The sequence below is a fragment of the Mixophyes fleayi genome, chromosome 5 (assembly GCF_038048845.1).
Source record: "Mixophyes fleayi isolate aMixFle1 chromosome 5, aMixFle1.hap1, whole genome shotgun sequence".
Taxonomy (NCBI): Eukaryota; Metazoa; Chordata; class Amphibia; order Anura; family Limnodynastidae; genus Mixophyes; species Mixophyes fleayi.
Genome location: NC_134406.1, coordinates 172,694,190 through 172,982,547, shown reverse-complemented (window position 1 = coordinate 172,982,547; position 288,358 = coordinate 172,694,190). Strand labels below are relative to the sequence as shown.

Below are 288,358 nucleotides of genomic sequence, written 5' to 3'. Positions count from 1 at the left end.
AATGCAAGTCATGACAGTACCCCCTCCTTAAAGGGCGGATTACAGGCGCTCAAAAACTAGAAATGGTCGGAAAGCTCAGAGTCATAATCCAGAATTGGGCATGTAGTTGAGAAGGCTTCATGCACAGATGGAAAGGGTATAGAAACCACACCACAGGGAGGTTGAGATCCAGGAGAATCCTCCTTCTTCTTCTTCACTCTTTTTATGGGTTTTTGAGGGTTGCTGGAAATGGAGCGAAGAAAACGATAAACTCAAGGTTGGAGTGGCCAGAGATAGAACATGTGGCATAGATGAAGCACTGGGAGTGAGAGTGGCAAGTGCTGGTGTAAATTCTTCGATCACGGCCTCAGTAAAAAGCTGTAAATCAGACAGGATGGGATCTTTGGTTTCAATTAAGGGTTCTGCCCATTCCAGAGCTTCCCCTGAAAAGTTGGCCAACATGTAAAACACTTGCTTTCGTTGAGTATCAAGGAGGTCAGATACAGAGGGAAAATAGGATATACAAAATTTAATGAGAGCATGAAATTGCTGAATATCCCCATTGAAGGTAGGTGGTAGCTCAGACTTGGCAGCAGGCCCAGACTGGGCGGCAGGCTTGGCAGGGACAGCGCTGTGAGAAGCCTCAGGGCAGACAGCGCTGTGAGAAGCCTCAGGGCAGACAGCGCTGTGAGAAGCCTCAGGGCAGACAGCGCTGTGAGAAGCCTCAGGGCAGACAGCGCTGTGAGAAGCCTCAGGGCAGACAGCGCTGTGAGAAGCCTCAGGGCAGACAGCGCTGTGAGAAGCCTCAGGGCAGACAGCGCTGTGAGAAGCCTCAGGGCAGACAGCACCAAGTGGTAACTCGGGCTGAACCGCATGGACAGGCAACTCGGGCTGAACCGCATGGACAGGCAACTCGGGCTGAACCGCATGGACAGGCAACTCGGGCTGAACCGCATGGACAGGCAACTCGGGCTGAACCGCATGGACAGGCAAATCTGAAGCGGGCTGGAGGGACAGCGCCCCCCTCTGGAGCGGACTGTAAGGGCAGCGCCCCCTCTGAAGCGGACTGTAAGGGCAGCGCCCCCTCTGGAGCGGACTGTAAGGGCAGCGCCCCCTCTGGAGCGGACTGTAAGGGCAGCGCCCTCTCTGGAGTGGACTGTAAGGGCAGCGCCCCATCTTGAGAGGACTGTAAGGGCAGCGCCCCCTCTGGAGAAGTCTTTAAGGGCAGCGCCCCCTCTGGAGAAGTCTTTAAGGGCAGCGCCCCCTCTGGAGCAAACTGTAAGGGCAGCGCCCCCTCTGGAGCAAACTGTAAGGGCAGCGCCCCCTCTGGAGCAAACTGTAAGGGCAGCGCCCCCTCTGGAGAAGTCTTTAAGGGCAGCGCCCCCTCTGGAGCAAACTGTAAGGGCAGCGCCCCCTCTGGAGCAAACTGTAAGGGCAGCGCCCCCTCTGGAGCAGTCTTTAAGGGCAGCGCCCCCTCTGGAGCAGTCTTTAAGGGTAGAGCCCTCTCTGGGTTGAACTGGGGAACCTGGGTTTTCCTGGAAGCAGATAACGTGTCTGGAATGGAGACAGAAGCTTGTAACTTAGAGCTGGAGATAGAGGTTGAAGATGGTCGGAGTCTACGGAGCGGGCAATCCTGTAAAAAATGTAAATCACTGGCACAGTAAAGACACAGTTTGTAGGTCCTCCTGCGCCATCGCTCCTTTTCGGTCAGGTGGGGGCGTGGAGCACCTGAAAACCTGGAATTTGTTACAGGATTATTGGAAGGTACTCCTTGCAGAGAGTCAAAGGCAGACAAATTTGATAATGAAATGTTAGCAGCCCAGTTAGACTCCTTACAGCAGTATGCATAAGGGGTGGAAACTGGAAGTTGCTTGAGCACTTTATTCAACAAAGAAGATACTTGCACTATTTGAGTGCGAAGTTGAAGAATGTCCACTTGGAGCAACTTGAACAGGGAATTCTCAGAGGAAATAGTAGCCATGGTCTTAATGTTGAATACAGAGTAGGTCACTACCCTGGAAATCCTTTTCAAAAAGGGATGAAAGCCGTGCAGCAGCAGGCTCGGTATTATGGCCAGATCATACTGTCAGGATTTCCCAGGTATGACCACGGAGAGGGGATAAGTGGTTATAATGACTTTATTAACAAACACAGATGACAAGGTAATCCACGAGACAGTTCAATGTGCAGATGAGAAACAACAGGTAACTACAATAGTAGATTTCAACAGGCAGCGTAGAACTACAAGTACCAGGTATAATGGTTAAAGATGCAGGAGTCCAGGACACAGGTAACAGCAATAGTAGATTTCAACAGGCAGCGTAGAACTACAAGTACCAGGAATAATGGTTAAAGATGCAGGAGTCCAGGACACAGGTAACAGCAATAGTAGATTTCAACAGGCAGCGTAGAACTACAAGTACCAGGTATAATGGTTAAAGATGCAGGAGTCCAGGACACAGGTAACAGCAATAGTAGATTTCAACAGGCAGCGTAGAACTACAAGTACCAGGAATAATGGTTAAAGATGCAGGAGTCCAGGACACAGGTAACAGCAATAGTAGATTTCAACAGGCAGTGTAGAACTACAAGTACCAGGTATGATGGTTGAAGATGCAGGAGTCCAGGACACAGGTAACAGCAATAGAAAATACAATGAAGTAATTTGCAGGAGTCCAGATAGCAGATAACAGCAGTAGTGAATTTAATGAAGAAATATGCAGGAGTCCAGATAGCAGATAACAGCAGTAGTGAGTTCAATGAAGAAATATGCAGGAGTCCAGCTAGCAGGCAGAAGCTGAGCACAGGGAATGCTTATAGGAATGACCTGATGATCTGGCCCAGACCGTATGCAGCAGGCAGGTTTATATAGGCCTCATGCAGGTGACACAACTCTCAGTAATCAAGGAAAATGATCAAAGTAGCACAGTGGCCCCTTTGGTGGGCAGTGGTACTACAAGTAGAATGCAAGTCGTCACAGTCTAGATCTTGCTGTGCTCTTATGGCATGGTTTAATTTTTATTGCATTTTGCTACATGCATTTGAATGTTATATTTGGTATCTTAGAGAGGTTTTTTTTATTACATTTTTAGTCCTCCAACCTTATTTATGATGATTTAATATATTTTATAGCCTTGGCCACATAATTATCTTGCTCTATTTAAAAGGAGCAATACTACATTGATTAGAAGTATATTGCAGTGATGTAACAGCCATTAGCGATGGCAGAAATTCACGCATGCGCAGTAAATGAAGCGCATTGCGCATGTGCTAAAGGGAAATCGCCACCGTTATTTAAGGCTTGAATTTGTGTATTATATGTCATTAGGACACTTTATTACTTATATAATTTGAACGTATATACCGTTATGAGTAATTTATATTAATAATAACATGTTAGCCCCCTTTGAAATTGACTGTTAATGCTTGATTAAATATTGCCCATAATAAAAATAGTTGCCGTTATATGAATTAATTTTCCACATTACTTTTTTACCTCGTCTTATCTAAATAGAGCTACAATACATTTACAGAAGTAATCCATTGTAGTATTATATCTTTGATCAGTGGTGGGATTCAAATAAATTAACAACCGGTTCTCTGCCCTAATGACCATTTTAAGTATACAAAAATGTGTTTTGCCCTCAAAACACTATGCCATGCCACCTTTGCCCCTCAAAACACTGTGCCATGCCGCCTTTGCCCTCAAAACACTGTGCCATGCCGCCTTTGCTGCCCCTCAAAACACTGTGCCATACTAACTTTGCTGCCCCTCAAACCACTGTGCCATGCCACCTTTGCTGTCCCTCAAAACACTATGCCATGCTGTCCTTCAAAACACTCTGCCATGCAGCCTTTGCTCCCCCTTTACACTCTGCCATGCTGCCTTTGCTTCCGTTCTTTCACTTACCTTTTCTATCGGATTCTTTCTTCTCTTCTTCTCTTCTTGTATTCTGTCTTCTTGCTTGCCGCTGATTCCTCTCTGCGCCGCTCCTCACTTAATGTCGGGCGTGACGTCACGACATTCAGTGCGGATGGAGCAGGGAGGAGGAGTGCCGACGCCGTGGACAGGCTGAATCCCACCACTGTCTGTGACGGCCGCGATTCGCTCATGCCAAGTAAATGAAGCGCATTGCGCATGCGCGAAATGGCATTCGCCAGCGTTATGTAAGGATGCAATATCTGAGTATGTGACAAGCTATTTTACCATCCTGATGAAGTCTATAAGGGACGAAATGCATTGAGGACATCTGCTATGACATTTCAACTGTGATCTCCATACTAGCGTTCATTTTACCTGTGCTTGCCAGCTTCCTAAAGGCAATTGTTCACAGACTACCACTGGAGTCTGGTATTGAGTTATACAGATAAGTTATTTGCTCTTGTTTTTAAATGTGAGTGTGCATTGTGTATGTCCAATAAACTTAGTGTTTTAAATTACTACACTATATGGGATTGCTCCCTTTTTCTTTGTTTTGGAATATACGTTGGAGAGATCTGGAGCTAAAAGCGCTGAACCTGTAAAAGACTGACTACAGATAAGCCGATTTATGATCACTTTTTGGTATGCTGATACACAGTGGTGTTTTATAGAGGATTTATTGATGCTGTGACTATATTACACTATTCTTTGTTTCTGGTCTGTTCTCTATGTCTACGACTGGAGATAATACAAGATATGTGACAGTGGCACGTCCAGCGATATGTGATTGATGAGCTTTACTTCTTTACACATCTGGTGCGCGTACGTGTCTATTGGGGTCTACTTCCAATACGATATTACACTATCAGGCGTAAATACTATTATTTTAATGTTGGTTTTTTGGGGGGGGCAAATGGATCTTTTTATTAAATGAATGACATTAATTTACTGCCCGGGTTGGTTGCTGGGAGGTCTAATTATTAATAGAGATGCTCACTGATGACTGTGAACTGGTTTTGGTTTTGGATCTGGTTTAGCTTCGTGTTTTGGTTTTGGATCTGTATTTTTTAGAAAAATTGCTAAAATATGCTATAATCACTCTTTGCTCTTTCTTTGTTCCTACATTATTATTAACCCCAGTAACACTAATTTCAGGTCATTTGCAGTCAATTTTGATCACCTCACAGGTCACAATATTATTTTCATACACTTTCGGACAAATACTGCAGTGACTTGGCTTGATGATAAGCGACAGAGCAATGACTGAAACACACGGCAGTTCCTAGCACATCTAGGACACATTGGCACACAGCAGTGGCAGAAAAGAAAAGTGTTGCAAGATGGAATTGTCCTTGGGCCCTCCCACCCACCCTTATGTTGGATCGTAAAAAGGACATGGACAAACCAAGCACTTCAGCCACAAATGTGCCACTCCTTGTGGCTGAAGTGCTTGGTTTGTTTGGGCCCCCACAAAACAAGGTAACAATGGTCTTAAGGCACCTAAGGTAACAGTGCTGTTAATGAAGTCTACTGTGGCAAGATGTTGTTGTCGTCATCCTCACCCTCATCAGTGTGTACATCATCCTCACTCATTATTAATTCATCACCGCTGGAATCCACCATTACAGAAGTCTCAGTATTTTGATGTAATTGGCGGTTAAGGCCTTCCTCGTGGAACTTGAAGTTCATTTTTATGAACATCATCTTTTCCAAATTTTGAGGAAGTAGCCTCCTTCGTCTCCTTCGCTGACAAGGTTCCCAGCTGTGCTGAAAACTCTTTCTGAGTACACACTGGAGGGTGGGCAGCTTAGGCCATGCAAAGCGAGTTGGTACATGGGTCTCCAAATTCCCTTTTTTTCCTCCAAGTATATAAAATGATTTTCTGATGTGTTTATTTCTATGCTGTCGTGAAAATAATCCTCCACCATCCTTTGGCTGCTGATAGTAGGATCAGGTGGAGTTACAGCAGAGGTGTCACGTTTTTTGGTCAGTTCTTTTAGACCAGACCAGATTTCAAAATTTGGTGCTGAGTCATCTGCATCATCCCTGGGTCTCTTGGGAAAGCTAAGTTTTTCCTAGCAGAAGTTGAGTGAGAAACTGAAGGAGGAGACACCATCCTGTCACGTAACACTTGAGCTGTCATCTTGCTCACCAGGAGCTCCGTGCATCTCTTCAGATCTGGGTCAGTTGGAAACAGAGAAGACATAGCTCTTAAACCGAGGATCAAGCACAGTCGCCAAAATGTAGTGATCCGATTTCAAGATTTTGATAACTCTTGGATCCTGGCGAAGCGAAAAAAGTACTCTACCTACAAGTCCGACATACTTGGCGTAATTGCTTTGTTTCATCTCCTTCAGTTTCTCAAGCTGTTTTTCCAAAAGTCTAATTAAGGGAATCAATTGACTCAAGCTAGCAGTGTCTGAACTCACTTCACAGGTGACTACTTTGAATGGTTTCAGCACCTTGCACAACACGGAAAGTATTCTCCACTGCGCCCCCCCCCTCCTTTCTCAATGTCATGACTTGTGGAGTAAGCGTGGATGGCTTTTCGCTGTTCCTCCATCCGCAGAAGCATATACAGGGTGGAATTCCACCTTGTCACCACTTATTGCTTCAGTTGGTGGCAGGGCAAATTAAATTGCTCTTGCAGCTGCTGCAATCTCCTACACGCTGTTGCCGAATGCCGGAAATATCCAGATATTTTACAGGCCACAGACAGCATCTCCTGCACACGTCCCTGTTATTTTTTAAATACCTCTGCACCACCAAGTTTATTGTGTGAGCAAAACAGGGAATGTGATGGAATTCACCCAGCTGTAATGCTCTCACAATATTGGTGGCATTGTCAGAAATGACATATCCTGAGGAGAGTCCAAGCGGGATAAGCCATGTTGAATAACATCCCTTAGTTTTTGTAACAGATTGTCAGCTGTATGACTCTTAGTGAAGCTGGTGATACACAGAGTAGCCTGCCTCTGACAAATGTGACGTACTTGGGTACATGCTGCAGCTGTTCCTGCTGGTGAAAGGGAATCACCAACCCAATGGGCTGTCACAGTCATATAATCTTTAGTTTGCCAAGTATGACTTGTCCACATTTCTGTGGTTAGGTATACAGTGGGTAGAATGGCATTTTGTAGCCCAATAATTAAGTTTTTTGTAACCGCCTGGTATAGGTGAGGAATTGCTTGTCTAGTAAAATGGTATTGAGATGGAATTTGGTAACGGGGACAGAAGACCTCAAGTAACTGTCTAAAACCAGCTGCACTGATAGTGGATATTGGACGCAGATCTCATACTAGCATAGTCGCCATGGCGTCTGTGATCCGCTTTGCGACTGGGTGACAGCTTTCATAATTGCTTCCTCTTTCAAAAGATTTTTTAACAGTTAATTGTTGTAAACTACTAGTAGTCTTCTTCTTGGTCTGCTTCTGGGATGAAGATTCACCCCCAGCAGCAGCAGCAGTGGGACTAACGCTCAAGAATTCTTCTGAGGAATCCAGGATAGTGGAGGAGTCCTTTAGCCTTAGCAACTTGGATGCAGGACTAAGTCTGATCGCTACTGAGGATATTGATGTCGTGGGTGTAGATTGCAGGTGTAGGGATGTAGGTGAGAGAAGGGTCCTAGCTGATGATGGACTGCTTGTTGTTATTTTTTAGCATAAGTTTCTGATTTTCCCAACAGCTTGCCATGAACTCACTTCAAATGGCATAACATGGATGAGCTTCCTATATGAATAAGGTCCCTACCTTGACTGACTGTGGCTTTACATACGCTACAAATGGCTAGACAACTGATGTCATGATATGGGTAAAAATAATTCCACACATAAGAAGTGGATTTTTTGGTCTTATGTCCAGGCATGACAATGGTCTTCTTCTTATCACATGCCAGAACTGCTTCCACCGGTGCAGGACTTACACAAATAACATCATCCTCATCAACATCCTCATTATCACCCTCATCGGCTACACAAATATCCCCCTCATCCTGTTGCAATTACAAAGTGGCATCCTCAATGGGTGTATCACCAGCTACAATCTATTAAAGTAATTCTATCGTTTTCAAATAAGCATTGCCCAAGCGATTGTATTGTGTTTCTAACGCACAAAGTGATTTATTTTAGCAAATGTAAATAGTCAACAATTCAATACATTATTATATTATGATACAGTACAGTACAGCCAATACCAAAAGATAAATACATACCAATGCAATCGCTTGCACTTGCTTCGCACCCACGGGACCCGGTGGACAGTATATCTGTTAGAATACTGTGTCAGAGTTGACTGAGGGCCAGGATGTGTGCAGCAATGATTATATACAGTACAGTGTTACACTTGAACAATAGAGATGACGTAGATTGTTTCTATAGGTCCAGACGTTGGGTGGGTCCAGGGTAAACAGATCATAGGTTGATTCAATCTAAGGAATCCAAAGGTGGGGGTCGTCTCTCCAGGGGGTCTGCTCCTTTCATAGCCAGCATCATACAAAGGATTATTCCCTAATATCAATAACTAAAGTATGCAATGTGCGATCTCTTCGCCGACTGCATCGGACAGCTGCTGATGATTAGGGGATCAATATGATATCAGGCATGACACCTTTCCTACAACCTTAACCTTTAATAGCACTTCAATGTACATATAATCACTATATATATATATATATATATATATATAGACTAATAATAAACCAAATACTATCTGCTCATAAATTACAGTGTAACGGAACCAATATGAATATGAATTGTATAAATAACTAAATGTTGTAATGCGAGTGTGTGCGTGCGTATTTTACCGTGCGATCGCATCACGCCACGTGTTACGTGGCGTACGCTTCGCAAAACGCATGGCAAACCAATATTAAGCCAATATACTTTCGTTCATCCAATTATACGACTTTGACAGTCCACCCTTTGATAGTACAATAAACTATCACCTTAAAGATGTTATATGCAAGATCTCAGTACCACGTTTCATTGTTATGTAATACAAATCCCCCTTGGTGTATGACCACGCTGTTTGTGGATCTAAACAAGTTATCATAAGAGAGAGAGTCTTAATCCTCTAAACGATTTCTTCTTTTACTATAGACCGTACATTTCTGGAGCTTGGAGATAACCTTTTGTATGCCCTTCAAGGGTGCAATAAAACATGTAATACATTATTTGGAAAGGTACAGAGTACAACAGAACATGTATTAGTTATACATAATACTCTACTACAGTTTTTCAAGTTTAACAGGTTCATCTGTCCAACGCATGTCTTTAAGCTCAGAATACATTTAAACACTTCATGTTCATCAATAGCATCATCCTATGTCTATCAATAATGTCATATACAATCTCCTTCAGCTTGCGTTAATATACACACTTCTAATAATGTCATCAGTTCTTTTCATCAACACTTGTGGGCGGGCTATTGTCTGTTCGTTCTTCCCAGTCTCCCAATACTCAGATTTAACAGTGATCGGTTTGCAAAGCATTGGGAGACTTCAGACTAAGGGACCTAAGTGTCCTACTTTTTTCCCTAGTGACCTCCCACCCATAGTTCGGGTACCTCAAGAATATTTAGTGGGAAGAGAACTAATCCTACTTGATATAATCACTGAGGCACGTGTGAGCACGCCCAGCACTTTGTTTGGTCTAAAACCTTACCCTCCCAAGAATGATAATCATTCTCAAGGATGCCTGCTCAAGTCCGAATATTACTGTACTGGCATCGCTGGGTGTATCTCTTTTCTAACCATAGGGTCGCCATACTTACGGACGTAATGCTACTCAGACAATAGCCCCTCTGTCACTCACCGGACTGTGAGTGCTACTTCTCATGTGTTTAGGAACCGTGGCCGTCCGCCATCCTGAGGGTCTGCGCATGTGCAGCCCTTTCAAGCCTTCAGTATCTGTTGCTTTTCATTAATTGGCTGATCAGGCAACACTCCCTATTTAAAGCACCTGTGGTCAATACCTCGTGGCCTGATATTGGAGTCTCATTCCTATGAGCCTCTGAAGGTGTTCCTGTGTTTCCTCGTGTATTCAGCTCCTGCTGATTCCTGTTATTTCTATTGTGGTTTCCAGACCACTTCAACACTCCTGTGTTCATCGTGTCTGCACCAGCTGATTCCTATCCGCTGCCTCCGTTGTTTCTACAGAGTTCCTACTCACTTCAACTCTCCTGTGTTCATCGTGTCTGCACCAGCTGATTCCTATCCGCTGCCTCCGTTGTTTCTACAGAGTTCCTACTCACTTCAACTCTCCTGTGTTCATCGTGTCTGCACCAGCTGATTCCTATCCGCTGCCTCCGTTGCTTCTACAGAGTTTCTGCTCACTTCAACTCTCCTGTGTTCATCGTGTCTGCACCAGCTGATTCCTATCCGCTGCCTCAGTTGCTTCTACAGAGTTCCTGCTCACCTCAACTCCCCGGTGTTCATCGGGTCAGTGCTCCGCTGCTTCCATCTCTGCTACTGGAGTTCAGACCGCCTCAACTCTCCCGTGTTCTTCATGTTCCAGTCCCATTTACTACTGCTTCCAGAGTATTGCCTCGATCATGCTGGTTTACTTGCCGTGCGCTGCACCAACTTGATTACCGCTTCCACCTTCCAGTGATCTCTCCTCCTGCCGGCCTTCAGCCGTTCAGGTATCCCTGCACGTCTCTCTGACAGCCTGCTCTCCTGAACCACGGTATGCATACTTCTCATTGACTTTGCTTGTGTATTGCATATCTAGCTGGACTGAGTTGTGTTCTCCTCCGGAGTCCTCTATCCACTGAGACTATCGCTACCATTGACTTTGTCTCCTATTTGCCTGGATTGTTATTGTGACTTTGTATACTTTAGCAGTGCTGCTCTGTTATCATTGTATTGTGATATCATCGTGGGATCAAGTTCTGTGTACCCGTGTATACTCTGCATAACATTCATCTCCTCGTGCCCTCCTCACTTATATATTGCAGTGGTACAACTTGCTATAAGCAGACCACTGATTCCAGTTCCCTGTGACACCAGTTTCAAGTATCCTCTCACATAGCAGTGGTACAACTTGCTATACGCAGACCACTGACTACCCTCACGTTTCCTTGTCCATCCAGTTCCTCGTGTACAGTTATATACTCTTTACCAGTGCTGCTAGTCATAGACTTTCCTCGAGCATTCTCTCACCATCTGCTGTTACTCCTGTTCCATTGTCACCCTGCTACCAGAGTACCTATTACCATCTATATTACTCTGGTAAGCCAACATCTGGTGATTTCCTGGGCAAAGACTCCTAGTGCCCGTGACAGTAAGATCAGGCCATGACAAACCCAGGATCGGAACCAACAGCTATTGAGATGCTGCGGTATCTGGTTACCCGTATGGAACAACAAGATGTTCGTCAACAACAGTTGCTGCAATGTTATCAGACTTTAGTCGCCCAAGTAACTTCTGTGCAAAATGTAGCAACCACCGTTGATCCTCCCGTGTCGTCTTCTTCTTCCCCTTTGCCATCCCAGGTGTCTACTGCTTCCACACTACACCTGCCTACTCCTTCAAAATATGATGGAGACCCCAAAACCTGTAGGGGCTTTCTTACCCAATGCTTCGTCCATTTTGAGCTCCAACCTCAAAATTTCTCTACTCATCGTTCCAGAGTGGCCTATCTCATTTCCTTGTTTTCCGGACAAGCTCTCGCATGGGCTTCCCCTCTGTGGGAAAGAAACGATCCATTATTACAGGATAGTGCCAAATTTATTTCCACGTTTCGAAGTGTATTTGATGAACCAGGTCGTGTTATTTCCGCTGCATCCAGCATCCTCCGTCTACGCCAAGGATCTCGCACCGTAGCTCAGTACGTCATTCAATTTCGGATACTAGCCTCTGAACTTCAGTGGAACGCTGAGGCACTGATCGCCGCCTTCTGGCAGGGGCTTTCCGATAAAATTAAAAACGCACTGACCTCACAAGAAGTACCCTCCTCTTTGGATGATTTGATTTCCCTTTGCCTTCGTGTAGACATGAGGTTTCGTGAGAAGGATTCCGAAAGAGTAACTTCTTTCAAAGCGCCTCTTCGCTCGGTACCTCAAGTTCGTCAAGCTCCATCTCCAGTAGTACCTATGGAGATAGGTCGCTCCAAATTAACTGCAGAGGAGAGAGAACGAAGAGTGATAAATAGACTCTGTATCTATTGCGCTGACTCTACTCACATGCTGAACTCATGTCCCAGGAAATGCCGGGCTCTAACCAATACTGGAGAGATAAGGTTAGGGTTCCTGGAGTCCTCTTCTTGTTCCTCGAAATTAAAAGTTTGTGCTTTTGATGTTACAGTTTCCTTTGCTACCAAATCCTTTAAGTCCCAAGCACTTATTGACTCTGGAGCTGCGGGAAACTTTATTTCTAAATCCCTCGTGAATCAATGGTCCCTACCAATGATTACTTTGAAGACACCTATTACTGTGACTGCTATCGATGGATCACGCATTATTAATGGTCTCATCACTCAGAGTACGTCTCCAGTAACCCTTCAAATTGGTGTATTACACCAAGAAGAAATTTCATTTTTAATTATTCCTGTTACTACCAGTCCTATCATACTAGGCCTTCCATGGCTTCAACTTCATTCCCCTCAGATCAACTGGAACACTCCTCAAGTCACATCCTGGGGGTCTGAATGTCATCATCGTTGTCTCTCTCAAGTTATTCCACTCAAAATACAACAGTCATCTATTCCACCAGGTCTTCCTCCACAGGATCCTTCATCTACGGATCTGTGCGATAAGGTTCTGTCAGAACGCCTTCCTCCTCATCGGGCGTTCGTGACGTCCTCGGACGTTGAAGATGGTTATCATGAGTCATCTTCTAAAACTCCATTCGTTGTGGTTTACGTTCACCATCCGTCTTTTCCGGAATTTCCTGCCCTCCCTCCCACCCAAGTTCCTGCTGTAGAGACTGTTTGTCAAACCTTCAAAAATAATTGGTCGCAGGTCAAAACCTGTTTAAAGAAGACATCTACCAGATATAAGTCTTTTGCAGATAAAAAGAGACGGGCTATTCCACCACTGAAAATCGGAGATCGTGTTTGGTTATCAACCAAAAATATTCGTTTGAAGGTCACATCTATGAAGTTCGCTCCTCGTTTTATTGGTCCGTATAGGATCATTCAAGTGATAAATCCAGTTAGTTTCAAACTTCTACTTCCTAAGAACCTTCGTATTTCCAATGCCTTCCATGTGTCTTTGCTCAAACCTTGTCACTCACCGGACTGTGAGTGCTTCTTCCCGGACATTTAGGAACCGTGGCCGTCCGCCATCCTGAGGGTCTGCGCATGCGCAGCCCTTTCTAACCCTTCAGTGTATGTTCCTTTAACTTAATTGGCAGATCAGGCAACACTCCCTATATTAAGCACCTGTGGTCAATACCACGTTGCCTGATCTTGGAGTCTCATTCCCCATGAGCCTCTGAAGGTGTTCCTGTGTTTCCTCGTGTATTCAGCGCTGCTGATTCCTGTGGTTTCCAAACCACTTCTACCTCTGTGGTTTCCAAACCACTTCTACTACTGTGGTTCCCATACCACTTCTACCTTCCTGTGTATCATCATGACTGTTAGCTGATTCCTATCCGCTGCCTCCGTGCACTACAGTCGTCAAGCCACTTCAACTCTATCTATATCATCGTGACTGTTAGCTGATTCCTATCCGCTGCCTCCGTGCACTACAGTCTTCAATCTACATCTACTCACCAGTGCATCATCGTGACTGTTAGCTGATTCCTATCCGCTGCCTCCGTGCACTACAGTCTTCAACCTGCAACTCGTCTGTGTTCCATCATGACTGTTAGCTGATTCCTATCCGCTGCCTCCGTGCACTACAGTCTGCAACCTGCAACTCGTCTGTGTTTCATCGTGACTGTTGGCTGATTCCTATCCGCTGCCTCTGTGCGCTTCAGTCTTCAGCTCATCTCAACTCTCCCGTGTTTCCTCGAGACTGCCACTACTATTGCTATCCGCTACTCTCCGTGATCATCAGTACCAGCTCAACTCTGCTCTCCCGTGTGCCATCGTTACTGCACCTGCTGGTTGCTATTGGCTACCTCCGTGTGTCCGCAGAGCTCTGCTGCCGCTTCTCCTCATCTCTACTCGTCCTTCAACTGCTGATCCACTCTCCATGCTTTCCTGTGTTCCCGCTGGTCTCTACCCGCCTGTCAGCATTGGATTCGTGTCTCACTACTTACCTCCCCGCTAGACCATCGCTATCCTTCAGGGTCCTCCAGGAGTCCAGTTCCACACTCTACTGATTCCTGTGTATTCGTTTCCCTGCTGGTCTACCTACCTGTGCGCTGCACCTACTTGACTACCGCTTCACCCATCCAGGGACTTCGCTTCCTGCCGGCCTCCTGCCGTTCAGGTATCTCTGCACTCCTGTCTGACAGCCTGCTTCTGAACCACGGTATGCATACTTCTCATTGACTGTGCTGGTGTATTGCATATCTTGCTGGACTGTGTTGGTTCTTCTCTGGAGTTGTTATCCGCTGAGTCTACTGCCATCATTGACTGTGTTATCTTGTGCCGGATTACCTCAAGAGACTTTCTATTATTACAGTGCTGTTGAGTCATTTATATATTGTGCATATTATTGTGGATCAAGTTTAAGGTGCCCGTGTATCTCCTGTGTTGCAGTCTCTCCCCGTGCTCCTCCTCACATATATATTCAGTGGTACAACTTGCTAGAGGCAGACCACTGATCCCTGTTCCCTGTGTCACTTGTTCCAGTATCCTTTCACATAGCAGTGGTACAACTTGCTAACGCAGACCACTGACTCCCCGGATACCTTCACTTGGATTCCATTCCTTCACTCAAGACAGCGGTACAACTTGCTATCCGCAGACCGCTGACTCTCATCACCTCCTCGTTTCTGTTGGACATTCCTCCTCACTATAGCAGTGGTACAACTTGCTACCGCAGACCACTGACTACCTTCACGTGTCCTTTGTCCATACAGTTCCTCGTGTATTATTACCTCCATATTACCAGTGCTGCTAGTCATAGACTTTCCTGAGCATCTCATCATCTGCTATTTCCTGTTCCATGATCACCCTGCTACCAGAGTACCATAATACCACCTATATTGCTCTGGTAAGCCTATCACCTGGTGATCCCTGGGTAAAGACTCCTAGTGCCCGTGACAGTAAGATCAGGCCATGACAGACCCAGATACGGAACCTACAGCCAAGGAGATGCTGCAGTATCTGGTCAACCGTGTGGAGCAACAGGATGCTCACCAACAGCTGTTACTTCAATGTTACCAATCGTTAACCTCCCAAGGAACATCTGGACAGACTGTTACAGCTAATATTGAAGCTCCTGTGCTTTCCTCCGTTTCCCCAGTGCCATCCCAGGTGTCTACAGCTTCCACGCTTCACCTGCCTACTCCGTCAAAGTACGATGGAGACCCCAAAACTTGTAGGGGTTTCCTTAACCAATGCTCAGTTCATTTTGAGCTCCAACCTCAAAAATTTTCTACCCATCGTTCCAGAGTGGCCTATATTATCTCATTGTTTTCTGGACAAGCTCTGGCTTGGGCCTCCCCTCTGTGGGAGAGAAATGATCCAATACTACAAGATAGTGCCAAATTCATTTCTACGTTCCGAAGTGTGTTCGATGAACCAGGTCGTGTGACCTCCGCTGCTTCCAGCATTCTTCGTTTACGACAAGGTCCTCATACAGTAGGCCAGTACGTCATTCAATTTAGGATCTTAGCCTCTGAACTTCAGTGGAACACTGAAGCATTAATTGCCGCCTTCTGGCAGGGGCTCTCCGATAAAATTAAAGATGCACTGACTACCCAAGAGCTTCCTTCGTCACTAGAAGATTTGATCTCTCTTTGCCATCGTGTAGACATGAGATTTCGTGAAAGAGAATCTGAGAAAACAACTTCTGTTAAAGCACCTCTTCGTTCAACCCCTCAATTTCGTCCAGCTTCACCTTCTGTGATTCCCATTGAGATAGGACGTTCCAAATTATCTGTAGAAGAGAGGAAACGAAGAGTCAAGAATAGACTCTGTATCTATTGTGCTGATTCCACACATATGCTCAGCTCTTGCCCTAAGAAATCGGGAAATGCCACGCCCTAACTAGTTCTGGAGAGGTGAAGTTAGGGTCCCTGGAGTCCTCTCCATCTTCTAGGAAATTAAAAGTCTGCGCTTTTGATGTTACGATTTCCTTTGCTACCAAATCCTTTGAATCACAGGCATTGATTGATTCTGGAGCAGCAGGAAATTTAATTTCTAAATCCCTAGTGAATCAATGGTCTCTACCAGTGATTATTTTAAAAACACCGATTACTGTGACTGCTATAGATGGATCACGTCTCATCAATGGTCTCATCACCCAGAGTACGTCTCCAGTAACACTTCAGATTGGTGTGCTGCACCATGAAGAAATTTCTTTTTTAATTCTTCCAGTTACGACAAGTCCGATTGTCTTAGGCCTTCCATGGCTTCAGTGTCACTCTCCCCAGATTGACTGGCGCACTCCTCAAGTTACGTCTTGGGGAGCTGAATGTCATCATCGTTGCCTTTCTCAAGTTATTCCTCTTAGAGTACAGCAATCTTCCATCTCATCTTCCTCACCGGGACTCCCTCCTCAGTATGCTTCATTTGCCGATGTGTTTGATAAAGCTCAGTCTGAACGTCTTCCTCCTCATCGTTCTTGGGATTGTCCGATCGACCTTCTACCTGGCAAAACTCCTCCCAGGGGTCGGGTCTATCCACTTTCTTTACCTGAAACTCAAGCCACATCTGAGTACATACAGGAGAATCTCCAGCGAGGGTTTATTCGACCTTCCACCTCTCCCGCTGGAGCCGGGTTCTTCTTCGTTAAAAAGAAGGATGGATCACTACGCCCCTGCATAGATTTTCGTGGACTCAACCCCATTACTATTAAGAATCGGTATCCCATTCCGCTGATCACTGAGCTATTCGATCGCATCAGGGGAGCTCGGATCTTTACTAAGTTGGATCTTCGTGGTGCCTACAATTTAATTAGAATCCGTTCCGGTGACGAATGGAAGACAGCGTTCAACACCAGAGATGGGCATTACGAGTATCTAGTAATGCCTTTCGGGTTGTGCAATGCCCCCGCTGTTTTCCAAGGCTTCATCAATGAGATCTTTCGGGACTTATTATATGTATGTGTCGTTGTCTACCTGGACGACATATTGATCTTTTCACAGGACCTGCCGTCTCATCACCAACATGTGGCAGAGGTCCTCTCCAGACTACGGAAAAACTCATTGTTCTGTAAATTAGAAAAATGTTCATTCGAGTTGCCCCAGATTCCATTCTTGGGGTATATAGTTTCCGGAGTTGGCCTGAAGATGGATCCAGATAAGGTGAATGCTGTACTACATTGGCCCCAGCCAACTACTCTTCGTGCTATCCAGCGTTTTTTAGGTTTTGCCAATTACTATAGACGCTTCATTCAAGACTTTTCATCCATTGCCTCTCCTATTGTGGCCCTGACTCGTAAAGGGGCTAATACTAAGCAATGGTCATCTGAGGCTCTCCAAGCCTTTCAAATTCTCAAAGAGTCCTTCTCCTCTGCTCCCATTCTTCGACAGCCTGATGTGACACTTCCCTTCTTCCTAGAAGTAGATGCCTCTAATGTGGGCTTAGGAGCCATTCTCTCCCAACGCTCGGAGCAACAAAAATTCCATCCTTGTGCCTTTTACTCTCGGGGTCTCCTGCCTGCAGAGAAAAATTATACTATCGGGGACAAGGAGTTGCTGGCTATCAAAGCTGCATTAGAGGAGTGGAGATACTTATTGGAAGGAGCTCGCCATCCGGTGACGATTTTCACGGATCATAAGAACCTGTCATATCTACAGTCTGCTCAATGCTTGAACCCTCGTCAAGCAAGATGGTCTCTTTTCTTTTCCCGTTTTGAATTAATTATAACCTTCAAACCAGCTGCTAAGAACAAAAAAGCTGACGCTCTATCTCGAGCTTTTGTGACGTCCTCTGACGTTGAAGAGGTTCCCAACCATGCTATTCTAGACCCCAAATGTATCTCGCTGGCTGCTTCGTCCACCAAAATGCTACCATTTGGGAAGACCCTCGTGCCTCCTACTCTGAGGAGGAAAATCCTTTCGTGGTTCCATGCCTCTCGTTTTTCTGGACACGCCGGTGAACACAAGACCCTTGAGATTCTTTCTCGAAGTTACTGGTGGCCTTCAATGAGGAGAGACGTCAAAGAGTTTATTGCTTCCTGCGATTTATGTTCTCAGTTCAAATCCTCCCGCAGAACCCCAGCAGGGTTGCTGCGACCACTACCCATTCCGTCCAAGCCTTGGACCCATATTAGTATGGATTTCGTTACTGATTTGCCACCTAGTAAGATTTATAATACTATTTGGGTAGTGGTAGACAGATTTTCGAAGATGGCTCATTTTGTCCCTTTGTCTGGTTTGCCTTCCTCGTCTACTCTGGCTGAACATTTCATTAAAGAAATCTTTCGTATCCATGGATGTCCGTCTGAGATTGTGTCAGATAGAGGAGTACAATTCGTTTCCAGATTCTGGCGGGCCCTTTGTAAAACCTTGGGCATACGATTAGCACTCTCATCTTCTTACCATCCGCAATCTAACGGACAAACGGAACGAGTCAATCAAGATCTCGAGACCTTTATAAGGATGTTCTCTTCAGCCAATCAAGACAACTGGGTAGAATTGCTTCCTTGGGCTGAATTCGCCCATAACAACATGTACCATGAGTCATCATCCAAAACTCCATTCTTTGTGGTCTACGGTCACCATCCGTCTTTTCCGGAATTTCCTGCCCTCCCTCCCACCCAAGTTCCTGCTGTGGAGACTGCTTGTCAGACCTTCAAAAATATCTGGTCTCAGGTCAAAACCTGTTTAAAGAAGACATCTAACAAATATAAGTCTTTCGCAGATAAGAAGAGGCGGGCTATTCCACCACTAAAAATTGGAGATCGTGTCTGGTTATCTACCAAAAATATTCGTTTGAAGGTTCCATCTATGAAATTCGCTCCTCGTTTTATTGGTCCATATAGGATCATTCAAGTAATCAATCCAGTGTGTGTTAAACTTCTTCTTCCTAAGAATCTTCGGATTTCCAATGCCTTCCATGTGTCCTTGCTCAAACCTCTCATCATCAACCGTTTCTCGACTCCTCCTTCAGCACCTCAGCCAGTTCAAGTTCATCAGGAGGAAGATTTCGAGATTACTGAGGTATTGGATGCAAAAATTTCGCGAGGAGTTCTCCGTTTCCTCGTTCATTGGAGGGGCTTTGGTCCTGAAGAGCGTTCATGGATCAAAGCTGAAGATCTTAATGCTCCAGCTCTTCTGAAGAAGTTTTATTCCAAAAATCCGGACAAGCCCGGTTCCAGGCGTTCTGTGCCCACCTTTAAAAGGGGGGGTACTGTCACTCACCGGACTGTGAGTGCTTCTTCCCGGACATTTAGGAACCGTGGCCGTCCGCCATCCTGAGGGTCTGCGCATGCGCAGCCCTTTCTAACCCTTCAGTGTATGTTCCTTTAACTTAATTGGCAGATCAGGCAACACTCCCTATATTAAGCACCTGTGGTCAATACCACGTTGCCTGATCTTGGAGTCTCATTCCCCATGAGCCTCTGAAGGTGTTCCTGTGTTTCCTCGTGTATTCAGCGCTGCTGATTCCTGTGGTTTCCAAACCACTTCTACCTCTGTGGTTTCCAAACCACTTCTACTACTGTGGTTCCCATACCACTTCTACCTTCCTGTGTATCATCATGACTGTTAGCTGATTCCTATCCGCTGCCTCCGTGCACTACAGTCGTCAAGCCACTTCAACTCTATCTATATCATCGTGACTGTTAGCTGATTCCTATCCGCTGCCTCCGTGCACTACAGTCTTCAATCTACATCTACTCACCTGTGCATCATCGTGACTGTTAGCTGATTCCTATCCGCTGCCTCCGTGCACTACAGTCTTCAACCTGCAACTCGTCTGTGTTCCATCATGACTGTTAGCTGATTCCTATCCGCTGCCTCCGTGCACTACAGTCTGCAACCTGCAACTCGTCTATGTTTCATCGTGACTGTTGGCTGATTCCTATCCGCTGCCTCTGTGCGCTTCAGTCTTCAGCTCATCTCAACTCTCCCGTGTTTCCTCGAGACTGCCACTACTATTGCTATCCGCTACTCTCCGTGATCATCAGTACCAGCTCAACTCTGCTCTCCCGTGTGCCATCGTTACTGCACCTGCTGGTTGCTATTGGCTACCTCCGTGTGTCCGCAGAGCTCTGCTGCCGCTTCTCCTCATCTCTACTCGTCCTTCAACTGCTGATCCACTCTCCATGCTTTCCTGTGTTCCCGCTGGTCTCTACCCGCCTGTCAGCATTGGATTCGTGTCTCACTACTTACCTCCCCGCTAGACCATCGCTATCCTTCAGGGTCCTCCAGGAGTCCAGTTCCACACTCTACTGATTCCTGTGTATTCGTTTCCCTGCTGGTCTACCTACCTGTGCGCTGCACCTACTTGACTACCGCTTCACCCATCCAGGGACTTCGCTTCCTGCCGACCTCCTGCCGTTCAGGTATCTCTGCACTCCTGTCTGACAGCCTGCTTCTGAACCACGGTATGCATACTTCTCATTGACTGTGCTGGTGTATTGCATATCTTGCTGGACTGTGTTGGTTCTTCTCTGGAGTTGTTATCCGCTGAGTCTACTGCCATCATTGACTGTGTTATCTTGTGCCGGATTACCTCAAGAGACTTTCTATTATTACAGTGCTGTTAAATCATTTATATATTGTGCATATTATTGTGGATCAAGTTTAAGGTGCCCGTGTATCTCCTGTGTTGCAGTCTCTCCCCGTGCTCCTCCTCACATATATATTCAGTGGTACAACTTGCTAGAGGCAGACCACTGATCCCTGTTCCCTGTGTCACTTGTTCCAGTATCCTTTCACATAGCAGTGGTACAACTTGCTAACGCAGACCACTGACTCCCCGGATACCTTCACTTGGATTCCATTCCTTCACTCAAGACAGCGGTACAACTTGCTATCCGCAGACCGCTGACTCTCATCACCTCCTCGTTTCTGTTGGACATTCCTCCTCACTATAGCAGTGGTACAACTTGCTACCGCAGACCACTGACTACCTTCACGTGTCCTTTGTCCATACAGTTCCTCGTGTATTATTACCTCCATATTACCAGTGCTGCTAGTCATAGACTTTCCTGAGCATCTCATCATCTGCTATTTCCTGTTCCATGATCACCCTGCTACCAGAGTACCATAATACCACCTATATTGCTCTGGTAAGCCTATCACCTGGTGATCCCTGGGTAAAGACTCCTAGTGCCCGTGACAAACCTCTTATCATCAACCGTTTCTCGGTCCCTCCTTCAGCACCTCGGCCAGTTCAAATTCATCAAGAGGAGGACTTTGAGATTACTCATATATTGGATGCAAAAATTTTGCGAGGAGTTCTTCATTTCCTCGTTCATTGGAAGGGCTTTGGTCCTGAGGAGCGTTCATGGATCAAAGCAGAAGATCTCAACGCTCCAACTCTTCTTAAGAAGTTCTATTCCAAGTTTCCGGACAAACCCGGTTCCAGGTGTTCTGTGCCCACCTTTAAAAGGGGGGGTACTGTCACTCACCGGACTGTGAGTGCTACTTCTCGTGTGTTTAGGAACCGTGGCCGTCCGCCATCCTGAGGGTCTGCGCATGTGCAGCCCTTTCAAGCCTTCAGTATCTGTTGCTTTTCATTAATTGGCTGATCAGGCAACACTCCCTATTTAAAGCACCTGTGGTCAATACCTCGTGGCCTGATCTTGGAGTCTCATTCCTATGAGCCTCTGAAGGTGTTCCTGTGTTTCCTCGTGTATTCAGCTCCTGCTGATTCCTGTTATTTCTATTGTGGTTTCCAGACCAATTCAACACTCCTGTGTTCATCGTGTCTGCACCAGCTGATTCCTATCCGCTGCCTCCGTTGTTTCTACAGAGTTCCTACTCACTTCAACTCTCCTGTGTTCATCGTGTCTGCACCAGCTGATTCCTATCCGCTGCCTCCGTTGCTTCTACAGAGTTCCTGCTCACTTCAACTCTCCTGTGTTCATCGTGTCTGCACCAGCTGATTCCTATCCGCTGCCTCCGTTACTTCTACAGAGTTCCTGCTCACCTCAACTACCCGGTGTTCATCGTGTCTGCAGCCAGCTGATTCCTATCCGCTGCCTCCGTTGCTTCTACAGAGTTCCAGCTCATCTCAACTCTCCTGTGTTCATCGGGTCAGCGCTCCGCTGCTTCCATCTCTGCTACTGGAGTTCAGACTGCCTCAACTCTCCCGTGTTCTTCATGTTCCAGTCCCATTTACTACTGCTTCCAGAGTATTGCCTCGTTCATGCTGGTTTACTTGCCGTGCGCTGCACCAACTTGATTACCACTTCCACCTTCCAGTGATCTCTCCTCCTGCCGGCCTTCAGCCGTTCAGGTATCCCTGCACGTCTCTCTGACAGCCTGCTCTCCTGAACCACGGTATGCATACTTCTCATTGACTTTGCTTGTGTATTGCATATCTAGCTGGACTGAGTTGTGTTCTCCTCCGGAGTCCTCTATCCACTGAGACTATCGCTACCATTGACTTTGTCTCCTATTTGCCTGGATTGTTATTGTGACTTTGTATACTTTAGCAGTGCAGCTCTGTTATCATTGTATTGTGATATCATCGTGGGATCAAGTTCTGTGTACCCGTGTATACTCTGCATAGCATTCATCTCCTCGTGCCCTCCTCACTTATATATTGCAGTGGTACAACTTGCTATATGCATACCACTGATTCCAGTTCCCTGTGACACCAGTTTCAAGTATCCTCTCACATAGCAGTGGTACAACTTGCTATACGCAGACCACTGACTTCCCTGTTATCTACCTTCACCTGGATTCCATTCCTCCTCACTATAGCAGTGGTACAACTTGCTATACGCAGACCACTGACTACCCTCACGTTTCCTTGTCCATCCAGTTCCTCGTGTACAGTTATATACTCTTTACCAGTGCTGCTAGTCATAGACTTTCCTCGAGCATTCTCTCACCATCTGCTGTTACTCCTGTTCCGTTGTCACCCTGCTACCAGAGTACCTATTACCATCTATATTACTCTGGTAAGCCAACATCTGGTGATTTCCTGGGCAAAGACTCCTAGTGCCCGTGACACCCTCGCACTTTCTCCAAGCTCCAAGGTTTCTAAATTTTCCTTTACCCCTGAATTGAATAGAGTAATTGGCTGGACTGATTATGCTACTAACTTCTTCCTCCCCAATACCTCCTTATCATTACCTGAACCAGTCTCTGTCACCTGCTAATAATCAAAAGAATTAACCGCCCTGAGAAGAGAATGAAATGTGAGAGAACACAAAACAGGAAAAACTACAACTTCATGCTGGACAACAGTCTTAGCTTTTGGCTCAGGTGCTATTAACTGCATTCGAGGCCTTCCAGAACCGACTCATGAGTGCCCTTGGACCCTTCTCTGAGTGTTGGCCCCTCTGCAGTGGGTGGAATGGGCACCAGTGTGTCTCTGCTACCATTGAAGTCGTGATGCTGGTAGCCTACACCTGGTATCTGTCTGTCAAATAACCTGAGCCTAAAAAATTACTGCTCCACAACTTACTCTCCCGATCCAACATCCTGACAGTTAGTGTGACCTTTCAGGAAACAGTGTTTTGGACGTTCTTGGTTGCTGTCTCACTATTTACCTTCTCTCAAGATCTAACCTAGCCTCCCAGTTACAATCTCATCTCACGAGGGGTCAAGAACATTTCAAAAACTGACAGGTTAAGAGGCTGCCCAGCAGTGACCTTTTGGTAGCGGGGAAGGACTAGTGGCCTGAAGCTGTCAGTCACTTCAATCAAGTTCCAACTCTTATTCTATTCAATTCGTTCTACCTAGTACCACTACTTTATGTTCACACTGGTTTATGGCTAATTGAAAGTATGTGATTTGTTACCACTACTCATACATTATACATCTGTTATCAATAACATGAATACCCCTATCATCTATTATAACTCTAGGACTATCACATTGAATAACAAAAGCTTTGAGTATGACACAGTAATACATTAGACACATTTCAATATACCTTTACCCAGACATATTTCATTGGTACACCAGTGTATACTTGAGGATCCTGCATGGTGGTAATTGGATGAAGTGTATTTGTTTTACCTGGAGAAAAACCCATCAGAAGGAGGGATATGGGATGGCTCTATTGGTATAATTTTCCTGACATTCTCTTAATCAAGATAGGATGTTGCTGTCCTACTAGCTTGAGACGAAATATCTGGTGCACCCCAATATACTCTTACCAGCTTGCACATACCTTCTGTACCCAGCTGAGCCAGACCATTTGCTGCCTCCTCTGGGACTGGGATATACATCTCTTCACCTTCCAGACAGCTTATTCCTCAGGTAACACAAATATTCATATATTAACCAATATTTGTATGTGTGCATGTTTGTGTGTGTGTGTGTGTGTTCACATTTTAAAACTAAAACAATACAACGAAAAACAAAACAAAACATAGATTTGTTAGCTGTCACATAAAACCCTGCTGTCTATTTGACAGCTATGTTCGCCCTGGTGTGACAGCCATGTATGGTCGTGTGTGTAAGTGTGGACTTTACTAGCAGTTACTTCAGTTGGTAACTGTGTCACTGTATAAAGTCCTCTATGTAGTGTCCTAATCATGTGCTGGTATTGTTATACAAAGATTTTTCAGTCAACTCAACATAGCCCCTGAGACTAGAAAAATGCTGAAAGCCAATGTATATCAATCGATTTTCCCTCTGCCAACTCACATGCCCTTCTCAGTACCTCACATTCAGCTACTTGACTAAGTGAGAAAGACAAAGGGGTCTATTTCTATAACACTTTCTTCAAATATAACAGTACCCAGTACATGTCTGTATAACAGTAAAAAAAATATAAAACATGAAAATTCTACATTTTCTAGGGTTTCACATTATGTTGTATCTTGTGGTAAAAATCCTACTCCAATGTTCTATACAGAGATGCATATCTGTATGCTTAACCTCTAGCATTCTTCTGTCCTCCTGTCCTCCCCACCCTTTGTGCATCTATATAAAGGCACATTTTTGTACAGGAGGCACGAACCAAAACAAAAACAAAAAACGAAACAGATATGCAATCTATAAAACATGAATCGTATTTCCACAACAGAACCTTTCTGCTTAAAATCAGCAGTTTTTATACACATGAAAACAAAACCCCTGACTGTTTCTGTAACTCATGTCAATCTAGTGTGTGTATCTCTGAATTTGTCTTATGTAAAAAAATATTAAAAAAAATATGTCTTCGTCCCATTGATGAGACTGTGTCTGTTTTTATCTCTACCAGAGCAGAGAGAGAGAGAAAGAGAAAAAAAGAGAGAGAAAGAGAGAAAAAGAAAGATAGAGGGGTACTAGCATTTCTGTAAAGAATGAGAAATAAAAAAGCAATGAATAATGGGAATACAAAGATTTGAATACAAACATACATGTAGAAAAGGAGATTTTACAACACAAATGACAGCTGGATTGGACTCTATGGGAAAATGGCTGTATTCATTCCACTGATCCCCTTAGCTATTTGCTAAACTATGACCCCTCCCCATACTTGACTAGGGGGTCTTAACAGTGCCATCCAGTGTCGTCCGTCATTTGTTCATTATGAACTCGGTATCACATTGACTCCATACCTTTTCAACTGACTTTCTAACTTATGGCAGAGAAATATAGAAGTTAACTCTTGATGACTCATCTGAGATACATAAAACAATATTTTTGGAGAAAAGTATGTACATACTTCATTTTTGGATAATGATTCTCAGCCAAATTATCATGAGTCACTGCAGCTTCAAACAAAGAGTGTTCTAATGCTCCATTGTTAATTAGTCTTTCAAGAGTAATCTTTCTATTTGTCTACCTCACCCCTTTAAACACTACATCTATATTTCTTTTGTGTAACCCTTGTTATGTACGTTTTATCGCTAACCAATAACGATTGTCGAACCTCGATTTGTGTTTCCAAAGCACAAAGATTTATTTGCAATAAGTAGAATAATATGCTCAAGCGAAGTAATAGTAAATACAGCCGTTACTTATCGCAGGCGCTCTGGATCCAGTGCAGTCATTCAATCCTGAAGTCTGGGGACAAGATGTCTGCACTCTGGATCACAAGCTGCTGCTTATATACACAATCAAATACAGTAATACAATGAAGATGGTATAGTTTGCATCTATTGGTCCGGGTCTCAGGAATGTCCAAGGGGTCGTCAATCATTGGCTGGTTCATCCTAAGGAATCCAAAGGAGGGGGTCATCTCTGCAGGGGGTATGCTCTGCTCTTCCCGCCAGGATTCCTTAGTCTTAAGTAGTTCATAATTCCCTATCATTCATAACTTGCGTATGCACTCTGCGATTCCCTCGCAGAGTGAACCAAACAGTAGGATATGTAACAAGGTTCATTATGATACCACTCATGATGTTATTCCTTCAACCCGTTCCGTGTATTTCACTAATATGCATGTAACTCTGATATAACATATAAATACTACTATATTTCGACATAACTGACTATGTGTTGCAACTACCATTAACGTGTACTATTTTATAAGTATGCGTGTTTGTGCGAATGTATGGTAAAAGACCAATTACTGTTGCTGCCACGTGTAGTGGCTGTGTACGCCCTTTCACGCCGTAGCGTGCCCTTCTACGTAGATGCGTACCATACGCATCTTTTCAGACAGCGACAACCAAGTTTGCTAGACTTTAATTGAAATGACTTTATCCAATTTGCTGACTTCGACAGCTCCACCCTTTGATAGTGTAATAAACTATCACCCAATCACCGTTTCAAGTTCAGGATTATACAATACTTCTTCACAGACCATGATCTCGGTATCTGGTACCACCCTTTCAGTCTCTTTCTCAGTGTTACTCCCATGAGACCGTTTTCCACACTTCAACACAGTAGGAACACATTTGACAACTAAACCAATTGCTAAGATGACACCCAGTATAAGGAGAAGGAGCTTACCTACACTAGCAACCATTTCTTGTACCCACTCCCCCAGACCGGAGAACCATTTCACAGGGTTCAACCACGAGAACCAACCCGCCACCTTTTCCCCGACCTCATATAACGAAGAATTATGGCTCTTTCGAAATTCCCATTTCAGCTGTAAAATTTCATCCATCTTCCGGTCTATAACCTCTTTAGGGTCATCAGTATTATTAGTAATGTACGTGCAACATTTGACAACGAACTGGGTGGCCAGTGTCACACAGTACCCAGCAGTAATAGAGGTGAGATAATTTAGTACCAGTCTATGTTGCACCAACTCCTTCTTGTACGCTTGTAGCTCCCTTCCAGTATACCTGAAAGTGTCATCATACATCTCGGTGATATTATCTATTAATTTGGCTAGGTCTTGGATATATTTAAAGTTTAATGTTCACCGAGCGGTCCTGGTGAGATCTAGAGCAACCATAACTTGGAAACCAGCAGTTTCACTAATCAATTTTGTAGCTGGGGGTTCCTCACCAGGAATCATATTTCTCTTGCCACGGTGTTCATACTGTGTGTGTATGTATGGTGGTGATGTAGTCTTGTGAATACCAACCATTTCTTCATGAGTAATAGTCATGATTTCAGGAACCAGTTTAGCTAAGAAACACAAGCCCTTGGAACTCGGAGTCACCCAGAAATAAGCTTTTCTTCCACAAACAAAATACACATCCTCAGGGAGAACATAAGGGACAGTATGCCCATGAATTATATCACACAGAGTTTTGATAAAATTACCCATGCCTAGTGTCTCCATCTGCTCTAGACACCTGTCGGCATTAATGACATTTTTACATTTATCTGTAGAGACTTTTCCAATGGATACCTTCTTATGTTTGGATATACGCCCTAATTTGTGACTTCCATCAATATTCCTGCCTAGTAGTGACCTTGTGAGTCTCCCTCTAAAATGAGTGTGGCGAGCCATTGTCTGATCTGATAGGTCAGCCTCCCAATTCTCCAGGCGCTTTGCATGAGATATGTTTAGGCACAGCAAAGATCTGCCTATGGAGTATTGTCGAAGCGTCAGACTAGGGGACCTAGTATTATTGTACCTCCCTTCTATGGGCCTCCCACCCCTCAATTCGAGTACTTCAGATATGTTTAGAGGGAAGGGCACTAGTCCTATATTATGCTGCCCTTGAGGCACGTGAGAGCACACCCAACACTCGGTTTGGTTTAGCACCTTACCCACCAGGGAGTGATAATCCTTCAAAGGATGCCCGCCTATATTCAGAGTACTGGGGGACTGGCATCGTTGGATGCATCTCTCTTCAACTAGGGAGTCGCAGAACTTGCAGATACAATACTCATCAGACAATAGCCCCTCACACTGCCTCCGAGTTCCTGAGCTAGCAGACCTTTTCATAACCCCTCGACCAAGTTTGATAATGGGCTGCTCAGAGTATCCTATTAACTTTTCTTCGGCCTCCATTTCATCCGTATCACTCCCAGAACTCTCCTCCGTCCTCCATCCTCCTTCACAAAAATAGAATGTCCTAGAAAAAGTAAAAACAAGGAAAATCCTGGAACAAAAGGAAAACAAAAACCGCCACTCCATCGCTGGAAAGATAGTTCTGAGGCAACGTCTCTGGTTCAGGTGTCTCAACTGCAGGCTTTAGGTCTCCCAGAACAGGCTCACAAGTGACAGCTCTATGTCGTCGGTCTGAGTTTTGTCTTGCACTTTCTCCGGATTGTGGACTCTCCTGCAGTGGGTGGAATGGACCCAAGTGTCTCTCTCTGCAACCTTCAGTGATGTAGTACTGGTCAGCAGCACTTGGTACGGGCCTTCCCAACGGTCTGTTAAACAACCTGAACGTAAGAAATTGCGAATCATAACATAGTCTCCAGGTTCAACATCATGACAGTTCGTCTTTGGCATACCAGGTGACAGCATTTTTAGTTTTTGTTGTTGTTGTTTCAGCTGTCTACTCATTCTTATAAGATATTGTACAGTCACTTCATTATTACACTTTAAGTCGTCTTGTGGACTCACGATCAAATGGTTGTCGTCCGAACAGTATCTCAAAGGGGGACAGATTAAGAGGAGGTCTAGGAGTGGTTTGAATGCTATGGAGGACCAACGGCAAAGCCTCAGGCCATGCCAACCCAGTTTCAGCCATTATCTTACCCAGTTTGTTCTTTTTTAGTACCGTTTACTCTCTCCACCTTACCACTGGCTTGTGGTCGGTAAGGGGTGTGAAGTCTGCTACTGATTCCCATGAGTTTACACATATTTTGGAAGACATCACCAGTAAAATGGGTACCCCTATCACTTTCAATGATTCTAGGGATACCGAACCTACACACAAAGTCTTGTACAATTTCTTTGCAGTGAACACAGCAGTATTAGTGGCTGCCGGATATGCTTCTACCCAACCGGAAAACACATCAATACACACTAACACATACTTTAGATTCCTGCTCGGTGGTAATTGGATATAGTCAATTTGTATTACCTGGAAAGGTCCGTCTGTAGGAGGGATGTGGGATGGCTCAGTTGGAATAGTTTTCCCAACATTTTTCCTCAAACAAGTAAGACATGACATTGCTTTCTTACCAGCCTGAGAGGAAAACCCGGGAGCACACCAGTATGCTCTCACCAGTTTGCACATACCTTCTTTACCCAGGTGAGTCAGACCGTGTGCTGCTTCAGCCAGGCTTGGATAGTATGTTCGGGGAGCTACAGGCTTACCTTGTCCATCCCTCCAGAGTCCTGAGGACTCTTGACCACATCCCTTCGCCTTCCAGACCGCCTTTTCCTGCAGGGAACACAAATCTTGCATTTCAATTAATTTCTGCGTGTCTAATGTCTGAAAAACCATCATAGTCTTGGTCGATACAGTCATAGGTTGCCCTGCTGCCCATTTAGCAGCTTCGTCTGCCCTGTTGTTGCCCAATGACACTGGGTCTTCTTCAAAGGTATGGGCTTTGCACTTTATGACGGCTACTGTTCTGGGTAACTGTATCGCTGTCAGAAGTCCTTTTATGTGTTGTGAGTGTGCTACTGGTGTACCTGCTGCTGTCGTAAAGTTTCTAAGACGCCAAAGGGCCCCAAAATCGTGCACTACCCCGAAGGCGTACCTAGAGTCAGTATATATATTGGCTGATTTACCCTCTGCCAATTCACACGCTCTCCTTAGTGCTATTAGTTCCGCCACCTGGGCTGAGTGAGGTGGGCCAAGGGGTTCAGCTTCTACCACATCCTGATCGCCTCAGCGTAACCAGTACATAGCTCTCCTGTCTCTGTCTATGGCAACTTCCGCCTGTATAAAATGTAAAATCTACATTTTCTAAGGGGGTGTCACGTATGTCGGGCCTTGCAGTAAAGGTCTGATTCAGGTGTTCCATACAGTCATGCGTGTAAGTATTCTTGCCTAATTCATCATCAACCAGGGTCTCCTCACCTCCCACCCTTTGTGTCTCTAGAGACACATACGGAAGGGATGTAGCTGGATTTAAGGTGCTACATCGTTTCATGGTGATGTTTGAGGGTGCCATCAGGGCTAGTTCCCACTTTGTGAATCTAGCTGAAGAAACATGTCTGGTTTGGGCTGAATTTAACAGAGCTGATACAGCATGGGGTGTATAGATAGTTGAATTATGTCCTAATACTACGTCCTCGCTCTTACTCACCAGAAGAGCCATTGCTGCTACACTTCTGAGACATGTTGGGAGTGATCTTGCCACATTGTCTAATTGTGCACTGTAGTATGCTACCGGTCTGCTAGCGTCACCATGTTTCTGTGCGAGGACACCTGCTGCACAGCCATCAGCTTCTGTACAAAATAGCTCAAAAGGCTTTTCATAATCAGGTATTCCTAATGCAGGTGCTCTAGTCAGACTATCTTTAAGATTAAAGAACGCTTGCTCTGACTCTTCTGTGTGTACAACACGTTCTGGTTTTGAGGAAGAGACTAGCTCCTGCAATGGTAATGCCAGAATAGAAAAACCTGGGATCCAGGATCTACAGTATCCACACATCCCCAAGAAAGTACGAATCTGCTTCTGGCTCTGCGGCAGAGTCATGTGTTGTATGGCCTCAATTCTGTCGGTTGTCAGGTGTCTTAGCCCCTTAGTGAGGCAGTGTCCTAAGTATTTGACCTTAGTCTGACATGGCTGTAATTTATCCTTTGCCACCTTGTGCCCTGTTTGTGAAAGATGAAGCAACAACAATTTAGTATCATGCAAACATGACATAAAAGAATCAGAGCACAACAACAAATCGTCCACATATTGAATTAGAACAGACCCATTGTGGGGTTGAAAGGATTGCAAACAGTCATGTAAGGCTTGGGAGAAAATACTGGGGCTGTCAATGAACCCCTGGGGTAGTCTGGTCCATGTGTATTGCACTCCCCTGTAGGAGAATGCAAAAAGGTATTGGCAGTCAGGGTGAAGAGGGACTGAGAAGAAAGCAGAACATAGATCAATGACAGTAAAATGACTGGCAGATGGTGGAATCTGCATGAGGATGACAGCTGGATTCGGCACTACGGGGAATTGGCTCTCAACAACTTTGTTAATTCCCCTTAAGTCCTGGACTAATCTATAGCCCCTCCCCCCATTCTTCTTCACAGGGAAAATGGGACTATTTGCTGTACTAGCTGTACGAATTAAAATCCCTTGTTGTAACAGCCTCTCAATAACAGGATATACCCCTAGTTCCACCTCCGGTTTTAATGGATACTGTGGGATTTTTGGAGCTATCCTACCACTTTTTAGATTGACCATGACAGGGGCTACGTTTGCCATCAGTCCAGTGTCCTGTCCATCTCTGGTCCATAGGGAACCTGGTATTTCCAGCAACATCCCCTTTACTTGAGATGGACTTTGTTCTATAACAGGAGAGTGTAACATTAACCTTTGAGGGGTGTCCAATATATCCTGTACCTCATGTGCGACCTTCTCCGGTATATCTAAGAACACACCATCAGAAGTACAGTATATGACACATCCCATTTTACATAACAAGTCTCTCCCTAGCAAGTTAGTAGGAGCCGCTGCAGCTAAGAGAAACAAATGCTTAGTATGCAGAGGCCCGATAGTAACTTCGGCGGGTTTAGTTAGAGGATAATGTAACACTTTTCCCGTTACCCCCATAGCTGGAATGGTTTTACTGGTCACCTGTAGATTGAAAGGAGAGGTTATCACAGATCGGGCCGCCCCTGTATCTACAAGAAAGGTTTGTTTCCTACCAGCTATGTCAACTATCATTGTTGGTTCTTCACTCTGACTCTCAGTTAACCTCACTGGCTGTAGACTAGAGGTATAACCTGACCCCTAGCGCTGACTATTGATTTCCCGCGCAGCATTTGCTGCCGTAATATGCGCGGGTAGATGTGAGTCTTCTAGTCTATGTGAATCCCTCCTTGGAGGATATCTATGTGACCCAACTTTTTGTGTATTGAGTCTTTCCTTTTTACACTCTCTAGCGTAATGTCCTTCCTCGTTACAGTTGAAACACCTGATCACTTTAGGTTTCCTGTTATATGGGTTGTATGCTGGTGGTCGTGTATGCACCCTTTCTAGAGCCTGTATACTTACCGTCATTAACCTATCACTCTTCTCCTCCCTTTTTCTAAAAAGGTTTTTGTCGTGTTCCACAGCAACTTCTCTAAGAGAATCTACCGTGCTGCCTCTCCAACCAGGGGTTGAGGTTTGTACTCTCGTTTTTAGATTTTCTCTAAGGCCATCCAACAGTACCCCTACAGCTACCTCTCTGTGATGTGGGTCCTCACTTATGTTGGATATCCCAGTAAACCGTGTTATCACTGCTATAGCTCTAGTGAAGTAATCTGCTGCTGTTTCACTATCCTTTTGTTTAACGGTGAAAATCTTACTTCAATTTACTACTACTGGAAAATAGATGGCTAAGTGTTTGACAATTTGTTCTATATTCTTTTGGTTAATCTCATCAGTCAAGGTGTCATCTTCCTTCAACAAACAATCTTCAATGAATTTTTGTATGTTAGTATTGGGAGGAAGACACGCCCTCAACACTACACGCCAATCCTTATTGGTTGGTTCGTGGGCATTTCCTAAGTCTTTAACAAATTTCTGACACTTAGCCAACTCTTTTCTAGGATCTGGGAATTCAGTCATAATGGAACGTAATTCTGATCTAGTCCAGGGACAATGCATTGTAACATTTCTTAAAGGAGCTACACCATCCTTATCCGGTTTCCCATTGGGAACTGATATTGTGCGGACCGGGAACGCACCCTCTGGTGCACTGACTTCAGGGGACACTACAGGATTTGCTGGTTCTAGATTCAGAACGCTTTCACTTCTAGTGATCACGCTACTCTCACCTATCTCAGCCATTTTCTCGTACTTGCGCTGAGCCTCTAGTACACTAACAGCATGGGCAATGGCCGAAATCACAGTGGGTTCATCTTCACTTTCAGATACACTTGATTTAAACTGGCTTAAAACAGGATACAATTTAGGAATTTTTCTATTTTCAGTTTTAACAACGGCTGTACTTACCCCTCCCGCCACATAAGGTGGCGGGGGCGCGCTTGCGCTGAGTTCGCCACGCTTCCCAAGAGTTACATCCGCCTTGCGCGCGCTTTTCGTCACGCCTACTTCCGGTTTGCATTCGCTGCTCTGACACGTGTTACCTTCCATTTGCCACAATTTTAAACAATCATTATGTTTATTCCTCACTTTTGTTGAGGTAATCAACCATACTTTATCTTTTACAGTATTTAGTACCTCTGCATTAAAACTTCCTATTGTTGGGAAAGGCCTATCACAAGCTTTGGTCATCTCGACCCAGTGTCGGACTGGGACATGAAGGGCCCACCGGGGGAAATGCAGCGGTAGGGGCCCACTACAATGGGGTGTGGCCAACTGTAAGAGGGGTTGTGGTCAGTCATTAAAGGGGATGGGGTCAGGCCATGGAGGACAACGTATAGCACCTTAGTATGGTCCATAAAGAAAAAGAGGACATTTGCAGTGAGGAGCCGCGAAGGAAAAGACAGAAGAGAAGAAAGAAGTCAATAGGAAAGTAAGTGAAGGGGAGCAAATGCAGCATGGAGGGCACTGTGTGCAACAGGGGAGACAGGGAAAGGGGAGGGATGAATTGAATACAATCAATCATCATCAGCTATTTGTGTGCTGTCCATTCTTTGTGGTTAGTGTTCTCTCCCCTCATAGTGTACACAGAAAACAAATGCTATACTACAGTACTAGAGATCAACCGTTCATCATATGAAAACCACAATATAAGGGTATAGACTAAAAATTAATATATCCATGAAGCACTATGGAGACCACAAAATTATTAGCATAAAAATATATGCACATTTAAAATATTACATAAATCTAATTACACTCTAGACACTGGCAAATAAAAACAGGACTCTAAAAAATGATCTACCCACAAAATGTACACTCAATAATAATCCAATGCCACTACAAAGGACAAAAGCAAAACATTAATATTAAAGCATATAGCAGATGCAATCCTATAAGGACCTAACTGTCTGAATGTGTTTTATTCTGATTAAGATATGCTTCTATAGGGAATAGAGTCCCACAATTGATTGAAAACAAATAAACATGGAACATGATATAAACAGTGAATTTGGTTACTAGTTTATTAGGAATCCATTCATTGGTCAGCTGCAATAGGATCCTTTTATAGAGGCACTGAAGACGTATATTGCAATGAAGCCATTCTAATTTATCTCCCTCCCTCCGAGGTCACACAGTGGAGAGCTCTAGAGAAGTTTGCACGATTTATTACTTACTGATTACACGGACTCACACTGCAGTTAGGATGGCAACTTTATGACTACAGGACGCCTGCAACTACAGCAGAAGGAGTAATCTGAGATCTGTGTCACTGTGAAGCATTTCTGCCTCTCTCTGTCTCAGGAGCAGGAAGTGTTCTCACGTGCTGGCTGTAGGCAGGGATTAGTTTGACAGTCTCCGTTTCATATGTAGACTGACCGCAACTCGGTAATTCTCTGCTCTGCCTCACCAACAAAGAGGGCGGGGTTATCAGGCAACAGGGCCTCCCGGGGGATACCCCGGCTCCCCGGCAGGCCAGTCCGACACTGTCTCGACCCACGTGTCACAATACACAGTTGCGTATGCACCACATTTCTTACACATGAGAAACCTCGCTGAACCAATAGGGCCTTCCATAGGCAGTACACTGACCATCTCTAGCGTATGCTTAGCACCCATGTTGAACAATATACCAACTCTTTTGCTACAATCACACCTAGAGATCTCTAATGCTCGGTGAACGTATTTCCTTTAGCCGCGTTCACTCGCTTTTCTCGCCCCTGGCGAGGATCCCTAATACAGAAATATCACTGTGGGCCCCAAGGGCTATCAGCTCCTCGATACCCTGGCTCAACCACAAAATCTGCTGAGTTTATTATAACTGGGAGAACAAAGTCAATACAATCAACCAGCCTTTCCAATATAATTCCTCCTAGCTGCTTCACCAATTCGCACTCAAGATGAGGTTAGATCGCACTGCCTACCAATACTAATTATTAGCAAACCTTGCGATCTATTGGTAGCGCTTTGCGAAACCCGGTTTTCGCATTCGGTATACCTGCCCTGTATACCGTCCTTCAGTTGGGCAATCCGCCTTGTCAGACAGCAACTGAGAACCAATGAATAATAAACAGTGTATCTACGTTACAACATCACACACTATACACCTTTTCTGCGCAGAAAATCAAAAGTTCCCAACAACAGTAATAATATCTCAGAGGCTTTCACAAGTAATTATATTATGCACATATAATAACTATCAAGACGATTGTTTAACCACGTGGCAAATCTACCGGAAGTTCGCGTACGCACAGCAGGAAATACACATACGCTAAGCAATGTAATGCAGTTAAAACGCACAATGACAGAAAAAAGAAACAGTTTTCTCTTTTGTCCCTAGGTTCTAGTTAGCGTGCCCTAGATAATGCAAAACGGACATTCGGTTTCACAACACAGAGTAAAATTCAGGTTTTGAACACCATGCGTTCTTACCCGTTTATGACGCGTCTCCACCCTTTGTTGAGGAACCAAAATCCGTTGGTCTTGCGTATCATCGGCAACGAAACCTCCAAAGCTCACGAGCCCCCAAATTGTTATGTACGTTTTATCGCTAACCAATAACGATTGTCGAACCTCGATTTGTGTTTCCAAAGCACAAAGATTTATTTGCAATAAGTAGAATAATATGCTCAAGCGAAGTAATAGTAAATACAGCCGTTACTTATCGCAGGCGCTCTGGATCCAGTGCAGTCATTCAATCCTGAAGTCTGGGGACAAGATGTCTGCACTCTGGATCACAAGCTGCTGCTTATAAACACAATCAAATACAGTAATACAATGAAGATGGTATAGCTTGCATCTATTGGTCCGGGTCTCAGGAATGTCCAAGGGGTCGTCAATCATTGGCTGGTTCATCTTTAGGAATCCAAAGGAGGGGGTCATCTCTGCAGGGGGTATGCTCTGCTCTTCCCACCAGGACTCCTTAGTCTTAAGTAGTTCATAATTCCCTATCATTCATAACTTGCGTATGCACTCTGCGATTCCCTCGCAGAGTGAACCAAACAGTAGGATATGTAACAAGGTTCATTATGATACCACTCATGATGTTATTCCTTCAACCCGTTCCGTGTATTTCACTAATATGCATGTAACTCTGATATAACATATAAATACTACTATATTTCGACATAACTGACTATGTGTTGCAACTACCATTAACGTGTACTATTTTATAAGTATGCGTGTTTGTGCGAATGTATGGTAAAAGACCAATTACTGTTGCTGCCACGTGTAGTGGCTGTGTACGCCCTTTCACGCCGTAGCGTGCCATTCTACGTAGATGCGTACCATACGCATCTTTTCAGACAGCGACAACCAAGTTTGCTAGACTTTAATTGAAATGACTTTATCCAATTTGCTGACTTCGACACCCTTTATCTGTAAGAAGAAAAACAAGATAGTTATCTTAAAACAGCAAACAAAACAAACATTTGCATTCTTTTCCCTCGGCCAGCGATTAGGAAAACAAGCATGTGACAACATATAAAAAAAAAAAAGCAAAATCAACAACGATTACCTTTTAAATCAATTTCTTCCTAAATCTGCACACTGATACTTACCACAGATTAACATTTACCCCACCTGGTTGTGGGACTACAGGTCTGACCTAACCTCTAGGGTTGGCTATGGTTCTCCCCCAAGGCATTGGCTGCTAAGAGGTGCACAGGAAACTGTCGGGAAGTCTCTGAGACTTGTGTGCGCCGTCTCTGTGGGTGTCTGTGTGATTCCCCCTTAGATGGGCCAAGTCTCTTTGCTTTCGCTCTTGTCATTGTACAGTCCTTTGCTTGGTGTCCCATTTTAGCGCATCTAAAACACTTCCTCAACTCATGTTGTTTCTCTTCCTTTTTACAATCTCTCCTAATGTGTCCTTCTTCTCTGCAATTGTAACATCTCAATATTCTAGGTTTCCTGTTGTGTGGGTCGTATGCTGGTGGTCGTGTGTGCAGTCCCTCTAGTGTTGGGATACTTACCATCATTCCCCTATCACTTAGTGTCTCTTATTCTTTACATATATTTTTATCATGTCCTATAACTGACTCCCTGAGAACACTTACAGTAATTCCTTTCCAGTGTGGTAATGAAGTTTGCACCCTTCTTTTCAAGTTTTCCCTGAGGCTATCCATTAGAACTTTAACAGCAACCTCGCTGTAGTGTACATTATCCTTTATGTCTGAAACCCCAGTATATTTGGCCATCGCTATCAGAGCCCTGCAAAAATAGTCTGTTGCATTTTCACTGTCCTTTTGTTTGATAGTAAAAATTTTACTCCAGTCTACCATCACTGGAAAATATATAGCCAAATGTGTGATTATACGTCTAATATTGTCCTGATTATCATCCTCGGTTAAGGATTCATCCTCCTCCAACATACAATCCTTAATGAACTTTTGTATATCAGTTTTGAGAGGAAGACAGGCCTTCAACATTACTCGCCAATCATTATTAGTTGGCTCGTACACATTACCATAATATCTAATGAACTTCTGACATTTGGTCAAATCTTTCCTAGGATCAGGGAAATCAGACAAAATTGAAAATATTTCAGACCTAGTCCATGGATCATGCTTTGCTTCATGTTTTAAGAGAACGTCACCATCTCTGTCCGCTTTCCCATTGGGAACTGCTGTTGTGCAGACAGGATGTAAGTCTACCAAATCACTATGTTCTGAACTAGTTGCTGAAATTGCTGCTGCAGTACAATGGATGTCTCCCCCTGTGTTAACCTTTACATTATTCTCACCACTTTCAGCTGCTGCCCCTGCTGGTGGGGTCATTCCTTTTCTTTGTCCTGAAACATTACTTTTAACATTACTTAAAACAACATACAAGTTACTAGTTACAGTTGTTACATTTTTGGTATTGGCTGTACTTTCCGCCCTGACCGAATTTGTCGGGGGCGTGTTTGCGCTCAGTTCGCCACGCTTTGCAACGCACACTTCCGGAACGCTCATTTCCGCTGTGCACGTGTTTTTCACCACACTTACTTCCGCTGTGCATTCGCTGCTCTGCCACGTGTTACCTTCCATTTGCCATGACTTTAAACAATCATTATGTCTATTTCTCACTTTGGTTGACTTAATCAACCACACTTTATCTTTTACATTATTTAGTGCCTCTGCATTAAAACTCCCTATTGTTGGGAAAGGCCTACGCACTCTTTGGTCATCTCAACCCCTGTGTCGCAATAAGCTGCCGCGTATGCACCATATTTCTTACACATACGAAACCTTGCTGAATCACTAAGGCCTTCCTTAGGCAGTACATTGGCCATCTCTAGCGTATGCTTAGCACCCATGTTGAACAGTACCTTCTATGCGGAACACAGATATACCACAATACTCTGTTCCTTCCAGCAATTTCAACCTTGTTGCTATAAACACTCTAGAGATCTCTAATGCCCGGTGGACGTATTTCCATTAGCCGCATCCACTCGCTTCTTTCTCGCACCAGGCGAGGACCCCTAATACAGAAATATCACTGTGGGCCCCAAGGGCTATCAGCTCCTCGATACCCTGGCTCACCACAAAATCTGCCGAGTTTATCGCTGGGAGTGCAAGTTGATAAAATCAACCTGCCTTTCCAGTATAATTCCTCCTAGCTGCTTCACCAATTCGCACTGACGGTTGTCGTGCGGTTAGATCGCACAGCCTACTAATACTAGTTATTAGCAAACCTTGCGATCTATTGGTAGCGCTTTGCGAAAACCCAGTTTTCGCATTCGGTATACCTGCCCTGTATACCGTCCTTCAGTTGGGCAACCCGCCTCGTCAGACAGCAACTGAGCACAATGAATAATAAACAGTATATCTACGTTACAAAATCACACACTATACACCTTTTCTGCGCAGAAAATTAAAAGTTCCCAACAATAGTAATAATGTCTCAGAGGCTTTCACAAGTAATTATACTATGTATATATAATAACTATCAAAACGATTGTTCAACCACGTGGCAATATTAGCGGAAGTTCACATTCGCAAGGCAGGAAGTACACATACCCTATGCAATGCAATACACTTTAAAACGTAAAACGACAATAAAAATAAACATTTTTCTTTCTTGTCCCTAGATTCTAGTTAGCGTTCCTTCAGTTTACGCAACTGCGGACATTCGGCTTCTCAACACAAAATGAACAACAGGTTTTGAACACATTGCGTTCTTTCCCGTATGAGACGCGTCCGTCAATATCCATCCTTTGTTGAGCAACCAAAATCCGCAAGCATTGCGTACTTTCAGATAACGTAACCTCCTAAACTCACGAGCCCCCAAATTATTAAAGTAATTTTATTGTTTTCAAATAAGCATTGCCCAATCGATTGTATTGTGTTTCTAACGCACAAAGTGATTTATTTTAGCAGATGTAAATAGTCAACAATTCAATACATTATTATATTATGATACAGTACAGTACAGCCAATACCAAAAGATACATACATACCGCGCTCTTATCGCATGCGCTCGCTGCACTAATCACGGGACCCAGTGGACAGTATATCTGTTGGAATACTGTGATCAGTGGAGACTGAGGGCCGTGGGGGTGCAGCTATGATTATATACAGTACAGTGTTACACAGTGAACAATAGAGATGACGTCGATTAATTTTATAGGTCCAGACAAAGGGTGGCTCCAGGGTAAACAGGTCATAGGCTGATTCAATCTAAGGAATCCAAAGGTAGGGGTCGTCTCTCCAGGGGGTCTGCTCCTTTCATAGCCAGCATCATACAAAGGTTTATTCCCTAATATCAATAACTAAAGTATGCAATGTGTGATCTCTTCGCCGACTGCAACGGACAGCTGCTGATGAATAGGGGATCAATATGATATCAGACATGACACCTTTCCTATAACCTAAACCTTTAATAACACTAAAATGTACATATAATCATATTATATAAACTAATAATAAACCAAATACTATCTGCTCATAAATTACAGTGTAACGGAACCAATATGAATATGAATTATATAGATAACTAAATGTTGTAATGCGAGTGTGTGCTTGCGTATTTTACCATGCGATCGCACCACGCGCTGTGTTAGGTGGCGTACGGATCTGTGTTACGTGGCATACGCATCGCAATCGCACAGCAAAACAGTATTAACCAATATACTTTCGTTCATCCAATTATACGACTTCGACAACTCATTAGTTATTACTGCCTAAATGCTCCCGTTTTGGTCAATTGACATATGCCTTTACTGATCACTTTTTTTTTTCTCCAGAATTTATGAAATATTTTCTTAATATTGCATGCTTGCCTTTTCATTTAATCATTTTTTTATTATTATTATTAAACAGTTTTATTAAATATTTCTAAAATATTAACCGAATCTAGGGACTAAATTTATCAAGTTGTGGGTTTGAAAAAGTGGAGATGTTGTCTATAGCAACCAATCAGATTCTAGCTGTCATTTATATAGTACATTCTATAAAATGACAGCGAGAATCTGATTGGTTGCTATAGGCAACATCTCCACTTTTTCAAACCCGCAGCTTGATAAATTTACCCCTAGGTGTTCATATATAAATTATGCCTTATATTATTATTGCTACTATGTACTGTGTGGGTAGTTCTTTTTTATGGTAATTTTTGGTGTGTTGTTTTTCCCCCGATTTCAATTGAATAAAGTGGTGTACGAAAAATATTTTGAAGTATCTTGTTCAGTTAAAGTTTATTTTAAAATGTTTTACTCTCTTAGTATAATGAGCAGGTGTCTTAGAGACCCCAGTCCATTATACTGGGACCTCTGTGGGTTCCGATCCTGTTGATTAACCTGGTCCCCACCAGCCAGGTGGATTAGTTAGAGCCACAGTGCTTTTCAGAATGGGGCTCATACAGGCCCCACTCCTGTGCTAACCCAACCTGGGGCTGGTTTTCACTATGGCAGGGAGACCCCTGTTATAGTGGAAACCAACCCAGGCTGTCTAGTGCTAGGGCTACTTGAGGATTTGTGAAGGGTACATGCTACATGCTGTCCATTTATCTTTAGTTTATTAACAGGACAATGTACATGAGGACAGTTTTATTAAAATAAAGGAATAGAATGAGACCCATGGGTAAATGTATCAAGCTGCGAGTTTCTGATTTTGAAAAGTGGAGATGTTGCATATAGCAACTAATCAGATTCTGGTTATCATTATTCAGTACAATCTACAAAATGATAGCTAGAATCTGATTGGTTGCTATAGGCAATCTCTGCTTTCTCTGAGCTGGTATAGAATTCAAGTATTTTTGTGGCATGAAAATAACCGTTCACAACAAGGAATGCCCCAGAACGTGCATCTTCTTCACCTCTTTATCGCATTACAACAATCGCACATTATGGCACCACCCCATCTCCCCTTTCACACATTATGCCACAACCTCCCTTCCATGGTCACATATGACCACTACCCTCTCTCCCATTGTCACATATCATATGTGACTATAAATAGGGCTCTCCCCTTATTCAATGCAGCCATGCTGCCTTGGCAGTAACCCCCACACCTTCTTTATTGGGGTCTCCCCTTTTTTACTCTTAGGGGGCTCTTATTATGGGGACTCCTTTGACTTCTTGCTGCTCTCTGATCATAGTGACTCCTTCCCATCTTTATATGCGGCCATGCTCTGAGGTAATATCTCCCTCACATATGTCCCATTTTACTTATATTCTCTCAGTTATATTCTTTAACCCCTCATGGCAGCAGGTCACTGACCAGCTACCAAATTGGCCGGGGGTTCCAGGGACCTCCTCCCCTCTGTCCGGGGTCCCTGGCTATCACTGTCACACCACACACTTCTCCTCAGCTCATACCAGTCTTATGTTGCTAAGCAACTGTTCCTGGTGTGTCTCCTAGTGCTTGGGCCACACATTCAGTCACTGGGAGGTGTGAATAATAACGGCAGTGGGACAGTGGCGGAACTACCATTGGTGCAGCAGATGCGGTTCAGCTGGACGGGGAACTAGCAAGCTGTGGGCCCCGGTTCCCTCCTCCCTGCTTCTCTGCACTGGGGCCCATAGCTCGCTAGTTCCACCGCTGCAGAGGGGGCATTACATAAGTGATACATTTATTACTGATTTATAATTCAATAAAAATGTGTGCAGTACCATAACTTTCAACTTACTAGCAAAAATAGCTAGATGAGCACAAAATGGAGCAGTTGCTTGACTTTGTACCCAGAACTAGAACCGGGATGTCAGTGACACTGTATCGAGTTTCAGACATATGCATGGGAACAGCTGAATTTGGTTCAACACAGTGTTCAAAAGAAGACAGAAGACTTTGCTGAAAATTAAAGTTTCTGATGCCCTTTGCGAAAAGGGTGTAGAGCTTAACTGAAAAGTGAAAGGAGCTTATTAGCAAGATCTACACTGCAACATAAATTATCTGTAGCACTGTCCTAGCTCCTAACATAAAAGTGTGTCCTTCTTTCTGCTACCATAGTGTACAAAGAATTGAACATGTGTTGTAGATGGTACTAATACCCTGTGCCATTATTGAATAATGATGATGTTTGTTTCTATTTCAGTCGAAAGTCATAAGTGGGACGGGTATCCTGGAGTGTATTAGCCTATCCACTAGGGCTGTGCAGTGCAATGAATAATTGTGGTCTTCAATGATATACTTGAGACTGCATTAAATGCTCAATAACTGGGGTGCAGAATAAGATGATGATGTGTGGTTGTTTCATATGACATTCAATATGCTGGTGTGAAATGCTGGACAAACTGTATTATATGTGCAGTACAATGGGCTGCATTATGTTATACACCAGTGGGGTACTGTATTACATGCTATAGAGTAGCACTGTATCATACCCCTCAACTGTCCCAATTTTCGTTCTCTGTCCCACCTGTGGACATGTTTGTCCTACGTGTGGGAACATTGGAAGGTATCCTCCGTTCACAGCACTGGTGGACGGGTACTTGTTACTGGTGCTTGCTGCAGTGTTTGAAGGGGAAAGGAAGTTTCTAATGGGCAGCCTAGTGCTTGACAGTGCTATGCAGTCCACTGGGGGAGTTGCCATGCCTCCATCATGACTGTCCTGGGTACTCAAATGTTGGGAGGGATGCTGTACTACATTCAGAACAATTCTATTTATTTTTTAAATCATGTCTTTTAATTTAACTTTTATGTATTTTATAAACATAAAGATTTATGTACTTAGTATCTAAAACTCAAACAGATGTGTCTGGATCCATACATCAAAAGAATGATACATAGAAAACAGTTACCCCAGGTATACATAAGATAAAACAGCAACAGAGTTTAAGCAATTACTGGGCACCCAGATAGCCTGCATATAGGACCATTATCCTATGATTGAAAAGCAATCTTTACTTGTTCATCTCATTTAGATTTTATTGTATTTATTAATTGAATTTCTTCTGGTGTATGCAAATCATTTGTGGCCCACAGTATTTTTGCCCATGGGCGCCGTTTTATGGAAACAGGGGTTTTCTTCTGCCATTCACATCCTTGTTGTAATAACCTTGACCAACACCATCAAATTGAATACATATTGGGATACATGTTTCCTCAGAGTATTTTCTAATGGAATTCCGTCCATCCATGGTGCTTTATTATTGTGAAATTATGTAATCGCAGCATCTATTTCCTCTTCTGAAATGGAGATATCTAAATAGTCCATAGAATCCAATGGCAATATCAGGGTTATTTTTCTCTAATTAGATAGTACATGTATATGTTTTGTATAAATTACATGGGATGTGTATAGGGGTTTATAAAAATTATGAAAGCCCTCAGCAATTTTGTCACATGTAAATTTGTGTATTGATCATTCAGTATGACCGGGGCTGCCCTTGCTAAACAGACCATAAAACTACCACTGCTATCTGCCTGAGTATATTGAACATACCTAGTGAAAAGCAGTCTATGCCTAGATTTGTCGAAGAGGTGATAAGACCACTCTTTCTGTGGTATCAGCTAGAATGACTTAGCCTCTTTTGTATGTGATGCAGTTTATTTTAACCTTGAGAATGTTTTAAGGCCTGCTACCCTGGTAATAAGAGTGCCCCTAAGTAATGGTTTTACAGCATCTCAGAGTAAATTGGTTTGGTATGGTTTAACAGTTTCCCTATCTATTCTGACTCCTCACCCATTAAAGTGTACGAGTATAAGGTATGCGTCCCCACACCCAATCCACTCATAGGAGCCACAGTTCCACGGAAAACAGGTTATATAACATAACTTGATGCAGGAGAGTAGGCACGAAGTGACCTTCTCCATGTTCTTACAGGCCACGGGTCTCAAATCACTGATGAATATACCTGTGCTGCAGCAAGGTGATATGGAAGGTATGCACTGTTGAGGACTACATTTGAAGAACCTTGGCCTATGGAACCATACATCACTATCTAATTGTCAGTCTAAGTTGTATTAGCCATTTTCAAACAGCACTGAAATCAAATATGGTTCCCCATGGCAACATCTGTTATTCACATTCAAATGCATGCTAGTTTTCAACAATCTGAAAAAATGACCAATGCTTTTCTTTAAGTTGAACAAAGGTTAGTGTAAATGAGCAGAATTTTCCATGTGAATCAATGATGATCTAAACTCTGGAATCTGCGTCTTTGACTGTCATTTCAGTGCTAGTATGAGAGAGTGCACCGCCGAGTTGCCTGTGCCTGTGAAGAGGGCGAGGATAGAAGAGAAGCCAAGAAGAGAAGATTACACTTACCAATCCGAGGATCCAGCGCAGGTAAGTCCATTCTCTCCGTCCTGAAAGGTCCCAGCAGCAGTGGGCAGGTGAGCCAATCAGGACTCATTTTCCCCTGTTGGCCAATCAGCGCTCGCAAAGCTGAGCCAATCCAAGCTCACCTTCGGCTGGTTGAATTTTTGGCACCTCGGTGAGCCAAACAAGACTCACTACGTTGCGGTGCAGCGCCAATGCGACAGCAGCTATTTAAGCCACGGTGCTATTTCAGAGGTCCAGCGGCAGAGAAAGCAGACGGACGTTGTGGGGAATCCGGAGCCCAGCAAGAGGCAAGTTGAGGACCTTGCCAGAGAAAAGCGGCCAGTTCAAGAGAAGAAGACGGTGGCAGTGGCAGGGAGCCCTTGTAAGGGCTAAGAGCAACACTGCCAAAACAAGCGGAAGAGCCAGGAAGCGGCGGCCAGAGAAGACTTGCCGCATCAACAGAAGAAGACATCCATGGCGGGGAGTCATTGTAAGGGCTAGGAATGACCCCAGAAGACAGCTGAAGCCACAGCTGTAAAGCGAAGAAGAGGCACCACCGGCTGGAGGGTCTGGAAGAACCGAAGATGTCGGGGACAAGATGATTATCCTGCGTGGAGCGGGAAAGTATAATTCCTGCTGGTTAAGTCGGGCATAAGGCCTGTAGCGCAAGTCGGGCACTAGGCCCATGGGCAAGTAGCGTGCATAAGGCGCTGCCTCATTAGGGAGTAAGTAGTGTCATGTGGGTGCAAGGCCCTTGAGTTAGTAGTACACGAGGACACAAAGGGAAGGCAAAAGGCCTCTGAAACAGTTGGGGCACGAGGCCTCTGGATAGTTAGAGCGTACGACCCTGTGAGAGTGCGGAGGCACCAGAGACCAAGTGTTAGTGACACCTGTGTGAGTGCAAAGGCACGTGGTCCTTGAGTAGGTCCGGAAGGGTACAAAGTCCTGAGTTCCTAAAGTGACAGGCTTAGAGGCCGGGTTTCCAGGCAGCAAATGGAGGTATGCGGCACATCTAGGTGCTGGCGGACACTGGTGACCCAGGGCAGATAAGATGTAGCAGAACTGTAATAAGAGTTTAGAGACCGGGACCGATCTGTTCTCCAGAGTGGTAAAAGGTAGGTCTGTGACCATTAGTAAGGTGGTCACTGACAGGTAATATACCAAATTGTAAGTTGTTGTTTTGAAGGTAACCTGTCTATCTCCTTCAGTATATTCCCCTGTAGGATCCAGATATCAGGCCCCACTAAAAACTATGCTGAGGTGGAGAGCAGTTGGGATGGGTCTGTGTGGACGGTAGGTGGTCCATCGTGAACAAGGTAGGACATCTGTGTGTGTCTGTTCCGTTCCTTGCAGGCGTTACACTAGCTGTGCCATGGAAGTGCTTAGGAAGAGAGTTTTCTTTTCAGGCAACATTCATCCATTCATTCAGCTTTTATTTGTTGCCCTATTTAAGTAAATGGTACTATAAAATATTTAAAAAATTTTCTTCTGATCATGGACAGCAGAATTAGTGGCGCTATATAAATAAATGATGATGATGACTTTTATTTTTTGAGGGAACTGTGTATGTTGCAACTGTGCCTTGAGAGCCAGTTTGTCTAGAAACTGCCCTTGCTCTGGTATAAATGTTTAGCAAGATATTTACAGTAGTTTATTGCTAATCTATTCCTAAAACATAAAATGTTTATGAAAATGGACATAACTACCAGGATAGCAGCTGCTGCAGGGCTTAGGACCTGTGTAACTACCACCTATGCTGCTGTGGGCCATGTTTCCTCTCCCATCTCAGAGGAGAAAAAAAGCTCCAAATGAAGCCTTATAATGCTGTGCATGTCACACTGCATTCCAATGCTCCAACATTAAATTCTGCAGCCACCTTCAAAATTGTGCTATGGGGCCTACAAATATCTAGCTATGTCCATTTATGAATAAAGCTTTATATAAACATTGTACACACGATGAGTGGTCATTAAAATACAAATTTAAAGATCAGCGGTGTAAATGCATGAAAAAGGTCTGTGACAGGATGGACCGCCTATGCCACCCTATCTGTTGTTGCTGGGAACCGGCTGGGCTTACTTTGCCACCGTTCCCTTTCGTTATCCCAAATGCGCCCTTTTGCTGCAGTAGGAGGGGCTTACAATGCTGCCACCACTGAACTCCTTTATGGCGCTCAGAAACATGTTCCTTCTGGGTAACTGCCACTGCTAGTGTACTCCTGTGCTGGTACACTTGGGCTGGTAACTCCGGACCTCTTAATATGGATCCGGGTTGCTGTAGTTGGATCCTCCCTGGCCTATCACACTGACCAGAGCTGCATGTAGCAGGCAGAGCGGTGGTACTGGAAACGCTTGGGTCCAAACCTCAGACAGCCAGAGAACGGATTAGATTTTAGGGTCTAATCGGCAGGTCACAGGATTACAGCAATATTGAAGAAGTTGTCAAGCAGGTCTTTAAAGCAGAGTGATGTTTATTGCTCAAGTGTTCTGACAAGGACAGTTCCACTGATTAAAGGTATCAGTGGTCAGGTCAGATGGCCTTATCTGTGTAGAGTTTGTATGTTCTCCCCGTGTTTGCGTGGGTTTCCTCCAGGTGCTCCGGTTTCTTCCCACACTCCAAAAACATTCAAGTAGGTTAATTGGCTGCTAACAAAAAAATTGACCCTTGTCTGTCTCTCTCTCTATGTGTGTGTGTGTGTGTGTATGTTAGGTAATTTAGACTGTAAGCTCCAATGGGGCAGGGACTGATGTGAGTGAGTTCTCTGTACAGCGCTGCGGAATCAGTGGCGCTATATAAATAAATGGTGCTGATGATGAAGGTTGCAGTACATCTGTGGTGCTCAACAGTGTGTTTCGCAAAGTCACAAGGGGGTACATTTAATTATACTGCAGGTTTGAAAAAGATTCTAGTTAATTTATTTAGTACATTCTACAAAATGACAGCTAGAATCTGATTGGTTGCTATAGGCAACATCTCCACTTTTTCAAACCTGCAGTTTAGTAAATATACCCCCAAGGAGGGAATTCAATTGAGCGTGAGGTCCCATAGGAGCCTTGCACAATGTGTCTCTGTGGGATGTTCGGTACCTAAAACACTGCTGATTTTAATACCCAGAAGTGTAAACAGCGGGACCTCTTTATTGAATCCCCAAGACTCAATGTACCATTATTCTGCAACCCTCAAAAAATATTTTAGAATAGACTATATGGCATATCTGAAAATCAGAGGACCCAAAAACAGACTGTGCACCTCTGTGGTAGATTGTGCTGATTCATTACATAAACCTGACAAGTCAGAATTAACTCTATATTTGGAATTGAAAAAGATAATTGACCAAACTAACTGAATTGCTAAAGACTGAGATAAGATCAGCAAGTTCCTCACAACTAATTACTGCTATTTCCTCTTACACAAAATGTGTTCCAGTGTTTCACAATAAAGACAAAGGAAGAACCCCCTGTAACAGTCTGTGGTAATACACCTGGATATTATAGTGAGTGTTCCTCCTCCTCCAGCCTCTGTAGCAGCCCCCGTGCTACGATAAACCCTCCTCCTCTCCCGTCTCTCTGCTCGGCCGGGAAGCCTCTGTATAGTGTCTCCTCCTCCTTGTGTACCGGACCAGGCCGATCCTTGCTGTGTCTCTGCCCGAAAAGATGATACGAGGCCGGTGCGCGCTGCTCCTATGGGTCCTGGTTATCAGTGTGTCCGGGGAGCTGGGGGTCCAGGAGGAGGAGGAGGATGACCCGCACAACAAGCACCTCTACTCGGCGGAGATGTTCAACCATGCCGTTAAACAGTCTCCACACTTCATTATGTTCTTCGCTCCCTGGTAAAAGCAGCCAGGGAACTGGCGGGTGGGGCAATATGAATGTATACGTGTATAGATAATACCTATGGATATGTGCTTATAATTGTATTCCGCTCTGAAACCCTAATGCTAGTACTCGTGTAATGCACTGGTTACTTACAGACAAGTTATTCCTCAGATAACCACTGTGTAAATATAGACCCATTCTTGTAAGCAGTACATGTGTTATGGGGGCTGAAGGGCTGATTGACATCAGCTGCAAAACTGGAAACTCCAGCAAGGCCTAAAGCAAATCGCTGTGTGTTTGGTTATTCGGAAATCCAATAATGACTATTCTCACATTTATCTATAGCATATCATGGCAGTGTAACTTTTAATGGCTCTGTACCAATTAGCGATTCACACATAGTCCTAACATTCTCTGCAATGCTTAATGCTAGAATTGTGTTATCTTGCTTATCAGTGGCCTGTAAACAGGAGGGTTTGATTGTTGACCTCTTTGATAACATTTTGCCAGTCACTGCCTCCTTCTGATATTTAACCCTATTTTGCCTGGCTGTGCTTTGTTTTAAATAGTGTCTTACCAACTAGATTTTAAGTGGTTTTTATGTATCTCTTCTGTAGGGTTATTTAATAGACAAAAGTAGAGATTAATCCCAGTGCTTCTTTTCACATTTTAACATTTAAATTGTGAGCAGCCATATGGTGTTGCAGCTCTTTTTTATTTATAAAGTGAAATGTCACTTTAGACCCTGTCTATTGTAAAAATGAATATTACACACTTTCTAAGTATTGCCTTCAGGTCACTATAGTGTTTGGACATTCCATTTCTCTCTTGGCCTTAGTTGATCAGTAAAGTGGGTGTGAGGTGCTGCTGACGTGGCTTAGGATTCTTGGCATTAGTTTTCCTGTGGTTAGGGGGTTGTCCTTGCAAGACTGGGATGATGCTTCACTCTGAGGCAATAAAAGGCTAGTCAGATTGTCATACGTTGCATTTACACACTACTTTACTATTATTTCTATAGCACCAACAATTTATGCAGCTATTTACAGAGAATGTTTCCTCATTCTCCTCAGTAGTTCGCTACTTCATTAATAACTTGTCTGATTAGTTTAGCAAAAAATCAATGTGTGTGGTGACCATAAAACACCTATAGACTGACTACAACGAAAAAGTTAATCGCAGTTTGCTCTTTGAATGTCAACCACTGTTTAATTATGTACATTAATATTTTCTCAAACTTTTAGCTTGATACTTTTGTTTTTGCTAGCAGCTAATAAGGTTGACAGGGCAACAACTATAAGATCTTTTTTACAGGTTAAGGGGATGGAGGAATTGAAAGAGCATTATTTTGGCTTTATTATGGTCTATTGACTCAATGGGGGTATTCAATTGTCAGCGAGTTTGGTTAACTTTACCTGCAATTCAATTCCATTTTTAACGCTACAGTTTTTTTTTTCATGAAACGTGGCGGGTAAAACAGGAAAACATGCTGTTTTACATAATATTCAAAAAACAATCCTTTTGGGTCAAATACATTTATTCAGATTTTTTTAAAAGAACTCCATGAAAGTAGACTGTCTTTAATTCCTACAGCCACAGTTGGCACCCTGTTCTTTTTTTTTTTTTTACCATTTAGTGATATAATAGTTAACATCCAACAGACATTAGTCATTGGGAACACAAATGTTTGTTATTATGACTGGGCCCATCACACATACTCTCTGAAAATAAGTGTTTCGGTATTGCAGGAATTCTGGATGGAATACAGTTTTTAGGCATCTGGCCGACACACCTTATGAAAATACTTTGGTATATCCATATTATTACATTCTCATCTCCATTATAGAAATGATTTGCTTAGAGATAGTCTACATCTTCCAACACTGTTATGCAGATGATACCTCCACTGTCTTATGGTATAAACCTCCTACTCGGGTGGAGTTTGTATGGACCTGTTTTGGTTAGGGATATGTGTGCAGTTTTGACCCACAATCGTTTACAAGCAGCGACAGGTTGAAATTTTGTGTGGTTAGACAATTTAACACCGCAGGCCACTATGGGCTCACCTACTCGTGTTGCACAGTCCTGAAACAGATGGGAGGTAGTTAGATAGCAGTATTCCAGTTCCTTCCTTTAGTTACAGGATGACATGGTCTAACTCCTGGGATTTATCTACCCTTGTGAGTCTATATGTACATACAGTGGATCACTACTATTTCAGACTAAAGGTGCAAGATGCAGCATCCTTGCGGTGCTGTCCCTCCCAGTTCATTAGTAGTGTGGCGTGGTTATAGACTGGTGCCTAATGAATGTCGCCCAATTGTGCTGTCGGTCTGAAAGTTTTGTTTGCATTTAGAGTGTTCTGAAAACTCATGAATTGAAATATACAATAAATGTATTTAGGCATGAAAAACTTTGTTTTCATTGTTAGGTGTGGTCACTGCCAACGTCTGCAGCCAACCTGGAATGAACTGGGTGATAAGTTTAACAATATGGATAAGACTCCTGTTTATGTTGCCAAGGTGGATTGTACAGTGGAGAACACAATATGTTCAGATAATGGAGTCCGAGGGTACCCCACGTAAGTTTCTAAAATGATCAGCATGGTAAACGTACGCAATTTGATTCTTCCTGTATCATGTTTACTTTTGCCCCTACCTTTCTGCACACTTGGCATTATATTGTCAGAAACTGTTCCTGAAAGTAAAGCCCATGAATTCACTAGAATCTAGTGACCTCACTGAAGGTACTTTGAATATTGGCCTAACCCACACAATGGATGCCCTCACTGTGTCCTTGACTGGTACACTTTAAACAGTGTAGTGTGAATAAAATCAATTGAAGTAGACTGTAATGTGGAGCAGAAGTAGCATGAATGGCTTACTTTCACTTTTATGCGGATCTGTTAATGTAATGTAATCCCCTTCTTTTTTGTGTGCATTTGGGCAATTACCATTCCAGATTATATTCAATAAAAAATGAATAGCTTTAAACCCATTCACAAATACTACGTCTTCTTGTATTTGGTAAGTTTTGTTGGCTAACAATTATATTTTACATTGATAAGATGGGAATTAAAATCTTTAATGGTAAACCTATTTCATGTATGACTTTGCTAAAAAATTAGTTTATTTTTTTTTATTTGGAAAGGCATTTTATTCAAAGATTTGTGTCATTTTCCTGCCATTTCATGTTTGTTGCCCGTTTATATAGATCATCGCATGTGTGGTGATTATTAATGTTTCCTCTCATTGTTATCTTTCAGTCTAAAGCTGTTTAAACCGGGCCAAGAAGCTGTGAAGTACCAGGGCACAAGGGACTTCCAGGCTCTGAAAAACTGGATGCTCCAGACTGTAAATGAGGAACCAGAAGTGAGTGTCCAGGAAATGTCCTTCCTGATGGGTTTTTGTTGTGTTTCTGTAGATGTTGCTTTGCCATTTCTCTATTTAATTTGGTGCTTCAGTTAATTCAAGTAGGGGGATTGTTCTGTTTTTTTTATTTTTTGTTTTGGATGAATATTAACACTAGTTGTGAGTTATTTAAATGATGTCACCTGGTCTAAAGCAGAGAGTGTCCAGTTGTATCTGGCAGTTCTACTGCTTACCATCAGATCTCTCGTCTGCTTCCACAGCCCTGCTAGCTGCATGAAACTTGTTAAACGTTTGGTAGGAAATGAAATAATGATGCAAAAATATCACTGCCCAGGTGTTTGTGTATGAAGTTTCACTATGATTTTTCGATTGTAGAAGACCAAATATATATTTTAAATGGAAGGTTTGTTCAGAAAGTGTCTGTTTTACAGTGTGAAGTGATGTGTAAAATATGCAAATTGTATGACTGATACAAAATATCTTCTATAGAAACCAGCAGTTGAACAAGAAGTCCCCAAAATTTTGGAAGCCAAACAGGGCCTGTACGAGCTTACCTCAGGAAACTTCAAGGACCATATAGCTGAAGGTATGCTGTTCGTTTGATCAGTTAAAATGTATCAATGTATACTTGTTGATCCATTGTTGGCATTGATAAAGTCAGCATGTATAACTTTATTATGTTACTTTTTGCATTTTTGTTTTTGATTGTTTGTTTTTAACATGTGAAGGGTTTGTCTACTTTAGGAAAACCCTTTCTCCATAAAACAGTCCTGTCTCTACTGGTTTCAGGTATAAACAAGGGCTAATTCTATTTGCTGGATAGTGCAAGTTAAATATGCAAAATAGACCCTTCTATAGCCCCGAATTGTGAAAATCACATGGTGCGCCTGTGAATGCCACTATATTCTCATCTAAACCGCGCCCAGCTACACCTATAAATAATCATGCTACAATGTGAATATTTGAGGGTTTCATACCACACTCCGTATTGAACATCTAAAAGCTGAGTATATAAAACATGGGCACAAAAATGTCAGTTTTGACAAATTTTAGATTACGAACAAATTCCAAACCAAAATCTTTAGTTCTTTAGATAAGTAGCATGTTCTTTATCTTCAAAAGTCTTCTATTTCTTGACGGGGGCCTTTTTCTCAAATTCTTGAACAGAAAAGAAAAAAATATGTAATGTAGTAACTTTATAAACACCTCTCCAAAAAAAGTAACTAAAAAAACCCTCCTATATTGAAATTATGTTGGAAATTCTTCACCACGAATATTTAGTGGCACTGAGATCAAGTATCATTCATTCATTGTGTAATCTAAGATGCTACATCACTAAGAGCCGCTTTTGTGGTTGCCCTCACTTTATAAATCAATATAAAACCACACTCTGTATAAACAAACAATTATCCTCCTTTAAGTTCACATCAGATCCTACATTAAAACATTTCGAATCTCCCTTAATAACAACCTTTTGATTACTATAGATAAAATAACACCAATCTCCATGCATTCATATAAAAAAAAGAATGCACTTATGATATTACATATTGGCTGAAAACATTCCGTTAGGTACTAATTGCCTGGACCTTGGGGGGGGGCAGGGAACAAAAGTTTCTTGGAAGATCCTGGGTGAGATACATGCATATTTTGGAGTTCTTTCTTAGATGTATTTAACAAGATCTGGATACAGATTGGATGTGGGGAATAAAGGACAGTTTGGAGTCAAGGATGACACCTCGGCAGCAGGCTTTAGGGGTACGGTTTATGATCTACAGATATATTGATAGGTAGAGTCTGTTGGCTGACGATAATATAGAGAAAAGCGGAGGGCATAGGACTGAACTTGTGGTACTCTTAACAGAGGAGAGTTAGGTGGTGGGTTGAGAAGTAGGATGATAACCAGTATTGGACAGTGTCTTGTCTTATTGAATGTAGCGCTTGTATGAGAAGCGAGTAGCCAACATTGTGAAATGCAGTAGAGGGCAAATGGTAGAAGTGAGTAGTGACCTTTATACTTGCCAGTGATTGACCACCTTAGTCAGTAGACAACAGACTGATTTGTGAAGGGATAAGGGGAGTAGAAGAATAGATATTTCATATTTGTGGGATCAAATGAAGAGAAGGTGTGGGAAAGGAATTGAGCAGATTGTTGCTCAGGGTAATGTTAGATCTTGTCCTTTAAGTAAGAACTACTTGGCAGAGATGGTGTAAGTGTTGACGTGGGGAAGTTGAAAAAGAAATTTAAATGTATTTAAGAGACATTTGACAGAGATGAGATGACTGAATATATATTTGTTTGGCAATGTCCAGAACATTTTGGTGGAGTGATAGATAGCGGTATACCAGAGGGAGTTAATTACTTTTGCAAATGTCATTCTACTTTACAGGAGAGTTTTTGAAGGCATCACATTTCTTTAGTACGCCAGGACTGAGATTGTGTACGATGCAGAGAGGAAAGATTAGCTATTTGATCAAGGGCTCTTGCTAGAGAGAGGTTAAGATATGGTCTCCCAGATTGGGATATAAGAAGGTAGAAATTAGGTAGAGAATGTGTTGCAGTGATGGGGAGCGTGCTAACTGTGTTAAGTGGTGTAGGATAGCTTGCAGGTGATTTGGTGTAGGTCTGAGACAGGGAAGTGTTGTTAAAGAAATCCGAAACTGAACGTTTGGAGAAATCAAAATGACTATGGAGGCCGTCACAATTAGTGAAGAAGCCTGTCCACTGGCAAAGACTGAGAGTGTAGAGATGGTTTGGAGGGGAATGTTGATCAATTTTGATGTTGAAATTGCCCATGAAGATGGTGGGGGTGCTAGAGTATAATAAATAAAGTAGCCAGGCAGAAAAATGTTCAAGGAATTGTTGGGGTGGTCCAACGGGACAATATATCATAGCAACATGCAGAGAAAATGGGTTGAACATCTTGATGCTAAGCTAGGGGCATTGTCCATTCACAAAATTACATGCCCTATGTTTTCTTACTGTTGCTTCACTAGAGAACTTCATGGTGGAAAGTGCATTCAAGCTCTCATCACAGGATGGTCAATTTTGCTACAATATGTCCCCTTGAACTTTATTGCTCCCTAAAGGTAAACCTTTTCGTTGTTTTGCAGGAAACCATTTCATCAAATTCTTTGCCCCTTGGTGTGGTCATTGCAAATCCTTAGCCCCTGCATGGGAACAACTGGCATCCTCATTTCATGACTCTGAAACCATCAAGATTGCCAAGGTATATAAAGAGCCACAAGATCCATTGTAAGCATCAGTAGTGGGACTTACTGTACACTCTAGGCCTCTGTGTGCAGGGCTATTTGGACAATGGTGTATTTTCTATTCACAGCACTGCGAGACTCCTCGCTCCACTTTATGCTGTTGTGCATTTCTGCTTCACAGATCACATTCTGGCACTTTGTCCTTTTTAAATACCTTGTTTTCCATATGCGTTGTCAGCTAATCTAAATGATCCTTTTGTAGGAGCTTGTGAACTTTATAATATTCCTGGGAATTGATAGTGAGTCACTCGGTGCATGCATACCCTCTATTGTCAGAGCTTTACACAACTAAATTATGCTTGTCTACCTTGTTGTCTTCATGTATACTCAATGAGAGCCTATCAGTGAAAATTACAAGCTTAGTAGTGGTGGGCAATAAAAGTATTTTTTATTCTAAAAATAAATGGGCTACTCACTATGGCTGGTGTTGTGTGATTTAAGTTCTATATCATTAAGAAGTATCTACCCAGCGACGAATGCTGCCTTTTAATGGATACTATCTGATATATGTATGTGTGTGGTAAATTATCAGCTGTAGGCAAATATTAGCCTGTCATGTGATGGGTTTCCCCCTCCCCCCCCCCCCAACAACTATGTACATATAAAACTGTATTTTGGTCATACATGGTCCTGGTTTAACTTGCACACTGTTTCCTTTCATAGGTTGATTGCACTCAACATAATGAACTCTGCTCTGACAACCAAGTACGTGGCTATCCAACCTTGCTTTGGTTTAGAAATGGTGAAAAGGTAAGTGATCAGCGAAAGTGCATCTACATTCTCTTCCTCCTGTAGAACATCTGCACTCAGTTTCTATATATTTGGAACCAGTTTGTCCATACCGTGCCTTTGTGTGGCAATTTTAATAAAATAACTTGTATAACTACTGCTTCTTGCTATTCCAGGTGGACCAATACAAGGGGAAGCGGGATTTGGATTCCATGAAAGAGTATGCGGAAAGCCAGCTGAACACTGCAGATGAAAAGGAAGCAGATGTCCAAGTACAAACTGAAGAGCCCGTAGCAATAGAAGTGGGTAGCACTTTGCACTTGCATAGTAATTGTTGTGGGCTTACTTGATAAGGCATGGTAATACTGTAGTTGATAAATCTGCAACTCCAGGCCAATCTTCTACTATATTCTTGACACAACGGACACACACAATTTGTGGAACCTACTTCAGTTTGTCCAACAGGCATGGGCTATAGTAAAGCCAGATGGATCTGCTTTCTACTTTTTTACATTCTGGGTAATTAATATACTGTTTTTTTTGGGAAAGCAGCTTAATGTTTAGCACTGGTTAGGGGTTCTGGCTAAATAAAATAACAACAATAGAAATACCTCTAGTTCAAATCTTTGTTTACTCCTTGTTAGCTTTTTTTTTTCCCCTCTGTGTTTGTTACCAAATGCTAGATTATAAGCTTCATTAGTGAGTGAAACAACCGAAAAAATATATACTTTTCCCGACATGTAGAACAGGACTTGGCAATTTGTGTCTGTACTTGGCTTATAGAGCTTGAGGCACACAGCTGTGTGATGGGTGTTTTGATACAACACACTTCTATATTTTTTTTTTAGTGTTTTTATTTTTCATGTATGTATAAGACATAGCTGTGAACCATAGCTGCAAACAGATCCCAACAGTTGCACTGTCCAGTACTTGTGGTCAATAATACAAATTTGACAAATTGATTTTATTGCTGTTTTTAGAGGCGTAAACACATAGTACCTTTGTAAATTGCATAATTCTGATGTCTCCACTGAAGAAGAAGTAAAAGGCATGCCATTTTTCAATTTTAGTTATTTGTGTATTTACTAGGTGATTAATTTTGTCACACTTCATGCAGCACTGAGTTAAACAGAGCACATTTATTTTCTATGGGCAATTGAGTAAAGAGCTGCGCTCTACCCGACACCCTTCATTAAGACGTGAAGCGGCTGAGTGTAGGCCACTAACTAAATGCTGTTTTATCTCTTCCAGTCCAAGGTCCTGTCTCTTACTGAAGCTAACTTTGACCAGACTATTGCCACAGGTGTCAGCTTTATAAAGTTCTATGCACCATGGTGAGTATTTTAGCTGTAGAAATGTGGATTCCCCAGACTGTTATGTTTGCTGTGGTTTGAGGTATTTGATTTAGTAGTGCAGCAAAGGAAATTTTATGAACTGTACTGTTAGATTACAATTTGTGCGCTGGTGTTGGGAAATCTTCCATGGATTCTACAAATTGGTTCATGCTGTAATGTTGTGCTTTCTTAAGGTGTGGACACTGTAAACATCTTGCTCCTACATGGGAGGATCTCTCAAAAAAGGAGTTTGTTGGTTTGAGTGATGTTAAAATTGCCAAGGTTGACTGCACTGCTGAGCGATCCCTATGTAACAGATTCTCGGTAAGTCTCCGCGCCTACCTAGTTCACCTAATTCCTTATTGCTTAGTTGGAAAGTGTTTGTTTGCTGTTTTTCTTAAAGGAATAGTTATGTGGCCTTACCACAACTTGGGTTGTTAAAAAAAAAAAAAAAAAGTCTTTGTGTGAGAGGGGTAATTTTTCCTCCTATACATTCTAGTTTAATTTTATAGCCTGCATGTTTTCTTCAGTCTATCATACTAGCCTCTACTATTTTCACTTGTCTCTGATACAAAAGCATCTGGCCAGTTTTGGGTGGAAGAATTAGACATTCTGGCTTGCCAACCCATAGTTTAAACATGTATATTGTTTAACTGCATGAAGACTGCAGGGGTTTGCCCCTATACCACCACTGCACATGAGTACAATGTACTCATATGAACAACAGATTTGTGGGGCTAGGATTAGAATATTGGGGTTGGCTGGGGTAACTCATCTCGCTGCATATTTGCAAACTTTACTGCAAGTGTTTAAGGGATTGAGTGTGTTAGGTCCAGTAAAAGGGAAGTTCTTTTCTTCTCTATATAGATTTGTTTTCCATGTGTGTGGGCAGTGTAAATATTTAGCATTAATGGATTGTATGGACTACTTATGGTATATACATAGTTGGGCTTGCTTCTGTTCCTGCCAGTGAGTGAAGTGAGTTACCTCATTTTCATTCATTCCTAGGCCATGTGTGGTGATTTAAGGAAGGTTGGGTTAGGGTTACAAAAAATTAACCTGAGCAGATATCTTGTTTGGCAGGCAAAGTTTTAAGGAACCTCCGTAAGGGCTTAAAGAAGGATTTTCACCTGTGTGTCAAGGATTGTTTACTTGCCAATTGATGTTTGAGTACATGTTGCCAGAAAATGTAAAATGTAATCCCCTGTAGCCCCCTTCCCCCAAGTGAGACCATGGTTAAGAGTTATCAGGTTTTGGACTGGCACAGGAGTTCAATCCAATACGCTGGATTTAAGATCTCGCTAGTTGGTAATGCACACCTGCCTCCCCTCATGTAAAAGAAACAAATAAAACCATTCCACTGCAGCAGTTTGTCCCTATATGGTATAAGTAAATGGAGGAGGATTTGGGACATGGAGAGGTGTGTGTGTGTTTTTTTGGCCAATTAATAGAAAGCATGGGGTATATTAATGACTTCAAGCATTGCTGAGGCTCAGGATGTGCCAGAGTTTATTGAGAGATCAAGATAGCGTTGTGCGGTGGGAGTAGAATGTTTGTCAGATGTATAAATCAGTGATAACACGTTTTAAATTTGATGGCCAGTGTAAGCTACCCGTATGCGGACTAACACGGGGGAGAGGATTCTGTGGAAGCAGAAACTGCTAATGGAGTAAATGTAGAGGCAAGAGACACCGATCACAGACTTGGTAATTATGTGGTAAATTTAGGGAATGGGTGGAAGAAGGGCAGGTCTAGATTATCTGTCTTACAACTATCTCTTCCTGTGTGTCTCAGATTGTGGCTGTAGGTAAAACACAATTATTCTTTAACTTTTACGTTGTGCCAGGATATTCTGTATGCTTGCCAAACGGAACATACCATGAAACAACAATACCAATGAAACTGAAAAAAGTAAACGTGCCCTGCTCACAGGATGTTAGTTTTGTGGGGTAGAAATAGAAAGACTGCTTCAGATATAAATAAATAAAGGTAATACTATAACCTAGGGGTTTTTATGTGTGACCATCTGCATAAACTGAGTGATCTGAAAGAGTTAAACTCTAATCTGATTGCGCTCGTCTGTAAAAGTTTATGTATCATGTTCAAATCAGTCCTGTACAGTGCAAAATATAGCCCAGTATGAGACGGTCAACTAAGCTACTGTTTCACCAGTGCCCACACCTTTTTTTTATGTAACTTAAAATATTTTCTTAGTAGTCTATTGATTGGTAAGTTACATTCTACCATTACTTCTACCACTTTAGATGATATCCACGGGCTTCTTGCTACATGAATGACATCACAAATCACTTTGACCTTTTTGCTGTTTCTGAATTTGAACGGACCTGTATTTCTTACAGTAGAGTGCTTTTGGCTACTTTTTGGGCTTTGTCTGCTTTGTTAATCATGTTAAAAACCTTCCCTTTTTCAGGTGCGTGGGTATCCGTCATTGCTACTCTTTCGTGCTGGGGAAAAAGTTAGTGAGCATGAAGGAGCCAGAGATCTGGAAACGTTGCAGAACTATGTCTTGCGTCACTCCAGAGATGAACTATAAAACTGTCCTGAACCCTATGGGTTTGTGCCGTCTGTGTGGGCCAAACAGTTACTGAATTTTGTATATGCAGTACTACAGAGCGTCTTAAATTGATGATTTGTCTTCTAGGTATTCTGTTAGACACGTTTAATGCTTGAAAAGAAGTGAGGTGCAACAGTTTGTCTTTCAGAAGTGCCACAGAAACCTATATAGAGACATCTCAGGATGTAGGTTTATTATGCCACTATATGGACAATACCTCTTAAAGAGAATAGATTTAACAGTCTTTTAAACACATTTCTTGTTCACCTCTTTTTACCATTATGAAAATGTTCCTTATTGTCAGATTAGATGTGAAGTGCCTTACTTGCTGGGTGGGTAAGGGATGAAGGGTTATACTAAACAAATTATTTTTTTTCATTGTTCTGTGTGTAGTAAATGGATTCTGATTATAGTCTTCAGCGTATGTCAATGGTTTATTAGAAAATGTTACACTTTTTTTTTTTTTTTTACCTAATGGGAATGTAATTTTTGATCCTCTGTGTCAATGTGTACTGTAAGCCTAACCTTTTGTTTAGGTTCTAGGCAAGGCTGCCCCAATAAATGCAGCCTTCATGGACAACCCTTAATGTGTTGGATTTTTTGTTTATTGCCTCCAAATCTCTTGCTATACTTACAACAGTATAGTTTATACTCCATACTATCAATGTTTGGTTAGTACATTACTATATGGAGGCCCTATAATTTTTAATTAGAGGAGAAGTCTGATTGTATGATATGAGTGAAACACAATGTGTTTTGTAAATGTATATATCCCTCTGTTATGGAGGCTTATTCTCATGAACATGAAAATATTTCTGGCTTGGGGGGAAAAATTTACTTTTGCTGGCCCTTTGTTATTTCAGTGTTGGCCTCACCTGACTGAGTGCTATAATGACTAGCTCTCAGAAAGCTGGTGGTGCTATTCCTTACAACTATACAATAAAGGAAATGCGATATGTAAACAGGTAAAATAATTTACAAAATCTGCTGCAACATAGTCAGTGGCCACTTTATTAGTTACACCTTTTTATAGTACTGGGTAGGACTCCCTTTTGCACCCAGAACAGCCTGAATTATTCATAACATGGACTCATCAAGGTTCTGGAAACATTCCTTAGAGATTCTGATGTATGTTTACATAGATCAGAAACCTATGGCATTGTGCAGTTACTGCAGGTTTGTCAGCTGCATGTTCATGCTGGAATGTTCCACTCCACCACATCCCAAAAAGTCCTCTATTGGATTAAGATATAATGATTATAACGCTGAACTCATTGTCGTGTTCATGGAACCAGCTTGAGATGTGTTTTGTGACATATGTTAACCTGCTGGAAATAGGCAATAGAAGATGGGTAGACTGAGGCCATAAATGGATGCACATTAATCACAACACTACTCTACTACTCTGGTAGGCTGTGGCATTAAAGTAATTCTATTAATAAACCAGCAGATTAATAGGTGCTAAGACCTATCTCATAAGGGTACTTGTAAATGGTCAAATATTCATACAAAATTGATTCACAGAATGTTCAGAGAAAAGTCCACCTTTTTCAGGGGTTGATACTCCACAAGAATCTTAAATATTCTATGAGAGTATCTTTGTCTTAAATGTCCTTCATACAAGAACTCCACATAAATGGAAATATGAATTGATATGGTGAATTAAGTCACATACAAAATTGCAAATCACAACACCATGTGCTCCACTCCAACTAATTTCCTTTTTCCAAAAATTGCATTCACCAATAACGTGATGCGGTGTAAATATCAAATTGATCTTCCTTGGCCCCCTTTATGTGTTTGCCTGTGTTTTTTTTTTTACTTTTAATTTGTAACAGCAGGTAATAACAATACAGTTCATTGAGTTCAGTTAAATATTAAAGACATAAGCTACAAAAGAATAAATGCAACCTTCACAATGTGGTATATTCCATACAGTAGCTACGAGTTAAAGGCCTAGCGGGTGTAGGTAATAGTGAGGATCATTCCATCACCAAAGAGAGACCATGTGAGGTTGGGGGTATATAAAGATTGGGAAAGACTACTGGTGTTTTGATTTTTGCATTCGGGGAATGAAAGAGAAGTGGTTGGGGGGGGCACTGTCCAGTTTGGGTGTGTCCCTGCACAGAGACCTTTCTTATCCAGATGAAATGAGGAAGAGAGAGGCAGGCAAAAGGGGGTAAAGGGAGAGTAGGGGAAGTGGTAAGTCTCGGAGGCGGATAGAAGAGAGGCTCGAGAAATAAGGTAAAAGATACAATCAAAGGGGGGGAAAGAACATAGGCCTTTATTAAGACCGGCATATTGCTATTATTAAAAGTATTCCAAGGGCCGCACACTTAATGAAAAGCGGGACTGTATTGTGGAGGAGACTTGTCACATATTCCATGGAGGCAGTGTGCCAGGTTCTATTTAGAACAGCCTTTCCAGAGGATTACAAAGCTTTCTTCCAATCACTAGGTATCTGAAATTAAGCTGCGTTATATATGTGTCGAAAGAGTTTATCTGATTACTTAGAGATCCCTTTGATAGGCTGATACAGGAGCACAGATAACGGGTCCTTAGGCACATTAATTGAAGAACCTGCTTAACCAGAAGCAATACATCATCCCAAAATTTAGATACTAGAGGACAATCCCATCATATATGGAGGAAAGTTCCCATAGATTGGAGGCGTGGGGGTAGATAGAGTGCAATCTCGCAGGGACCATGTACCATCTCTAGTATAAATCTTGTAGGTATTTTCTTGAATGGCTGTACTAATGGAAGACCCTGAAATCCTTTGTCGAATGAGCGACCACTCCTCCTCGTCCACAGTTACTCCAAGATCCTGCTCCCATGCCCGTTCAAACGGTTCCGTGGGAGGGGATGAGGAGGACACGAGCAACCTGTACAGGATTGATATATAGCCACAACGTCCTGGGCTATAAAAGCAGTGATGTTCAAAGACCGCAGGGGGGGGGCCAAGCTTAGACGATTGTGTCTGGGTTTGTATAAAACTTTTTGCTTGCATATAGTGAAAATATAGGTTGCTTGGAAGATCATATTTCTCACTTAAGTCTGTGAAGGAACGTGGTGCATGCTCACCCATCAAGTGAAAGAAACTATCTAAACCCACCTTACTCCAGGGGTAAGCTAAAGCCTTAATGCAACCCGGAAGGAATCAAGGGTGTCTCCACAGCGGAGTGAGTGGCGAAGGGTAGGGGGCCAATGTGCATTGCTTGTTCAGTTTGTCCCATATCTCCAACGTAAAACGAATTGTGGGGGTGGCAGAGGCTGAGGCTGGTCTAATACGCTTGGGGATCCAGGGTAAAAAGTATACTCTATCTGGGGATAACAATTCTTCAATGTCCACCCATTTTTTAAGTACTACAGGTGATAGCCAAGAGAGGAGATGTGCCACTTGTGTGGTCCCCAGGCCCCCATTAAATTTAGATTGGGCTAGACAGAGCCTACTACATCTGGGTCTTTTACACTGCCACACAAAATTACAACAGAGAGACCGAATAGATCTCAGGAAGGAATCTGGTACTTTGACAGGGAGGGTTTGAAATAGGTATAACAGTCTGGGCAGGACATTCCTTTGGTATTGATTCTCCCGTACCACAAGATACAAAGAGAATTTCAGGTGAGTAGATCTTGTTTAATAGTAGATAGCAAAGGGGGATACTTGGCCTGAAACAGAGTTTCATAGGAAGTTGTGATGAAGACACTCTGGTATCAAATTGCACGAGGACGCCACTGAAAATCAAAGTTAAGTTCCAATAGTTTCTTGGTGTGAGGTGGAAGGTGTAGTGCGATCGCCTCCAATTTGGAATTACTCACTTTATATCCAGAGAGAGAACCAAAATTCTGCAACTCCATAAATACTTTAGGGAGGTTTGGGGTGAGGAGGACATCGTCCATGAAGAGAGAAATCTTATATTGTCTACTAATAACCTGGATTCCTTTCACATCTAGGTTCAGTCGAATCCGAGCCCCAAATGTTTCAATACATAGCGCATAAATGAGAGGAGAAAGAGGGCAACCCTGTCTCGTCCCATTATTATTTCCAGACACAGATGAACTCAAGCCATTCGTCGAGACTGAGGAGGACGGGTTATGGAATAGAGCTTGAATACCTTGAAGAAAAATTATCAAAGAATCAAGGGTTTTAAGGGTGTGAAACATAAATGGCCAAGAGAGCCTATCGAAGGCTTTCTCTGCGTCTAGTGCTAAAATTACAGAGGAAAGTTTGGATTGATTTATATAGGAAATCAAGTCTATAGTCATCCTGGTATTATCAAGGGCTTGCCTGTTAGGAACAAACCCAACTTAATCTGAGTCTATAAGTTGTGTCAGATTGTTGTTCAACCTGTTTGCTAGGATCTTAGTAAATAGCTTGATGTTCGTGTTTAGCAGAGAAATGGGCCGATAGTTGGCGCAAATTGTGATCTTTGTTGGGCTTGGGTATAACTATAATAGTGGAGTTGTGGTGTCTTTGTGAAATTTCCCACCTTGGAGGACCGAGTTAATAGTAGAAAGTAGATGCAGGGTCAGAATGTGTGCAAAAGTTTTATAGTACGAGATGGTAAATCCATCAGGAGCAGACGCCTTAGATGCTTTTTGGGACTTAAGGGCTACTTTATTCTCATCCCCAGTGATATCCTCGTTTAATTTGGAAGCTAAGTTCCTGTCTAGTTTTGGTAGGTTACAAGCCTTTAGAAATTGCTGAATAATGGTCGGTGAGGAGGATGAAGGGGGCCCATTGATATTTAGATCGTAGAGGGATTTGTAAAATCTGTGAAAAGAGTCATTGATAACTGTTGGGTCGTAATTAAGTGTACCCTTTTTATCTCTTGGCGGGCAGAGAAGCATATTCCATGGTGGGGAATCTACAAAAGGACAAGGAGGGGTGGTCGCCCTGTTTAAAGTGCGTTTCCTGTAAAATACAAAATCTGCTTTCAAGTTCTCAACAGTTCTATGTAGAAGTGAACTCTTTTGGGGGGGTGTTAAGTGTTAAGCCCTTTAACATTGATGAATACAAAAGTGAGAGACGTGGCTCCCTGCGGAAGCACTAGGAGCCGTACGAGAGTGAAAGAGGGGAGCAGGGGGAAGCAAGGTTTGAGTATCAGGGAAAGAAGAAGGGGGAGAGGAAGGGTACAGGAAGTGGGTAGTGATAAAGGGGTAGGGGTAGATAGTGGTCAACTACTCCCCCCAAAAAAGAATGAAGAGAGAAGTGGTCACTGAGATTGAGCCCACGGAAAGGTGGTAATTCAATCCTTCCTGGTTGGAACGGGTCGAATGGGCTTAGAGATTTGGTTTGCAAATGTTTGGAAGTGAGGTAATGGTATCAAGGAAAGGATGAGGACTATACTGTCCACACACTCCTAAAACCAAGAATGTATGGGGGGGCAAGGCCGGGCAGGCAAACCCAGCCCGACCCACCCAGAAACACACAATACAACTAAATATAAACCCTATAAAGTGTAAAAATAAAACAGCAAAATGAATGCAAGTACATATTGAACATTAGTAAAGACATAAAATATGAACCTGGAAAATCTTAGATTTCCACATAACCCGATGTGTTGAGATGCAGTCAAGCCCTGTAACCAGCCTCCAGGAGCCCCAGGCAGTGGGTGGAACCAAAATCTCTGCACAAACCGACCCGCGGTAGATAGACAGGCCAAAGCATCAGGAGGGGCAAAAGGACGTGACCACGGCTCAAACTGCAAATGGCTACATTAAAGAACGAGTAGGAAACCAAAACGTAACACAAGCATAGAAACAAATATAACTATTGAATATATAAGCACAAATTATGCGTATCAAAATTAAAAACCGAACTAACTGAGCTATAGTGAACAAATTAGTCTGCAAATTAACTACGAACAATTCCTCATAGCAGAATTGTTAGGTGCAGAAGTACATGCTCCGGTTGCCACAACACTGGGAGTTAAACCAAAATGGGTGCCAGGAAATCACAGGAACTTGAGTCCCAGCCTGGAGGGCTGACATGTAGAAAGGTTTCCTAGAAGAAAATAAGCCAAGAGCTAGCGTCACGGTTGGGAGACCGGATCCGGTGTCGTACGGCCCAAGTCGAGTTTTCGCAGCAGGTCTTTGCCTTCATTAGGATCCCGTGTGGTGATTTGTAGCCCTCCTGCTTCTACAATTAGGTGGAAAGGGAAGCATTACTTATATTTATATCCATGTTCACGTAGGGTTCTCGTGACTTCCCTTAGTTCTCTGCGCTTCAAGATTGTAGAGGGAGCCAGATCCTGAAAGACTTGAACCTTAGATTCTTCAAATAGAATATAGGGGGAGTTCCTGCTTCCTGTAGCTATGCTATCCTTGGTTTTAAAAGACAGAAATGTAAGGACAACATCTCTGGTAGATTCAGTGTCTTTAGGTCTGGGGCTCAAGGCCATGTGGGCTCGTTCAATATAGATATCTTGACCAGAGAGCTCAGGAACAAGGGCTTGAAATAGACGAACCAGGTACAGTTCTAGCTGCGGGTGATCCAACGACCTCGGAATGTTATGGATACAAAGATTGTTCTGAAGTTCTCTATTTTCAAGGTCCTCTGCTTGATCTTTAAAGAACATCAGTTCCCTGTGAAGGTAATATCTTGCGTCGCTTCCTGGTGCGTTTTGGAGTTTGAGTCCACTTTATGTTTAGTCAGTTGCGCAATTTTGTCTCTGAGATCAGTCGACAGTTTTTGAATTTCGACTGTAAAGGAGTTCTGAAGAGAGAGCATCATAGCTTGAACAGTAGCCAGAACGTCTGCGGACTCAGTCGGGCTTGCATATGAGGCTTGAGGAGATGAACGGGGGGAAGGTGGTGGTATGTGCGGGAGAATACTGTCTTCTCATATGTTGAAGGATCCCCGTTTGAGTCCCCCTCCTGCCCCTGGAGTTGCTTTTATGCCTAATGGGTATTGGAACACCAGAAAAGATTTATTGACAAAGAAAGTGTTTCCAGGTAGGCCGGGCCAGATATAATTAATTATGCTGACATAAGAAGAAAGGTGTACATTCCAAACTAGTGAATGATGTTTAAGACTTGTGATTGTACTAGGTATTGCTTATATTAAGCTCACAGCAACTGGAGGAATGTTACTGCTTACCCACTAGATGGCGATGTAGATACACTGGCACAGTACCTGTGTTATGCAGCAGCTCTGTACTCGATCCACTGACAGAGGAGATAGTAGAGATGAAGAGACCCACTCACAGACGCAAGAGAAGCCTGACAATGGCGGTAGTGACTAGAGATGCTCAGGCTCGGTTTCCCGAGAACCGAACACACCCAAACTTAGCATATCCGAGTACAGAGCTGAATTGGCTCGGTACTTTCGTGTTTTTTCAGAATGGAAAAGAGGTTAAACGTCATTGTTATGTTGCCAGAACTCGGCTCTCGCGAGTTTTGAAATCTATAAATACCACCCCCTCCCCCGCGGCGATCTAGCGCCATTTGAAAGAGGGACACAGAAGGGATAGCACAGTCTGTAGAGCAGTTGGGCAGCAACATAGATAGAACTGAAAGAGGAGGGTATAGCAGTGTTCAACAAAGTCTACAGTGACATTCAGGAGAGCTCCATTGCTAATTCTCATTGCTAAAAAATACAAATACTAGGCCTGGCAGGCTTTTCGTCTGACTTTGCAGTCAAATTGTACGTTGTTATATAGGTTACACACAAAGAGAAGAGCTCCATTGTTCATTGTCATTGCTGAAATACAAATACTAGGCCTGGCAGGCTTTTCTTCTGACCTTGCAGTCAAATTGTGTGTTGTTATATAGGTTACACACAAAGAGAAGAGCTCCATTGCTCATTGTCACTGCTGAAATACAAATACTAGGCCTGGCAGGCTTTTCTTCTGACTTTGCAGTCAAATTGTACGTTGTTATATAGGTTACACACAAAGAGAAGAGCTCCATTGCTCATTATCATTGCTGAAATACAAATACTAGGCCTGGCAGGCTTTTCTTCTGACTTTGCAGTCAAATTGTACGTTGTTATATAGGTTACACACAAAGAGAAGAGCTCCATTGCTCATTATCATTGCTGAAATACAAATAATAGGCCTGGCAGGCTTTTACTTCTGACTTTGCAGTCAAATTGTATGGTGTTATCAAAATGGATTCACAGCAGTACACAGAAAAGCAGGAGCACCGAGCAGCTGCTGGCACCAGTCATGATGATAGTAATCCCTCTACGTCATCTGGTAAAGCCTATCTAAAACTGCATAGTGTTTTTAAGTCAGGGAAACAAAAATGTAAAAAAACACCTTTTACCTTGGTCTAGAAAAAAGACCTGTAATCCAGGCACAGTTATCTGCAGAAAACAATAAAGTTGCCAACATGCCATTCTACACACGCAGTGGCAAAGAAAGAATGAGGCCTTCGCCTTTCTCTATGAGTGCGAGTTCTGCAACTGTCATTGAGGCATCTTCTTGTAAGGTCAGTCGTGACCAAGCAAGACCTTGTCATTCGGAAGCCAAAAGTGGTGCCCAAATACTTTTAAGTGTAAAAGCTGAGCTGGAAGAAAACAGTAAGGCATTAGAGGAAAATGTATTTTCAGATTCAGAAATGACACAAATCCCTGAGGAGAGTCCATCCACGAGTGCTATGTGTAATTGTGACAATTCTGATAGTGTACCCATAAAGAAGGCACCTTTCAGCAGTTCTGCTGATGTGTGCCTGAACAACCTGAGTGTAGCCGGTGATACACCAATTGAGGATGCCACTTTGGAATTGGAACAGGATGAGGGGGGTATTTGTGTATCCGATGAGGGCGTTAATGAGGATGTTGATGAGGATGAGGTTGTTTGTGTTAGTCCTGCACCAGTGGCAGCAGTTCTGGCACGCCACAAGAAGAAGCCCATTGTCATGCCTGGGCATAATACCAAAAAAGCCACTTCTTATGTGTGGAATTATTTCTACCCAAATCCTGACAACAGTTGTATAGCCATTTGTAGTGTATGTCAAGCCACAGTCAGTTGAGGGAGGGACCTTAACCATCTTGTAACCTCATCCATCTTACGCCTTTTGACGAGAGTTCATGGCAAGGTATTGGGAAAAGCTGAAAGTTATGGCAAAAAAATAACAAGCACTCCATCATCAACTAGGACCCTACTCTCACCTACATCCTGATGCCTGCAATCTACACCCACAACACCACCCTCCTCAATATCCTCAGTAGCGATCGGAGTTAGCCCTGCGTCCCACTTGGTAAGGCTCGATGACTCCTGCACTATAATTGATTCTTCTGAAGATATATACATGAGACGACAATCTTCCATGTGGGCAGACTTTCGACCATCGTGTCACTACACACACTGACTCGACTTTCGAACGAGCGGTCGTAGGTCGGCTGGTTGAGCTGATTATTGGATAAAAACCCTGTAGTGTGTACCCAGCTTTAGGGAAGAGAGAGGAAAGGAGTGAGTAGGTGTGGAGGATATGGATATAGTAGTTGAGATGGGGAGAAAAGTGGTAGGTAAGGTGGGGGCCCAAATGGAGGGATCAATAACAAAGATCTAGACAAAAGGTTAAGTGGGGGAGCGGAAGATTATGTATTATGGTTAAGAGGAGAGGCTCTTTAGATGAGAAATCACAGAGACAGACAAAAAAGAGATGAACTGGTCCCACTTCTATTACCCTAAATCAGTGCTCTGCAACCGGTGTGCCATGAGATGTTGCTAACTGTGCCACGGCACAATACCTCCAACAGGAGAAAAAGCTGTTGCTGCCATAGTTGCCAATTCGACTTATAACAAGTGGAATTGGGCTTATTTTTTTTTTAAGTTACATTTTTTTTTTTTGCAGATTGCTGATTGCGGGTTATTGGGCGGGTTACACATGTGTCAAGCTCAGGTCTCTCTCACCTTTGCTTTAGGTACTGCCTGACACACTCTTAAATTTCTGCCCATCCTCTCTCCCATGTATGTTCCTTTACTAACTTCCCCTCCCACTGTACCCAGAAGTCCTGCCCTCCTCGCTTTTTATCCTTTCCCTGTGTATGAATCTAGCGTTGCCCCTTTCCTGTTACTTGCTATGGTTATCCCATTTTGGTGAGTTAATGTTAATATAAGTTTCTTTCTTTTAACCACTCTGCTGTCTCTTCCCTCCAGCAGTCTCTTCCTTTTGCTCCCACATTAACTGTAAAACCACAATGTTGGCAAGCAGCGTCTCTGTCTGTCCTCAGGCTTAAAGTGTTAGCTCTTTGGAACAGGGATATCTGCATATACTTCCTATAGATCGTTTCATATTGTGCAATGATGTGCCATGGAATTCTGGGAGGGGCTTAGGTGTTTAGAGGGTGAGAAAAGGTTGTGGTGCACTGCCCTAAATGATGGATCCACAACCCATTAAATTCACCACCATTAATATGGCATCTGTTCTTTCTGAATGAGCTAGCTACATGGCCTTCGGGTTTTTTCAGCACGATTAAGACTTTTTTTTTATTTTTTGTAAGAGACTAGGGTAGGGCGCTTTGCTGACCAAAGCAAAATGGGAGTGGACAAGAGGTACCTTCTATTTGTCTCTTGCGGGCGAGTCATACGGGTAGTTGGCAGTGCGTTTTACTGGAATGGTTATTGTTCAACGGTTTATAGACTTGCAGGTGGGTAGATGTATGATTTTGGATGTCAAAAGGGGCAAGATCTAAGGCTTATTAATATTTATAAGCCACAATCAAAGAGAGATAGAAAATGTATTTTCAGTGAGATAAAGCCTTTCCTTTTTACGGCCTATCAGGTGGTCTTTCCAGATTATTTCAACACCATCACTAGACCCACTAGACAGGAGGCTCAAAGACTACATTGGGCTATGATTCCCTTTTTTTAAAATAGGATGATTAGAGATGCATGTCTGATAGATGTACATAATAAGCACTCTCCAGATCTCACAGGTTTCATTTATTATAGAGGCAGCTGTAGGTCTAGGATAGATAGGTTTACTGTTAAAGAGGACTTTGTGACCTGCAATCTCTAGGTTTTCAAGACATATATCCTATCCTGATTCTCATCCTACCTTTCTAATTGCCCTTTCAGTGTTCATTTCTCTGATCATCTCTGACTAGCTTCCTTTATCAGTTGGACCGCCACAAGGCTCCACACTAGGTCATCTGCTGTTCTCTATCTATGCCACTTCTCTTGGAAAACTAATAAGATCCTTTGGATTTGTGTCCTCTCTATGCGGATGACCCAAATTTATCTATCTGCTCCTTAACTCTCGCGATCTGTGTTCCCTCGTTACTAACTGTCTTTCTGCCATTTCATCTTGCACGTCTTCTCGCCAACTCAAACTCAATCTTTCAAAAACTGCATTATTAATATTTCCACCCACCAACAGAAGTTACCAACCTGACATTCCTATTTCTTTTGAAACAGGATCTTAAATCCAACCCCGCAACCTTGCTGCCTAGGTGTGATCCTTGACTCAGAACTATCCTTTGTTCCCCACATCCACTCTATACATCTAAAAAACATTTCCAGAATATGCACATCTTACACAAGACAGTGCAAAACCTGTAATTCATGCATCTCACATATTGACTATTTCAACTCCCTCTTTATTGGTCTTCCCCAAAACAGACTGTTTCCCCTACAATCTATTTTGCATGCAGTTGCTAGACTGATTTTCCTTGCAAATCGTTCTTCCCCTGCTAATCCACTCTGCCAGTCTCTACATTGGTTGCCTGTTTCTTACCGAATCCAATATAAAATACTTCTACTAACATATAAGACTATCAACAAAACTGCACCTACATACATCTCATTTGTCTCAAAATATCTCTCAACTCGACAACCCAGTCTGCACAAGATCTGCGTCTGTCATCCACTCTCATTACATCCTCCCATTCCCATTTACAGGACTTTTTTCGAGCTGCACCAAATCTATGGAATTCCCACCCTCGCACAAGAAGATTTTTCTCTGCTCTACAAACTTTCAAGCATTCTCTGAAAACCCACCTCTTCAGGCAAGCTTATAATATTCTTCAACCACGGTCCTAACCTCATTAGGGTACCCTATTACCATCCTTTACATAATTTACACAAAACAACAACCTTTTGACCCCCTGACCAACATTACTGCGTGACTGGATCATATAGCATACTAATTACTTTTTTACCTTTTAAGCTTTGCAATCTGGCTGGACCAAAATGCAATATGTAGACTTAACCTCATATATCCAACTCCCATTGCCCCATAGATTGTAAATTTGCGAGCAGGGCCTTTTCACCTCTTTGTATTACCCAATTTTGTTTATGACTGTGCTTGTCCACAATAGTAAAGCACTAGGGAATTTGCTAGTGCTATATAAATAAATGTTGATGACGATGACCTTGATTGCTTTGGATTCTCTTCAGGGAGGGAGGGGCCTGTAGCACCTGAGCTTTGAACTCCTAAAGGAGGATGAAGCTAGACTGTCCTTTGTTGACATCCTTCAAACACAGGAGACACTGTTGGATGCTGACTGAAGTAGGTCAGAGTGGTGGGAGATGCTGTAAAAGTGAGCTTGGAATTTTTTTCAGTCTTGTAGCTAAAAGGCAATTGTTAAAATCTCATGCCTACTCTGCACTCTGAGGGTAGAGACGATGGGGAAGGTTTGTAAGACAGGCAGGGCATCTTCCACAGCAAACAGGAGGGAATCTTAGGTGTTGTCAAGTCCTTATACTGTGATCTCATAGGCCAGAAGGCACTTAACAAAGAAAAGATGACCCCAGGCCTGAGAGACACTCATGCTGGCTTGGATGACCTGGAGGCAGATATAGCGGTAAACAAAGTTAAAGAGGCCATAGACAGCTTGTCTATGAAGAAATCCCCAAGCCCAGATGGTCCAACATCTGAGCTTTACAAGGCCTTTAGAGATATCTTGACCCCCTCACCTCATGGAGGTTTTAATAAGAGTCTGGGTGACAGATTACTCCCTCACATTCTGCCCTAATTATCCAAGGGACTGGACCCATGCTGAATTGAGAATCAGCACCCCATTGCTCTTCTCAATGGGGATTGTAAGATTTTGGCAAAAGTACTTTTCAACAGACAAATGAAATATTCTAGTCTACTACTTCCCCACACTGCACTATGTGGTCCTTGCCATCCGGGGGCACTGGTACGGTGTAGGGCTGAGAAATGTAGAAAGTACCTGTTAGGATTATAAGGCTTTTGATAAATATAAGGCTTTTGAATAAATCATGAGTACCTCTGGGCTCTGCTTGGGTGGTATGGTCTTCCAGCAAGGATGGTTAATTGGCTTTGGATTCTTTATAGTCTAGCTGCAAGCTTTCCTCTTGTTAACAGCTGGGAGAAGCTTCTGCCAAAGTGTAGTTTTGGAAGAGATGGAAAATTTCTCCTGAGAGAGAGAGTTGATCTGCTCAAAACTTACCTTATCCCTATCCTTTTGTATGTGTTACGAGCCGCGGCGGTGTTCACGGCCGCCGCCACTCGCCCTCTGTGCTCCTCAGCGTCCCGGCCGTCACCTTGACAACCGGGACGTCACTCCTGGGCATACCCCGACCGTTGCTAAGGCAACGATCGGACGCTAGTTCATTCAGCGCCGCGTCCCGGCAATGTAATGAAAGCATCCACACCAGTAAGTAATTTAATTAACAAGTTGTATTCAAGGACTGTGGATGCTTACAGAGCTAGGCTCTGATTGGCTGCAATCAGTATTTAAGGCAGGGAGGGCTGAGCACTCCAACTTTGATGAGCCGCTGTCATTAAGGGACTGCTCGGGCAGTGTCTGTAGGGCAGTTATAGGTCTGGTGAGCTCCTAGCAGATACCCCTGTGATACAGAGGCATTGCTGGCTCTCCTTTCATGGGAAGCTTTATGTAAAGTGAAATTTAAATTTAAAGCACAGAAGGGCTGAAGATCATGGCTGCCTATGGGAGGAGTATCTAGAGGAGGTAGAGAGAATGGATAATTGTTTGCTTAAATTTCCCTTCAACATAAGGGTTTATGAGAGAATTTCACATGCTCTGGGTTTCCTTTGCCTCTTGGGTCTCAGTTACCCTGAGTGGGTATATGGGGCATTCAAGAGGTATGGGAACTTTTGGAGGACCTTTTATTTAGTTAGTGTACTGGTTAGGTACTTCACATGGATGGCACAGTATCAGGTCTCAATTAGGCAGAAGAACCTCCCCTGTGAAGTGGTGGTGGGTTATATCTCGCATGTAGTGAAAAAAGTTCTGCGTTTAGAGAGGGCACGGATGGATGAATCAATTTGGCAGTGGTGGTGGAGAACCTTCAGAAACCCCCCTTCCTTGAGTTTGGGTATGTTAAAACCCAGACCTTCTTCTTCTATTGCTTTCTATCCTTTTCACTCCCCATAGATTTTCTTCAATGCTTTTCGTTTGTGAAAAAGGATTGCATACAGCTAAGTGTCGGTTCATCTGTTTTATGTCTATTATTGTATAAATAACAACATTGTCAAGTTGTATTTATGCTTTTAAATTGCTGAGTTGCATCCTATGTTATTTATATTGGTGAAATTTAACCATATTTTTAAGTTCATTTATATGGACATTAATGGATTTTTTAAAAAATAAATAAATAAAATTGTTGTTTTCTTTTAACGAGATATGGACTCCTTTTAAGACTCAAGTATTCAAAAATTGTCAAGTCATTGCATAAAGTGTATGTTGCAAGTTCCTTTATAACAATAAAAATCTCCAAAGCGCCTCTTCTCACTACATCATGTGCTATGTGACTGGTTGCCATGTTAGTCCAGAATCATAAATCATTAATAGCAGCCTGAAGAAAAAAACAAGAGAAAATGGTAAATACCAACATTATTCTTACAGCCTGACACCCTGATTTATGATTAAAAAAGAATGTATTTTTTCATGGGATTTCTGTTTTAATCCACATTATTAATGGCTAACTTGATAATTTATAATGCAGATTCTGTAACATTAATTTTGTGGACATTGCTCAGTTTGAACATTTTATTTTCAGTGTTAGTAACATGCTGAAATCCATTTTTCCCATGATGTAGGACAACAAAAACAACTTACACATAAAGTATAGAATTACTAAAGAATTTAATGACCATTGATGAACAGATCATAATTAAAATGAGTCTGTAGGCCACAGAACCACATTGCTGGCAGAACATGGTAGGACTTGTGGTTCCACAATAGTCTGCGGATCACTGGTTGGCTATCACTGGTTCAGTGTCTACAAAATCCTACATAACTACAATAGATTGAAGTTTTGAGTGCTGTTTAGGCAGTGCGCCAACTTAATCACTGACTTATGAGATGTTTAAGATTGATAAATACTGATAATGAAAATCCCTGGGAAGGATGTTTATATTTGAGTTAAGTACAAAATCCATGTGGAGATTTAACTCATCCAGTGCCAGGAAATGTTGACGCATACATTAAGTATGCGCTTCACAAAATCTATGGCAGTAAACAGAGTTAATACCAGGATAACATTGCACTGTGTTCAGTATTTTCCCACTGACTTGGTCTAAGCAGTAATATGAGCAGATGTTTGGAATACAGCTATTTACAGATGCATCAATGACAAGTACTGCTGGTGTTACGTTCTTTTGAAAATGACTCCAAGAATTCAACTACTTTAGTAATATTCTAAACCTTTCTGATGCTTAAGTCCAAGACCACCAGAGCAGCACATATGTTAACCCATATCATATATATATATATATATATATATATATATATATATATGCGCACATATACATATACATATACATATATATATATATATATATGCATATATACATATATACATATATATATATATATATATATATATATATATAAATATATTATTTTAATTGAAACACAGCTTGATCCAAGCTAACTATAATGAATTAGCAACATCTCATTTTGGAAGGTTCCATTTCATTCCTTCTTTTCATCTTGAAGTTAAATGACCATCCTGTGTGGACAGTGAGTACATGTAATACACATAGCTGCCCTCTTTATTAATAAGCACTGTCCATGCTCCTGCTGAATTTGTCAGTCATTGTTAGCAGTGTGCAATCAAGTCAGCATGCTTATGTTGGATGGTCTTCATTCATCTTTCTTCTGCACCATTGGGGATTGACACTCAATGACAGCCACATGCTCTCACTACCATGTTCCTATATTTCTTCAGTATCACATTGGAGTTATCATCAAAATAAAGCACTGAGATGGCGTTTAGCTTGGTTGGGGCACAGCATGGCTTTGGCACATATTCAGGATTCATAAGATGTACCTGTTCCATAGAAGAAAATAAAAACAATGCACAGCATTAGGAGCAAAAACAACATTTTTGAAATGACCTATCATTTAGCGATTTGTTTCTTTCACAGATAAGTCTTTCATTGATTCATTGAATTTAGTTTTTGGTGTAGTTTAAGTAGATAGTTCTTTAATTAGTTAGTTCTTGTAATTTAATTGCTCTCCAGTACATTACACGCTGAAAAATAATGTCTGAGGCAACTTGCATCTACTTCAATCGCCCCATAGACTTTTTGAAACAAGGTGAGAGGTGTGTGGTCTTTAAGCCATCTCTGGTCCAAAGAATAACACATATACAGCAAATACAGTTTCTGTGTTTTTTAATTTAAAATCACAGAGTTTTGAGTGTAGTTGTTTAAGGAGAAACTAAAACTATAAAATGACTTGTGGAGAAACTGTTTTGTTTTGGCTTTACTCAGTCATCAGATAGTCTGAGTAATTTGTAAATTAATAAAGGTTTTGTTACTATTGATCTTTCCTACATTCTAAATTATTAATTTATGAAAACTGGTGCACTGGAAACACGTTGTAGCAGTATTTAGAAAATGAAAGCAAGCATCCTACTGTTTGTTATACTTAATAGCACCCTTTTTACCTTTTGTATCATCTTTCATAAATATCCACAAATGTGTTATATAGCAAATCCACCCCACCCCACTACATGGCAGATCCCCATCAGTACATCAGGTCATTATAGGTTTCTTGTTATAAAGGTTGTTGTTGGTTCCATTTCTGGACTACTTCCATACCATGCTTACAAATTCATACCGTATTTATTACAGTATACAGTAACCGATGTCATATTTTTCTTTAAAAGTCTGTTTTGGTAAGATGTTACTTATAGAATTTGGAAATATATTCCTTTTATCTATATTCATGGAGGATGCCCGCAGACCATTATGTCCTAGCTAGAGCAAAGATAGGATTTTACTTAACTTGTCATTTACATAGCTACTTCCTTTCACATTTCCCGAGTTAAGTGCAAATACATTTGGTTTTAAAGATAAAAAAATGAAATATTTAAGAAACGTATTTGTTACTCACCAGAGTCTGCACAATAGCATGGTTTGTGGCATTCATGTGAGCATTGAGTGGGAATGAGCATTCTCCACCACAGTAATTTGCAGCATAGCCTTTTGGTGCTATGATCCAGTCCTTTAACACATAATCAGAGAGTCAGATGTTAGGCCATCAATGGCAGATATTGTTAAACAATAAATTCTGTGAGATACCATGCATTAAATAGAAACAATATAGTGGCATATCAAGTATAGTCATGTAGGGATGTAGAATCCATGTTTTAGGATTCAACCAAATATCTAATTCTTTTCCGAAATACTCTCCTAAAAAACGACCTGAATTTGTTCTCTAATTTGCATGTTGAAATGCTAAAATCTTACATATAAATTCTGGATTAGATAAACTCTGTGTCAAGTCCATATAGTTGAAGTCAACTGTTGCTAAAAGAGATTTGGGTATCTGCACAAAAAGCGCACTTGTTAGGGAGACCATCAATAACTATGGCAAATCTGTTTTATTCTTTCATGGCAGAGATGGGAGAAACTGTCCATGGGACAACAATGGCACTTGACAAGCTTGCACTTTGTGGGAGAACGACAAAAGAAAATACCACTGTAGAATCAAATTGACATTACGCTGCTTCATCCCAAGCACACTATCTCTACCATACTGTAGCATAATGCTAGGGGGATTTTTTTTGCATCAGGGACTTGAAAGTTATCAACATAGAGGGCAAAATACAGACAAAAAGACACTGCGGAAAACCTAAAGTTGGGGCCCTTTACAATGCTGTTCCCAATGCATACAGAAGAGTGCATCTGAAAAGTACAGCATCAGATGGAAGGAGGTAAGTGTGGGGAGAAGGGTGAATGTTTTGTGAGTGGAGTGTGGGCTATTCATTTAATGGTGAAGGAGTGAGGTAATTACATAAGTGTGCATGGGAGGCATTCATTTGTTTGTGGTGTCCATTTAATTTTATAGTGGGGTCGTGTTGTGCCTAAAAATTTAAGATGAGGTGATGGGAATATTTCATGCAGGGGTTGAGGCTATTAATTGAATAGGTGTATTTATTATGTGAATACTAGTAATTTAATGTCAGGGCATGTAAAGGGAAATAGGCCTATTTCTTAATTCTAAATGCTAGTAATTTAATATCTGGGCTGGGCGGAGGGCTATATGTCTATTTATAAAATGTGAATGCTAATAATTTAATGTCAATCTGCTTTTGGAGAGGGAGGCCTAGTGTTCACTCATTGCTAGGCTCTTCATATTTCATGTACCTATCATTTTTTTTCAAACAAGGCCCCAACATTCCAGAATCCAGACAAGCAGCAACAGAACTTAAACAGTTAGTGAAATCTGCAAGAACAGGTAGGAGAGAGCAGGACAGTTGGCCAACTGTCTTGATTCTGGTGGAACAGTACCAATTTTGGGTGACTTTGTATTACCTGCAGGGACAGTTGGGAGTTATGTCCAGCTTCACACTGCTTTGTTCTTAAAAGAGGGATAGTAGTGCCAATGTATTTGAAGGTGATGGAAGAGCTGGAGAGCAGTCACAAATGATATTCACACCCCTTGCATGCTGATCATGCCCATTCTGCAGCTTGGCACGGAAACCCCCCTTTAGAAATAGTGCGTTTGCCCCTTCCATGTAGGTGCTACAGGGCTAGCAACATGGATAAATTTAAAAGTAACTCAAATGTAGAGGAACGGTTTTACTGGAGCCAATCAGCTGCATTGTCTACCTGTCACTGCACACAGTTTTTACTGAAACTGGTCGTTAGCCTTGAAAAAGCATGGGTTACAGACACAGTCTGTAATATAAATCTCTGGAATTGGGTCTATTAGTTGAGGACAGGGAGTTCATTAAAAAAACATTAACATTTGACTAGGGTACTCCTTTAATTCCACAAGAAATATCACAATAAATATTGCAAACATATTTGCTACTAAAAGATAATGTAATACATAAAATGTCCTCACCTGCCATCCCAAGTCTTGAAAACTAACATACAGCTCATGTTTCCGACATGCTGTTTTAAGATCACTGCTGTTGTAATCTAAGAGGAAAAAATACCACAATTATTATTATGAAAATACAGAATGTGTATAATATTCTCTGCTTATAACATACTATATTTTAAACTATGCAGTTCCCACATATTTGTAAACTAACAGTGAATGAACTCCTGCGGGTTTGAAAAAGTGGAGATGTTGCCTATAGCAACCAATCAGATTCTAGCTGTCATTTTGTAGAATGTACTAAATAGATGATAACTAGAATCTGATTGGTTGCTATAGGCAACCTCTCCACTTTTTTTCAAACCGTCACTTAGTAAATATACCCCTGGACTCAATTTCCCTCTAGGCTATAGTGAGGTTTTTAAGCAATCAGTGGTTGTCTAATGATTTCAGTGGAAATTTACTCAGTTGCCATTTACTACATTTCCTGTGTTCTATGGGGTTTACATTGCAGAAATCAATGATATTTGTGATTTTAAGATGTCTGGATATTTTGTTTTTGGAGGTTTTAAAAAATAGTGATTTACATAGCGATTTGTCTTTACTAGCTTTGGTGATTACAAATCACAATGTAAATCACTAAACATAATGATTTAGATGGTGATTTCTGCGATTCGTCCTTTACTACTCCCCTCCACCTTAATTAACACTCATTTTTTTCCCTATCTGTAAACCTTCACTGTAATTCCCTCAATCTGTTGCCAGAAAACAGAAGCTCATACTTCTTACAATCAATTTTTTTTTTGTTTGTTTGTAATCTCTCACCCCTTTTGCTTAACTGGTGACTTACCACCAAACCCTGCCCTCCCCCATACATTTCATTCTGATTCTGGACACAATAAAAATCCACACATCTCAAACACATCACCTGTCTCCCATCACTTTCAAAATCCTTTAAATGTGCCCTATTAAAAGCATGCTCTGTTTGTAATACAATAACCTCCACCCATGACCTCTCCTGTAGCTCTTTCACACGGTGGTTTCCATTTTACATACACTGCCAGGCCTGGAAACGGACATGGAGGTGGCTTTGGACTATGCTTTTCCCCACTTGCACATGCACAATTCTACAAAATGTCCCTCCACTTACATTGCCAACTTTATAAGTACATGCTATGAGGATTTTCAACCCATTCTCTCCGCGTGTTGCTGTGATCTTTCGTTCCCCTGTACAACCCCATCAATGTCTTTTATATTTCTCTGACTGCCTCTCTTATTTCTTACTTTTTGAGATCCCCACCATAATCTTGGGTGATTTCAACACCCCCTTGATTAGCCTCATTCTCTTTATGCCTCCAAACTAACCTCTTGGCCTCTCCTAGTGAACTCTTCTACTCCTTCGGATGGCCATTGCCTCGATCTTGTTTCTCTAGACTATGTTCAGTTTCTGATTTCTTTAACATTAATTCCCTCCTATTAGATCATCACCTTATCATCTGCAAGCTACCCACCATTATCTTAACCTCTCAGTTGTCAAACTCTTCCAAGTCTCCACATACATGCAGAATTCTCAGTTCTATTAATTAACAAAAACACATCACCTCTCTGCAAAAACTGATCTCCTCGATTTCTACATTTCCCTCTCTTGATCAACATCTTAACCAAACCCTAGCAACAGTCCTTCATCAAGCAGCTCCGCACACTTGTTATACTCCATTTTGAACATAGTGTCAGTCGTAGCACATGAAAGTAACATAATGCCTTCAAAAAGTTTCCCACAAAGTAGAACAACATTGATGAAAGTCTCGCACCAAGGGCTTCCTCCAGGGGCTGGCTGGCAGACTTTAGCCCAGGAGGCAAGTACACAGCAGTGGCCCATAAGTAGTGATCCTTAAAGGGTGGTTTTCGGTACAATATATATATATATATATATATATATATATATATATATATATATCAATATAAAAATAAGCTATGTTGGTGTTGCTTAATTCACAGATACTTTATTTTTATAAACGATAAATCTTAAGTAATAAAAATAATGCGACAAATAAGCAAACCTCACTTTATATTGCATTTTATTTTATATGAACTTTCTCCCTACAGCTCTTCTTTTTTATTTTTTAACATACCTGGCTAATTATAATGCAAAAAACCCATTTGCTTTAAAAAAAACTGATATTTTTGCTAGCAAAAGGACTTGTTTTTGCATTGCCTAATATACTAACAGGGTTATTAATTGTTTTAGGGTTAACCTAAACCAAATAATATTAGGGATGGTACTGGAAGGACTAGATCACTAGGTGTCAATCTGACACCCTGGCCCAGAGCTGGGATAAGACTCTGGGGGGCCTGGGCACTTTAGACAGGGTAACCCCTATGATGTAATATGGTTATCATTTTAGATATATACATTGGCAATACTGTGTGCACTACTGTTAGGTGCACCACAATTCTACCTTCACAAGCAGTACACTGTGAAGCAGGACATACCTCCCAAATGTCCTAAGCAAAACAACCACCCAAATTTGGGACTGTCACACCAGATTCAGGACAGTTGAAAGATTGTCCTGCTCTCTTCTACCTGTTCTTGTCACCACGTGTGGCTGCTGGTTTCTTTAGCTCATTTGCTGGTTGTCTAGATCCTGGAATATTGGATGCCCTTTTTGGAAAAGTAAATGGGTGCAAAAAATTTAGAAAACTCCAATCAGCCCCGGTGTTAAAAGCACCCACGTTTTATAATTAGGCCTCCCTCCAGCCCCAACATTAAAATAATAATATTCTCATTTGCTAAATAGACCTATTTCCCTTCAACCAACCCCAAAATTAAAAAGCAAACAAATTTAATAAATAGACCTAATTCCCTCCAACCAGCCCCAACATTAAATTAATAGTATTCCAATTTAATATATAAACCTATTTCCACCCCTCCAAACAGCCCTAGCAATAAATTAAATTGCATTTACGTTTAACAAACATAACCATTTCCCACAACCATGCACGACATTAAATAATTAATATTCACATTTACTAAATAGTCCTCCTCCCTAAAATCAGCCCCATATTAAATTAATATCACCAAATCACCCTAGCATTAAATTAAAGGTCCGGTCACCTAGCCTTAAATTAATAGGCCCCACTATTAAATTAAATAGCCCCACCATCACCCCACAAATAATTAGCAACCCACCTGCACATAAATAGCCTACCTCCCACACTATATTAAGACCCTCATTCCCTCACATATTATATTAACACACTGGCACCCACTTGCACACACTATATTAACAAACTGCTCCCCCCGACACACACACAATATATTAACACACTAGCCACAACTCACACTATATTAACACACTGGCCCCCACTCACACTATATTAACACACTGCCCCCCCCCCCACACACACACACTATATTAACACACTGGTCCCCAGGGCCCGATTAAGGGTTGCCCTAGGCTATTTCAGCCATTGCGCCCCCCCCCCCTCATCCTTCCCCCAACATAGGCGTGTAGGACTACTCTTGAATATGAATATTCAGGAGTATTCTCCAGCATTCACATTTAGACAGATTGTGCAATCTCTCTTACTAGTTTTTGTCCTTCTCTCTTGCTTGTTCTTGCAACTTTGTTGTCTTCTAGCTGGATTCTGGAAATTTGAGGTCCTGTTTTGAAAACATGCAGCAATAGTATTATAATGCAAAATGTTAAACCCTGAATGATTAGGCCCTTTAAACCAAACACAACAGTCCATTATGGCCAGATAAAAGTAACCCATAGCACAGGCATATGCAGGCAATAAAATATATGAAAATTGTTTATCCGTTTTACCCAGTTTGTTTATTAGTTTACTATGTTTGTCCCCAATTGTAAAGTGCCACGGAATATGTTGGCGCTATATAAATAAATGATGATGATGATGATGATGTCAAAGAGCTATAAAAAATATAAACCTTTACCAGCCCCACTTGACTATTATTCAGTATTCTAGTGACCCTAGTGACCACAGAGATCATCAAAGCTACTCTATTTTTTTAATGCCCCACTTAGCAATTTCTTCACCTCCTTTATCTGCCCCCTTTAGCCAGCACACCTGCCCAATTCAGACTCCTCACTTGCCCCCTTCAGCCACCTTACCTGCCCCCTTCAGCCTCCTCACCTGCCCCCTTCAGCCTCCTCACCTGCCCCCTTCAGTCTCCTCACTTGCCCCCCGAGACATTAGAACGGACTTACCTGCTGTGGAGTCCTCTCTTCAGCGCTGTGTATTACAGGCAGTCTGGCAGCGATCGCTGCTAGCTGCCTGTCAGTGTGGCCCAGGCTCTTCTTACTCTGGTCACGTGAGATGTGGAAGTCCTGATCTCACATGACCAGAGTAAGAAGCGCCAGCAGCTACACTGACAGGCAGTGACAGTCAGGACCGCTCCTTTAGACCAGGTGCGATCCCGATGATTCCGGCCCCAGGTACATTTAAAAAAAATAAAAAATACATATCGGCGATGCTGTTCCCCCGCAGGCTCCAGCGCCCCAGGCTGCAGCCTGCTCAGCCTATTGGCTGATCAGGCCTGCTGGTCCCCACTCACACTATATTAGTACACTGACCTCCACTCACACACACACTATATTAGCACACTGGCCCCCACACACATTATATTAACACACTGGCCCCCACTCACATTATATTAACATACCGTACACACAATATTAACATACTACACACACACACTGTATATTAACATATGTACCACTCCTATAGTAGAGTAGAAAAATGGAGGATACTGGACACTGCCTAACAAACATACTTCCAACCTTTCATATCCACTCTTATTTCTAACCTCAAATGCCTTTTTAATGCATTCAGATCTCTTCTCAACCCTCCCAAACTAACCCTTGTAACTACCATAAATGCACAAGATATTGGTTCCTGCTTCGAAGACAAGATTGATAAGTTTAGTCATGAAATGGCATCCTCTTCCTCACCCAACAACCTGCTCAATTACTTCCCTGCATCATCTGACACCTTATTTTCATTTGATCCCACATATGTAGATGAAGTATCTTCTCTCTTCTTATCATACTACACTACTACCTGGTAACTTCACAATATACCCTCAGAATCAGTCAATCCTTATCTCCTGTGCCCATCCTAGACTTTACTGAAATCTGTAATCTCTCTCTCTCTCTCTCTCTCTCTCTACTACTATCTTTCCATAAATAGATAGATAGATAGATAGATAGATAGATAGATAGATAGATAGATAAATTGATAGGAAGCACAGTGGCTTAGTGGGTAGCAATTCTGCCTCACAGCACTGGAGTCATGAGTTCGATTTCCAGCCATGGCCTTATCTGTGTGGAGTTCGTATGTTCTCCCCGTGTTTGCGTGGGTTTTCTCCGCTTGCTCCGGTTTTCTCCCACACTCCAAAAACATACTACTAGGTTAATTGGCTGCTATTAAAATTGACCTTAGTCTCGGTGTGTGTATGTTAGGGAATTTAGACTGTAAGCTCCAATAGGGCAGGGACTGATGTGAGTGAGTTCTCTGTACAGCACTATTTACAGCTAATTAGTGGCACTATATAAATAGCTGATGATAATGATATATGTGAGAGGTGCCTGACAGAACTGTTTGTGATCTGTCCGCAGTATCAAGGAAACTATATCTAGAACACTAGACGTTGCATGAGTAGACACAATACAGCTGTATAAAAATATCAATATTGTCTAGAGAATTATCAGAAAAGCAGAAATGCACAGTAACTGATAATGTACACAACTGTATTTATAAAACAATTGGACTGACTTCAAATTAAAATACATGTTATTATATTAGTCAATTGTTATGAACTTCACATTATAATTCATGTTATTATATTAGTCAATCGGTATGAACAGTAAAATTAAACATTCCTAAACAACTTTAAATATATTAACCTGTCTGCCCTCAGTTCATAGATACAATATAAGTACCAATTCAATCAACTCCAACATAACCCTATCATTAATAGTTATGCTAGGACAAGATCTAACAATTTGAAATATAATCAAATTATTGAACATACTTTTTGTGAAATAACATTGAGGACCTACTATTAAGGATAATTCTTCTTTTTTCCCCTTTTTTATATCTTTATTCACACACACACACATACATATATATATATATATATATATATATATATATATATAATTTTTATTTCTATGTCGCTAGAAGAATAAACCATTGATATATTGCTATAATTTATCTTAATCAATATATCAATAAAAATTGATTTTATAAATCTATTACATTCATTTTGGCTCATAGTTTAAATAGAAGTCTTTTACCCGTGTAGATAATAGTTGTGCCTCCAATATTTTTTCTTCCCTTTTTTACATGGATATTTTATACTGTTCTGGGAGTGCACCCTCATAATATAATATAATTAACATAATATAGATTGAGGTACATATACCAGTATCTGTGAGATAATGACAAGAAGACATAACTGGTACTATCTTTATTATTAGACTAACCCTAATGTGCAAGAATCTTTCTTTACCTCCCCAACTGCACACCAGGCATTTAGCAGCAAGGCTATCACAACCAGACAGTCTTGTCATTCTTTGTTAATGTTAGTAGAATGGACCGGACATTAAAATGTGAGATTGCTGTGACAGGGAGGGGTGGGCAGTGATGTAGTACTTCTAATCGGTTTATGGACTCTCTGGGTCACAGAAACACTTACTGATCAGAGCTCAAAGACTACATCTGGCTCTTGCCCCCCAGAAGCGCAGTCATCCCAATCTCACATTTTTTTCTTTCAAGGGATTGGTGGGGAAGGTTTTGAAGATATGGCATGTAATCATGGGCCTACCTTGCCTACAGGGGATGACTGGGCTGAGGGGCAGGGGGGGGGGATCTGCCTCCCGGGCCAGTCCCATAGTATGCAACTTTGGGCTGGCTCACTGCGTTAGCTACATTTTTTCCTTTAATATGTTTCTAATATGCTGCTGGACCAAGTTTTGCCCCCCAGGCTAAAATTTGTCTGCCAGCTTCTGCCTGCCTATTGAAAATCTGGCCCTACCATTAGTCACTGTACAACTTCATGTCTGAAGCTTCATTTATATTTTATTTCTCTAGAGGGGGCGATCACTCCCTCTGGATCCACCACTGGTCCCTAGAACCCTGCAGATAGCAATGACTGGGACATGTTTACTTGGTCAGTCCTTCCTATGTCCTTACAGATTCTTGTGATAGGGACACATTAATTAATCAGTCCTTTGTAGGGCCTCACAGACATGAACATGTGTACATTCTCCTAGGACCCTACACATACACATGACAGAAACATATTAATGGGTAAATCTTGTGTTTATTACCAGCTGTAACAGTCTGGAGTTCTCCCCTTGCAATAATATTGTCCATTTAGGGCTTCTTGGGCCTGATTCATTAAGGATCTTAACTTAAGAAACTTCTTATTTCAGTCTCATGGACAAAACCATGTTACAATGCAAGGGGTGCAAATTAGTTTTCTGTTTTGCACATAAGTTAAATACTGACTGTTTTTTCATGTAGCACACAAATATCAACTTTAAATTTCAGTGTACAAATAAGCTATCAAGTATTTGTGTGCTACATGAAAAAGCATTCAATATTTAACTTATCTGCAAAACAGAATACTAATTTGCACCCCTTGCATTGTAACATGACTGTTGGACATGACATCATCATCACGTCCTTATGCTGTCATTGAGGACTTACGCTGAGAGGAGCAGCAGACAGAAAAGAAGCAGTTAGAAGAAAAGAAGACCATAGAAAGGTAAGCAAAAAGTGGAATGATGAAGGAAGGCAGTGTGATTAGAGGGCACAGTGCGATAAGAGGGCACAGTGTGATAAAAAGGGTCCAGTGTGATGAAAGGTGCAGTGTGATGAAAGGTGCAGTATGAAAAGGTGCACAGTGTGAAAAGGTGCACAGTGTGAAAAGTGATACAGTGTCATGAAAAGGGAAAAGTGTGTTGACGGGGGGCAGAGTGTGATGAAAGGGGCGCAGTGTGATCAAAGGGAACAGAGTGATGAGGAGAGCAGCAGTGTATTGAAAGAGGAGCAGTGTGATGAAATGAGCATACTCTGATGAAGATGGCGCAGTGTGATGAAGGGGAAGCAATATAGTGAAGGGGGCAGCAGTGTAATGATGGGGTAGATATAACTGTCATTTGTTGCTGTGATTTTATAGCTATATAGCGTTTTATTTAAAATAAAGCAAAGAACATACCTGATCGACTTGTATCCTAAAATACATTAATTTGTGAGACACATAGTAGTAGGAAACAGGGTCTACAGGAGTCTGGATTGGAGAGGGGAGGAGCTGTGACTGGAGAGGGGATGAGCCATGACTGGAGAGGGGGAGCGGCCAGGATTAATCTATAACCCCCCCCAATGAAAAGTCTAGATCCGTATTATTGTACATTTTCATTTTTTCTGTCATGGACCGCCAATGTACACTGCTGCGTAATATGTCAGTGCTTTATAAAAATAAAAGTTACTAAAAGTAATAATCCAAATAAACAACACAACTGAAAGGAAATCACAATTTGTAACAGGCCATAAATAGTGCCCTGTGTCAGCACCACCTCCTGCCCTTTGCAACTGTGGACAACTGTGTTGCCCACACTGTGTTAGTGGGGACAAGCTGTAACCTTGCACTAAGAAACCCAGATCTAACGCTACATCAAGATTCTATAATACCTCCATGCATTGTGCATTCCCACAGGACAGAATGGGTTTCTGCCACTTTGAGTAAACAATAAAACTATACATATCATTGCAGGGCAATGGGAGTGGGGGTTAGGGAACACACAGAGCAGTATAGTAGCTGGCAAGAAAGGCTGTATACAGCTGGAAAATGTTTTGGCACATTACAAGCAACCTAGGTAAATTAAATAAATATTACTTCTACAGGGGATATTCACCTTTATGACAGAAAACTGCATGGTGGTAAATAGTATTGTGTAGGTCACATTTAGATGGTGTGGTCCATTTAGGTGCTACTGTTCCACTGACAGTCCTGTCCGCTTTTAAGATTCGCCAATTTTCCAAGTAATTATAATTATAAACTCCAATGTATACAAAGACTAATGCGTTTTTGGAGAATGTTCTACTTGGCAGCCATATTTGACTTGCCCTGTGATTTATGACAGCAGAATAATTAAGTGTATTACATTTCATTACGCTCCTTCTGGCTTCTGTATCTCTTAATGAAAAACAAACAGAGTTATGGTAGTTTTTCATCTACCCTCCTTTATTTCATTACAGCATTGCTTTTAGTGTTATGCTGTTCAGTTTGGCCTTTGATCCAAACACTTCAGTGTATATAAGGATCATTACAAACTTTTTTTTTCTATTTATGCCACAAAACATGAGACAGAAAGCAAATCTGTGGGGATCTGTGAAATTTTATTCCTATAGTTTAAAGATTCTTATCAACATACCAAATATTGTGGGTCCACATGATTCTGTTTTTCTAAACTATTGTTTACTACCAATATTATTTAGCAAAATGAATTAAATAAAAAGTTTTATTAAGCTGTGAGCTTAATAAAACAGTAATATAAACTGTGAGCAACAGTAATATAATTAACAGTAAATAGATACATAATAATCAGCTAAACTTAATTGGGGCCCTGGACTGAAAAAAGTTTAGAACTTTGGCTTTAGATCTTCTACTGTAAGGGAGTAACAAGTGTCTGTTATACCATTTCTAGTCAGCAGATGGAAATGGATGATGGCTTTTTCCACTAGCTGTTCCCTGGACAACTGTAGTTTGTAGACTGTGTAAGGAAGTTCTGCATGAGAAGTTTGTATCTTTTGCTCAGTTACAGAAAGATAAAACATTACTCCTGGTTTCTGCTGGTTATCAACAAGTGTCATCAGTAAAGGTTTGGACTGGAAGCGCAGGTAGTGTTAACATCCTGTTACAGAATTTAGCCCATGAAGCATGTTGATGTAACAGAGAAAGGATCACTGGTTATGTCTTTTCTCAAAGTCAGATAAAAGGTTTTGAAGTGAGTGTTGGTGATATGGAAGCGACCACCCCCTCAGACCCAAACCAGGTTTGCCCTGTGATGGAGTTTGGTGAGGGCATGGTCAACAGTCTTTACTGCTACTGTGTATGCATAGACAATCCAAGGGGAGGGACTTTCACCTTACAGGTACCAAAGGCTCATTGACATATGCAAGGTAGATGTTCCAAGTCTCAATACTCTCGCAATGAATGGATATTCAGCCTTCAGAAAACACAGTTCATCTCTACAATGTACTGCAACACACATTTATGTTGCCAAAAAAAACAAATCTACCAGATACAAACAAATGGCGCCTCCTCAGGACTGTACAGAAGACAAGACAGAAATCTCTACACCAAAGTCACATCTAAGTGTAAAAACATCTGCTTTAATGTAAGACCGGCTGCTTAGATTAGGTTTCGGAGTTTTGGCTGCATAATAATAACTAAAAGACACGGTCTTCTCATCATGAGTGTAATTTTAAAACAGAAGCTCTGCTTTTTAGCTTAAGACATGTACCAGAGGGATATCTTATATTTCCTGGAGACAAGTTCAGAAATCAGGATGCTCTGTTAAATTTCTCATTTTTCCAGTTAAAAGATAGCGCTATATGTTTATAATGAATCATTTAGCAATGTTTTCTTGCCGTGCGATGGAAAGACAGCTTGTACTGCACAGGTAATTGCACCTGCAGCCATTATTTAAGCAAGTCCCTAAATACTTGTCCTTTCTGCTTCTGTGCAGCACTCTAGAAAACAAGCTGTGCTTGCATGAGTCCATGCTTTTTTCTTGAAACATGCTTGGCATTGTGTATGATCAGTGTTGTAACTAAGTCTTATGGGCTCTCCCTCTTATCTTGTATGATTGTAAAGAGCTGTACATGGCACAGGGTAGGAGCAACACATCTTTTAATATGACTAAAATGACAGGTGGGCCAAGAACAATGAAAGAGACTACTGTGTGAGCAACAATCAGCATCTTATTGTTTTATCTACATGCTTGAGGCTCCATCAATAAGTTGTCTGTTCATGTAGACAGGAGTTAGCATCTTGTAATGCTCAATCCTATGTACATGACGCAAGGAACTGAATGGCGGCATTTCAGGTGATGTTAAGGGGGGAATAGGAGCAGCATGGTACAATGCAGAATAATAAACCCTATAATCTAATTCACTCAATATGCCATATGACACAATGCAGATCAATATGCTGCATAGTATAATGGAGATGAATACGCAGAGTACAAATCAGATCAATACATCATATGGTAAAATGCAGCATAGAACAACAAGGGGTACAAGGCAAATCAATATATCCTATACACGAATACAGCTCAATACTCTCTTTGGTAAAATGCAGCTCAATGTGCCGTATAGTAAAACGCAACTCAATAAGCCCTTATGCAGTTCAATTGCAGGTACAACTTAGATAACAAATTTAGTATTAAAAATATAAAGCTAATGAAATCATTTGCCTGACAAGTATGGTAAGTGTGAATAATCAAAGCTAGTTTTTATTTTTGTAAAATCAAAGGAAATGTAAACAGTCACAGAGCAAATGCTGATTCCTCTTCTTTTGTGATGTCATGCACCTAATTTTATGTATGGGATAATATAAATAGCTACATATGTTCTATCCCTGTCAGTGAAAAACAAGAAGGTGCAATTGCATTGGGCTAAGGTATGCAAATACTGGACACTGGAGGATTGGAATAACAGTGACTAATGGTTCCTACTGTTTCATGCTGATAGAAGGGCCAGGACCAGTCAAATACTGCATGAGATTGTGGATTTATCTTGTTTCAACAAAACAGGCTGGTACTATAGGTGGAGGCAGTGTAATGGTGTGGGTGCCTATTCCTGACATATACTTAGAGACGCTTGGGGGCTGGCCTGGCTTGGGGGGGCATTGTAATGAGGGCGGATAGGGAAAATGCACAGCACCATCAGGCCCATGAATCTGACCCCATCTATGACCCCATCTGAGCAATATTTTAGGCAGGATGGAAAACTGAGGCAGGTGACTGAACTTACCCCTGTCCTCAGGCTTGCAAGCACCTAACTTACTTTAGACAAGGTTGGGCCCAAGTTTAGCCCTACACACTTTGGGTCCCTTGATATGAAGAGAGAAACATTTGATTGTTACAAAGTATTTAAACATCATTGTTGATAAGGTCTATCTCTTCATGGCACTAGTGTGTCCATGTGCAAAGGGCTATGAATGTCCTAGGGGTAAATGTATCAATCTGCGCATTATGCAAGTCGCTGATATTCGACGACTTTACAGGACAGATTTAAAACAGCAATGTAGAGAGAATGCCATTTTAAATCTGCCGCTTAAGGTCGAAGAAAATCGTCGACTTGCAAAATGTGCAGATTTGTACATTTACCAACATAGAATTGTTCCCGGAAAATGAGTCATTCCCTATTTACCAGATCTGAATCCAACTGAGTATATGTGAGTTAGACAGAACACGCTATTCAGAGTAGATATCCAACAACAGGTAATTTACAATGACTATGACTATGAACACATTGGAGTTGACCTGTTCTAGTATCCTGGTGCCATACAGATTTCTGTATTTTATGCCTAAGGAGTTGGCAACTCAAAAAGTATCCATGTTCTAAGTTATGTCATACCATTGACTCAGCATCTCCAGTAAAGTCATTTTTTTCATTTGAACTCCAAATATATTTTAGTGCTTTTACAAAGACTATTGCAAAAGCACCAAAATAAGTGGCATCTGGGCCGGATTTGTTAAAGCAACATAAACCTGGCCTAGGGAGCCATAAATTCAGAGGCGGCAGACTGACCTTTGTTTTCTTATCACTTTTTTCATGAAATATTTTTTCCAGCATAAAAAAAGACATCAATATAATTTACATAATTACTGTTAGAATGCATGTATCTGTTTATTTTCACATGGTCTATGGATGCTTTGGAATTGAGCATTGGAATGAGGTGGAAAAACAAATATTGCCTTTTGGTATAAAATATGTAAATTTGTCCTATTGGTGCGTAATTATTTAACATCTCGCTATTTCAATGGGTCGTCCCCATTTTGAAAGGACTTGTGAGATTTCCCCAGAGAAGGTGTCTGTCACAGTAACCCTTACCACAATATACAGCTGGAAAACTAGACTTCATAATTCCTTTCCACAGGAATAAACTGAGAATTATATTTAAAAGACATTCATTTATGTTCTAGCTGACTTTTGAGGTCCCAGATTCTAACATGAATAAAAGTAAAAGTAAATCAAGCTTATTTAATATTAAATTACTCTATTTACCTACCTGCCTAGCTTTTGATCCATGACAATCTTTCTCATGATATCGCTTATAGGTGACTGAATGAATGTAAGCTCCATTTTGCTCTGAAACATGGGAAATTTTAGAGCACAACTAGAAGACAAGATCGCTCTAAGTCTAAAGGGAGAATTCAATTGGCTGTGTTACTGTAAAAAATAATGTGACCTGAGCACTATTACCATTATTACGGTAATAGTGCGCTTAAATACCGTTGTTACGGTAGATTCAGCGTCGGCTTTTTGCTTGCAACTCCCTGAGCTGCGAGCAGAAAGCCGGGTTAAATTTACCGTAATAACGGTAATATGTTTAACGCTATGCTACATTGGGAGGAATTGAATTGCCCCCTAAATCTCTGCTAACTAGAAATTTGGAAAAACATAGCTTGAATATTTCTTAAGAATTCAGCTGCAAAAGAGAGAAAATAGGATATAATAATGTATTATTATATAACACAGATATCCACAGATGATTTTTCTGGGGATTTTAATCAGTTGAAATGATCTCCTTAGTAAGTGGAAACTAGCGTTCTTTAAGTTTAATGTATTTGCTGAACCAATATGCTTTTATTTTTTGTAGCTTAAAGCAAAAGGGACAACTCTATGATCTCTAATTCCAAGATTGTCCTTAAATTAAACATTTGTCATTAGCTCTGTTGCTTACTAGATCAAACAAAGTATATATTTCTGGCTGGGGCTTCTACTAACTCACTAATGCATTTGCGCTGATTGAAATCCAGCATCCTTTTTTTTCCGCTAGCTATTCTATCTATGCTATGCGATCCACTTTATAGGATATTACAATCCACTGCAATGACATCCCCAATATCAACCTTTTTTGGCTTTTATAGTGAAGCAGATCAAATCAGGACTAATCTTCTGACCCTTTTTCCTTTTGTCTCATTTTGTGACTGTGACTGAGCTAGCATCTACTACATTTCTACCCTTATCTATACCAAAGCAGAGCTTGTTTATGAGCTCTCTCATTTTGTTGGTGGACCTCAGTGATGCTAGTCTAGTTTTTGATCCAGAAAAAGCGTGTGAAGAGCAAATTTGCAAGCTCTGACAAGATGAGATGAGGTTACAAAGAAAATACATGTGGACAATAGTATTTGGCCACACTTGTTAATTATTGAAATAAGGTGTTTCAATCAGACCCATTGCCAGAGGTGTATAAAATCAAGCACCTAGCTACGCAGTCTCCATTTGCAAACTGTGGAAAAAAATGGGTCGTTCTGAAGAGATCAGTGACTTCAAGCGTGGTACTGTGATAAGATGCCACTTTTGCAATAAGACAGTTTGACCATGGAATATCCAGCACTGATGAAATTTCACAACTGTAAGTAATATTATTAGAAAGTAGAGCATTTAGTAACAACAGCAACTCAGCCAAGAAGCGGAAGACCACGTAAAATCACAGAGCGGGGTCGATGACTGCTAAGGCGCATAGTGCGTAAAAGTCGCCAACGCTCTGCTGGTTCCATAGCTGAAGAGTTCTGAATGTCCACTGACATAAATGTAAGCACAAAAATTGTGCGGCGGGAGCATAATGGAATGGGTTTCCATGGCCGAGCAGCTGCATGCTGCTCAGATGGAGTGGTATAAAGCACCACGGATGGAGTGGTGTAAAGCACACCGACATTGGACTGTGGAGCAGTGGAAACATGTTCTGTGGAGTGACGAATCACACTTCTCTGTTTGGCAGTCAGATGGGCAAGTCTGGGTTTGGCGGATGCTGGGAGAACGTTACCTGTCTAACTGCATTATGCCAACCCAAGGGTTTGGGCTAGGCCCTTAATCTCCAATGATGGGCAATCTTAATGCTTCAGCATACCAAGTCGTTTTGGACAATGCTATGCTTCCAACATTGTGGCAACAGTTTGGGGAAGGCCCTGTTGTATTCTAACATGACTGTGCCCCAGTGCACAAAGCAAGGACTGCAAAGACATGGTTTGATGAGTTCGGTGTGGAAGAACTTGACTGGCTTGCACAGAGCCCTGACCTCAACCCCATCGAACGCCTTTGGGATGCACTGGAACGGAGATTGCGAGCCAGTCCTTCTCGTACAACATCAGTGCCTGACCTCATAAATGCTCTACAGAATGAATGGGCACAAATTCCAACATAAAACACTCCCAACATCTTGTGGAAAGCCTTCCAAGAAGAGTGGAAGCTGTTATCACTGCAAAAGGGGGACCAACTCCATATTAAAGTATATGCATTTGAATACAATGTCATTACAGTCCTTGTTGATCAAGTGTCCAAATACTTTTGTCCGTATAGCGTATAGTAATAATGTTCAAAAGGTGATGGAAAGGCAGTGTAAGCAGTGGCAGATGCCTCTAAAATTGCGGAAGATGATGGGTGAGTTGTAACATCATGCTGACTGGCAAATAGGAGCAAAATTGTTGAAGTGATTCCTTGAAAGTGCATGTACAGAGGCAGTGAATTGTATACACATCATATGCTTCTTCACATGCCCCAGTTTGTGCAGAATATCCAACCTTGATGACTGTCAACGACACTCATTAAAAAAAAATATAAAATGCTGTTCTTATTCACATCTTGTCCTACTTAACATAGTTCTTTCTGTGGCTAAAACAAGCTCCTGATGTTTTGGAAGTGGTTCAATGTGAAGGATTGAATTAGAAACCATCTTGGTGACAGGGAGCAGCTGTTTCTTTTGCTATTGACACTGGCTTTATACTTTAAAGAAAACAAATTTTAGCCAGGCAATTCCCCCCCCGCCCTTCCCCGCTTATACATCTGAAGCAATTTAAGATTTCCTAAGTTAAACGCTGGCAATGAAGAGATAAATATTTACCACTGGTAATATTCATAGAAATGTATAAATTTACCCACTCACTTCTGTTTTCACTAGAGAATTAAATTAACCATTGAAGTGCAATTGCTATCCACCATCAATGGTATACCACTAATAATCATAATGTATGTATACTTCTAGCCCTTCATGATTTGGATTGGTAATGATAGTATGTTTCCCAGCACAATTGACATTATCAAAGAATTTAGTTAACTTGTGTCAGGTAGCAGGAAGACAACTTTTGTATTATAGGTTTTTTTTTGCTTATTTACACTTCATTATAGAGTTTAGAAACAAATGAGCACAAATCTACTTGCTGGATGCCATCTCCAGTGGTGTTATAACACTGCTACATGACATCTCCAACACCAGGAGGTTCAAACTACAACCCCCTTCCCTCACACACACACACACACACACACACACACACACACACACACACCCACACCCACACACACACCCACACACACATACACGCTGATTCTTTAACAATTTGATAATCTCACAAATAAAAATGAATGCATTTAATGAATGAATTGTAAAATGTGTGAACAACTTTAGAGTGGCAGAAACTTCCCAGTATCTGTAAGTTGAAAAGTAAAGGAGTTAAATGGGGGGGTGTTATACAATGTGATAAAAATGCTTTACTCCTCAGGTGACAGATCACCCAGTGTGTGTATCTATTATCCATCATGACATTTTAATCTCAAAAATACATTTATATATAAATATACAATAGACTTTTATGCTTATAATTGTATACTCCTTATTTTATTGTGCCCCTTCTAACATTTACAGGGATACCAAATGCTTTATTACAATAACAAATACTTTATTTTTGTATAATACAATGTATTTGTGTTTTTAACTTTAGTAATTTAGTCTTGTATTTCACCCATTTATTTTTAACTCTTCTCTGGTAAAACATGGAATACCTTACTCTGAGTTGTCACAGGTATGTCACGCTATGTCAGAACGTTTAACATGCTCTAACACTAGGGGATGCTGTAGCAGAGAAGATGTAACTCCATACAATCTCTTTCATGTACTAATGATCACATTACTGGTGCTTCCTGCCTTCCGCTGTGGGAGCAGTGTGATGCATGAGGATAGCAGTCTGTATAAGATTGTTTTCCCCATATTTCTGATAAGGAATCAGTTGTCCAGTAGGACACCAGACTGGTATTTACATGTGAGCCAACAACTACAGTTTAGAAAGCTATGGGAGAGATTTCCATGAGACACAGAATTTACGTCAATAAGCCTCTAAGGGGCATATTCAATTCCGATCCCGATTCGCGGAATCGCACCGGAACGGCCGCGAACATAATCTGCGGTACCGCAATAACGTGGATTTTCGTTCGCAGCCCATAGGGCGGAATTGAATATGCCCCTAAGTGTGGGATCTAAATCCTACATCTACGGCAGGTAAGTTGTTACTTTGTCCACTCCCACTTATGGCTATAATCCTTGGGGTAATCAGACCAGGCTACAATGGAGCATACAGGGCAAATCTTTAAACTGTAAAGAAACCCAACTTTTGTTGTGCTGGACTTAGTTCTTACTTTTCAGGCATTCATTGTATAGTGCCACATGTCTAATAGTGGGATATCTGACAACACTACATTCACAGTTATGGTTTATCAATCAATGTTATATAAACTATAAACCATACTTACCTACTCTCGCAAACTTGTTTCCGGGAGAGGGGTGTGACTAGGGGGCGGGAGGGGCAAATGACGGTTCCGCGGAGGGCGGGGCCAAAATGGCGTGATTCACAGAGAATCGCGATTCTCAGTGATTCGCGCCATTTTAACAAGGGAATTCCTTGATGCGGGAGAAATGCCAACTCTCGCGGGAGCCCAGGGGACTGACCCGAATTTCGGGAGTCTCCCGAACTTTCCGGGAGAGTTGGAAAGTATGCTACAAGTTTATCATCATATAAGACTAACCACTTAAATAAACCATACCCATTCTTTGGCATGACTACTCATGCCTACTTTATGATTAGTATAGCCTTAGCACTTTTTCTTAGGATTACACCACTGACTGTATTATAGAAAATGGTACATTACCTATTACACTCGATACTCTGGATACATCTTGTGACTGAGAGTAGCGGTTACGATTCGGGTTCTTTCGTTTACTTGTTGCAGATCTTGCTGTCCTTAGGTGAACCTCGCTTGCTTTAAAAAAAGCAACCATGAACGGCTGCTTGTCATATGGACCATCTCTGCCAACCAAACCTGCAGCTCTTGTGTTTACATTCTGACCTGGAACCAAATGAGAGAACTCATAAGTGTCTTTGTTACTTAAGTGAAATATAGTATGCATAAATATGGATGTCTACATGCAAATATACACATGAATAGCCTGCTTATGCACACACATTTTAGTGATGAAATATAAGTGAAACATAAAGGATAAAATGAAAAAAAATCAGAAGAATAATACAGTAAAAAGATGAGATTATGCACAAAATATACCAAAGGCAATTCAATTATGTTATGGATATGTGTGGATCCTGATTGCATATAATTGCAAATGTTAAATAGTACCCTGTCATTGTAGCTAGTGTTGCTCTAACTCTATAAGAGGAAAACAGTGATTTATGTGTATGTGAAAAAGAGTCGGAGGTCGGGCAAATGCATAGACGCAATAGCGGACTTGTTTGGGATAAAGTCACATAAGCTCTTTTTAACAAACAAATGATGAAAAACACACAGCTTTACATTAGAGTGGTATAGCCACAGCAACACAAGTAAACATAGGCAACAACAAAACAACATAACCTTAATATAGGTTTCTTTAGATTGTTATAGTCTTGTATGCAGATATTAAAGGACTTGAGCTACATCATCACTGCCTGTAGGGATTCAGCCTAAGAAACAATAATGTATCCATATTTTTTCAGTTGTCTCCCATTTTTGATCCCCTGTTCCCGGGTTTTGAGAATTTGTCACCAGATCTAAAAGATTTTTAGATTGGGAGACAGGGGGTGAAATTTCTCCCTACTATGTCTTTATGTATTTTCTGCTGTGCTGGGAAGCTATTGTACGCAAGAGTCAGCTTCCAACACTGTAACTAGTGGACAGCACATTCACAAAACAAAATGATCTGAACTTCCGGCAATCTGAAGTACAAGTGCAGGAGATGGATGTAAGGTCAGGACAAGTTTGGTTCGGTACACATGCTGGCAGTGGTAATCGGAAGGCAGTAGCGAGGTCAAAGAAGTCCGGTACACAGGGAGTCAGTTGGGAGTAAGAACACAGAGGACAGAGTCACTGCGAATGAGGTACAATCAGAATGCACAAGGGAGTCAAACAGGTATCATACGAGTTGCTCTGACACTGCAGGAGTGTGAGTGAGGATTATATATGAAGCTCCTGTTTGAATTAACCGCCCTCGAATGCAGTCACATGACTGCCGATACCTGGAAGCGCCGCACCCAAGAACGTCCAGCAAGCGCCAGGATCTTCACCTAAAGTTGGTAGAGCTGCAGGACTGGGGCACCACCAGTGCAGAGCTTGCTCAGGAATGGCAGGAGGCAGGTGTGAGTGCATCTGCACGCACAGTGAGGCGAAGACTTTTGGAGGATGGCCTGGTGTCAGGAAGGCCAGAAAAGAAGCCACTTCACTCTAGGAAAAACATCAGGGACAGACTGATATTCTGCAAAAGGTATAGGGATTGGACAGTTGAGGACTGGGGTAAAGTCATTTTCTCTGATGAATCCCCTTTCAGATTGTTTAGGGCATCTGGAAAAATAATACTCCAGAGAAGGAAAGGTGAGCGCTACCATCAGCCCTGTGTCATGGCAACAGTAAAGTATCCTGAGACCATTCATGTGTGTGGTTGCTTCTCAGCCAAGGCAGTGGGCTCACTCACAATTTTGCCTAAGAACACTGCCATGAATAAAGAATAGTAAAAAAACATCCTCCAAGAGCAACTTCTCCCAACCATCCAAGAACAGTTTGGCGATGAACAATGCCTTTTCCAGCTTGGGATCAAAACATTGAAATTTTGGGTCCATGGCCAGGAAACTCCCCAGACCTCAATTCCATTGAGAACTTGTGGTCACTCCTCAAGAGGCGGGTGGACAAACAAAAACCCACAAATTCTGACAAACTCCAAGCATTGATTAGGCAAGAATGGGCGGCCATCAGTCAGTATGTGGCCCAGTAGTAGATTGACAGCATGCCAGGGCGAAATGTAGAGGTCTTCAAAAAGAAGGGTCAACACTGCAAATATTGACTCTTTGCATAAACTTAATATTATTGTCAATAAAAGCCTTTGACACTTATAAAATGCTTGTAATTTTATTTCAGTATACCATAGCAACATCTGACAAACAGGTCTAAAAACATTGAAGCAGCAAACTCTGTGGAAACCAATACTTGTGTCACTCTCAAAACTTTTGGCCATGACTGTTGAGGGGTTTATTTATTTATTTCCAATTAAGTTATTTTTTTTAACAGGGGGTGTAGTTTTATTTACATTTTGTCTTGGTGCACTACAGGTCCCAGCATGCCCAAACTACTAATTGCAGCCTGGGCTTGCTATGACATGTAGTGCACAAGGGAGATAAAGGTACTTTTACAATAAAATATTTTTTATTGCCCCACACCCACTGCCCAGGGGTGTGGTAAGAGCCCTAGTACTTTCAGCACAGGCCTGTGTACCCCTGGGGGAGGGGGTCCGCTTTTTATTGCAGATACATCTCCCTAGGAAATCCAGCTCTGTGCTGACCAGCATGGGGTAGGTTGTCATTATGGCAGGAGGACCCCATGGAAAAGTCCAGTGCTGGTGCTGGTACTAGTGGAATCTGGGATACCCCACGCTTTTTCTCCCTCAGATTTTGCTTGCACTAGAGTTACCTTTGTGGGAAGGTACTTTTTTTAGTTTGTTATTTATGTATTGAGGGTTATTTAATTTTTTTACGGTATTATTTATTGTATTGGTCGTTGTGTCCGGCAGTTTTCGACAATCACAATGTAACTAAACATTGAACTTGTCAACATTTTGGTGTTGACAGCTTTAGCATTGACAGATTGACTACATCCCGCTTTGTAAAACCACCACATGGGGTCTAACAACTACTAACCAATAAACAGCAAATCAAAATATACCAAATCCAATATGGCGCAACAATGATAAAATCAGTAAGCGGCTTGTAGCAAATTCAAAGTAGGTAACACCGAACCATACCAATATCAGAGCAAACAAATAACATAGAATTTACTGACATGCGCCAACATCAGAAATCAGAGCGAGGGAGTAGACTTTTGCAATGATTGTCCGAAATAACTCTTATTGAGAAAAGTCTTTCTAGGAGTCTTCAAATAAGTTTCCTAGATGTAAAGGGTATTTCAGTTCTTCTAAAATGATTGGAGTCAGTTCACCCGTAGTTAATATACCGGCATGAAAATAGACACAAACCGAAAAGACAGCCTGTAGGTATCATGGAGTGGAATCGTCTTATAACATCATTCCTCTAATAAAGAGTGTCACTTCCATCATAGTGAAAAACAAAGAAGACGTCACAGACTAGACCCATACACGTAGCAGATGATCATAAACTGCAAGGCATATCCCGGTAATATAACGAGCAATGTCCGCTACGTGGAGAAGAGAAGCCAAACTGGAAGAGCAATCCCTGTCAACATCAAACATCTGATCCGATCAGCATAACTCCCATAAACCAACGCGTTTCGGCTCTCTTGGAGCCTTTGTCAAGGTATGTGGGAGGAGTCCATACCCGAATGCTTTTATAGCCAAATTTGTAATAATATACGTAATCACTGAAGGATCACAATTACAACCTAGTTAAAATATGTAATAAATAACATAGAATAGGGAATAAAATAGAGAATAAAATATAATAAACATAGAAGAAACAAAACACTACAAAAAATAAATAAAAGATAATGATGGTAAACAGCGGAGTCCCCCATCCACAGCCCAACCCAAGACACTGCTGCTTAGCTTCCCAGACATAGCAGATACCTAAGATTATAGCCCACACAGCTACCAGTGCTGACTCAGTGAGAGTCCCACTAATCATCAGAAAGAAACCACTTTAATTCAAAGTCTTGGTTTAGACCCTTTGGAGACAGAGTTCCCAATTTATAAATCCATCTCATCTCGCACTTAGCGAGAGATGTCAAGGTATTCCTATGTCTCCAATTGCTATCTACTTTATCAATAGCTAGAAATTTTTTTAGACCACTCGTGGTACAATTGTGGTGACTTTTAAAATGAGCAGACACAGAGTGTTTATCATAGCCCTTCTTTATGTTACGGAGATGTTCAGACAATCTGACCTTGAGAGGGCGAGTGGTCCGCCCCACATAAAAAAGACCACATTTGCATTCAAGCAAATAAATTACATTTGGAGTGTTGCAACTAAGGAACGTCTTAATAGGGTATTCATGGTCATCGACCACAAAACTAGAGATCTTATTCTTTTGATCTGTGAAAGTTGCTTTACATGCTAAACATATACCACATCTAAAAAACCCTTTGGAGACAACCCCTTTCCAATCTCTGGTATACATAGTGGGGGTATTGAGAATTCCATAATCATAGAATTGTCTTATAATTCCACCTTATACTCCATTTTTCTTTAATTCACTTTCATAAACAAGTGCCAGACCCAGATTTAAACTTGCTCTTGCCCCAAGCCACCCTTACTGTGTATATCCCCAAGCAAAGTGTCAGGGACCATTTGAAATCCTCATTATAAAGTGTTTCAGTCAGGGAAAAGAAAACCCAAACAAATCTATCATGTAAACCTGATAAAATCCTGGAAGGTTAGAGCCTACTTGCCAACTTCTTCTAGTTGGTGTCCGGGAGCTGCCGGGGGGAGGTGGGCGTGTGGGGGGCGGGGATCCAAAAATCGCATCATTTTGGACCCGCCCCCGTGACATAATTTTGGACGTAATTCTGCCTACTTCACTAGGAAGTGGGCAGATGCGGGAGAATGCCATACACTCCCGGGAGTCCGGGAGACCCACCCAGAATCCGGGAGTCTCCCGGACATTCTGGGAGAGTTGGCAAGTATGGGTTAGCGATTAGCGCTTCTACCTTATTCAGGATCAGAGGGCTAACGAGAGATACAAAGTATCTAGACAGACAACAAATGTGTGTGTTATGAACTTTAGCAGACACAGTCTTCGGATATGTTAGACTCATATATAAGTGTAGATGTGAGCGCCTTATCAATGTCCGATCCTCACTGATTTATAAATGACAATGGAGATATAATTAATGTGTGGGGCTCCGGGGACATCACAGTGATTAGCGCCTTTATATATTTTAGGTTCAGAGGGCTCACGAGATACTAACCTTCTGGATAAACTATCAGTGTGTGTGTCAAGAATTATAGTAGACACAGCCTCCGAATTTGTCAGACCTATATATAAGAAATTATATTGCTAATTGTACCTATTTCTTAGGGGCAAAATATAGATCTATGGTTCATACTGTCCCAATCCTTTAATACAGATAGTGAGCCTGTTATCAATTGCAGTGTTCACACCATATAATTGACACATACTAGATATAATAATTTAGTATATCAGATCCCTATCCTAGAAATTTGTACTAGGACAGCGATTGGGGCTCCTAATTAAAGGAGATTAGTAAATCTAGTAGTCTATGGTACTCATTATGGTATGATAGACAGAGGACAGATGATTTTATTCAAAATTTTATAGATATATCTCTGCCTCAAGCAGAGCCGGATTTAGACCTCATTGGGCCCTAGGCAAGATAATGGTTTGGAGGCCCCACCCTGAAACAATCCATAGCACTATATTTTAGCGTGGCATATACTCCTATAGTTTAGTAGAAGGGTAAGCTATGTGCCGCCGCACATCACACTGCTACTCCTGGATCACCATGCGGACCCTCATTATTGTCCCTTTCATCACACTGTGCCCTCTCTGCCCAGCACCTTCACACATGCCCTTTCTGTGCCCAGCACCTTCACACATGCCCCTACTCTGCCCAGCACCTTCACACATGCCCCCTCTCTGCCCAGCACCTTCGTCCCCTCTCTGCTCAGCACCTTCACACATGTCCCCTCTCTGGCCAGCATCTTCACACATGCCCCCTCTCTGTGCCCAGCACCCTCACACATGCCCCCTCTCTGTGCCCAGCATCTTCACACATGCCCCCTCTCTGTGCCCAGCACCCTCACACATGCCCCCTCTCTGTGCCCAGCACCTTCACACATGTCCCCTCTCTGTGCCCAGCACCTTCACACTTGCCCTCTCTCTGTGTCCAGCACCTTCACACATTTCCCCTCTCTGGGCCCAGCACACTGCAGCTTCAATCGCACACACACTAGCTCTCCATCACAGTACCCCTTCTTCTTACCTTTATCTGTGACTCCAGGAACAGCTGCAGCTTCTGCACACTGACTACCATAGAGATCCAGCGCAGCCCACCTAACACTGTGTACCATGTGCCCGCTGCCACATGACCCTGTGATGTCAGAGTGACCTGAAAAGGTAGCTAAGCTGAAGCAGCCCCTCCCCCGCCTCGCGGCACCCAACGCCCCGAGTTCTTCTTCTTGTCCTCCCCTCTGGGACCCCTGAGAGCCGCTAGGCCCTAGGCAGGTGCCTAGGTTGCCTAGCGGTAAATCCGGCCCTGGCCTCAAGATTCTATAGTTGCCGACTGATTCATGTATTTACATCATATTATATGATTTATCAGCTTTAAGAATTTGACCACAGAGCGATTGTTGCAGTTGATTTGCAACTTTTAATTTCACTGTTTTTGTTTTCTTTTAATATTTTTGCGTAGCTTTAATTTGCTAGGATGTATTCATTTTAATATATACCAATAAAGATTTGCATTTTATCATACATACCTTTCACAACCTCTTATCCTAGAGTGCCCCACGCCATAACCTCTGTCCTGTCCTTCTTGTTACCAGAACATCATAAAGCACCAGAAGAGAATTTGACTTACGTACAGAAGAGGTATGGTAAAAAAAAAAAGTGTCTTAAACTCTGCGGATCAGAAGAACTGTTGCCAGGGAAAGCAGGAATGACAATATCCTGGTTAATGGGAAACTTAGCTACTACTTTAGGCTGAAATGATGGTATGGTACATAGTACCACCCTATCATCGTGAAACATGAGGAAAGATGAGCGACAAGAAGCAGCCAATTCAGAGACCCTACGAGCTGACAAAATAGCCAACAAAAAGACTGACTTCCAAGTCATGAGTTTCAGAGAAACTGACTAATGGCTCAAACGGAGGTTCCTGCAAGGCCAAGAAAACTAAATTATGATCCCACGGAGCTACTGGAGAGGTAAACAGAGGTTGGACATGCAAATGTTTGGGCATCCGGTAAAACTGCAAGTAGTTTCTGGAAATATACGGACAATGCTGAAACCTGTCCTTTAAGGGAAGCAAGGCGCAAATCTTTATCGAAGCCATCCTGCAGGAAAGCCAACAATCTTGGATGGATAACGATGGCGTCTGCATAGTCTGAATGACTTTGTCTGATAAACACTTCTTTTTAAGGATAAGGATTTCAACATTCACGCCATTAAAGCAAATTGAACAAGGTTCTGATGAAAGAATGGACCTTGACTTGGAAGATCCACTCTATGTGGCAGTCGCCAAGGAGGCTCTACGGACATAGCGAGAAGATCCGCGTACCAAGAACTTCTTGGCCATTCCGGAGCCAAGAGAATCACTGGAACTCTTTCATGTCTGATCTTTTTCAACACTCACGGCAACATTGGAAGTGGGGTAAAGATGTACACCAATCCGAAATTCCAGGGAACTGTCTATCACGCATTTCCCCGATTTAGTTCCATTCTGAGCCTTGTATACATGGGTTACCCCTATCTGATGTATAGCCTGGCATTCCCCTATCCTCGGACGCCATCTTGCCAAGCATTCTCCATATGCGCAACCCCGGGAACCTTTTTAAACCTCTGCTCCACGGTGATAGAAGGATCACCAGCCAGTTCCCTTTATAAGGGTCCTCCTCCTTTCTATAGGTGTCACTTCATCAGGTCTCCTACCTGATAGGAAGCATCTCCTCTGACTCCCGTCCGTGCTCATACTTACCTTTCTTCCTGCCTTTGCGAGTTAGGCCGTTCGTTCATCGGCTACAGCATTGGTCCTTTTCCATAGTTATAACACCTGTGTGGATCTCAGTGCTTTTGCTCTCTGCAGTTCATTGCTTCACAGCAGTACCTGTTCAGCTTATTCCACAGTCAAGACCTGTGACCTCACTGCAGGGTATCGCTCATCAACGGTCCTGTTCCAGAGTTATATCATCTGCGTGGATCTCAGTACTTCTGCTCACCGCAGTGCATCGCTTCACAGCTATATCTGTTCAGCTTATTCCGCTGTTTAGACCTGTGAGTGTACTTTCTTGCTCAGGCTATCCTATTATCGTGATTCGTGACTATACTTCTGCGGTTGCCAACTCCACAAAAATTTTCCGGTGAACACAGGGATTGTCGAGGATTCTTGAACCGATGCTCAATCCAATTTGAGCTACTTCCTTAGAATTTTCCCACCAATGGCTCTAAAGTCGCTTATATTATATCCCTTTTGTCAAGACAAGCTCTTCCCTTCTGCAAGATGCTGCTGCCTTCACATCTGCATTTAGAAAAAGTTTTGATGAACCAGGCTGTGTCTCTTTGGCCACATCTAGTCTTCTCAGACTGCGTCAGGGGTCTAGAACCTTCACACAATATATAATCCAATTCAAAACTTTGTCTTCGGAATTCAATAGAACAATGAGGCCTTAGTAGCCACCTTCTGGCAAGGTCTCGCTGAACGAATTAAAGATGTATTGGCATCCCAGGAGTGACCCACTATACTAGAAGCTCTTATCTCACTATGTCACAGCGTGGATATCCGCTGTCGGGAAAGAGCACCTGAAAGGGAATCTCCACGACGAACTGTTTATAAACCTTTTTCTCGTCCTCTGTCTCTAAATTGCTCTGACACGAGCCGATGCGATTAGGTTGAGCCAAATTTTCTCCTGATGAGATACAGAGAAGAATCTCTAAGAAATTATGTATTTACTGTGGTGATTCCGGGCATCTTCTTGCTTCCTGTTCCAAACAGCAGGGAAATGCCAAACCCTAACTTGTTAGTCAGGTTAGGAACGTTTAAATCCTCTCCAAGTATAAGTTCTTCTTCTATTTGTGTCATCCCCATAATTCTCCATGGACCATCTGGTCCCAAAATATTATCTGCATTACTGGATTCTGGGGCAGCTGGGAATTTTATTTAATCCTCGGTGGTAGAATCCTTATCTCTACCTACCTGTCCATTAGCAACACCTTTGGTCCTTATCGCTATTGACGGAAGTCCAATCCCCCACGGGAAAATTTTGTTCTTGACGGAGCCTTTGTCTCTGCAGATTGGAGCATTACATTTTGAGAAAATGTATTTTTATGTATTAGAACACACCACCAGTCCCATCATTTTGGGTTTTCCATGGTTACATTGGCATTCTCCTCAAATTGACTGTACCTCTTCACAGATATTGTCCTGAGGCCCTTCCTGCCATTCCAATTGCCTGCTACAAGTGAAACCTCTACTCAGTGTGATGCCTCGTTCCGTGGCAGCCAAAACCTTGCTTCCACCCCAGTATCAATCATTTGCGGACGTATTTGATAAACGAAAATCGGAATTACTATCTCCTCATCGCATTTGGGACTGTGCAATTGATATTCTTCCGGGTGAAATACCACCTATAGATTGTGTCTATCCCCTATCCGTCCCTGAAACACAAGCCATGTCAGATTAAGTTAAAGAAAATGTCTCACAAGGCTTTATTCAACCATCTTCTTCTCCCGCAGGTGCAGGATTTTTTGTGTGAAATAAAAAGATGGGACATTACGTCCTTGTATCGACTACAGAGGCCTCAATGCTATCACCTTAAAAAAAGGGTATTCTATTCCATTGATCACCAAATTATTTTACAGAATTAAGTGGGCACAAATATTCACCAAGTTAGACCTGAGGGGCGCTTATAATCTTATCAGAATTCTTGAGGGAGATGAGTGGAAAACGGCATTCAATACTATGGACGGCTACTACCAGACTCGGACTGGCCTGCCAGGCAGCCAGGCTAACCACTGGTACGCCCTGCCAGGTTGAAGCTCCGCCCCCTCCGTTGTTAGGGCGGAGCTTACTGAACACCTGGTTCCCTACACTTACGATGGCGGCAACACTTCAGGTAACCACACTACCGCGCAGGTGCAGAGAGCCGCGTCTGGGCTCTCTGCACCTGCGCAGTAGTGTGTTTTTCACTTTGAGCAGGGGAGGTGGAGTTTCTGTTTGCCCAGAGGAACATGAAGAAAGGACGCCGGCCGGAGCTTTGCACAGGTAAGTAAGTGCGCTCCCAAGCCAGCCTGACATTTTTTTTTACAGACAGATCAATGAACAGAGATGAATGAGGGGGAAATTATGGAAAGTGAGGGATGAAAGAGGGAAATGGGGAGAGGAATGAGGGATAAGGGGCCAAGGCAGCATGGCAAAGAGTGAGAAGGGGCCAAGGCAGCATAGCAGAGAGTGAGAAGGGGCCAAGGCAGCATGACAGAGAGTAAAAATGGGCCAAAGCAGCATGGCAGAGCGTGAAGGGGGCCAGGTCAGCATGGCAGTGTGTGAAGGGGGGGGGCAGGTCAGCATGGCAGAGTGTGATGGGGGGCCAAAGCAGCATGGCAGAGTGTGATGGGGGGCCAAAGCAGCATTGCAGAGTGTGATGGGGGGGCCAAAGCAGCATGGCAGAATGTGAAGGGGGGGCCAAAGCAGCATGGCAGAGTGTGAAGGGGGCCAAAGCAGCATGGCACAGGGTGATGAAGGGGTGCCTGGAGAAGGGGGGAGCAAAAGCAACATGGAGTGCGCAGTGTGATCATAAGGAGGCACTGCATGGTGATGAAGGGGCACAGTATAGTGTGTATGTTATGGCACAGCGGGGTTGTGGCAATGTAATGTGTGTGTGGTAGGTGGTGGCTAACTAATGGGTGCTATTTTGTTTGTGGGGTGATGATGGGGCAATTTCATTTTATAGTGGGGACTATTCATTTAAGATGGGGTGTTTGGGCGCCATTAATTGAATGCGGGGCTGAGTTTGAGGAGCATGAGGTCTATTATTATATGTGAATATGAATTATTTAATGGCACGGACGGTTGCAGGAAATAGGTATATTTATTATACGTAAATGCTATTAATTTATTGCTGAGGCTGTCTGGAGGGAGGGAAATAGGTTTATTTATTAAATGTGAATACTATTACTTTAATGTTGGGGCTGGAGGAAGGCCTAAGTATTAATTGTGGGTCCTATTGATTTATCGCCGGGGCTGGTTGGAATTTTCTAAATGTACCCATTTTTCTTTTCAAATAGGGCCCCCAACATTCCAGGATCCAGACAAGCCACAAGTAAAGAAACCAGCAGCCACAGATGGTCAAAGTGACAAGAACAGGTAGGACAGTCTGACAAATGTTCTGAGTCTAGTGGGACAATCCGGATTTTTGGTGACTGTTCTGCCCAATCTAAGGGGCAGATCAAGACTGTGTATTCTTTACATACACACTGCATGCTTTATATACTACACTATGGTGCTAGCTGTCCTTCGTGGGCTGACTACTCCCCCTCTAGTATCTGGTCTAGCCTCTTTGATGGCTTGCCACACCCCCTCTGGTGGGCCCCTAGCGTTGCAGTCCCCCGGTGGGCCCTTCATGGCCCAGTCTGACACTGGTCACTATGAATATTTGGTTATGCTGTTTGGCCTCAGCAATGCCCCAGCAGTGTTCCAAAGTTTTGTGAACAAAATTTTTACAGACCTGTATTCTTCTGTCGTTGTTTATTTAGATGATATTTTGATTTTTATCGCCAGATTTAAAATCTCATGTGGCAGAGGTGCTGTCCAGGCTCAGAGCTAACCAGCTGTTCTGTAAGCCAGAGAAGTGTGTTTTTGAAACACCAGAAACTACCTTCTTGGGTTACATTGTGTCAGGAGATGTTTAACACAAGGACCCTGAAAAAGTCTGAACCATTATCAACTGACCTATCCCCTCCGGACTAAAAACCATCCAACATTTCTTGGGATTTGTCAACTACTACAGGCAATTTATTCTTAACTATTCTTCGAATGTGGTGCCGATCGTTGCCCTCACCAACAAGGGGGTAGATACCAAGATATGGCCAACATCAGTATTATCTGCCTTCGATTCCCTCAAGGAGGCTTTTTCCATGGCTCCAGTGTTAAGACAACCCAACACATCTTTACCATTCCTTGTTGAAGTGGATGCCTCGGCAGTTGGAGTTGGCGCAGTATTATCCCAGAGATTCCCTCCAGAGAAACAACTCCACCGATGTGCTTTCTTCTCTCGTAAATTTCTTCCGGCAGAAAAGAATTATACAATTGGGGATAAGGAGCTGTTATAAGGAGTATTGTTCCCTGTTACGGTCTACACCGAACCCAAAAGTATACTTTACCTTCAGACAGCCCAATGTCTGAATCCCAGACAGGCTCGCTAGTCTCTCTTATTTTCATGGTTTAACTTAAATGTGACATTTCAGCCAGGATCAAGAAATAGAAAGGCAGATGCCTTATCCAGAGCATTCACGTGGGAACCAGAACTGTCTGATATCATTAACCATCCCAGTCTGGAATCAAAATGTTTGCAAGCCACTTCAGTGTCTTTTCCGCCAATGCCTCCTCCAGGAAAAAGCTTTGTACCTTCAAATCAGCGTAAAAAGCTCCTACGCTGGTACCACTGCTCTCGGTTCTCAGGCCACTCTGGCACAGCCAAAGTTTTTGAAATAGTCTCCCGAAATTATTGGTGGCCTACTCTCAGATCAGATGTCAAGCAATTTGTGGCAGCCTGTCAAATTTGTGCGCAGCATAAACCTCCTTGTCAGTCTCTGGTGGGTCCCCTTGTGTCACTTCTAATTCCTTCCAAACCCTGGGCACACATCTTCATGGATTTTGTGACTGACCTTCAACCATGTAAGAAATACAATGATATCTGGGTGGTCGGAGAACGTTTTTCGAAAATGGCACACTTTATTCCTCTGACTGGACTGCCTTCTGCTCCCCTTCTTGCACAGTTATTTATCAAGGAGATATTTCGCCTGCATGGATGCCCTCTTGAAATTGTCTCGGATCAGGGAGTACAATTTACTGCAAAATTCTGGAGATCTTTGCGCAAACTCCTGGACATTCAGTTAAATTGTTCCTCATCCTATCATCTGCAGGACAAACCGAGAGGGTAAATCAGGATCTAGAGACTTTTATTCATTTATACTCCTCAGCTTCACAAGACAATTTGGGTGAACCTTCTAGCATGGGCAGAGTTCACACATAACAATCTTTACCATGAATCTTTACCATGAATCTAGTTTATCCACCTTGTTCACTATTGTCTATGGGTTACATCCCAACCTACCCAGTTTCAAGGCCATTTCCTCAACTCCAGTTCCTGCAGCCAACGTACTCCACCGGGACTTCTTGTCCATATGGGATCAGACTCTCAAATGTTTCAGGAAAGCATGTCACCAATATAAACATTTCACAGATAGAAGACGTCAAGCAGTACCTCCACTAAAAGTGGGAGACAAAGTTTGGCTATCAACCAAGAACACTTGCCTTCGAGTCTCATCCATGAAATTTTCAACCCATTATGTCAGGCCATACAAAATTTCTGAGTGATCAATCTTGTGTCGGTCAAACTAAAATGACCAGATTCACTTCGGATTGTTAATATGTTCCATGTCTCACTCATCAAACCTCTTATTATTAATCAGATTTCCTCCAGGTTTACGGCTTCTGCTCCTCCGATTGCCCAGCAGTCAGACGAATTTGAGATTTCTCAAATATTGGATTCCAAGCTCTTGCAAGGCAAAATTAAATACTTGGTAGACTGGAAAGGATGGAGCTTTCTTGGATCGACGCTTCCGATGTTCATGCTCCCGCTCTGATAAGATTTCATATGGGTGTCAGTTCATCAGGTCTCCTACCTTATAGGAAGCATCTCCTCTGACTCCCGTCGGTGCTCATACGTACCTTTGTTCCTGCCTTCGCGAGTTAGGCCGTTCGTTCATCGGCTGCAGCATCGGCCCTAATCCAGAGTTAGAACACTTGTGAGGAATTGTCAAGGATTCTTGAACCAATGCTTAAACCAATTTGAGCTACTTCTTCAGAATTTTCCCATGGACAGCTCTAAAATCGCTTATATTATATCCCATTTGTCAGGACAAGCTCTTGCCTGGGCTTCGCCCCTCTGGGAAAGGAAGTACTCCCTTCTGCAAGATGCTGCCGCCTTCACATCTGCATTTAGAAAAAAAATTTGATCATCCAGGCCGCGTCTCTTCAACAGCATCGTCTCCTCAGACTGCGTCAGTGGTCTAGAACCCTCACACAATATATAATACATAATACAATTCAGAACTCTGTCTTCGGAATTTCAACAAGACAATGAGGCCGTAGTCACCTTCTGGCAAGGTCTCGCTGAACAAATTAAAGATGTATTGGCATCCCAGGAGTTACCCACTACACTAAACGCTCTTATCTCTGACAAGCCGATGCGAATAGGTCGAGCCAAAGTGTCTGCTGAGGAGATCAAGATCATCCCAACTATTTGGCTTTCTTGACACTGTCATTGCATCCGACAGGAAGGACTGTGGGTCCCTCATCCACGCACCATATTTCGCCACTTTGTTGTTTGATCTGAAGGCCATCAAGTCTATGTCTGGCTGACCCCACTTGTTGACTATTTGGGTAAACACATCTGGGTGAAGAGACCATTCCTCTAGATGGATTGCATGCCAACTTAAATATCCACTCCTGATAGGAAAATTGCCTGGGCCCACCATTCCGCTCACTTCATGATGCGGAAGACTTCTTTTATAGCCATGGAGCTTCTTGTCCCTCCCTGGTGATTTATATAAGCCACAGCCATGGCGGTGTCTGACTGGATCTGTATTGAATTGTTCCATAGTTGAGACTGAGCCTGGACTAAGGCATTGAACACTGCCCTTAGTTTGAGTACATTTATGGGTAAACCTGTTTCCTGAGTACTAGAAATAATATATTTTGCGAGGGAGTCAGACTGGATTTTGACTGCTTGTAATTTTACTTCAGTAAGCATAGCAACATATGACAAAAAGGTCTAAAATACTGAAGCAGCAAACTTTGTGAAAACTTATATTTGTGTCATTCTCACAATGTTTTGGCCATGACTGTATGCAGTGCTTCCCTCTATCTGTTCATTATACTGTCTAGAGGAAAACTACCCTGATGTGGTGTCTGTTATACACTATAGATCATTACTTAAATAATTATTTAAAAAATTCTAAAAGGCACAAGCTACTTTTGGCCATCCCACTTTCTCCAGCCGTGGTCTTCTCATGGTCGCCTTCCTCATTTTTTGTGCCAGACTGTGATCTCAGATGTCTGAAGATCCTCTTCCTCCTTCTCAGTACATTCATTAGCAATACATGTTAGAGATCTTTTTACCTGGCCCATCACCACTATGTTCTAACTCGCACAAATGCGTCAGGGGCATTAAGATTCAAAAATCTCCTGCCACTAAAAGATTGAGGTCAGTATCATACTTGCCTACTTTGGAGAGCTCACATCCAGGAGGGGATATCTCCATGCAGCTTCCTGGGGAATGGCCATCTGAATCACGTATTTAGGCCCCACCCCTCTGCTAAACCACACCAATTTCGTTCATTTACAGCAGGGGGTGGGGACAGGATGATGCGATTAGCCCCACCCCCACCCAATTCACCAACGAACAGGGCAGGAAACGGGAGTTAGCCCTACTCTCCAGGGAGTCTGGGATGAACATGCAAAAATTCGGGAGTCTCCTGGACATTTCGGGAGAGTAGGCAACTATACAGCAGAGATTGCAGAACCTTTTCCCAGAGCCATAACTAGGCAGGTGCAGACAGTGCCGTCGTCGGTAAGGTTGCAAGCCCAAGGGGGCACAGCAGCCGCCTGCTACCTGTCTCTGTGACAAGTGACAGACATCAGATTCTGACTGCCAGCCGCCAGGTGCATCCAAGATGGCGCCTGACACCTGGCTCCTCCTATCTTCTAACGCTGCCCTCTGTCCCTGCAGCATCTGAGGTCATGACGCTGCTAGGGAGCAGAGCAGTAGAGAAAAGCCAGGTGCACACAGTGACGGCTGGACAGTTAGAAACAGAAGAAAGAAAATAGGTGTGGGGGATGTGTGCTGCTATGATGCAGGGAGGGGGGTTGTATGTTGTATGCTGCTATGTGTGAGGGGGGTGTATGCTGCTATTATGTGTGAGGAAAGAAGGGGGGGTGGTGTATGCTACATGTTGCTATGATGGAGGAGGGGGGAGGGTTGGGTGTATTTTGCATGCTGCTATATGAGAGGGGGTTGTATGCTGCCATTATGTGAGAGGAGAGAAGGGGGGGGGTGTATGTTATATGCTGATACTATGTGTGAGGGGAGGATGGGGTGTTAATATAATCTGTGATATGATGGTAGGGAGGGGAGTGTCTTAGTACGTGGGTGGGAGGTAGGCTATTAATTTCATGGTGGAGTTTAGGTGGGGGCTAATTATTTAATGGGTACTATTTTATTTGTGGGATGATGGTGGGGCAATTTAATTTATTGATGGAGCTTTTTAATTTAATAGTGGGGTCTATTAATTTAAGGTGAGTTGACGGGACCTTTAATTTAATGCTGGGGTGGTTTGGGTCTATTAATTAACTGTGAGGCTGAGATTGGGGAGGGCCTATAATGCTGGGGATGGTTGTGGTAAATGTTTATATTTATTAAACGTAAATGCTATTTACTTTTTTGCTGGGCCTGCTTGAAGGGAAAGAAATAGGTTTAGTTATTAAATAGGACAAGTATTATTTTAATGCTTGGGCTGGAAGGAGGCCTAATTATTAAACGTGGGTGCTATTAATTTAATGCCAGAGCTGGTTGGACTTTTTTAGACCCATTTTATTTTCAAAATAGGGCCCTTAGCATTCCAGGATCCAGGAACTTCCTATGCACGCTGTGCTGTCTCTGGACATCTTATGGTAAGTCATTTTTCAGGCACAAATACTGGTATAGACACTGGGCACACATAAAATGGGCACACATGCACTGGTACAGACACTGGACACTCACATACAGGGACAGACACTCTGGGCACACATATACTTTGATGAGACTGAAGGAAGTAATGAGGGGGTTTGTTGAAGATGAATGAAATTAATTTATGATGTGGGGATTAATAATTAAACTGAATGAGGGAGTTAATGATTATAAAGGGGTTAATGATGAAAGGGGTTTTATGAGGAGTCTGGAGTTAACGAATTTGAAGAGGGGTTAATTGATGATGAGGGGGTGGTGTTGTGAGGCAATCATAAAAATGCTCTTTGTATTATATGTGGCCATTAAGATGGTATATGTATTGTGGCCACAAGAATGCTCTCTGTATTGTATGGCGGTCATAGGAATATTCTTTGTATTGTACGGCGATCATAGGAATGCTCTCTGTCTTGTATGGCAGTCACTAGGATGCTCTCTGTATTGTATGGCGCTCACTAGGATGCTCACTGTATTGCATGGCGGACACTAGGATGCTCTCTTTATTGTATGGCGGACCCTAGGATGCTCTCTGTATTGTTTGTCGGGCACTAGGTTGCTCTCTGTATTGTGTTTGTATGTATATACAGTATATATTAGTGTGATGGTGATAAGAAGGTACATTGTGATGAAGGGGACACTGTGATGGAGGAGCAAGAGCGTGAAGAGGGCACAGTATGATGAAGATTGCACCATTACAATTATGTTTCAATTTGTTTCGGTGAGTTTTATTTCAATAACAAATAAAAAAATGTATACAGCTAGCATGTGATATCTGCATTGAAAGTACTGTGATTCTATGGAGACTCATTACATAAAGATCCCTACAAAGTCAGAACATGAAGAATGAGGAGGGAGGGGGTTTCAGTGTGGTCTAGCACTTGTAAAGCATTAGCCACACCCCCACAATATGCTGGTCACGCCCACTCGACAATTGTCACTCCCATTTAGATGAGGGGCGCCGTTACCCTGTCTCGCGCAGGATACTAAAATATCTAGTTAAGGCACTGCCGATTCCTGTAGTTCTGGTACTTGAGAGAGGAAGCCTTACAATAAAAATACTAGTGGAGATGCATTCTCCTTTAAATGATAGAATTTGTAGCCAGCCAACCATAGAATTTAGTCAGATTCTGATATAAACTCCCACCTAAGAATGCTGAAAACACAAAATATAAATTTCCAAGGTAAGCTTCTCATATTTTTTAGTTTCAGAAGTGTTTTAATCTGTTTGTATACCTGCCAAGAAAAAAAGTAGCTTGCAGTTGATACTCAGACCTTATCATGAGAAAAAGCACTTGCATATTGATTACTGCTTATCAGTATTCATGACCCAGAAATCTGCCTAAGCCTGAGAGGAAACATTGTTTATAACAGTTTTTGTCACATTTAGGAAACTCTTTCCTACAATTGACAGCAGCTGCTTTTCAGAACAACTGATTAAGCATATTATTTTTTCACTGTCGATGCATTTTACAAGCTAGGTACTGTACTGCATATTATTTCTTACAGACATTTGTCCTTATTTGAAAATAGCAATTAGAAGTACATAATATGTATCAAATGTATGCCTGCATAAATACCAACACTTTATTCAAAATATATGGAATTTCTATTTGGAGTTTATCACATGACATTTCCATTCTCAGTTAAGTGATTGGCTCTAAAGATTTGAGTCAAAAAGTCATGCTTCATACGATAAGACTAGGAAAAAGAGCTCAGAGAAGAGTGCACAATGATAGGATCAGTTGTTGATACAAAATATGTTAACCCATGGGAAACAGATATTGGTATGACTCTCTCCCTCCAGCAGTGGGAAAAGATCTACATTTCCTCACACCGCATGTCTAGATGCATCAATCACACCGAAATGTATGTTAAGCTCCTCAATCGGCTCTACCTCACCCCGGATCGCCTTCATAAGATATGGCCAAGTCAGTCTAAATTCTGCTGGCGTCAATGTGGTCAGATAGCAGATGTTTATCATGTCTTTTGGACATGCCCGGTGATCCAGACGTTCTGGGGCGAGATATCCGCTTTGATTTCGGAGGTCCTGCGAGTTTCTGTCACTCTTGACCCGAAGGTAGCCCTCTTACATATTTATCAGCCTGGGGTTCCTAGCTATAAGCGCTATGTATTAGGACACATACTAATAGCTGCTAGAGCAGCAATTGCTCAGAACTGGAAGTCCCCTGCTCCCCCCAGCATCACCAAGGTCGTGTCTAAGATCCAGTTTAGTTTTGAAATGGAAACAACGGATGTGCCCTATACGTCATCCGCCTCCAATCCAATTTTCAAATGGTTTAGCTGGCACGAATATGTTACAGAGGGCTCCGGTAGAGCACGAGTAGCCTCAAATATTTCACCCTCTCCATCCCCAGCAGCCCTCATAGAGGAACCCCAGCCTAACGATTAGGCTCTGCCTGTGTGCTATCTGAGCTACCTAGGTATTAACGTCTCCCCATCTGGCATACTATGAGAAAGACCAATGTGTATATTTTATTTATGCTTCTTAAAGTAACGTGCATGCTATAATATCGTTGTTTCAATTGAGTGACCCCCCCCCCACCCCCCTGCGTGGGGGTGTCCCCTCTTGTTCCTTTTTTGTTTTTTTCATTACCCTTTCGTTTGTTACCTCAACTGTGTTTGTTACCCTTTCTTTTTTCTGTACCCCATTTAACTTTGAAAAACTCAATAAAAATTTATTGAAGTAAAAAAAAAAAAATATGTTAACCCATGAACTGACTCAGTAGATCCTTGGGCTGTTGAGACTACTCATATCTGCTAGTGTGATTAAATAGTGACTTTGCTGGATTTGACCTATTCATCAGTAGTACACTTTAAAGAATATATGAGCTGGATAGTGCAAAACCCACAGCAACAGAGAAGAAATGGAGGTAGGAATAATTACAAAGTAGTCAGGTACATGGTACTAGATGGTGCCTGTGGCTGCTAGGTGATCCTATAACCTTTGATGAATGATGCCAGATGCTTATGGTATTTGAAAGTGTGCAGGTGTTAGTACCAGCAGTCTTAGATATCACTGGCCCACCTCCAACACTCAGCATCCACTAATTGCTAGCCTTCCCAATTGGAATCCGTAACAGACCCAGCTGAGCTTAGCCTCAGCCTAGAGATGACATAACACCTCTCTCAGGTTTAACAACTAACCTCCAGTACTGATGACACATGCAAGGAATCACCAATTAACCAGCCATTATAAGAACCTGCTCAGTGTACTCATCAATGCCTGAGTATAAATTGTGCCCAACATCGATTCTCCCACACCAGGACTATACTATCAAGTATAGCAGCTATTCATGTTTCTTCCAGTCTTGTGCTCAGTGTCCCCCGACAGCAGCACACCCATACCCGCAATTCCATTTGCGGTGTTTTTGACAGAGTCCTCATACTAGCTAAGTACTCTGCTGCTTTCATGGAGGGAACCAACTACACTGACCCACACACTGTCTCCTTCCTGAGCGAAGTCCATATCCTCTTGCAAGGATCTCTGGTGAAGTCCAGTCAGGGTCTTAGACTCCATACCAGTGTTTCCCACCTGCTAGTTATTGTCATCTGTGTGTGTGTGTGTGTGTGTACAGGGTCACTCAATATACTCTGTTGTATCCATTTGTTTACTGCCTTAACAGTGCCATCACCTCTGTGTACCTTATTGCACGCTACATGCTGTTCAAACAGTGCTAACACCTTTGTGTACTTTAGTACATACTACCCACTGCCCAGACAGTGCCTACAAACTCTGTGTACTCCATTGCAGATTGCTAAACTCCCACTCAGTTGTACCCTCAGTGTGTTCTTGTGGGACAAACTCCATACATCTTCCGGTGTATTCCCCCATAAATACAAAATCCCAAGTTCTCACAGCAGGGTAATCCAACTGACAGTGAAAAGCTCAGTGTTTTGCAGTTTACTTAAGTCCAGCAAGTCTAGTCAGCACAATTTTAAGCACAGATAACATGACAGCACCAAAATCTAAGCTCTATTAGATAACAAGTACCTTATCCTCTGGTGAGTACTATACTTACCTTTTAAATGTAACACCCCCTCTGCTGTATGTTATTGATGCCACCCAGTGGCTTAGTGTGTGGCTCGGCACTGGGATCCAGAGGAGACACAGCAGGAAGGTTGCTTAGAAACAGCTATTGGAGGATCTGAACTAGAGATGCTCAGGCTCGGTTCCGCGAGAACCGAACACACCTGGACTTAGCAGATCCGAGGACCGAGCTGAGCCGCCTCGGTACTTTTGAGTGCCCTCAGAATTGAAAACGAGTCAAAACATCATCGTTATGTCATCGGATCTTGGATCTCGCGAATTTTGGATTCTATAAGTACTGCCCTCAACGGCGATCCAGCGCCATTTCACAGAGGGACACAGAAGGGGTAGCACTGTTCTTGGCAGTCTCTAGTGCAGTTGGGCAGCGTCATAGGTAGAAAAGAAAGAGGAGGGATAGCTGTGTTCTTCAAAGTCTCCAGTGACATTCAGGAGAGCTCCATTGCTAAGTGTCATTGCTGAAATAGAAATAATAGGTCTGGCAGGCTTGGTCTTCTAAATCTGCAGTGACATTGTACTGTGTTATAGAGGCAAAACACAAAGAGGAGAGCTCCATTGCTAATTGTCATTGCTGAAATAGAAATAATAGGGCTGGCAGGCTTGGTCGTCTAAATCTGCAGTCACATTGTACTGTGTTACATAGGTAACACACTAAGAGGAGAGTTCCATTGCTCCATTGCTAATTGTCATTGCTGAAATAGAAATAATAGGGCTGGCAGTCTTGGTCTAAATCTGCAGTTACATTTTACTGTACCATAGCTCACTCAGAAACAGGAGAGGTGGCAGGGTTCAGTGCTGTCAGTGTTCTTAAAAGTCTTCAGTGACATTATACTGTGCCATACTTCATACAGAAACAGGAGGGGTGGCATTGTTCTTGTCACTCTCCAGTCTCAGTCATGATTATACTAATCCCTCTACCTCATGTGCTAAAGTCTATGTTCAAGTGCATAGTGGTTTTAAGTCAGGGAAAAAAATAAATAAATAAAAAGCTTGTACCTTTGTAAAGAAAAAAACACCTCTCTAATAAAGGTGAAAGTTTACTGTAGAAAAACATAAAATTACCAACATGCCATTCCACCCAAAATATTACCAAGCATACCTGCATCAGACAGCTTCCTTCTCTCAGCTAGATCTCAGCACCTGCAATCTACACTGTCATCATATTCACCCTCATCTGCATGTACATTATCCTCAAACAATACTAATTCATCCCTGCTGAAATCCACCATCACAGAAGTCGGTGTACTTTGATGTAATTGCGGGTAATGGCCTTCCTCAAAGAATTTGTAGTTAATTTTACGGAAGAGCTGTCACGATTTTTGGGCAATTCTTTTAGACCACACCAAATTTCAAATAATTGTGCAGACTCATCTGCACCCCCACTGGGTGTCTTGGGAAAGCTAAGTTTTTTCCTAGCAGCAATTTCCAGAGAAACTGAAGGAGGAGACGTCATTGTGTCATGTACCACTTGAGCTGTCAGCTTACTGACCAGGAGCTCATTGTATCTCTTGAGATCTGGGTCAGTTGGAAAGAAAGAGCAGACATAGCTCTAAAACCTAGGATCAAGCACATTTGGCAAAATGTAATGATCCAATTTCAAGATGTTGATAACTCTTGGATCCTGGCAAAGCGAATAAAGTACTTAATCTACAAGTCCAACATAATTAGCGGAATTGCTTTGTTTCATTTCCTCCTTCAATTTCTCTTGCTGCTTTTCAAAAAAGTCTAATTAGGGGAATCACTTGACTCGAGCTAACAGTGTCTGCACTCTCTGCAGAGGTGACTACTTTGAGTGGTTTCAACACCTTGCACAACACGGAAAGTATTCTCCACTGCGCTGGACTAAAGTACATTCCCCCTAAATTCTATTCTTCTTGCAGCTGCTGCATGCTCCTACATGCTGTTGCAGAATCACGAAAATGACCCTAAATATTTCGGGACACAGACAGCATCTCCTACATGTCATTGTCATTTTTTAAAAGTTGATTGTGCAAGCAAAACAGGGAATGTGATGGAATTCCCCCCGCTGTAATGCTCTAACAATATTGGTGGCGTTATCAGAAATCACATATCCTCAGGAGAGTCCAAGCAGGATAAGCCATGTTGCAATGACATCCCTTAGTTTTTCAAACAGGTTGTCAACAGTATTACCTCTGATCTGCACCTTGTCTCGTCTCTGATAACCACCTCTCACTCACGCCTTCAAGACTTCTCCCGTGCTGCGCCCCACTTATGGAATTCCCTACCACGCTCAGAGTTTTCCACAGCCTTCAAATCTTTGGATGCTCTTTGAAAACCCATCTCTTTTTTAGTGGTGACCTTATCCTCGATAACACTATTCACACTAATGCACCCTCACAACTATCCCAATCTCCACACTTGCTCCTCTTGTTTCAGCTGTGCCCACTTCACTTTAGAATGTAAGCTCTCTAATGAGCAGGGTTCTCCATACCCTTTGTTTTCATGTTTCCATTCATTTTGTCTCCCTTGTCTGTTCTTGTTTTACGTATATGTCTTGTTTTATGTATGTCCTTGTCTTCCCTAGTGTACGGTGCTGTGGAGCACTGTGGTGCCTTACAAATGTACAATAATAATAATAATAATAATAATAATATGCCTATTAGTGAAGCAGATGATACACAGAGTAGCCTGCCTCTGAAAAATGCGACATTCTTGGGTACATGCTGCTTCTGTCACTGCTGGTGAAGGCGAATCACCAACCCAGTGGGCTGTCACAATCATATAATCTTTACTTTGCCCAGTATTGCTGGTACACATATCTGTGGTTAAGTGTACAGTGGGTAGAATGGCATTTTGTAGCCCAATAATTATATTTTTACAAAGTAGAAGTGAGTAGAAGTGAGGAATAGAATTTCTAATAAAATGGTGCTGTGATGGAATTTGGTAACGGGGACAGAAGACCTCAAGTAACTGTCTAAAACCAGCTGCATTAATAGTGGATATTGAAAGCAGATCTAACACTAGCATAGTGGCCATGGCGTCTGTGATCCGCTTTGTGACTGGGTGGCAGCTTTCATACTTGCTTCCTCTTGCAAAGGATTGTTTAACAGTTAATTGTTGTAAACTACTAGTAGTCTTTTTCTTGGTCTGCTTCTGGGTTGAAGATCCACCCCCCAGCAGCAGGAGCAGCAGCATTGGGCCAAACCCTCAAGGATTCTTCTGAGAAGTCCTGGATAGGGGAGGAGTCATCTCACCTTAGAAACTTGGATGCAGGACTTACTCCAATGACTACTGAGGATATTGATGATGAAGGTGTTGGGGGTGTAGCTTGCAGGTTCTGGGATCTAGCTGAGAGAAGGGAGGTAGATGATGCTGGACTGCGTGTTGTTATTTTTTAGCATAAGTTTCTGATTTTCACAAAAGCTTTCCATGAACTCGCTTCATATGGCGTAAAATGGATGAGGATCCTAGATGGTTAAGGTCCCTACCTCTACTAACTGTGGCTTTACAATGTTACAAATGGCTAGACAACTGTTGTCAGGATTTGTGTAAAAATAATTCCACATATAAGAGGTGAATTTTTTGGTTTTATGCCCAGGCATGACAATGGCCTTCTTCTTATCACTGGCAAGAATTGCTGCAGTCTTTGTTTGAAAGTGTATTAAAATAATATTGTGACCTGTGAGGTGGTCAAAATTGACTGCAAATGACTTGAAATGAGTGTTATTGAGGTTAATAATAATGTAGGGGGGAAAAAAAGCTAAAATTATGTGATTTCAGCAAAAAAAATAGGGATTTAGAAAAAAATAGGGATCCAAAACCAAAACCAAAAGATGTAAGGGCGGTTTTGCCAAAACCAAAACACGAAGTTAATCCAGATTCAAAACCAAATCAGGACACGGGGGTCAGTGAACATCTCTAATCAGAACATGTATGGCAGTTGGGAGTGTGACAGTTGACAGTTGGTGGGAGACATCTTGCTAGCCAGGACCCAGAATGTAGGAGGGTGGTCCCAGGTCTTCGGCCAGTGAAGAGGGGGCAGTAATAAAAGGCCATAGAGAAAGGCTTTGATGCAGTGGTATCCCCACCATTAGGGGTACCCAAGTTGAAGCACCATATCCTGGTTGGGAGTACCAGCACAAGAGGGGGAGAGACCCCACAATTGAATAAAGGAGAAAGGAGTAGGGGAGTCTGTGCAGTGAAGTGCCTATAAGAGCTTGCCAGGAGAGGAGAGGCATGGATGAGTGACATACAGAGAGGGTGAGTGTGTGGCAGCTGCCACAAAGGAGCAATTGTATGAGTAAATGGGGGAGAGAGGCCCTGGATATATTCACCGCACCCCGGTAGAGGGTTCATGGCCGGATGCCAATTAGACTGATTTATGTGCCTCTTACAGGAGAGAGATATGTGAGCTACAAACATACCAGGTTACATGTAACCTCCCCATTAATATTCTGTCTATTTGACCATTGTGCAGGAGGAATATATAGGAACTGTATATATTTACTTATCACTGCAACAGTTTAACAATGTGCTGGAGTGAAGAGGAGTGTAAATAAAGATGTTATATATTGCAATATAGAGATGGTTTGGCGCCCAAATTATTGAAACATCTGATTGCACTGCACCACCAAAGTACATGACCTGTGTCCCAACATCTTCACAGAGACTCTGTAAAAATAACCTGCATGTGCCTCTGGTCATCTACATCCACCAGGGCTGCCATCAGAAACTGTAGGGCCCAGTACTAATTACTCTGGTGGGCCCCCCACCTTGGTCCAGTACTAATTAATCTGGCAGGGCCTCCCCTCCCCATACATGTGCCCCCCTCCATCTTCACCCTACATGCGCCCTATCATCACAGTACATTCCCCCCCATTCCCTCATCACAGTAAATGTTTCCCTCCCCCCAAAGTAAATGTTCCCCTCTCCCCCCCACAGTAAATGTCCCCCTCTTCCCCCCACAGTTAATGTTCCCCTCTTCCCCCCCACAGTTGATGTCCCCCTCTTGCCCCCTACAGTTAATGTCCCCCTCTCCCCCCACCATGGTTAACGTCCCCCTCCCCCCCCCCACGGTTAATGTCCCCCTCCACCCCCCCCCCCCAGTTAAGGTCCCTGTCTCCCCCCACAGTTAAGGTCCCCCTCTGCCCCCCAATCACAGATAAGGTCCCCCTCTGCCCCCCCAATCACAGTTAAGGTCCCCCTCTCCCTCCCCCCTTTCACAGTTAAGGTCCCCCTCAACCCCCCTTCCACAATTAAGGTCCCCCTTCAACAATTAAGGTCCACCTCTCCCTCCCCCTTCAACAATTAAGGTCTCCCTCAACCCCCCCTTCCACAATTAAGGTCCCCCTCAACCCCCCTTCCACAATTAAGGTCCCCCTCAACCCCCCTTCCACAATTAAGGTCCCCCCTTCCACAATTAAGGTCCCCCTCAACCCCCCTTCCACAATTAAGGTCCCCCTTCCACATATTAGGTCCCCCTCTCCCTCCCACCTTCCACAATTAAGGTCCCCCCTCAATGCCCATTCCACAATTAAGGTCCCACTCTTCACCCCTCTCTCTCCACAGATCAGGTCCCCTAGGCTCTCCAGCTCCCCCCTCCCTCCAGTTATGGTCCCCTAGACTCTCCCTCTCCCCCCACAGTTATGGTCCCCTGGGTTCTCCCTCTCCCCCTCCCTCCACAGTTATGGTTCCCCAGGTCCCCCGGGCTCTCCCTCTCCCCCCCCCTCAAAAAAAATAATAGCTTATTTACTTACCTTCTCCTCTGCGATGCTGCAGCTCTGCCTCCCAGTCACTGATACATTGGGAGTGTGGCACACGGTGATGACGTCACTGCGCCCCACGCTCCCAGCCTATCAGAGTCTGGGAGGCAGAGCTAAGAAGGTAAGTATAAAAAAAGGGGAGGCACGGTCGGTGACTGCGGGGCCCGGACAGTCCAGGGAGTCTGGACAGACAGAGAAGTCTGTCCGGGCCCCTCACAGCAGTACTGGCCGTACCCCCCTGATGGCGGCCCTGACATCCACACCAGGAGCTAGCCAAGGCTGGAAAGGGAGGTGCACTACCTAACACAACACACCGACACAGGGGGTTACATACTGAATTGTCCTATTGGTGGAACAGGGACGTCTTATGAATTTAGTGGACCTGTGTGTAGTTCTTGCTTCCCATCTTATGTCACAAACATATTATTATTATTCTTAATTTATATGGCATCACAAATACAGAGAGCATACATCACAACAGTACATTACACTATGACATTACAGGACAATATAATAAACACATTTCAGTACAATTCACAGCTCTGAGGTACAAGGGGTATCCTAAAATACAATAACTAAAAAAGGGAAGAAGGATATGAGGGGGAATGAATCAGAGCAAGCTAAACCTGTGCCCAGGACTGTGGGTGTAACTAACAGGATGAGAGCCAGTGATTGTGAAGGCAATAGAGATGTGGCATATCAGGGAGGAAGTGCAAACTATAGATGGCGTGCAAAAAGCAAGGTAATGAGAGGGGGAGGACAGGAGGGAAGAGCGCCCTGCACGTGAGAGCTTATAATCGAATGGGGAGGGGTTTGACAAACAGGTTAACACATAGGGATGGTTCAGTGTAAGGGACCTAGAAATCAGATTTGAAGGGCCATAAGAAGAGTGGGTTACACAAAGAGTAGTATGAATGAGGGTGAGGTATATTTTGTGTTAGTGAATAGGCATATGAAGAGGAAAGATAAGCAGGGGAGTAGCTAAACAGTGGAATGGTAGGCTTTAATGAACAGGTGTATTTTAAGGGAACGTTTGAATCTTTTTAGGCTAGGGTATAGTCTGATAGAACAAGGGAGATCATTGGGGGACAACATGGGAGAAATTTTGGATGTGGGCGTGAGACGTGGTTACCAGAAGGGAGGAGAGGTGATGGTTGTTGCCGTTCGGAGAGGGCGAGAGGGAGTATGTATGGACATGAAGTTGGAGATGAAGAGTGCAGAGGAGCTGGAGAGGGATTTGTATGTGAGGGTGAGGAATCTGAAGAGGATTCTGTAGGGGAAAAGAAGCTTTGCAGAGAGGAGAGGCAGAAACAAACAATACTGAGGTGTAGACGCAGCAAACTCTCCTGTTATGCCCTAACTCCACCCACAAATGGCCAGATTTGGTCACAACCCACCCACTTTCCCATTGAGCCACACCCCTTTTGTGGACCATGAACTTTGGACATCCCGACAAAATAGGGACAGTTGGTAGGCATGCATAAGGTAGAGAAATACTGTTTTGACATGTACCTACTATTTGCATATGACTAGTTTTTAACAATACATAATAATTAATACTAGATTTCTGACTATCACTTACAGATAAGAGGGCCTGTTCACTATGTAGAGAAAAGTCCTATAACTGGCGAAAACAAGTGTTCGTCTGAGATAGGACTTCTCCCTTTCAAGGACTTATTATAAACTGCAGTTCCCGCCGGCGAAAAGATTTACTACGCTTCTCCAACAAAGGAATTTACAGGCATCCCAGCAATCTTCCTTTCACACATTCACCATCACAGAGGATAATCTATTTAGAATGGCTGCAAAATAATTCATTTTTATTTTATTATATGCAGCCAGTATCTTCGTGCATCTGAATATCATTAGGCTGCTCCATTGTTTTTTTTGTTAGTAAATTAAATCAATAACTGTTTTTTATCGCTGCGATAAGCAGCGACAGAAAATCTGTTATTGGTGAACAATAGTAAATAGACCTGAAATTGAGACTGTGTCAACATATTTCACAAATGACAGTCAGTATCCCAAGGTGCAAAGCATACTATAAAAACATACATAACACAAATAAACAGAAATACAGACATTTTAATAGTTGTAGAAGTTTTGGTAATATAAACATACAAAAACAATAATATTCTAAGTGCCAACTTATGCAGTGCTTCCCTACTGGAATTTAAGTGCTATACCTGATTTGAACTTGCAACTTATGTGCAAAGCATGAAAAGGCATGTAAATATAAAACCAATTCTATTTTATTTTATGAGTTCATATCTATTACTCATTGTCATGCATTTTCATAGGGATGTGTTTTTTTGGATGCTGCTTGTTACTGTTTAGTATGTTCAAAGTTCTTAACAACACTTGAAAAATCTCTACGGTAACACACTGGGTACATACTCACTGGAAGTAACAAGAGCGGTTAAGACACGGTTATTCATTCCAATGGCCCACTTATTCCAATTGGGTTGTGTACTACATGTAGAAACTAAACTGAAGTTAATAGGCCATTGTAGTGAATGAGCCATTGATATGAATGTGACCAAAGCAGAGCAGGGAGTTCCTGGAAATCACTAAGTGCCAGCTAGGGAGCTAGAAGGTATACTGGTCAATTCAGTTCACAGTTATTCTGTGCAGGGCTCCTATCAGAGTAGATTACTTCATCCCCTATGTATTTTTATTCTTATTTCTGTGGAGATTTCCCCTGCATTACAAGAAGAACATTTTCACATTTATTACAAATCACGAAACTCCCATTTAATTACAAATTAAGAGGATCCAGTTGAATTACAATGAGAACATTTCCTGTGAATTGTTAATTGAGAAGAATCGATTGAAGTAAATGTAAAGAATCCATTGTATTACCAATAAAAATATATTTTTAATTAATAAATTGATGAACAAGGGTTGGGGAAGCTTTTATTTACTGAAACTTTATTTTACAAATGTGTGTGTTATTATTTAATTTCTTATACTTAGGGACCCTCTACCATTATACTTGGACCACTGAGGTTACTCCAGGGATCCAGATATTCCTCATGACCCTTGTACCCCTAGCCCATGGGTGTTGGGAAGAGCCTCAGTGGAGTCTGAATAATCTAACCATTACTTACCATCTCTGGTTTCCACACTGAGCTGTAGTCCAAGATTGTGTTGTGGATTCATTACCCATAAATTGCTTGTTGCAGTGATGTCAAACTCCAGCCATCCTTCTTCAGAAGCCCAAACTGTCTGGGTATCCAGCAGAAAAAAATCAGACTCCCTGTTATTAGAACAAGACAAAGTAATTTTAGTATGCAGTCTTGTGAACATATTGTGCCTTATTTACAGTTAGGAGCAAATGGTGCAAATTTGTGCCAGGACAAAACATGTTTTAATGTAAAAGGTGCAATTGCAGTTTTTTCATACAGGGAAAATGCTTGCTTTGCATGTAGCACACAAATATTCGGCAGCTTTAAGTTAACATAGTGATTTAGAGTTGAGCTAGAACACTTCTTTTCCCAATTCTAACTCTAGCCACACTTTTTAAATTTGTTAACCTGTAGCACAACATGGTTTTTGCCACAAAGGAAAATTCCATCTTCATGCTGGATTTACTCCTAACTTTAAATGAGGAGCTAAACTTGTATGTATTGTGGTCATGTACATTAGGACTATTTGAATAATATCAATAAAACCTTCCACAATACACTCCACATATGTGCATAGAAAACATGATACACACACAAATAAATATGAAACAAACAGCTACTGTATAATGAGTACTGAGCCCTATTATAGTTTACATGTCATATTTACTCTTGTATATAGAAACTTGAAGTTGCTCAATTTATAAATTCACACCAGGTGCTGGAAAGGTTATTTAGAAAAGAGACACACAGAAAAATCCCCAGCTCACAGCTGCGATCCAGTAAGAAGGCTGCTATTCTATTTGTACATAAAATGCAGTTACACATATTTGTAAATAAACGATAAGCCACCTGCCACATCAAGGCGCTCCTGCTAATAGAGCGGATCTACTCTAAACAATGAGCTGATGCATGTTGATGACAGCACCCAGCGCTAAACATGAGAAGGTTGAGCAGAGGTAAACATGAGAGAGACGGTGTCCACCCAGTGTACTAGCCACAGGATCCTAGGAGTCTGCCTATTATATTAGCCACTAGAGAAAAGGGGTATGCACAGTATACTATCAACAAAAGTGTTGGTGTTTATACTGTATACTAGCCAGCAGATAATGAGCTATGCAAAGTATACTAGTCAACAGAGAATTTGAGTGAGCACAGTATACTATCCTTTAGAGAATGGCAGGACGCCCAATATACTAACCACTAGAGAATGTCTGCCCATGTGTTTTGTCTACCCTACTCACTAGCCTCCAGAGAATGGTATCTGCACAGCCATCAGATAAGATCTGTATAGTGTACTAGCCAGCAGAGACTAAGTATCTGCATAACATTACCCCCCAAAATGCAGATCTGCACAGCCTGCTAGGAAGGATGGAATAGGATATACATTGTGTACTAGATACCAGAGAATGAAGTTTTCACAGTATACTAGACAGAATAGAATGTGGTCTGCACAGTATACTACCTAGTTACATAATTAGTAAGGTTAAAAAAGACATTGGTCCATCAAATTCAACATTTCATAAATTCAAGTGACCCAGAGGAAGGCAAAGCAAAACTCCCAATTAGGCAGCTGCCAAATAACCTCCGAAATGGGGGGATCATTTCCTCCTAACTACAAAAATGGCAATTGGAATATTTCATTGGATCAATCCTCTCCCTGATGTACTCTACTGATTATAGCTACAGATGCCATTTCATAAAAGAGAGGCACCTAATCCAATTTTAAATTCAGCGAAAAACATCCTATGATCATAATTCCTCTTATCAAAATAAATGTCCCACTGGTATCTGCACATTTGTGGATATGAAGAGTTAAACAAATCCTTATATTGGTATAGCTACAGAAACCAGGGCAATGTATAGTAATTCATTCTGATTAACTTAAACTAACTTAACTATAAATGATATTTGTCTGTATCTAAGTATGAAAACAGATTGTCAAAAAAAGCAAAACAAAATAATAAAACAAAATAAATTAAATATAACCTAAAAATGTAAGCAGTTACTTAGTGAGCTCAATTATAGTCCCTATAAATAAGATAATTCCAAACATTACTGACAAAGTCCACATTAATTTAGCAAAAAAAGGACGTTGTTGCACTAATTAGACACACCAACTACACATCTCTTTATACATTTTATCGGTATCATATTCTCAACATTTCTAGGTATATGTTGCGATCATTCTTTTATTGAGGTGCTACCATCCAGTAACCAAATAGTCAGAAGTAAACTAAAAAAAAAGAGAAAAAAGAACTGGATCTAAAAGGTGCACTGTGTAGTATTGGGTCTCTTTATTTGAAATACACATTGTAGTATAATCAGGGGAATAGGTCTTCTTGGTGAACAGCAGCAGTAAACCACACGAGTCCAGAGGTTTCAGTATAACAGCCACAGCTAGTTTATTTACCAGCTTGCAAATAAAACAAAACATAAATAAAATCCTAGCTGTCTGGCTACTAGCTAATACATCTCAGCAAGACCCTCTCTCTGGTGTTGGACCTTGTGTCCAAACACACAGTTAATATATTATTGCTCACCACAGCAGAGTGTCTCAGGAGGCAACTCACCTCCTCACCAAGTCTGAGACCCTGAATGGCTTTTTTAGCTGCTTTTTTTCACAGGCACCTCACAGGTGCATCTCTCGATCAGTCTCTTTTGAAACTGGCAGACCAGAAGACCAGGACTTTGCCTTATGTATGGTGCCCACCCTTATCTTTCTCCATACATAACACCAGGGACCCTTACCATGGTTTGTTACCACATGGAAACACTCTGGTGGAAGCTTTCCCCACACATCTACATTCTCGCTGGTTTTAAAGTACACAATACAGGAAGCCTGGGACACATACCTCTCCTATTTAGCCTCCTTCCAGTGACTCTGTCCCAACATGTACCAAGTAATTAGAATAAAACATAGCTTTTATTAGTAAAAGATAAAAAGTTTGATTCTAAAAAGCAGTGAAATATAAATGTGAAAAAGTGAAAATAAAGTGTTCTAAAACTTGCCATGCATGACTCTTATTCCTTATTTGTATGTAATAAAGTAGTAGTAAAGTCCACATTAATACAAGAACAAAACGCGTTAGCTGGAGGACTTATGTCCTATTCTTTCATTAATTTACATATTTTACAAGTTCCGCTGCAGCCACATCTCACACAAACTGTTTTTCTAGCAGAACATCGCTAACACTTGACTGTCACAGAACTAGATTTGTCAGTCTCATTTAACTCACAACATGGCTAGTGTGCAACAGTGTGCAAGGACAAACCCACGTTGTTAACATCACCTAACAAGGGAATCAGCTGTCCAGTTGTACAGGTAACATGGACAGTCTGCTTTATTGTTATGGAGCAATACTTTCTATTGGAGCAGAAATGGAAGAAACATTCTTAGCCACCCTGACAAATACAATTGAAGCAAAAGGCAAAGATGCAATCAGGCTCTGGACTTTGATGTTTACCTTTGATGTTTACCATAGAGAAGTCACATTGAGAAGTCTTATTTCCGTCCAACAAACTGGAACTACACCATACCTATGAAGAAATCAGACTGACCTCCTACTGGCAGGATTCAATCCATGATTTCATAAATGAATATTTCTAAGAGCACACTTTTTCCTAACAAACTGTTATCTCTAAGAATCCAAATAACTATTTCTAAGGTCAAGAGACTTGGTGGTATGAACAAAAGAGGGTTTACCACCGCACAAGATATATAAAAATGTAATCTATCAGCTAGGTCAAATTTTAATTATGGGGGATTTTAATTATCCGGACATTGATTGGAGTACTGAGACCTGCGGTACAGCTAGGGGAAATAGGTTTCTGAGCACGCTAAAAGACCATTACATGTCCCAATTAGTTGAGGAACCAACTAGGAACCGGACTATACTGGACCTAGTAATAACAAACAATGTAGACGTAATATCAAATATTCAAGTAAAGGAGCACTTGGGAAACAGTGATCATAATATGGTCTCATTTGAAATTAGTTTCCAGAAACAACAGTATAAGGGATCAACTAGGACTTTAAACTTTAAAAAGGCAAATTTTAATATGCTAAAGGAGTCTATAAAGAGCATAGACTGGGACAAAGCCTTTGAAGGAAAAAATACGGAAGAAATGTGGGCTGTCTTTAAAATGTTGTTGCAAACATACACGTATAAGTTCATTCCTATGGGAAATAAATGTAAAAGAATTAAGTCTAAACCAATGTGGCTAAATAAAAAGGTAAGGGAAGAAATGCAAAGGAAGAAGCGTGCATTTAAATTGTTTAAGTCTGAAGGGTCAGAGGAGTCCTTCCATAGGTACAAGGAATGTAATAAAACATGCAAAAAGGAAATTAGATTGGCTAAATTAGAAAATGAAAGGCACGTTGCAAAAGAAAGTAAGACAAACCCCAAAAAGTTTTTTAAGTATATAAATGGCAAAAGGATTAAAAAAGATAATATAGGACCACTAAGAAGTGAGATGGGTGAATTGATAAATGATACTAAGGAAAAAGCAGAGATATTAAACACGTTCTTTTCTTCAGTATTTACCAGAGAGGAACAAATGGCAGGAGTAATACATAAAAATGGAAATGAAACCATGCCATTAATTAATACTTGGTTGTCAGAGGAAGAAGTCCAAAGGCGACTGAAGAATATTAAGATAAATAAAGCTCCAGGTCCAGATGGCATACACCCAAGGGTCCTTATGGAATTAAACTCGGAAATAGCTAGACCGCTATTCTTAATTTTCAGAGATTCAATCTCATCAGGCTCAGTACCAAGGGATTGGCGAATAGCAGATGTGGTGCCGTTGTTTAAAAAGGGGACGAGATCACATCCAGAGAATTATAGACCTGTAAGCCTGACATCAATAGTGGGGAAACTACTGGAAGGTATTTTAAGGGACAGTATTCAGCATTACTTGGTACGCAATAAAATTATTAGTGGGAATCAACATGGATTTGTGAGGGATAGGTCATGTCAAACTAATCTAATTAGTTTCTACGAGGAAGTTAGTGGGAACTTAGACATGGGCAGGACAGTAGATGTGGTCTACTTAGATTTTGCAAAGGCCTTTGATACAGTGCCACACAAGAGGTTGGTTTACAAAATAAGGGAACTGGGTCTAGAAATCAAAATTTGTACTTGGATCGAAAACTGGTTAGAGAATAGGGAACAGAGAGTTGTGATAAATGGAACATTTTCTAATTGGTCAAAGGTCTTAAGTGGAGTTCCTCAAAGTTCCGTGCTGGGACCACTCCTTTTTAATATATTTATTAATGACCTTGGTGATGGTTTAGAGAGTAAAGTTTCTATTTTTGCAGATGACACTAAACTCTGTAAGGTAATAAAATCAGAGCAAGATGTAGCTTCTCTACAGAGGGACTTAAATAAACTGGAGGATTGGGCGGCTAAATGGAATATGAGGTTTAACACAGATAAATGTAAGGTTATGCATTCAGGGATCAAAAACAAGAACGCAATCTATAAATTAAATGGAATTAATTTGGGAGAATCTATAATGGAAAAGGATTTGGGAGTGCTCGTAGACAGTAGACTTAGCAATAGTGCTCAATGTCAAGCAGCAGCTGCAAGGGCAAACAAAGTATTGGCATGCATAAAAAGGGGCATAGATGCAAGGGAAGACAGTGTAATTTTGCCACTGTATAAATCATTGGTAAGACCTCATCTTGAATATGCAGTACAGTTCTGGGCACCACTCTATAAAAAAGATAATTTGGAACTAGAAAGGGTTCAGAGAAGGGCGACAAAATTGATAAAGGGTATGGAGTCATTAAGTTATGAGGAAAGGTTAGCCAGTTTAGGCATGTTTACTTTAGAAAAGAGGCGCCTAAGGGGAGATATGATTACTATGTACAAATACATTAGGGGTCAATACAGAGAGCTTTCATGGGAACTTTTTACCCCAAGGACCATACACAGGACTCGTGGTCATCCCCTAAGGTTAGAGGAGAGGAAATTTCACAACCAGCAAAGGAAGGGGTTCTTTACAGTAAGGGCAGTCAAGATATGGAATTCATTGCCAGGGAAGGTTGTGATGGCAGATTCAATAGATATGTTTAAGAAAGGGTTAGACAAATTTTTAGCGGAAAGGTGTATCCAGGGATACGACCGTTAATTTAAAATAAAGGATAGTAGTGGATATAGGGTAAAAATTGGATTGCAATATTGAGTCTGGGGGGATTTTCAAAATTGAAACAGATGGGCGGTTGCCTACTCTGGATTAATTTCAAATATAAGTGCAGGATCGCAGGAGATCCAAAATAGGTTGAACTTGATGGACTGGTGTCTTTTTTCAACCTCATCAACTATGTTACTATGTTACTATGTTGTCTCCTCCAATAGTGAATAAATGTTGAATAACCGACCTGGGATATAAAAATATATCGAACCAGGGGGTGCACCCTACACAATATCAATTGTACAAATAGAATAGAGAGAAGGGGTGTAATTGGGGCACTCCATAGAGATCATTTTAAAATTTTTAACCTTTATTAATATACATTAAAATGAGGGTAGAAAAATAAGCGAAATAAAAGAACAAATATGTAACATACAGTGATACAATACAGGTTTTAAAATGCAAACTATGTTTGCAAGAGCTCCTACACTCAATTGACAACACTCAGCTATATGCACAAAAAACTTGAATAAGTTTAAAGTGCCGCTATGGTCATAATAGACCTGTAATAAAGCAGGTGTGCTCCTGCATCGAAATGGTCTGGATGTAAGGAAAGACCTCCAAAAATATGATCTATAAGTAGTGCCAAAATCCTTAGCCAAATAGTAATATGGAGCGCTAAGGATAACTGTCTCAATTATAATGAGAAACTGACACTGCAAATAGCAGACAATTGCCACAAGTATAGTGAGGTCGGCAGTAATTATCCTCTGATCGCGGGATTTTGTGATAAGTTCCCTGCCTATAGTAACTGGGGAGCGATCAGAGGGATAGACTTGGTGGTATATTTACTAAACTGTGGGTTTGAAAAAGTGGAGATGGTGCCTATAGCAACCAATTAGATTCTCATTTTGTAGAATGTACTAAATAAATGATAAGACAAATCTGATTGGTTGATATAAGCAACATCTCCACTTTTTCAAACCCGCAGTTTAGTAAATATACCTCTTGGAGTGTAATGAATGTCATCAGCTTCCCACATAAACTGATACAAGTTCAGCCATTCTTCACCTATAGCAGCAGCCCTTATTTCGCATAGAGAGCTATGTGCTCACCAGTACTCAGTTGCCCCCAGGTCTTGTGTGCAATATTATAGGCTTATATTCAGGGCTGGGGCATACAAATAGAATAGTGTAAACTATATCGCTATGTAGACAAGGAAAATATCAGATAAATAAAGGAAAAAGAAGTGTAAAGCGCAAGAAAAGTCTGAAATAATCCAAAAAACCGGGCAGGCGGCTTACAGAATCACCGGGGTCACAAACCACAGTCAGGGCAGACGGCAGATACAGAATAGTCAGGACAAGCAAGGTCAAACATGAGCAGACTTCAAACTGATGCATTTATCAATGTGTGCAAATGCTATAACAGGAAGTGAGTCAATTGTGCAGACTGCCTTGTAATCCAGCAGTGACCAATCCTAGCAGTGGATAAATCAGCCCTCTCAGCACTAATGTAATTCTAAGCACCTGAGAAGCATTGATGGTAGAGTAATGTCATAAAAACCAACTTTTTGAAGCAGCTTTAGATGAATTGCAACACTAGAGTCTGTCATTGTTTTTAATCCAGCCCCTGTTTCCAATCCTGACGGTGAGTAATTTGAATTGGATTCTGGAAACACGGGAAGCCAGTGCAGGGATTTGGAAAGTGGTTCGGCAGATGAGGAGTGGCAAGAGAGGAAGTTCAGTCTTGCTATGGCATTTAAGATGGATTGAAACAGGGATTGATGGGTGATGGGAATGATAGATAGGTGGAGGATGCAGTTGTCAAGGTGGGGGAAGATGAGAGAGAGGATAAGAGATTTGGTAGCATTGTGGGAAAGAAAAGGACATATTCTGGTAATATTTCTAAGATGGGGGTGACAGGACTGGGAGAGAGACTGGATATGAATAATAAAGCAGATGACAGAGTCAAGTGTAACAATAAGGCAGCAGAGACTGAAGAAATTGCAGTTTTATTGATGGAAATTTGAGGGGACATGGTGACTTTGGGAGGAGGGAAGATGATAAACTCTGTTTAGATTATTAGCTGCTATATAGTAGGGTATGAGCGGTGGGCATTCCACAGAGAAGTCTGATATTTCCTTGCAGGATGTCCCTGGTGTGTTCTGTGGGGCTCATTAAATTCGGTACCCCACATGAGTCAATGCAAACTGCTAGCTGAAAATTCCACATTTGTGTCAGCGATAACACAAGCCTGCATAATAAGAGCTCTTTTTTGCTGCAACACATGAATTATGGTTATAATTTAGTTTATAAAAAAGTGAAGTTATAAATAATTTAGGGTTAATTCACATAAGTTATTTTGTATGGGATTTGAAAGCATTCAATATAGGTAATATATGTAATATGTATTGAGAATGCAGGTAGTCATAACAATACTAAATCACCAGGGCAACTGATTTATGAACTCTCACATATGTCTGCAGTAGAATGCACAATGTGGAAGAGCCTTAAGGTGTGAATTAAGACTGAAGTAGAAAGCACAACTCAATTCACATAATCAAAGCTATGTCACACCTCTGATCCAAGCTAATGTAAAGCTCACTTAGTTAGACAGCTCTTGAGGGATAACAGAAATAAGTTGACAGGAGAAACCTAACCTACCCCCATTTTAATTATATCTTCCCATATTTTGGCTGAAGTTCAAAGCTTGCAATTAACCAGGTGTTAAAACAATTGCTATGCATCAACATCACTTCAATGGAACGTTAATTAAACATGTTAATAAAAAAAATATCTAATCCGCAAAAACGTTCCATCTATGCTACTTCAAAGGCTCTAGAGAAGGGACTTTATAATCTCATTTTAATTGAAGGTAATTTCATGCATTCACAGATCTAGTGTGGAAAAAATTATGTTATATGTGCAATTTTAAGTTTTATCTGAATATTAATTGTGTGTGTACCCAAATTAGAAAAATGATAAATAAAATAAGAAAATGTTGAAGGGCAGCCATGTATTATAGCCCTCAATAGGTGTTCCTAGTATAAGTAAGGTGTAAAATCATCATCATCATTGATTCCAAGCAACAAAGCAGTGTTAGTAACACTTTGCATCTTAATAAGAATATGTGACCATAATGTAATTGGGTGAGCTGTAAAAATAGCTGACAATTAAATTACCTATTAAAAATACCAGCAGAATGATTATGTTTGGTTGGGGAGAGACATTGTCAATGTTCAATAGTCAATTAAGTTATAATAGCTATACTATAATAGGATATCATAATATAGCAACGTATAATTAATTGTAGCACAAAGGAATGTGTAGATAAGCTAAACTCCAGAAAATGCAGACAGATGCTGTAAGCTTGAGATCCAGATAGACTTGTAATGGGGGAAACCATTGTGCAGAATCAAAACAGCCATTACGATTCACTACAGGATTTAATTAATAACAGTGCAACACATAGAAAACAATGAGATGTTAGTTTTTAAAAATTGTTGGAAAAGTTACATTTCATTAGTTAAAGCACTTTTATGCGCATTTCACCATGTCTATAAATAATCTCAAATTAGAAATAAGGGAAGCATTATTTATATATGATTATGGTGGAGAGAAAGAATGAGAGAGTGACCTGATCTGGAGACTATTCTTCAGATTGAAGTAGAGAAGTACAGGAAGAAATAAACATTAGTAGTGGTTTACAGTAGTTTATGGGGCTGCACTGGGTTCCAGTTTTAGCTTTGCGGATGGAGAGCAGATTTAGGAATTAAAATATATATCAGCTGCCAAATTTATTATCATTAGATTATGAATGGTGGAAGTCAAGTGTCAAAATAGGATTTTTATAGAATCAGTTCCATCAGAGGTTAGTGTGAAAATGTGTACTGGCTCTTGTTTAGGCAAACAAAGTATAAGGAAAGAGAAGTTACCTTTCAATTACTGAAAAGGAATCTTTGTATTGATTGTGAAATTGCAAGTGGCAATGCAAATTGTAAGAGTAGGGTCTGGACTAGCCATTTAAGTCATGTTTAAATTAAGAGGTAAACCTGTGAGATGGGTTAGCAAATGGGCTATGAATGAACGAGAAGTATTGTGTAAATGGAAAGGCGTATATCAAGTCCTGGTTAAGAGGCAGGTGGAATGCAGCTGAGAAAGCTGTAATTTTGTCACTGTATAGCAGCAATGAGCACTAGGCAGCCCTATGGGCCTTCACTTGCGGCCCACAACTCGTTCCTGTTTTGATGTCATATTTGTTTGTGATAGCTTGAAACACTTATTTATCTTTCATTACATGCCTGATGATATATTATTACAGATATGTGTCTCTTTAAATGTATTATTTTAACTTATCACTGAGATTAAGGGTGATGGCTGCCCCATGCAGCCCATGAAGTGTATCAGGTTGCCTATCACTGCTGTAGAGGGAGAGTCAAGAGCAGATGATGGAGGATTAGTTCTACAAGACCACTGGGACAACTGCTCCCATGACTTTAATTGGCAGGATACATGGTCTATTTATGACCCACTGCAAACTTTTCATGTAAGTTAACATCTCCTATCACTGCTTTTCGCAGGAATAAGGGAAGAAGTTTCATGCTGGGACAGTGCATCAGATAATAGGCTGTCCTGGTGATGACTCTGATCCCTTCTCGCCAGGGAGAACAGCTAATGCCAGCTCCAGATGGCGCTAGCTATCGGGGACAAGCTCTGAAAAGTGAAGCTTTTTGGATCTTGGAAAATGGGTCCAGACCTCAGTCTCCATTGGCAATAAAAGGGACTCAGGTCTTCTGCGGTAGTTTGCCTAATGCAGGAGATATCACTGGCTAATAATAAATAGCCCCAATACTAATACTTGCCTAAACTATGCGGAAACAGCCATGTCTGCATGGCTTGATAAATATTGTGTCACAATATAGTCTATGTCAACCATTTCATGCAGCACTATGCCCGTTATAAATTGTCCCCATGTTCTATCTGAAAATTACATTTATACCATACAACAGGATAAGCAATACTTTGGTTATGGCAATGCATACTGACAGATACAGCCACCATACAGAACAAGAGATGTGTTATTGTGCAGCTTTCCACTCATGCAGAATAAGAATACTGCATTTAGCATAAATGTAAAAACGTCAAATATAACATACACATAAGTGAATTAAAAATTTAATGTTTAATTGTGCTTTCATATTTGCTGATGTCAAGAGGGGGTGATTGGAGCGTAGAGACAGACACACACAATTCAGAGACACATCAACACAAGAGGGAGAGAGAGACACACACATACAAAAGGAAAGAGTGAAAGGGAGAGAAATATCACTCTATCCACATATATACCTACACACATACACACACACACAGGGCTGCCAAGAAGAATTCAGGGCCCGGGTACAACAAATTCATGGGGCCCCCCTCATAGTCAAATAAGCCCCAAAATTTTTTTGCGCCGCCTTACGGCGGCGCAAAAAAATTTAAAAGTATGGTCATGCATTCAGGGGCGTAGCTAGCCAAACGGCGGTGCAAAAATTTTGGGAGGTGTGGTCATGCATTTTGGGGCGTGGCAAACGTGCCATTGGGGCGTGGCTAACATAAAAACCACTAGGCTCTCAATTCGCCGGAGCGTCACATATGTTCAAGCACTCCTGACTTTCAGGACATCTACCACCACAGTGTAGTATACAAACAATGCAGTGTGTACACAAACAGTTCAGTCTTGGCCTACACCTTACATTGGGCACAACATTCACCAAAAATTGGTATTGTCCCTACTAGAATCACAACATTTCACACACTGTGCTGCTCTCTCCTACCTGTTCTTCTCACTTTCTCCACCTGTGGCTGCTGCTTTCTTTAGTTGTGGCTTGTCCGGATCCAGAAATGTTGAAGGACCTATTTTGAAAAAAAAATGGCTACATTTAGAAAATTACAGCCAGCCCCGGCGTTAAATCAATAGCACCCACGATTAATAATTAGGCCTTCCTCCAGCCCCAACATTAAAATAATACTATTTACATTTAATAAATAAACCTATTTCACTTCCTGCAAACAGCCCCAGCAATACCTATATTCCGCAACCATCACTGCCATTAAATAATTCATAGTCACATTTAATAAATAGACCTCATTCTCCCTAAACTCACCCCAAGATTCAATAGCCCCCAAACCACCCCATCTTAAATTAATAGTCCCTACTATTAAATTGCCTCACCATCACCCTACAAACAAAATAGCGCCCATTAATTAGCCGCCACCTACCTCACACACACTACATTGCAACAAGCCCCCTGTGCCATCACACACACAATACTGTGCCCCTTCATCACAACTACACTGTACCCCCTTATGCTCACACTGCGACCTCCATGCTGCTTTTCCCCCTTCTTTTTTACTTTGTGCCTCTCTCCCACTTTTTTTATTCCTCTGTTCCTCTCTCCCACTTTTTTCCTCCTCTGTTCCTCTCTCCCACTTTTTTTTCCTCCTCTGTTCCTCTCTCCCACTTTTTTTTCCTCCTCTGTTCCTCTCTCCCACTTTTTTTCCCTCCTCTGTTCCTCTCTCCCACTTTTTTTCCCTCCTCTGTTCCTCTCTCCCCAATTTTTTTTATTCCTCTGTGGCTCTTTCCTTTTTTTCCTCCTCTGTTCCTCTCTCCCACTTTTTTTCCCTCCTCTGTTCCTCTCTCCCCAATTTTTTTTTATTCCCCTGTGGCTCTCTCCTTTTTTTCCTCCTCTGTTCCTCTCTCCCACTTTTTTTTCCTCCTCTGTTCCTCTCTCCCACTTTTTTTCCCTCCTCTGTTCCTCTCTCCCCAATTTTTTTTTATTCCCCTGTGGCTCTCTCCTTCTTTTCCTCCTCTGTTCCTCTCTCCCACTTTTTTTTCCTCCTCTGTTCCTCTCTCCCACTTTTTTTTCCTCCTCTGTTCCTCTCTCCCACTTTTTTTCCCTCCTCTGTTCATCTCTCCCCAATTTTTTTTTATTCCCCTGTGGCTCTCTCCTTTTTTTCCTCCTCTGTTCCTCTCTCCCACTTTTTTTTCCTCCTCTGTTCCTCTCTCCCACTTTTTTTCCCTCCTCTGTTCCTCTCTCCCCAATTTTTTTTTATTCCCCTGTGGCTCTCTCCTTTTTTTCCTCCTCTGTTCCTCTCTCCCACTTTTTTTTCCTCCTCTGTTCCTCTCTCCCACTTTTTTTCCCTCCTCTGTTCCTCTCTCCCCAATTTTTTTTTATTCCCCTGTGGCTCTCTCCTTTTTTTCCTCCTCTGTTCCTCTCTCCCACTTTTTTTTCCTCCTCTGTTCCTCTCTCCCACTTTTTTTTCCTCCTCTGTTCCTCTCTCCCACTTTTTTTCCCTCCTCTGTTCCTCTCTCCCCAATTTTTTTTTATTCCCCTGTGGCTCTCTCCTTTTTTTCCTCCTCTGTTCCTCTCTCCCACTTTTTTTTTTATTACTCTGTGGCTCTCTCCTTTTTTTCCTCCTCTGTTTCTCTGTCCCCTTTCTTTATAGTACTGTCCCTCCCTGTTTTCCTCCCCTTGCCTCTCCGTTTCTTTACTTACCTTTTGTCAACTTCTTTCTTTTCTTTTCTGCTCTTCTGTCTCCTCTTCTGTCTTCTTTCTTCCTGCTGGCTGCGGCGCTCCTCCTCACTGACTGACAGGCGTGACTTGATGACGTCACGCCCAGCAGTCAGTGTGAATGGAGGAGAGGAGGGACACGGCGCCGCGCGATCACGTGAGTATTTTTTATTTTTATATTCTTCCAGCTCCCATGAACCCCCAAACCCCCCCCCCCCCCCCCCCCCGGGGGAAAAAAAAATAAAAAAAGTTTTAAAAAAAATAGCGCAACAGAGAAAAATAATAAAAAAATAAAAATAAATTTAATTAGCAGCGAGGGCCCGGCCCGGGCCCCCTGGCATGGCCGGGCCCGGGTAAACTGTACCCGCTCCCCCCCCCTCTCGGCGGCCCTGCACACACACACACACAAGGGGAGAGATATGCACATACATACATGTACAGTGGCGGAACTACCATTGGTGCAGCAGGCGCAGTGCACCGGGGCCCGGGCCGCCATCAGGGGGGTACGCGGGGTTCTGTTGTACTGGGCCCGGGCTCACCAGGGGGCCCGGCGGCAGCGCAACACAAACTTACCAGGGCGCCCGGTGTCTTCCAGTCTCCGTTGGTCTCCACTGCGTCTCCGCTGGTTTGCGCTGCTCTCCGCTGCTGTCTGTTGCTGTCTTCGGCCTGGCTGTCAGCGTGACAGCCAGGCAGCAGAATGCGATCGCAGGGGTGGAGGAATCATTCCCCTACGATCATGTGATCTGCCTGTGACAGCCAGGCAGCTGCCAATCATGATCGCAGGGGAATCATTGCTCCGCCCCTGCAATCATGTGATCTTCCCTTCTCACTGATTGTGTGGTGTGACCTGACGTCACATCACTGTTCCCGTCGCCGCAAAAGAAGAGGGAGCAGCGAGAAGCAGCTGCAACATCTCAAACTGTAAGTATATTTTAAAGATTTTTTTTTCAGATTGTTCTGTTTGGGGGGAGGGGGGGGGCGCTCATCGGGTGGGGGGTGCCCGGCCCGCGTCATTTGTACTGGGCCCCATGATTTCTGATGGTGGCCCTGACCGGGGCCCATGGAGATAATGGGGCCTGCTACATGGCAGATGCAGAGGGTCGGGGGCCCAGTTCCCTCCTCCCCTCCTACCTGCACCAGGGCCCACAGCTCGCTAGTTCTTCCTCTGTACACGCACACACACACACACACACACACACACACGCGACAGATATACACCAATAGTTAATGTTGTTGCTGATTGGTGTATATTCATATACATACACATACAAAGGGGGAGGGCAGAGGCAGTCTGCTTTCTTCTTTCCTGCTTTGAGTTCATGTCATCTCAGACGAATGGAGACACCTGATACACTGTAACAGTCAGACCATTATAGATTCAAGGTTAAGCAACAGGTGCTTGAAGTATATCCACACTTCTATCTATCTATTTATCTATCTATCTATCGCCCCTAAGCCACTTTTTAACTCAATGGACTGGAGAGGGTTAGTAAATCTAAAGTTTACGGTAATGTCACAAATTTTTCCATTTCTCCATCCAGGTTGTGTTCTCTCTGCAGAGTTGCAGATCTTGGCAAAGTCTATCATGGGTTGATCCTGGAATCGTCTGCCCAACATCTAATAAAAGACTGGTGATAACTCCCACTTACTCACACGAGAAAAGGGGGATAAGCTCCATAGCACAATTATTAGGATTTAAGCTCTTACGAGCAGGGCCATCTTCCCTCCTGTCTCTATGCCAACTCTTCTGCTCCAAATTCACAATAATAGCTATTCCTAGAGCTTCTGGAGTTAAGGTATTACTTGTTTATTGTTCTGTACTGTTTTCCCTGTATGGTCTATTGTTTGTATTGTAATTATTGTACAGCACTGCAGAAACTTTGTGGCGCCATATAAATAAAGACTAAGTATAATAATAATAATAATAATAATAATATATAATAATAATAATAATAATAATAATTATTATATATTATTATTATTATTATTATTATTATTATTATTATTATTATTATTAAAAGGCCAAATAAACATGGTAAACAGTAGGCAAACTTTAAAAGCTTCAATCTCTGTTAAGGGTGTAGTGGTTGATATCAATGTAACCATGAAATGGAATGACATACAGTACAATGACAATGATAAATGATCAATGTAGGAAAAGTAGCATTGGTGAATTGGCAGGTTCACAATGACAATACTTTCAACTGTTTTTCTCAAGCCTAAACTAGAAACTAGAAAAGTTGTCTAGAAAACTATCATGTCAAAAGTCAAACTCTTTGCTATAATCATTGGTTGGGGTGTGGACTTAAAGAGGGCAATACTCTCAGTTAAACCTTCAGGTTCACAGATTGAAATTAATAAATTCTCATACAGACAGCATAGATAAAATGAAAAAAACTAGAGCCTGACGAATGTGAACTCTAAGCATAAACTCATTCTCTGAGATATAAAAGATGAGGTAGCAGTATTTATTGCTAGCAGTTATTGCATCAACTATTATGATGAGACTAATAATGAAGAGTAGTGAAGTGTAATAATGAGTTTCTTTGTACAGAACACGATGAAGAATATAACTCTCTCTCTTTAAAGAAGAAAATAATTGTGATTGCAGTGCCAATAACAACACATAAGAGAATGAAGACAATGATGTGGGTAGTATTCTCTCTTTTTTCAGTTGTTCCCATAGTCCCCTGTGCCTTTATTGCCTGTACCCTAAGCCCCATTGTATTTCATCTCTCTTAACTCAGTACCCTATATCTTTATTATCTCTGCATTGAGTCCCCAGTCTCTTGATTGGGTGTAGCCTGATCCTTTTTGTCTTTAATCTCTGTTAACTCCCCACCTTGTGTCTTTATTGTGTTTTTACTCTGTTTACCAGCCACCTTATTGTCCTTAGAGCCCTTGTGTCATTATTTTCTTTGACCTCATTCCCCTATTTCTTGAATGTCTAATATTTAATCATCATCATCATCACCATTTATAATCTTATCTCTTACCTGTTAACCTAGCCACCATTTGTCTTTATTCTGTTACCTCAGTACCCCTAGTCGTGACTTATTCTCTGTTACCTCAATCCCCTTGGTCTACTGTGTATTACTATATTGGGACCTGTGTCTTTACTGTCTGTTACCGCAGAACCACAGTATCTTTATTATTACCTCAGCTCCCTATTTTTATAGTTTGTTACCTCCGCACCCTGTGCCTTTAATCCCTAGGTCTTCAAGACACTGTCCTATCCTGGTTCTCATCCTACCAATCTAATCTCTTTTTCAGTGTTAGTCTCTCTGAATACACCTCTGCTTCATTTCCTTTATCAGTTGGAGTACCACAAGGCTCAGTCCTTGGTCCTTTGCTCTATCTATACCACTTCTCTTGGAAAACTAATAAGCTCCTTTGTAGATGATACCCCATTCTTCTATCTTCTCTTGATTTCTCGCCATCTGTGTTGTCCCGCGTTACTGACTGTCTCTCTGCAAAGATAATAATATTCCCACCTACCAACAGAAGTTACCGACATTTATATTTCTGTTGACAACATGATAATAAATCCCACCCCACAAGCTCGCTGCCTTGGTGTGATCCTCGACTCACACCTATCCTTTTTTCCCCACATCGACTTTATTTCTAAATCATGTTACATACATCTAAAAATGTATCCAGAATACACACATATTTCACACAAGACACTGCAAAAACTTTAATTCATGCACTCATCACCCGCATTGACTATTGTTATTCCCTCCTTACTCTTCAGACGCTCACCTCAAGAATCTATTTTGCTTGCAGCAGGTAAACTGATTTTGAAGAAATAAAAAAGTAAATGAACCCTTCGAAAATGGCGCTAAAACAACAATAAAGGTGTTGTAATTTGTGCAATATAAATCAGAAGATAATTCTAATACAGCTGCTGCAAAGAAGGAGGTTGCCACCCGCCTCTCCTAAATATGTGCAATAATAAAAAAAATTTTTTTTTACTTGCAAATCATTCTTCCTCTGTTGATTCACTCTCTTGGTTGCCTGTCAGTCTCTTGGTTGCCTGTTTTTCAGAATCCAATATAAAATACTTCTACTAACATACAACTAACATCTACTAACATCAACAGAACTGCACCAACATATATCTCCTCACTTGTCTCAAAATATCTCCCAGCTCGACACCTCTGTTCTATACAAGATCTGTGTCTCTCATCTGCAGTCATTACCTGCTCCAATTCCTGGTTACAGGACTTTTATCAGGCTGTACCCACTTTGTGGAATTCCCTCCCTCACACAATAAGTCTTCAAACCTTCAAGCACTCTCTGAAAACCACCGCTTAACCTCCCTAGGTTACCTTATTATCTGCCTTTACTCAGTTTACACAAGACAATGACCCTTTGACCAACATTGCTTTGTGAATGAATCACATATCCCACTAAGAACTTTTTTCAAAAGAAATTCACTTATCACACAGTGTAACACTATTCTATCTTTTTTTATTTTACATTAGAGCTTTAAAGATCTATATGTGCCAGAATAAACTCCTCACTGAATTAGTGCCCACAGTATGTTAACCCTATAAATACACTAGTCCCCACAATATCTTTACTCTTTACATGCACACCAGTATATTAATAATCGCACTTACCTTAGCTGTAGAATGGCATGGGAGACAGCTTCCAGCGAGTCTCCTGAAGGGAGTGAAAGGAGGAGACAAGGAAGAGAGGTGGAGGGAAGAAGAGGCACCTACAATGAGGTGGCTGGTACCAGGGGAGGGACCAGCCACCAGGAAGAGCAGTGCCTAGAGTTGTGTAGCCCTGCACAACCCTGGCACTGTGCCCTGCATATGCCACCCTGCACCCGCTGTACACAATTTTGGGATTTCCTCGGTGGGCCAGTCCGACACTAGCATATCTGGTTATACGTGGGGTCAACACAACACCAGTCCAAGATTTAATGACTTCCAGCTAAATCAGGGTAGTTGGTGTGCTTTAGTGTTTGGATGTGGAATGCTTACTGCTATGTGTCTAAATAAATATTGAAAAAAAATACAGAGTTATGGATGTGGTGGAAACAGTAGATTAGTATTTTTAGTACACTGAGCTGGATGCAGTCTCTTTACTCATAAATTATTGTCATTATGAATATCTATTAAAATGAAAAGTATTTCTAAACACTGTTCTGTGGAATCTTTCCCTTTGAAAAGTCTGGTGAAATTTTTAGCATCAACTTTATTTTCAGCCAACATAAAATTGACAAATAACCCCCTAGATGACAATTAGTGTGATTGCACATCCACTGAGTAAGGTTCACTCCAAATAACAATCTCCCATCTCATATTCATTTGTCTTGAGAACTACTTTGCTGTTTAAGGACCATGCATTCCTGGACAACAATTTTGCCAAACAACAGCTTTAAATTTATGCAAAATTCCTAGGAGCATCAAAGAAAGTGAAATATTGTTTAAGTACTTAACTAAATGTGACATGTCAAGAACTGTATCCTTGTTTGCGCTAAACAGCTGCTCTTAGTTGGCTTACACATATCACACTAGAACATAACGTAAATCTTCCAAATATGAAACTGGCTGCCTCTATCACTACACTTCCCTTTGTGAAGATTATGAACACTGTATTCCCAGCAGACCTGCAATGACATTCCTAATGAATCACAGGGAGAAATTAAAATATGTATCCACATCAGCTTCTGCAGATGTTAAAACATCATGTATGTTGATAAAATATTTATGCTGTTTGTATAAAATGTTTAATAATGTGTTGTTTATGTATCAATCTTCGTGGGAAGAATGTGCAAAAACATAGATAACAAACACAAAAATGTATTAAGTCAAAAGTATTACAGGCACCACTAATGTGAAATTATATGGACTATAGTTCCTTCTCATTTAAAGTCAAACTGACCACACGCACAGTTAGGCTTGAAGTCAACTTGATTGTAAGCACCATCAAGTACTAGGTAAACGCAATCACAGGTACCACAAGGCTTGAAATCAACTACATAACAAGTACCACCAGTTGACATGTCATCTGGATCATAAACAACACCAGGCGGGATTTTAGCTGCAACATAGAATCCAATGGATGTAATATAAGTGAATTCATGTTTTAAGCAGTAGAGTAGAACATTTATTCACTCAGCAGGAAAAGAGGAATTTCAGATGTATGGAACTGGATCTGCATAGTTAACCTTCATAGCATTACACTGTGTGATCTAATCCCACGATGGTAGTAGATGAATAGGCAGTGAAATCTCTGGTGTTTACAAACTATAAAATGACACTAAAAATATGTTATGAAGTGAAAACCCAAGCACTCTATTCAATGTGAATGGTGGAACATAGGAGGAAGTGCAATAGCAAATAAACAAGATTAAAATTGATAAAACATCTGTCTCAGATGCTATCCACATATGTTTCCTGAAGCATCGAGGTTTAATTATAACTACATATTTCGCAAGGTTGAAAGAAAACACACAGGTCCATCCATTTAGTTCAACCGTCAATAAATTTTAAATGTGTTGATCCAAAAGAAAAAAATCAAGTGAGACAGTTGCCAATTGAGCATCAGAGGGAAAAATATTCCTTCCTCTCATAATGTCCTCTAATGATCATAGATACATATGCCACTTTTTTGTCAGATTCAAACCATTTTTAGGTAAAATTTCCATTACCATCTCACATGTTAAGGAATTACACAGCTTAGCCACCTGTACAGTTAAGAAACCCTCGCTATGATGATAGTGAAACCATATTAATATTAAAAGTTAATTCAACAACATATTTTATTAACCTCAAACATATTTATACATAACACTTAAATCACTTCTAAGACACCTTTTCTCCAAAATAAACAATATAGTATTTCTAACATTTCTTTATAACATACCTCCTCTCCATTCACACTTCTGCTCGCTCCCTGCGCTCAACCAATGTTCGCCGACTCTCCTCCACTCTTATCACCTCTTCCCACTCCAGAATCCAAGACTTTTCCCGTGCAGCCCCCCTTCACTGGAATGACCTCCCTCGTTCCATCCGCCTCTCTCCTACTCTGTGCTCCTTCAAACGTGCACTGAAAACCCACCTCTTCCTTAAAGCCTACCAACCATCCACATAACCCCTTCACCTCCACTCGCTCTCCCTTTGCCTCTTCTGGCTCCCCTTGTGTCTTTCTGTTTTCCCTCCCTTAGGATGTAAGCTCAAATGAGCAGGGCCCTCTTCCCTTCTGTCTCCTCACCTGTTCTTCTGCTCCATGTTTATTGCTTTAACTTGCCTGGAGTTTCTGAAGTACTGGTATTTTTGTTTATTGTTTTGTGCTGTTCCACCCTGTATAGTGTACTGTTTGTATGATGTACGGCGCCGCGGAAACCTTGTGGCGCCCAACAAATAAAGGATAATAATAATAATAATACCCCTGCCATTCCCATTATCAGTGGGGGTGCCCCTCTTGAGTTCTACTATGTCGTTTTTACAGTGAGATGCTCCAAGCTGTCCCAAAACTCAAATTCATCACATTAATCGCACTACTCAGATCGTTTGAAGAAATACCTCCTCATAAAAACTGATAAATCATAATTTGTGAAATCAGGCACATACCATTTTATCAAATTGTTTTCTACACTATCATTATTTCTATTGTTTTTTTATATTTATGGAAAATGTTCATAGATGAATTAGTGCCACAAAAGGAAGGCAGATGTGAAAAACCAAAAATCTAAATATTATCCAAAAACATATGATAGAAAATAAAATTATTACAGAGTCCCCATGGTTTTATAAAGATGTAGTCATGCCAAACCAACCTGATTAATATGAAGCAAAAAAATGAAAGAATCCGCAGGCGCTCAACTCCACAGAAATCAGCCTCACTAGGAAACAAGGAACCAACCCTACCTTGATCTAATACTAGCACCAAGCAACAAACCTAGTGTTGGCGCTAAACGTTATAGTGAACACAATCTAAACTGATGAAACCTTATCAATTCAGCTGCAATATATGTTTTCACTATTACGGTTTAAAACCAACTCTAGGGGGTATATTTACTAAACTGCATGTTTGAAAAAGTGGAGACATTGCCGATAGCAATTAATCAGATTCTAGCTGTCATTTTGTAGAATGTACTAAATAAATGACAGCTAGAATCTGATTGGTTGCTATAGGCAACATCTCTACTTTTTCAAACCTGCAGTTTTGTAAATATACCCCTAGATTTGCATTTGGTTCTACAATCTAGGTATCCTATTTGATCAAAGTAGTTTGGTACTCTTCCACATAAAATATTAGTAGGTATAATTAAAACACTGGACTAGATTTAAAAATATGTACATTAGCAGATTAACTGGCCAAGGGATAGCAATCAGAGGGTTCTTATAAATAGTACATATTCATATACGTAAGTGACAAATTGGCAACCTCCAGAATATGTATTGGGACCTATTCTTTTCTGTCCTTTGTATTAATGCCCAGAAAGTAATATATCCATGTTTGCAGATGCTACTAAGCCACTACAAGACAGAAGATCTCCCCTAGTAAACTAGGACAGGCCATCATATCGCTGCAGCAGTTATATACAGCAACATGTAACTAATACAGAAGAGAATGGGAGCTCTACAGGAGGGGGCTGACAAATTTTAACCTGGGGGGCAAGACTCGACTCAGCAGCCTATTTTAAAGGAAAAAATATGCAGATGGCCCCAGGGCCGGATTAAGGGAATGGAGGCCCCTGGGCTAAGGGGGCTTCCATTCTCCCGTGAGGGCCCCCCTCCCCCGTGATCCTAGCTGCCCGCGCCCGCCCCTCCCCACGTGATCCGAGCTGCCAGCGCCTCCCCCCCCGGCACTTACCTCCTTCTCCGGCGCGCTGTGCGCTCTTTACTGAGGAGATCTCATGAGAGTGAGACTCACGACCGATCAATACTGCTGCTGAGCACTTTCACGGGCCCCCTGGATGCCATAGGCCCCCTGGATGCCATAGGCCCCTGGGCTGTAGCCCAGTTAGCCCTATGGTTAATCCGGCCCTGGGTGGCCCAATGACCCAGCCCAAAGTAGCCCATTATGGGCCCAGCATGCCCCTGGAGCTCTATTTGCAAGAATGTTAGTTAAGCCTTGGGGTATCTATTGCTAAAAAAATAGGTAGTGTAAGCCTGTAAAAGACACAGTCACAAGGCACATCTTAATAACTTATTAAATTACCTGCTTTTGTGTTCTGCTAAGACTTGATATATACTGATTAAAAAAGTCTGGTTTTCAAAGCTTCCCAGTACACAGTCCTTGTATATTCGGAATTCTGCAGCTGTCACTGCTTCTCCCTCAGGTATCTGGGATAAATTAAACTTGAATTCTTTATGATGTCTTAGACGAGGTGACAACTCCTTGTCATATTCAACTAGAAATAAAATAAAGAAAAATTAAAAACTTATAATGAACATAAAGAAAAATAAGTAGACACATATATTAGTAAGGATAAGAATAATAAATATTATGGTATATTATAATTATATTAAAACATAGGGATAATTTAAAATGATGCAAATGGCATCACTCAACAAGGAAATCACCCCTGAAGAGCTAACCCAAGCAATTAAATTATTCAAGTACATAACTAAATCACTCCTCCTATTTGCCCTGATCATGAGCCAGTGGCAGCCTTGATCCACAATAACTTAAATATAAGAATCAGAGCCTGGTCCCTGAGAACATAAGCTTGTTCTTTACGAAGATGATGTGATCATCACCATCACAAAGCCACACACATCTCTATCTGCACTGTAGAAAGAGATTAGAGGTTATGGACACCTATCAAATTTCAAAATAAATGCAAACAAGAAGGAGACTCTCGCCCTCATTATGCCCACAGAAGCACAAAGGATAATTATAGTTTCTGCTGGCAGACCCAAAAGATAAAGTACCTGAGCATGTTCCCGACCAGCCATTATCATCTGCTAATTTCCCTCCGCAAATTGACTTAATAAAAAAGAATTTGTGAGTCTGGGACAATAAATTTCTTGAATAGGCAAACTGTAATAAAAATTAACGTTCTGCAAAGAATGCTTTACCTATTTCAGACTCTACCTCTATTGTTCTCAGAAATTTGCAACAGTGCATATCTTGATTTGGATTGGAGGCCTAGAGTACAACAAAGAGTCCTGTAAAGACACTCTAAAGAGGGAGGCTGTGGCCTTCTCTACCTTTATAATACAATTTGGTGTTTCATTTGACACCAAAAATCCTAAGCGATGATGATATTCATACCAGAACATGGGTCAATATAGATGCAGACTTACTGAACACGTTGTTGCCATATACCCTGTACACTCCCAATCTGGAATTTCTGCACACGTTTGTATAAAATCAAACATAATCCCAACAGAATTATTACTCTGTGGAATAATCCAGCATTTCTAGACCATAATGCATTTGTTCATTGAACAAAATACAATATTAAGTTCCTATCTGATTTCACGCCATTGTACTCCTTCCCAGAGTTTACTGAATTTCATGCTCGATTCGACTTTCTCGTCAGTTGTTTTATCCAATACTTGCAGATGAGTCATTTATCTGGTAGTAAGATAAAGTTGCATACCCTCTGCCACTTCCATCCACACCTTCCCTGCTAGAGGCTTTGGGCCTGATTCATTAAGGAACTTAAATTAATAAATATCTTATTTAAGTCTCCTGGACCAAACCATGTAACAATGCAAGGGGTGAAAATTAGTTTTCTGTTTTGCACATAAGTTAAATACTGACGGTTTTTTCATGTAGCCCACAAATACTTGATAGATTATTTGTACACTGAAATTTAAATTTGATATTTGTGTGCTACATGAAACAACAGTCAGTATTTAACTTATGTGCAAAACAGAATACTAATTTGCACCCCTTGCTTTGTAACATGGTTTTGTCCAGGAGACTTAAATAAGATATTTATTAATTTAAGATCCTTAATGAATCAGGCCCTTTCTGTTTATGCATGTTCCATCCAGAGAATTAACTTCTACCGTTTATTGTCTCCTCCTCAGGCAAAGCCAGCCCTCAGGAGCTTCATGAGTTTATGCAGAAGTAGGACATGGGGAGACTCTTGAGCCACAAGTCTAGTCCTGCATTAGGGAGGAAGTGGCAAAGGGCTAGATCTGTATGCAAATTAAGGAGAACTCCTATAAACTTCTGTTTCAGTGTTACCTCAAATACTTTCTGGAGAATTCGCGGAATGCACCCTGTTTCACATATAGTGAAGTTGTCCCAAGCTAATGAGCTTCTGGCGAGAGCTTCAGCACTTTATCAAAGAAATGACAAATGTTCATCTCCCACCTAACCTCTTGTGTTTCCTCCTCCCACGTCCAATCCTGATGTTCCAAAACATAACCTAAGGCTAATAAGTCATATTCTCAATGCATCCAGATGCTTAACAGCATCTAGCTGAAAGAAGCCTGAATGCCTTACATTGACTGCACTGATCAATAAAGTTTGGCAAATATATAAACTGGACCAAATCACCAGTAAAGTTCAGGATCACCATAATCAATTTTTTAGCAACTGGAATACATGGACCCATTGCTATGAGATCGCTTCATCCTCATCCTCCTAAAACATTTTAATTTTCATTTACGTTTCTGATTACAAAATTTGTCTCTAGCCCAGCCGTTCCTCCATCTTACCTGTACTAGCTCACCCGCACCGCCTCCCCCTCGGCAGTGCCCACACAGGGTACTACAATACAGTTTTTAACTTTTAAAACCTTATAGCTACTACCCACACAAACAGCTAATGTATTGCACTAGTTAAAACGCCATGTAGGCAATAACAGCTTTCCCAGACAAAGGAGTATTAGATACACATGCACCAGTAAAAAAAGAATGATGTAAAATGAAAACACAAACAATAACAATATGCCTGGTAGTTTGTAATAACCTCATATTCCTAGTTATTCCAGGTATGTTATAAAATCATTTGCAGACATCACACAGGAAACACCAGAAGAGTGCAGTTTATCGCACAGTAAGTTCCACTACTTGTAAGACATTTCTCAGGAGCTGAGTGCTGTCATATTACAGATACCTGTGCTGTTCTACAGTATCTATGCAATTCATTATTAAACTGGTCATTTGTACTGGACTTTAGTTTCCCTGCTGACCTCTGAACTTACTTCACCTGTTTCCACTTACAGTTCAGTTATTCCTGATTCCCTCCTTACCTGCCTATGTAAAGCAGTAATCTTTTAAGTAATCATAAAGTTCTTGGGCCTGATTCATTAAGGATCTTAAATTAAGAAACTTGCTATTTATGTCTCCTGGACAAAACCATGTTACAATGCAAGGGGTGCAAATTAGTTTTCTGTTTTGCACATAAGTTAAATACTGACTGTTTTTTCATGTAGCACACAAATACTTGATAACTTATTTGTACACTGAAATTTAAAGTTGATATTTGTGGCCTCTGGCTCACATTCCGGGGTCCAGTACACTTACCTGGCCTCCTTCACCAAATCTCCCAGTGCTGACGTGTCATGGCCGCTCCAATGATGGGCGCCAACTAGGTTTCATTTATTTTTTACCCTTGTTTCTCAGCCATAGGTTGATTACCTAGCATTCCTCTTTATTGCCTTTTTTTTTTTTAAGGCACCTGGTTTGTCCAGGGAGTGCTAGATCTTCATGTCCCATATCCAGCTCAGTTGTGGGATCACTTGGCTCCTTATATCCAGTCTCCATGTACCTCTATTTCATCTACTATCCCTGGACACCAGTATTTCCTGCTTCTGTGGTTACATCTGGTAATCCAGTCTCCTTGTACCTAAATTTCATTTACCATACCTGGACACCAGTATCTCCTGCTCCAGTAGCTAAAACCTGGTAATCCAGTCCACCTATACCAGCAATTCCTCTCTTAAATCTGGACACCAGTATCTCCTGCTCAGTAGCTAAACCCTAGTGATCCAGTCCTCCTGTACCTGCAGTTCCCCATTATACCTGGACACCAATATCTCCAGCTCCAGTAGCTAAAACTTGGCAAACCAGTCATCCTGGACCTGCAGTCCTTTTATTACACCCATTTGTTAGCATCTCTCTCTGTCTCTCTCTCTCTCTCTCTCTCTCTATGCAGAAGGTCTCACCTAGAGACCTGGGGGTAAATGTATCATACCCTGGTTTCTTCAACTCGCGGGAGTTCGGCGTCTTCGCAGCTTAAATTTAAAGCGGCGCTGCCTTGTAAAGGGAAACTTCTTATGTTCTCCACCCCAGGTTGCTGATCATTGTGTTATGAATTCTCTCTCTCTCTCTCTCTCCCTAATAAGCTCCTTTGGATTTCAGTTTCATCTCTATGCGGATGATACCCAAATTTATCTATCCTCTCACCAACTCAAACTCAATCATTCAAAAACAGAGCTTATAATTTTCCCACCCACCAACAGTTACCTACCTGACATTTCTATTTCTGTTGGCAACATGACCATATATCCCACCCTGCAAGCTCGCTGCCTAGGTGTGATCCTTGACTCAGAACTGTCCTTTGTTTCCCACATGGACTTATTTCCAGAATACGCACATATTTTACACTAGACACTCAAAAACTCTAGTTCATGCACTCATCATATTGGCATTGGCTATTGCAATTCTCTCCTTACTGGTCTTCCCCAAAACAGACTATAACCCCTACAATCTTTTTTGCATACAACAGCTAGATTTATTTTCATTGCAAATTGTTCTTTCTCTGCTGATCCACTCTGTCAGTCTCTACATCGATTGCCTGTTTTTTATCGAATTCAATATAAAATACTTCTACTAACTTATAAGGCCACAACAAAACTGCACCAACATACATCTCCTCACTTGTCTCAAAATATCTACTAACTTGACAACTCCGTTCTGCACAATATCTGTGTCTCTCATCCACTCTCATCACTTCCTCCCATTCCCGTTTACATGACTTTTTCGAGCAGCACCCACTCTATGGAATTTCCTCCCTCGCACAAGACTTCCTCTGGTCTACAAACCTTCAAGCGTTTCCTGAACCCCCACCTCTTCAGACAAGCTTGTAATATTCCTCAACCTCCTCTTAACTTCACTAGGTTACCCTATTACCATCCTTTACACAATTCACTCAAGACAATAACCCGCTGACCCCCTGACCAACATTGCTGTGCGACTGGATCATATAGCATATGAATCACTTTTTACCTTTGCACTCTGGCTGGACCAAAATGCAATACGGAGACTTAACCTCATTTATCTAGCTCCCATTGTATCATAGATTGTAAGCTTGCAAGCAGGACCTTCTTACCTCTTTGTATTGCTTATTTCTATGTTTGTCCCCAATTGTAAAGTGCTACAGAATTTTCTGGAGCTATATAAATAAAAGTTGATGATGATAGTTTATACACTGAGACATTTTTTAGTGGTTTGGAATATATTGTTCTGAAAGTGGATTAGGGGAGGGGGCCCAAGTCAGACAACAATGCTTGCATAAAGAAATTTGGCCTTTGGTAACTTATAATAATAAAATGGGAGTAAAGAAAGAAAATCAAAGCCATCTCCCTTGGGTTTTTCGTCATTTATCTTTGAATAGCATTTTTTGAGTGAATGGAGTGCTCGCAAGAGATGTGCACTTATTTTTAATAAAAGTTATGTTCTCACATGCCATTAATAAAGCATACTTCTATGTGATGATCCCTTAATCAAAATATACTGCTATTGTTATATAGTATATTGTAACTATATTTCCTGTTACTCGTTTAATACAGCTAAATTTAGTTGCTCATTTTTTCCTCCTTTCTATGTATTAGTCAAAGTGTACCCATCACTTGTACACAGAAGAGGCAGCCATTATGTGAGTGAGCCGATAATCATACTTTCCAACTGTTCTGATTTTAGCGGGACAGTTCTGATTCAGGGCTCTGTTCCACTTGGGGACATGTTTGTCCATGGATGGGAATGTTGGGGGAAGGGTGGTATGTAATGGGCAGTCTAGCACTTTACAGTGCTAGGCAGCCCTTTGGTGACATTGTCAACTTTGTACTAATCCTGCCTCCCTTTGTGTTGGCCCTGCCTACAGTTGATTTGGTCCCACCTACATGAGGCCACTTCCAGAATTTTTTCCAGGGCCACTATAAGTTCCCAATCCGCTCCTGGAGTATGCCCAGCTAAATATTACAAATTAGCTCCTGGGGAAACCATGTTCAGATGCCAGGGGTTGTATGCAGAGAAAATTTTACCTCTTTATACTGGGCAGCTTTATTTTTACAATGCGATTCAGAGTTCAATAAGGACACACTTCTCTACCACCTCTCAATGTGTGCACACACTTTAATCTTCTACTTCCATCATCTAAGTGAAGTACTAACAATTTGTGTGGTCCTGAAAATGTCCATTTCCCAAATTGTGTAGAACAAAAACAACTTTTTACCCAGACAATTCTGATACACAAATTGCTTCATTCCTCTCATTATTATGTAATGTATTAGAAATGACATGCCTAAATTGCCTAGCAATTGCTGTGGATCAATCTACTGCTTTGAAGCACAGCATGCAAATCTGTATCTCTTACATGGATGAACTCCTAACTGTAAATGAGGGTTATGTCTAAAATCAGAAGTGTGGACAAAACTGCATTGGCTAAACATATGCTAGCACAAATGTGCTCCCGTGTTCTATACCAGTACATTACCTCTTAGATAACAAAGTCATATCCATTATGTTAGTACTATAATGTGATCGATTTCAGAAAAAATACAGGGTATTTTGGGGTTGTGATGGTAGTATAACATTTCCTTACACATGTTAAAATTTATTGTTAGTTTTGCCAAATGGTGCGATGCTTGACAAAAATGCTGATGAAGCATAAAATTGCTGGAAACATGCTCTGCTCAAGGAAAAAACAATATGTCTTTAATAGTTATTAATTTGAACTTACATACTTTTGAGAACATGTCAATCACACAGCGATGTCTGTAAATGAAAGTAACAGCAGTATTTACTGCCCTTTTAAATGGTGCTTACTATGCAAGTAGGACTTAAACGGCCACTAAACCTAAAACATAACGTTTTAGGAGCTTTGCAGAATGTTTTGATATTTGCAATAAACCTGATAATGTGTGTATGTGAGGTAGGGGGTATTTTCCTAGATACTGCAGACTTCCTGCCAGTAATCCCATCATAGGGGAACAGCAAAGCAAATGTAAACAGAGTGTCAAAGATCTGTCAAAGTACGTTACATTTTACATATATATTTGTGAATGTTATGAGCTATATAATATCAATATAAGCAAAATGTAATTTAGGTTTAGCGGCCCTTTAATTCCATGGTACTTAACCTATTTTTTCAGTCATGATCCCATTTGTCAGTGTGCAGTGTTTATGATCCCCAAAAGAGGTGGTTCAAAAAATAAATGTAATATACAGTATATATATATATATAGTGGGCACTTTATTAGATACATTTGTACACCTGCTCACCTAATCAGCAAATCATATTGCAGCAACTCAATGCATAGAAGCATGCAGACATGGTCAAAAGGTTCAGCTGTTGTTCAGACCAAACATTAGAATGGGGAAAAATGTGAATTAGTGACTTTGACTGTGGAATGATAGTTGGGTGTCGGACGGGTTGGTTTGATTATCTCAGAAACTGTTGATCTCCTGGAATTTCCTTGCACAAAAAAAGTTTACAGGGAATGTTGTGCAAAACAAATAACATCCAGTGAGCAGCAGTTCTGTGGGTGAAAATTCCTTGTTAATCGGGAGGACTGGTTCAAGATGACAGGAAGGCAACGGTAAAACCGCTGTCATACTGCCACCCCGGGAATATCCCGGGTGTATGAACCCGGGATATTACCGGGGGACAGAGGCTCCCACGGAGGGAAATTCCCATGTATACCCTGTTCATACTGAACACGGGTCTGCCCGGATCTCCATGGCAACATCACAAGAGGAGCTCTGATTGGCTCCTCTTGTGATGTATTTTTTTTCCCCAACATCATAATTGTGTTTGGTGAGACCCAGGTTGAAAAACCCAGGTATCACCATTCATAGTGCAGGCAACCCTGGTTTGACCTGGGAATTACCCAACCAAAAGTCCCGGGTCTGATGACCCGGGAATTAGACCTGACACCATTCACACTGCGCCTCAACCTGGGTCGTCTGGGCTTGCCCCTGCAAAACCCCAGGTTTTTGGCGCAGTAAGAATGGGGTATTACTCAAATAACCATGCGTTACAACAGTGGTATGCAGTGGTAAGCTCTTGAACCTTGAGGTGGAGAGGCAACAGTAGCAGAAGACCACACCAGGTTCCACTCCTGTCAGCTAAGAACTGTAATCTGAGGCTACAATGGGAACATTGCTCTCTGAGATATTATTATTTCAAAGCATTGAAACTGAAAGTATTTATTAATGGAACATTGTTTTATGCTTCAAAAACAGCTTAAGAACAAAAATAAAATAGGCACAACATACATATTAAATCCCCACACTAATATTTTATAGAGTCATATTGCAGCAATAAAAGCTTTACGTATTGTTTGTACCAGCTTTGCACACTGTTGGGGAGTGATTTGGGCCCAATCTTCCAGGCATATTTGTTTCCAGTAGTTCAGGTTAGTCTGGTTACTCTTGTGCACCCCAATTTCCAAATAGTATCACAGGTTTTCTATTAGATTGAGATCAGGGGGTAAATGTATGAAGCTCGGGGTTCTCGGGAAGTTTCCCGTTACAAGGCAGCGCCGCTTTAAATTTAAGCACTGAAGACGCCGAACTCGCGGGTGTTGAAGAACCCGGAGCTTCATACATTTACCCCCTGAGCTTTGACTGGGTCACTGTAGGTCATTTACCTTTTTGTTCTTAAGCCACTGCAATGTTAGCATGGCCTTGTGTTTGGGATCATTGCCCTGCAGAAAGATGAACTTTCGCCCAAGCTTCAGCAGACTGGAACACTTCTCTTGTGGTATTTCCTTGTATTCTGCACCATTTAATTATCTTTTTATTTTAACAAAATGTCAATTGCCTGCTGATGAAAGTCCCATAACATAATGCTACTACTACCATACTTTACTGTAGGTATGGTGCTTTTGAGGTTTGAGCAGATATAGATTTGCGCCACATATATTGCACTGATATTTAGCCAAAAAGCTTAATCTTGGTGTCAGGTTTTGAACTCAGAGTTTCTGCCTCTGGAGACTGCTGTGCTGTTGACTGTGTTATTCTGGCTGCTGGACAGCTCCCTGCCTTCACTTGTGTTCTAGCCCAGTTGTACTGTTCCCCTGATGTTCCAGCATGTTCTAGCTCCACCCCTGACTTCCTATATAAGGCTTCTCTGTCAAGGCCCTCTTAAGAACATCTTGGGCCTCCGGGCACAGCAGTGCACCGGGGCCCCTATATATACAAAAAAATTTAAAAATGATTATATAGATGGGCCCTGCAGCCGAGGGTGGCCCGTCGGAGGAAGCCAATGCATGTGCATGTCGGGCGTGACGTCATCACGCCTGCCCGACATCCATTGCGGAGCGCGACGGAGGAGGAGACCATGGAGGGAGCCGGATCGCCAGCTGACAGCACGATAAGTATTTTCTTCTTTTCTTTTTCCAGGTTTTTTTTTTTGGCTTCCTCTGATGGGCCCCCCTGGGCTGCAGGGCCCCCGGGCACCTGCCCATTGTGCCCTATGGGAAAGACGGCCCTGTTCCCTGTTCCTGTCTTCCTTGCCAGATTATTGTGCTCCTGCCAGTAATCTAGTTCCTGCTGCTGCATTCTGCCTCCAGTTATCAACTACTCATGTACCAACCTCAGGTTGTCCTCAACTACTTCTCTTCCTGAACCCTTTTGCCTTATTTGCTTGACTGTGTACCAAGGCCGGCTGCCATTGACCTTTCTTTACTATCCCATCCTCTAGAGTCCTGCCTTCCTTCTTGCCACTGAATTCCAATGACCGCAAAACGTTTTCCCACATTGTTACTCTCATGCTTTTTGCCAAACTCCAGAGTAGCTTTCACATGGTAAATTAATATTTATCCTACCCTCCCGTACAGGCCAGTACCACACTGCATTTTAATCTAGTAATAAACTATGTAGCTTCTTCAAAGTGATTGTTGCCCCTCTGTGGCTTCTCGCACATGTCTCTTTCTGGCTTGTGCAGATAGATTTGAGGGATGACCTTTTCTAGGTAGTATATGAATTGTTTGATAAAGCTTCCACTTCCTGATATTTGTACCAACAGCACCCACTGGGAAATCCAAACACTTGGATATTGTTTTGTACTTTTTTCCTAATGAATGTATTTGTATCACTTTAACTTCTTTGGTATGCTCTTTATCCTTCATCCTGACAACTGTCCTTTAGATTTAAAACCAGAAAATGTTTTCTTTAACTGTGAGGATATAAAAAATGTGGCATTTATTTTAGTGGTTCTCCGGTGGAGGCCAATTGTAAGGCAAAGTGGAGATGTTGCCTATAGCAATCAATCAGATTCTAGCTGTCATTTTGTAGAATGTACTAAATAAATGATAGCTAGAATCTGATTGGTTGCTATAGGCAACATCTCTACTTTTTCAAACCCGCAGTTTAGTAAACATACCCCTTAGTCTTCTTAAGATGTTTTTGTAACATAAAATTATGTCACATTACAAAAACCTAATTATGACTTTCAGTGCTTTGAAATAAACGTTTCATAGAGAAAAAAATGTTAGAGTAGCATTTGTTATTCAGTAAAATGTGAAAATTGGTCAAGGGTCTAAATATTTTTGCAAGGCACTGTACACCTTTCTCCCTAAACTCCATAGACTACACTGCAACCTTTTTATGTGGCGATCTCTTTAACTCTAGAAAGAAAAAATGTACCACTGGATCTGAATTGGACAGCACAACAGCTGGGCTGGATGTATGACTACATGCAATGTTCCCTGTTGAATGTCTGACTAAGTACAGAGTTTGCTTATTTATCCAGTTTCAAATGAAATAATCAAGACAAGATTTTTTTTTTTTTACCAATGTTGCATACACCATGCTTTCCTACTGCTGGTGAAAACTCCCTGTACTATGCCAACATTCCAACAATCCTTCCTACTGCTTTGTCACACGGGGCCTGGAACACACAAATTTGCAACGCTCTGCAACTTTCCTTAACAGAGAAAGAGAATGGCCTGTTCAGTAACAGTGCATTTCTTATTATTTTTGGCTGGCGGGTTTCGTTTTTGTTATGGGTAATACAACACATACCATGTAAAACTGTTTTAATGATAGATCCAAATTTTGACCACAATATTTCCAGGGGACATGATTTGGTCTAAAAAATACAGCGACTTTGGGAAAAAAATCTTTTAAAATAAGAATTTCCCTGTGGTGGTTTACTGTTTGTTTTAAAATGAAATCAAACAAAATAACCTACACCCACACCATGCATATTGTTTCAATGGTGTTTGTCAAAGAATACTTTTGACAAATGGAATAGTGTGTAGTGTTTACTGCACCTAACTATAAACATATGTTGAGCCTTTCAGTGGGATTCTCCAAATACTCATTTCCATATTTAGCGCTTAATTATTTTTTTATGTGCTGCATAATTTATTGGCTACATTGGGCACAAATTAGTTTATAATAAAATTAAAAATATTTTTGCTGCACTTTCAGAAATAAAAATCCCTACTGACGTTTTTGAACGTTATAAAGAAATTAAATTGCAATATTTGAGGAGTTATAAATTAATTTGCATTATTTTATATGCATGACTTTTGTGACAGTTACAGGTAATCTGTGCCACAGAATTTCATTAGATCTTATACACACTGTGAAAAGTTGCTGCACTATAACAATTTCAAGATCCTTTTCCAGTATTCAATTACCAGTAATAAATATATCATCCATTTCATTGCATTACTCCTTCACATTGTAAACACATGTTTATTTGTGAAATAAACCTAACAAACATATAACCAAACAAAAATTCCAAATAACTGGAAAAATACAAATGCATTAATATGTTTGAATATGTTTAGATGCAGCTGTACCTGTTTTACCTCATAACCCATATAGAGGCCCATTTCATATTGCATTTTAGCTGCAAAACCTGTGCATTAGCAAGAGCTACCAGTACAATAGATTGCATTTGTAAAAGCGAAATGCGTGGAAAACAAGAAGGTTGATAGCATCCAACATGAAATGGTATCCTCTTCCTCAACAAACAAGCTAAGTTTTCTTCCCTACACCATCTGGCACCTTCTCTTCATTAGATTCCAGAAATGAAGATGAAGTATCTGCTCTCATCTTATCTTCCTACTCTACTACATGCCCTCTTGATCCTATACCCTCACAAAATCAGTTAATCCCTGTTTCCTGTGCTCATCCCAACCTTAACTAAAATATGTAATCTCTCTATCTATTGGTATCTTTCTGTCATTATTCAAACGTGCAGTGATTACTCCTAATTTGAAAAAACTAAATTTTGACCCAAACTCTCTTTCAAATTACCACCACATCTCTCAGCTCACATGCCCCTCCAAGCTTCTTGAGAGACTTCTCTCTCACACAACCTATAGGACCCTCTTCAGTCAGGCTTTTGTGGCCAAAACTCCACAGAGACTGCACTGTCAGTGCTAAATCTAAAAACCATTACTCACTTCTAATTCTCCTGGATCTCTCTGCTGAATGCAACACTATTGACCACTTACAAACGCTCCAATCCCTAGGTTTTAAGGACATTGTACAATAGTTAGGTTCTCATCCTACCTATCTAATCTCTCTTTCAGTGTTTGTTTCTCTGGATCCACCTCTTTTCCACTTTCTTTATCAGTTGGAGTACCAAAGGCTCATTCCTAGGCTCTCTGCTCTTCTCTATCTACACCACTTCTTTTGGAGTATTAATAAGTTTCTTTGGATTTCAGTATCATCTCTATGCAGATGATACTCAAATATATCTACCCTCTCTGGATCTGTCACCATCTTTGCTGGACCATGTTAATGGCATTTTATTTTGGATGACCTCTCGCCAACTCAAACTCAATCTTTTAAAATGTTAATAATATTCCCAAGAGCAAACAGAAGTTATCTACCTGCCCTTTATATTTCTGTTGACAACATTGGAATAAATCCTACCCCTCAAGCTGACAGCCTACGTGTGACCCTTGACACAGAACTATCCTTTGTTCCATATATCCTTCTATATCTGAATCCTGTTACATACATCTAAAAAACATAAGACACTTAAATAATTACTTCATGCACATATCTCCTGCATTGAGCATTGGGATATCATTCTTACTGGTCTTCCCCGCATCAGACTCTCACCCCTACAATCTGATTTGCATGCAGCGAATAGACTGATTTTCCTTGCTCATTCACTGCTGATCTGTTCTGTTCGTCTCTACATTGGTTACTTGTTTTTTACTGAATCCAATATAAAATACTTCTACTGACATGCAATCAAAAAAACTGCACGAACATACATCTCATCACTTGTCTCAAAATTTCTCCCAACTCGACATCTTTGTTCTTCGCAAGATCTGCATCTCTCATCCACTCTCTTTACAAGCTTCCATTCCTGGTTACATTACTTTTTTTGGACTGCATCCCTCCCTTGCCCTACAAGACTTTCCATTAGGCTTCAAACTTTCAAGCGTTCTCTGAAAACTCACCTCTTCGGGCTAGTTTATGAAATTCTTCAATTACCCTCTTAACCTCCCTAAGGTACCATATTACGGCCCTCTATACAGTTCACACAAAACTTGTATGTGTTCTTTCTATACTCAATCAAACCTTTGATCCCTGACCCCCTGACCAACATTGCCGTGTGTCTGGATCAGTAAACACTTTCTACCTTTGCAATCTGGCTGGACCAATATGCAATATGTAGCACTTAACCTCATGTATCAAATCCCGATTGTCCTATAGATTATAAGCCTGCAGGACCCTCTCAATCTGTCTGTAATATCCAGTCTCGTTTTATTATTGTGTTTGTTCCCAATTATAAAGTACCGCAGAATATGCTGGCGATATATAAATTATAGTAATAATAATTAAAAGTTATGAAAGGGTATAACAAAACCAAATTAAACATCTCTGTACTAAAGGCAATCTTCCATTAATCCCCATCATTTGTAAGCGAACAGGCAACTTTAAGATCTAATTTACTAAAGATATTACCGTATATACTCGAGTATATACGGTAGCTTATTTTATTTGCTCAAACAATTCTGATATTAATTGAAGAGTATATTCATTTATAGTAGAAATTTTAATTAAACCCCAGTAGTCAATGCAAGGGCATAAGCCCCCATTTACCTTGGCCACACAAAAGAATCCTGTTCATGTAGAGGACATAGATGGTCTAAGAAGACCCGTTTCAAATTTTCCTTAATATAACAAAGCAATCTGGAAAACCTTATAATGTGGCATACTCTCCAAGGAAGGGAGGCAACTTAAATAAGAAGAATATTGCAATTTTGTGACATAAATCAACTTAACAATATTCCCAATACCTCCATCAATAACAGGGTTAAAACATCAATGCCTAGGACCACAGGACAAGACAGTGAATGGATGAAATAATACCAGCAATAAGAGTCAAACTTGGGTTGTTCTAAAACAAATTATTCATCTGTATAGAGGCCTACCATCTAAAGCAAGTATTGTAACTCCTAAGTTGATTTTCTGTGGCCTACGCAAAGCAGAACAATTACAGGACAAAAATAGTACTGCAGTATTTCTGTCCCATGTTTCCCTGTATCTGTCCCACATTGTACTGGGTCTCACTATGTGTACCCACCCCACAGCCACGGTGAGTCCCAGCATTCGTTAGAGGTGGTGGGGGGAATTTTTTTTCTACAGAGGTGATGAGAGAAATGTTTTTAATACAGAGGTGGTAGGAGGAATGTGTTACTATAGAATGAAAGGCAGGCATGCGTTATGAGTGTGATGGGGAATGTGTTACTACAGGAGTAAAGGGAGGATGTGGTATTACATAGGTGATAGGGGGGAATGTGTTTTATTACTGAAGTGAGGAGAGTATGTATCACTACTGAGGTGCAGGACGAAATGTGTTACTATAGCTTTGATAGAGGCCAAATAGCTTACAGGGGATGGGTGTGGAAAGCTAGTTTCTGTCACTCACCGTACTGTGAGTGCCTCTTCCCGGACATTTAGGAACCGTGGCCGTCCTCCATCCTGAGGGTCTGCGCATGCGCAGCCCTTTCCTATACTTCAGTGTATGTCCCTTTAACTCAATTGGCAGATCAGGCAACCTCCCTATATTAAGCACCTGTGGTCAACACCACGTTGCCTGATCTTGGAGTCTCATTCCCCATGAGTCTCTGAAGGTGTTCCTGTATTCCTCGTGTATTCAGCGCTGCTGATTCCTGTGGTTTCCAAACCACTTCTCCCGCTGTGGTTTCCAAACCACTTCTACTACTGTGGTTCCCATACCACTTCTACCATCAACTGTATCATCGTGACTGTTTGCTGATTCCTATCCGCTGCCTCCGTGCACTACAGTCTTCCAAACCACTTCAACATTTTATATATCATTGTGACCGTTTGCTGAGTCCTATCCGCTGCCTCCGTGCACTACAGTTCTCTAAACCACATCAACGCTATTATATTTCATTGTGACTGTTTGCTGGTTCCTATCCGCTGCCTCCGTGCACTCCAGCCTTTACTTCACATCCACTCACCTGTGCCTCATCAAGTCTGTGAGCTGATTCCTATCCGCTGCCTCCGTGCACTACAGCCTCCAGCTTGCAACTCGCCTGTGTTCACCATCGTGACTGTTAGCTGATTCCTATCCGCTGCCTCCGTGCACTACAGCCTCCAGCTTGCAACTCGCCTGTGTTCATCATCGTGACTGTTAGCTGATTCCTATCCGCTGCCTCTGTGCACTACAGCCTCCAGCTTGCAACTCGCCTGTGTTCATCATCATGACAGTTAGCTGATTCCTATCCGCTGGCCTGTGCACTGCAGTCTCTTCTCAGCTCTCCTGTGTTTCCTCGAGACTGCTGCTCTCATTGCCATCCGCTACTCTCCGTGATCAACAGCTCCTGGTCTACTCTGCTCTCCCGTGTTCCATCGCTACTGATACCTATTGGTTGCTACTGGTTACCTCCGTGTACTCGCAGAGCCCTGCTGCTGCTGACCGCGCTATCGTCCATCTACTGCTGATCCGCTCTCCACGCCTTCACGTGTCCCGCTGGTCTCTACCCTCCTGTCAGCATTGGATTCGTATCTCATCAACTACTCCTCTGCTGGATCATCTCCATTCTCCTGGGTCCTCCATGAGTCCAGTTCCACGTGTTACTGATTCCTGTGGATTCGTGTCCCTGTTGGTCTACTTACCTGTGCGCTGCACCTACTAGACCGCTGCCTCATCTATCCAGGGACTTCTCATCCAGCCGGCCTCCTGCCGCTCAGGTATCGCTGCACTCCTATCTGACTGCCTGCTTCTGAACCACGGTATGCATACTTCTCATTGACTGTGCTGGTGTATTGCATATCTTGCTGGACTGTGTTGGTTCTCCTCTGGAGCCTGCTAGCCGCTGAGTCTATTGCCATCATTGACTGTGTTAACTTGTGCTGAACTACTTCAAGAGACTTTCTATATTTGCAGAGCTCTTCAGTCATTTATATATATTGTGCATGTTACTGTGGATTGTGTATAAGGTGCCTGTGTATATCCTGTGTTGCAGCCTCTCCCCGTGCACCTCCTCACATATATATTCAGTGGTACAACTTGCTGGTAGCAGACCACTGATCCCTGTCTCCAGTATCACCTGTTCCAGTATCCTCTCACACAGCAGTGGTACAACTTGCTATCGCAGACCACTGACTCCCCGGATACCTCCACTTGGATTCCATTCCTTCACTCAGACAGCGGTACAACTTGCTATCCGCAGACCGCTGACTCTCTCACCTCCTCGTTTCTGTTGGACATCCCTCCTCACTATAGCAGTGGTACAACTTGCTATCGCAGACCACTGACTACCTTCACGTGTCCTTGTCCATACAGTTCCTCGTGTACTACTACCTCCATATTACCAGTGTTGCTAGTCATAGACTTTCCTGAGCATCTCATCATCCACCATCTTCTGTTCCGTGATCACCCAGCTACCAGAGTACACTATTACCATCTACATTGCTCTGGTAAGCCTACCACCTGGTGATCCCTGGGTAAAGACTCCTAGTGCCCGTGACAGTAAGATCAGGCCATGACAGACCCAGATACGGAACCTACCGCCAAAGAGATGCTGCAGCATCTGGTCAGCCGTGTGGAGCAACAGGATGCCCGCCAACAGCTGTTACTTCAGTGTTATCAATCGTTAACCTCCCAAGGAACATCTGGACAGACTGTGACAGCTACTACTGAGGCTCCTGTGCTTTCCTCCGTTTCCCCAGTGCCATCCCAGGTGTCTACAGCTTCTACGCTTCACCTGCCTACTCCGTCAAAGTACGATGGGGACCCCAAAACTTGTAGGGGTTTCCTTAACCAATGTTCAGTCCATTTTGAGCTCCAACCTCAAAATTTTTCTACCCATCGTTCCAGAGTGGCCTATCTTATCTCTTTGTTTTCTGGACAAGCCCTGGCTTGGGCCTCCCCTCTGTGGGAGAGAAACGACCCAATATTGCAAGATAGTGCCAAATTCATTTCTACATTCCGAAGTGTGTTCGATGAACCAGGTCGTGTGACCTCCGCTGCTTCCAGCATCCTCCGTCTGCGACAAGGATCTCATACAGTAGGACAGTACGTCATTCAATTTAGGATCTTAGCCTCTGAACTTCAGTGGAACACTGAAGCCCTAGTTGCCGCCTTCTGGCAGGGGCTCTCCGATAAAATTAAAGATGCACTGACTACCCAGGAGCTTCCTTCGTCACTTGAAGATCTGATCTCTCTTTGCCATCGTGTTGATATGAGATTTCGTGAAAGAGAGGCTGAGAAAACAACTTCTGCTAAAGCACCTCTTCGTTCTAACCCTCAATTTCGTCCAGTTTCACCCTCTGTGATTCCCATGGAGATAGGACGTTCCAAATTATCTTCAGAGGAGAGGAAACGAAGAGTAAAGAATAGACTCTGTATCTATTGTGCTGATTCCACTCATATGCTCAGCTCTTGCCCTAAGAGATCGGGAAATGCCAGGCCCTAACTAGTTCTGGAGAGGTGAAGTTAGGGTCCCTGGAGTCCTCTCCATCTTCCATGAAATCTAAAGTCTGCGCCTTTGATGTTACTATTTCCTGTGCTACCAAAACCTTTGAGTCACAGGCATTGATTGATTCCGGAGCAGCAGGAAATTTTATTTCCAAATCATTAGTAAATCAATGGTCCCTACCAGTGATTACCTTAAAAACACCCATTACTGTGACGGCTATAGATGGATCGCGTCTCATCAACGGTCTCATCACCCAGAGTACGTCTCCAGTAACCCTTCTGATTGGTGCCCTGCATCATGAAGAAATATCGTTTTTAATCCTTCCTGTTACGACTAGTCCAATTGTCTTAGGCCTTCCATGGCTTCAGTGTCACTCTCCACAGATTGACTGGCGCACCCTTCAAGTCACGTCTTGGGGGTCTGAATGTCACCATCGTTGCCTTTCCCAAGTCACTCCTCTTAAAGTACAGCAATCTTCCATCTCATCTACCTCACCGGGACTCCCTCCTCAATATGCTTCATTTACTGATGTTTTTGATAAAGCTCAGTCTGAACGTCTTCCTCCTCATCGTTCTTGGGATTGTCAGATCGATCTTCTACCTGGCAAGACTCCCCCCAGGGGCCGGGTCTATCCACTCTCGTTACCTGAAACTCAAGCTACATCTGAGTATATACAGGAGAACCTCCAGCGTGGGTTTATTCGACCTTCCACCTCCCCCGCTGGAGCTGGGTTCTTCTTCGTTAAAAAGAAGGATGGATCTTTACGCCCTTGCATAGATTTTCGTGGACTCAATGCCATTACTATCAAGAATCGGTATCCCATTCCGCTGATCACTGAGCTATTCGATCGCATCAAGGGAGCCCGTATCTTTACTAAGTTGGATCTTCGTGGTGCCTACAATTTAATCAGAATCCGTTCCGGTGACGAATGGAAGACAGCGTTTAACACCAGAGACGGGCATTACGAATATCTGGTAATGCCTTTCGGGCTGTGTAATGCCCCCGCTGTTTTTCAAGGTTTCATCAATGAGATCTTCCGGGACTTATTATATGTATGTGTCGTCGTCTACCTGGACGACATATTGATCTTTTCACAGGACCTGCCTTCTCACCACCAGCATGTGGCAGAAGTCCTCTCCAGGCTACGGAAAAATTCATTGTTCTGTAAATTAGAAAAATGTTCATTCGAATTACCCCAGATTCCATTCTTGGGGTATATAGTTTCCGGAGTTGGCCTGAAGATGGATCCAGACAAGGTGAATGCTGTACTACATTGGCCCCAGCCAACTACTCTCCGTGCTATCCAGCGTTTTTTAGGTTTTGCCAATTACTATAGACGCTTCATTCAAGACTTTTCTTCCATTGCATCTCCTATTGTGGCCCTGACTAGGAAGGGGGCTAATCCTAAGCAATGGTCACCTGAGGCTCTTCAAGCCTTTCAAACACTAAAAGAGTCCTTCTCTTCGGCTCCAATCCTTCGACAGCCTGATGTGACACTCCCCTTCTTCCTGGAAGTAGATGCCTCTAATGTGGGCTTAGGAGCTATTCTCTCTCAACGCTCGGAGCAGCAAAAATTCCATCCTTGTGCCTTCTATTCTCGGGGCCTCCTGCCCGCAGAGAAGAATTATACTATCGGGGACAAGGAGTTACTAGCTATCAAAGCTGCATTAGAGGAATGGAGATACTTATTGGAGGGAGCTCGCCATCCGGTGACGATCTTCACGGATCATAAGAACTTGTCATATCTCCAGTCTGCCCAATGCTTGAACCCTCGTCAAGCAAGATGGTCTCTTTTCTTTTCCCGTTTTGAATTAATAATAACCTTCAAACCAGCTGCCAAGAACAAAAAAGCTGACGCTTTATCTAGAGCTTTTGTGACGTCCTCTGATATAGAAGAGGTTTCCAACCATACCATTCTAGACCCCAAATGTATCTCACTGGCTGCTTCTTCCACCAAAACGTTACCATTTGGGAAGACCCTCGTGCCTCCTACTCTAAGGAGGAAAATTCTTTCGTGGTTCCATGCCTCTCGTTTTGCTGGACACGCCGGTGAACACAAGACCTTTGAGATTCTCTCTCGAAGTTACTGGTGGCCCTCAATGAGGAGAGACGTCAAAGAGTTCATTGCTTCCTGTGAGCTATGTTCCCAGTTCAAATCCTCCCGCAGAACCCCAGCAGGGTTGCTGCGACCACTACCCATTCCGTCCAAACCGTGGACCCATATTAGTATGGATTTCGTTACTGACTTACCACCTAGTAAGAATCATAACACTATTTGGGTGGTGGTGGACAGATTTTCGAAGATGGCTCATTTCATTCCTCTATCTCGTTTGCCTTCCTCGTCTACTCTGGCTGAACATTTCATTAAAGAGATCTTCCGTATCCATGGATGTCCTTCTGAGATTGTGTCGGATAGAGGAGTACAATTCGTTTCCAGATTCTGGCGAGCCCTTTGTAAAACCTTGGGCATACGATTAGAACTCTCATCTTCTTACCATCCGCAATCTAACGGACAAACTGAACGTGTCAATCAAGATCTTGAGACTTTTATAAGGATGTTCTCTTCAGCCAATCAAGACAACTGGGTAGAGTTGCTTCCTTGGGCTGAATTCGCCCATAACAACATGTACCATGAGTCATCATCCAAAACTCCATTTTTTGTGGTCTACGGTCACCATCCGTCTTTTCCGGAATTTCCTGCCCTCCCGCCCACCCAAGTTCCTGCGGTGGAGACTGCTTGTCAGACCTTTAAAAATATCTGGTCTCAGGTCAAAACCTGTTTAAAGAAGACATCTATCAAATATAAATCTTTCGCAGATAAGAAGAGGCGGGCTATTCCACCACTAAAAATTGGAGATCGTGTCTGGTTATCTACTAAAAACATTCGTTTGAAGGTTCCATCTATGAAATTCGCCCCTCGTTTTATTGGTCCATATAGGATCATTCAAGTAATCAATCCAGTATGTGTGAAACTTCTTCTTCCTAAGAATCTTCGGATTTCTAATGCCTTCCATGTGTCTTTACTCAAACCTCTTATTATCAACCGTTTCTCAAATCCTCCCTCAGCTCCGCAGCCAGTTCAAGTTCATCAGGAGGAGGATTTTGAGATTACTGAGGTACTAGACGCAAAAATTTCGCGAGGAGTCCTCCGTTTCCTCGTTCATTGGAAGGGCTTTGGTCCTGAGGAGCGCTCTTGGATCAAAGCTGAAGATCTTAATGCTCCTGCCCTTTTGAAGAAGTTCTACTCCAAAAATCCGGACAAGCCCGGTTCCAGGCGTTCTGTGCCCACCTTTAAAAGGGGGGGTACTGTCACTCACCGTACTGTGAGTGCCTCTTCCCGGACATTTAGGAACCGTGGCCGTCCTCCATCCTGAGGGTCTGCGCATGCGCAGCCCTTTCCTATACTTCAGTGTATGTCCCTTTAACTCAATTGGCAGATCAGGCAACCTCCCTATATTAAGCACCTGTGGTCAACACCACGTTGCCTGATCTTGGAGTCTCATTCCCCATGAGTCTCTGAAGGTGTTCCTGTATTCCTCGTGTATTCAGCGCTGCTGATTCCTGTGGTTTCCAAACCACTTCTCCCGCTGTGGTTTCCAAACCACTTCTACTACTGTGGTTCCCATACCACTTCTACCATCAACTGTATCATCGTGACTGTTTGCTGATTCCTATCCGCTGCCTCCGTGCACTACAGTCTTCCAAACCACTTCAACATTTTATATATCATTGTGACCGTTTGCTGAGTCCTATCCGCTGCCTCCGTGCACTACAGTTCTCTAAACCACATCAACGCTATTATATTTCATTGTGACTGTTTGCTGGTTCCTATCCGCTGCCTCCGTGCACTCCAGCCTTTACTTCACATCCACTCACCTGTGCCTCATCAAGTCTGTGAGCTGATTCCTATCCGCTGCCTCCGTGCACTACAGCCTCCAGCTTGCAACTCGCCTGTGTTCACCATCGTGACTGTTAGCTGATTCCTATCCGCTGCCTCCGTGCACTACAGCCTCCAGCTTGCAACTCGCCTGTGTTCATCATCGTGACTGTTAGCTGATTCCTATCCGCTGCCTCTGTGCACTACAGCCTCCAGCTTGCAACTCGCCTGTGTTCATCATCGTGACAGTTAGCTGATTCCTATCCGCTGACCTGTGCACTGCAGTCTCTTCTCAGCTCTCCTGTGTTTCCTCGAGACTGCTGCTCTCATTGCCATCCGCTACTCTCCGTGATCAACAGCTCCTGGTCTACTCTGCTCTCCCGTGTTCCATCGCTACTGATACCTATTGGTTGCTACTGGTTACCTCCGTGTACTCGCAGAGCCCTGCTGCTGCTGACCGCGCTATCGTCCATCTACTGCTGATCCGCTCTCCACGCCTTCACGTGTCCCGCTGGTCTCTACCCTCCTGTCAGCATTGGATTCGTATCTCATCAACTACTCCTCTGCTGGATCATCTCCATTCTCCTGGGTCCTCCATGAGTCCAGTTCCACGTGTTACTGATTCCTGTGGATTCGTGTCCCTGTTGGTCTACTTACCTGTGCGCTGCACCTACTAGACCGCTGCCTCATCTATCCAGGGACTTCTCATCCAGCCGGCCTCCTGCCGCTCAAGTATCGCTGCACTCCTATCTGACTGCCTGCTTCTGAACCACGGTATGCATACTTCTCATTGACTGTGCTGGTGTATTGCATATCTTGCTGGACTGTGTTGGTTCTCCTCTGGAGCCTGCTAGCCGCTGAGTCTATTGCCATCATTGACTGTGTTAACTTGTGCTGGACTACTTCAAGAGACTTTCTATATTTGCAGAGCTCTTCAGTCATTTATATATATTGTGCATGTTACTGTGGATTGTGTATAAGGTGCCTGTGTATATCCTGTGTTGCAGCCTCTCCCCGTGCACCTCCTCACATATATATTCAGTGGTACAACTTGCTGGTAGCAGACCACTGATCCCTGTCTCCAGTATCACCTGTTCCAGTATCCTCTCACACAGCAGTGGTACAACTTGCTATCGCAGACCACTGACTCCCCGGATACCTCCACTTGGATTCCATTCCTTCACTCAGACAGCGGTACAACTTGCTATCCGCAGACCGCTGACTCTCTCACCTCCTCGTTTCTGTTGGACATCCCTCCTCACTATAGCAGTGGTACAACTTGCTATCGCAGACCACTGACTACCTTCACGTGTCCTTGTCCATACAGTTCCTCGTGTACTACTACCTCCATATTACCAGTGTTGCTAGTCATAGACTTTCCTGAGCATCTCATCATCCACCATCTTCTGTTCCGTGATCACCCAGCTACCAGAGTACACTATTACCATCTACATTGCTCTGGTAAGCCTACCACCTGGTGATCCCTGGGTAAAGACTCCTAGTGCCCGTGACAGTTTCTCATCCGGGTACTATCTCCAGTTGAAAAGACATATGGAACAGGCTAACCAATCACTAGAGCAATTCCTATGGTACTTTATCCAGGATAACTGGTCCCAATTACTTTAATGGGGAGAGTTTTCCAGGAACAAGCTCATACAGAACTCCACGGAGGTATATCCCTTTTACTTTAACCATGGGTTCCACCAGGTGGTCATCCCATCTTCCTAGGCCCCTTCTACAATTTTTTCTGCAGATAATAATATGCAGGATCTTCACAGGAGTGGTTGAAAATTGTGGTAGCTAAACTAAAAAAATGTTTGCACACCAGAGGAAGCGGGACAGGTCAGTGTTCTCAGTGGGCAATTATGTGTGGCTCCCCACGTGCAACAGTGCCCTGGAGATGCCCTTGTTCAATTTGGGGACTAAGTGCTCCTAACTCCTCTGCACCCAACTGCCTACTCCATTAACCCCAGCCAGGGGGCAGTAAAGTATTCTTCACCTCTTTCATTGCCCCACACAATTTGGATCAATTTTTCCTTTCTACTCTCTCATTGCCTACTCTAGCTAATACACATTCATTCACATCACTCCTTCATGCACCTACTCAGTTTACAGTCTCTCCTATTTACTGTCACCATACTTCTTTCCAAACTCCTCTTCTTTCTCCATCATCCTATTCCTCCCTCCCCGATTATGATTTCCATTTCACTACTTCCCTCCTCGCTAGTCTGTACACATGAACTGTTTTGTCTCCTGCACCCACCACACTCATCAGCCTACATAAACAGAAATAAACCTCACACCCACAAATGCTCCTTGCATGTTCCTTCTCATGGCTGCTGGTGATATCTCGCTAACCCTGGGCCCTGTGCAATCCCCATTATCTGCTCATGCTCCTCGCTCCACCCCAAACCTTTCCATCCATCCCGTACTTCCAGCCAACCTTATCCACATATCTCCACTACCCTCTCTTCCCTTCTCCTGTGCACTACGGAACGCCAGATCTGTTTGTACAAACTTACATCCATCCATGATCTATTAATTTCTAAATTCCTCAACCTCCAACCAACCTGCCATTACAGCAACATAGCGCACCTCCTCTGACAATACATCCCATGGAGCTCTCTCCTATAGGGGACTCTCCCACAGAGACACTCCCATACCTGGAAACAGACAAGGTGGTGGAGTAGGCATTCTACTCTCTCCAAGCTGCACCTTCCAAGTCATACCCTCTAAACCCTCCCTCTCATTCTCTTCCTTTGAAGTCCACACTATCCGTCTATTTTATCCTCTCCACCTTTGTGTTTCTGTCATTTATCATCCCCCAGATCCAAGTTCCCAATTCCTTGACAACTTTGCAGCCTGGCTCACTTATTTCCTATCCTTTGACCTGCCTACACTCATATTAGGTGATTTCAACATTCCCATTGATAATCCCACTGTCTCTGTTGCCACTAAACTTCTTTCGCTTACTTTCTCCTTTGGTCTCTCCCAATGGACCTCATCTCCCACCCACTGTGATGGGCACTCCCTTGACCTTGTCTTCTCCCGCTACTGCTCCATTTATAGCCTTCCCACTCTTCAACCACAACCTACTTTCCTTCAGCCTCCCCTTACCTCATGCCCTTCCGCGTGCACCCAAATACACACGTACACAACAAAACTTAAGTACTCTTAAACCAATCCACTTCTCATTTTCACTAAAACAACTATTTTCTCCAATGACTGCATGACTGCATAGTTTTGTCCTAATTAGGCTGCCTCTTTCTATAACAAAACACTCACTTCAGCCCTAGACAATGCAGCTCCAGGTACTACATATAGTTTCCGATGATCCAAACCCCAGCCATGGTACCACAAACAGACCCGCTACCTGCAAATTTGCTCCCACACTGCAGAGCGTCACTGGAGGTAATCTCATTCCTATCCCAATTTCATCCACTATAAATTCATCTTTTCATCTTACAGCACTGCCCTTTCAATTGCCAAATAAACATTCTTCAAATCTTTAATATCCACCCAGTCTTCTAACCTACCTCCTCCTTCCTCCTTCACTGCCCCTGATTTTGCCACCAATTTCAATGACAAAATTGACACCATTTGACAAGATATTTCCTCATGCCAAATTCCACTCACTCCACTCACTCTACCCACCTTTACCTACACTCCCCAATCCACCCTTAATTCATTCTCTCCAGTAACTGAAGACAAAGTCTCTGCACTCATTTTATCATCTCACTCTACAACAACCTGTCCACTCGACCCTATTCCCTCCCAACTTCTCCACTCCCTCCCTTCCACTGCATGCCCACCTCTAACTCACCTCTTCAACCTATCTCTCTCCACTGGCACATTTCCATCCTCCTTTAAACATGTGCTCATCTCACCTATTCTAAAGAAACCATCTCTCGATCCAGCCTCTCTCTGCAACTACCACCCTATTTCTCTCCTCCCCTTTGCCTCCAAACTACTTGAGTGATTAGATTACAAAACGCCTGTCTCACTTTCTCTCCTCTCATTCCATTCTCAACTCTCTGCAGTCAGGCTGTCGCCTCCAACATTCCACTGACACTGCTCTCACAAAAGTGACCAATGATCTCCTTACAGCAAAATCTAAGGGTAACTTCTCCAAACTCATTCTCCTGGACCTCTTTCCTGCTTTTGATATTGTTGATCACCCTCTTCTCCTACACACCCTTCACTGCATTGGCTTTCGTGACACAGTTCTTTACAGGTTCACTTTCTACCTATCGAACCGCACCTTTAGTGTTTCTACCTTTGGCACATCCTCTCCTCCACTCCCACTATCTGTTGGGGTTCCACAAGGCTCTGTTCTTGGCCCTTTACTTTTTCATTGTGCAACTCCTCTCTTGGCTTACTAATTTGCTCATTTGGTCTCCAATGCAATCTCTATGCTGATGACACCAAAATCTACAGTAAATCTCTTCCCTGACCTCTCTCCTTCTGTACTATCTCATGTAACCAACTGTCTTTCTGCTATCTCCATATGGAAGTTCCAATGCTACCTAATGTCCAAAACAGAGTTTATTATCGTCCCTCCTGCCAGGGTCACCACCTGCCCTCAAATCTCCCTCACTGTCAATAACACCACAATTTCCTCAGTCTCCCAAGCCCGCTGCTTTGGTGTCACACTTGACTCCGCTCTCTGCTTTATTCCTCACATCCAGACTCTCTCCCAGTCCTGTCAACTCCACCTTAAAAATATTGCCAGAATAAGCCCTTTTTTTACGCAACATGTGTTAGGAACCCCTCTAACCGGTACAGCAAAACCCGGAGTATGCTCTAAAAAGTCTGGTGTTCACTGTTGCCCTTAGTGGTGGGGACAGACTTGGCTGCAGACTAACAGAGGGTCGTGAAATGTGTACCGGCTGGGGAGAACCCAGGAAAGCGGAGTGAAGTCCAGGCAAGGGTCGAGGGCCGGCAGCAGACAGCGTATCCAAACAGGCCGAGGTCAGAGGTCACAGGCACGATAGCAACGTCCAAGATACAGGCAAGAAAGGTGAGGGTCATGAGCAAAACAGGCAGGGTCCAAATCCAAGAAAGGGGTCATACACGAGAAATCCGACAGAGTATCCACAGGACAGGAACAAGGGGCAAGCAGGTCAGCAGAACTGTGACAGAAAAGCTATAACCGGCAGTGAGGCTGCAGACCTCACTGCCTTAAATACCCAGATGGACCAATCAGAGCCTAGCTCTGAAATTACTCACAGCCCCCTGCAGCTAATTACATTCATCAGCCCACAGGCTGTACCTGATTGCGCGCATGCACTCGGCTTCCAGCATTGCCGGGACACAGCGCTACACGAGCGGCGTCCGGCTGTTGCCTTGGCGACGGCCGGACAGGATCCGGAAATGACGTCCCGGTCGTCAATGTGACGGCCGGGACGTCAGAGGGCACCAGAAGCGAGCCACGGTGGCTGTGACAACATGCTAACAAAATTCTTATCCATTCTCTCATCATCTCCTGCCTTGTAATCTCCTGTTATCTGGCATTCCTGACACCCATATATCCACACTTCAATCCATCCTAAATGCTGCTGCAAGGCTGATCTTCTTCTCTCACCGTTGCACATATGCTGCACCACTTTGCAAATCCCTACACAAGCTCCCTGTGTCCTCCAGAATCAAATTCAAATTACTCACCCTTACCTACAAAGCCCTCAACAACACTACCCCTACATACATCTCAAATCTCATATCAAAATACTTTTCCTCCTGCCCTCTTAGATCTGCCTTGTCTCATCTCTGCTAACCACCTCTCACTTCTGCCTACAAGACTTCTCCCGTGCTGCTCCTCACTTATGGAATTTCCTAAAACACTCAATCAGACTTTCTCACATCCTTCAAATGTTTAGATTGTCTTTTAAAACCCATCTCTTTTTTAAGGTGACCTTATCCTCGATAACACTATTTACACTAATGCACCCACACAACTGTACCAATCTCCACTCTGAGCCACATTTGCTCCTCTTGTTTCAGCTGTGCCCTCTTCCACTTAGAATATAAGCTTTCCAAATGCAGACATGAAAACAAAGAGTATGAAGAACCCTGCTCATTATTTTATCTACCTTGTATGTCCCAGTAATATGTATGTACTGTTTTCCCTACTGTATGGCACAGCCGAGCACTGTGGCGCCTTACAAATCTATGATAATAATAATACTCCTGGATTCCCTCTAAAACCAGTATGACTGACACCATTTACAGGATGATTGGTGCTTCCTCCTGTAAGAGATATAGAGGAATACATTATGCAGTTGATCATTGACTACCGCACATCCAGGAGAGGCATGCAGTACCTGGTGCACTAGAAGGACTTTAGCTCTGGTGACTGCACTTGGATTAAGGTGACTGATGTTTACGCACTTGCTCTACTTGACAAATTCTGTAGACTGAATCCCACCAAGCCTAGAAGGGCAGAGCCTGAGTCTGCTCCTAAAGGGTGTGCACTGTGATGATTCAGTGCAATACCGACTACGGATGACAGTTGGCAGTGCATCATCAACACTGACAACTGCAATAGTCATATATAACACTCAGCAGTTCTGATAAAGGCTGAGACAATTAGGACTAAGAGACCTCACCTGCAACATCAGCACCTTATACAACAAAAGCATACTGGATGATGCACCATGCTTATATAACACTTACTGCACTAAGCACTTCTGTTAAAGGTCAAGACAATGACTACTAAGTAACCCTGTCTGTATGCGCCCTTTATAAAGCCCTTACTCCTACTAGGGGAGGGCTGGCAAATTTTAGCCTGAGGGCAAGACTCGACTCAGCAGCCTTTTAGGAACATTTTAAAGGAAACAAAATGCAGGTGACCCAGCCCAAGGTAGCCCACTATGGGACCAGCTTGAGGGGGCAGATGTCACCCTACCCCACCTACTACTGTCTCCTACCAAACTTTGCACTAACAAAATTTGGATTTTTCATTTCGTTGTGGGGGATTAAAAAAGTTTTGTTTTGCCTGTTCATTGACTTCAATTCAGCCCTCACGATTCTACCTTCTCCATCCCATCTCATGTCTCTGATAGCTAACACAGCCAAGTGGTCCTCTATTTGTTAGTTTTTTTCTCTTGGTTTTAGGAGCTACAGCTGTAGATGTGTACTGTCTTAGCATGAGTATTGAGACTGTTAAAATTTTTATTCAAGTGGATGTGTTATTAGCGCTCTGGAATTTTGGATATTTATTTGTGTATACATATATTTATAAATACTGGAAGCAGAGCCATAACTTAAATTTTAGCGCCTGCGATGAGAAACAAAAATGCCTTCTCCCTAGCCCTCAGTTTTAACCAAATGAACCTATAATATTCATGAACTCCTCCCCCCCTTCAACGTTGCGCCCTGTGAGGTCTCCCCTATCACACAGCTCTATTTACGGCCCTGAAGTGAAGTAAGTGAAATCTATTTAAATGCATTACTTGTCTTGGAGCGGAAATAAAATATCACCCCTCCCGCCAATTTTTTTGCTCATTCTATGCAGGCCATTTGAAGAAACATGGCAAACATACACACATTTAATCTTTAGATTAGAATTACTTAAAGGTTTACTTAAATACATTACAACTTATACACAACAGGTTTTGCCTGTAATACAATTGCAGTTTATTTTAATCAATGATTTTACAACACCACAGGTTGATACATTGACCCATTAGAGTATAAGGTGATTGACACAGGACTGTAATAAAGAGATTTGCAGGTTCAGAAACAATTGACTGGAAATCAAACAGTGACATACAGAGCTCAAAATATGGAAATGTGAAATGGTACGGGTTAGTGGAGATATTATATTTTCAGTGATATGTAGAGTTACTCAGAGTGAAATATAGAGAATACTGCTAAAATTAAGATGGAGACTTTCAAAATTTTGACATAGTTAAGGCTAGTAAAGGATACCTTTGTTATCGTATTTAAATAATTCATCACATATGTGCACCCAAATACCAAGGAAATGAAAGGTTTTAATGGGTAGATGCAGAGAAAGAAAGGGTATCTCATGAAAATAGTAGGACTCATAAATAAGCCATGTTGGCTATATCAACAAGAAAAGTGGGCTCTAGATGTGTTGACTATCACATCATCTCCCAAATGGAACATTAAAAATTGTACTTGTGCATGTAATTAAACTGAGCTGTTATTGTTATACAGGGCCTGTTTCATGTTCGGATGTACATCCATTTGCGTAGCCTAACTTGCGTGAATTAATTCTAAGCATACTTGGGACCTTACACCACTGAATGCAACTATATACAATTCAACATCTTTTGGGGTGGAACGGGGAAGGAATGGGCAGACTAACGCAGGGAATGTACAGATGCAGATTCAAGTCTTGGGTTTCTTGTAAGCAGGGCCTGATCAACCACTAGGCTGATCAGGCTGCAGCCTGGGGCACTGGGTCCTGGGGGGCGCGACACTGCGGGTATTTTTTTTCCTTTCATTCATTTTTTTTTTCCATTCATTTTTTTTTCGTGGTGGGGAGGGGGGGTCGCCGCGCATGGGGGGAGGTCGCCGCGGGGGAGGGGGTGGAGGTCTCGATGATCCAAAGCATTGGTGGTCAGTGGTTAGCAACAGGCAGCCAATCGCTAGGCTGCCTGTTGCTGTGCAGCAGACAGGAAGCAGGACATTTTCACTTCCTGTCTGCTGATCTGAGGAGTGAGGAGCGACGCTGGCCAGCACAACTACAGGTAAGTGAAGGGGGGGACTGCCCTGCATATCTATAGGGAGGGGGGGAACTGCCCTGCATATCTATAGGGAGGGGGGGAACTGCCCTGCATATCTATAGGGAGGGGGGGGGGAACTGCCCTGCATATCTATAGGGAGGGGGGGGAACTGCCCTGCATATCTATAGGGAGGGGGGAACTGCCCTGCATATCTATAGGGAGGAGGGGAACTGCCCTGCATATCTATAGGGAGGGGGGGAAACTGCCCTGCATATCTATAGGGAGGGGGGGGGGAAACTGCCCTGCATATCTATAGGGGGGGTAACTGCCCTGCATAACTATAGGGAGGGGGGGAACTGCCCTGCATATCTATAGGAAGGGGGGGAACTGCCCTGCATATCTATAGGGAGGGGGGAACTGCCCTGCATATCTAAAGGGAGGGGGGGAAACTGCCCTGCATATCTATAGGGGGGGGGACTGCCCTGCATATCTATAGGGAGGGGGGGAAACTGTCCTGCATATCTATAGGGAGGGGGGGAAACTGCGCTGCATATCTATAGGGGCGTAACTGCCCTGCATAACTATAGGGAGGGGGGGAACTGCCCTGCATATCTATAGGGAGGGGGGGAACTGCCCTGCATATCTATAGGGAGGGGGGGGGAACTGCCCTGCATATCTATAGGGAGGGGGGAACTGCCCTGCATATCAAAGGGAGGGGGGGGAACTGCCCTGCATATCTATATGGAGGGGGGGAACTGCCCTGCATGTCTATAGGGAGGGGGGGAAACTGCCCTGCATATCTATAGGGGGGGAGACTGCCCTGCATATCTATAGAGAGGGGGGGGAACTGCCCTGCATATCTATAGGGAGGGGGAGGGGAACTGCCCTGCATATCTATAGGGAGGGGGGAACTGCCCTGCATATCTAAAGGGAGGGGGGGGAACTGCCCTGCATATCTATAGGCAGGGGGGGAGCTGCCCTGCAATCTATAGGGAGGGAGGGGGGAACTACTATGCTGGCAAAGGCTTGGAATAAATTTCGTCCAAAGGCGAAGAATCCTATTGTCAGCAAAAACATGTGTTTCCACCTGCAATTGGGATTTTTATTGCTTAGCCCTATACATCAAAGATTTACTGCTGGTGATAGCAAGCATGTGGTGTTTCAGTAGAAACTCATTGAACAAATGCTTAATTGTTTTTAAGCACTATTTTTAAATGTTTTAAAATCTTTAAATATATAAACAGGTACCCATATCTTGTTGGTAAAATCAGTGCTGAAAACAGTCTTGAAGTTTCCAAGTTTTTGGACTACTTTATAAAATATGACAGTTCAAAGTTATAAGAGTTAGACTTCATGATCATTTTGTAAAAATATGTATGCCTAAGAACACAGCCATGAATAAGGAATGGTACCAAAACATCCTCCAAGAGCAACTCCTCCAAACCATCCAAGAACAGTTTGGTGATGAACAATACCTTTTCCAGCATGATGGAGCACCTTGCCATAAGGCAAAAGTGAAAACTACGTGACTCAGGGATCAAAACATCGACATTTTGGTCACTTCATGGCCAGGAATTTCCCCAGACTTGTGGTCAATCCTCAAGAGGCGGGTGGACAAACAAAAACCCACACATTCTGACAAACTTCAAGCATTGATTAGTCAAGAATGGGTGGTCATCAGTCAGTATGTGGCCCAGAAGCTGATTGACAGCATGCCAGGGCGAATTGCAGAAAGGTCTAAAAACATTGAAGAAGTAAACTTTGTGAAAAACCAATACTTGTGTCATTCTCAAAATTTTTGGCCATGACTGTACATATCTATGATTCTTTCTCACAAAGCACACGTGGGACTAAAATAACACACACTAAAGGGCCAATTTATTAAAGGGTAAAGGTGGCAATAGGTTTTTTTTTTTGCTATTCTAGACATAGATAGCTAGATAGATAGCTAGATAGATAAATAGATAGATAGATAGATAGATAGATAGAGAGATAGGTGTGTGTGTGTGTGTGTGTGTGTGTGTGTGTGTGTGTGTGTGTGTGTGTGTGTGTGTGTGTAATTTGCCAGCCAAAAACATCATTATCATCTGTAATAACCTCGCTGGAGTTGAGTATCTCACTTGCTGTGGTTTCCTTCCTCATTTTATTTGCAGGATGCTAATATCAAATATCGATCCCCTCCCACTTTATTACATAAAGTTATACTTAAAAAAAGTATAAATAGGTCCCCAGATGCTGAATGAGGCAAATATTCCGTACAACAATTTTGAAAGTTTGTCTCTACTCAAGAATACAAAGTCAGTCATATTAATCAGTCAAAGCCACAGTGATGTCACTGGTTCCTAGTATACTAGTTCAGCCCAAAAAATGGAGGCCACTGTGGCTCAGGGATCAAAACATCGAAATTTTAGGTCCATGGCCAGGAAACACCCCAGACCTTAATCCCATTGAGAACTTGTGGTCAGTCTTCAAGAGGTGGGTGAAACCCCACAAATTCTGACAAACTCCAAGCATTGATTATGAAAGAATGGGCGGCCATCAGTCAGTATGTGGCCCAGAAGTTGATTGACAACATGCCAGGGCGAATTGCGGAAGTCTTCATAAAGAAAGGTCAACACTGCAAATATTGATTCTTTGCATAGACTTTTTTCATAAATGTCAAAGGCTTTTATTGACAATTGCATTGCTTGTAATTTTACTTCAGTATACCATAGCAAGATCTGACAAAAAGGTCTAAAAACACTGAATCAGCAAACTTTGTGAAAACCAAATACTTGTGTGATTCTCAAAACTTTTGGCCATGACTGTATTTAATCCATGATTGGATCAAACTGCAGTGGTGAATATATGTATATATCACTGAGCTCCAGAGCTGTCTTAATCCACCAATGGGTAGAGGGGCAAACAGTTTGTCTGTGGCAAAGAACCATATGAACCCTTCTAATCTGTAGGGTGTTTACATTTCCATTCATTTTAATTCCTAATCAAATTGTTCTCGTTAGTATAAAGAATTTTAACATAATAAATGTACATGAAAAGAAAAAAAAACATCCTTAAGTTAAGAGATATACTTTTCCACACCTCACACTTTGTTGCTTTTTTCTAATTTTTTTTATCGTATTATATTATCGCTGTATGAGACATCAATAAAGGTTTAAAAGTTATTGATGACAATTGTACAATACTTGAGAACAGGTGCAGCAAAAGGAGCATACTATAAATGACTAATCATAGTAAGTGCTGTGGCGATGCATGGATTCTGATATTTTAGGTTTGGCTATAAATTTTAATAATGTCTCTGCACTCCTTTCACATGGAAAAGGTTCTGGATCAACGGTCCAAAGATGCTACCCTACTGTTAACTCCTGGACAACAGGAAAGTAGAACCTACAGACTTGTGCGTGGGGGTTAAATGTTTTTCTTCCTGACCTCGGAGGAGAGCAGCGGTTGTCTGCATTTAATTTTCAAACCACATTTCGTCCTTTTCCGCCTGCACATGACCACAAAGAAAAACAACTTTCATGCTGTACATTCTTTTCTGATGCTTTTGGGTTAATCTTCAGTTTCTGCTAGAAACAGCACTTGTTCGTCTAGCCAGAACTGTGAAAGCTCAACTTTATAGGTCCTCTTCACACAAAAAAGAACTGGCAGTGGTACTGCATGTGTGTTGTTTCATCCAGTGGCGAGTCAATGCATGGAAAAATAATCAGATCAGAATGTGCACATATATGGTACTTTATTTTCTGTTTGTCATGGCAATCATTTGCAAGATGATACAAGATTTGAGAAGTAAAATTGGTATGAAAAAAATAGATAAAGCAATTCTAGAATTTTTCTAGCAACACTAAGAGGACAGGATTTTTTACAGTTACAGTACTATTTTGGAGGAGATTCACCCTGATGAAAGCTTTGTCTCTCCCCTCTGTATCCCATTATGAGTTATGCCAAGATGGCTTCAGTTAAATATTCCTGTGTGCCTCTATCATTTTCATATCTGCACCATGCCTATTTGGCTGAAGTCCATACAAACCAGTTGCTATCAGCACTTCTAAAGAGCAGAATTCTTATGGAACCTGAAGGCAATGCACATGGTTTAGCCTATGTATATTCCTTATAGGAAGGCACACCAGCCATTGAATTCCACAAGAGAAGGAGGAGTCATGCTTTTTAGAGGCTCTGAACTCATACCCACTTCTTTTGCTGATACTAGTTATCTTTATTGGCTATACCGAATAGCCAGACTTTCTTGTGTGAATGTGACAGTTCCGTGTGTTTGTGGAGGGTTACACACCTAAGAAAATATTATAGTAAATTTAATTATTATGGCTATTACTACTTACTGGAAATAACATACTTGAAATGTGACTTCTGTCTGAAATCACCTTTTAAAAACTCAGACAGCCACTGCTATTGCCAGCTGACAAGTTGTAAATAAATGATCCTCCTTAGCAATATCTGTACACAAAATGTAGATTGCAGAATGTTTCAAGTTTTACAGATGTTGCTAAGAAGAATTAGTTATTTACAACCTATCTATCAAATGGCAACAACAGTGTGTATCTGTGTATTTACCAGGTGACTTCATGTAGAAGTCTTATGAGTTATTCCAGAAAGTTGTAGTACTCACAAAATTATTTTAATTCGGCAAAAATACTGTTGTTTTTTTCAGTAGAGCTACCCTTTAAGTAAACATCAGTTCAGTTAAAGCAGGCCCAACATTTATTTTCTACCTGCACCTGCTGTTATTTAATATCCACCCCACTTACAGCACTGCCCAATACTTTAGTAATGGGAGAAATATGGATTTCTTTGCACTGGATTAACAAGCACCCAAAACCTCAGAAATACATATTATTTATTAATACAGTATTTTACCTGGAATAAATACTGTACATTGAGAGCCACCTTTAATTTCAAGTATGTCCTGGAAAAATTTATAATGTAGGTAAAAGACCTAAATCTGTTGAAAATAAATGTTTTCACTGGATTTAGGGCTTCCCCATATTTATCAAGTTAGTGATAGCTTTTGCCTAGCCAGCGAAGCTTCCCCATGTAAAGCCTATTTAATATGGGCTGTTCTGTCCTCCTATCGCTGTCACCATATAAGGATGGCGATAGCAGCGGGAAAAAGATGAAAATGCTTATTATTTAAATTAAGCATTTTTCTTGTTTTTTAAAATAAAATTTAAGCCTGGCGATTTATCAGCAGGGCGCTAAGCATGGCTCAGCTACCCCAGTGGCATTTTATTGTTACATCGCAGGGAAACCAGGTTTCCTATCGCTGCAAAAAGCATCAATTGAAAAAAAATGTTATCACCCTGGCTTAATAAATAAATAGACCCCTCAGTATCACACTAATGTTCAGCCATGGTCTGATATGCACTGTATCCAATCTAAATGCAAGTGATGAGGATCTTTAGAGTACAGGCAATAAAAGGTGTGCTCCTATTAGATTTGATAATTGAACAAGAAGGAGTAAGAAGAAAGGGTGTATGTGACAAATGGCAGGAAAGGCCGTTCATACAAACCCCAATATTCATTTCATCCCCAGGATTATCAATATCATCGCTACATTAATCAAACTGACCACTAACTAGTCCCACTCTCACCAAGGATGTTGGGTTCTGTTTCCTTCTCCTATGATCTCTCTTTTCCCTGCTGAGGAAACTTGCTGAGTCTTGGTGGTGGAGGAGATGAACAGAGAATCAGGTTGCTTGGGCTATCATTGCTGGTAGCAGTGTGAGTGGTGGAACATGCAGCCAACCGATCAGTAGTGACAATATTGAGTGATTAGGACCAGGCAATCGATCATTTCAATTCTGAACATAGCCCATATTATAACTGTATTATGATTGTCATATTGGAGGTTAATGCTCAATAGAGTACACCATTTGTGGAGTACATTAACCTGTCCAAAATACTCGACAAAATTATATTCCAATGTTATCAGTTAAGACAAGCTGTCACAAATTGAATTGAGCTAGGGTATAGATAAGACATTTATACAGACGAACAATATATGACGTTTCCCTTATAGAAAGAAAAAAACAAACCAGTGAATACATAGGTAATGATTGCCTGCTGTTTACTATCCCTCACTCATTATATATATATTCACCTCAGTTCCCAGCAGCATCTCTCTCATTTTTGTCCCCTGATGTCTTACAGTGTTAACCCCATTTCTTTATTTTTTTTGCTCAGTAGTTTTTTATCAGTACTTGCTGTGCCAGAACCGAGTCTAGAGGGAAGTCACATGTGACCCCTGAGCCCTAACTTGTGCAGTCTTGGTGTAGTCAACGCATTTTAGTCTGAGGCTAGACATGGATATACTTAGCATACAAAAGGTCATAAGAGACTGTATCCATACAATACAAGCTTACATTTGTATAAAAGAGGTGATGTGGATAAGCAAGTGGATTGATGAAAAATATACTATAAAGAGTGCATATTGAAGAAAGTACAAGAGGAAGCAGATCAAAATACTCTATAACTTGGAAATGCTTTTGGTTTTTTTTTGATGCTTCGCCAGTGAAGACCCAATGGATTGTGATGTATGGCTTGTTAGAACACAGTGGTGTGTGCATTTTTTTTCCAGAGGACATGATCATTTAAAGGCAACAAAATGTTACTGTTTACTAGTATCAAATATAATAGGATAGGGATGGAGTGATATTATTGTTTTTAATACTATGAGGATTTTTTTTTTAAATAAACCATGACACATGTAACCTTTATTATAATAGTAATATCTATTTTTAAGGTGCCTTTGACTAGAGTCTGAGCACCTTGTATTCCATATCTTCCAACTGTCCCAAAGTAGGTGGGACAGTCTGGTTGCTATAAATTGTCCTGCTGTCCTGACAGTTAGGAGTTGTGTACAGCTCACCTCAATGCAGAAGTATTTTTAGAGGCGGTAAGAAGGTGGCCTAGTGCTCCAGAAGTACTAGGAATGTCCCCTTTTCCGAGGAGAAATGATTCCAAAAACTCAAATGTTGAGTGGTATTGTAATCCTATCTTCAACACCTGCTCATCTGGAATGTCAGCTTTGAAATGAGCCTGTGTCTAGTTAGATCATCGAAGTGTCTATATCCAGTGGCTGACGTGGAAATGTAGAAGTGGTGGAATGGAAATTTAGAAGTGGTACTATGGCATATCACTGTATACTAGTCCATTTCGACCACTGGTTATAGCAGCAGGAAATAAGTGTGCTGATTTGTGGGATGTAGTGACTTGTACACTTGTGTGATTATGTGAGGACAGGGTCACATGTGATGGTGTGCAGAGGAAAGCTCACAGCAGCACATTGCTTACCAGGAGATGAGTGCACTGATCTTGTGTGAGGCAGTGGCATGTCAATTTGTATTAATATGTTAGTAAGGACAGGGCTTCATGTGAAAGGGTCAGTGTATGGATGTAAGGAGGGGAATGCGGAGAAGCAGGAAGCCACAGACAGAATTAGCTGGAAGAAGCAGATTCCAGAGTCAAACATACCTCTATATGAAAATAAGATCATAAATTACATCCAACTTCTTTATTATTATTTCAGAGGGCGTGCCCCAATAAAATGCTACCTTATTTCACAGAAACAAAGGAAGGTGGAATGTTTACCGAATGAGCAATTAGATATTTTAACCATTCCAACTGGGATATTGCATAGAATTTACTTGCTAAACTGATAACCTTGTAGGTTAACAGGTGCTATTAGTAAGACACTGACTATTACAGAGGAAGCTTATGCTGTTGCACAAGGGTTCCACTGAGACCTGGGGAATAAAAAAATGAACTGCAGCTGCTTGGAAAGTATAATAACATCTGTAATGCACCACCATCCACCTACACCAACTCAAATCAAGAAGAATCTGAAAGAAAGATTTTCTTGGGGTCCAATGGGATATAGTTGTAAAATTCATATTTCAACACAAGCTTTTTGTTTACTTGCTCATATCTTGGAAGGAAATTTAAATTTATAACTGTGTTTTATATTAATATGGAGTTTATCTGTACTCTATTTTGCATATGAACTTGTTGTAGATAGTCATCTGCACAGCTTCAGGCTGTACATTCAGATTCTACCAGCCACCATGAGTTTTGGTTTGCAGAGCATCGGGATCAGTCAGGGACGCTCATCTGGAAGCCCTTTTTCTATCACATTTCAGGTTTTAGGTTCTTGAGGGTGCGATTTGTGTGGGTTCTCAATTTTTGCTGTCGGCATGTGGAGATATTAATCTATTTTTGTTCTAATGCGCAAGATCTGCAGGGACTGGAGTAATATAGCATGAGACTGTGCTTCCTAATTCGGTATATGTAAAGACTCTGTGCAAGCTTGGTTTATAGGGCATATAAAAATTTATGACAAGAGAGTTCTGAAAATGAACGAACTTAAAATCACAAGTGTGTTTCTGACATATCCAACAGCACCTGAATATGTTAACATTCCTCACCCATGTGAGCCAAGGGGGAGTGCCTATATCATAGATATATACTCTGTGTGCCTGTAATGCTGCTTCTTCTACTTCACAGAAGACCTGGGTGAACAGCTGCAGATAAGGATTTGTTTTCTGAAGTACTTATTTGCTTATCACCAGTATTTTCTTCCCTTTCTTTACTTGACTTTCCAGTGTTCCCTTATTCTTCATCCATTTTCTATTTTCCATCTTCCCACCTGGTTTACCCACCTATCTTATCACACCTTTTTTCCATCCCCCAGCTCCACACCTCACTCTCCATCCCCCTCCCACCCATTTTCTTTTTCCTCTACTCTTGCCTTTTTCCCTTTCTCACCCCCCCCCTTTCATTCCCGATATATCCCGTACGAGGAGAACCACTTGCCGCCCTGCCCACCTAATTGACCCCCCCCCACTCCCTCCGTGGCTGTCCCAAAGATGTCCCCATTCAGGCGGTGGTTTTCCCAAGGCTGACCGCCATTCTGACATGTTCACTATGAGCCACATGCATGTATAGCGCATAATTCACATAGGGGGTAGCGACTTTGGGAAAGGCAAATCGCTTGAATTAATAATCACAATTAGCACCCTAACCTCGTCCGCAATAGTGCCCCGTCTATATTGGAGAAGGGAAATTCCCCTTAAGACCATGCAGAAGCTAGTCAAATAGATAAATAACCGCTCGATAGGACATGTAATCAGTGAACTATCAGTCATTCGCACTGACATTAGTACAGAAATTCGAGATTGGCTCTTTGTTAGCCAAATTCAATATTGAATCATCTTTTTGTTTGCCCCTTCATCCTCGCTTGTTCAGGTTCATGGGTTTTAAATTGCAGGATGCTGCATACGCATGGGTTGTTTGATATCATGTGCATTTTTTTTAGTGCTTTCCTCTAATGGTGCATACAAGCAGGTACCAGCTACCATGGGATAGGCCATTACCAGGATGACTTTCTGTTTATAGGCATAACAGGGCCATCCCAATATGTGATATATTGAAGGCGGCGCAAGCACTGTCTACAGTGTTAGGCGTGCCCATTGCGCAAGACAAAACGGAGGGACCAACCTCCTGATTGTCCTACCTGGGCATTAAGATGGACACCCAGGCAGGTTGCTGCTGTCTTCCACCAGACAAGATTCAAAAAATAATAGGCACCATCATTTGTATTCAGGGTGTTTATTCGGTTCCCCAAAGTAAAGTGCAATTCATGCTAGCTCTTTTCAACTTTCCCTGTCGAATTATTCCCATGGGCCGCATTTTCTGCAAAGAGCCACAACTGGCCTAACTCGACCACATGCTGCGGTTCAATTGTCACCCGAGATTAAGAATGACCTGGAAGTATGATGCTGTTTCTTTAGCGGCTTTAATGGGAAACACATATGGCCCACCCCTCCAGTATCCAACCGTCAGCTGAATCTACACACAGACACTTAAGGCTTGATGGGGTTTGGTGCATACCTCGATGAGAAATGGTGCCCCGCATGTTGGCTGGATTCCTGGCAGCAATCCAGTTTAGTGGCCAAACCTTTTAGTCCTTGAGCTGTTTCCTATAATCGTGGCTATAGAATTATGGACAAACAAACTATCAGGGCAGCACATTATATTCTGGTGCGACAATCTGGGAGTTGTTCAAGTGATCAACAAACAGAGTGCATCCTCCCCCCTTGCCATTGCTCTGCTGCGACACCTGACATTGCAATGCTTAAAATGTGATATCTTCTTTGCCGCATGCCACATCCCAGGGATAGAGAATAGCATATTGGACACCTTATCACGCTTTCAATGGCATCATTTTAGGACTCTCACTCCTAATGCTAATCCCATAGATACCCCTTGCCCCCCTTGCATTTGGGCAGATCATGGGGCTAGCATAAGGGGACATGTGGAGAAGTAATTAGTACAGTCCACTAGACGTGCCTATCCTGCATCATGGCAGCAATGGCATCAATTTCTCACATCCAGAGGATCACAAGAATCAGGTCAGAGTGATGAGATGATTACCTTTATGTGGGTGCGATCCCAAGATGATGCATCTAATGCTGCTATGTCTGCCTCATTGACAGGCTTATCTTTCATGGCTCGCATGCATGGAGCAGTAGATCCGACTAAAAACTTTATTATCTTGAAAGCTCTAAAAGAATGGGCACGTTATAAACCTGCCCACAGGGAAACCAAGTGTCCAGTTGACTTGCAGTTGTTGCGCTAGTTAATACAATCCTTGTAATTTGTGGCGGCTAACCCATACGAACTACTCTTGTTTCACAATGCATTTGCCTGGCTTTCTTCAGCACTTTCAGGATATCAGAGCTAGTTGCGCAATCCAAGCTTCATACATCTGCCTTATTAGCGCGACATGTGATGATAATCAACTGACATGCAAGATCGCTAGGTCCAAAACTGACCAGATGTGTGAAGGCGCATGGGTTGAAATACTTGCGTACAGCGACACTGACATTTGCCCGCTTGAATTAACAGGATGGTTTACGGAGTTCAGACCAATAGCCAGTCCTGTATTTTTAGCACATGTAGACGGTACAAAAAGACATTAGGGTTCTAGGGTTTAGAACAGGCCCAATTTGGCACTCACTCCTTTAGGATTAGTGCAGCTACCTACGTTGCCATGGCGCGCCCGACAGTGACCTCGATAAAGAACCTTGGTAAATGGAAATCATCCACGGCTAAAAATACATTAGGCCTGAAGCTTAACCCACCTATTTCCTACCTTGCTCCCTCCTTGCCTCCACCCACAACCCCCCTCTCCGCGGTGATCCAGGGATTGCAGCTTATCAGCTTATTGATTTTAGTGCATGCGTGAAGGGATTTTTTCAATTTTTTTCCCTGGATCAAGGCCTGTTTAGTGGTATGTCTCCAAGGTTTTATCAGGTTTTTTACCTTCATGTGAATTACCATTACCTCCCCTCCCCCCTATTTTTCCCGGAGGGCTGGTCCGACAGGTGGATTTGCTACAAACAAAAATCACGTTCTGGAGCTAATGTCGAGTAATTTCTGTCCGCAGGTACAAATCGTCAGCAGAGATGCGCCTGGGTAAAAGGCCGTTCCTATGCATTCTGGGCGTCCAGACACGAGATGGCCTCCAATCAGGATTCCTTCCAGGTCCCGATAAATATTCATTGACTTGGTAGATGGGGCCTTTGTTGGCCCGACCTCCTGCCCAGGCTCAAAAGTGAAATTGCGAGATGGGGAACCCTGGAAATTCTTATAATTCACATGGGTGGTAACGACTCAGGGGAAGGAAAATCGCTTGACTTAATAATCAGAATTCGTAACGATTTGCAGACCATTATATCCCAATGGCCAACGATCACCCTAACCTGGTCCGCAATAGTGCCCCGCCTATCTTGTAGAACGGGAATTTTCCATAAGACTATGCAGAAGCTAGTCAAAAAGATTAATCGCTCAATGGGACATGTAATGACAGCCATGGGCATAATCGATCATCCTTTGCTAACAATAGACCAAACGCACTTTTACCGTAAAGATGGGGTACACCACATAGGCGGAGTGCATAGATGGTATTCTTATGTTGTCTGGTGCCGGGCTGTTTGTCCGGTAAAAGACAACAGTGGTGGTAGGACAGCACTGCAATTAGCGTCTGATACATATGGGGCTATCGCTGACTGGCCGCAGGTCACTGCCCCCTTCAAGGTAAAGGCGGCTCTTGGTCCTTTAGTGAGGAGAACCCCTACATCTGTTTTGTGAGAGCAAGTCATTGTGAGTCTAGAGGGGGTGTAGTCACTCTGATGCCAGATTTAGCGCCCGCATTACAGTAAGGGATTAAATAATTGGTTAAGTGAATTCAGGGCCAGTTGGCCATCCACAGTATGGTTCACTCATCAGTTGTTTGCTGTCCTCCACTAATTTTCCAATTGATTTAAATAAACTGTGACCTACTAGTTTGCCACCTTAAGAAAGTGTCCATGTCTTTATTTACTTATATTAATTAACTTAACTTTAAGGGTGATGTGTAAATGTAAGAGACATCCACTATGTGCAGGTTATACATTCTTTAATTATGTATGAATTAAAAAACTTCATATTAAATAGTCATGTTATTATTTACAGAGTGTATGGATATATAAAATACATTTTGTATTAAAAAACTTTGGAAACTGCACTACATTAAGAGGAAACATTATTAGATACACCTAACTACTAGTTACTCCCCCATATGTCCCCAGAACAACCAGCATTTGTCAGCCATAGGCTCAATGAGCTGTCATGTACAGGATGTTGGTCCATATTGACTCCAATATTTTCAATGGCAAATTAACTAGTGGTGGATACCTACTCTCAATAGGTTCATCTGTCTGATCCTACAGAAGCTACAATCAGAAAACTGCATTAAGATGAATTCACTGTTATGTTCCTGAATCCATTGTGGCATGAAGCATTATGTTTCTAAAAAGCTTAGATAGGTACATTGCTGTACCTGAATGCCAATGTTGTTGAGACATCTTGCTGCTCTATTCATTTTATTTAAACCATAAATACACACCACATACAGGGACACCACCATCCCCAGCAAAGCATGTGGGAGCCTTGTGCCACCGCAATCCTTGTACCTGTTCTGAGGACGGTGCTAACAGAAACAAAATAATGAAAAATGCTTTATTATTTGGATATTTGAATAAAGTATTTAAATATTTCTTTTTCAATATATATATATATATATATATATATATATATATATATATATATATATATATAATATAAAAGTCTAGTGGCGTGTGTTAGTCTGTGTGTGTGTGAAAAAAAAAAACAAGCTGCAGCGCCACCTGCTGGGCGGAGTTATACACTGACCTACTAAATTCTTAGTGTGTGTGGGAAAAAAAACCTCAGAAAGGGCTGAAATTTGGTATACTAAGATGTTTTTAATTTGTTCATTTAATTTGTTAATTGTTAAAAGTGTTTATATTTCTTGAAGAAGTGACAGTTGGGAGTGGTTGGTGGTTGCCAGGGGTGACAGTGGGGAGTGGTTGGTGGTTGCCAGGGGTGACAGTTGGGAGCGGTTGGTGGTTGCCGGGGGTGACAGTTGGGAGTGGTTGGTGATTGCCGGGGGTGACAGTTGGGAGTGGTTGGTGGTTGCCGGGGGTGACAGAGCGAGAGGAGTGTGATACTCAGAACCGCTGAGAGAGATCCCTGTGTCTGAATAGATATCTGGATAGATGTGGCGATAAAGATGAAGGATGAGGTGATGGAGAAAAATGATGAGGGGGTGACATGTGGACAAAACCACGTTAAAAAAGGGCGCTTGCGTGGGGAAGAAACGCTCTTCCCCTGAGGAGGCCTAGGCTATGGCCCAAATGCATGACAAGATTTTTTTTAACACGTTAAGTAGCTTGATTTGACTAGAATGCATGTGTATCATGCACGGGTTAACTTGTATATATATATATATATATATATATATATATCTCACATATTTTCTATTACCTCTATAAGTGGCGATAAAAATCATTGTTATTGTAGCATATTGGTAAATTGGCCCATAGAGATGATTTTCCAATCCTCCAAAGGACATTGGTTGCCCGCATCCTCTCAAGGACCTGACACAGACACTCATCATGTTCCAGTGTAGTGAGGTCTCAGACTTGGATGTCATTGACTATAATTTCGTATGGGTAGCTGGCAAAGAGCTGTTTCAATGATCCATTGAAACACTTCACTGACTGTGGATAGGCCATAGGGCATGCATAGGAAGGCACGTCTCCTGATGGGCATCATAAAGGTGGTAAGCAAGGATTATTCAGCATCAAGGAGGATTTGCCAGAATCCACATTTAATGTCAAGGGTGCTGTTTGCTTCTTCTCTAGGGGTGATTTTTGATCAGGTGATCAAGCTCTGTGATGATACGTCTTGACACACAGTTCTTGGGATTATGGACTCATCTAGTCACATGTGGAAATGCACTGGTAGCTTAACAAAGGTGCAGTTATCAAACTGGTCACTAAATTCCTTTAATTCTGGAGCACTGGAACCTTGGACCACGTGCACTTCCAGTCCAAGGTTTATAAAAGTAAGTTTAACACTATCAATAATACCCAATAATGGCATAACATTGCAGTTAACAACATGAACTGAAATGGAGCACACGTGAATTCAAGCATGGCTGCACCATTTGATTACCTGACCTCCATACGCTACCAGGTTAACTGAACTTGTATGGTCAATACAGGCCTGAGGATTTTTAATAGCTAGTTTTGTGATATAACATACATTTAGCACAGGTGTCAATTTTTATTTTCATAATACTGTTATTGTGCTTAACTTGGAGACAAATGAAGATTTCACCTCGTTCAGTTATGAGGTCAACGCTCTCACAACATAACATGCTAGTAAGTTCTTGTTCTGATTTGGTCTCCACAAGATTGACTTTGTGCGGTGTACTTTCTCTGTGTTTCATGCGGCTACCTGCATGTGTTTAGACCTACAACATTTGTCAAAGTGTTTCCATTAGTTGCATGCATTGCATTACTTGGTATGTGATATCTATAAAGACTGTATCATTAGAGATACTACAGATGATTCTATCCCTAATCAGTTCGTTGGTGATAGCGCCAAAGTCCCATTTGTTTTGCTAGCAGCTTAAGTGTGGTAACATAAGACTGTATTGTCTCTTCACACCTTTGGTTGCTGTGATGAAAGCATGCCTGTCTATTATGACATTTTTTGCAAGAATATATAATTCAATTCTTCAAACTTGTGTAATAAAATGTCGGGATCATTCCTATCTCTCCTATCCTCATAAATAAATGTGTCAGATTTGTCAACTGCTTCTGCACTGGCTAAATTTAACATTGTATAAGATTATATCATTTTAGACTTGTCAGACAATCCAGCAATGCAGCCCACTCTCCTTTCCCATTTGAATTTCAACCAGCTGTCAACGATGATGTCAGAAAAAAATCAATGGATCAAGGCGGTGGAAACCCCGAGCCGTGTCTACCAGCTTCTGACAACATCTAGGTTGGTGCTAATAAAAACTGCATGTGAGTGTGGAGGAGTGTTGTACAACACATATTCTCAGTAACAGATACAAACAGCAATAATCGACAAGATACTTGACCCCTCCCACCGGAGTCTGCAATATCAAATCTGTTGAGTTCACAGCAGGACATACATCTACATATAACCTCTTAAGCAAAGGTCTCACATTGCAATATATGCTTAGCTCCTCTTGGTTTATTTAAAGATAGTCTACCATAAGACATTCACTGTGTTTCATAGAAAAAGCCAGACAGTGGAAAAAGGCAAACTATCCCCTCCCTAAAGATGATAGTCAACAGTGTATCCAACCAAGACAAATATGAGAGACTGTACACAAATGTAACTAATTTATTTAATACATGTAATGAATGCTGGTCTCCTTGGTGTCTGACTAAATTTGTGTTCTTTCATCCACTGACATTCCAAGCAAACTGATATGTCACATACCCATTGGATATAATAATGGATGTCAAACTGTATGACATGTGCATAATGGACCGAAAATTCTAACACTAAACAGTTCAATTTGGATTGTATCTCATCAATGTGTTTTAATTCTTTGCTAGTTCCTTAGGCTGGGTACACACTACAGTGTTTTCATCAGATTATCGGAGCCATCAAACGATAAATGACCGTATCGCCTCATATTGCATTAGTGTGTACGCTGCAATGATGAGCGATTATCACTCCAAGGCACATCGTATCATTTCATGGTTAAACCGGACTAAAAGTATTGTTCAATGACGGAACAATGTCATTCCAATTCTGCAGTGTGTATACACTCGTGACCAGCCCTGTCCATAGATCTCTATGGAGTGTGCAGAGTCACAATCTTTTCAGGCGATGGTTAGGACAGATGAAGAGCACAGATCTGAAGGTAAATCGTGTAAAACATGCATAATGTGTACACATGAATTGCCATGCTGATCTGGAATTTTTTTCTTTTAAAGATTTCGCATTGTGAGAAATTTAATATAGTGTGTACCCAGCCTAATACATGAACCTCTCCTATTATTTAATCAGTGAGACCAATACATCTCAAGTTAAATAACAAATCAAAGGTGTAGCAGACAGCTTAACATGCCTAACAACCTACATGAGACATTTGAACAACTGTTACTTCCAGAAAAATCACTGCTACACATGCTTGCTAATTCTCAGCTTTGTTTTTTTATATATTATTCTCGTTTTGCTGCCAATGGAGCACGAATAAGAAATGTTGACATTTTCTGGTTTGTACACTGTGTGTGGTATACAAACTATTGTCAGCAAAGACAAAAATAAAACCTCTTCTCTTTATGTAACGATACAACCCAAGCTGCATGCATGCTTTTGGGACAACTGAATTTCAATGATAGCGGAGCAGTATACTGCTTCCACCTAATAAAGAGCAAGAAACAAGTACATTTATTTATTTTTCCTTTACCATTGCTCATATTCCCATAACTGGTGTATAGTCAGGAAGCAAATTGTGAGCTTCCTAAAACAATTTTGTGTGCAAAGACATAAATGAAAGTATGGTCCTTCATCCAGCGTACAGTAGATGCAGCCAGGCATAACTGTGATTTGGAGCCAAGAATAAAATATGGGAACCAGGACCTCAATAGCTACAAACTGAAATCCAACATAGTAGCTACCAGAAGTGTAATGGATATCTGTGGCACAGAAAAAGGGAGGTAGGGATTTCCCCACATAGTAAAACTAATGAGGTGCCTTGAGGCCTCTTATGGTAGTGTAAGGAACAGAATGGAATGATAGAAAATGTAAATGGTAAATAGTCATATTCTAGCCTGACTCACTACATTGCACAACTGCAAAATGCTGCTGAGAAGTCTGTGACATTTAAACAGATTAACAAGTACAAAATTGAGTCAATCCATCTAAATGTTAAACACAAATGTGTCTTTGTTTAACTAGCGATTACACCTCCCAAATCCTCTTAATGTTTAATTTATGTTGGATTTATTAAATGATTATGGCTACAGGGTCCTCTACTAGTAATTGGCTACCTGCTTTGTGTTGGAAAGACAATGGGGTGCATTTATAAAAATGTCTGCCTCCTTCTATAAATATATTGAGGCATAACAGTTACCTCTGCTGATGTTGAGAAAAAGTATCAGGTGGACCCATCATTACGGTGTAGTAATGGGATTAGCACAGGGTTTCCCAAACCCAGTCTTAAGGAATCCCTAACAGTGCAGGTTTTCCATATCTCCTTGCTGGAACACAGGTGTATTCATTACTGACTGACACATTGTAACAGATCCACAGGTGGTCCTAATTATGTCACATGTGATCCGGAAAACCTGCACTGTTGGGGAGCCCTGAGGACTGGGTTTTGGAAACCCTGGATTAGCAGATAGATTTGAAAAGAAGATAAACCTGTCCCTCTGACATTTGCAGCTGTCCACCTGTGTGCTGTGCTGGGTACAACAAATAGTTTTCCCAGGAATATACCTGCATTGGGCAGGGAGGGTATGTTCTTAATTCCCATGTGCACTGGAACCTGGGGAATAAATAAACCGTTATCAATGCCCATTCTACCCCTTCAACCTAAAGGTGGATACTCTTTGCAGCCAGGCTAGAGAATAAATTAAATTCAGTGGTAGATAATAGTACAAATGTGGCAACCACATAGCTGCCCACAGCACCTGAGGGTCTCATGGCCACCCCATCAAAGTTTGATGGTGGAACAATCCTCAGCTCCCAAGACCTCACTATACAGGGTACCAGTATCAAATCAAATACCAGTAGAAACCTTAATAATATTTTAGAATTAGGTCTACAGAAGACTCAAGCCCCCAATGCCTTTTGGGAAACAAGCTCACACTAAAGAAATTCTTTATGCAAGATAGCCTTAACAAGAACCCCACAGCAACTATTAAAAAAACTAAAAATATCATTATATACACATACTAACCTTAAATACAACTCCACCTTCCATCCTTACAGTTGATGGAACACGTAGTAATAACTTACTATAGAAATTTATTTCAATTAGTGGTGCAGGGCGCCGCTGTATATCATTGTAAATGCACTGATTTTTTAATTGCGTTGTATTGTTGTATTGGAAATGTATTCATTTTATGCTATGTAGGAGGAAATTTGTTTTGTAACTTCTGAAGGCAGACTAATCATGATAATTAAGTCTTAGAGAATATATTACATCCTGATCGTAAACATTCAATGTAGTATCTCAGACGATGTGGTGCCAGCTCGGAAGGGGGCTGGTTTACAACTGCCAACATGTATGTCAGAAAATGTAAAAAGAGCCCTGTTTGACCATGTTATGTTATTAAACCAACTGAGCTTCGGGAGATCGCTAGTACCTCAAACTCGTGTGTAAATGTTCTTGTCAGGACAATTGAGAAATAAAATATCACTGCTTGAAGATTCTGCCTGAGACTATTACCTACTGTATCCTGTGACCAACAGATAAGAGTTTACATTCTAATCAGTTCCCCGGCTGTCCTGTGTTGAACACAATTAATTCTGGTATAATGGGTAATTTTACAGACAGATCTGTGGGACAGCTATGGGAAGTAAATTTGCGCCAAGCTACACAAATTTATTTATGGCCCACTGGGAGGAGAACAAGATCTGGAATAACAACCCCTATGCTAAAGACATGCTAGTTTGCCACAGATACATAGACAATGTGCTATGTATCTGGAAAGGATCTTAAAATGACCTCACTGCTTTCATTAATTATATTAACGATAATAGTCTCAATCTGGCATTCATGGCCCATACAAGCAAGCAGACCATCGAGTTTCTATACCTAGAGATCTATACAGAAGAAGATACTGTCAAACCAAAGATATTTATCAAGAATGAAGATTGCAATACATATATAGCGGCATCTAGTAATCATCATAGCACTTGTTTAAGGAATTTCCCTAAAGGACAGTTTAGGAGGGTCAGGAGAAACATTACCCTGTTTGAGGAACAAGCAACATCTTTAATTGATAGATTTTTGGAAAGGAACTATAATCCGAAGTTGGTTAACAATTAGGATACATTGGACCTAGATAAGAAGACTCTTGTAACGGATTTACTGGATTCACTACTAACCTTGATTAACACTGGCTTACCTGAGGTGCGGAGTCTAACGATCTCCCCGGTATTCACCAAGAACCGCCGCAAGGCGGGATGGGTTTTGCTGCCAGGAGTCGCAGGTCGCGGTCCTCAAGTTTGCCCCAAGGTGTAGTACAGCGGAGCAGGAGCAAGATGAGAGTAGTCGGACAGGCCGGGTCAGTACACAGGCAGGCAATGCAGACAGAATCAGGAGGCGGTCTCGGAGTCAATCAAACCGGGTTGGTACATGGGTCACAAGAACAGAAGCGAGGTCAGCCTGCCTGGGTCGGTACACAGAGGACAACGGAATCCAGAAGAGTGAACAAGCCGTGTCGGTACACTGGGAGTCAATACAGATGAAGCAGGAACAAGGAAGGATACAGGAATCAGGAGCCAGGAACTGGTAAGTTGCTCTGACACTCACCAAGTGTCAGAGCTATGTTTTTATAGTGTGTCCCGTTTGAATTCCCCGCCCTGGGGTAGTAATCACGTGACCGCCCTAGGTAGCGATCACGTGACCGCCGAACCCGGAAGTGCGGCTTCCGGGTCCGACGGAGCGGCGGGGGAATGAGGAGAGGTGAGTATTCGTGACAACTCTATTGAAACTGAATAAAAAGGGAAAGGAAAAAGGGAATACCCGAACAAGACTTACTCTCATTACACTGTTTAATAGTAATGCTAAGGAATCTGAAAGGATAATTTACAAATACTGGCCCATCCTTAAAGATGTTAGATTATGTGGAATTCTTCAACTTAAACCACCTATTCCTATCTGTTTACCATAAATTACAAAACAGACAGCTTTCTCCCACTGTAATCAGTGTCTTGCCTGTAAGACTACAGGACACAACAACACCAAACCCACGACCTGTTTTAAATCATATACTACAGGAAAGGACTTTGCAATTAAGGAGAGGATTGCATGTGACACACTGGCGGTAGTGAATCTGCTCACATGCCCTTGCGGTCTCCAGTATGTGGGGCATATAGCAGGGATCTACACATCAGGGTTGAAGAGCACATTAGGAGTATTAGGATTGAATATGAGAAACATAGCGTATCCCTCCATTTCTCTAAGTATCATAATCATGATACCACCTTGCTGAAATTTATAGGGATATAGAAAGTCCCAAAACATTGGAGGGGGGATTGAACCTACTTTTGACCTAGGAACCTTCCTTGAAAACTGATCACTTCTGCTATTCGGAACATTAAGTGATATATCTATGCCGGTGAGACTATACCTCCTTTAATTCATTACATAAGCAATAGCTCCATACAAGTGGGATCATTCCTCTTTACATTTGAGGGTATTTATTAATTTTTTTTAAGTTTTGGTTTTATTCCATTTACTCTATTTTTGCTCATATGGTTATGCTTTATACAGTATCATATCTACCACAGTCCATGTGGTTGATTATTGATTATACAATATGTTGCACTTATTGTTAGAACAAATAGCAGTGCTATGCTACTGCGGCAATGTTTATGTTTGCTTCCTAATACCATGAATTTCTGACATTGTTTATAACATACCGTGCTACATGTTCATTACGCCACTGATTAAGCATGAGAATGCAGCTGACAGTGAATTGCCCTAACAAACAGCATCTGGACTACTTTTTAAACAGATACTGCATCAGACCTTATTTATCCCTGAGGAAGTTCAGTACCTGAGCGAAATGCATTGTATATTCTAACTGACAAGACAGCCCTGCATACTATACTTTACCCCACATTCTTGAGTGACTCTGCACAAACTGAACTTTTCATACCACTCGCCTGTCCATTCATTGACAGAACTCAGGCAGAGTCACTGGCAGCGGCTATGCTGACACTAGAAACTACAGAACAGTGTGTCTGAGTCCTTATCATCTATCTGATTCCCCTGTCATTTCCTAACTACAGAGGAAATCTGCAACAATTCTACTTAGTTTTACAGAACTAATTTTTTGTGATGAGACGCAGCCTATTACTGCTTAGAACATCAGAGAGAACCGCTGGGAGCACTAATCATCTTCAGGATTCCTGCAAGGTCTTTCCTGTTATTATACCAAGCTACTGAAAGGGCCCCCACTGGGTCACATATGCTGCTTGCCTACAAAACTGTAAGTTTGTTGAAAAACTATATTGAAACCATCCAGCGTTTTATTTACAACGTCTGTTACACCTACCGGAGTAAAAGGTTCTTTTTACCTACAAACTGTTCATATAAAGTCACCTTTTGGGCACATCTCTGTGGATTGCCCAGAGGATTCTAGTGACTTTGAATAATACTCACAAACCTACCTTTAAAGACACTCAGTGTTATGCATATTGCCATCTTCTTCTAATGTGTATCTCAGACTGAAATATTTAGTTTATGCAGTCCAAACTACACGTTTATCTGTATGCTATTTTATACTTTGATACTTGTGTATGGAATATTCATTTATGCTGCTGATTCTGTTACTTCTGGCCAGAAACAATCTCTATTGAATGTTGTCATTAATAAATGTATGTTCTTTTATTCATATTTTACATTTTCAGTGCACTACCAAGTGCCTTGGAGATTTTTCCTATACTTATGTTCTCATCTTGACAGTGTTGGAGATCAATATTGTAGGGCAGCGGTAGGCATATGCAACCTAATGGAGAGCGACCTGTGGCTTTGAAACATAACATGATGCTTGGGAGAGCATGACCTATGGCAGGGAGGCAAATGAAATGTAGTGGAGAAAATACTCGTAAAAGTGGTAGTTGGTTGATCTTGGACAGATATGGTGAATTGGAGAACAGATGTTTGATCTTATGAGTGTAGTTGTTAACAAGTATTTTACAAGAATTTCACTTCTTCATTTTAATTTAAGGGGTTCATATAAATGTCTTACTTTCTAAGGAACATATTCATTTGAAGTGATTGTATTCATTTTGGATTTTAATACTAAATAAGTGGGGAACATTTTATTAAATTAATGCAAGCAGCAATAGAAAATCTATGTTATCGCCATACAGTAATAAATAGACCCGAAAAGGGTGAAAACCTGAAAGTTGACAGGTATGTAGACCATACTTGCCAACTTGCTGAAGTTTGAAGTTGGCTTCCGGGAGCGGTGGGCGTGGTGGGGGCGGGGCTCCAAAAGGCAAATCATTTTGGCCCCGCCGGCAAACGCCGCGATTCCCGGTGAATCACGGCATTTTGGACCTAATTCTGCCCACTTCACTAGAAAGTGGGCAGAATACTGCCAGATGCGGGAGATTGCCACACTCTCCCTGGAGTCCGTGAGACTCTCGCGAAATGCGGGAGTCTCCCGGACATTCCGGGAGAGTTGGCAAGTATGATGTAGATGCTGCCTAATGAGACTATACAATATGTTCAGTGCACATCTTTCTAACTTAGTAAACCTATGTATATAAAGAAAGCATGCAATACTACTTGCTTTTTTGGCATAAGGCCAGATAAAATAATTTGTCCTTTTCTGAAACAGTGGGACATTACAGAGACACGCCTTGGGAAGATTCTAAAACGTATTGAAGAACACACAAATGCACAACTCGCTCCAAAATAAGCAGCCTTGCCTTAGAGTCGCTAATCAAGGTCAGAGAACTGAAGTTGCTGTTGTATTACTATTTAGAAAAGTTTTTTCAATGGTCTTATAAAGCAACGGATGTGAAAACAAATATTGAATGACTAGAACTTCCCTGTGTACTTATTCTGAAAGAAGAGTGCAGGTTTCTGACACTGAAAATCTGAAATATGCAATACTTATTTTACTAGAATTTAGGTCATGTTGCTCATGGATTAAATGAGTAAGTGGTTAGTGGAAATTAAGCTCTTTGTTTTATTATTTTTGGCATGCAAAAAATAAAGAAAAATAGGATGGTTTAGAGACGTTTATGTGAATATGACTACTGCATGAAAAAAAAATATTGTATATATAAAGAAGAATATTTATCAAATACAGGATATGGTATGAAATAAAAACAATTTATTCTGCATGAAGCACAATAAGAATAGTGCAAGCCATTAAACCTCACATCAAAGCCCAGCCTCCTATGCCTTTAGTAAAACCCCTTTCAGTCAAACAAACCTTTGATATTTTTCTACTAAAATAATACTTGGTTTACTCCCATTTATGGCTTATATTAATCATGAGGGTGTTGGGATATTGATACTGCTGCTATTACAGGAGTATGTGTGAAGCATTTCATTACATTAAAAACTGGCCCCATTAAAAGACCCAAACACTGCCAGTTCTTATTGAATTTAAGTCCTTTTGCAACTAGGAAATGCCATGTTCCCCTTCACACACCAAGGAACGCTCCTGAAAATGGCCTCTCTCCATCCTTTTATCAATATATTGATCCACACAAAAGGAAATCTTATTTCTGTACTGCACCACAAGTCTAGGCGCACTAGTGTACCTACTCAGGGCCGGCGCTGCCATTAGGCAGCTGCCTACGACGCCAGTCTATGGAGGGCGCCATGGAGGCCAGTATAAATATTAATAATGTCGCTGAATGAGACATTATTATTCTACGTAATGCTAGCGGCGGCTGTGGGCATAAATAAACTGCCATCCAATGCTACTAGCCGCCGCACATCGTATGAAGCACCTGGGGTCCAACTGTAATTGAGTAATTCATGGACTCATTAAACTGGCGCCAGCAGTGAGGCGCCCTCATCCTAACTCACTTCACCAGATAGCTATTATCTGCCAGGGGCGGTTTGACCATAAGCCAGGAGTATTTCTTTGTGGGCCGGCTGGTCATGGGGCAGCTGTAGGTGGGTTTTTTTGTAAATAAAGCTTTTCTGTTTTCATTTCCCCTTATCTCTGCTCCCGCACCTCCCCCCGTTATGCTACTCCTACTCCTGTCACCGGACAGGCTCTGTGTGCTGGCTGTCTGCTAGCCATAAAGTCTCCACTACTGCTGCATCTCCAGTAGTTCATCATCTAGGACCTTGGGAAGAGATGCGGTATTAAAGCCAGCACAGTAGCACAGACACAAGCTCAGGGATGTTATGCAGATACACCCAAAAGTCAAGTATTAACATTATTATTTACATATACCAACTGGTACTTAGACCACACTGAGTGTACCTTTTATAAATCCTAACACAATAGTGTAGCAATGAGGTGTCAACAATATTAATCAATACACCATAAAGTCAGTCAATATCTGGATAATATAAAAATAATGACAGTAGCTTAATAATTTATTCACATCAGGAAGAAAACTGATGGTATGTTGTGTTGTTCAGCCTAGTTGTATGGTTGTATCATAGTATCACTATATTGTATTGAATGATTATTAAACTGTTTTATTTTGTCAGTGTATTTTGGCTTGTGATTTAAGTTCACATATCTAGCGGTCCATGGGTATTTTTATTTTCACACCCTACAGGTTTTCACCCTACATTATTGACCCCATATGCAAGCTATATTGCTGTAGTGTGGGGGGTGGTGCTGGCGGCATTGCTGTGGTGTGGGGGTGATGCTGGCGGTATTGCTGAGGTGTTGGGGTGGTGCTGGCGGCATTGCTGTGGTGTGGAGGTGATGCTGGCGGCATTGCTGAGGTGTTGGGGTGGTGCTGGCGGCATTGCTGTGGTGTGGGGATGATGATGCTGGTGGCATTGCTGTGGTGTGGGGGTGATGCTGGCGGTATTGCTGAGGTGTTGGGGTGGTGCTGGCGGCATTACTGTGGTGTGGAGGTGATGCTGGCGGCATTGCTGAGGTGTTGGGGTGGTGCTGGCGGCATTGCTGTGGTGTGGGGATGATGATGCTGGTGGCATTGCTGTGGTGTGGGGGTGATGCTGGCGGCATTGCTGTTGTGTGGAGATGATGCTTGCGGCATTGCTGTAGTGTGGGGGTCATGCTGGCGGCATTGCTGTGGTGTGGGGGCGATGCTGGTGGCATTGCTGTGGTGTGGGGGCGATGCTGGTGGCATTACTGTGGTGTGGGGGTGGTGTTGTCGGCATTGCTGTGGTGCTGGCGGCATTGCTGTAGTGTGGGGGTGATGCTGACGGCATTGCTGTAGTGTGCGGGTGATGCTGGCGGCATCCTAGGCTTTGCCTAGGGTGCCCAGAAACCTTGCACCTGCCCTGTACCTATGCCCTACTTTCCAGGGGAATGCGCTCACTCCGCCCATCTCTTGACCTCGGCCTAGGCAACTGCCATCTAGTGTCCACGTACTTCTATCATACATTTCTACAATTGGAAGAAATTGGGGACATGGTAAGGCCTGGGAAGATTTTTTTTTATTTTCTTCCTTGACTGTTGTTGAGTATAACTACAGATGTATTACATGTTGTTTATTGTTTTACTTTTTATGTATTCCTATGCAAACACCGCCATCTTGCTCTCCAAAACCATACGTTTTAGAGGAAATCTAAGCGCAGCTGTACATAATGAGCACAGCAGGTCCAATGCGCTCCACTGTGGATGGTTTGCACTGTGCAAACTACCTATATAAAGCACACCATGAAACTGGAGGGATTAGGGGAAATTTGAGGAATGTCCTTCACCAACAATTATATAGATGGGTGGAAAAGTCTTCCAATAGAGGCTAATAAATAAGAGGAATTTAAACATAGGGTATGACATAAGGCTACCCTAAATCTGAAAAAAGCTAAGTATCAAGTAAGTGTTACGAGCCACGGCGGTTCCCAGCTGCCGCGACTCACTCACCCGCGTCCCGGCCGTCGCCATGACGACCGGGACGTCATTTCCGGCCATAACCCGGCCGTTGCCGGGGCAACCAGTAGACGCTTCAGAGCTGCGTCCCGGCAATAGGAGGAGGCCGGGCGCAGCGTTCTACAGCCTGTGGGCTAATTAATATGGGCAGATTATAGGAGGCAATTACAGGCATTAGCCTGCAACTGTGCAGGCCAGGGGCAAGCCCTGATTGGCTCTGTTAGTGACTGCTTTATTAACCTGCAGGAGTGTGTTCAACCTGTGATTGGTTCAGCTGGGTATTTAAGGCAATGAGGTCTGCTGCCTCATTGCCGGTTATAGCTCCTGTGTTCCAGTCTGCTAACCTGCTAGTTCCTGTCCTGTATCCTGATATCTCTATTTGACTCCACGTGTATGACCCTTGGCTTTGATTTGGACCTTGCTCGTGTTTCCTGTGACCCTGATCTCTGGCCTGTTTACCCGTTCTGCTATTTGCCTGTGACCCCTGACCTCAGCTTGTTCATCGATACTCTTGTCTGCTTCCGGCCCTTGACCTCTGCGTGGACCTGACTCCTCTTGCCTGGGTTCTCCCCAGCTGGTACGCACTTCACGACCCTCTGTCAGTCTGCGGCCCAGTCTGTCCCCACCATCAGGGGCTCCAGTGAACACCTGACTGGCAGAGTAGATTCCGGGTTGTGTTGTGCCGGCTGGAGGGGTTCCTAACAGTAAGTCTGAGGTTTTTAGGAATAAAAATGGACAGACTAGATGGGCTGTGTGCTTCTTATTTGTAACCTACTTCTATTTTTTATGTTTCTATTATAGTAGAAAATTGGTGGTTGTATTATCTGTTTGACTCTTGAGAGTGCATTATATGCTGGACACTTGTGGGGTAAATTTACTAAGGTATGGTTTATTTAAAATGCCCTTTCAGTGATTGTCTGAGTGGTTTGGAAACCATCACATTTACTAAGGGCCAAACCTATCAAAAACCACAGTTTCAAAATCAAAACATGTAAAAATAAATAATTTTTTTTTTATGGTTTTTTTTTAAAAAAACAAACTCCTTCCCCCATCTTTAAAAGCAGATATGAAAATAATGGGTATGGTGGGCCCTATTCAGAGGCTGGGACGGTTGTGAGGGTGGCAGTAGTGTGTGTAGTATAGGTGGGAGTAGGGTATGCTATCCTATGCTAGTCATTGGGTGTGAGATTCAGCAGATTTTAATTTGTATCTGTCACTTGTTGAAAAATGGGCTATTTTCCTAATACTTTGGTTAATTTTAGAATTTTTCCTCATTGTTTACTTACTGTTCTGTAGATTATCTCCAGCTCTTTGCCAGGTAAGTGATCCATGCAGTGTTTTCCACAATCTGAGCAGGTGATGCTGTTACATCTACACTTACCGAGGCTCTATGTCTCTATGACATGGCATTGGTACTGTGACATCATGTGAATCAATCTGCAGCTCATGTGACAAACCTAGCAGCGAACTGAATATATTGACTTGACAGGTATTTTACTGAAAATATAGGTAAATTGATTAAATTTGAAATACCTTAGTACAGTTTTTTCGTCTGTAGGAGCCAAAAATATAATTATTATATAAAATATAGGAATGTAGAATGTATAAGAATGATATAGGGATATATTTTAACACTTTAAACATATTTTACTGAGCCAAAAATACTAATAGAAATTGCAGCGCTTAAGACCTGCAATTTTTCTTAGTATTTTTGGTGTTTTTATTTGGATGGTTTGCAGGCGTTCCTTTTTTTTTTTGCAGCTGCTTGACCTTTATTTCCCACAGTCCGTGGTTAGGTTTTTTTTTGGGCGCCATTATCAAAAAGGTTTTTTTCTTTTTTGGATATTTTGTTGGGGTTTTTACTTTTATTTCATATGTATTACACTGGATCAAGAACAGAAAAAAAGCCAGGCAAGAACTTATTAAATCCGCTGTACTATAGGGAAAAATATGGGCACTATACTATTATAAATAATAATGGTAGCAAATTAATAATATATTTCATATCCTAAAGGGGCACATATATATATTTCATATACTAAGGAGGCATTTTTCTGTCTTTATTACACTAAGGGAGCCCATTTATATCTTAATTACACTAATAGAACACATGTATATCTTTATTACACTAAAGAAGCACATTTATACATTACACTAAGGGGACACAATTAGCTTTTTATTCACCTAAGGGGGCCCAACACTTGCACTACGCATTCTTGTACACTATGTTATAGACTTCTCTAGTTGCGGGGGCTTGATGGTTTTTTGGGACCCCTCGCTAGAGGACTGTGCCCAATGCTAAGTAGTAGAAGCAGAAGGATGGTTTTTAAATTTCTTTTTTTATTATTTTCTACACTCTAGCTAATGTAGTAATGTAGGGTAAAACCAGATGTAGAATACATCTGGTTTTAGCAGGAAATTTGGCCTAATCTGCATACGGTAAAAACATATAATTAAAAAATGTAAGCAAAAAACTCCCTCCCCCTTCTAGAAATGCAGACATGAAAACAATGGGGGCTTGATTCATTAAGGAAAGGAAAGCAAAAAAAGGGTAACTTTGCGCCTTGGCAAAACTATGTTGCATTGGAGGGGGATGTCAATTTCAAATGTGAAGGCATATTTATAGTTGGTGTAGGGCATGTCCTAGATCAACTTTAAATTTCAGTGTAAAAATAAAGCTATCAAGTATTTGTGTGCTACATGAAAAAACAGCCATTATTTAAATTATGTGCAAAATAATAAACTAATTTGCACCCTTTGCATTGTAACATGGTGTGTCCAGGAGCAAACTTACTCCTTTTTTTGCCTTACTTTCCTTAATGACTCAGGCCCTGGGTGTGGAGGGCCCTGCTCATAAGAAAGCTTACAGTCTAATTGGAAGAGGGCACAGCTGAAACAAAAGGAGAACGAATCACAGTAGAGACTGGGACAGTTGTGAGGGTGGCACTAGTGTGTGTAGTATAGGTGGGAGTAGGGTAGGCTGCCCTATGCTAGCCATTGGGTGTGAAAATCAGCAGATTTAAATTTGTATCTGTCACTTGTTGAACAATTGGCTATTTTCCTAATACTTTGATTAAATTTTGAATTTTCCCTCAGTTATTACTTACTGTTCTGTAGATTATCTCCAGCTCTGTACCAGGTAAGTGATACATTTAGTGCTTCCAACAGACTGAGCAGGAGATGCTGTGACTGTTACAATTACACTTACCAAGGTTCTATGTCTCTATGACTTGGTATTGGTACTGTGACATCATGTGAGTTAACCTGTAGGTCATGTGACAAACCTAGCAGTGAGCTAAATATATGAATGTGTCAGGTATTTTACTGGAAATAGAGGCAAATTGATACAATATGAAATACCTGAGTACAGTTATGCTTTTTATACCATATGGATTACATTGGACGAAGAATAAATTTCAAGGCAGGTATTTATTAAATCCACTGCACTGCAGAAAACAATATGGGCACTATACAAGTCCTGGTACAAGACTGCTTGTAGCTGTGGAGCGCTTACAGTGAATACGATATACATTTTATATGTGTTACAAACCTTGTTTATTTGGTTTTTTTTTTACTTTTTCTCTATTTGCCTCATTCTTTTTTTATTTTACTTTTAAGTATTTATTTATTATTAAAGAAACAAATAGAGCCAGAGAGCGCTCATAATGTAATATTGGCAAGTACCATAAAATATAAAAATCTCAAATATTAACTGCGTACAATTGACAAATTAAAGAGGGCTTATCTGTATAAAATCCTCGCTTATCCCTCTTCAATCTGCTTGAGTGATATCACTTAAACTCAAATCCGACGTGGAAAGGAGAATAAGCCACTCCCTGTGGAACACCACGCCGGGTCGGGACTGGAAGTGACGTCAACGGAAGTTCACCAAGAAGACAGTCCATATAATGAATGGATACAGTGTGATTTTTTCCCCCATTTTTGGCAGACCCATGAGGTGAGAGTTGGATACCTATACATAACTAGTCTCAGCCTATTGCAGCCGGGGGGACGAAGACGCAAACCGCATGGCCACGCCCCCACGAAATACACTGATAAGCCCCGCCCCACCCACTTCACTAACAAAGTGAGTAGGATGCAGGAGGTTACCCTGCTCTCCCGAAATTCAGGAGTCTCCTGAACATTCCGGGAGAGAAGGCAACTATTCTGTATCTGTATAAAGCTGCTATTAGGTTCAGGTAAATTGGATATAATAGTTTTAGTGGAAGAGAGATGCAATCTGCACCTCCCCTACACTCCCACTGCAGCCCCAACTCACTAGGAATTCCTGATAAATAGGTAGATGGGTAAAAATAGGTGACATAATCATGACACCAGATTACCCCATCACTGAATGCTGAAGTGCTGAAAGGTTGCTAAGGTGCATGTGTATATCTTAAAACACAATTAAAAGAGTACCATTGTGACCGATTCACAATGTTGGTAGGTAGTAAAGGAAAAACCATCTTCCCAGGTAACAATATGGTAATAAGCAAATATTCTGGTACAATTTTAGTTTTGTCTAGAACCATCCACATTAGCCAAAGGTGGTAAATGTGTAAAAATTACAAACTATAAAAGATCAGGCAAGGTTGCAGTGGTAAAATACAAGCTGCTTAAGACAATTCTAAATGCTTTGTCAGGGGTGAAATATACACAACTGCATTAAATACTGTATTAAATTAACATCCAAGTATTTCCATAAAAAGGCATGTACCTCTCTTATATCACCCGAAAATAGTCTATGAGGGTTTCAAAAAACTATACAGGGGCGCACGTAGGATTGTAAGGGGTGGGGTTTCCCCCCTTGACCTCCCCCCCAAAAAAAAAGCACGCGAGAGAGCTGCTCCGTTTCGGCAGCGCTGTCCTATACAGCAGCCACGGCGCTGTCAAAGAAGCACCTGCGGCGGTGCTGTATACAATACAGCACCGCCGCGGACGCTTCTTTGACAGCGCCGCGGCTGCTGTTTAGGACAGTGCCATTATGGTGGGCACTTTGTTAGCGGAGGGAGGGGGGGGGGGGTTCCTGGAGACCCAAAAACCCCCCCTGTGTGGGCCACTGCTATGGGCCGTGAAAAAAGATTTTCAGAGACAGTTGGAGAGCCCTAACATAAGGTATAGCCTACTGGCACTCAAAGGGTTAAAAGATAGCTAACTCCTCATTTAAGAAACTGATTATTGGAGCTATTTGACCTATGGTAAACCTAATTCGCTGGTTACAGTTATAAAGCAAAAAAAAAACAATGTTAACCCATTGCCTTAACAGGTACATATATACAGAGTTATTTTCCACCTATCCTCAGAATAGCATGAATTAGTCAGGGTATGATCTGCACAAGATGTGAACACTGCACACAGGGATGCTGGCCTAAATTGGCACCAATATGTCCCATTGTTTTTGCAAAGTAGCTGGTTGCTGCCATCAGACATTTTCATGGTGTAGTTCCACCCAAATAACTGCCATTAACTGGATGTAACTTGTTGTTTGTGTGTTGTTTGCCATTATTGTTACACTATAGTGTGTGAATGTTCAAGGCTGTTGCTGATCCCAATACACATTGGTGCATCAAGAAATCACTAGAATATTATGTTTAGTGTCACTTAAATATCCTTCTGAATTGCACACACACAATCCTTTGGTACCTTCCTTCTGTTTTAAATAACAGTCTGCAGTGAATATGTACCCTTTTATTCTTTGTTTTATGTTGCACTGTGGCGCCATACAAATTCACAATATTATTATCTATTTAATTATAAAGCGCCAACACATTACACAGTGCTGTACATTGCGTAATCACAGCACAAATTACATACAATAACATGATACAAAAAGTAAAGATGGCCCTGCCCAAATGAGCTTACAATCTTAGAGATGTGGGAAACACATGATACAGAAGATAGTGAATAACAACTGGTGTGGAAAGTGCAGGTGGCTATTGTTAGCAGTCAATCGGGAAATGGCATTTCTGTGCGGTGGTAGTCATTACACCGACTACCACTAACCCGATACCACTTACCCTGAAATGGATTAGCCGATCCTCTGTTTTCCTACACAGTTGTAAATGACGTCACTTTTAAAGACGACAATATTATTTCTGAAGTTCAAGGGATCATTTAAGGAGTCGCCCCCTTTATAATTTAAAAGCTTTAATAACGCACATTGTTGACCCGGCTTAAATGATCCCTTTAACACCAGAAATAATATTGTCGTCTTTAAAAGGGACGTCATTTACAACTGACAGCATGTTATCTCATCGGAATTATTGCAAATCAGTTTACTAAACATTCGGCTTTACAACTGTGTAGGAAAACAGACGGTCAGCTAATCTGTTTCTGGGTAAGTGGTATCGGGTTTGTGGTAGTCGGTGTAATGTACCCAACCCATTTCTGTGCTGCTTCTGGTGGTGCAGCACAGTTGGAGTCGAGAGATACAGCAGAGACAAGAAACATGGAGCAGTCACTTCAGAAATCACAAAACATTATGCTGCTGGCAACCTCAACAGTCTCAACCATCCATCACACCTGAGCACCTTTCCTCTGCTGGTTGGAGAGGAGGCTTTTGCCTTCATATTACACAGATACTCTAGTGGTTATCTGTCAGTTTGGAGTATCTGTGCATAGCCCAGTGGGTTTATTTAGCGTTATGCTTACTGCTGGAAAAGAAACCAGGACAGTATTTGATGGCAGCTGCTGTCACCAAAGAGGTTGTGGTGATCACCAAAGGAGGAAAAGAGCAGTGACAATAAAACTCATTGGGTCCAGGAGCTTAACCAAGATGGTATTCCAGTAGATCTCCAAAACAACTTTGCCCTTGGTGTTGACGTTCCCTGGCACCACTGCAATAATTTCCCACATGCCTTCACAAATGTTTTTATTTGTGTGGAGAAGATTATGTGGGAGATAGGGCACAGAGCTGATCTCAAGTGCAGCCATCTCCAACTGATGCCTGTATGCCACATCAATAATAATAATAGTGGATCCACTAATGTTATCTTTTCCTAAGGCCCTTGGACAAAGTAAAACATAATTCTTTATTTGAATTTAATAAAATAAATGAAACTATAAAGTATACCTGTTGGCTATACACAGTGATCCTACTTATTAAGAATGCATTGATTCACAAGCAACTAGTGCCATCACTGAGGCATTAGACGCATGGTAGTTCTTGCCTCAGTGATAACACTATTTTCTAATGAATTGATAGGCTCCATTCCCATGAATATTGGTTAAGCTCAAAAAATAGTTGCTTGCACTGTGTATAGCTGAGAGTTACACGTAAATTATACTTGCCTAGTTTTCCTATGCCGTTTCCAGGAGATGGTAAGGCGAGGTCAGAAAAAAGGAGGTGGATGGAGCTTGATGATGAAATCTGCAATGTCAAGTGGGTGGGGCAATTGCTTAGCCATCATCATCATCATTTATTTATATAGTGCCACCAATGCCGCTGTAAAGAAAATATATCAAGCCCCTGCATCTTGTTGTTTATTGAGGTATGTGGAGCTTGGTGGCACAATTTGAATCATGTCCCTGCTCACCTTGCAGCAGAGAAGTGCTCTCTGGGAGATTTTCCGGCTCTCTCGAATCTGAGAGGTCTCCCCCTAATACAGAACAGACATTCAGGGAAAGTATGAAACTATGACGTAAGCAGGGCCGGATTAAGGGAATGGAGACCCCTGGGCTAAGGGGGCCTCCATTCCCCCGTGAGGGCCCCCCCCCCCCCGTGATCCGATCCGCCCCCCCCCCTGGCACTTACCTCCCTCTCCTCCCCCGGCGCGCTGTACACTCTTTACTGAGGAGATCTCATGAGAGTGAGACTCACGAGATCTCCTCAATAAGGAGACTACAGCGCATCGGGGAAGTACTGCAGTGAAAGTGCTCAGCAGCACTGATGGGGCTGGGGGCGCCCCCGCCCCCGACCGATCAATACTGCTGCTGACCACTTTCAAGGGCCCCCTGGATGCCATAGGCCCCTGGGCTGTAGCCCAGTTAGCCCTATGGTTAATCCGGCCCTGGACGTAAATTAGCATTCGTAATAACAAATTACATGCTAGAGAATATTATTTTTTAATATATCATTTTACTTAGTATATGGACACCGCCTTTTTGTTTAATCAGCTTGCTTTATACTTAGTAAAGCACAATCGACTTACTGTAATTCATTATTACTGTATGAATTTGAAATATTTGAGGAGCTTACAGAATCCTTTATTTTATCCACTGCACAGGGACCTTTTTGAGAGGAAATGTTTGGTATTGAAGAAAACCTCTTTTTAAGCAGGCGCTAACTTTACAATGCCATTGTGCTGCTTACTTCATTAGTTACCGATTAAATGTCTAATGTTCGCTATTTTCATTTTAATTTTTTTGCATTTTAATAGTCCTGTGGTTTAAAGATTGTCCCTGGAACATTTTGAGTATTTTTTTGGGCACATGATGCACACGCTTATGTCACTTCGGCTTTTGCGAGACTTTTAACTGTGCTTTTTTAATACAAGAGATACAGTTCCAACACTCAGCAGCTGTGTTTGTTTACAGGCTTTGCAATTAACACTGAACTAATGGAGAGATTCCAGTGACTTTCTTGGCACTGTGAATATAATTTAAAATATATTGCCATGGACCCCAAATCATAAACTTGCAATCTGTTGTGTCCAAGGATTGATAATGCACATACTGGCAAACCTTGTTCCACTGTGGGGTCAGTCTATATGCACTATAGACCGCAGAGTAATAATGTTACGTAACCACTGAAGCATTTTTGTCTTTTACCATTGCCATTAAACATGAAACACTGCTTGGGTAATATTCAGAGGGTTTATAAAAAACAGACATATAGAATACTAAATATTTATAGACAGTTTTTAAAAAGTCTGCCTGCTACAAACCTAATTAAAATCCATTCCATGGCTGCTCACTTGTAAAGAGAATATAACACATTTGGGGAAATATGCAAGTTTCTATATGTACCAGAGTGAGACTACTTCACTTGTGTGCACATGGTGTGTACTCTTACAACCTGGCCGGCGTTAACATTAAGTAGTTTTAGGCAACTGCCTAGGGTGCCGGGCTCTGGGGGGGCACCAGTGAAGTCAGGCACTTATTTATTGTAATGCTGAGCGGCAGCCGCTGAGCTTAAATATAGTATCTTCAACAGCCGCTGGCCACCGTATAGCTTCAGATCACTCCCTACCCAGGAACACTGCTGATGGGACGCACCGTCCAGCTCCCTTCTCCCCCCTCACCAGGCAGAGAGGAGCCGCTGCCAGAAGAAAACACAGCAGGTAAGTAAAGAATGGTGTGATGCAAGAGGAACAGTGTGATATAGGCGGAACAGTGTGATGCAGGGGGGACAGTGTGATGCAGGGGAGACAGTGTGATACAGGGGGGACAGTGTGATACAGGGGGGACAGTGTGATGCAGGGGGGACAGTGTGAGGCAGGGCGACAGTGTGATGCGGGGGAGACAGTGTGATGCAGGGGAGACAGTGTGATACAGGGGGGACAGTGTGATGCAGGGGGGACAGTGTGAGGCAGGGCGACAGTGTGATGCAGGGGGGACAGTGTGATGAAGGCGGAACAGCGTGATGCAGGGGGGACAATGTGATGGAGGGGAGACAGTGTGATGCAGGGGAGACAGTGTGATGCAGGGGGGGCAGTGTGATGAAGGCGGAACAGCGTGATGCAGGGGGGACAGTGTGATGAAGGCGGAACAGCGTGATGCAGGGGGGACAGTGTGATGAAGGTGGAACAGCGTGATGCAGGGGGACAATGTGATGCAGGGGAGACAGTGTGATGCAGGGGAGACAGTGTGATGCAGGGGGGGGCAGTGTGATGCAGGGGGGACAGTGTGAGGCAGGGCGAGTGTGATGTAGGGGGGACAGTGTGAGGCAGGGCGAGTGTGATGTAGGGGGGACAGTGTGGTGCAGGGGGACAGTGTGATGCAGGGGGAACAGTGTGATACAGGTGATGACAAGGTCAGAGATGTATGAAAGGGAGGTTCTGGTGAAGGCTTTGTATAAGAGAGTTAGCAGCTTACATTGAACTCTGGAGGGAATTGGGAGCCAGTGAAGAGATTTGCAGATTGATGCAAGTTGTGTTGGGACATGAATCGGGCCATATGTGTGGAGTGAAGTTGAGGGTGAAGTCAATGATAACAAAAAGGCAGCTGGCATGGGAAACGGGAGAGTGTAATGTTGTCAACTGTGATACGAGGGGAGGAATAGTGACATTAGAAGGGGGAAGATGATGAGCTCAGTTTTGACCATATTGAGTTTGAGGTGGAATTGGAAAATCCAAATGGAGATGGCTGAGAAGCAGTTGGACACAAGATAAGATAGAGGGAGACAGGTCAGGGCAGGAGACATAGATTTGAGCGTAATCTGGAACACCTTTTTCCTTTTTCTTACTTCAATTAAAAAAATAAGGGCATCTTCCTGAGTGAGGAGCACACTGCATTTCAAAAAAGGACTAAAAAGGACTAATAACATAGACATTAATTTATTTTCATTTCTGTGCATGGAAAAAGAATGAAATCTACACCATTTGTGAGTGAGCACTTAAATGGGCACTACATCCAAAGAAGTATGTACATTAAATTAACTTTTGACAAAACGTGTTTTTAATGGTTTCATATGTATTACTAGATTTAGCAAACGGGGGTCACATGAAGCTGACAATTAAGTAAAAGCTGTTGTATGAAAGAAAACATTTATATAAATAAGTTTATATAACTACACAATATAATGCATGCAATGTAGTCATGATTTAATCGAACTGAGAAAAACAAATAGGTTATAAATACATAAGGGAGCAACAAGAAGAGAGTTCAGAAGACAAGTTCAGTGAATTCCTTCCTTGAGAAGTGTGTCCAGTGTCCCAGTATCAATTGTATCCAATGTGCGGCAATAATCCTTATCCAGAGGCAATCCAATGTCCAGCAGTAATCCTGAATCCAGAGAGCATCCAGTGTTCAATGGTGATCCTATGTCTAGTGGGTCTGCAGCATTCCAAGGAGTTCCAGTGTCCAGGAGGTATCCAGCGCCTAGGGAAGCACCGGCTGCCGGGAGTCCATGAGGAGGCCCAGACTCCAGGAGGACGTATGAGTCAGCCACCACAGCAGGAGCCCAGATGATCTATATTCAGGAACATACTAGAAGTTCAGAGTTGGCAGAACCATCTGGACAGTGTGAGTATCTCTATGGACTATTACTACTACACACTGTCTTGCACGTCTGAACTACATGTCTGCCTATACATCCACTGCCTATATATATACTTATCATACCCGAGATGACCATTACCTTAGCCACTACTAACGAGGTGGTAGCCAGAGAACAGTTCTTTAATTTAAACTGTGCCCCATATTTTAGCTTGGAGGGTATTAATCACTTGTGCCCCTGGGACTGTGTCATTTTCTTACCAAATGCTGGTCCATTCTTCAACACTTGGCCTGCCCTGGTCATTGAGCTCATTAGTGTTGCAAACAATATCATTTTTATGCATTACTTTGGACAAGTTTCTCTAGCCAGCTTAAGGTGTGGGTCTGAGTATCAAGTGAGCAACCCGCTAAGAGTCAGGTTTGTGATGATGATCAAGCTTTGCTTGAATTATGATGTATAATACCACTATGTAACTGATCAGACTTTATTGATTACATCCAGAGTGTCGTGAACATACAGAACTTACAGTTATTTATAACTGTTAACCCATCCCATAATTGTGGGGAATAAGGCCTAAATCATAACTGCAGTGTATATATGGTATATCAAATGAATCCATTAATAAATCGAGCTACTAAAGTATAAAATGTGTGAAGTCAGAAAGTCTCTTGTGTGTGTATTCGGTGACTCTGCACAACCCAGTGTTAGAAGATAGCAGTGTCACCTGTAGCAACTTCAAAAGGCCTCTGCGATGAGATATATCCTGGGCTGGGATGGAGTTTTGACACCTGAATAGACTTTTAGGAACCGCTCAGCATGGTGTCTGGCTCAAAGAGACCATGTGCCGACTTGGCTATAATTTTATATAGACACATAGAAGTCAGTTTTAAAATATACCACTTAAATAAGAGTAGTGATCAACCACATAATCTTCAATAGCATGATAAAGGGAAGCTCATGTGTCAAATTAAAAATTCTGCCACACAGAGAAGTTGAAGAAATGAGTATAAGCTCAACTGATAGTCCAGGCTTGTTTTGGTAAATTCATAGGGGATCTATTAATAATACAATTGGGTCTGTGTGACCCTCCACCGAAAAGTTAAGTCACATAGTAAATCAGGCAACATGCAAATGGTGATTGTAAAAAGTGTCACAGACCACAACCCCTGGGGGTGGGGACATGTGTGGAAGTGTGTTTAAAAAACTGAAACCAGTCACAACAAATTGTCAGTCTTTTGGGAAATCAATCATTCAATCAGCAAATTTCCCTTGGCTCAGAATATACCACTTCAATGTAAGTTATACTCTGAATCTAATCCTTTTTATTTTAAACTGTTTTGCTTGTATATGTTATGTCAATTGTTTATTAATTGTTTTTTTTATATTTGAATGCCCTGTACCTTTGTGTATTAAATCTATAATTTAATAAGTGGTGACCTTGATACTCTAACGAATCCTTTAGCTTGTTAAGAAGAATAAAGCTCGACCAAGTAGTATGTGGTTTGCTAATGCAGTTGACTTACAAACCTAGTGTATGCTTGCATTTACATTTGTGTAACAGTCTGGAGGTGTGACAAGTTAATCCTTTGATTGCTGGTGTGGGCTTTGCTAGCCTGTGGGTAGCCAGAAGCCTTATGTGCCAGTGTGGGACAGTATATTGGGGTCCTACTGCCCCGTATTCAATAGGTGGTTGTCACACATTGTACTAGCTAAACATGCATTATGGTCTGTTCTAACCTGTTTTCCTCTTTCTGAATTCACTTGCTGGGTTGAACTGAGGATGCACATACCTGGTCTGCTCATTACTTCTTGCATTCTCTTGATTGGCTAATTGCCTGTCAGCTCTGTCTATTTAAAGCACCTGCTTTCTCTACCAAGTTGCCAGATCTTCAGATCTCTCCTCCAGGTTAGACGTGTCCCTGTACTGGTTCCTGTATCTCTGCTTTTTTTCTTGTGTTCCTGACTCAAAGGCGCTACCAAGCACCACAGGATTCATCAGCAGCCGCCGCTGCAGAACCTCTTTATTTCTTGTGTTCCTGATTCAAAGGCGCTACCAAACTCCACAAGATTCATCAGCAGCCACCGCTGCAGAACCTCTTTCTACTGTATTCTGGCTCATAGGCGCTGCCTAGATCCACTGGACCTCTTCAGTAACCACTTCTACAGAACAGAACATCCTCTTCTGTCCCCCAGTTCCTCAATATTTCAGGCTCTCCTACAGGTTTCGCCTGTTGCCCTATGAGAGGACTGCGATCTGCGGTTGGTGAAAATCTTCCTTGCCGTTAGACTCCGCACCTCATGGAGGGTAGTCCTAAACCGGGCAAACTAGTCAGGCACTCCTAGTCCTCCGTATCGTGACAGTGATGGCAAACCGGAAGTGTGTGGGGGTGTGAAAGCGCTGTGTGGGGGCGATTCAGTAGGTCTATAACCTGTGTGATAGTAGAGGTAGAGAAAGACTGCTGGCTGGAATCGTGTGTAACCTCATGCAGTAAACAAACCAAAGTCGTGAAAGCTAGGAGCGTGTTCGTGATAAAGGGCCCTAAACCTGATATTATATAAGTGCAATGATTGTTGCAGATTATTTGCACAGTTTGTGTTCATAGCAGCTGATGACGACACAATGGTTAATGCCTATATTCTGCAGAGGAAGCACTAACTCTATGCACAAGTATGTCTCCTGGGAATAGTAATCAGGAGTCTGGAGAATATCAGCAACTATGGCCCAAACTTTGTATCATGATGAAAAGGCTGTACAGAAAATCAGTGTCACTGCCCAGGACTGGAGTTTGTTAGGAGCTTTAGTCAGGGTTGGCACCATGGGTTGGATACGCTTGAATGCTTACTAGAAATTCAACAAAGGGAAGACCTACTAAAAAAAATGATTTCATCAAAAAAAGATTGCAATATACACAGACTTACCTAATAACTGACTCTGCACATATCCGATGGCACCAGAAGGCTGGCAGGAACTCCTTCCGAATGGACAGCTCTCCAGTAGTAGAGTTTGACGTCAGTGCGACCTCCATCAATGTTAATTTAAGGCAGCAATGTCGGGACCCGGCAGGTTAAGTGTTTAAACCTGGGTACCTGGGTCTTCTCTTTGTTGGATTTCTAGTCAGCGTTCAAGCGATTACCACCGGGCACCTCGGATGTATTTGTACCAGTGGTTACGTCACTGCCAAAGGTTTTGTACACAATATAGCCAGGAAATTATCTGTAGCCATAGTCAGACTCAAAGTCAAGGATTCAGTACATAGTAATAGCAATGATGAATTAATAGGCAAACCCAGGGTTAATGCCCAAGGTTCAGTACACATTGATACTGGTGTATAGCAATAATCATGGTCAGGGACATGGCAAAGATTTGGTACACAGTAGGTGATCATGAGCACCATAAGAACACTAGATACTGATGCAGGCACTCAATAATCTGGCAGACTGATCTTCAGACTGCCAGGTTAATATAGTGGTTGAAGTGCGCCGGGACCGATAATAACACCACACCCAAGTGTATAAAAGTTCTTTCAGTGCGCACAGCTGCTGGTCTAATATTACAATGATTGGGCAGCGCTACCAATTGCCGTGGGTCCCTGGGACTTCTACCACCAACTTCTCCTGTAGCTCAAGTGAGATACCAGAATTGGGAAAGTATGTGAACAGTATCTGCTAGCAAGATGTGTTTAGAAACTAGCATTAGCTGTTCTGACCTGATATTGCAAGAGTCTGTGATAACATTGCTGCAGTCTGTGACAGTAATGTTACTTGTACTGATCACGTGTTTATTCTCTGGCCTGAAATAGCAATAAGGTGGCCAGCATATCCTATGAATACCCATTGTATTTAGCCAAAGCCCATCTGCATTACCCTTTGCTACTGTATGCTAGTAAAGGTGTGTGCAACCACATTGCACAACTTGGGCAGTGGTTTTAGATGGAATCTGAAGATGCTACTACCCCAAGTTCTGCAAATAAGATTCGGGTGGAAACATTGCATTAGAAACTGAAGCAAGACTTCATTCACACACACACACATCAACATTCATTCCTAGGACCCAGAACATGAAGGCTCCAGGGGTTACAAAAACTTCATGCTTGAAAAGTACTGGAAACTTTCCTAGAGTAACATAATGTACCTGGCAATGCTGCACTATTTCATAGAATACATTATTACATAAACAGAGCTATATATAACACAACAAAGAAGCAGTAATACAGTAGTCCTAGTCAGGGTCGGATTAACCATAGGGCTAACTGGGCTAGAGCCCAGGGGCCTATGGCATCCAAGGGGCCCTTGAAAGTGCTCAGCAGCAGTATTGATCGGTCAGGGGCGCCCCCGGCGCGATCAGTGCTGCTAAGCACTTTCACTGCGGTCCTTCCCCGGCGCGCTGTAGTCCCCTTACTGAGGAGATCTCGTGAGTCTCACTCTCACGAGATCTCCTCAGTAAAGAGCGTACAGCGCGCCAGAGAAGGAGGTAAGTGCCGTGGTAGGGGGGGGGGGGCGGGCAACTCGGATCACGGGGGAGGGGGGCGGGCAGCTCGGATCACGGGGGGGGGGCCCTCACGGGGAAATGGAGGCCCCCTTAGCCCAGGGGCCTCCATTCCTTTAATCCGGCACTGGTCCTAGTGTGAGCAGCAAGAGAGCATGCTTAGATAATAAGGTAAGAATAAATGCTGCACCATGCAGCTGTGACAAGAGAGTCTTTAAAAACAAAAGCACTTAAATACAAACGTGTGCGTTTCGTTAACTTTACACTTACCGGTAAGGATTAAGTATCCCTTTGTCCAGGCTGACCAATAATAATAAGGGGAAGTGCCCTGGCAATTTATATAAGTCCCTGTGGAAGTGTATTCTGTCCCAGTCTGCTTCACAAGATCCCACCCACTCTCCCTGGGTGACAGATTCCGCCTGACCTTGTTCCACATGTATTAACCAGACTTTTCCCCACGTCACAGAGCAGGCACAGTTGGTAGTCAGGGCACTGCGAACAGCGGCTGTTGAATACAGCGCTATCGCTGATTGGCCTCAGGTCTCTGCCCCCCTCGATGTAAAGTGACTTTTGATCCTTTTTGTGTGAGGGATGCCTTAGCCTGCTTAGAAGCAAATCATTGTGAGTCAAGAGGGGGTGTGGTCAAGTAGTTACGGACTATTCCCTAGTTTTAAGTGGATTCAGGGCCAGTTTGTCATCCACACTTGGTTCGGGTAATCAGTTGGTTAGCTGTCCAGTAGTGCACTTTCTCCGCCACCAAGTCTTTTATATAATAAACTATGACCTATTTTGCCACTTATACAGTCTCTGTGTCATCATTTTAGTTAAGTTATTAAGTTTAGTATGGTAATACATGGTATGGTAAAGGTAAGAAAAAGGCATACAGGATATGTAGCTTATGAGACATTGGATGGTTTTGCTGGAAAACATCGTCTAATCATTAGCTGACAGCTGAAGGGCATAGTGTTTTGATTGTAAAACAGGTTGTATATGATGCAAATATATGACTCAGAAATTATTTCACATAAACATTTTAGCAACAGCAATCTGACTCATTAGCTCCAACACAGGGAATAACAAGTCCCCCAGAACATCTGTGCAGAACTATGCTGCTCAGCATAAATGAAAGAGACATTTTAATTTTAATATTAATATTGTCATTTTAATATACTTTTTCAGTACTCTACTACAAGCAAATAAATTATTATTATGTAACAAATTGCATTTCTTTAAAAATGTGTCCTTCTGATTTTCACATCGATTTTCTATATATGTGTTGGGCGTATAATATTCTAAACAGACAAGAACCTTATTTCTCTAAAAAAAATAATGTGATAACCTGAGAATTGCAAGACAAAGGCCACTATTTGTCAAAGAGATAGTGAATTTTCTTTTTTGCTTTGCCCTATACATGAAAAGGGTTAACACCGGGAAAATCAATCAGGTCTAAATGCACTATGCCCCTGGTAGGAAATGAAAAGTGAAAGATTAGTGATAGTAGAAGTTCATACATGTAATGGCAAGTGAAGTCAATCAGATTGATATAAGACAGAATAACAAGCTGAGTTCAGGATCCAAACAAATTACACAGTACCAAAGCACAAGGCAATAGAACAGACAAGGTCATAGACAGATGGTCAGCAGTCAGGACCTGGCAATCAAGCAAGGCCAAAGCAAAAATAAGCCACAAGGAGGAAATGCACAGTGATATCACACCAGATACTTAGAAGAAATACATATGAGCTGACAATCTGTATAGCCAGACCTGACCAATAGACAAAATAGTGACACAATCCGTAAATCATAAAGTCTGCAGAAAGTGTTTCATGTGTCCCAGGCAGCACTGAACATGCACAAATACGCACACAGTGCACGTATAATACCTGTTTTTCTCTTGCTGCAAAAACAGGTGTTTTCAATGGCAATTTTAATCTTTATCGCATCCCCCAACACAGGAACCGAGTTTCACTGGCTTTCTACACTGAAGGTTTCCCACTGATATATAAGCCCCTAAATTATGGATTCAGGCATTTTAAGAGAGAACACATGTAGATATTTCAGAGTGACATTGGCATGTTGAGGGCAAGGACTTGGAGGGACATCTGGGGCCTGATTCATTAAGGATCTTAACTTGGGAAACTTTTTATTTCAGTGTCCTGGACAAAACCATGTTACAATGCAAGGGGTGCAAATTAGTATTCTGTTTTGCACATAAGTTAAATACTGACTGTTTTTTCATGTAGCACAAAAATATCAACTTTAAATTTCAGTGTACAAATAAGCTATCAAGTATTTGTGTGCCACATGAAAAAAACAGTCAGTATTTAACTTATGTGCAAAACAGAATACTAATTTGCACCCCTTGCATTGTAACATGGTTTTGTCCAGACTGAAATAAGAAGTTTCTTAAGTTAAGATCCTTAATGAATCAGGCCCAAAGCGAGGTGAGGTGTTAATATGAGAACATCTGAGGCAGCATTATACCCATAACACCCCTGGATGGACTAAATTTCAAACACAGGAGTACTCTTCTTCCTACTCAGAAAGAAGACAGCTATTTTGTCTATATCATGCTTAGTACATTGTCCATATGAGTTGTCATATGTGATCAATAGTAGCACTGAAAGTGGAAAAAGTGATTTCTACTTTTATTATATAATAGTACTATATTTGATTTTAGTGTGATTTGATTGATATCAAATCACATAGCAGAATGAATTGACCATCGCTGTTCTAGCTCTAGCCTAACCAGAGTGAAATGTGAATTGACATTTATAGAGCAGAAGAGCCATATTGTGGATCAGCGAAACAAAAATAAAACTAAAATATTGTTACATGGCAACGTCACATAACTGTAGAACGCCCGTTTCACTACAAAACTTATTTCATGTGAAGTTTACCCGCAATTCCGTTAATGTTTAATCGAATGATCTGTTTTATGTCATTTCTCAATCTATGCTGCTGGGCAACTCCAAATTGCAGATTGATTTTTTCCCCTCGATATGAATTTTTTCACCATACATGGACACAAAGATTGGAGTGAAACAATTTTTACCAGTTCCATTTAGTGAGGTCTTTACAATAAGAGCAGATTAGCCATATCCACGTTGTGCAATTAGCAGACTTGCCTGCTCACCCACTTGTTTCATGGAACAAGACTGTACAAACAGAAAAGAGGGAGCACTTTCTGTCTGCACCATTAGTGAAAAGCTGTACATTTGTGAACTATATCTTGGAGAGAGTGTCACACTGGGGCGTGATGCTACCTGATGGTATTAGTACTGCTGAAGCTGGAGGCGCAGAGTCTACCGCGTCCCTGGTCTTCACCAGTGACCCCCGCAAGGAGGTTTGGATTTGGCTGTGGGGGATGCACGGGTCGTGGTTCTCCAGTACAGCTGATAGCAAGGCAGAAGCAGAATGGTCAGGCAATCCGGGTCAGAACCAGGTGAACAAAGACGGTACCAAATACGTGATCCAATAGAAGTGTCAAAAAACAAGCCAAAGCCAGAATCTATGAAGAAAGAGCAGGCAGGGAACAATCAGAAAGGAGTCAGAAGTGGGCCAAAGTCAAATACTAGGAGTCAATATGATATATAGGCAGGGCTGGACTGGGACTAAAAATCAGCCCTGGCATTTAAAGTACACAGGCCCACCTCAGGTCCAGAAGGAAAAAAATCGCGAGCCATCGCGCAGCGGCGCCAAAAAGGGCGTGGCCAACATGGGGCATTGATACATACATTATAATAAAACATTAAATTTATCATGCCCTCCCAGCCACATCACGCCATCCCCCCAGGCACATTATGACACCCCCAGCCCACTGTACTTATCTATGCTGCTGACATCCATCAGGGTGGGAACTTCCTGTAGAGTGAGCAGAGAAGCTCTTAGTCTCACAAGATTACCAAATCTTGTGAGACCTAGAGCTCCTCGGCTTGCTCTGCAGGCTGTGTCCTGTCCAGGGACTGGGAGCAACTATCAGATTCCTCGTGCTAACCAGAGCTGGATTAACGCTCGGGGGGCCTGGGTTATTTAAGACAGGGGGCCCCTATTATGTAACATGGTTATCATATTAGACACAATGTTAGACAAATACACAGGCAATACTGTGTGCAATACTGTTAGGTGCCCGCAGCTTTGCCTTCACAAGCAGTACAGTGTGAAGTGGGACTTACCTCCCAACTGTCCTTGTAGTCTGATCAAATCTCACTAAACGAGACAGTCATCAAAATTCGGGACTTCCCCACCTGTGTTCTTGTCACTTACACCACCTGTGGCTGCTGGTGTCTTTAGTTGCTGCTTGTCTGGATCCTCGAATGCTGGAGGCCCTATTTGGAAAAAAAAAATGGGTACATGTAATTTAGAAACCTCCAACCAGCCCTGGTGTTTAATCAATGCAACCCATGTTTTATAATTAGGCCTCCCTCCAGCCACAGCATTAAAATTGTAGTATTCACGTTTAATAAATAAACCTATATACCTCCCTCCAAACAACCCCAGCAATAAATTAAATCGCATTTACGTTTAAGAAATATACCTATTTCCCCCAACCATCAATGCCATTAAATAATTCCTATTCACATTTAATAGACGTTATTTTTTCCCCAAACGGCCCCACTTTCAATTAATAGCCCCCAAATCATATTATGCCACAATAGTGCCCCAGTTCGTACAATAGTGCCCCCAAATTATTTTATACCACAATACTGCCCCTGGTTAATATTATACCTCAATAGTGCCCCCAAATCATATTATGCCATACAGTAGTGCCCCCAAATCATATTATGCCATACAGTAGTGCCCCAAATCATATTATGCCATACAGTAGTGCCCCAAATCATATTATGCCACAAAGTAAACATATTAACAACACTAAATTACATTTGCATAAAATGTGAGGTTATATAAATATCCAGTAGGAATATACAGCCCCCCCTCCCCCCTGTGTGGCATCCTCACTTTTCTCCCCCCCCTGCTTTCTGTGTGCCATTCTCTTCCCTCTTTTCCAGCTTTCTGTGTGCCATTCTCTTCCCTCTTTTCCTGCTTTCTGTGTGCCATTCTCTTCCCTCTTTTCCTGCTTTGTGTGCCATTATCTTCCCCCTTTTCCTGCTTTCTGTGTGCCATTCTCGTCCCTCTTTTCCTGCTTTCTGTGTGCCATTCTCTTCCCCCTTTTCCAGCTTTCTGTGTGCCATTCTCTTCCCTCTTTTTCTGCTTTCTGTGTGCCATTCTCTTCCCCCTTTTTCTGCTTTCTGTGTGCCATTTTCTTCCCCCTTTTCCTGCTTTCTGTGTGCCATTCTCTTCCCCCTTTTTCTGCTTTCTGTGTGCCATTCTCTTCCCCCTTTTTCTGCTTTCTGTGTGCCATTCTCTTCCCCCTTTTCCTGCTTTCTGTGTGGCATCCGTCACCCGCTATCTCCCCCCCCCACCGTTTTACTGTACTTACCTTTTCATCTTCTTTTCTCCTCCTGTTTCTGTCTTCTTTCTTGTTCTGTTCCACGCTCCTCAGACCCGGCCGACTCAACAGTGCAGCGCGCAGCGCTGCCCATGTGATCTGGTGGCTGGTTCCTGGGGAGGAGCCAGCCACCAGGCAGTCAATGCACGTTGTGTCAGTGCATGGTGTACGCTGTCAGTACACCGTGCACCGACTGCCAGGGACCGGACCGGCCCATCGGCCCTTCTGGCATTTGCCAGAAGTGCCAGATGGCCAGTCCGGCCCTGTATATAGGGAATGTTGGAGTAGAGGTGGGACCTGATACTCTGGTACCCATAGCTGTCTAAGACAACCTTAAATAGTGCTGGTCCAGATACTAATTACCAGCAGCGGTGACGTCCCCAGTCGCCGCCGGGTTTGAAATAGTTTCCCGTTGCCTAGCAACGGGGTGCGCATGCGCGGTTCTGTCGGCTCGGTGGCAAGAAGCATGGCATCTGGCTGCAGGAGGGTCAGCGGCAGGCGGGCATCCCGGGACAGCCACGGAGGGGCGGCACCTGACAGAGAAGCAATTACCTTCTCTATAACCTTGACAATAAAACTGTCTTGGTTGTGAAAGAACACATGCAGAAATGACTGGTTTTCCATATATTTATAACTGTATTTGATGGCATGAGAGATTACTTTATGTAAATCAATGTTATAATTTTATTCTAATTTCTATAATCAGTCTAAATGTTAGGAGTTGTGCTTGTGTTCATTCCTGGGAGGCAGCCCTCTATATAGAAAAGTGTAGGCATCTGCCATTCTTCACTGAGCCAATTAAGACTGTTAAATAATTGCTGTGCAGCTATAAACTGCTAATGTTTACACTGCATTGTGTAAAATATGCACTCAAGTTTTCCCCTGAAATGTTGTGTAATACATTTGTTCCCCAATTAACACAGCTGGGTTGACATAACACTGATGTGCGTGTCACCACTTTCTATGAAACTTACACTGACACAGCCCATCAGGAAGCAGCTGGCAAACATGTGAAGAAAATCTAATGACCGCTTGCTGGCAGCCTGTGCTGTTCATTTTAAGGGGGATTTCACCTTACAAGTCCCCTATGATTCTAATCTGTCCTTCTAGGCATACCTGTATGTGCCAAAGTAGCTTAACTTTACTTTAACTTGTGCCACCTTAAGACATTAGTGAGTTTGTGGGAAAGGCTTACATTTATGGGCCCCTATTGGCTGTTGGAGATATAAAAGGCAGGACTAAGACTACTAATTTAATGCTGAGGTTAGTGTTGTTTGCTTTACCATGGCATTTTTAGGATCACTGTGGTGAAGCACCTTACTTGAAATCTGATATTTCCCTTTAAAATAAGATATTTTGCCTGCATTACTAGTCTAAAGGTGGAACCTAAAGCCTAATTTTGCAGGCAGCTTTCCGGGAGGGGGTCCGTCGAGGGGGGTTGTTGGCCACGCGCGGGGCACTTTTAGGCTCAAGCAATTTTAGCCAATCACAGCAGGGGGTGGGGGCCACGATGCCACGTTTAGCCACGCCATCATCAACAACGCCGAAATCTGGATCCGGGATTTTTGCCTGCTCTCTCGGGAGTCTGGGAGAACTCCTAAAAATTCGGGAGTCTCCCGGACATTCCAGGAGACTAGGCAACTATGACCTAAAGGCTTACACCTTAATCTGTAGTTTACTTTTGTTATGTCACGAGATTGCGTTTGACTTCATCATCTGTCCTGGTGTCCCTTCCTGTGCTGCAGACCAATCATCTATCCATTCTCACTCGAGTCTTGTTTCATTTCACCACCACAGATAGGCCAATATTCTCTTCCAGTGTGCCTTTGACACCTTTCATTGTCACGCTGCAAGTATTACAGACCCCCTGTTCCCTCATTAAGAAGGATGCTATATTTTCCTTTCCAAAAATCTTCCCACTTGTCTCTTTCTCCTAAACATATTTCCCCTGCTCTTTGCTTTTTCAGATGTATCCGCTGTACATCTTATACACTAGGCAGGGACACCTGTTTATTTTGAAAGGTAATTTGTGTCTAGCACTATGTATTACGTCTTCAGAAATGTTCGAAAAAAGTACTATATGGAGAAATGTTACTCAAGGGTGACATACTCATTGCGTTCTTCGAGTATGATGGTCAAAGTAGTAAAATCACCAGCAAATTGCATCAATGCATATCTTCATATTTCTATAAACTTCATACAAAATCTAAAAAATATAGGTGTGCAAAACAATTATTACAGATAACAAAAATGGCTAATGCATGGTTAAATAAAAAAAAGATATAAGCTGATGATGTCACTGACTTACATCATAAATAGCTTTTCTTTTGTATATCAATTTATATATATATATATATATATATATATATATATATATATATATATATATATATATAAATATATATATATATATATATATATATATATATATATATATATATATAATATATATAAAATCTATCTATCGCATAGCAGATAAAGGCACCAGCTTTTACATTTTGATATATTGACCCTTTGGTCTGTTTCCTATGTGAAAACATGCCGTACCTCCATTTTTTGGGCTGAACTAGTATACTAGGAACCAGTGACATCACTGAGGCTTTGGCTGATTACTATGACTGACTTTGTATTCTTGAGTAGAGACAAACTTTCAAAATTGTTGTACAGAATATTTGCCTCATTCAGCATCTGGGGACCTATTTATCACTATAAGTATAACTTTATCTAATAAAGTGGTAGGGGAGTGATATTTGATATTAGAACCCTGAAAATAAAATGGGGAAGGAAACCACAGCAAGTGAGATACTCAACTCCAGAGAGGTTATTACAGATGATAATAATGTTTTTGGCTGGCTTGTTACACACACACACACACACACACACACACACACACACACACACACACACATCTATCTTTCTATCTATCTATCTATCTCTAGAATAGCAGAAAAACCTATTGCCACTTTTACCCTTTAATAAATTGGCCCTTTAGCCTGTGTTATTTTAGTCCCATATTTGCTTTGTGAGAAAGAATCGTAGATATGTACAGTCATGGCCAAAAATTTTGAGAATGACACAAGTATTGGTTTTCACAAAGTTTGCTGCTTCAGTGTTTTTAGACCTTTTTGTCAGATGTTGCTATGGTATACTGAAGTAAAATTACAAGCATTTCATAAGTGTCAAAGGTTTTTATTGACAATTACATTTAGTTTATGCTAGGGATGTGCACCGGCCACTTTTGGTGTCTCGTGTTTTGTGTTTTGGGTTTTGGATTCGGATTTGCTTGAGGTTTTGGGTTCGGATTTGTTTCGCAAAACACCTGACGAAAGGTTTTGGTTCGGATTTAAGGTTTAGGATTCGGATTTATTTTGAAAAAAACATAAAAAGTGTTAAAATCAAGTTTTTTGGGTTTATTTTCACTCCTACGCTATTATTAACCTCAATAACATTCAATAACAATCATTTCCACTAATTCCCAGTCTATTCTGCAGAATCAGTGAACTGAAGTGTTAAAGGCTTTTATTGACAATAACATTTAGTTTATGCGAAAAGTCAATATTTGTGGTGTTGACCCTTCTTTTTGAAGACCTCTGCAATTCACCCTGGCATGCTGTCATCTGGGCCACATGCTGACTGATGGCCAGGGCCGGATTAAGGGAATGGAGGCCCCTGGGCTAAGGGGGCCTCCATTCCCCCGTGAGGGCCCCCCCCCGTGATCCGAGCTGCCCGCGCCCCCCCGTGATCCGAGCTGCCCGCCCCCCCCCCCCGCACTTACCTCCTTCTCCAGGGCGATGTACGCTCTTTACTGAGGAGATCTTGTGAGAGTGAGACTCACGAGAACTCCTCAGTAAGGAGACTACAGCGTGCCGAAGAAGGACCGCAGTGAAAGTGCTCAGCAGCACTGATCACGCCGGGGGCGCCCCCGCCCCTGACCGATCAATACTGCTGCTGAGCACTTTCAAGGGCCCCCTGGATGCCATAGGCCTGTGGGCTGTAGCCCAGTTAGCCCTATGGTTAATCCGGCCCTGCTGATGGCTGCCCATTCTTGCCTAATCAATGCCTGGAGTTTGTCAGAATGTGTGGATTTTTGTTTGTCCACCCACCTCTTGAGGATTGACCGCAAGTTCTAAATGGGATTAAGGTCTGGGGAAATTCCTGGCCATGAAATGACCAAAATGTCAATGTTTTGATCCCTGAGCCACTTAGTTATCACTTTTGCCTTATGGCAAGGTGCTCCATCATGCTGGAAAACGCGCATTGTTCGTCAGCAAACTGTTCTTGGTTGTTTGGGATAAGTTGCTCTTGGAGGATGTTTTGGTACCATTCTTTATTCATGGCTGTGTTCTTAGGCAAAAATTTGAGTGAGTCCACTCCCTTGGCTGAGAAGCAACCCCACACATGAATGGTCTCAGGATGCCTTACTGTTGGCATGACACAGGACTGATGGTAGCGCTCACCTTTCCTTCCAGAAGCCTTGAACAATCTGAAAGGGGATTCATCAGAAAAAATGACTTTACCCCAGTCTCAGCAGTCCAATCCCTGTACCTTTTGCAGAATATCAGTCTGTCCCTGATGCTTTTCCTGGAGAGAAATGGCTTCTTTCCTGGCCTTCTTGACACCAGGCATTCCTCCAAAAGTCTTCACCTCCCTGTTCATGCAGATTCTCTCCCACCTGCCTGCTACCATTCCTGAGTAAGCTCTGCGCTGGTGGTGCCCCGATCGCACAGCTGAATCAACTTTAGGAAACGGTTCTAGAGCTTGCTGGACATTCTTGGGCGCCCTGAAGCTGGGATAAAGTTTATTGTTATGGCAAAGAGGGACTTTGAAATTAATTGCAATTCATCTGATCACTCTTCATTGCATTCTGGAGTATATGCAAATTGCCATCATAAAAACTGAGGCAGCAGACTTTGTCAAAAATAATATTTGTGTCATTCTCAAAACTTTTGGCTATGACTGTACAAAAATTTTGCTGGATGAACAATCTGTGTCATTCGTCTTATACAATGCAAATTTAATGTCTTCTTAGTTAGCATTTGCTATGGTCAAAAACTAGTGTCAAAACTTTTCTTTAGAGAAGTGCATGCTACTTAATATATTTCTAGCATATAATTGAAAGATATACCCTACTTGGAACTGAAAGAAGTTTGGACATACAAAAACTTTCCTTCGCTTTGTTATTTAATTTGTGGATATAGCAAGAGGTACAAATGAAGGACTTGTGTCTGTGTGTGTCCAATACTAGATATTCAAGTTGTAAATGTGCTTTGTACTTTTGTACAATTCTCAAACTTGAACAAATATGGAAAAATTGCATAATAGTAAAATATTAGTTATTCAGTGTTATGTAAATAAGTCAGTTTCTTAAATATAAAAAAATACAATTGATTGCAGATAGATTCTGGGGATTAGTACAACTAGTACAGATTGAACCTCTCATAAAATCTGGCAACAAACAACCTGGTCACAACTGTAAATCCAGTTATACAGTGAATATAGATGTTTAAAGCAAACTCTGATTAATATCTACTTTCTTTTTTAGATACTAAACAATAACTAAACTGCAGCAAAATATTATTTGTTGCAATAAAACAATCAGTTTACACATTTCTCAGCAGTTGTCCTGAAAGCTGGTCTGGCCTTCCCTTGAGAGTCATGGGCATAGGTGAATACATTTATAATGAACTAATGCCTAATTTTTTTTCATATGTTTAGGGACACACCAGGGTGAATTCTCCTGGCCATCTTTAGGAAGTAATACTTACTGCTGATGGGGGCATATCCAATCATCCTACATTACTGTTATGTTTACAGAGATTGCTATAGATCAGTGGTCAGGGAACAGGGGTAAATTACCCCAAATGGGGTAAAAATGAAATTCCTGGGGGTAATGCTGCCGATTCACATGCTGTCAGTTGGATTGTTGACCCCTTTAAATGTGAAATTGCTGTTGTACCAGAAGAGCCTCAAGGGTTGGCAGAGGCACTTCTTGAGCTTTGATGCAATAATGAAGCACGTATTGCATTTGAAAACAAAGCAGATCTGTCATATTTTTAAATGTCAACAAATGCAAAGGCATTCAAAATTGCACATGAGGAGGCAGTCAAAAAATTGCTGCATTTTGTAACAACCTATCTTTGTGAACAAGGATTTCCCACTCTAACGAACATAAAAACAAAGCAGAGAAATCTATTGGATGCTGAAGACTGTATCCAAATTGCTCTGACATCAAAATGCCCCAATATTGATGCTCTTATATCAAAAATGAAGCAACATCATTACCCCAAAACCTTAAGTTTAAGTTGAAGCTTTCAAAGACATTTTGAACAGATTCAATAAAAGTTTGAATTCCAATAATTAATAATATATGATTTCCTTCCTTTCAAATCAAGGGGGTAACCATTGGCGTATCTAAATATATTTGGGGGTAAAAGGTAAAAAAATTCCCTGACCCATGCTATAGATGAACCTCTGATACGTTTAACCTCATCTATGAGGTCCACCTTCCAAGGGTGGAGCAGAGCTAGTAGAGTCTTGTACCAAACAAAGACTACCAGCTGGTCCCCAAATACACCTCGATTGACCTAGTGAGTACTAGATAATTGCTAATTGTGCCTATATACTGTATGTAAACACAGATTTGGAAGGTGCACTTTCTTTTTCACAGTAAATCCTGCAATTATTAAAGTGTGTTCTACACTTCCGACCCTGCTATTTTGCCTTTCCTTCCTGTTCTCCAGATCAGACAAAGTTGCTTGAATTGCTCCTGCATTTGTTGTTGAGCATCTTCATAGACCACCTGATACTATGCTGGTTGTCTACGGCTGGGTACACACTACAGTGTTTTCAACCAATTATCGACCCAATCACCTGCTAAACGACCATTTAGCCTGATATTGCATTACTGTGTACACTTAAACGATGAACGATAGTCGTTCCAAAGCACTGACCATCTTTGCTTTGATTGTTCCACAGAACTATTCAGCTATGGAACGACATCCTTCCAATCCTGCAGTGTGTATGCACTCACGATCATGATCTCCACAGAGTCATGATCTTTTCAGCCGACGGCTATGACAGTTAAAGAGCACAATCTGAGAGTAGATCTTTTAAAACGTGTATAGCGTGTACGAATGAATCTGCATGTTGATCAGGACTTTTATTTTTTCAGTCGTTAGTAAAATCAGTATAGATAACATATTGGTCGCAAAATTTTGTAGTGCGTACCCAGCCTAACATATGCTCTACTGTGTTATTGTGCTCTCATACTCTAGGCTGGAAATGCTCACTTTCATTTCCTGGAAGGTTGTCTACAGTATTGATTAAAATGTATTGGTCAGCTTGTCATGATGCTCATCCGAGGAGGATTGAGGCAAGTAACTTTATATTTATAACTTACCTCCTGTTTCTCCAATTTGCCAGCCGCCATTTGGGATTCAGATTATGTGGTGGAGAAAAAGTGCTCCATAGAAGGTGCAGTTTGGTTCTTATCCCTCCTCTTGCGCACGATGAGGAGAACTCTTGCTAGCTAGCTGGGGGCAATAGAAGGCAGGAGTTGGCTGTCCAGTTGTAGCGACAGACTCAGTAGTGGAATTAGCAAGCTGTAGGCCCCGATGCATGGAAGCGGGAGGAGGGAACCAGGGCCTACAGCTTGCCAGTTCCCTGCACCTGCTGCACCAATGGTAGTTCCACCACTAGGCAGACTAGTGATACCCACACTAGCGAATCTGCACTTACCTATTGTTCTGACTTTGGAATATCATTTCTACATGAAAATATTTGTTATTAAACTACTTAAAGATACAGACATTTGAAAAATCCATCCTATAATTAGTGATTTACTGTGTTACTCCATGCAAACATTTCCCTCAATCTTCTCTACTTCAGTTCTACCATTTTCCTAAACTTCTACTAATTCTTCTTATGCATATTGTGAGATGTAGAGTATGGTGCATCTTTGCACTACTCATGGAATGTTTTCAGATGTTGCCCTTTTTCAAGGTGTGGAACAAATGTATAGTTGTGCTTTATAATTTTAGCAAAGCTCACAGAAAGACCAGGTGGTTTTGTTTGTCCCAGAGAAGTTATTGTTCTTTAAGCTTATTGCGGTAATAGTTCGGTCTATTTTACTGGAAATAAATCTATGCAAATTGTATCTCAGAAACACTTCCACAAACTCTCTACAACACATAATTCACAGTAGAAACTGTTTAATGAAAAAGAGGACATCTGTGTCTAAAACTTTACATATATTTAGATATGTTTATAAAATATAGTCAGAATCCTTTGTATCAAAGAAGATCACAGCATTCGTTTACACAATATAACTCACATGGGCTTGCGTTCAAATAATGCTCTAAGTTATTAATCAATTGTGTTATTTGGATCAATCTTAGTTGAAATAATTTGTAGATCTCAGATGCTATTATGTGTCAGTAGTCATAAAGCGCCAACATTTCAGAGTTGCACAATTAGTAAAAAGTGCACAGACATTTCATAAAAGTACAAACCTAAACAAATGGTCAAGATGAGATCAGATATAATACATACTCAGCTTGCTATTTAAGGGGGAGGAAACCTATGTGGAATTGTTGCTTTAGGTGTGTTGGATTGTAAAAGCACAGAAAGGAAAAAGCCTAAACGAGCAATGGTAAACTTATCTTAAAAAGGGGGGAGGGGTGGTCAACAATTACTTATAGTTTCATAACTGAAGAGACGTGTCATAGGGAAATGTAGAAGAGAAAAGATGCGGCTGTAAGGAAGAAATAAAACCAATTGTCACATTAGTGGCATACCGTCTATTCTGTAATTGTGCTGTTGCTTAAAGTGTATATAGAAAAACAGTTAAGAAAATGTAATGGTTGTATATTCAGGGGTGAATTTCTGATATAAAATGACTTTTGAGCATTTTTGTAAACTAGCTCCAGGAAAATCATTGCGGTTTTAGTGCATCCTGCTCTTATTCTTTAGTACTAAGAACAGGTGATTTGTCTTAGCTTACTAAAAATCTCAGCAGATTGAGTCCGTGGACACTTGTACAATTTGTTCTGTCTTTGAAACCACTCAGTATTTCAAAGACTCTAAAACAGGCTTTGCCAACCTCTGGCTCTCCCTGTGCGTTTAAACGAAAAGTCCCAGCATTCCTTTCCAGCTAGCTATCTGCTGTCAAGGCATGCTGGGGCTTGTAGTTTCACAGGTTGGCCAGGCCTGGTCTAAAGGATAGTCCATTTCAAACTGTTCTACTGGGAAAATGGTAAAGACTCACCATGAAAATTATATTTAGCACAAATGTATTGTAACTCTTAGGGGCATATTCAATTGTTGGCGTTACTGGCCAAAGTAAAGCGGCGCGCGCACTATTACCATCAGTACGGTAATAGTGCGCGTAAATACCATTATTATGGTAAATTTCACATTGGATTTCAGCTTACGGCTCAGGGAGCTGCGAGCTGAAATCCGGCTTAGTATTACCGTAATAACGATAATACTTTTTACGCCGCGGGAAAACGGGAACAATTGAATATGCCCCTTAGGCTAGATTTGATAAACAACAGAGGTGATAGGTTTATATCTGTGTAATATGTTGACTGAATATTTTTCTATTAGTCTACCATATTCCAAATGAATATCAGAAAAACAAGAATGTTTAAAGAACATCTACATTAAAAAAAATTGGGATTGCTAAAGTTAAACACATTTTGTGTTTGTTTAGTCATAAGTTTGAAAATATTATGAGAAATAGTCATTAACTTCCCAAATCTGTCACTCTGTATTTTTACAAAATGTATGATATTACTATGGTGGATGGTACAGCATGAAAAAGATATCTTTATATTCAGCCACAGAAGACTAAATACCAAATACTTCATCAGTGTGGGTACAGAGTATTTTACCTTCAATAACAAAATACACTGCAGACACTCAACATATCTGTATATCCCACATATTGAAATAGTTTCTTAAGGCTTTTTGAAAGCACAGAACACACATTTTCTTCATATTTCTATTCAGATAACAATATACATACTTTGGTTGGTGCAGTAATTTTAGGTTAAGAGCTGCCAAGATCAGGGGAACTTCTAATACTCTATTTTACAGTAGCCAGCGCTGGATTAAAGCTTTGGGGACTTGGGGCTCTTAAAACAGGGGGAAGTATAATTTTGACAATATTACCAGCACATACAGTTAATAGCATAGTGACATCACTCACATTAGAGAAATAGAAGGGGAATTACCATGAATGTTGTTAAAATATAAAACACTACAAACCTAGTATCAATCAAAATTAAAATTATGGTCTGATATAATACTATACTATGTACTGTGTTGAAATATCAAGAGAAAATGGCAATTAAATAGTGGTGCGGCCACCCACCCCTTAATACGGCTCAGTAGCAATAATATCTGTACTATGATAAAGTGATCAGTACAAAAGAAAATGGCCTTGTCTGTGTTTGTTACAAAGCCATTCATCATAAAGCATTGATGTATATTTACTGTTTAATTGTGTATCTCTTTTTACATATCGTATTCGTCCCTGGATTTCTGTCTTCTTAAACTCGTCATCATTAATCATTAATATAATTAATTAATTCCCACTTATTTCCTTGTCAGCCTGATTTGACTCATCGTCAATGTCAAGAGCAGCTTGTATGCTCTTGAGGGCATTATGTGGCTGAAGGGCTGCCAGCTGGACTGGCCAGCTCACACAATGGGAGGTCCCGTTTTGTAACTGTGATGGAAAGGTTGAGAAGACACATCTTGCAGTTAAAGTTTTAGCAATAAAGAATTAAAGCTGAGAAACAATGTCAAACTGTTGGAAAGACCTGCAGCTATGACATAATCCAACTACATCCCACTTTAAGAATGTATTTATGTTCATAAAACCATCATGTAGCAATAGAAAAGAAATGGAGAAACCCAAAATATGTAACTAAAACAATGTTAAGTAATATAGTATATATTACTAAAGCTCCAATGGTCAACTGAAAGTTGTATTAGATACTGCTTTGTATTCCCAAAGAACAGTGATGCACAGGCGACGAAAGAGATAATAAAAATAATGTTTTTTCCAAACACACACATTTTTAACTTTATTTTGTGTTATCTGGCATGTGATAGAGAACAACTGAATTGCATGCATGTTCAGGACTCTCGTTATACTTTATTTTAATAGCAATAATATATTTAATTTGTACACAAAGTTAATGCAGAACAAAGCCATGAATCACAGCTGAATTATGGGATTCAAAACTGACTGTGTCCCAGTTAAAAAAAAAAAAGATAGAGAACCTGTGCCATGGAGCCAGGTTTACATACTATAACACATACAGGAACTAACAGCACACTATACACAGCATACTACACACATACTACACACACTCTGCCCATGACACTTTGGTAAGTGTGCATCATGCAATCTCTTGCATGCCACACAGCTGTAGCAGACTAGCAGCATAAACTGTCATTGTTCATGAAACACGTGACAGTCAGCACTGCTGTACTATGAAACATGCTGCTTGATGTGCTTTTACCACAATGTTGTGGCTGCAAGTGGACTGGTGGGTATATGTGAGAAAGCAGGTAAGGAGGATGGAGAGGGTGGCATACCTAACAACAGGGGCGGATTGGCCACGTAACCTACCGGGAAAAGTCCGATGGCCCCGGGAGGCTGATTAGTATCTTATTAGAGTTTTGTTTTTTTAAATTATGTGTAGCACCCCCCTTCCCAAGCCACCCACCTTAATTTGGCCACGGATCCCTCTGCTGTTCTGTCTCTCCCTCCTCCTATCTCTGTGGCTGCAGTCTCCCAGTGGTCACATGGTACGTGTCACATGACAGCTGCCGTCCCATTTGTGCAGTGAGTGGAGTGTGCAGCAGGAACAAGGTAAGTGTGTGACTCTGCTAAAGTGTGTCTCTGCTAAAGTGTGTGTGACTGCTAAATTGTGTGTGTGAGGGGGGGAGGCTTCTAAAGTGTGTCTAGGATAGGAGTGGGGCTGCTAAAGGTTGTGTAGGATAGGAGTGGGGGGTGCTAAAGGGTGTGTAGGATAGGAGGGGGGTTGCTAAAGGGTGTATCGGATAGGAGGGGTGGTAGCTAAAGGGTGTGTAGGATAGGAGGGGAGGTTGCTAAAGGGTGTGTAGGATAAGAGAGGGGTTGCTAAATGGTGTGTAGGATAGGAGGGGGGGTTGCTAAAGGGTATGTAGGATAGGGGGTTGCTAAAGGGAGTGTAGGATAGGAGGGGGGACTGCTAAAGGGAGTGTAGGATAGGAGGGGGGACTGCTAAAGGGAGTGTAGGATAGGAGGGGGGCTGCTAAAGGGAGTGTAGGATAGGAGGGGGGCTGCTAAAGGGAGCATAGGATAGGAGGGGGGCTGCTAAAGGGAGTGTAGGATAGGAGTGGGGGCTGCTAAAGGGTGGAATGGGAGGGTCTTAATATATTGTGTGATATGAGGGAAGGAAGAGGGGCTGTCGTAATAGTTCCTGGGTGGGAGGTTAGGTATTAATTTAATGGTGGAGTTTAGGTTGGGGCTAATTATTTAATGGGTGCCATTATTTGTGGGGTGATGGTGGGGCAATTTAATTTATTGGTGGGGCAATTTCATTTAATACTGGGGCCTATTAAATTAATATGGGGTGAAGGGACCTTTAATTTAATGCTGGGGTGGTTTGTGTGAGCTGGCTGGGGTGGTTTGGGGCTATTAATTGAATGTGGGGCTGAGTTTGGGGAGGAGAGCTATTTATTAAATTTGAATATTAATTATTTAATCCCGTGATGCTTGTGGGAAATGGTTATATTAAACGTAAATGCTATTAATTTATTGCAGGGGCTGTTTGGAGGGAGGGAAATAGGTTTATTTATTAAATGGGAATACTATTACTTTGATGTTGGGGTTGGTTGAAGGGAAAAATATATATTTACTAAATTTATATACTATTAATTTAATGTAGGGGCTGGAGGGAGGCCTTATTATTAAATGTGGCTGCTACTCATAAAATGTCAGGAATGGTTGGAGTTTTCTAAATTTCTTGTACCCATTTTTTTCCCAAATAGGGTCTCCAACATTCCAGGATCCAGACAACCAGCAACTGATCTAGCAGCCACAGTTGGTGAAAGTGAGAAGAAAAGGTAGAAGAGAGCAGGACAGTCTGACAACTGTCCTTAGTCTGGTGGGGCAGTCCAGAATTTGGGTGACTGTCTCGCTTAGTCAGGATTTGGTCCTACTGAAAGAACAGTTGGGAGGTATGCCCGCTTCACATGTACTGCTCGTGAAGGCAGAGCTGCGTGCACCTAACAGTAGTGCCCACAGTTTTGCTTGTGTAGTTGTCATAAATGATAATCCCCTGTCTTAAGTGCCCCGGACCCCACCCCCGGAGCCTTATTCCAGCTCTATCAATACTTTAGTGGTTCTTGCAATGATTCCATTGCCTGCCTTCTACTGTGCATTGGTCCAATTCTCAGATCACTTTGTTGAACATATGGCCAGCCTCCATTGCACTGACAATATCATTAATCCTTCTTCCTTTGTACTTAGTATATCACCAGCAAACCCTTGGAACAGCTCTCTCCTTCACTTATACCATTGTCTGACAACCCTCCCTGCACTGTCATTAAATTAAACCACCACCAATCACAGGGCACATTTGGGACTCATACACAATTGTTACAAAAGAAGTGTTTTCTTGCAGATGCTTGAAGCATTTTACCTTTGAGGTGATCGCACTGGATAGGCATTTATTATAAGGAATATTTTTAATGCATTTATTGAAACACCCAGTACACATTTTTATTTATTAAAGAGAGAGATTTGATGGTAGTTTACAGCTCATGATGTCAGGGAAAGATGCAAAAGTGCGGTAAGGTGCTCACATGCTGCTCTGGCAGACTGGTCAAATAGGATTCTGCCAACAAGTTTCGTAATAGTTAAACTTATCAAACAAAGTCAGATATGTTTCTATGAAGGGAATTTTGGAAGAATGTGTTAGTAAGCAACTAAACAAGTTTGAGCACAGAGACATAAACCAGTCGCAGATAATGTAAAAGGATTCATGTATTTTTATAACACGGAACTGGCAGCTTTTTCTCTGCATTGCTTTAGAAATGACCCACTGTGTCTTAAGTCATCACGTCTAGGTTTTCCTAAATGTCCCTACAATCCAAATCCCGCCTACTTTTGTGTTGGCCCCACCCACAGTTGATTTGGACCCACCCACATGAGCCCACTTCAGGAATTTTTTCCAGGGCCACTTTAAGTTCCCAATCCGCCCCTGCCTAACAATACATAACAAATGGCACTTGTATTCTTATTGCTGAGAGTTTTGATTGTCAATGGAAAATTTGATTACATTGCCAGATTTATTATTCCACCGATAAAAATGGTTTTGCCTTGTGTGGATCGTGTGGTGCCGGGCTTCTTGTACAAATCAAACTGCACACTGCACTGGTACCTAGAGGGGGCTTTTTTTGTTTCTCTTGCAGATCTAGTGTTTTTGTTTCTTTTTCAAAAGCCCAATTAATGTTTTATCAGATATGTGCAGGGTTCTAGTTGTACTTTCTTACAGAAACATTACAATACAAATGCAATGCTTTAAAACAATGAACTACATAACATATTCAGGGAAAAAGAAAACAATTCATATCACAAAGAGAGAAGTGCAGTTTTAAAGAGCGTCAAATGAAACAGATATTTAAAGACTCTCTTTCAATATCCACTCCTTCCTAATGGTCACAATCGCACAAGTCAACAACAGGCTATTGACTGGCCTTCATCTTTTCTGATCACCACTTTAAAATGGCTGCAGAGGGGTGTGAGTAGCAGAACCACTAAAGGACCGCACAGACACAGCTCACTCAGCAACGTCACACCACCTCTGGCTTCTGCCCGAGCTGTGAGCTGAACAACTGAGACCTGGGAAAAACCACTGTATTAAGCAGCCCTTGAACCTTTGGTGAGGGGTTCCCTGGGTAGGGTGAACATTTTTTTCACAATACCTAGGAATGCAGCTTAAAATTCAGATCATTGGTATTAATAATTGTTATTATTTTCTTCAGGTCTGTCCACAAAACAAAGAAAAAATATGCCACATATACATATTGAGACCTTCATCTGAAAGCACCGTCTGTTCCCAACACCAAAGTGAAGTGAAGTGTACGAAGTAGGAAATTCTCACCCGATCACTGTCACCTTGAAAAAAAATCCTCACCAAAACTGTTTTGGGTGACAAATTGTAGTTTAGCTAATCATCATCATCAATATTTATTTATATAGCGCCAGCAAACTACGTGGCACTTGGAAACTGGGAAATACATACAGAGAGGTAAGAGGGCCCTGCTCACAAGTTTACAATCTATGGGACAATGGTTTGGTACACAAGGGTAATTGCTTCATCATATTGCATATTTGTCCAGCTAGAATGCAAAGTTTAAAAAGTATTTATTGGGCTGTATGATCAGTCACACAACTATGTTGGTCAGTGGGTTGTTGTCTTGTATTAGCTGTGTAGATGGTGGTAATAGGGTAACATAGGGGGATTCAGAGGGTGTTTGAGGAATATTATAAGCTTGACTGAAGAGGTGGGTTTTCAGAGAACGTTTGAAGGTTTGTAGACCAGATGAACGTCTTATTGTGTGAGAGAGTGAATTTCACAAAGTGGGTGCAGCCCGACAAAAAGTCCTGTAACCGAGAATGGGAGGATGTTACGAGAGTGGTAGAGAGACGCAGATCTTGTGCAGAACGGAGATGTCGAGTTGGGAGATATTTTGAGAAAAATGAAGAGATATATGTTGGTCTAGCTGCTGCATTCAAATAGATTGTAGGGGCTTGAGTCTGATTTTGGGAAGACCAGTAAGGAGGAAATTGCAATAGTCGATGCGGGAGATGACGAGTGTACAAATTAAAGTTTTTGCACTGACTTGTATGAGAAATGTACGTATTCTGGAAATGTTTTTAGATGTATGCAGCATGATGCAAATATAGATGTGATGTGGAGAACAAAGGATAGTTGTGAGTCAAAGATTACACCTAGGCAGAGAGCATGTGGGGTGGGATTTATGGTCATATTATCAACAGAAATATAAATGTCAGACAGGAAGCTTCTATTGGTGAGTGAGAATATTATTAATTCTTTTTGTGTTTGAGTTGAGTTGGCAAGAGGACGTCCAAGATGAAATGGCAGAAAGACAGTCAGCAACGCGAGACAACTCAGATCAGGAGAGGATAGATACGTTTGTGTATCATGTGCATAGAGGTGATACTGAAATCCAAAGGAGCTTATTAGTTTTCCAAGAGAAGTGGTGTACATAGAGGATAGCAGGGGACCTAGGACTGAGTCTTGTGGTACTCCAACTGATAAAGAAAGCGGAGTGGAGGTTGTTCCAGAAAGATTAACACTGAAAGAGTGATTAGACAGGTAGGATGAGAACCAGGATAGGACAGTGTCTTAAAGACCTAGGGGTTGTAGCATCTGTATGAGGAGAGAGTGGTCAACAGTGTCCAATGCAGCAGAGAGATCCAGGAGAATTAGGAGAAAGTTAATGGCCTTTAGTTTTAGCTGTGCTCAAATCACTGAAAACTTTGGTCAGCGCAGTCTCTGTGGAGTGTTGAGAACAAAGGCCTGACTGAAAAGAATCCAATAGGTTGGATGCAGAAAGCAAGTGTGTGAGGCGAGTATAGGCAATTCTCTCGAGAAGTTTGGAGGGGCATGGGAGCTGAGAGATGAGGCGGTAATTTGAGAGATCGTTTGGGTCAAAATTTAGCTTTTTTCAGAATAGGAGTAATCACTGCATGCTTGAATAGTGATGAAAAAACACCAGCAGAGAGATAGGTTACAGATTTTAGTTAGAGGTGGAATGAGCACAGGAGACAGGGACCTACCAATTTGTGAGGGTATGGGATCGAGAGGACAGGAGGTAGAGTAGGAAGATAAGAAGAGAGTAGAACCTTCCTCTTCATTTGTGGGATCAAATGAAGAGAGGGTGTCAGAGGAGGCTGGGAAGGAATTGAGATGATTGCTAGTAGAGGTAGATGATACCATTTCAAGTCGTTATTTAGCTAATTCAACTTCTTTAACTTTGAAGCAACATTTTTCACAACCAAATCATTGTGGATACACAAGTACAACAACCTCAATATCTAACAAAATTGTGTCACTACTGACCTGTATAATACATTTTGCCCAACAGACCCACTGTATCATGTAAGTAAGATGGTAATTCCTACAACAGTAGTTGCAAAATTGAATCAAGAAACATTTCTTACTCAGTGATTAAACTATAGGTATACCTGGGAGATGTACCACTGACTTGTGCATCTTAAAAAGGGCCTAAAAAGTCAGAACTTTCACACGATCAACCAATAAAAATGTCCATACTTCATTTGAGATGGAACCCTTTTGGACAGCCCTCAAAACTGAGCTGTTTCTGAAATATTACTGTTGGGCCCAAATTATAATTTTTTTTAATACTGATGATTTCTCAGAATCTTAAGACAAATTTTCTTACTTCATCAGCACCTTTATGTATTAATACCAAGATTTCTTTGATATTTCAGTTGAAAAACCAAGTATAATTTGCTATCCCCCCGACAGCCAGATTACGGAGTGGGAATTATTAGCTAGGCTAAACTCAAACAAAGCAGAACATTAACTCCTTTTCGTGAATACAGATGTGTGTTTTAATTCACTACTCTTTGATGATTTATTTATGAGGTCTTGTAAATCCTTTATAATATTAAGGTCAACATTTTCCAAGTATGCGACAATGGCATGATGACTTACTTCAAATAACAACTCTAAGATCTTACGAGACTAAAACTCATGCTTCTTAAACAATGTCAACATAGTATCATAATCGAATTGCTATGATTGTAAAAATATTTTTCAAATGAGATGTTAACCACATTTAAACATTTTATGTTAGGATTTTCTGGATATTGGCAAATAGAAATCCCTTTCATGTCTTTGTATTTTTCACACGCCTAAATGTATTAACCTATGACAGATTGTAAGAAAATAGTAAACACAGAATCATTATCTTCCCTTCCTACCACAGTATTAATTTTCCTCTTATCAACAATGCCTATTTTTGGAAGTGCCTGGGCAAGGTCAAATATGTCATTATGGGGCTAGAATGACATTTGTATGGCTTTATAGGGCTCATGGGGGAATCATGAGAATGTGATTGTATTGTGGGATTGTATGGTGCAGTGGCATGACAAGTTATTTCAGCATAATTGGTGATGTTGGCAAAATGAAGTCACATCCCCTACATACTAATCCCACATTATACCCAATGGTGCCCCACACTATTATAGCCAACAATGCTCCAAACATTATTCTCGGCAATGACCCCGCACATTAAACAAGATCCTTGCCACTACAAATATATCAGTACTGTGCCCCAACACTGCAACGAGCACTGTGCCCTCTTTTATAATATCAGCCCTTATTTATAATACAGGACCATAACTGTTCCCTCTGTCCCACCATCCATTATAGCAGTGATATGTCTCATTAAACATTGCCGTCTTGTGTTTCCAAATATTTTATGTAGTCTTATTTGCTTGATCTATTTTACATTGTACTAATATCATTATACAAAAACTGATTTTTTGTGCTTCCTACATTTTTATCTTAGAGAATTTTCATAATTAAAATATTAAATAAGCCGTCCTTTCAAAAGAAATAGGAGGTCTGTCAGAGAAATGGTCTGTTTGATTTGGTGTCTTAAGTCTGCATAATCACTCAGTGAATGCTTGGCCCACGCAAAGGAAAATGGGCTTGTAAGGCCAATCTTTGGACGAAAAGAATATTTTCATTTTACAGATGCGAATAGAATATTGAAGTATATATACGAATCCTTTAAGCATGTCAAAACTGTATTTTCTATGTAAATATCATATAGGATTTATTTGATGTTTAAAGACTATAAAGTATAGTAACACCTAATGACAGGAAGCGTTTCATGGCTGTAATGGTCGCTAGGTTTGTCATTAAATGATTTAAATTTGGCTTATTTATTTCTCACTCACAAAACGTAACATGGCACCCTGGCCTCCCTGCTGTTGTCGCTACACACTAATTGAGTACATCTAGACCTCTCAAAACTTTGATCTGGTTTTCTGTTTTTAATGTTCCCTGTCAGTCACCAGTGACTGAATTTCAATAGACATTATGTCACCTCTTTGGCACAAGTAAACATAATGTCTAACACCTAAATAACTTGTGCCAGGCAGGCGTAATGCAAATGATGACAAGATAAGTACACAATTTTGCACCTGCAGGAAGAATTATTCAAACGGGTGAACATGGACAAGTTGTGTGCTATGTGCTGCTCCTCCCTGTTACGTCCAGCTGTTTTGGATTTTTTTTTTTTAAACTGAGTGCTGTCATTATGCAACCCAGCTTTTATTGACTCCAAAAAAGTTAAATAAAAATACTTAGAACAATTTATTTAAATTACATGGGCATTCAAAACAATAAGCAAAAAGAAAATGCAACTGATTCAGCATAAAATATGTGATCATTGTGATAAATAGAAGGCTTTTGAAACAAAAAAATGTTCGATAGGTGCTTTCTCAAAAAATAAGAAATATTCTTTTAACAGAAATTCAAATCACATATAGGCTAGATGCTTTTACAATAAAATATTTTATGGAGTACACTAGGAAATGGAATTTTACTCCAACAGTAAGAGTGTTCCTGTTGTGAGACACGATGAGCGCCTCCTACATCTCTGTAGAAGGTGCTTCCTTGTGTTCCTCATACACTGACGCAGACGGAGGTTCGTGGTGGTAGCAACATAAACCGATCTGTCATTTCATGTGTCTTCCTGCATCACCATGAGAATTGCACCGATAACAGAAATTAGGAGGAATACCTTTTCCCCTCTTAAAAATCAATTATACCCCCCTGCCTTGGGAATGCCCTGCTGGCATGACTTGTGCTAACTACTTTTCTAGAGAGGGGCTGCCAGTGAGATGAGTGTCTCCTGAACAGCAGAACGAGCCCCCATGGCTCTGCCAGTATTTAGTATCTTTGAAGAGATGGTGTATAATATAGTGTCTAATACAGTCTATAAAATATGCATGTTAAACAGGTTGTACATTATGGACTTTAAGGTCCATAGAACAGGTCTCAGGTCCGTCTGTGAAATGTGTCGTCGGCCCCACCTCCTGTGGCACAATAACGTGATTCACATGATCACGTCGTGGGGCATCAGGGAGGACTTCTCGAAGTTCAGGAGTCTCTCAGACATTCCAGGAGAATGGGTAAAACTCTATATCCCTCAGCTTGTGGGACCTGTTCCATCCGGCACCAACCATCACAATAATATCAGTAAGACTGGCACATTTTGGGGCAAACACAAGTAAGCAGGCCAGGTTACTCAAGCAGCACTCCACAATGTGAAACCCCGTAGACCTTCTTTATGTAATGAAAGTTTGTTTTTACAAAGCCAATGAAATATATCTAAAATTGTTATTTCAAAGAACTATAATCACACACAATACAGCCATTTTATATCTTAAATTTCATGAAGTAAAAACATACAAATTGTAAATAATAATACATGTATTCCCTTGTTTTGACAATATGCTCTTTTATGTAAATATAAGGTTATGGTTACATTCCTTCAAGTAATAAGAAAAAAAGTTAATCGGAACAGCTGTTGAGTGACCACCTAGAAATAATTGATCTTGAAGATGCTAAAAAATGACTTCATGTAGATAGTAGTTTATCTGTCAATGTGAAACCCGTGGTTTGATATTTCGGTTATAGAAAAGGAAAGTGCGTAAGTGAAGAAACGACATTATGCAATCATTGACTTCAAGCACAGCATGTTGGCCATCTATGTCAGTACAAAAAGTGAACTTAATTGATTTTGGTGATGTAATTATGGAAAGGGAAGAGACCTGTGGTGTGTTGATGTGAGGTGTTGTGCTTCAAGTATGCACAAAATTTGCAAATCTAAAATACATTGATACAAACATGGAAAGCATGACGAATAGGCTTGGAAAATAGCAAGAAGGGAGTGGTACAGCATAACATTTAAAGTTCCTAATTCTCCTTGCTCAAAGCAAAACTTGGCTTTTTGTTATTCTAAAGTTAAGCAAATCGCCCAAAAAGTGGATTGCTGTGTCAGATGAGGTCAGTGCTATGATTAGTTGACAATTGGAACTCAGTAGCATCCTTTAAGTGGGTGGAGGCTGAAGGAGGTTGATGGGGAGCTCATAGGGGGGAATTCAATTGGCCGCGGTACTTGAAAAAGTAACGCGGCCTGCGCATTATTACGGTAATAGTGCGCGTAAATATTGTTATTGCGGTAGTTTTAAGGCAGATTTTTGCAGAAAGCCGGGTTGATATTACCGTAATAGCGGTAATGCATTTAACACAGCGGTACTTTGGGGGGAATTGAATTCCCCCCCATAGAGTCTCCTATACTGAGTGAAGCGTCTTATTGAAAAGTAGACTGACAATTACTGCTAGGGGAACTTTGTTCTTTTAAACACACACATAGTAATCAAGGCACTATGTAAAATAGATCCTCTTTACACAATAATTAATTAAGTCTAGGTTATGAAAAAAAAGTGAGACTTTTGTAAGGTGTGAAGTGGTTCATATTGAAGGTTCCATGCTTAGAACGATTCTTATTCATCAAATGCAAGCATTCTAAAGCAGTATGTGAAGACTCAGGAGTAAATTTATCAAGTTGCGGGTTTGAAAAAGTGGAAATGTTGCCTATAGCAACCAATCAGATTCTAGCTGTCATTTTGTAGAATGTACTAAATAAATTTTAGCTAGGATCTGATTGGTTGCTATAGGCAACATCTCCACTTTTTCAAACCCGCAGTTTGATAAATTTACCCCTCAGAATCAGCACAGAAGCAAACAGGCTGAATTTAGAAAAAATATAAATCAGTACCGGAGGTAGTCCATATGAAAATGATCACCACCTCATGCTTGAAGACTAGAAGACTTCAGAACACCTATTTCGCATTAAAAGAGTTAGAAAACTAACCTCAGCCATTTGCTTATGAATGCAGTAAGTAGTAAGTACCACTTCCATAAACATAGGCTGTGTCTCTTGCAGCATATAGGATTCCATCATCCTGAATCAAACAGCCTTTTGAGAAGAGAGAGTAATTCTCACTAACACGTCATTAGGGAAAAGAGTTCGTGCCAAGTGAACCAATTAATTAATATGAGACAGAAAGTAGCAATTGGGGTGGGGAAAACATGGTGTTATTTATTTGCACTTTGCATGGGTCTTTGATCTGGTGAGCCCTAAAGAGTTCAAATATAACACTTAAAGGACATAACATGGTACAGTCTGACTCCAAAACTACAGTATAAACATCACATGTGGTAAAGCATCAAGGTGAGACCCGACCTAAAATCCACCGTGCGCTAAACTTAGCCTATGAAAGAGCAGCCTATTTCAAGCATGAGTTCATTAATTCATAAATATATTAGTAGTGATCATTGCTATGATTTTCTGTAGCAGAGTCATATTATTTTCATTGGGGGAAACTGCCAAATATGATGAAAAAATTATGTCATATTTAGCAACTACAGGAGAATGAGTCTTTGCACTGATAAGTCATAAAGCAATGCAGAAAAATACTGTGTCTCTTTCAGTATTATCGTTCATTCAGTATTATTATGATGAAGGACTGTATCAACTCAGCTGTGATGGTACATATGTGCATTAAAACATGTGTTTGTAATGCATTGCTAATTGAGGTTACAGTACTTTTTGAAAAAAAATCATACAGTAAATTTAGTGACATAATTATTGTTATATCAAATTAGAACTTTTTTTTTTAAATTATATTTCCTGCAGTTTATAATGCAAACAAAATCCATGCAATAGTGAATAGGTAATTTTACGGAAGACAAATGCCAGCACTCTGGTCACTTATTATAAAATAAGTGACCTCAGTGGAAATTCAGATAATATTATCAAACCATCATGCATCATTTAAAGTACACTCTGCTAACACGGCACTGAAATACCAATATATGGCTTCAATAATGAGGTAATTAAATACTTATTTAATCTAACTGGTGTAATTGAGAGCTCTCTCTGAATGAATACATTTACCACATTTATAAATTATTTTTACTATACGACAAATGCTACTGAATGTAAAGATTAGCAGTATAGCAGAATACCCCACAGACTTGGGCACAGACACGGGCGCTGGGAGGGGGGATAGCAGGTACAAAGCACTGGATGTGTAGTGGAAGAAGCCACCAACCGGGTTTGACCCCAATCCCTTTGGCGTCTATGGGAGAAGCCTCAAGAAGTTGCTGTACCAAGGCCTTAAAATTTCTCTGGAGAGGCTCCGCCTGCCTTCCCCGTCCATGAGAGCTGCATCTAGCAGCATCTCCCTGCTCCGCTCTGGTTCATTACCACTGCCACTGTCAGTGAGGAGCGATGTAGAGAGGAGCAGGAAGCTGCTGCCACATGCAGCTCCCAGGGCCAAGCAGAAGACAGAAGAAAGAAAAGAGGAAGAAGAGAAGACAGAAGAAAGAAGAGAGGAAGAAGAGAAGAAAGAAGAGAGGAAAAAGAGAAGACAGAAGAAAGAAGCTCACAGAAAGGTAAGTAGGAATGGAGGGGGACAGCAGGGTAACAGGGTGATGAAGGAGGACACATTGTGATTGAGGGACACAGGGTGATAAAGCAAGGTCAAAAGGTGGTAATAGTGGGCACATTGTGATGGAAGAGGCACAGGGCAATGAAGGAGGGCACAAGGATGATGATGAAGGAGGGTCACAGAGTGATGAGGGGCACAGTGTGGTAATGGAGGGAACAGTGTGATAATGAGGGCACAGTGTGATGGAGGAAGCACAGAGCAATGAAGGAGGGCACAAGGATGATGATGAAGGAGGGTCACAGAGTGATTAAGGGCACAGTGTGATGGAGGAGGCAAAGGATAATGAAGGCCACAGGGTTATGAAGGAGCGCACAGTGTGATGGAGGGGACACAGTTATTGAGGGGGCCCAGTGTGATGAAGGATGGGGCACAGTGTGATAGAGGAGGGGGCACAGTGTGTTGAAGGAGGCTGCAGTGTGATGATGGAGGAGCAAAAGTGTGATTTCACTAGTGAGAGGGAATAATAGGAGCAGGAACAGGGAAAGATAGAAAGGATCAAGGAGTAAGGGAGGAGCGAGAGAAGCAATATGTGAGGCACAGGGGAGAACCGGTAGGGAAGGAGAGAGGGGGATATCTGCAATGAAGATAGGGGCACATAGGAACAGAGAAAGAAAACACATAAGACAAAGGGGAACATGTAAGATTTACGGGAGATATTTTGGAAAGTTTTATTGTAATATTATGGAGATATGAAGGAAAATGTAAGCACACAAAGGAGACATGAGGGAGAGGTGGAGGGTCACAGAGGAAAGGTAATTGGACACAGGGAAGGTGGGGACACAGTATGGATAGCCTTGTATCATTTAATATGTTTTATATTATACCATATAGTGTTAAAATGCAACTAAAATTAATTTCACTCTATAAAAATCCCTAACATTTTGAGGGGTCTGGCGGCTCATTTCAAAGTTGAAGTACTATACCAGCACTTCTAAATTTCACTTTGACCACTGGTATGTAGTGTGTAAAAGTAAATGATCTGGTTGACTTTGTATAACTGAAAGTCTAATTTTATTTTGGGGTTCCTTAAAATGCAGCCAGGTGGGTGCCATAGATAACGTGGGTCTTTCGTTTAATGACAGGGATGTAATGAACTTTTCAGATAGCATGGGTTGGGAGACAATGTGATTATGTTCTCAGTAAGCCCTACCGTGTGGGGGCGATTAAGATAAACATAGGAATAGGTCAGCCCAGACAGTTTGGTACCTTATAGCTCTCTATAGGAAAGATCGCTATAGCAGGGGTATATATATGTATATACTGTGTGTATATATACATATATATATATATATATTAAGGTAATACTGAAAGAGATTTTGCATTCCAATGCCCAAATTGTAGCAATGTAAATTATTTGTCATTATATGTATTTTCTGTTATTATAAAATAAATCTTTAATGTGAGCTTTACAAACATTAAAGGTCAGGTCCCCACTATATAATAATATATAACATAATTTAATTTTCTGAGCTCAAGAAGGAGATTATGACTATACATTCAGCACCACTGACTATAAAGATGAATCAGGCATTGAAAGTGTTACAGAAAAGGAGAGGCAGACAGAAAAATGTCCTTTTACAACCCCACAGACATAAAATAGACAGATGATAGCCAAAATTCTGGTGCTGGAAGATGAGGAACTGTGATTTATGATGTCATAAGACTCCTTGATATACTTTGCAGATCTATTTTGTTCATTTGCAGAAAGTGGATTCTGCATGTTGCTATTCTGAGCTCATGGTATAGCAATGATGCTAAACTATGTAACGTCTGCCTGCAAATGTACTGCATGAATGAAACACCTCAAATCACCATTCTTACAGTAACCATTAAACCTCATTCTCCTTCAATAAATAATGAAGTATTTGCTTGCACAATAAAGAAAATGACATTTTGCATGTGAGATATTCTTCCTGAACATTTCCTGTTCTTAGTCAACACAACTCACCAGTCTACCACCACCTTGTGTCTTAAATTGTACACAGTAAAGAAAAAATATTTTTTTATTTATTAAAAACAGGTTTGGTGATATTTTTCAAGCTGGTAGTATGTCCTATAGAAATACAGAATAGACACACAAACCAAGGGAAATCAAATATCACTGCTAGAAAAAAATGAAACCTACCTATATAGCCATCTCAGCACTATTGTCATTCTAGGATAAAAATGTTTAAATACCCCTAATAGAGTGATACAATATATATCTTATCAATTCATCTCTAATATGAATGATCCAAAAGATAAAAGTAAAATGTATAAAATATACATATTGGGATAGAGGCACTCCATATGAGGGATTCGAATTACCCTGTAATCTGTGTCAGGTTTTTAATTTTAAATAAAGTTTTGTGTTCATTTAAATATCAATCAAATGAAAAAATATTATTAAAGCAATAACTGTATACACTAATATAACCAGTTATGAGAAAGATATTACTGTGAATAAAAATGTGGATATAAAGAACATGAAAGGAAACCATGTGGATGATTAAATGGATATGTTATAAATAATATGGCATCTTTGTAACCGTAGTCTTCCATAATTGTATATAAAACAATGTGTAATGTTTGGACTGTGAAGTTGATACATACTTATTTGTTTTTTGCTACGGTGTTGTCTTGTTGAAATAATTGATCATATCTTTGTTGCTAAGCTCATGCATCAAATCCCATCACGCACTAACTTGCAGGACCTTTGAACACTACAATTTCCATCATTTCATGTTTCCTCAGTTTGATTATAACATACTTTTTGCATTTTTAAATACCCCTCTTCAATAACAAAAAACAAAAACAAATTATAAAGCTGGTGAGGGGAAAAATAATGGTTTTATTGTGCAGTTAGACAAAGTTGACAATTTGGTATATTTCCAGGGACAAATCTCTAAAACCTGGGACTATATTTAATTTAATACTGTTATGTAAAAATAATACCACATTATCTATATTTAGCATAGAAAAAGTTAGCTATTAGACCACATAGTGACAACACGTTAATGCGGCAAATCAACAGAGCGGCAAATATTGAAAACATATTTTTCGGGTTGCAAACAATTGTTTGACTGCTGGAAGGAAACCTTTCAACAACACGACATAATAACAACGCAACATTTTCTAAATAGCAATTTTGGTCTTTTAACCAAATAATTTTGCTAATATATAAAAACTGCTACACATTACAAATCAGACCCAAGCAGGGCCGGACTGGGACTAAAAATCAGCCCTGGCATTTAAAGCACACAGGCCCACGTGTTGTGGGCTCCATGCACTATATTGTTGCACACTGATGCTGGCGCAGTGCGCGTTGCTGGTGCTGTACAATATGATGTAGTATGAGTGTGTGTGTGTGTGTGTGGGGTATTTATTTCTTCTAATGACCTTCAACATTACATTGTTAGCACCCCAATTACATCAATAAATACCATGACAATACATTAGTATCCAAATTACAGCAATAAATAACCCCACACACACTCATACTACATCAATCACCCCCCACATTGCAGCAACTGGCATAACCCCCCACATTACAGCAACCGGCATCACCCCCCACATTACAGCAACCGGCATCACCCCTCACATTACAGCAACCGGCATCACGGCATCACATTACAGCAACCGGCATCACGGCATCACATTACAGCATCCGGCATCACCCCCCACATTACAGCAACCAGCATCACCCCCCACATTACAGTGCCCAGCATGACCCCCACATTACAGCACCCAGCATCACCCCCACATTACAGCATCCGGCATCACCCCCCACATTACAGCAACCAGCATCACCCCCCACATTACAGTGCCCAGCATGACCCCCCACATTACAGCACCCAGCATGACCCCCCACATTACAGCATCCAGCATGACCACCCACATTACAGTGTCCAGCATCACCCAACCCACATTACAGCATCCGGTATCACATCCCACATTACAGCATCCGGCATCACCTCCCACATTACAACATCCGGTATCACATCCCCACATTACAGCAACCAGCATGACCCTCCACATTACAGCAATACCCTCTCCTACTTATTAACAATACTAAGCCCCAAACACACTACAACATTGCCACCACCACGCCACCCCATACTACAGTAATACCACCAATTATACAGGCGCCACTGTAGGAAACCAATGCGGACGCTTCTTTGACAGCGCTGCGGCTACTGTATAGTACAGTGCTCCCGTAACGGAGCTGCTGCGCATGCGCGGGCACATGCGCAGCAGCTTTCTCGCTTTTTTTTTTTTTCCTCTGTGCGCCCCTGACCTCTGACATATATATATAAAAAAAAACATAACTATTGAAAGATCATTTGAACCCACATGGCCGCATTAAAAGTATTTCCATCTACAGCAAAATGTCAGAGAAAATTATTTTTTTTACTACAGTAACTGGATATGCGTCTTTTCTATTAATTTTAAATAACACAGTATATAAATTAAGGGGGATAGAGGAGGTGGGTGAGAGATAATTGGATGTGATCCATGAGTTTGATTAGATAGGAAACAGATTATTTACCTGGACTACCCCCTTGACTCACAGGCAGGGCTGACAAGAGGAAGTTTGGGCCCTATTACAGCAACTTCTTTGGGCTCCCATCATATTCAACAATGAAAGACTTGCCTTTGGCAGAAGTTCATATGATGCCACATCATAGTGTCCCAAGGTCATATTATGCCAAATAGTATTACCCTCAATTCATATTTGGCCATGCAGTAGAGCCCACAAATCATATTATGGCATAGTAGTGCCCCCAAATCATATTATGTCACAACAGTGCCTCCAAATCATATTATGCCACAATAGTGCCCCCAAATAACATTATGCCATAGTAGTGCCCCCAAATCATTAGTAGTGCCCAGACAAAAACTCATTCACAAATACAAATTGGTACAGCATATCAGATACTGAGAGTGGGAGTCCCAGGAGAAGCTTAATACACCATTTATAATGCAAAAAAAATAGATATATTGACACAATCACAGATAAAATTTATGACAAGCAGCGTTTTTCCTCTCAATTAAAAATCTATGTACAGATAAATATGCAAAAAGCATTACAGCGCAATAATGAACAATACATAGTGTTTTAAACGTCATTGGATACACAGTAGTGCCCCCAGTTCAAGAAAGGATGGTTAAAAACACATTGCACACGAGAAAATATATGAACTTACCTTTAATGGCATTCTGTGTTCTGTTCTCCTACTGGGCGCGCTGGGCGATGAGGGATCTGCAGCTGTTAGCTCACGCAGGCAGTCGGGAGCATTCTTAAGATGTCTCTCCCTTTGCACATTATTTAACCTATGCCCCTGCACCATCTTCTCCTTTGTCCCTCTCACTTAACCCCCTGCACCCTCTTCCCCACTGGCTCTCTCACCCCCTCCCTGCACCCCCTACCCCCTGGCTCTCTCACCCCTCTCCCAGCACCCCCTTCCCCCTGGCTCTCTCACCCCTCTCCCATACCCCCTTCCCCCCTGGCTCTCTCACCCCTCTCCCAGCACCCCCTTCCCCTTTGGTTCTCTCACTCCCTCTCCCAGCACCCCCTTCTCCCTGGCTCTCTCACCCCCTCTCCCAGCACCCCTGGCTCTCTCACCTCCTATCCCAGCAACCCCTACCCCATGGCTCTCTCACCCCCTCTCCCAGCACCCTCTTCCCCCTGGCTCTCTCACCCCCTCTCCCAGCACCCCATTCCCCTTTGGTTCTCTCACTCCCTCTCCCAGCACCACCTTCCCCCTGGCTCTCTCACCCCCTCTCCCAACACCCCCTTACCCCTTGGCTCTCTCACCCCTCTCCCAGCACCCCATTCCCCCTTGGCTCTCTCACCCCCTTCCCCCTTTGGTTCTCTCACCCCCTCTCCCAGCACCCCATTCCCCTTTGGTTCTCTCACCCCCTCTCCCAGCACCCCATTCCCCTTTGGCTCTCCCAGCACCCCATTCCCCCTTGGCTCTCTCACCCCTCTCCCAGCACCCCATTCCCCCTTGGCTCTCTTACCCCCTTCCCCCTTTGGTTCTCTCACCCCCTCTCCCAGTACCCCATTCCCCTTTGACTCTCTCACCCCCCTCTCCCAGCACCCCATTCCCCTTTGGCTCTCTCACCCCCTCTCCCAGCACCCCATTCCCCTTTGGCTCTCTCACCCCCTCTCCCAGCACCCCCTACCCCTCACACATCCGTGACCTCCCCTCCTGCGAAAATTGCAGGCCTGATTCATTAAGGAAGGTAAATGCCAATATGTGAAAACCCTCTGCGCATGTCCATATCACTTGCACCAGCTACAGGTCTAGTGTAAGTGCTGATTACTAGTGATGATGGCTGTGTATGCATGCTAGAATATGTGTTTGCAATCAGGAGCAACTGTAAACATGCATTTATGTAGAGTGGACATTAACAACATCATAAAAAAATGCTTATAGGGCCTATTTAACAAGCTCCCAATCCCCCAAACTGCAGCAATTTACGTTCATTTTATGTCTTAATGGATCAGACCCATGGAGTGCAAAATTTAATTGACCAGCTTGCATCATGATTTTTTATTCATGACAGCTCTAATTCTCAGTATTTGTTCCTATGCTGTATGTATAGAGAACTGCACCTCTTGTGTTCTTCTGTTTTGTAAGTTTTATTTTAATACTTTAACACAAACTTGAGAGATTTTGTCCATGTGCCATATCCGGCAGGGCTGCCATCAGAAATTGTGTGACCTGGTACAAATGAAATAGGCAGACCCATGCTCCCTTCCTTTTGACGATTCCAAATCCCCCCCCCATCCTCCACTCGGCCCAGAGTATGCAGAGGTGTAGCATGGAACCATGACACCTTGCCCCACCACAGTCCCCCATACCCTTTACATGCCCCATCAATGCCCCACAAGCCTCCCCTCTTTAGGACAGGGCTGGCCCTGATAATTCTGCACAGCCTCTGCTGTCTCTTATAATCTAGGACTCCACAGATTATTTAAAAAAAACCTTGTGGGCCCCATATATTTGGACCCATAACCCCTGTGACTGTGGCCCTGGTCATAAGTACAGGGGGTATATGTCTTTACTACAGAAGACAGCATGTAGAGATACACCTGCTCGGCAGCAAAAGTGTCTCTAAAGATCTGTAATACTCTTTAAAACTTGGAAAGAGCTGCTCTAGTTTATATCATTAGAGCCTCTTAAGGGGTCTGCTGCTTTAAGGAGAATTTCTGGTTTAGCATTCCTCAAGGATGTAAACAACTTGCTTATCGTGTGAGTAACAAATGATAACATCTGAAACCAGAAACCAAATCTAATATGAAAAGCAGGAAACCACAATAATGAAGTGTATGGCATAAGGGCAGTTACCGTCACAATCCCCCCTGAAAAGGAAGGTCAGCATCTGTCTTCCTTTCAGCAGTTTTCTTATCAGTACTGGAGACCTGGAAAAAATATCTGCCCAGCATGTGCAAATGCAAACATTATTTTTATCAAATTTGTACAACTATTCAATGTAGTCTTAAGTTGCTGACACACAAATTGGCATATTGTACTAGTCATATCTCTAACATATACATGATGCAGTTTTCTCTGTGCATTTGGACATTACTGCAATATAAATGCACAAATCTGGCTGCAAAATAATTTATAGGAGAATACATTAGAAATAATTTGAAAATATTAGTAGTAGTATAAATCAGTATTCAGCGTAAGGAAAAGCATATAGTGCACACTTCTAAAACACACAGTGCTTCATGCTTCAGTGAAGTAGTTTGTTACTAAAAAGTTGCCTGCCCCCCCAAAAAGCCTTGTGCCCTAGGCTGCAGTCTAGTCAGCCAATTGTCAGCTCCTGCTCCTTGCAAATCCTGAAGAGTACAAAATATGTATAGGTACCATTCTGAAGAGGAAACAAGATGCTAGATGGCAAGACTTAATTCTCTAGACCAAATAGGGTTTGCTAGACTTAGATTCTTGCAAATTTATTTTTGAGAAGATTTTCCACCTAGCAACAGCTGGTAGTTAGAATAGCCCTCACCTGGTGGATGGTCTGAGTAATCTGCAATTCTGATGGTCTCTAATGTATGTAAATGTAAAACAAAAAAAGAAGAATGATGCATAAAGGGCAGCACAATGGCTTAGTGGTCAGCTCTTCTGCCTCATAGCCTCACTCGCTCAGGAGTTCGATTCCCAACCATGGATATATCTGTGTATACTTTGCATGTTCCGTATTTGCGTGGGTTTCCGGATGCTCCGGTTTTCTCCCACACTCCAAAGACATATTAGTAGGTTAATTGGCTCCTATCAAAGACCCTAGTCTCACTCTCTCTGTCTGTGTGTGTATGTGTGTTAGGGAATTTAGACTGTAAGCTCAAATGAAGCAGGGACTGATGTGAGTTCTCTATACAGCAGATTAGTGGTGCTATATAAATAGCTGATGATGATAAAGTAAACTGTACATTAGAAACATTCATTAATATGGACCTCCCTTAAATAAATTAATCTTGACCACCTCGCCCAATTAATCTAATGTAATACCCTGAAAAGATATTACAAAATTAATACTAATATCCCTGCACATTGAATTATATTTAAAGAAAATCACAATTAGTGTTACAGTTACTCACCCATATAACTCTCAGCAGCTAGGAAACTACAGAGGAACACAGGTATCTTACTTTTACTGCATATATTTTTTACTTAAGTCAAAATATAAGAAAGAACCATACAACAGGGTCAAAAGTAAGAACCATAATTGTGGCCATTTTGTTCATTAAAACATAGGCAAATCCCAACAAATATAGGTCTTAAACTCCAGACAATAAACGACTGTTCGTGCAGATATCGCATTAGTGTGTGCTCTTTAACGATGAACGATTATCACATATTTTCATTTGCTTTTTAAACCGGACTAAAAATCTTGTTCACCGATGGAACAATGTCGTTCCAATTCTGCAGTGTGTATGCACTCACGACCAGCAGTGTACATAGATCTCTATGGAGTGTGCCGAGTCAGTATCTTCTCAGCTGATGTTTATGACAGATGAAGAGCACAGATTGGATGGTACATTTTGTAAAACGTGTAGTTTAGTGTGTACACATGAATCAGCATGCTGATCGGGACTTTTTTTTTCAGCCGTTGGTTATATCGATAGCTTAATTGCATTAGAAGTTTTCTCTAGCTTGTGCCCAGCCTAAGCAAGAGGTCCCTCGTATGTATATGTGATAACTCTGCTGACCTGGAAGCTAAGCCTAATGACGTCATAGAAACCCGTTTCATAGTAATAGTAGTAAAAATAAAGTGAAAGAGTTCAGCGTAATGTTTGAATCAAAGAGCGAACTTAGACATGTAAGTAAAGGGTCAATATCTGCAGTACTAGAGTACTTTGAAAGGAACAGTCTAGAAAGAGATGCTCCCCTTATTATTCTAAGGTATAACTTTCTTTTTATTAGATTGAGAATCACAAAGTTAAGGGTTTAGCTATATTAATTTAGGAAATGCACAGTTAAACAACACTAACACCTAGGGGTAAATGTATCAAAGTGCGATTTTGCAACTCCAGCGATTTTCTCGGGAGAGTCGAAACTCGCCGATGTATGAAGCTGAGATTTCATGCAAAATAGCCAGAGTTCTGCTTCTGTCAAAATCGCTACTTGCAAAATCGCCAGAGATCAAACTCCCGACTGTTTGCCACTGCAGCTATACAGCTCTCAAATGTCTGAAGCTGCGAGTTAGCAAACCCAGGAGAGTTTGCTTCAAAACACGCCAGATACAACACGCTGCTTGATAGCAGCGTGTTGTAGAAACACATCACTGTTACACTGCCCTGGCAGTGTTAAAATGGTAAAGAACAGATAAAAGTTGAAAAAAAGCTGTATGCGTAAGCTGTATTTACTGTATTACAACTTACGCAAGTAGCATTGCGCATGCGCAATGAGCTACGTTACTTGCGTAAGCTCTATGTACAGTATTAGGTGATTCCCCCACTAGCGTGGGAAAATCAGATAATACTGTAGTTATAGCTTACGCAATGAACTTAATACGCAATGAACTTAAGTTCATTGCGCACCGGACCTCCTACCTAGTAGGAGGTGTTAGCGTCGGCTCAAGACTTTTTTATTTTTCTCCAATCAAGATCAAAGATTCGGGATCTTACAAATATGGGGCCCTCCTGGCCGAAGCAATGAAGATATTGGACAAGCCATCACTTTTGGAAGTATAATTTGCTGGGACTGGGGCAAGCACAGACTATTGGAAGAAGAAAGAAGACATCTTTGGTGAATATTTGTTTTTTTTTGTTTTTTTATTAAATAGATGTGGTTTAAATGAGGGTGGTTGGTGTATTTATTGTGGGGTTTTTATTTTTAATAAATATGTGTGGTGTTTACAAGGGTGTTGTTATTTATTTAACTTGTTTTTTTGTGGTACTACAGGTCCCAGCAAGCCAGGGATGTCAGGGCATGTTGGCACTTGTGGTTCTCCAAGTGCCAACATGCCCTGGCTGCCGTGGGTATGCTGGTGCTTGTAGTTATACAAGCACCAGCATGGCCACACTGTTTTTGGCAACCTGGCTGGCTGGGACTTGTAGTTCCACAAAACAAAATGGCGTCTGTTTATTTTTTTCATTCTTTTTTGCCGTATTACCCTACTACCCACAGCCCAGGGGTAGTAGGAAGAGCCCTAGTGCTATCAGCACTGGGCTGGTTCTTTCTAGGGGGGGGCCCGCTCATTTTTTTGGGCGGACCCCACTCCCTAGGGAATCCAGCCCAGCGCTGAACAGTCTAGGGTTGGTTAGTCATTATGGCAGGGGGATCCCTGCCGCGTGTCCCCCTGCTATAGTGCCGCCAACCCTGGCTGGTTTGCCTAGTGCTGGTAAAGTGAAAATCGGGTGGACCCCACGCAAAATTTTTCCCCGATTTTCACGGGACCAGCACTAGTCAGGCAGCACTAGGGTTAAGCATGAATAGTGGGGGGACCTCACGCTTTTTTTTTTTTTAACTTTTATCTGTTCTTTACCATTTTGACAGCTGCCAGAGCTCCGGCAGCTGTATGACAGGTCAGTGTGACAGTGATGTGTTTACAACTCACTGTTACAACATAGGAGAGTTTGCCAAACACAGGAGAGTTAGCTAAACTCGGGAGTGTTTACATCGCACAAAATCGCCAGAGACGACCAGCGATTTTGAACATGAGTGTCAAAATCGCAGCTTGATACATTTCAGGGTTTTTTTTCAAAACTCGCGGGTAAACACCTGCGATTTTCCGCGATTTAAACATGCTGGCAAATTCGCACTTTGATACATTTACCCCCTAATCTGAACCTCATCACATTGTAACTTGTATTTCTCATTTGTGCAACTGTGTTTTCTAAAAGTAACATCAACTGCTTGTTAGCACAGATGTAACGAGTTTGTATTCTTCCCAAATATATCTTAGCATTAGCTTTAAGGGGAAATGGGTATGGGGTGTGACGTGTTGGAGTTTCCTACACTAATTGGGCTTTCTCGCAAAGTGTTAGCAAATCCAAAGTTTAAAAACAAACATTGAACAACATTTGAAGACATCCAGAAATAAGCTACATCTACTACTACCTGATTCTGCACTTCTTCTCTGACTGCACTGAACATTGCAACTAGGTATCTTTTATTTTTGTATTTTTCTCTCTGCATTTCTTATTATTTCTAGTTTATTTGCCTAAGTTTCTTGGCCTTTATTCTTAAATGATTAACAAATTGCTTTAATTACTAACCTTTCAAGGCATTATATCTAGACCTGTATTATCCTTCACCCTCCCTGCAACACATACCTTTGTCCACATTGTCTCCTCGTTAGTCTACTTACCTCTAATTAACTATCATGAACTTTTTCCAATTTGTTTTCACTAACTGTAAAATATTTAAATCCATTAAAATGTATTTCAAACACTCCCTCCCTAAACCCTCTGGCTACAGCAATCTAAAATCCATTACTCGCTCCTAATTCTCCTGGATCTCTCTGCTGCATTTGACACTGTTGACCACTCTCTTCTCATACAAATGCTCCAATCTCTAGGTCTTCAAGACACTGTCCTATCCTGGTTCCTATCTTACCTATCTAATCAATATTTCAGTGCTCTTTTCTCTGCATCCACCTTCGTTCCACTTCCTTTATCAATTGGAGCACCACAAGGCTCAGTCATAGGCCCTCTGCTCTTCTCCATCAACACCGCTACTCTTAGAAAACTAGTAAGCCTTTAGATTTCAGTATCATTTCTTTGACGATGATACCCAAATTTATCTGTCGTGACCTCACGCCATCTGACTGTCTTTCTGTCATTTCATGGATGTCCTCTCACAAACTCAAACTCAATGTTTCTAAAGCACAGCTAATAATATTACCACCAGTCAACAGAAGTTACCTACCTGACATTTCTATTTCTGTTGACAACATGACAATAAATCCCACCCCTCAAACTCAATGCCTAAGTGTGATCTTTTACTCAGAAGTATATCTAAATTCTGTTACATATCTTAAAAACATTTCCAGAATATGCACATCAGCAAAAACTTTAAATGCACTTATTATCTCCAGTATTGACTACTACAATAACATTATTACTGATCTTCCTCAAATCAGACTCTCACTCCTACAATCTATTTTGCACACAGCAAAATTTGCCACCATTTACACAGTTCACATAAGATCTATATGTGTTCTTTCTATACTCTTTAATCTTTTGACCGACTGACCAACATTGCTATGTGACTGGATCACAGAGCTCACTAAGCACTTTCTACCTTTGCAATCTGGCTGGACCAATATGCAATATGTAGCACTTAACCTCATGTATCAAAACTCTATTGTCCTACAGATTGTCAGTTAATGAGCAGTCTCCTCTTACATCCCTTTCTCTGCTTGTAATACCCATTTTGTTTTATTACTGTATTATTACCAACTGTAGAGTGTGATGGAGTATACATCAAAATTGATTGTAACTTCAAGTTTTTATACGGATACCCTAAAATATCTACAGTCATGGCCAGAAGTTTTGAGATTGACAGAAATATTATTTTTCACAAAGTCTGCTGCTTCAGTTTTTATGATGGCAATTTGAAGTTAATTAAATTCTGGAGTATATGCAAAGTCCCTCTTTGCCATGACAATGAACTTTATCCCAAAAACAACAATTCCACTGCATTTCAGCCCTGCCACAAAAGGACCAGCTGACATCAGGTCAGTGATTATCTAGTTAACACAGAGAGTGTTGATGAGGACAAGGCTAGAGTTCACTCTCTCATGCTGATTGAATAAGAATAACAGACTGGAAGATTTAAAAGGAGGGTGGTGCTTGAAATCATTGTTCTTCCTCTGTTAACCATGGTTACCTGCAAGGAAACACGTGCAGTCATCATTGCTTTGACAGAAAGGGCTTCACAGGCAAGGATATTGCTGCTACAGTTAGATTGTACCTAAATCAACTATTCATCAGATCATCAAGAACATCAAGGAGAGAGGTTCAATAGTTGAGAAGAAGGCTTCAGGGCGCCCAAGAACATCCAGCAAGCGCCAAGACAGTCTCCTAAAGTTGATTCAGCTGCGGGATCGAGGCACCAACAGTGCAGAACTTGCTCAGGAATGGCAATAGGCAGATGTGAGTGCATCTGCATGCACAGTGAGGTGAAGACTTTTGGAGGATGGCTTGGTGTCAAGAAGGCCAGCAAAGAAGCCACTTCTCTCCAGGAAAAACATCAGGGATAGATTTATATTCTGCAAAAGGTACAGGGATTGGACTGCTGAGACTGGGGTAAAGTCATTTTCTCTGAGGAATCCCCTTTCATATTGTTTGAGGCATCTGGAAAAAAGCTTATCTGGAGAAGGAAAGGTGAGTGCTAGCATCAGTCCTGTGTCATGCCAACAGTAAAGCATCCTGAGACCATTCATGTGTGGGGTTGCTTCTCAGCCAAGGGAGTGGGCTCACTCACAATTTTCCAAAGAACACAGCCATGAATAAAGAATGGTACCAAAATATCCTCCAAGAGCAACTTCTCCCAACCATCCAAGAACAGTTTGGTGATGAACAATGCTTTTTCCAGCATGATGGTGCACCTTGGCCTAAGGCAAAGTGATAGCTCAGTGGCTTAGGGATCAAAACATCAAAAATTTGGGTCCATGGCCTGGAAACTCTCCAGATCTTAATCCCATTGAGAACTTCAGTATACCATAGCAACATCTGACAAAAAGGTCTAAAAACACTGAAGCAGCAAACTTTGCGAAAGCCAATACTTCTACTTTTGGCCATGACTGTATATTATTAGTGCATGTGTGGCTATAGTTCATTTCCATTTTTTTTTTACATAACGGGATACGTTTTTTCCTTCATCTGAAAAATTATTTAATTTTATTTGTATTAAAATAGTATGAGTAATTATGCTAAAACATACGCTTGGATGCCAGTGATATCCACAGCCAATGTTAAAACATGTTAACACATACTGTAACACTAAGAGCTGTGGAAGTGCCATTCTGTGTCATAAGTTTCTCCGTCCAGCAGTGGAACCCAAGTGGTGAACTTATGTTCATCAATAGGGTTCTAAACATCCTACCGAAGTGCCACCAGCAGCACAAAGTCATAGGGGTATATTTACTAAACTGCGGTTTTGAAAAATGGAGATGTTACCTTTAGCAACAAATCAGATTCTAGCTGTCATTTTGTAGATGTACAAAATAAATGACAGTTACAATCTGATTGGTTGCTATAGGCAACATCTCCAATTTTTCAAACTCGCAGTTTAGTAAATATACCTCATAGAGTCATAGACAATGTCATAGACAATGTCATAGAGATATATTGTTTGATTTATGTGAGCTGTGTCCTTCCTGGCTTGCTGACATTTCTCATCACAGGCACTGGGCTTTAAGTGTTGTGACACCTGATTTTAAGAGGATTAACATGATCATTTTGCTTTTTTATACTTCCACTTACCCACTAAATGAATGCAAACCTACTGAATTACTTTTCAGAGCTCAAAATTAGAAACACTTAAATGTAATCAAGTTCCAAAGTTTTTTTTCTATATATTAAATCTTCAGTTTATATGGATATAATTTTGTGTTCCCATTTTTCCAAAAGTCACATGTTGGCCTCTGATACATTCAGTGACCTTTAAAAGACGTACAAACAAATTATAGCTACCTGCATGAATAACAATTGTCTCAATGGTGATTTTACACACAAGATTTGGTTTTGATTCACTGTCATTTCTAAAGGGTGATTTGCTTAGAACTACCCTGGAATCTATTCTTGTGGAAATGTTAATTATCTTAAATATAGTAACATCATAAAAGTAATACAGGTGTAACAGTGAATGTTAAAAGTAGCTATTTTATATAACACCCTATTTTATGTAGCACATTTAAATATTAGTGTCCTTTTAATCAATACTTAAGTATATAAAAAAAGCTCTTAAAATTGTAGTACAGTAGATAGCACCATAATATTAGCACATTTATATAGTGTGATATAGTGTGATATTTCACAGTGGCATGGAATCATCATAGATGAAATCTGTTATTTGCAGAAAAGGTGGTTTTCCAAAATACCTTGGATGATTTGCCATTGCTCATAAGTCTAGTTAATTTGTAGTGGTGTGCTGTATTTTCCTGCCACCAACAACTTTCCAGGATGCACTGCAGAAAACTTCTCTAGACTCATGACGGCAACATGCAGCAAGTAATAGTGCTTTTTCTAAAGAGTAAAGCAAAGTAATTAAAGGACATGGTACTTCCGCAAACAAAACATATTATACAAACAAGAACATTTAGAACTAAAGGTTTATTTAAGCTGTCTACATATTACGTAAAATAAGTGTTCATTTACAGATGTAGCAAGGCTAATATCACTTTTCATTTCTAATTTAATCAGAGATTAAAGCTTTTTGGGAAAAATGTGATTCTTAAAGAAACTAAAACCTGAAAGATAATAATGCATTTAAAATGGGATGTCCTACAAACATTAAATAAACCCAATTGATAATAACATACTTAACAGAGTGCTACTTCATTTTCACTCCAGTGCTGTACTGCTTAGGCACTATGATCATTACCCATAGATAAAAACCCACATTTACAGGAGACACAGAATATATATCGCCATAGATTCAAAAGTTGTGTGAAGTGTGTATAATTTTATTCGGAACTCTATTTACTGTATAACAAAACAAAGTTTATCATTTTTGTATTTTTTATATTATTTCATTATATATATTCATGTTTAAATGTGCATTTAAATGTTCATATATAAAGAATTGGATTTTTCTTTGTATTATCATACTTTTAGGCTGTTGTGATTGTGCCTTTGCAGTTGTTTGTTATTGTTTTTGTGCATACACCTATCCTCCCTGAAGTCAGCAGCTGGTTTTCATTCACAACCCAGGGCCGCCGAGAGGGGGGGGGAGCGGGTACTAATTACCCGGGCCCGGCATGTCAGGGGGCCCGGCCCGGGCCCTTGCGCTGCTGATTTTTTTAAATTTTTTAATTTTTTTTTTTAAAACGTTTTTTTTTCCTTTCCTTTTTTTTTTTTTTTTTGGCGGGGGGGGGGCTCGGTCGTTGGTGGGGGGAGCAGGCTAGTTTAAAAAAAAAAAAAAACATACTCACCTGATCGCGGAGCCGGCATCCCTCCTCTCTGCTGCTCTGTGCTCTATTCAGACTGTCTGAATGCTGGGTGTGATGTCATCATGTCATGCCCAGCATTCAGTCAGTCTGGAGCACAGAGCAGCAGAGAAGACCAAGAGAGGAGAAAAGGTAAGTGAAGGGAGGAAAACGAGGGGGGCACAGAGGGGTTAAAAAACGGGGGGGGGGGGGGGCAGCATGACAGAGGGGTTAAAAAATGAGGGGGCACAAAGGGGTTAAAAAACGGGGGGGCAGCATGACAGAGGGGTTAAAAAATAAGGGGGGGCACAGAGGGGTTAAAAAACGGGGAAGCAGCATGTCAAAGGGGTTAAAAACGGGGAAGCAGCATGTCAGAGGGGTTAAAAAATGAGAGGGGCACAGATGGGTTAAAAAATGGGAAAGCAGCATGTCAGAGGGGTTAAAAATTGAGGGGGGAGCACAGAGGGGTTAAAAAATGGGAAAGCAGCATGTCAGAGGGGTTAAAAAATGAGTGGGGGCACAGAGGGGTTAAAAAATGGGAAAGCAGCATGTCAGAGGGGTTAAAAATTGAGGGGGGAGCACAGAGGGGTTAAAAAACGGGAAAGCAGCATGTCAGAGGGGTTAAAAAATGAGAGGGGCACAGATGGGTTAAAAAATGGGAAAGCAGCATGTCAGAGGGGTTAAAAATTGAGGGGGGAGCACAGAGGGGTTAAAAAATGGGAAAGCAGCATGACAGAGGGGGTGAAAAAATGAGAGGGGCACAGATGGGTTAAAAAACGGGGCAGTATGGCACAGTGGGGTTAATAAACAGGGGTCAGCATGGCACAGTGGGGTTAAAAAATGGTGGGCAGCATGACACAGTGGGGTTACAAAGGGGGGGGGGGGGAGGCATGGCACAGTGGGATTGAAAAAGGGGGGGAGCAGCATAGTATAGTCTGATGAAGGGGAGCCAGATGAAGGGGGCAAAAACAGCATGGAGGGCACAGTGTGATCATAAGGCATGGCGATGATGAAGGGGCACATTATTGTAATATTGGAGCTGGAGGAAGGCCTAATTATTAATCGTGGGTGCTATTGATTTAACGCTGGGGCTGGCTGTAATTTTCTAAATGTAGCCATTTTTTTTTCAAAATAGGTCCTTCAACATTTCTGGATCCGGACAAGCCACAACTAAAGAAAGCAGCAGCCACAGGTGGAGAAAGTGAGAAGAACAGGTAGGAGAGAGCAGCACAGTGTGTGAAATGTTGTGATTCTAGTAGGGACAATACCAATTTTTGGTGAATGTTGTGTCCAATGTAAGGTGTAGGCCAAGACTGAACTGTTTGTGTACACACTGCATTGTTTGTATACTACCCTGTGGTGGTAGATGTCCTGAAAGTCAGGAGTGCTTAAACATATGTGACGCTCCGGCGAATTGAGAGCCTAGTGGTTTTTATGTTAGCCACGCCCCAATGGCACGTTTGCCACGCCCCCAAATGCATGACCGCACCTCCCAAAATTTTTGCACTGCCGTTTGGCTAGCCACGCCCCTGAATATATGACCATATACCTAATTTTTTTTGCGCCGCCGTAAGGCGGCGCAAAAAAATTTTGGGGCTTACTTCACTATGAGGGGGGCCCCATGAATTTGTTGTACCCGGGCCCTGAATTCTTCTTGGCAGCCCTGTCACAACCTATGCCTCAAAGGTAATTATCAGAGTTTCTGGATATATAGTGTGAGTGTCAGGACTTTATTAAATACAATAAATGTCAGGGGGTTCATGAGAAGGACCCCCATCAAATTCCTGCTATAGTGAGGAGATGATTTTCAGCACAATGCTATTTACACTGGAAATATATGAAAAACCTTCCACATTACAAAATGCCTATATTAACAAAAGGATGCCACAAGAAGGGTCTTAAAATTCTAGTTTGGATTGACAATCCACATTCTGATATGCTGCTACCTATTTCTCAAAATCACATCTGCTTACAATTGCTATTCTATACTTGTACATTTTATAGCCATTGCTTTGCCTCTGTCCCTTCCTTTATTAGTTTGCTTTGTTGTTTTTAGCATTTTCTGTTTTTGTTTTTCTCATTTTAGTGTTTGCATATTTAAAAAAAAAACACATTTAATTGAGTGTCTGTTTTCATTTACATAAATTACATGGTACAATTCCATTCAGGGCTTATTCTGGGTAAAATGGCCTGAAGAGATACTCATTATTATAGGCTTTATATTTGGCTATCACTCTAAACTTCTATTTTCTGATTGCCAATTCTCCCAAGAAGTATTTTTCAATTATAAAGGGGCACCTAGGATCAGTGGTATAACTACTGTTGTTGCAGTAGTTGGGACTATGATGGAGAGCCATAGGCATCACTGAAAGTCTTTATCAGTCTGGAGTCCACTTTTACAGTCAGGAACCATGCCGCTAATCCGTGGGATGTAATATTTCCTCTCTCTTGGTTTGCCATAATTTGATTAATGTGCATTATTTCTTTTATAGCATTCATAATTATAACTTATTTCTATTCATTGCATGTTCCTAACATACCTGTCAACTGTGCTGAATATGGGAAATGTCTCAAGTCTTTGACAATCTATTTTTATTATTCTAAAGTACTCCCTCCTCTGGAATGATTGCCAGTGGGCGATGTAAAGAAAAGAGCAGCACAGCGGTACAGTGGTTAGCACTGTTGTGTCCCTGGGAATATCAACTGTAAGCTCTAATGGGAACTGATGTGAAGTACTTAATATTCTCTGTACAGCGCTATGTAATATGGTGCCACTATATAAATAAACAATTCTAAATAAAAGCTTGCAGTGATTGATAATATCACATGTTAACTTGACATGACAATGTGCCTGCTGCCTTGGGTGCCCATGACCCTGTTGTCGGTTGACCGGTTGTTCTTCCTTCAACCACATTTGGTATGTAGTAACCACTGCTTATCAGAAACACCCCACAAGACCTGCTGCTTTAGAGATGCTCTGACCCAGTCGTTTAGCCATCACAATTTGGCCCTTTTCAAAGTACGATCCTTAGGCTTGCCCATTTTTCCTGCTTCCAACACATCAACTTCAATAACTGACTGTTCACTTGCAGACTAATATATCCCACCCCTTGACAGCTGATATTGTAAAGAGATAATCAATGTTATTCATTTCCACTGTCTGTGGTTTTTAATGTTGTGGCTGATTGGTTTATAAATTATTATAGATGTTACTACTAATAATTTCTGAGTTTTACTCACACCTCCCCTTCAGATGTTACTTGGATTACTAGACATTGCTTTGCGCTATCTTAAGCCTCCACTCCATATCCCTTTCTTTTTCTTCTATCAATTTACCTATAATGTCAAAGGTGTGCACTCAATACCTCTGTACACACGCAGATGTCATCTTTCTTCCAATCACTACAAGTAATGAACCCAAATTCTGGCACCATAAATTTCTTAAGCTTTCAGGCATTTGCCACTATTAAAACTGAAAAAGCCGCTATATGCCCCTAATAAGACTAGTGGAGTTTCTGTACTTCATCATCATCAAGACCTCATTCACATCAGTCCTTGCCCCATTGGAGCTTGCAGTTTAAATTCCCTAACATAGACACACACACATACACACAGACTAGAGTCAATTTTGATGGCAGCCAATTAACCTACTAGTATGTTTTTGGAGTGTGGGAGGAAACCGGAGCACTCAACGGAAATCCACGCAAACACAGGGAGAACATACAAACTCCACACAGATAAGGCCATGGTCGGGAATTGAACTCATGACCCCAGTGCTGTGAGGTAGAAGTGCTAACCACTAAGCCACCGTGCTGCCACTGTGCTTAATTCATCATTCTACACAAGACTATACTTTCACCCACACAACACATATAACCACACCAATTACATTTTTCTTAATGGCCAATGTATTTCTTAACTACACTATCCACGGTGTATACACGTCTATCATTCACCCTATCACACTGTCAGACCATGGCAAAGGAGAGGTGAATTTTGAAAATGTTATATATAATCATCCACATCAGTCCGTTCCCCATTGGATCTTATAGTCTAAATTTTCTTCCACACATAAACACACTATAGGGCAGTGGTGGGCAACAGGCCACCAATCCTTCACCTGCGCCCCCCCCAACCGGTCTTATTGTCTGCTTTATCAGAGAACAAGGCAGATAGGGGGCAGTCCACTTCCGTGACATGTGCAGGGAGGTCACGCTGCATAACGGAGGAGGAAGGAGTGCAGTGTGCTCTACAAATATCACTCTGGTTGGAATCAAACCCATGGCCCCAACACTATGAGGTAGCAATTTCAACCACTGTGCCACAGTAAATAAACTTGATACTCTATTTTCCATCAACCTGAACCCAAACCAAGGGACTTTTTTATCAAAGCTATTTGGAGACCCAAATGGACAATTGCTGCATAAACTGGAAGACATTTTAGAATCGTTTGCTTCCAACTATAAGATGGTAATGCAACCACCAGGGGCATAAGTACCGTTGTGGCAACCCGTATTACCCTTGAAGTTTACAATTCAGAGAAAACAGTGCTAAATATGTTACTACTATTATTATTATCATTATTATTTATTCATTTATAAGGCACCACAGATTCATTGGCACCAGATACAGTAAGCAAGTAACAAACAGATGAGGTAACAGATAAGTAGCACAGATGAGTGTGAGTAATGTAATGGGGACTCATACAGAGTGCAGCAATAGACATGACAGTACCTACAAGAGAGGCACACAGTAGACAGACATGGGACAATAGGTAGAGAGGACCCTGCCCGTGAGAGTTTACATTCTAGAGGGAGGGGTGGTGAGAGACAGTAGGATGTTGCAGTTGAGTACTATTGTTTCTTTCATTCTATATTTTTGAAGGTTCAGGTATTGTTAGAAGATAGGACATTTGCTAGATAAAACAAGTTACAGTGAGAAAGAAATTACGAGTTGAAAAACGAGTGCCAGCTTGAGTTTGACTTTGCATTCCAGCCCTGTAAGCATTATAATGACCATATAATTGTGTTTTTCTAAGACTGATCGTTAGGAAGTAGAATTATATACTGTAACTGAACTGATTTATGAAGAACAATGTATGTAACAACAACAATAATAATAATAATAATATAGGCACGGGCATATAAATTTGTATTCAGAATATTTGTCGCTTTCTAAATAAAGGGCTTTGCTCTGATTTAGAACACTACGTGTAACATGCACTAAAACATTTATATATTGATTTGCCTTTTTCCACACTAACCCTGGTATCTCCCTTCTAGTTATTTAGCAGGGCTCCTCACAGTGACGATGCAAAAATTGTCATATCACAATATGAGATATCACAAGCACCAGCAAATATTTTCTTTTTTATTTGCGGTTTTGAGCTTTATGTGTACCGTGATAACAGATACTTACTTCACTATACACATTTAGTACTTCCAGTCACCCAACTAGTTCTAGATACATTACAGCACCACGTATTCCATGCTAAGGTACATCTTCTACATGTACACACCTAGCTTGTAAACGTTACCCACTATATGTTGCAGGACTACAACGCCACCAGTCGCAAACCAGCAAATATCTGTAGGAGTTTTCACTTTAAATACTCACGTTTCATACAATTCAACATATGGCGCTCAGATAAAGTAAACACTAAGAATCACATACAGAATAAGATACATAGAGCAGTCAATCAATTTTCTACATTGACAGCTTTACTAACTGAGAGAGCTACTTTGATGATCTCTTAATGGGAGAGTGTAAGTTCATGTGTTAAACCTTCCTACCCATCACGATGTTGTGAGTTGCAGGATGTAAAACTTAACATGTTGGATGGTTTTCCTGGAGTCTGCCTGAATACAACCATTCCCTAGCTCACACCTGTTATAAAATATGATTTACGCTCCCAATGTTACAGCTAACAGGGTACCAACCGGGAAAAGAGAGCAGGCAAACATATTTATGCTATAATACATTACAATATTTCTTTAAACAATGTATTATCATAACACTAATTTAACCTGCATTATGTCAATAAACAGAACACAAACATACATGCAGTCAAATGCCATCTGCCAAAGTTGGTAACACAAATAGCAGCAAATTATCCCTAATAAAATAATGTAAGTACTCCATTACACTTTCTTAAACACTACAGCATGTGACTGCATTTGGTACACTCCTAATTTCACTATACATTATAAACCCCTGATATATATTAAGTGTTGCACAACTGGACCTTAGAACATAGTGAATATAATATTTATTTTATGATATAAGGTTTAAGCCCATACAAATAAAACATTTACTCCTAATAAATTATATTTACAGTAATATATATATATATATATATATATATATATATATATATATATATATATATATATATATATAACCTACATAAATTATTATCAGGTCTATTCAATGTCAAATTGAACATACTCTATTTATGGTATATGTACGGTATGTACAAGTTATTATCCTTTTGATTTTTTTGGAAACCCTCAGGGACTTTGCATCAAGTATGTACAGGAAAATTTATAAGCCAGTTCAGCACTATTATAATACTATTATAATAGACATTACAATTAAAATGCAGAAGCAAATACTATGGGTGTACAGTACTATGAGTGTTAGAATGAATCATACTGTTAGGATATTACAGTCAAAAATGTAATAGTGATGATAGAAATACTGTAAACAAACACTGGCAAAATAGTGCAAAAAAACACTAAAAAAAGGAAAATGTAAACACTTTTCCTAGGGAAGTCTAAATATAATTATAATCATGTGAGAATAATATTCATAATTGATGTACCTGTACAGTTAAGCAGGGAATCCCTAAACCTGATTCAACTTGTTCTTGCCAAGACCTGAGTGCTTATACTGTCAATGTAGTAATTACTAGTATCACTTTGGGGACATCATCAGAAAATTGCATTGTCATCTCCAATCATGTGATGTTGCAACTTTCCATTTTCTCACAGGAACAATTTACAATATCTCACTGCACTGTGTTCATTTATTAAGAACATTACTTGTACTTTAATACCCCATCCTTCTTTCCACAAAACACTCCCACTGGAAACAATGAGCAATATGACTAATCATATTAAAGAAAGTTGATTGAATAATTAGAATCAAGATAGGGATCAAGAAAACGTATTTTCAAGTGAACATGTTTGTGTGTTCCCCACATGTTTTTCAATTAGGTTCATATGTGTAAAGAGAAAAAAGTATCATTGCAGTGCAATAAATCTCTACCATATGCATCACATACATGTAGATTGTCACCCAAATATTTCATGGAGATTGCAACATATTTGACATGAAAAATATAATATAAAACTTTGTTTACTGGAAGCATATAACTAAAGATCTAACAGTGTAATTGACAATATAATTGTTTTGTACAATTCAGTCTGAACATTTGCTAATTTATCCAACTAATTCATAAACGTTTATATTGATTAAAATAAAACTCACCCAGGTTTACAAAGCTCATGACCATATCAGCATCATTGAGGAAGGCACTGTCCTGTGCGCTGGTTAGGGGGCTGCTCAGTAGACTCTTGACCTTCACCTGATGGCTGTGAGGGGTTGTTCTGTGTGACCAGCCTTTGATATCTATTCCCTGTTCCTGGCCGGACATAGCATTATATAGGTCCAGCATAAAGAGGGGAGCAGAGTTAAGTTTCCCAGGCTGATACTGCTGTGCTGGGCTGAGTCCATGCATTGGTCTGGGTCTGTGGGGCAGTCCGAGGATGGACAGGATCTCCTTCTGCATCTCCCTCTTCTCGTGGCTCTTCAGCCGCCGGTACAAGAACCCACTGTCCATGTTTGCTCTCCTGCTGCTTTCCACCAGTGTCCCCTGTGCCAGGGACAGCAGCAGGGAGCAGAAGAGCCAGAGTGACCAGGAGAAACGTAAAGCTGACCTCTGCATACTCCCTGCCAGACAACACGTGTATCCAGCTGCCAGATAATAACCCACCTTAACCAACTACAGATGATGCTTAAGGCACAAATTCAACGCTGGAGATATCATCTCAAAACGACGATTGTGTGTACTTCTGAATGATGCAGGCTAATTGTCCAAAAAAAACTGTATTGAAAACTGTATACTGCGCAGGAAGAAGAGCACCTGTCTCGTTCTCTGCAGAAATGTACCTGTGCTCTCTGCCAGTCAGGTCACTTCTCCACAGTTTTGTTCGGTCTGGGTCCACTTCAGCTATAGGTATGACAGATCTAAGACCAAAACATTCATCATCTCAGCATACTGTCACAATCATGTTATAAGAGACAGCGCAGAACACCAACCTGGGCTTAATCTTAGCTGGTGGCTAGTGACAGACTTAATGGGGTTGTAATTCAGCCTCAGTCCCTTATCATCACACAGACTGTCTTCTTCCTAGTGTCATACACCCTTGAAAGTGAAAAGAGAAAACTTCATAAGGGTTTCTGCGACTTGCTCTTCCTTCCATCGCAGATTTACTGACTCACTTCTCCTGAACAGGGATTTATGAGTTAGAAAAGCGAGTCCACTAGAGACATCTACTGGTCATTCACAATATTGCATTATATTCTTACCATGACAGGCAGCTTAAAAAAGACTGAAGGGGAATTACATTTCTATAACTCCCATTTCTAAGCAAAAAGCCTCGACAAGTCTTTAATATCAACTAACTCCGTCAATAAACCCGTCAGTAACGTGTTTTTTTTCCCCTTATTCCCCAAACTAATTTTCACATTGCATCCTGCGTTTTTTTATTTATATTAAAATAAATATCATCATCATCATCATTTATTTATATAGCGCTTTACAATTAAGGACAAACATACTAAACTAATAGACAAACTGGGTAAAACAGACAAAGAGGTGAGAAGGCCCTGCTCGCAAGCTTACAATCTATGGGACAATGGGAGTTTGACACATGAGGCTAAGGCTAAGTCTAAATTTTGCATTTCAGCCCAGCCAGGCTGCAAAGGTAAAAGTGACTCATAGGCTAAGTAATTCCGTCACACAACAATGTTGGTCAGAGGGTAGTTGTCTTGTGTGAAGTTGTGTAACGGGTGGTAATAGGGTAAGGTAGTGAGGTTAAGAGGGTGGTTGAGGAATATTATAAGCTTGTCTGAAGAGGTAGGTTTTCAGAGAATGCTTGAAAGTTTGTAGACCAGAGGAGATTCTTATTGTGCGAAGGGAGATAATTCCATAAAGTGGGTGCAGCCCGAAAAAAGTCCTGTAACCGGGAATGGGAGGATGTAATGAGGGTGGATGAAAGACGCAGATCTTGTGCAGAACAGAGTTGCCGAATTGGGAGATATTTTGAGACAAGAGAGGAGATGTATGTTGGTGCAGCTTTGTTGATGGCCTTGTAGGTTAGTAAAAGTATTTTATATTGGATTCGGTAGAAAACAGGCAGCCAGTGTAGAGACATACAGAGTGATTCAACAGAGGAATAACGATTTTCAAGGAAAATCAGTCTTGCCGCAGCGTGCAAAATAGATTGTAGGGGTTTGAGTCTGTTTTGGTAAAGACCAGTAAGGAGGGAATTGCAATAGTCAATGCGGGAGATGATAAGTGTATGAATTAAGGTTTTTGCAGTGTCTTGCGTGAGATATGTAATAAAATACATTTATATATATTAATATTATTTAACAAATCTAAGCACATTTTACATTCATTTTTTTTTCAGACAAATTGACCTTCTGGTTTCAATGTAGAGTATAATTCTTATTTATTATCTAGAGAAATAGAATATACATGTAACTTTTATTTTTGTTCTCTTAAAATACTGTTCATTGTGTTACATTTGTATATTTTAATGTTTTATTACATTGAAAACTGTGCCAATAAAAATGCGCTCTCATACAAGGTGCACCTGTTTGTTTCAAAAGGCATCCCTTGGAAAGTATAGGCCGATCTCGCCACCTCTAAAGTTAATGCAGAAAAATCAGACAGTTGGGGGGCTCTGTACCCTGCAGCTTAGGAACATATCTTATCCCGCAGCACAAAACCTAATTTTTTCATGAGGGTACAGAGTAAGGTGCATTTTGAGACTGGAATGCCCCAATCCGCCCATCTGTTCCCATCAGTAAAAATAACAATTAGCACCCTGGCAGTTACACCTCTGAAGACCATATGGGAAACATATTATAGATATGTTGATTAGAGTAATGGACATCTGTAACCAATTAGATTGTGGAGGCAAGGCTACTCAAAAGCATATCAATATAAAGAGAAGATTGCAATGATAAAATATCAAAAATGTATGTGGAACGAGGGCTTGTCCCAAAAAGCTTACAATTTTATGGTGTCATTAACCTGCTTTAGTTATAGTTTTAGGGAACTCAAAAGTTGTTATTTCTTATAAATTCATTGATCTAAAATGTCATTTATAATTCAAGTGCGTTCAGTTGGCAGCCCACCCACTGCAGTCAATAACAAATAGTCCTACAATTGAACTTATTCACCAATGCAGCTAAAATAAATGCAAATGTAAAAGAAATTGGATGAAATAATAATAATCCATTAAGATATAGGTTAAATAGCAATACTAACATTTACAAACATCATGATTAATCAAAACCATATCAAGTACATGTGAAAGGTTTCCGCTACACGAAGTGGAACTTTTAGCTGCCATCTCCATTCTATCTATCAGTTCAGAAGAACCCAACCTCGGTGTCAAGTGTAGTTGATCTTAGTCCCTTTGGAAAAAGCTTTTCCAGTCCTGGTGATTAGTGTAAACAGCTATTACCAGTGCTGAGGGTTTGTGTAGAAAGTAGATCCCAGTCCAGGTGACTAATATGAAAAACAGACCCCTGTAAAGGTCATTAGTGTAGAAATCAGTTGCTTTCCAAGTGGCTAAAAGCAGAGCCCAGTCCAGATATTATTACTTATCTCTGAGATCTGCTCCAATTCTTTATCACTGAAGAAGGATTAATAATGTGCTATCAACAATGATAGTGTCCTTGATCCTGCACCCAGCAGTCACAGCACAGAGCAATGTTTGGGGAACAGTGCTAAATTATTTCTCCAGCCCCGACACACTGAATATGGGGTGTCAGCGTGTGGTGAATTAAACACTGACCAAGGTGACACCCCTCCTGTCCTGCAGTCTTAGGGTTGAGCATGTGAGGGCCTACCCACAAATGCAGACCTGCCTATGACAGCATTGTTAGCAACCAATATACTTGTTTGAGTTTGAACTTAAGAATCCTTTGCAGTTCTGCTAGTAGCTCTAAAAAAAATCATGCTCAGCTAAAGGAGCCTGAATGCTACTAGATCGTAGTGGATTAAGTCAGTATTTTATGAGATAAACATGCCACTGGCTTTAAAATAATCTTATCCAATACAATTTAGTCACATTTCACCTTGTGTTGTCATAGATGTGGGTCACCAGGCAACACCAGGTCAAATGCTCTGGTGTAATGAACGATTCCAGGGTGGCCATCTTGTGGTGAATTGGAGACTGACAAAGCAAAGCATTAATGAAACTGGCCCTAAGGCTTCAATGTCAGAATCACATTGACCTCATACCCAACCTCTACCCTCACGCAATTATGCATTACACAAATATCTGAACAAACAACTTATATAAAAATGTATTATTAATGAAGCCCCTGCAATGCTGGGTACTTCAATGCACCTGTTAGGTAGAGGAGTGACATAACGCACAGTTATGGTAATCCCACCTCTTTCCCAATTTCTTGAATGCAGTGCTTTAACCTGAGTCATATTTTCCCTTCAGGGTTGTAGATCTTAGCAAACTCTACCAGGGGTTGACCCAGGAACCCCCCACCAAACTCTGTACAAATGACCTGATGAACAATTCTCTATTCTTTTGAGCTTGAACGTCATTCTCTCTGTTCCTCTGGGCTAAACCTTGACTCCCTTGGTACCTTTCACAGTTTGCACAGGATCCCAGGCAGCTTACTCTCTGACAATGACAAACTCCTCTCTGAAACTGGCAGATCCTTCTGTTAGTCTGGCAGCTGTCTCTGTGAGACTTGCAGCCCTTCACATCTATTACAATTTCTCTATGCCAAGGGGCGCTATCTGTGTATTTGCTTTGCATTGGATCCTTAGCATATGGTGATACTGGGTCCAGGGGTTATATTAATTACATTGTCACAGTAAAATTCACCTTTATACCTGTTTGCAGGTAGTAATTATCTGGTCATTATTTCATGTGTTAACGTTCGGTACACTATAATGGAATTCTATTGGAGAGTTTATTAAGTACATAATATTGTATCCTGCATGGAGGTTTGGGAGAACACTTTGGCCACTCTGCTAAAAAGACTAAGTATAAGGCTTTGTTTCCTCTTTCCACGGGCATTGTTTTTCAATCCCTGGTGCATAAGTCCTTAATAAGAGTGTGAATATCAAATGCACTGGCAAGAGGGTGCTTGTGGTCCAGAAAAAAATTCTCTATGTTATTGAGCACGAAGCAGACCAGCTTTCAGCGCACTGACTCTAAAAGTAGTGTCATTAGATCTTCAGTGCACAACAAAAGCTCATTTAAATAATCTTTGACATTATGGCATGATGATTCCAGGGACAGTGGAAGGAGAATGCTGCACTTACCAGGGTGCCCCATTAGCACGCCTGTGCCAAAAAATATTGTTGTTTCAGTTTGGTAGCCTCTCCCCTTAGACTCAGAGCAGGGATCTGAATAGGCGCCTGTGTATGGGTGGCGGTGCATGCGTAGTGAAGCCTTCACCGAGCATATACAAGTTTTCGGCAATGGATCGCTGGAAATGCCAGCGCTGGCCCTGCATGAATGACATGTAACATTTAAGAGAGTGATCAATATTTCTTGAAACCTGTGTGCTTGAATTAAACATACACAAAATGTCACATTAGTGAATTAAATAGACATTTGCATTTTGGCTTATAAATATGGGGAAAATTAACATGGAAGTTCCAACAGCTGCCAGTAATTGTAAAATAGCATAAATTACATAAAAAGTAGAAAGTCGTTAAAATCCAAATCAAGCAAAAGGCGCAATATCTTTATATTTTGGGTATAGTTGTAGTTAAAAACTTTGAATCTCATGGACAATTCTTGAGATTAAAATTTAAAGAAGATTGAGCACAAGTTATTTAGGTTATTTTAGTTAAACTGTGGCCCTCTCCAGTTATTGTCTTTTAGAAACTATCACAGCACGTTTTGCTCCTCTCCTACAACTGCCATTCTTCAGGAGAGAAGAAATGTTTAGGTGGGGTTATCCCTTACGCACAGGAAGGGGCTAAACTTTCTTATAGTCAAGATAAATGGACCTATAAAACCTGTATCCTATTATATGCCCCGCCTCCTGAGTTGGTGCACGTTCCTGCTGTGTGACTGGGTACTGTTTGATACTTCCACCCACATGCTTTTTGACAGATAAACTTCAATTTTTATACTTAATAAGTTAGAATATGATGATTCCTTTAACTTTTAGACCTCTAGGACTGCTATGGGTAAAGTGTGGCACCATTGTTCAAATATGTTTTTTAACGATCATATTCAAAATTATTTTTATTCTTAAAATAAGACCCATTTATTTTTCTGCTTCATCCTTGAGATCCAGTAGCACTTTTAATCCCTAAATAATCTATAATTTCTCTCAGATTTCTTTTGACAGAGGATGATAATGAAATCTCGACAGTATTATATACCAAATAAATCTTTACTGGCAGAGCCGTAACTAGGGTGGTGCGGGCGGTGCCGTCGCCCAGGGCGCAAGCCCAAGGGGGGCGCAGCAGCCGCCCGCTACCTGACTCTGTATGTTCAGCCATTTGCTGGAAGTTCGGCATTTTGCAGAGACTAGGAGACAGGTTCCGTCAGCCGAACATTTGGAACGGCAGAGGAGCTCCAGCTCTGAACATAGAGGGCAGGACGACTTCCAGTGTCCTCGCTGTCTCAGAGTGTTTCAGGACAGACTGGGCGAAAACTTTCTGGAACACATTTCGGAATGTTGCCAGTGACTGCGACCGTTCTACTACCGATATATAACCACTACATGCCAAGGACTTTTGATGCTTGTGATAAAATATGCTGCTATCGGTGCTGGGTTAATCACCCGCCGCCACCTAGGCTGGTGTGAGAAACAGTTAGGACTGTTCTGTGAGTTTTGCATGTGATCTGCCAATTTCCACCTCTCTCTACACTGCCTGTCATGCTGCGTATTCATCAGCCGCTACTATTAAAAGCTGGCGCAGACTATAACTGACAGCTGTCAGACTGACACTTTTTACAACATGCTCCCTGATGGGATTCATACTAGTAGTGTAAAAAATGGTGGGCGGGGGGGGGGGGGGGGGAGGTTGACGTAAGTACCACAACGAGCATATAAACTGTCTCCATCAGCTGTATCCGTAACTGTGGTGAACAATATACTGTGACTTTAAAATGTTTACCTCAAACTGTGACTCTTAAGAATAACTGAATTTTAGGGAGCCAGAAAGATGTGTATTAGAAGTTTATATATGACGGAGTTCCAAAACTATGTGTATGAATGCTTCAGAGAAGGGATGGGTATGCTTGTGTGTAGTTTACAATAATATTGTTCAAAAAAACAATACAGAGATAAGGGATTCAATAACTTTAGTTTACAATAGTTTTATAAACATAAAATGAAAAGGTGCTCTGAACCAAGGAATAAAGCAAGCCTTGAAATATTGACCGTGTATACCTTACGATTTGTGATTTATATTTGTACAAGTTACATATATATATATATATATATATATATATATATATATATATATATATATATAGCTATCATGAATTTGCAAATATGTGTAACAGAATTATTTCAGTAAAGTGCTAGCTACACCCCCCCATTAGGTTGGCCACACCCACTTGGCAAATGTCACTCCCACTAAGATGGGGGGCGCCAGTGCCCTGTCTCGCCCAGGGCACTAAAATGTCTAGTTATGGCACTGTTTACTGGTAACTTTTTGGATACTAAATTGTTCAGGACAATTTGAACACTCATTCCTTACTATCTCCACATTGATTTAATTGACCCTTTAGTTGGTAGGTAGACATCTATGTACCTGATCACTCTCCATCCTTCCCCTCCACTGTCACGGATGTGCTCCTTATAGGTGTGTAGGAGGTGTGCAGTGACAGGTTAATGAACAAACAGATTACCACTCACCACCTCCTGCATCTGTATAAAGAATAAGCTAGTAGTTCTCTTTATTCCCTCACTGGCTTGTTATCATAGTGATACAGGAGGTAATCAGCGGTGATTTGGTCATTCACTAAATCACTCCTGGACAACCTGTGGCTGACCGGGTATAGTGAAATTACATGTAAGCTAACTGCTGTGACTTTGTGTATGACCCTGGCTTCCTGTGACTTCCATTCCAGGTCTAATACCCTTTTGACTTCTAGCATTGCTTGACTACTCTTCTAGCTCTTGACTCCTGGCTACATTCCTGACTATTATTCTGCTTGACTTACACTTACAAAACTGCCTATTTCAGATTCCAGCTGCACAGATCAGTTTCTAAGTTTGACTCAAACAGGTTAAAAGATGTCCTGTAATCACCATTGCATTTTCTTTTGTTCGACTGCAATTACTCAAGGCCTTAAAGAATATACTGACCCAATATGGATCCCACAGGAACAATTTTCTCTGATCCATCTATTGTTTAAGTCTCCCAGCAAATGCATGCTCCACACTTATGGAGGAAAAAAATAAATTAACTGCAGGTCCTGTCCCTAAATGTCCTCTTCCTGTTTCTTTAGTTGATGTTTTCATGGAGAAATATGGTGGCGGGTGAGGTTAATACAGCCAATTTGTAGCTCAATGCCAGTTGTTGTCTATAATGAAGTTCCTCTGAAAGTGGGTTGCTGCTCACATTACTTAAAAGGGATGCCCTGCCTTGGAATGAGTATACCGAATCCTTAATTCATTGTCTCATTTGCTGTATGCCTTTACAGCAGCATGTGATGACCCCAATATTGTTTTACAGCTGTTGACACCCTAACCCGGCTTAAATCCTTATGACCTAGAAGGGTTTATTGTTTTGTCACCAATGCTGTCTATCTTACTGAACGAAAACTGGAAAATAAAAGAGATCACAGATTTTCCATAGTCCGGTTTCCCATGCTCTCGATGATTTGCTAGTAACTTGGAGAAAGCCTTACAGATTAGTAGGTTGTGTTTTCCACTAACAGTAAAATAATGGTCCCAATGTCATAGTAGGAATCTCTTCATTTATTGTGCTACTGGAGAGCACAGGAATGCCCTCTGTGAGGATGAGGGGCAGGGAATGTCCTGACTCATGGTCCTGCCAATTCTTCCCATTCACCTTAATCCCCAGCAGCCAGTGACCTGGTTACTAGAGTTTATCATTGCCTCTAATCAGAAGGAGCATATTGTGTTCAACTTGGTCAAGTCTAAACATGTTCCAGTCATTTTTAGCATACCATGACTATATTTTTACAATCCCAGTATAAATTGGTAAAAAAAAAACCTAACTGTTCTGTCACAGCACTTTGTAGATTTTTCTAGAATTCTGCTTGCCTCTATTTCTGCTGCCATCAAGTCTGCTCTGTGTAACCTTTCAGCAGCCTCCCATAACTTCTAGATGTTTTTAACCAATGTTAGCAATAACCACCTCACAGGGATTTTGACTGTCCCATTGAACTTCTGCTGGAAACCCAAATTCCCTTTGGCTTAATCTACTCTATGAGAGCCCAAACAAAAGATCTTTAGGGAATATCTGGATGATAATCACAAAAATGGTTTTATTTAACACTACATCCCCTGCTGGTTTCCTTGTCTTTTTTGTTTGGAACAGGATGGGGTGTTGCCCCTAATTCCTGAAATAATGCAACATATACTGTCAGCCACACATTTTATCAGGCTAGACGTTCGGTGGAGCCATATTCAGATCTGGGTGACGAATTGAACATAAGATGCCTTTTGGCTTTTAATATGCCACTTGTTATGAGTCTAATGCCCGCAGATGTGTCCCGGCCATCTCCATGACGTCACTTCCTGTATTTGCCCCATCTGTTGCTAAGGCAACGGTCGGGAAGCTGTCTTGTTCAAACGCCGCGTCCCAGCATTAGGAGCAGCCCTGTGTGAGAGCAATTCATTAGAATTTATTAAGCAGCCTTTGAGGCTATTACCTCCTGGCCTCTCTTGCTTCCTATTGGCTAGTCTGTGCATATAAGGCAGTGAGAGCTTAGCCTCCCTGCTGGTTATAGCGTTCACAGTCTGTGTTGCTGCTGACCTGATGTTTGTCTCCTGACTTTGATTGAACTCCTGTTGTGACTCTTGCCTGTTTGCCCTGACCTTTGCCTGAATACTGGATTCCGCTTGTGGCCATTACCTCTGCTTGAATACCGAATCGTTAGTTTGCTGCCGGCCCTGACCCCTTGGCTTCATCCTGATTACTGCCTACCACTACCGCCAGCTCCAGTCTGGGCTACTGCCTCTGGTTCCATCTGCGCTATTCCCATCATAGATGAGGTTTTACTACACTGAGCTTAAGACCTGGGGGCATCCAAGTATCTGTGAGCACATGAAGCTCTATGGGAAAGGCGACTGCTAAAGGTGAAGACCTCGTTACTAGCCGTTCTAAAAGCTCATCTTGGTGGTCGTTATCCCTAACACTGCTGTTACATTTCATCACCTCATTGATGGTGTTTTAAAGATCTAGAACAGTTCATAGTGTTTATTTGAATATTATATTGTGTACTCATAGTCACTCCTGGAGCACAAGAAAGAAGTCTGAATTATCCTGACTAACTACGTCACTATAATCTTTTTGCAAAATTAGAAAAAAAACTATTTTGAACATGAGTCATTGGAGTTCTTGGTCCTATAATTTCCCTGCAAGGTTTACACATGGAAATGGCTAAAACCAAAGCAACAGATGAATGGCCGTATCCAAGGATTTGTAAAGCAGCTCAATGCTTCCCTGGCTTTTCTACTTTTCTGAAATTGTGACTACCATCACCTCTTTTTACTTACTAGGGGTGCACTTTCCGTAGATTTTTGGAGGCTCAACACAAAGCCTTTATCAGTGCGCAGATCTAGTTCACCCAATTCCTATGATAGTGTTCTTCTTAGATATAGATGCATCAGACAAGTACCTAGGTGTCATCTGTCAAACGATAATGGGATAAAATGTTACACCATCTCTATGCTTACTATTCCTGGAAGTTGTTGTCAACAAAACAAAATTATGGGATTGGAGACTTCCATGAAAAGTATCTAATTTGACTGGTGGCCACCTGATGTACAATGTGCTGATTGGCAATGTAAGCTTTGCAATGGAGATTTTGTACAGCTATCTGCAGATATAGATTGCCAATCAGCAAATAGCACTGTTCCTAATTATAGTATAATGGATTTGTTGGTTTTCTTCAATTTTTATCAGAGCGGAGGTGTATGACCAGTTAGCTGCAGACTCATTCTAAAGGTTTAAGCTGGATGAATGGAATGTTCCTGGGACATCCCATTCCTAAATGGGCTTCTTCACTTTTAATTCATACGGATACTTAAGAAATTAATGATAGTTTGGTTCTCAATAACATTTGTCCTCACCTGGATATTAGAATTGGATACTCCAGGGGTGTAACAATAATAGCTGCATTGGGTGCGGTGGCTACAGGGCTGGTGCACCCTCTGGGCCGAAACCCCTCATTTTCTCCAAGACCTCTTGTGAGTGGTTCATGTACATTGGGAGGATGTGCCGAAAAGCGCATGCTAAAAAGAGTGCAGGGTGGCAAGAGCGTTATTGCCAGGACCGTACCCAAATTTTGCTATTAGGACTGGAAATGCATTCATATATATATAGAACAAATGATGAAAACGGTGGTTAATGCAAAGAAACATGTAGGAGTATTGTTTCAGAAAGAGTCTATCAAATACTGTTGTCACATCTGCTTTCCTGATTACTGGTGACTATATTGCTATTGACATCAAGTGGGGAACTGTACAATTTCTGCGCAAGAAACATCTGATTGCTGTAGTGAAGTGCAGAATAGGAGGTGAATTAGATTATAGGTAATCATCTCAGTCCTAGATTTATGAGCAATCATTCAGCACAATTATGTGGTGGAACTATTAGTGTCTTGAACCATTAGTGTAGAGACTGAATGTGATTGGGGATATGTATCTGGATCTCTTTTTAGAGACTGCATGTCTCATTCATTGACTGATAATACACACAATAATTTTCAGGTGGCAATCGACTCTTATCAGCATTATATATACTATATATTGTTGATATACAGTTGACTGTGTACATTATTAGTATGTGCACACGTGGGGTTGAGAGCAAAACAAGCTTATATCTACTGAATAGCATTAAGATCTTCAAGTTATTAAGTTATCAATGAGTTGGATGTACCTGTCAGCATTTTAAAAATAATTAGCAGCTTAGCAGCTCTTCCAACACAGCCATGGGGCGGCGGCCCAAAGTAGTTTTTTATATATTAAATATGACCCAAATCCATCAAGTGAATGGCCCAGGACAGGCTCCCTGGATCAAAGTTCTGCCCAATATACACCAACAGGAAGTCTGTCCTGGATCCAAATCTCCCTAAAACGTGGCCAAGATCCAACTGAACCACCTCACATTGGTTTCTTCCCAATCGGTACAGGAGTGTCTGAATGCATAACTAGACAGAC

General features: G+C 41.6%; 2 protein-coding genes across 2 annotated transcripts; one reads left to right on the top strand and one right to left on the bottom strand.

Moving 5' to 3' along the window:
- Positions 1-48,824: 48,824 nt before the first annotated feature.
- On the top strand, positions 48,825-60,951 carry TXNDC5 (thioredoxin domain containing 5). Its single transcript, XM_075213042.1, has 10 exons — positions 48,825-49,104; positions 51,519-51,668; positions 52,353-52,458; positions 52,948-53,044; positions 55,573-55,688; positions 56,395-56,481; positions 56,637-56,762; positions 57,712-57,794; positions 57,989-58,118; positions 60,226-60,951. Exons 1-10 carry the CDS (start codon positions 48,929-48,931, stop codon positions 60,346-60,348), a joined length of 1,194 nt encoding a protein of 397 aa, XP_075069143.1. The 5' UTR covers positions 48,825-48,928; the 3' UTR covers positions 60,349-60,951.
- Positions 60,952-76,171: 15,220 nt separating this feature from the next.
- On the bottom strand, positions 76,172-277,178 carry BMP6 (bone morphogenetic protein 6). The gene is made up of 7 exons (XM_075213041.1): positions 276,191-277,178; positions 150,679-150,871; positions 127,782-127,930; positions 97,841-98,038; positions 79,619-79,695; positions 77,660-77,770; positions 76,172-76,589 (listed from the first exon to the last, which is right to left on the bottom strand). The coding sequence occupies exons 1-7, from the start codon at positions 276,645-276,647 to the stop codon at positions 76,440-76,442; spliced, it is 1,335 nt and encodes a 444-aa protein (XP_075069142.1). The 5' UTR covers positions 276,648-277,178; the 3' UTR covers positions 76,172-76,439.
- Between the last annotated feature and the right edge of the window lie 11,180 nt (positions 277,179-288,358).

Excerpts from the sequence above, each read along its gene's own strand:
- TXNDC5 (XM_075213042.1), top strand. The coding sequence starts at position 48,929 with ATGATACGAGGCCGGTGCGCGCTGCTCCTATGGGTCCTGGTTATCAGT. Across the intron at positions 49,105-51,518 it reads ATTATGTTCTTCGCTCCCTG|GTGTGGTCACTGCCAACGTC; the intron begins GTAAAAGCAGCC and ends TTTCATTGTTAG. Across the intron at positions 56,763-57,711 it reads AAGAGCCCGTAGCAATAGAA|TCCAAGGTCCTGTCTCTTAC; the intron begins GTGGGTAGCACT and ends TATCTCTTCCAG.
- BMP6 (XM_075213041.1), bottom strand. The coding sequence starts at position 276,647 with ATGCAGAGGTCAGCTTTACGTTTCTCCTGGTCACTCTGGCTCTTCTGC. Across the intron at positions 79,696-97,840 it reads CAGAGTATCGAGTGTAATAG|ATTACAACAGCAGTGATCTT; the intron begins GTAATGTACCAT and ends TTTTCCTCTTAG. Across the intron at positions 77,771-79,618 it reads TTCAAGACTTGGGATGGCAG|GACTGGATCATAGCACCAAA; the intron begins GTGAGGACATTT and ends TATGTGTTAAAG.